General features: G+C 44.3%; 3 protein-coding genes across 5 annotated transcripts in view; 2 read left to right on the forward strand and 1 right to left on the reverse strand.

The window, feature by feature from the left end:
* Positions 1-4753: 4753 nt before the first annotated feature.
* On the reverse strand, positions 4754-237056 carry NEURL1 (neuralized E3 ubiquitin protein ligase 1). 3 transcript variants are annotated; one of them, XM_060241726.1, is made up of 6 exons: positions 236825-237056; positions 85354-85595; positions 79900-80221; positions 26295-26975; positions 6987-7133; positions 4754-6159 (listed from the first exon to the last, which is right to left on the reverse strand). In XM_060241726.1, exons 1-6 carry the CDS (start codon positions 236907-236909, stop codon positions 5918-5920), a joined length of 1719 nt encoding a protein of 572 aa, XP_060097709.1. In that variant the 5' UTR covers positions 236910-237056; the 3' UTR covers positions 4754-5917. The 3 variants fall into 3 exon arrangements, with proteins under 3 accessions (XP_060097709.1, XP_060097711.1, XP_060097710.1); XM_060241728.1 differs by lacking the exon at positions 236825-237056 and adding an exon at positions 121450-121696; XM_060241727.1 differs by lacking the exon at positions 236825-237056 and adding an exon at positions 121352-121473.
* A 30565-nt stretch (positions 237057-267621) lies between these two features.
* On the forward strand, positions 267622-274201 carry CALHM3 (calcium homeostasis modulator 3). The gene is made up of 3 exons (XM_060240846.1): positions 267622-268251; positions 270134-270389; positions 273492-274201. Exons 1-3 carry the CDS (start codon positions 267965-267967, stop codon positions 273972-273974), a joined length of 1026 nt encoding a protein of 341 aa, XP_060096829.1. The 5' UTR covers positions 267622-267964; the 3' UTR covers positions 273975-274201.
* A 13798-nt stretch (positions 274202-287999) lies between these two features.
* CALHM1 (calcium homeostasis modulator 1) overlaps positions 288000-288358 on the forward strand; it is a 5101-nt gene continuing 4742 nt past the window's right edge. Inside the window, exon 1 of the mRNA XM_060240847.1 lies at positions 288000-288358. This exon is cut by the window's right edge and continues 250 nt beyond it. Within this exon, the coding sequence (XP_060096830.1) occupies positions 288060-288358 (299 nt within the window). The 5' untranslated portion in view covers positions 288000-288059.

Here is a 288358-nt window from a genome sequence, read left to right on the forward strand (position 1 = left end):
TTTCCCTCCGCCCTTTCATATACATCACAAGCTAATTATTTAGTTCCATCTTTTTTGTTGATTCATTTTCTCCCACTCATCCGCCTATGAAGTTCAGGACAGAGTATATGGTTAATCCTCCCCACTTTTTCCTCACAGTAACTTGGTGAGGAAGATTAGGCTCAAAGGGAGGATCTGGTCCCTGACTGTCCACTGAGAATCATGGATGAGTAGAGATTGGAACTTGTGATTTCTTCATCCTAATTTGATACTTTTACACGAAACCAGCTCTTTGCTTTTGTAGCAAAAGCCAAATAAACCAACTACAGTATGGACTTGCTCAGCCAACAAGGATAACAAATTGGGAGACAAGCAGTGGTCTGTAAGAGAACAAACCGTGTTGTTACTGGGAGGAAGAGAAGGGACTGTGCAAAGGGTCATTCATGCAGCACCAATCCAAAGTTTGGTAACATGGCCCTAGTACTTCACCTGACCCAAATTTGGTTTCTAGAGCCAGTCAATTTTTTTTTAATTTAAAAGTTCAAATGCTTGACTGTTTTCCAGCCAAAGAAAAATCCTTCTTTTATTCACAAGTTGCAGAAGCCATCTCTTGTGCACTGTAACAAGGGCTGGCCCTGCCACTAGGCAATTGCCTAGGGTGCCGGTGGACTGGGGGCTCTGAATTGGCCGCTCCCTATAAGACTTGGTGAGGCAGCAACCCAGTGGCTGCCTCTCCAAGTCCCTCTGCACCTCTCAGGAGTCTCCCATTCTTTCCTATGGACCTATAGGATAGAATTATTTCCCTCTCCAAGTCCCCCTGCACCTCTCAGGAGTCTCCCATTCTTTCCCATGGGCCCACAGGATAAAATGGAGGGATTGGGCCACCACTGCTGCATGACTCTAGACCCATGGGGAGATTTAAACTTTAAACCCCTTCTCTGGTATGCTGCTGCAGAGGGGCGCACAAAATTAGTTTTGCCTAGGGTGCAAAATGCTCCAGGGCCAGCCCTGAGTGTAACACCTTGGTGAAGCAAGTAATTTACACCTTGGATTTGATTTATTAACAAACATACATTTGTCAGCCTCATCCTTTTTATTGGGTGTTACTAGTTTGTGTTGCGGCTGGAGGAGGAAGAATATTTTGGGTTTTTTACTTGAAATATTACTCTTTTTTGCAAACACTAATAGCTGGTCAGTGCAACTACCAACAACTGGGTAGGGTGAAAGCAGCCACCCCTTAATGGAGCAAGTCCTATAGACACCATTTGCTAGATCCTGGGAATAACTGAATTCCCTTGTCCTTGCAGTTAAGAGCTCTGATCCAGTACAGTGGTTTCCCTTAACTGGTTCAGGTTGATATAGGTGTTTGGTGCCACCAGGGGTCATTTTGTAGAGAGGTACCAGAGCTTATTAGCACAGCTCATTTGCATATGCCACACACCCTTGATGTCACCAGAAGGTGTACTAAATTATATCAGCTCAGCATCTAACTTAAAATGCATCTTGAATTATAATTCTCATAATATAACCTCCCATCATACTTTTAAAATTACTTTCTCCTATGTGGCCACAGTGGCATTAGGAAGATTTCCATCTGTCTGCTTTATATATTTTGGTCATTTTGTGGGGGGAAATATTAGATAGTTTGTCAAATCTTAGAGTTCAGCAAAATTCTCACAAGGGTTTTTTTTAACAATGGAGCCCAAAAGCAAGTATTTGGGTGTGTGGGGGGGCGGGTGTGGATCACAATAAAACTTAAAGGTTCTGTAGCTCTGCTCCTGTGAGCTCCTGCCCAAAATGAGGCCTGGGTGCTACCCCTTTTAGTTAAGGGAAAAGAGAGAACAAGGAACTTCAGATCCACTCCCCCCACCCCCCATCAAATAGGAGACTGGGGCTAGCAGTTTTGACTACGCCATCTAGCAGCTCAGTGGAGAGGTGCACGCACTCCATGGGCTGACATGAATTTTGGGATCAGGACCAGCTAATCAGGCATTCAAGAGAAAGCAACATTTTATCCTGATAGTATTTTCTGAGATAAGTCTGTTTTAATAGCCACCTAGCAGTGATGCCCAAAGGGTTTTTAATAAATGTATTTGCTAGCAAGTATCTCCTCTGGCAGAAATATTTTCCCCCATGCACAATAGCAGCATCAACTATACACAGCATTTTCATTATGAAAAACATAATCTCACACAGGCTCAGGTTGCTAGTTTCAATGGAACATTGTCCAAGAAGAAACCTGGGATGAAACTCCCCAGAACACTTTCTCATATTAAAATACATTATAGAAACATGTGAATACCAAATGGCAACAATCTGGTGAGCCCAGAAGTTCTTGGTACTAGAAGCTTCAGACAAATTATATCACCTCTACCACTAAAATATTGTGTTGCTTCTTCCTATTTACCACCTGTGGATATGTCACAATCAAAACATTTAAAAGGCATGAATTTATCTGAATTGCTATAGTTTCTTTATCCAGGGCCAAGCTCTGGCCACTTGCTGCTTGGCATGGCCAATGTTTGTGCCCCCGTGCTATTAATATGAATCTGGATCCCAGAGCCCAACATGTATATCAGAGGCCAGTCAAGGCTTCTGTGACTGCAAGCTACCCCATTCATTTATTAGGAAAATAAGCTGTTCCAGGGGAGAAGTTCCATGCTCATTCAAGAATATAAATAACTCACTGGATCAGTATGATCATGATGGGCACAAAAATTCCAGTAGTACCATCCCTACATCCTCCCCAGATAACTGGCAATACTCACTGTATCTCGCTAATGTTATTTTATAGCTAGCAGTTTTTATGCTGTCACTGACTTCCATGAAATGAGTTACAAAAGTATAGAAATCTGATCTATCCTTGTTTATTCAGAAATAAGTCCCACTGGTTTTAGTAGAGTTTACTCTCAAATAAGTATACACAGGGCAACAGCCTAAGAGTGTGATTCTCGTATTTGCTGACTCCCCTTGACTTATAGCACATCAGTGAGACTGAAGGTATATTCAGGCAGATTTAGATTGCAGTCACTACACTGAACTGAACATGAGTGCACCCTTGCTAGATCCAGGTTCAGATGGTTTTAAAATATCACAACAGAAGGAAAGGTCTCCTAGCTGAGTGGTACTGATTAAATTCTGAAGTGTAAATATGTATTCCTGTCCTGTCTACACCTGGTCCTCTTAAGGACAGACACAAGCTTAGGCTCTGATTCTTTCTTTTAAAATGCTTTATTGCATACACTTGACATCACAGGATGCCAGGTACAAGCTATGGATGAGATGCAAAGTTGCCTGGAAAAAGAGTGTAGTGAGCAACTACAGATGCACATCTCAGTCCAAGCAAGACTTCTTGTGTGCTTTTTTCAGGCATTTTCTGAGTGAAGCCCAATGTGAACTCTTAGGCACCGAGGCTTCCATTTCTGACTTGTAATGAGCCCAGCTATAAGTTTTCTTCATGCAAGTGCTCCTTTAATAAGTCACCAGCTTAGACCTTCTCTGAACTGTTAAGCGTGTGTCTCAATAGCTTGCACAACCTGGACTATATTGATAAATGCCTATTGGCATGATAATTGCAATTTGCAAGCAAATGCCTGAAAAGCCTGTGCACCTTGGCTTCCAGCATGTCATTAATTGGTCACATGCAAACACTGGGTTGGATCCAGACTAATTTTTCCACTAACAGAAGGGCTGGGATAATCTCCAACAACTTCCTGCTGCAGACCCCCAATCTGCCTCTCATGCTGTTTCTAAGGATCCTGTGTTCCCCAGAAGCAGCATTTCAAGGAAATCAGTGGGCTGCTGTGAGAATATTCAGTTTCATTGACAAAAGTACCTTACATCAGTAGAAATTTTAGTCTTGATCCAGCCCATTCAGAATATCTACAGAAACACTCCAGAATCTGAATCCAGCCCACAGCAGTAAATGTTTATGACTACCATGGACTGAGAGTCAGAATGGGCAGGCTTGCTGTTTCGATGTGGCATACACAGGCAGGCATGCGAGTAGACCCAAAGAGATGCACTTTCATCAAAGAGATTGGTAGCATAGGTGGCAAATAGGAAGAGGAGACATATATCTTACCAATGTACATCTTCACTGCCTGTCCTGAAGGTGGCTTCTTGAATCCCAGAGCAAAACTGTAGGATGCAGCTGGGAGTTTTTGAGAAAGGAAATAATTTTATTTCCTTCAGGACAATACCTTCGGTGAGCATGGGAAGCCAAGCATGCAGCCCAGGGAACCAGTGCTGAGTGCAGTTGTTTGTGTATTTAGAGGGCAGGGACTGGAAAACCCAGTCCAGTTTGGGTAAGGGGGTTGGGTTACTTGATTGGAATTACCTCTCAGTCTCTCTAACTCTGCTTAACTTTGTGGACAAGGTCAAAGTCTTTCTGCCTTTTTTTCCTCCCAAATGGTTGCCATTGGAGGGGGGGGGGGAGACCCAATACCACGCTTGTCCCTCTGACAGTCCTCTCTTTTTATGCACCTGTGTCCTGTCTAACTGTGCATTTGTTGCTTAGAATCAAGCTCACCCCCCAAATTCTCCCCTCCCCTAGCAAAGAGTTGAACTGTGGACTTCTCCCAACCATGATGATCTACAGCATTTCAAACATGGTAAATCTGCTTAGAGTTAAGTGGTGATGGAGCTGCAGTTTCTGTTTTAGTCTTTTATCTAATGAAAGGGAGAAAACAGTGGACCAGCAAAGGATGAGGCATTGTGCTTGTCCATCCTGGTATAACCTGCTGCAACAGACACTGAAAGAAAACACCAAGAATGCAGTCACATCAGACATATTCAGAACAGTGTAGGCAAGAGAAACCAGGTCTATGGTCCTTCACATGATGGGAAGAGTGCCTTCAGAATCCTTCATTTAACCAAGTAAGCATATAAAAGTAACCAAAAAAAACCCCACTTCCAATTCTGATCTCTCTCTCTTGATAACTAAATACATCAAGCTCTGTGATACACATTCACTTTGGCCAGAAGTTCTTGAATTTCCAGTGAATTTACTTTCCTTCTAAGTTGAGGCAAATGCCCAATATCCCACTGAAGAGCCTTTGTGAACTTTTGTCCTTATGGCTTCTAATGATCTCCATGATTTTTAGACAGCAGGTGTAAGTGGAACCCTTTAGCCTTTGAATCCAGCCACTGATGCAATTCTCAAGAAAGGTGAAGGGGAGAAAAAGAGGCAATAGAAGGGAAGCCAGGGATGAAGGAATTGATGGCATGTGCAGGAATAAAACCATCTGCTGCCAAAGGTAGGGGTGGGGAGGAGAGCTGCAGGCTGGAAAGGAAGAGAAGGGAGAACCTGTGGAAAGTAGAATGAGAAAGTTGTAAAGTACACATACACACACACCCTGTGCCATGGGCAGCACAGAATGCATATAACTGATACTTATGGGGGGGAGAAGGGGGTCCAGTTGCCACTGATGACTGTTGGGAGAACAGTGACTGTTCTTGCTACACCAGAAGACTGGAAAACTGAGAAAGAATATTTCCAGGTGGGTTTTCCTGCCCCCAGAGTGGTTTTAGTGTTCAAATGACCTTTTCCTTTTCCATTGGGCTTCCAAACTGGGCAAGCTACCATGCCCAAGCACAATCCAATTATATTTGCATTCCTTCCTTGTTTACTTCTTGCAGTATCCCAGTGGAGGGAAGGCAGGAAAAGTAGGGAGGTGCAGGGAAAGTAAGGGAAGGCATGGCATCCATTCTTTCTTGGGGGCTGCACATCTAAGGGTTGGCAGTAACTCTCTGCTAGGTAACTGGGGCGGAAGAAATCTGTAATCCTCAAAACTCTGGGTTTTGCCCACATGCTGCAAAGTTCAAAATGCAAGACTTGTGTGAAGATGGGGGAAACTGGCTGCTAGAACAGCCCTTTCCCATGTCTCAGTGTCATAAAGCAGATCTCCCCAGCCCCTACCCTTTATGACATGCTTGTCTAAGTGCTGCGATAGGTCTTGATGATGTCCTTGATGGCACGTCTGCAAATAGGACAACAGGCATTGGCCATCTTCTTGAGTTTGAGCCCACATGTGTAGCAGAGACACATATGTCCACAGGAGTAAATCACGGTGTCCACCATGTTCTCATAGCAGATGGTGCACTCGTCATTCCAGGACCCTGAGATGGAAGGGGAAAGAGGAGATTCTGGCATGCTGACTGGTGAGTTGGGAGCAGTGCCTGAAATATAAGAAATGCTGTTATTCTTTTATCAACCCAATTCTGATATTAAAAATAGGACTCTGGGGCCAAAGCACCAGATGCTAGGGGTGCACAGCAAAATGTGGGGATCACCTGTCATAACCCTTTTAGTTAAACTCTAGAACACATCCATCAGATCATTGTCAATAGATGGATTCTACTAAGGCAAAGATTATCAAAGATTTCAGGTTTTCATGGCTGGTAACATCATTAGGGTTTGTAGAATCTTTCGGGATCAAGTGCCGTGTTCTACGAAACGTCTGGAAGGAAAACTTTCTCCAGTAGAACACAGCACTTGATCCCGAAAGATTCTACAAACCCTAAGGCAAAGACTGTTTATACCCATCCTGCTCTTCAAAAAATCCCAAGCCTGGCTCCTAGGAGGGCTTAAACATAAACATTTACTGTACATTCAAAAGTATAGTCCTAAATATCCTTACCAAACAGCTGATTTTGCCTTCTTATAAGGACTACGTGCACACTCTTCCCTGTAATTCCATGTGCATTATCTCAGATCAGACCCCTCATGTTCCATAGACATTCTTTTGCCAATTTCATGTTGTTTGATGAATGATCTTGGCATTTGATTATTTTGAAAACTATATAAATAAAATTTTTGTTTGCTATTGTGATTTCAAATTTTGAAAATTATCAAGAGAAACTTCTGGTCCTTAAATTTTGTGGAAGCTGATTAACTCTTTCACACAGACATCTTTTAAAGAAAGGAAAAGAATTTAGGATCGGTCTCTTCCAGGGTGTAGTATTGAAACTAGAAAGGGGTGCAAATCTGAATAGTCCTTACTTACCACTAATTGAGCTGCCAAGTGGGCCAGAACCACAAGTACTCAGAATGGGATCAGAAACTCCACTGCAGAGGATGGAGGGCGAGTTTGGAGATGAAGTAGGTGAACTTGGTGCAGATGGGCCCAGTCGCTCAGCCATGAGAGTAGAACCTGCACAAGAAAGGGAAACTCTGATTGAGTTTTACTGGAATGGGCTCCAAGATATGCTTCACAACATGGCTAGTGTCATCATAATCAAATAGGGAAAGTGTGTGGCATGATAAGTAAAGTCTGGATCTGCTGAGATTTAAGTCCCAGGATTATTACAAAAAGAGAAAATATAAGAAGGTGGGTTTGGTGGCTGCATTTATCCCACTTACCTCCACTGAATAGTAACTAATACACTTTCCTCAGCATTTGACCAAGAGAAAGATTATCATTCCTGAGCAGGGAGCCACCTGATCTCCTGAACATGCATCTATGAAATTGCCCCCATGGCAATGAAAGCTACTAGTCATAAGATGGCTTGTTCCAAAGTTAGAATTGGGAAGTGAAAGCTGATGGTCATTAACCAAGGTTCAAAAGACCGCAGTTATTTTAAAAAATCTCTAGGACTCATAGCTGTATTGTACTTCCAATGAAAACATTAATCAATCACACATTATATTTCTGTTGGCCCATGCCCACTTATTTTGGTTTATATGGAACCTATTACACTTGCTTGAGCTTTCTTTTAAGGAAACCAAACACAATAGGGCCAAGACAAACTTCAAGTACACACACACACACACACACACAAAGAAACTCTGGACATGCAGTGCAAACAATTTAACATATTTCTCAGTGCGGAAATGTACAAGTTGTCCTTGCATTCAGAGCTTATCAGGTAGGGGTGCCAGGCCAAATCTGAACAGGGTTCCTAACCTTTTAGCAGTAGCAGAGAGGGAAAATTCTAGTGTGCCGTGCACTGGTTATTGTATCACAAACACACTCTGATTTAAAAAGCCACAACTAGTGAAATTCTTCCTTGTATGGATTTCTTGCCTGACCTGGGTAGCCTAAGCTAGCCTGATCTCATCAGATCACATAAGCTGTGCAAGGTCAGCCCTGGTTAGTATTTGGATGGGAGACCACCAAGAAATACCAGGGTCATAACGCAATGGTAGTAGGCAATGACAAACCATCTCTGAACATCTCTTTTCTTGAAAATCTCACAGAGTCACTATAAACAACTATGACTTGACAACAAAAAAGAAGAATCTCTTAAAGGTACTCTCAGAGTCTAGACTTGGCAGTTCTACATACAAATAGAAAGCAAGAGTAACATCCAACCTGAGGAAACATTCTGAAGATTCTGAAAACCCACAACCTCTTATGTGTTCATTTGGATTTTCCTAATTACATAATACGTGTTATTATGATTGTATTTTAGGGTTTTAGATTTTACTTTTGGACCAGCACAACTGCTAACAGCTTTTCTCATCCTCCTTTCCCTAGCTCATGGGACTTACATTACCGTATTCAAGTTACATTCTGGAGTTTGTTCTCCTGAAATAAACTTCATAACAATGCATCTGTGATTTTTCAACTTAACTTGTTGCCATAGTTGGTTTAGCAAGATACAGTCTCTTAATTTTGAATTTACAGTTTGGAGACAAAAGGTAATAAAATGATAAATGTTTCCATGTAGCACTCCAAATGCCAAGATCACTGAGAACAATGTTCTGAGAAAATGCGGCTGTTACTAATAGGTTGTTACTCAACAGCAAATATTAGCTAATCATGGCAGTCCTGGGCTATTTTATCCTGGCAACGGCGCAGTTCAGCTTTTGTAGTTTGTGTGTAGACTGATCACCATCAGTTCAATAATGGAGAAGAAGAGGGAAATGATAGCCTCTAGCTCAAAAATCAGCAGGGCTGGCGACTCCCAACCAAGCTCACAGCAGAATTTGTTTTCCTTTGAAGGCTAGCATTGATCTGTTTTAGATAGCGCCATTTCCATGAATCCTCCCTCTGCTACCTCAACTGCAAAGAAACAAAACATAGAAGGAAAACTGCTCTCATCCTTTCAACTGCCCAATATGGTTTGATTTATGAAATTCTAATGTTAGCAATGAGCTAGGGAGAGAGTTTGTTTTGAACTAAGAATCCTTTGTTTCCTTTGGCCAACAGAGAGTGGGAGGGCCAGACCACTGTGGTGCATAAAGAAGGTCACGGATTTAGTTCCTGGTATCTCTGACTACTAACTGGTAGTCCTTCACCCCTGCTCCTTAGATATATATAACTGGCCCACATTTACAAGACACTGTAAGATCCAAGTGATAAGAGTTTCCCAGCATCTTTTTAAGCACAATTATAGCTGTGCAGGGATCCAATTCAGACTGGGGTTATGCAAAGGTAAGGAAGGGTGGGATTAATCCTTCCACCTGCGCAGTTTTCCCAGTCTAAACCAGGATCCCTACTCTGTTATATCCTTTAAAATAAAAAAAAAACAGTTTGGCAAAAGGAAGTACCAGTATGTAACAGGAGTATGGTGACCTTGTTGACTTATGAAACCATGCACATGTGTATGGGTTAAATCCACATTTATGCATGCCCTGGGTTTTAATCAACTTCTGTAATTGTGAAATTTTTAAAAATGCTGGGAGATCTGTAATCTCTATCATATCTAGTTTGACCCACAAATTCTTTCCCTATTCACCCATGCTCATCTGCCTCAACTCCCATTATTCTTTCCCTTTCGTTATATTTCAGACTGTAAGCTTGTACTCCATAAAGGGGCATGCATGTTGATGGTGATATAGCTATAATAAATCACTAATGATATATACAATATACCAGGGCTTTTTTTGTAGCAGGAACTCCTTTGCATATTAGGCTGCACCCCACCCCCACCCCGATGTAGCCAATCCTCTAAGAGCTTACAGGGCTCTTCTTACAGGGCCTACTGAAAGCTCTTGGAGGAGTGGCTACATCAGGGGGTGTGGCCTAATATGCAAAGGAGTTCCTGCTACAAAAAAAGCCCTGCAATATACTATATACTGATATAGTAACATCAATACTATATCATAATAAGAATGGTAGCAGGGATGAGAAAGATCAGGCCTGAGATTCTGCAAGTCACATGAAGCTGTAGTAAGGAGATCTCCTGGTGCTGCTTGAAGAGGACTAGCATTGCACCAATGATGTCATTTCCACAGCAAATGTGTACATGATGTCACAATGTCAGGGCAATGCTCTAAGATTCACCCATTACTCTATGGTTTTAGGTAAATCCTGGAGTTTTGCCCCAACACAGCGACATCACTTTTAGGTTTGCATCAGAAATGACACTGCAGAGTTGATTATCCATTTTGTTGAGTCTCCCAGTGTCCATACTGGCTTCAAGCGCTCAGCTGCCAACTTTAAATTGTGATGGACTCATTCATCATCTGCTAATTTGTCCTCAAAGCAAAACTCCTTTCACTAAATGCAATTCTAATGATGATCAAAGACAGTATAACTCCAATGATGGTGCTTCTACAGTAGTCTTGTCCATAATGTGCTATAAGCAATGTTCCCTCTAAGCTGCAGAGTCTTGTGAGCAAAAATTCTACTTTGTGAGCTACTGGTATTAAAGTCGTGGCTACTGGCATTAAAGTTGTGAGCTCCTGCATAAATTATTGTGCTTTGCGGCCATCCTTCCTGAGCTAAGACAAAAATGTGTGAGTTGGAGGCTAAAAATCTATGAGCTAGCTCATGCTAACTCAGCTTAGAGGGAACACTGGCTATAACTAGAGCCAGTAGTTCACTACATCTTTGGAATTTGGCAGAAATGAAGAAGACTGGAAATCAAAAATTGCTGTCCAAAAATAATACCTATATTAAAGAAAATCTCCACATTACAGAGAACATACCCTATGAAACAGTCCAATGTGAGCTGCAAAGGACATTTATGTGTTAATTTAAAAAAAAAAAACTTCCCCATTTCTGGTGCCATGCTACATGCCCATGGAGCCCAATGCAACATTTTCCCCAATACATGTTCAGCCAGAGACTATTGGGCATATAGCAAAGCAATCACCCAAGCCACCCTGTATCTGCTGGCCACCCCAGTACAACGGCGGGCACCATTAAAACCAGCCTTTTAATTCTAACATATGTTGGATGCTAGTTTTTAATTAATAACTTTTATTTTTTTATTAATTTTATTTTGTAAGCTGCCTCTAGCAGGTTCTTAGAGTCATGGAATTAAAATGTTCTAAATAAATAAACAGTAGATCACAGACCACTGTGTCACCTAACATATGTATGGATATACATGGGAGTCTATAAAGGAAAAAAATGTAAACAGCCTCAAAAATGCAGGATGTGCAGGCTGAGAAATAATTATGTACAGTTCAAGCTTAATCAAAAATAGTAGAGAAGATTCACAATAAGTGATAAGTGTTATTTCCCAAGTTTTGTTAAGCTGATTAACACCTGTAATGGCTACAGAATAGCCATTACAGAAACAACCATTACATTCCTTAGCAATTTCAGATGCTAATCAGCTTAGCAAAATTGCATTATTGCCAATCTCAAAATGATCTCTGTACTATTCTTGATTACATTTGAATTTTACATAATTACATTATACCCTGTACCTCCTGCATTTCATTGACCCTGCCATCCACAATTTCTTTCTTTCATAATCTCATGTATTCTTCCAAACTCTTCCAAGCAAGAGTTCACCTTGGTTCTAGATCATAAAAGCTATTGCTAGAATAAAAACTGTGTTGCTTTAAAGATGCTGCAAGATGCTGTTTATTTCTTGCTGAAGCAGACTAATGCAGCTACCGCCCTGGAACTGGATGTGTGACCCCTTCATGCAGTGGGTGGCCTTTCAGGTATGTACACAGAAGCCCAGTCATGCTGAGCCTGGCTTCCATAATCCACTCTGGGGTTTTGGCAGAAAGGAAATATGTCATTCCAGGCTCTGTCAAAACGTTGCCAAGTGGGACTGGACAGTTCCACCCACTCCTAGTGAAGACTGAATAGTCTGTCTATGATGCTGCAACTTCCTTGTGCTATGTGTCTGCTTTACTGCTTCAGGATTGCCACAGACTCTCTCATTTGCTTCAGAACCTATGTTTTCCCCCCTCCCACCATTAATATTATGGGATGGTCTAGTATAGTCCTCTGTTTGTCCTAGTGACAGCTATCAGAATGTTCTGGAAGCTGACCCCACCCCCCGCATCTGTTCAGATGAAGAGAATTGTACTGTATATTGTAAACACCCTAGTCACGGGACAGCCCTCATCGCAGTTAATATACACACAACAAAGAGAGACATTAAACAGCAGCCAAGAAGTGTACAAAACAAAAGCCTTCCTTTCTGTCATATGTTTGGCCTAAATGAGGCTCCATCAACAGTATTGCTTATATCTCTGTGGATGAGAACCTACATACCCTCTTGCACCAAAAAACAAAGTTGCGGCCTGGGTGTTCTGCTGATGTTTCCTACAATAAACATGTAAAGTTTGAAGGGCTAACATGCATGTCAAAATATGCAGCAGCCACACCACAAGAAACTGCAACCAGTCTCAGCTCTCCCAGACCTTTGATCTCAGCTTATCCAGTCAAGTAAGGCTGCCACATAAAAGTGTTATATTGTCCTAAGTGCCCTTTAACAGCATGGAAGCTACCATGGGGAGTAACTGCACATCCAAGTAAAACTGACATCCAAGGTCACATAGTGCATGTCACAGCTCCTTCCCACTGCAGCACTGTTCCACGCAGCCATAAGTACAGCATTATAACTGGCAGGAATTGAAGCCTAGGCTTCTCCACCCAGGCCATGGTCAGACTGCCAAAGAATACTGGAGTTGCTACATAGAGAAAATAAATGGCAAGCCACTTCTATTCATCTCATGCCTTGAACACCCATGTGGGGGTTGCTATAAGTCAGTTGTGACTCAATAGCATCTTATTCTATGCAACCAAGTGACAAAGGAAGAAGACATGCTGAAGCAAGTCCCCTTACTAAATGCAATGTAGGACAGGACCTAGAGGTGCAGACGGAATATTGGTCCCAATACTCTGGAGAACTATAAGAGAGAAGGGAAAGCCCTATATGGAGAAAAAAAGGATTCTTATCAGTGGCCCACAAAATCTTCCGAACAGAAGGGATTCACAGGGGGAAGGGTGACTTCTTGTGAAGTGGGTAGAGGCAGGAAAAGAAGGAACAACTATAGACAAAATAGAAAGATCAGTCTGTCCCCCAAAGGTTACAGGCTTCTAAGAAATTCCTGCCTTTAGGTGCATAAGGAGTTCTTTTCCTTCTAAAATACCTTCCAACCAACACACCCCCCTAGTTTCAATCCCAAGAGGGCAGGGGCCCCAAGGAAACGTCCAGCCTGTCTCTTAGCAGTTTCTGAAATGGCAAACTTCTGATACTAATTCCAACCGAAGGAAAACTCAGGTGGCCCTGCCCACCAAAATCCTGGATACAGCAGGTGAGCACATGAACATCTAACCAGACAGTATATCCTATTGCAGATCCTGCCTGCTACCATTTGGTGAAAGTTACGGTCAAAGGACCAAGCCAATGTGCATGGGTAAATACATATCCTAATGAACCTTAGCTGTAAATCAGGAGATGTGCTTGTCTGAATGACAATTATCATTCTAAGTCAATCCATACTAAGTATGCATGAAATATTAATATGCACCCTCTTTTTGGAACAGTGCATCATTGATGAACTTTTCCATGTTTATCAATCATTATTCTTGGTGCTACTCAGATAAACTCATAAGCTACCACCATCTCTAGATACAGTGTTTTATATTTTGTGTAAGAAGTGCATATCATGGAATGACCCTCTCCAACTTTGCTTAAGGACAGGGCTTTTTTTGAGCAGGAACGCACAGGAACGCAGTTCCAGCTGGCTTGGTGTCGGGGTGTGTGGCCTAATATGCAAATGAATGTCTGCTGGACTTTTTCTACAAAATGCCCTATCTGGAACAATGGTGACATCAGGGGGGGTGGCCTAATATGCAAATGAGTTCCTGCTGGGCTTTTTCTACCAAAAAAGCCCTGCTTAAGGATATTATGGCAACATTCCCCTGAACCTTGACATCAACCGTCACAGCAAATAGCAGCTGATATTTGTTTTATTTGCTTGCCTTGATGACTGGCAGACAGACATATGCTATGTGCTATGGATGCCTGGACACACTGGCAGGAGGATTCGATTAACTTGTTTTTGATATTTCTGCCCAAGTGGCAGCAAATCACGATGGTCTAAGACTCTGTTCATTGGTTAAGTGGTCCACTTATATTTCACATTAAACTAGAAGTTTTATTTGTTATTATTGCTGTTATAATTATTTATTTCCATTTATTTATACCCCATCCCTCCTGTGAGCAACTAACTCAGCAAGGGGAGGTGACTCTGTCTTCACTGTTGTACTGGTGGCACTTGAATGAATCCAGGATGGTGGGGGAACTCGAAGCCTCATAAGATGGTAGTGGCAGGTGGGTGAATAACTGTAGAAGCCATAGTTGAAGGACCTTCATTTGTAGTTTGATGAATAAAATTACTGCTGTCATAGCAGTCATCATGCCCAAGAGACACTGAAGGGATAGAGCTATTGCTTCTAGGTGAATCTTGATCTGGCAAGCCAGTGCAATGATGGTTGTTGCCCTCTCCAGGGGAAGGAATGCCATGCAAGCTGTAGATTCAATTAGGGCACCAATGAACTGAACTTTCCTTGCATGTGTGAGATGAGCTTTTTTGTAATTTACATGAGGCCCAGGGAATGAAACAAAGTGAGGATTTTCTGAATATCTTCAAATTGTCCTGGAAGTCCACCACCAGAGGCCAATTGTATATATCCAGAGAGATCATTGTTCCCTTTAGTATGCCACCACAACCACCATCATTTTTGTGAACACTCTGAATGTGGTGGAAATCCAGAAGGGGAGCACTTTGTATTGGTAGTGATCCCCTCCCACTGTGAATCTCAGGAACTGTCAATGGTGGGGATACAAAATAGTTTAGTTTTAGTTTAGTTTATTTGTAATTTGTATCCTGCCCTTCCCACCAGGTGGCTCAGGGCGGCTTACAGCATAATCCCTTCCCTGAGTAGAGGGAAGGGATCCATCCAGATCCCTTTCCTGAGTAGAGGTAGGATACTTTGGAGCAAAGTCATTTGGAACATCATCAGTAGGTGATGAATTTGTTCAGAGCTCTCAAATCTATAATGTGGCATAGTCCACCATCCTTTCTGGGAACTGTACAGTATGGGGAATAGAAGTCAAAGCCCTGTGATATTGGGGGTACTGATTCTATGGTATCCTTCTCAAGGAAGGTCTTGGCCTCTTGTGGCAATATATCCATCCATCCATCCATCCATCCATCCATCCATCCATCCATCCATCCATCTATTTATTGCTCACAGACCATTTGGTCATAAGCAAATGACAATGAAATACAAAATTCATCAATAATATATATTTTACAGATTTTACAAAATAGACATTTAAAATCAGCAAAGTGCACAACATAAAACATCATTTCCCATTTTCTTAAAATCCTCCTTTTATCTCTTAAATCTAAACACTTCCAGAAGAAATGTTACAACTGAAACTGTGATGGTTAGATCAAAGCCACCAAGCAAATGCTGGAGCTTATTTGCCATAGGCAGATCAATATCGAAAATTAATGGGTTGATAAACTGTTTTCTTAAGTAAATATACCTTTGGCAAACAAAAAACACATGTTCTACAGTTTCAACAGAGCTGGATCCACAACAACATTTCTCAGAATAGGGCTTTCTCATGTAGCACCCACTAAGAACAGCAGTAGGGAGTACATTAAACCTGGCTAAAAAGAAGCCTCTTCTGTAGTCTGGAATGGTCAGAAAATCTATATAGGGACAATAGGACTTGGAGTATGTAAAACGAAAGAAAGCAGAAGAGCACACACAATGAGCATGAAAAATAGTGCTGTTTAATTCCCACTGAAAGGCAATATATCAGAAGGATAGTTACAAAATCTGGTGTTGAGAGTGTCTGAGCAAACTCTATCACATAACCTCACACGTGGAGAGGACCCATTTGTACAAAGTTATTCACTCCCATGCTGGTAGAAAGCCATGGTGGTAGGAGATGTGTCTGGTGTGAGGAGGCTATGGGTGGAGACAGGTCTGGTGGGGCATGGACAGAGAAGTCAGACCCTGTTTTAGTCAGTCTTAGTGCTTTTCAATCTAGGTCATGGGTGGCCAACGGTAACTCTCCAGATTTTTTTTGCCTACAACTCCCATCAGCCCCAGCCAGCATGGCCAACGGCTGGGGCTGATGGGAGTTGTAGGCAAAAACATCTGGAGAGCTACCGATGGCCACCCCTGATCTAAGTGGTTGTTGCAAAGACTGGGTGTATAAGAGGAATACTTGAAGGATTGCTACTGCCTACAGGATTAATCATGTGCCATTTGGACCACAAGTGGGACCAGGACCTGCTCTTGAGTGAACAAGACGGACCAGTTACCCCAAGGTTGCAACAAGTCTTAATGCTTTTGTCCATCTCTTGGAGGACTGTGTCAGTGGTGGAGCTGAACAGACCTTGTCTGTTGAATGGGAAGTCTTCAATATATGACTGGGTGTCCAGCTTAGGGGACATGGAGTGAGGCCAAGAATGTCTGCATAATGCAATTTCAGAAGTTATTGTTTAAGTGAAGATAGCAAGGATATTCTTAGATGAGTTTAGCTATTGTTTAGCTAGCAACATCCCTTCCCTTTGCAGTTGTCTGGCCATTAGCACTTCTCTTCCAGGAGCACTGGGACCACCTCTGAGAGTTGTTCCCAGAAGGAATATTGAAAGCAGGCCATGCAAGCCAAGTAGTGGTCTTGATCCCTAAGGCTCCCATGGAATAATTTGTGACCCAGAGAATCAAGCTACTTCCCCTCTTTGTGGAGGTTGAGTGAGTGTGTCTGCTTTTGGAGGCAGATGTTACTACCAGCAAACTGGTGTTTGAGTAGAAAGAAAAGAATTCTGCCCATATGTACTGGGTCCCAGTAGTCTTTGACCCAGTACATATGGTCCAGTCTTCATAAAGAGACCAGAGTGGATGCAGGCTTGTCTCAAGGAGCTTTAGCTGCCTGGACCATTACATTGGCCACAGGCAGTGAGATAGCAGCTGAGATGTTGAGCTGAACAATATCAAAGACCGAGTCTGTTACAGTTGGTTGTGGTTGTACAGTGGAAAGGCCCAGGAGCCATACGTTTGATCAGTTTGCCACACGTTTGATCAGTTTGCCACAAGATCTCAGGTCCTCAGATGAGGAGATGGTGGCATCCATGGTCACTTATCCTGTAGGTGACCAGTCAGTCTGAGAAGAGTGCTGCAGGGAGTCTTTCTTGTCTGAATCCCTGCTGGAGGCTGTGTCCAATTTGTCAGGGTTGGAATCTGAGGATTCAAGTACTGATGACTGTCAGTCAATGGCCAGTGGAGGTGCTGAGGCTGGTGGTGTCTTGGGCCTCTTGGTATCAGAGCCAGTGCAGAGTTAGTGTGTAAGGTCTTGTGGCTCTTACATTTGTGGGAGTGGTCTTTTGACTTTAATGGTTTTGGAGCCGATCATTTTTTGGGGTGCTCTTTATGGAGATCAGGATTGGTGTGAGTAAAGAGACTGTTGATCGCAGTCTTTGAGGGTCCAGGGGGGGTAGCCTAGGCAGTGCCGACTGTAGAAGAAATGCATCACAGAGACATTGTAATTGGTATTGGTCCCAAGGAATCAAAGATCCTGGCAATGAGAACCGCTAAGTCAAATGGAGGGGGGGGAAGAGAAGAGTGGAAGAGGAAGACAGTTAAGTCCCCAGTTTTTTAAAGAAAAGCAGAGAAAGTAGGGAAAGACGGGGCAGGAGAGGTAAAGAAGTCTTCAGACAACACTGTAAGGTGTTCACTAACCAAACCAGAGAATGACTGATCAGTATGGCAGTCAGAAGAGAACTGGCAGGATATGGAAGCCCCACCCCAGCAGGTATGCATAGTGGAGTTCCTGGACGTGTCTTGGGGTGGAGCACAGGAAAAAGCCTTGCTGGGTTTACTGACTGGATCAGGCACAGGCACTCATTTCCCACAGGTATGATGCACAGAGATCACAACAAAGATCAATAAGGTTTGCTGCTTTGGCCCTTTGTACCCACATATCAGCTGTGCTCCTAGATAATCGCCCAAAAGTAACAAAGATGATCACCCAAGCAGGAAAGGAATGGGATCAACTGGAACATTTTGACAAGCTCATCCAGTTTCTCCATGAGCCTAAGGGTAAATAAGCAACATGGAATAATTTACTTAGATACTGAAATATGTAAATATTTTCCAGGTGGAACATGGTAGCATAACTGTTGTGAGAAGAGGGGAGGCTCTTATAAAGTGTTCTGAAAACTGAATAATAGAATATGTTTGGCATCTACTTGTTTCAGAATAAAGCCAAAAATTCTGAGCAATAGAAAGGCTGACTAACCACCCATTACCCTTTTTCATTCCCAAGCAGAGTAAAATTCATTCCATTCTGCTCTCCTTGAGGCAACCTAATTCTTAATTGATAGATTTTGTTATTGTAATCCAGTTGTGCCAGATATATAAAAGAAGAAAGCTGTTCTGCAACCCAGTCCACATAGTTTTAGAGACCAAAAATAACATAACAAATAAGGGAAATCCAAATGCAATAAAATCTTTCCTGATAATGTCCTGCACACTTTTGAAATCTACTCCACATTTTGCTAGAAGAACAAACCTGGGTGTTATCAGAAAGTTTAGTCTATTCTGCTATTCTTGTAAGTAGGCAGAAAAACCAAACTCATTCCAGCATTCATACAAAGGAAAGGAAAGGTTTATTTGACCTGATAGGTACATCACAATTTAGAGAGAATGGTAAATTATCCTCTATCCAGATTAGTCAACACAGGCATGCAAGAGCCTGATAAGATAAGGGGGCTAATATATCACTACCAGGGGTTGTTTTGTAGAAAGATAGGTGGTGGAGCTCATCCAGGGATTGTTATGCAGCTGTACATACTATTCAATTGACAAGGAGGTGGAACTCTCAGAAGGAGGAGGTGGAACTCTCAGAAAGGTTCAGGAGCTGTGCTCCTGTGAGCTCCCACTGAATCTGAGGCCTGCTTACTACTAACACCTCATTTCATCCAAAGCTATTTTAATATTCTCACAATGAACACTTAATTTTCATTCTCTCATAATATAAACATTATATGAAACTTGAGTGGCATTATTTCACAGTACCTTCACATTGATTTTAAAAACCAAACATAATTTGTCCAATTTCAGTAGTCACGCCTGTCATCTCACATCTCTCTACCAAATGGCTAAGGACATGGAGGTTTCTGTACTTCTGGTTCAGTATAAGGCAATTTCATACATTCAAACTGCAACCATGCTCTCCCTTCCCCTATACTAGATTGTATGACAATAACTGGAATACAGGTTTTCCCCTCATATAGCATGGGAGATCCTTACATGGAAGTAGTCATCCATATATGTAGCTGATTGGATCTATTGTTTCAAAATAATAAGCAATAAACTAGGGGGGAGAGAGAATCTAGACACCAATATAAATCAAGACTTCAGGGGAAAAGACAAGATCAGCTAAAAACAGCAACATTTCTTCAGCAGAACCTGCAACGTCTAGCAAAGCTTGCTTCTTCTTCCTGTCATGGATTAACAATATTCATAAGTGACATCCCAAGACTAAAAGGCATTCCTAGTGTGAATTGTGAAAATACCTTTAGGAAGAAAGGCTAACACTGAACAGGGCCTGTTCAAAGCATGGTTCTCATCCCAGGCACTAGGCAAATTACACTCACTTCAGTTTAAATAATGCTAAAATAGAAAATCCGCTTGTGGCACTATGCAACATCAGAGCAAAGCCCTTTAGCAAAGATTAAGTCCCTTTGGACATTGCTTACAAATTAACATTACTAATGTATGCCTAATGTGCACGGCAAAATAAATTTAAAAAAACAATTTAAGCCTGATGGAAAACCTCATACAATATTTAACACAGCTAATGTTTTTCCAGGATGTGCTGAAAGCATCTAAAAATGTATTTAGACAGATACCAGAAACCCCAAAGAAGTTGCTTCCAAACAGATTTCTGCTCAAGTATTAAAGTGCCATTTGCCTTGAGGTTTGCTGAACACTTTAGACAGTGAAGTGCCTTAGAACACTGACCTGATAAATTTGGCCTGATAAATTTCTGTCTTTTTAATGAGTTTGTTTTCCAAAGAACAGAATTAAAAACATGGCTTATAAAATTTAGAGGTGCCCAGAGCAATCACCAATAAAAGGAAGAGATCTACTTGGTATATTTTTGCGCAGTCATGGGCTGCATTAGCCATTCCAAAATTTGTCTTGCAGGGGCTTCATTTTAAGCAACTGATTTTAATAGCATTTTTCAAAGATAGCAAAATTGCTGCAAGCCCTCCACAGGGCTTCGAAGCTCAAAAATGGCAGGTTGTCTCCAGATCACTCTCCTCAATGTATCCACCAAGTTTGGTCCACATTGGATTTCAGGGGAACTGAGTTACAGACCCCTAAAAATGTCATTCACTGCAATGCTTTTCAATAGGATGTCACCTCTGCTGGTTCAGAAGTGACAAAAACTGACCCAGGTGAGATAGGGTGCAGCCAGACGCACCATTAGTGGCGACAAAGCTCCATCTGGCTGACGGATAAAATGTGTTCGTTCAGACATCCACATCTGGCAATTGAGCGTCATCCAGGGTCATTCCGACTTGCTGCGGATCAGTGCCGCATTAATTTGACACTGCAGAAAGTCCGGCCCTTTTTCAAAACAGTGGCACAAAATCGGCTTTTTCCTATTTGGACAGCTTACGTGCGATACTGCCCCTTGGAATGTTTATTGCCCCTCCCACCTTTTTTTTTTTTTAAAGCCCCAGCAGTCATGCGCATTGCCAGATTATCCAGGAATCTGAGGTGACGCTTCTGCTTCTCCAATCAACACAGGATCGGGGGGGGGGGGGACGTTATCCCACTCTTCAGAACAGGAAAAAAAAATCTTTTTTTTCAATGTGGAGGATTTCCAGATATCATTATCACTTCCAATTTCTAGGAAATTAATTCCTGGCAGTTCCCTGGTTTGAATCCGCAATGTTAATTCCAGAAATTTTCCCCCTTCCCCCCCTGCCTCTGAAGCATTTTTTGATTTCCCACCTCCAAACAGTTGGGCGCATGTTGAATGGACCCCTCCCTTCCAGAAATCAACATCTGATCATGCATGCTCCAAGAAAAGAGCGTGATAGTTTTGGATGCTCAACAACAGAATGAGTCGCATTCTTGGATGCTCGTCTGAACAGCCCTGCTTCGAATCAATATTCAGCGGTTCAAATTTGAGCACTACACACCCGCTTTTAATGTGAGGTGTGGCCGCACCCCTAGAGGCCTTCAACGCACACAATTCCTCCCTGGGGTGACCCTCCACATGGCCCACATGTTACATGCATGTTAGATTTGGCGGGATCCAAGTAGCAGACCACCAAGCCAGGTGCATCCTGTTTTGGGGGGAAACTGTTTTGGGGGGAGTTGTCAGTGTCAGTTTGAGACACTACAGTGTGGACCTGGTTAAGCTACAGGCATCAGATTCCCAGAGTACTTCCCCAGGGATTACCCACAAGACTGCAGATGGCTGTGTCTTTTGGGGATTAGCCATCCAGCCCTGGTGACATGATGACTGATTGAGGCCAAGCCTTCCATCCTACCTGGAAAGGTGACAGGGACAACCAAGTCTGGCAACTAGGACTCACTGCACAGCTGTGGGACGGGGCACTGGACTAGCTAAGGGAATGTGTGGGAATATGTGGCAGAGGAGAAAGGATGCTTTTTTGGAGGAGCAGCAAGGGCACCCCACAGCCGGGGAAGAGGGCAGTTAGCCAAGCCCCCCAGAAATCTGTAGGTAGTTTGGGTACCTGAGTGGGAGAGGAGAGTGGAAACCCCCCAGGCAGAGACTCAAGCAATGCAGGAAGAAACGGGGTGCTTTTTGGAGGAGCAGAAAGGGGACCCCACAGTCAGGGAAGACAGCAGTTAGCCAGCCCCCCAGGCAGAGACTCAAGCTATGCAAGAAGAAATGGGGTGCTTTTTGGAGGAGCAGAAAGGGGACCCCACAGCCAGCATGCAGAGAAAAGGACAGTTTTCAGAACCCGCAACAGTCCATCCCCAAATCAAATCAAAACCATGTTTTAAACGAAAAAAAAAATCTATTCATGTTCCCCACTCCTCACAGCAAAGAAAAAGATGGGGGGGGGGAGAGAACTATTGCTCTGAATGCAAGGAAAGGAGAAAAAGGTGATTCTTTTACTCTGGCAGTTTGTATAGAGGTCAGGAGATTCAACAGGTTTCTCCGCCCACCCCAGTAATTCCCCCCCTCAGTCCACCAAAAGATATTCTTTCACACGCAAGAAGAACAAGACTTGCAAAAACTAGATGCAAACAGAGGACAGGAATGCACCTCCCGTGATTATATACATTCCCCCCCATCCTGAAGAAGTCAGATTGATGCCTGTCATTGGAAATCAGACTTGCCTGTCAGCTTCAGACTGTCACTATTGGTCCCTCGATTGCTGAAAATATTCCACTCATACCCACTTTTCAGCACGAAACTCCATGGGCAGAGTTTCTTTGCCAAGAGTGCACAAGAGGTTCTGAACCGGGCAGAAAGTTCGGAGACTTCCTTGTCCGAACACGTGATTTTCGAACCGAACTGTTCAAACCTCGAACAAGGTAAAGACCGGGCCAGATTTTAGTTCGTGTTCAGGTCTGTGCCCATCCCTAATGTCCTCTGTAGATCATATCCTCCAATCTGGTGAACAATTTCACTTTCTCTCTTTCTAGAGAATCCATTTAGAAGAATAGATCTGACACTATTAAGGCTACATAATCCCTCCTTTTGCAGCAGTGCCCAAATACTTCATTAATTCATTTTGTTCTAAAATCTTTAGAGATTTAATACTTTGAAAGCTCTGCATTGTACATTTCCATTGATTTAAAAAAACCCACCAAAGGCAGAGTATGTATTTTTGCTATGCCTTGCAGCAAAACCACAGCAAAGATTCTTCCTACCAACCATGACAGAAGGATTAGGAATACTTCAGTGAGAGCTGGAACTGGTATGGTTGCCAGAAGAGAACACCAGCCCGCCCCGCCCCTGTGCACCAGCATCACATTCTTGTGCTTATGTCACATCCAGTTAAAACTAGAAATGAGTATCTGATTGATACTAGAGTAGAAGGGGATGTTCTAGCATTTCAGGGAGGAAATCTATGACTTCACTCTGTGTCACTTCCTGTTTTGATTGGAATTGAAATAAGCACATGGCGTGATGCTGACATGCATTTCTTTTCCCTCATTTCTTACCATCAGTGCCCAAGACACCAGTGGACAATAAGAGGGAATGCCAAGAGGCTTCTAGCAGGAGGCCCCACATTCCCAGACACTTGATTTGGGCTACTGTTAGTATTGTGGCTAAAAAAGCCTGAAATGGCATTTGACATCTTCAAATGTGAATATGGTTTGTGTTACCATCCAGTGGCTGGCACGTGGATGGAAACCAAGGGGTGGCATTACAGAAACTCTGAGATGTCATTTCCAGGGGAAAACTAGAAGTGACATTATTGCATCAGCACAATGCTCTAGGATTCATTGGAAACTGTGGTTTTACTATAGAGTTTCTGGTGAATCCAACATCATCATGTTGATGTGATGATGCCATTTATGGGCACCCTGGAAGTAGGGTTGCTAGCTCTGGGCTGGGAAATAACTGGAAATTTTGGGAGAGGAGCCTAGGGATGGTGAGGTTTGGGGAGGGGAGGGACCTCAGCAGACCACAATGCCATAGAGTCCACCCTCCAAAGCAGCTGTTTTCTCCAGGGAAACCGATCTCTATTGTTTGGAGATCAGTTGTAATAGTGGGAGATCTCCAGAACTCATCTGGCAATCCTACCTGGAAGTGACATCATGGCATTGTCACAACTCTGATTTTTTTCTCCATCCACCACCCCAACTATCCTACTGAGAAGTGGCCAGGGTCAGAGGGCTCCTGGTTGGAGGGTTCTTGCTAAAGTGTGAGACCTGACAGTCCTACATATAATAAGTATGCCAGTAAGAAGCTCATTAGTTTTCCTTGGGCTGGGTCAGAATGTTGCCTACTCACTTTTGCCAAGTTAAAGGTAAAGGTAGTCCCCTGTGCAAACACCAATCATTTCCAACTCTGGGGTAACATTGCTTTCACAACGTTTTCAAGGCAGACTTTTTTTTTATGGGGTGGCTTGCCATTGCCTTGCCCAGTCATCTACACTTTCCCCCCGGCAAGCTGGGTACTCATTTTACCTACCTCAGAAGGATAGAAGGCAGAGTCAACCTCGAGCTGGCTGAGTCAACCTCGAACCCAGCTTCCGCCGGGGATCAAACTCAGGTCGTGAGCAGAGCTTAGGACTGCAGTACTGCAACTTTACCACTCTGCACCACGGGGCTAATAAATACCTAGATTTAAGCTGAAAGATAAGATATTGCTCCTGAAAGACAATACTAAGCAAGCCTTTTTTGTAGAAAAAGCCCAGCAGGAACTTATTTGCATATTAGGCCACACCCCCGATGCTAAGCCAGCTGGAACTGCATTCCTGCGCGTTCCTGCTAAAAAAAAAAAGTCCTGCTCCTAAACAGAAAGAAGTCCATATATTATTACTCTCATGTCAATCAGATTGTTTATTAGCGCTGGGCTGGGAAATACCTGGTAACTTTTCAGGCTCTAAATTTATCAGAATAAATTGTGACTTTTGGACTCTGCAGAGCTTTAATTATAACAAAAACGTCATCTTGGCTCACAATTCTATACTTAGTCAAGTTGCCTACCCACAATATTAGCAAATATCTTCAGACAAAACATTCTGGAGATGATAGATTTTGAAAACTTATGCAAATCAATAGTACAGGAACTTCCAATCCAATCCAGCAACTCTTTCACACACAGGAGTTCCTGCATGTGCAATCTCCTACATGTGCAAAGGCTCCCCAATTCATACCATTAGAAAGGGGTGTGTTACAAAACCATCCTGTTGCTTGAATAGAGCTGCCTATCTATGAATGTAAAATTACATATCCTGACTTACTTAGCTAGTAACTACTGATATAATTAATTGATTTGACTATTAAATTTTATTGATTTTATCAATTAAAGGAGCTGGGAATTTTACAAATTAACGGGGAGGGGGCTCTCTTTGGGCTATTATACAATTGTTGGATAGTAATTTTTCCAGGAATATCATTGCAAGAGACAAGCTGCTACACTGGACCCTTATAGATTATCATGGAAGAACAGTGGATACATTATCTGAATAAGTTATTCTTAGTTCCTGAAATCAGGATAGCTCAATTGTTCTTTCTTGAAATAAAATTGCTATGTGGAAGACCCTACCAAATGATGAAGACCAGATTCTTCAGGATAAGCAACTTGATTTTTTTACACATATATCGCTAACTATCCATTAGCAGTGGCATTTATAATGGCATGACTTAGTTTGGAGTAGCAGCTAGCATGTTGGACTAGGATCAATGAAACAGATTCTCTCTCGGCCACTAAACTAACTGAATGACATAGGGCCAGTAACTCTCAATGTAACCTACCTCTAAGCATTGTTGTAAGGACAAAATGAAGGATGGGGAAAACATGTAGGCCACTCTGAGCTCAGTTAGTTAAATATTAAATTGCATAATTAGATTTTTTAAAGGTTTCTGTTCTTCAAAGCAACATGAGACAAAGCTATATTGCTTTCTTTCAATGGAATCATGCTTACCAGTCTTGTGCTGGTAGGATAGAACACTGTAATTCAATGCTGAGGGTAAGACTTCAGTCCTATACAACTAATTTCTTTACTTTGGATGAGGAATGTGTGCATATTGCCTAAATTAAGCAAGTAGTCCCCTATGTTTTTTCCTTTTTATGCCTTCCACCCCATAAGAACAGGAGGTGGCTCAAAAAAAATTACTTGTCTCCTTTGCAGTTCACTGGTGATACTGATGGCTAGAACTGTGGCTTGCTGACCAAACAAACATACTTTCCACATTTCTTGCCTCCAAACTCTCATGCACATAACACTGAGCTTCCTGTCTCAGGATCTACTTTGCCCTTTCTTTCCTCCATCAACATTATTTTCAAGTGCTATCATTACCCTACCCACTCCATTATTTAGAAATTTAGTACATTTCTGTGCTGCTCTTCAGAGAATTTGTTTGATGTGTTCTCCCAAATGCAAAATGTACTTCAAACACAAAACATACCCAAGACGCGTATTTGCATCACTGCTCCATGTAAACCGAAGAACATCCACAGTGGCTGGGAACAGTCCACACAGACCTGCATGCCAGCACTCGCTCCATTGTGGCTCAAATGCAGTTCACCTTCTGAATTCACCATGAAACCCAAAATGTCTCCACTTTGAAGAGGCACCAAGACTCTACAAACTGCCCAGAACTCTTTTCTATCCACTAAAGACTCTGGGTTATAAGGAAGGTCACTGGGCCTCAGGGTGCTAGGATCACAGGTGGTGACTCCATAAGAGAGCGTTCCAGTACGCGAGGTATTGGATTTGTTAATTTTGACAAACATAGTCTCATTGATTCTAAGGGGCCTGTTGGTAAAAACCAAAGTTCTCTCTTCTCGAGCATGTTCTAGACGAGCCACAGTCTGGTCATCCAAAATTTTGATATGAGCTCCCCTGAGCTGGTGGAAACGGAGATCACTTTCAAGCTGGGATGGGAGAAGATGGGAATGTTGGGAGTTGAGGGAGTTCTGAGGGATAGGACACATGGCAGCCATGACGTGGAAGTTTTCCTCCTGGAGGTTGAGGTCGCAAAGGCTCACAGACAGTCGGGTGTCCTCAGTCTCTCTGCGCAGCGAGGGGCGGCGGATAGCCGTGAAGGATCTTGGACGGAGGCAATCAGGAGGAATAATTTCACTGTCTGGAACACAAAACAAAAGACAGAAAATGTGACCTATGGATAATGAAAATTTCTAGGCTATTATCAATTGCTCTAAAAGGGACACAAGGACCTGATGTCCCTATCATGTCGCCCCTAAACGTTATAAACAACATTCCAGGCAGTCTCTGAGTCAGTACCAAAAATCAACAATGCCTGGAGGAGCACAGCAGTGGCAAATTAGCAGGATTTACCATTAAGCCACTAAAAGATACATGTATATTCTCAAAAAAACATCTTGAATAACTTCCACAGGTAGAATGACAGTAACTGCTGAACAGAAATTTTGATCTAACATCAAATAGTTATTAAACGGGTGGAAGTCCACCGATATGCTTGTCCAAAATGCCTTCTCTGCTGATAATGTGGGGGAAGTTTTAAAATTTTAAAAATGAATGCATAGGAATTATTTAAATTTCTGGTTGCATTATTGGCCTTAATTGTTAGTAGGGTTGCCAGATCCCATCTTCTTCCTGGCATGGGAATTTGGGGGGCATTCCAGGAGGGGAAGGGACTGTCCCCGATATGATGATGTAATGTCAAGCTGATTGCCATCATTGTGTTGGGGATTCAGGAATCTACCTTACAAGGTTGCAGGGTATCTTTGTTTTTGCTGAAGGCCTTGCTTAGGACTATAAAAGCCTAACACAAGTGAGTGCTGACAGCAAATGATCTGTCTTTGATTAGTCTTCCGAATACTTTTCAGCTACTTGTTCACACTTGCAGTTTGCCCCAAAGGCTAGCAATTAGACTGCCACTCAGTATTAGCAGAACTACAAACTCAGCTCTTAGAGTCAGCCAATTCCTAACAATTCACACCCTTACATTTGCACTCTGAACTATAGCCTTCACATTGGATGCTGACCAGCAGCTGAACACTGCCAATGGTCTCCTAAACAGCATTGCCTTGTTCTGTATCCTCAATTTCTTCTGCATTACTACAGGCTGCACATTTGTAGCGCTTGAAAAAACTTTTGTACTATCCTGTTGTGCTTCATTAATTAAAATGTCTGCCCTAACTAGCTGGTCACATAAGTTCTTAGCTCTCTTGTGTGCCATTATAGGTGCTTCTCCACAGCCAGGGACATCTCCCAACAGTTGCCAGTGTTTTAATATAATGCACTGCCAATGATCTCCTAAACAGCATTGCCTTGTTCTGTATCCTCTGCAGTTGGTATAATTCATCTTTAGACACAAGATACACATTTGTTTAGAAAAAAGTACTACACACAGAAATCTGTATGAAGGATGCAATTAGAACGTTCATTACTTAGAGAATAAGAGATAGCTATAGTCTGTGTCAGTATGCATTACGCAATTCGTTCCCAAAATTTGGATAGCCAGGCCATACTTTTTTTCTGAATCAAAATAGAACGCAGGCTCTGTACACAAAAAGCTTTACTCTGCAAGTTAAAGAACTTCCCCCTCCTAAAAGGAGCCTGCCCTCCTATATCACTGGTTGGGAATAAGTGAGCCAGTTGCCACCACAGCCACTCAGCTTTAAAAAGACTAATCCAGGTTGAGGCATGCCATGACAATCGGACAGGACCTGCCCAGCAGCAGACAGGCATGGGCTGTACATGCACAGGGTGGATCACACAGCTGCAAATACACAACAGAGGTGCAGCAAAAACATTGCTACCAGCACAGCAAGGATGTTTCACCAGGAAGCTCCTGGTGGCTATTTAATGAATATTGGAGTCATCCTATGATGATGTAAGGATGAGCAGGCCATGGGGAACATATGTGTGCATGTGACTGTGCACATTAAATCTGGAGGTGGAAGGTGGCTATGGTGGGCCAAAAAGCCTGTCTGATTGTAACCTCTGTGTAAGTTACAGTTCTTGGTGTGCTGGTTACTTTTCGGAACACTGAATGAAAAATTCATTCACATTTGAAGCAGAATGTCTCCCTATCTCTTTGGATGTGAATAAATCATACAGAGACACAACTCTTTATTGGTGGGTACTTTGGGCCCACAGAAGTCTTAAATTTGTTTATTTTTCATGACATGTATTTCATTTTTTCCTGACACTCTAGTGTGCCCCCCAAGCACTTTTGGAATTACAGCACTATGCAGAACAACCTCTCCCCAAGCAAATAGTTCAACCATTTTTAAAAAGCTGAACTCAAATATAGCTATCATTAAGAGAAACCTCCTCACATAGACGAGAGATACTGAGGTAATAAAGTGGAGGATTTTTTGATATGTTTTGGGTATCATTCTCCTTTTCTTTTAATTCCAGTTAATGAATGCACATTTCAGCAACTGCACTTTTAAATGTCCTCATCCCAATCTTTTCCAAAAGTGAACACTTCTATATTTTTTCATTGAAGAAATGGCATGATCCACTTTTTATTCACAGAGCTCTAGGCTGTCAAATTATCACTGCTGTTTAATCCTAATTAATCATTTAAAGCTTCAGATCCCAATGCGTTATGATACCCTTCAGTAGGGTGGCCATAATGTCTGAAGGCCAGCCAGGGACACCTTGGGGGGGGGAAGGCAGGAGTGCGCGCGCGCAAAGCGCGTGCGCCGCCGGAAACAGGAAGTGACGTCACTTCCGGCGACGTCACTTCCGGCGACGTCATACCACCGCCGGAAACAGGAAGTGACATCACTTCCTGTGACATCATTTCCCCCGCGCCACCTGCCGGAAACGGGAAGTGACATCACTTCCTGTGACATCATTTCCCCCGCGCCACCTGCCGGAAGCAGGAAGTGACATCACTTCCTGTGACATCATTTCCCCCAAATGGCATCATTTCCCCCAAATGCCACTGCCGGAAACAGGAAGTGACTTCACAGCACTTCCTGTGACGTCCCCAAAAATCCCCCAAATATCACCGCCGGAAACAATTTTGTTCTCAAATCCTGTATATACTTCATCAGTATATGGGATAAGGCACTTTCTCAACTGTGCTGCATAATGCAGCCTATTTATTTTGTCCTGTTGGCTCTATCTGCGCCACCTTCATCACTTTCGGGGTGTGGATCCCCCAGTGGGGTGGGCTCCCGACTCCCTCCGCCGGCTGTTTCTGATAGCCCTGCGCCCCCTCTTTCATTTGATATGTGTCCCGTGCGGGTGCCACCCTCCTGCCGGGAGATGCCGCAAAATGAGCCCCCTTGAGGCTTATGGCGGCAGGGCTCGGGGGAAGCAAGCTAGACTGCTGTTCTTTTGAGGGGTTATAGAGCGTTTCGAGCCCCTCCCTGTGGCATTGGTCCCATCGTCGTGGGACCCAGGGGGCCGGCGCAGCAGCCTGCCGAAGCAGCCTGTCACTAATAACACAGGTCGAGATGCGGAAGTGACTGACAGGCTGCTTCAGCGGGCCGCTGCGCCGGCCCCCTGGGTCCCACAACGATGGGACCGATGCCACAGGGAGGGGCTCGAAACACTCTATAACCCCTCAAAAGAACAGCAGTCTAGCTTGCTTCCCCCGAGCCCTGCCGCCATAAGCCTCAAGGGGGCTCATTTTGCGGCATCTCCCGGCAGGAGGGTGGCACCCGCACGGGACACATATCAAATGAAAGAGGGGGCGCAGGGCTATCAGAAACAGCCGGCAGAGGGAGTCGGGAGCCCACCCCACTGGGGGATCCACACCCCGAAAGTGATGAAGGTGGCGCAGATAGAGCCAACAGAGCCAACAGGACAAAATAAATAGGCTGCATTATGCAGCACAGTTGAGAAAGTGCCTTATCCCATATACTGATGAAGTAAATACAGGATCTGAGAACAAAATTGCACCAGAAGACACAAACACAAAGCTCCCTTACACTGAATCAGTGCTTGGGTCCACCAAAGTCAGTATTGTCCACTCCAGTCACAAACACAAAGCTCCCTTACACTGAATCAGTGCTTGGGTCCACCAAAGTCAGTATTGTCACATAAGAACATAACAGAAGCCCTGTTGGATCAGGCCAGTGGCCCATCCAGTCCAACACTCTGCGTCACATAAGAACATAAGAGAAGCCCTGTTGGATCAGGCCAGTGGCCCATCCAGTCCAACACTCTGCGTCACATAAGAACATAAGAGAAGCCCTGTTGGATCAGGCCAGTGGCCCATCCAGTCCAACACTCTGCGTCACATAAGAACATAAGAGAAGCCCTGTTGGATCAGGCCAGTGGCCCATCCAGTCCAACACTCTGCGTCACATAAGAACATAACAGAAGCCCTGTTGGATCAGGCCAGTGGCCCATCCAGTCCAACACTCTGTGTCACATAAGAGAAGCCCTGTTGCATCAGGCCAGTGGCCCCTCCAGTCCAACACTCTGCGCCACATAAGAACATAAGGAGGGAAGGAAGGGAGGAGGGAAGGGAGGAGGGAATGGAAGGGAAGGGAAGGGAAGGGAAGGGAAGGGAAGCGAAGGGAGGAAGGAAGGAAGGAAGGAAGGAAGGAAGGAAGGAAGGAAGGAAGGAAGGAAGGAAGGAAGGAAGGAAGGAAGGAAGGAAGGAAGGGAAGGGAGGGAAGGAAGAAAGAAAGGAAGGGAGGGAGGAGGGAGGGGAGGAGGGAGGGAAGGAAGGGAGGAGGGAAGGGAGGAGGGAAGGGAAGGGAAGGGAGGAGGGAAGGGAGGAGGGAAGGGAAGGGAAGGGAAGGGAGGAAGGAAGGGAGGAAGGAAGGAAGGAAGGAAGGAAGGAAGGAAGGAAGGAAGGAAGGAAGGAAGGAAGGAAGGAAGGGAGGGAGGGAAGGAAGAAAGAAAGGAAGGAAGGGGGGAGGGAGGGAGGGAGGGAAGGAAGGAAGGGAAGGGAGGGAGGGAAGGAAGGGAGGGAAGGAAGGGAGGAAGAAAGGAAAGAAGGGAAGAGGGAGGGAAGAAAGGAAGGCCGCCCCCCCCCCGCTTTCGGCCCCCTTACCTGCGGTGGCAGTCGGCGGCGAGTCGGGCGGCGGCGGCGGGTCGGGCGGCGGCGGCGGGTCGGGCGGCGGGGGCGGCGGCGAGGCCAGGGAGGCGTCGGAGAGGCCTTCCTTGGCCGGCGCTGGCCCGGGAAGGCCTTCCAGAGGCTCTGGAAGGCCTTCCCGGACCAGCGCCGGGTGCTCCGCGGCCTCCCCGCGGCCTCCGCTGGTCGCTGGGGGCCTTCCAGACACTCTGGAAGGCCCCCAGCGACCAGCGGAGGCCGCGGGGAGGCCTTCGCTGGCCGGCGCTGGCCCGGGAAGGCCTTCCAGAGCCTCTGGAAGGCCTTCCCGGACCAGCGCCGGGTGCTCCGCGGCCTCCCCGCGGCCTCCGCTGGTCGCTGGGGGCCTTCCAGACACTCTGGAAGGCCCCCAGCGACCAGCGGAGGCCGCGGGGAGGCCTTCGCTGGCCGGCGCTGGTCCGGGAAGGCCTTCCAGAGGCTCTGGAAGGCCTTCCCGGACCAGCGCCGGGTGCTCCGCGGCCTCCCCGCGGCCTCCGCTGGTCGCTGGGGGCCTTCCAGACACTCTGGAAGGCCCCCAGCGACCAGCGGAGGCCGCGGGGAGGCCTTCGCTGGCCGGCGCTGGCCCGGGAAGGCCTTCCAGAGGCTCTGGAAGGCCTTCCCGGACCAGCGCCGGGTGCTCCGCGGCCTCCCCGCGGCCTCCGCTGGTCGCTGGGGGCCTTCCAGACACTCTGGAAGGCCCCCAGCGACCAGCGGAGGCCGCGGGGAGGCCTTCGCTGGCCGGCGCTGGCCCGGGAAGGCCTTCCAGAGGCTCTGGAAGGCCTTCCCGGACCAGCGCCGGGTGCTCCGCGGCCTCCGCTGGTCGCTGGGGGCCTTCCAGACACTCTGGAAGGCCCCCAGCGACCAGCGGAGGCCGCGGGGAGGCCTTCGCTGGCCGGCGCTGGCCCGGGAAGGCCTTCCAGAGGCTCTGGAAGGCCTTCCCGGACCAGCGCCGGGTGCTCCGCGGCCTCCCCGCGGCCTCCGCTGGTCGCTGGGGGCCTTCCAGACACTCTGGAAGGCCCCCAGCGACCAGCGGAGGCCGCGGGGAGGCCTTCGCTGGCCGGCGCTGGCCCGGGAAGGCCTTCCAGAGGCTCTGGAAGGCCTTCCCGGACCAGCGCCGGGTGCTTCGCGGCCTCCCCGCGGCCTCCGCTGGTCGCTGGGGGCCTTCCAGACACTCTGGAAGGCCCCCAGCGACCAGCGGAGGCCGCGGGGAGGCCTTCGCTGGCCGGCGCTGGCCCGGGAAGGCCTTCCAGAGCCTCTGGAAGGCCTTCCCGGACCAGCGCCGGGTGCTCCGCGGCCTCCCCGCGGCCTCCGCTGGTCGCTGGGGGCCTTCCAGACACTCTGGAAGGCCCCCAGCGACCAGCGGAGGCCGCGGGGAGGCCTTCGCTGGCCGGCGCTGGCCCGGGAAGGCCTTCCAGAGGCTCTGGAAGGCCTTCCCGGACCAGCGCCGGGTGCTCCGCGGCCTCCCCGCGGCCTCCGCTGGTCGCTGGGGGCCTTCCAGACACTCTGGAAGGCCCCCAGCGACCAGCGGAGGCCGCGGGGAGGCCTTCGCTGGCCGGCGCTGGCCCGGGAAGGCCTTCCAGAGCCTCTGGAAGGCCTTCCCGGACCAGCGCCGGGTGCTCCGCGGCCTCCCCGCGGCCTCCGCTGGTCGCTGGGGGCCTTCCAGACACTCTGGAAGGCCCCCAGCGACCAGTGGAGGCCGCGGAGAGGCCTCCCCCACCGCTGCCGGCCCCGCGCGCGGGCGGGGAAGGCGGGGAGTGAGGGAGGGAGCGTCCCTGCGCAGGCGCAGGGACGCTCCCTCCCTCACTCCCCGCCTTCCCCGCCCGCGCCCGCGGCCCACCGGCTCCTGGGCTGCCTAAACCGGGACCTTTAATGGTCCCGGTATAGGCAGCCCGGGATCCGGGATTGGGTGGCCAGATCCGGGAATGTCCCGGGAGACCGGGACGGTCTGGCCACCCTACCCTTCAGTCAGTTCATTAATACAGTTGGTTGATGCAAGATTCTTCATCAGAATTTGACACATTTTGGACAAGTATGGAACAGCTGTTGCCCTATAGGGAACCCAGAAGAGTCCAACCTTCACTTGGATTGCTGATGTATCTGTGCTGATTCTATAATGTGCTGGATCTTCAAGCAGGGTTGCCAGGTCTGACTCAATAAATATCTGGGGACTTTGGGTGTGGAGCCAGGAGCAAGGGTGTGACAAGTACAACTTAACTCCAAAGGGAGTTCTGGCTACCACATGCCTTTTTAACGCCTTCCTTCCATTTGGAAATAATGAAGGGCAGGGGCACCTTCTTTTGGGTCTCATAGAATTGGACCCTCTGGTCCAATCTTTTTGAAACTTGGAGGGTGCTTTGAAGAGAGACATTAAATGCTATGCTGAAAATTTGGTGCCTCTACCTCAAAAAACAGCCCCCCCAGAGCCCCCAATACCCACAGAGCAATCCTGCATTATACCCTAGGGGGAACTAGTTTCCATAGGTTATAATGGAATGCCTAGCAGACATTTCCCTCCCCCCTTGCTTTCTAATAACCTTAAAGTGGGGGGGAGGGCCTCCAAACCGGGGGGCTTCCTACCCCCTATTGGGGATTGGCAACCCTATCTTCAAGCAAGGTCCCTTAACTTAGAAGAAGTGGATCACATAATAGGAGAGCTTTTCTCACATTGCCTCTGACCTTCTGGAGTTTTTGCAATGGCAGCACTATTGAAGTAACTGGCCTTTTGTGGAATTTGGTGTTCTGTAAAATGCTGCTCTCTAGAGCTATCCTGCTTTTCAGCTTGGTAGTGGAAAGTGCCATCAAGTGACAGTCAACCTATGGCAACCCTGTAGTGTTTTCAAGGCAAGAAATATTCAGAGCTGGATTGCCATTGCTTTTCACTGCATAGTGACCCTGGATGTATTTGGTGGTCTCCCATCCAAGTAATAACCAGGGCTGACCCTGCTTAGCTGTGATCTGGCTAGGCTGGGCCATCTAGGTCAGGTCTTGCTTTTCAACTTAGATATCAACACTTGTATACAAGATTAAGCAACTTTCTGACCAGATATTATTAAAGATACTTCAAACAACATGGAAAAACATTACAGCAAAGCAATGGAAAGAAGAAACAGATAGGACAGAGCCAAAGAGAAAGCAAAAGTCCAAGATTGTCAGAAACAAAGAAAACAGAACCAATAAATGCAGCACCATTATGCATCACACAGTGATTAAATAAAGCGTAAAAACAAATACCCATTAAAGAAAATACTTAGATTACAGATACTATCTGATGATTTGCTAGTTGTACTTTCTAGGCTAAATAATCTTGTTGCAACATCTAGTCCACAAAACACACATCAGATGCTACAGTGTTTGTTAGTACTTCTGATTATTTTTAACTGCATGAAAGATGGCACATTAAGGATTCCAACTGCCACTTCAAGAAAACCACTTTCCATGCCAGTGTTCTAACTCAGGTGTACTGGTTCCTTCTGATTCCCCAAAGGAATGTTCTGGGCATTGTGGGACCCATGTGGACAAAACCTACACCAGACAGAGAATGCAGCCAAGGTCAACTTATAGGATATGTCATAAGTTTTCATGTTCCCTCAATGGCATGTGGCCAATTTGGCTCCATTTCTGATTTGAAAAAAGGAGTTTGCAATATAATTTAACAGCTTCCTAAAAATCCCTTTTGAGATTCTCAAAAGCATTTACCAGGTAAAAACTAATAAATAAATATAAGGTCAGATTATTAATATTCATAGAGGAGAGCAAAGTAGCCTAGAGCCACTGCCTCATGAACTGGAGCATTTCAGTGATGCTTTCATATGAAGTCGTGCATAACTGTCCGTTTTACAGACAAGTTTATTGTGAAGCTTAATTCATTTGATATTTGTTAATACATCATGCTATTGGGTGTTTCTTTTCTTTTTATAGACTTGCATTATCAACATGTAAAAAAAAAGATAAAAGCATAGTCTTGTGTATTAACATCAATTTAAATTTTCCTTACATCTGCAACAGCTGCAAGGTGGGAAGCTAAAACAACAGCTCTAATTTGGTAACTCTAGCTCCCAGGGCAGGTTGAAATTAGAAGGGACCCTATGAAGGGCATCTGTAGTTATTTGTGCCAAAGGATGTCTCTGAAAAGTTCAGCTATTCAGTGAATTCAGAGAGCATGTTGGAATGACGAATGTCCAAGAGGGAATCTTGGCAGGCCTAGCTGAGAATGTCTCTTCTTCTGATAAAGGGTGTGCCCTTTTGATCTTTCGTGGCTTGATCTCTTATAAAACTGATCTGTAATTTAACAACCTGGGACTCATATCACTCTAGCTTAGAGTTGCCAGGTTCCCCCTGAACATCGATGGGGAAAAATGGAGTAGAGTTGCCAGATGCAGGTAGGGAAACTCCTGGAGATTAAGGGATGAAAATGGTAGGGTGAAAACAATAATCAAATATAACTAAACATGCAGTGCTAGTATTAAAATACACTATATTTTAATTATGCATAGGAAATAGTAAAACCATTATAAAAACCACATATCAAAGATTCTGTATATAAGTAAAGGTAAAGGTAGTCCCCTGTGCAAGCACCAGTCATTTTTGACTTTGGGGTGACGTTGCTTTCACAACATTTTCACGGCAGACTTTTTACGGGGTGGTTTGCCATTGCCTTCCCTATATCCAAATATCAGGACAAATGCAAGAATATATAAATGCAGATTAAAAGGTATAAAATGTGTGCAAGTATAAGAATCAAATGCATTTTGGCTAAAAAGCCTTTCTCAGTTATAGAGATAACTTAATGTTCTCTTTTTTACTATTTCAGGTCCACACTGTATTTGACAATTGTTTGTTTTTAGGTCCTTTCTGTATGAGTATTAAATATATTGATGTGTAACTTATAGAGTGCTCATTTTAGATTACCACTGAGGAAGACTTTTTAGCCAAAACGCATTTGCGATTTATGATTGAGGATGTTCAGTTTATGATGGCTCCCCGGGCCCCATAAATAAAGTTTTGTCTGTTTCTGCATGATAGCATTGAGGTCTATATTCACTACAATCTTAATGGCCTCCATTCCAAACAGTGTTTGATAACAGAGTAGCACTGTTTGGAACAGAAGCCATTAAGACTGTGATAACAGTTATGCATTGTGGCTTTGATTCAACCAACTGTATTGCTGATGAAAGAGAAAGGAGAAGCCCCTTTTGATTCCCCAAAGGAATGTTCTGGGCATTGTGGGACCCATGTGGACAAAACCTACCCTAGACAGAAAATGCAGTGAGGAGAGATATCAGGTGAGACTAGGAAAGCCAGCCTCCAGTGGGACCAGGGGACCCTTGGAATTACAGCTCATCTCCAGACTGCAGAGATCAGTTCCCCTGGAGAAAAACTGATGGTTTGGACGGTAGACTCGATGGCATTGTACCCTGCTGAGATCCCTGTGCTCTATCCTCAAATCTCCAGGAGTTTCCCAATCTACATATGGCAACCTTACCTCCCATCACCCACCAGAGGTGACCAGGCAACCCTAGATGAGACCAAGGAAAAGTATAAATGTACTGCATGCAATGGCCACTGGGGAATTTTTCAGGTTTTCTCCTCTCTGTTGTCTCTTACTGTATTTTCAGCAGTTGCTTTATAACAGTTTTGCAGCGTTTCACAACTGAGTCAGCTACTGTTATCATCAGCGAGTTGGCTACAATCCTCTGCAGTATCTAGGAGTACATTGGGTTCAAAACAAAGCTGCACATTTTTTCTTTTTTTCAGTGTCAGTTTTGCATGGGTTTTGTAGATAGCCTTTTTACTTAATAATATTTTATGGTTAAGAATTGAGCCTTATTCAAAAATTTTCCTAGTCATGATCCAATGGAGTGACATTCCTCCCTCTCCCTCAGTTGCAATAAAAGGGTAGTTTACTGACTGTCCTTACAAGTTAAGGGTTACTGAGATACTGTATGAGTGTTGTTATTCTCCATAGTGAATACTGATTTCCTTGCTTTCCCAAAAGCAACATATACATTCTGTAAGTGAATAAATTATGCTGAACAAGTACTTAAGTTCTTGCTACATATTGAAGTATAAGTACACTTACTAAAAATTCAGCCTAGGGGATCACACGTTGGTAGAGATGGGATATCTAAAAGGAACAGAAGGGACTTTGAAACTGAAGAGTCTTCTCAGAAATCTAACATTCATTCATTGGGTTATTTGATTGATTGATTGACTGATTGATTAATTGATTTAGGAAATTTCTGTTCTGCCCTACCCTGCAAACAGGCTTTGAGTGGATTACAACATAATCAAACAATAAAACAAGAGGATTAAAATTAATAAAATCAGTACATTAAAACAGATAACCTCTTCATACAGTGCAGATGAAAGAGTAGTTCACAGTGGTACAATTTGTAGCTGACCAATAAATCAGGCAATATCATGTTACAGGTGAGCCATCAGATGGTGTACTCCAGCAGACTTTTGGTCAACTGCAGTGTGCTTCAGTGAGGGAGGCCAGTTTGATGTAGTCTGGATACCCACTGCCTCAGTCAAAGGCCTGGTGGAACAGCTCTATTTTGCAAGCCCTGTGAAAAGGTAACAAAGCCAATGGGGCTCTCTAACCTCCAATGGGAGCATATTCCACCAGGCTGGGGCCAGGGCAGAGAAGGTCCTGGCTCTAGCTGAGACTAGGCAGATATTCAAGGGCCTGGGACAACCAGCAGACGTTGGTTCTCCGAGCATAGAGCTCTTCGGGGTACATACAGGGAGAGGCAGTCACTCAGATATGTCAGTCCCACACTGTGCAGGCCTTTAAAGGTCAATAGCAAAATCTTGAAGTGAATCCGGTACTCAATAGGTAGCCATTGTAATTGGCATAGCGCCAGTTGGATACATGCCATCACAAGCAATGCCATCAACAAGTGCACCTTTGCATTTTGCACCTACTAGTGTTTCTGGATTAGCCCCAAGGGCGAGCCCACATAGAGTGAGTTACAGTAGTCCAATCTGGAAGTGACCGTTGCATGGATCACTGAAGCTAAGTCCTAAGGGGAGAGGTAGGGTGCTGGCTACCTGATTTGCTGGATATAATAAAAAGCTGACCTGACAACTGCGGTGATCTGGGCCCCCATAGAAAGTGAGGCATCCAGGATCACTCCCAGGCTCTTCATCATCTGGACTGGCACAAGAGGTGTGCCATCCGGGGCTGGTAGCCTGACACCCTGTGCTACTACACCCCAGCTCAGGTACAGGACCTCTGAACTCCTATGTCAGTGAGGCAGCGGGCTCTGAGATGGCAAATACTGCTGTCAAATCTAAGAGAATCAGCAGAGCTGACTCACCTCAATCCAGGTGCCTCCAGAGGTCATCTGTGAGGATGATTAATGCAGTTTCTGATCCATGGCCTGGACAGAAACCAGACTGAAATGGATCAAGGACAGATTCATCTTTCAGGAAAGCCTGGAGCTATTCAGTCACCACTTTCTCAACCACCTTCCCCAGAAATGGAAGGCTGGGCACTGGGCAGTAGTTCGCCAGGAGGCTCCAGTGTTTATTTTTTCAATAGCGGGCAAATCACTGCCTCCTTCAAGCCCTCTTGAAAAGTCCCCAAAGAAAGGGACAAGTTGATAATTTCACCCATAGGGTCCTGAAGGCCATCCCTGCAAACTTTGATCAGCTAGGATGGACATGGGTTGAAAAGACTGGTGGTTGGCTTCACAGCTGACAGGATCCTGTCAATATCTTCCCAGGAGAGTGAGCTGAAGTGGTCCAAAATTGGACCTGGACAGGCAAGGGGTTCCAGTTCCCACACTGTTCAAACATGGCCAGGAGATCCTGGCAGAGAGAAAAGATTATATCTGCAAAATAGGCCACAAAAGCCTCACAGCCAATAGCTAATTACCTAGCATTTTGCTTGCCAGATGGCAATGTGGTTAATGATGAAACTCTTCTAAATAATTGAGCCAGGTGCAACTTTGCAGATTCATAGAACTCTGTCTTAGCAGACTTTATTGCCTTCTCATAAACCTTCATACATGTTCTATAACAGGGGTGGCCAACGGTAGCTCTCCAGATGTTTTTGCCTACAATTCCCATCAGCCCCAACCAGCATGGCCAATGGCAGGGGATGATGGGAGTTGTAGGCAAAAAACATCTGGAGAGCTACCGTTGGCCACCCCTGTTCTATAAGAAGCTCTTGCCTCTCTGTCATGAGTATGCCACCACACTTGCTCTAGTCGTCTCAGCTACTGCTTCATCCTCTGCAGCTCCAAAGTATAGCATGGGACTGCTTTGGCATGATAGCAGAGAGAATGCAGGGGAGTGATGTCATCCATGGTTGCAGAGGATCACAAATACCAATATGCCACCACTGCATCTCATGATCTGGAAGAGGGCATCAGATCTGACAGAGCTTCCTGAAGCTGTTCAGGGTCCATTTGGCTCTGCGAGCAAGCATAAATACACTCACCGCCTAAACAAGGAGGGTTTTGCATGCGCAGCCAGACCTTCAGGGCAAAGTGGTCTGACCACAGGACTGCATCCACTGCCACCAGATCCACATATATCCCAAAAATCAAATCCAGCATATGGCTCGCCTGATTTGCAGGGGCTGATACAAACTGGGAGAACCCCAGTGCATTCATGGATGACACTAGATCTTGAGCCTGAGGAGACACCACATCATCAACATGAACACTGAAATCCCCCAGGATCATCAGCCTGGGGTAGTCCAATGCCCAGGCAGATACAGCATCTACCAGGGCAGGCAGGGTGTCTGGTGGTGCATTAGGCAGTTGGTACACCACCCAGATAGCCAAACTCTCCTTGGCCTCCCACATTAAGCTGCCACATTCAATGCCAGAGATCCTTGGCGGTGAGTCAAGGAAAAGGAAGTAAAGGAAAAGGATTCTCAGATTATATTATATTTTCTATAGCCATGGTTTCAATCTATAAATGATACCATATAGCCATTTTCAGAAGTAAACTCCCAGAAGAAATCTATGCACTGGGCAATCACTGTAAGACAGTATTTTGTTTACTGTTGGCACCACTGGTGCTTTCCTGGCTACCCCCCAAAATGAAACACATGCGCATATGTGAAATCAAATGTATAGTCTAATTTCTGTTTCAGAAGAAACTGACTCAAGTACAAACCATCCTTTGAATAGCTCTGTTTTACGATTGACGAACACTTCCATCTTATTCATAGCAGTTTTGCGTGTGTATCAGGTTTCCAGGGCACCCACAGAGTGAGCATAGACTCTAAGAGCTATTCACTGGGTTGGTAGTTTAATGATGAATGCAGGTTGCTATGGAGAGAATGACACAGGAATCTGAGATGACTCAAGTGTATTTGTGCATAAGGTTAGCAGCCTATAGCTTCTAGTAGTATTTGCTGCTTGGCTTCTCCCTTCCCAATATGCTGAAAACAGATCAAAGTCCAAGTAAAGAACATGAAAATAGTCTAGCTGCTTGTCAAGCCCTGATATTCCCAATAATGAAGTCCTTTGTTACTTTCAAAAAAACTTGTTTATTCAGGAATTCAAAGGTGCTCCACTTAACAGAGTCAGTGGAATTACTGAAATACAAAAGGTTACATGTTTGCTGTATAGAGCAGGGGTGGGCAACGGTAGCTCTCCAGATGTTTTTTGCCTACAACTCTCATCAGCCCCAGTCAGCATGGCCAATGAGTGGGGCTGATGGGAGTTGTAGGCAAAAAACATCTGGAGAGCTACCGTTGCCCACCCCTGATATAGAGTATCATAAAACGTTACTTAAGGCACTTCATTTGAATCTTGGGTTCAGAGGTTAAAGCGACAACTATCTTTCCTACTACAAAAGCATTCTCACACTATACTGTGAAAAGATAAGCGAGCCTGTGAATTTGGGGAGTACATCCTTGATACACAGCAGGCCCTTTCAGTATCATAAACATTCTGCTGCCAGATGGTAGTGCCTACGTGTCTCCTAAGTTGTAAATAATGGAGACTGGGCAGGGCTGTGGGTCTGCTATGGTTAGCCAAAATAACGGGGATTGACACTGCTGCTTAAAGACTGCCAGTAAGGGAGAGATCAGTACCTTCCAAGGTAGCTGATTCCACTGTTGAACAATGCTTACTGTAAAAATGGTTTTCCTAATATTCAGCCAGTACCTTTCTGCCCTTAATTTAAACTCGTTATTGTGAATCCTATCCTCTGCTGCCAACAGGAACAGTTTCTTGTCTTCCTCTAAGACTAGTGACAGTCCTTCAAATTCTTAAAGAGAGTTATCATGTCCCCACTCAGACTCCTTTTCTCTAGACTGAACAATCCTTAATGCTCTTATTGGTATGTGGCTTTGTAAAAATACCTGAAAAATACTGGCAAGGTATTTTTTTTGGGGGGGGGGGGCATGGTGGTTCAGCTTGGATACAGCCAAATACACCCCCCTAATTCTAACTTGCACTCAGGTTTGATCTTGACTGTGTACCCTAGGTTCTGACTAATTTGCCAAATCCACTCCCAAGTGATTTACTCTCTGGACCCCCTTTGGATTTTTGCCTGAATCGCTGCTTGGATTTCCACTTGGCTCTCTCAATAAGCAACTCCTGCTGGAACTCCGAACCTCTGGATTTGTGCAGAATCATCACACACTTGAAGTCATAAGCCACTTCAGAGGATAACTCCATGCAGCAAAAAATGTAGAATACAAGAATCAATCAAAGTCTCTCTCAGGACATACATCTCAAGACACTTCACAGGAATCTAGTCATCATAGATGTCAGCCTCTTTTGGCAAAGCATTTCCCTGAAACTACAGGAGTGGGTGGCCTGTAAAGAGCTATCCGATGAAAAAACTCCATATCAGTGGGATGGAACTCAATGACAATAATTTTCCCCAAGGAAATTTGCTGTTCTCACAACAACCCTGTGAAATAGGTTAGGCTAAGAAATAGTGAATTTTCCAAAACTGACCAGCAAGCTTTATGACCTTGTAAGCAGGAATCTGTATTCAGCTCTCTCTGGTCCAAGTCAAACAAGCACTCTGGCCATTGGCTCTCACAATGCAGTTGATAATACTGTGGTGACTTAAATGTTCTATGTCCTAGCAGATTTTGATCATGGTTTCTACTGTGGATCTCCATGGATTACTTTCTTCATATGTAAGAAAGTATCATACCAGCTCAAGCATTTTAAATGTAAACCTCATTTAATTCTTTCATTAATTCATTCCTTTAAGAAAGTCTGAGAACCAACTAGACTGGATCTAAAATACAGAAATTTAAACTTGCTTCCATACTCTTAAATTACTCATCTAACTTTCTTTGCTACACTGTTCTCCAGCTTTTCAGTATCACCTTTAAAAACGACTCCTTTGTTACATATGCCACAAGAAAAGAACCACATCTAATTGCATGAAGGCAAAGTACCCATAAGCACCTCAGAAAAGGACTTTCATTAAACCAATAAAATGGCTGAAATACCATTTGTTTTCATTCTCATGTTCTGGAAGAATCAAGTTCTTAGGAATAGCATCAACATTCTGCCATGATTCTTTAATTTCTAGAAATGTCATATTTGTATTATACAAAGAAATTATTTACTGTCTTCATAAACATCCTCTGCATGCAGTCCATCTGGCAACCAGGGAAGAGACTTGGAACGCGTTAATTTATTTACACTGTAAACCACTTTGTAATAAATAAAAAAGCTCTTAATACTCCTTCACAAGAATGAGCCATATTAGCCTGATACTATTTTTAGGATACCTTTTGCAGCTGCAAATCCAGTTTCTAAAAACGTAGAGGAGGATATAGCAGAGGTGTTTAACTCATTTGTTACAATGACTGGATCTGATATAAATGCTACTTTGTTGGGCTGGGCCATGACTACCATAAAATGTAATGCCAGGTACTAGAGATATAAATGACACAAGCAAACCTAATTAGTAATATTATTTTTTACTCAAAATGCAAACAAAAGCAATTGATTCCTAGGGGTGAAAGCAACTGAATTACTGAGGAACCTACAAAAGTCCCAGTAAAGCCAGTTTGGTGTAGTGGTTAGGAGCACTGACTCTAATCTGGAAGAATGGGGTTTGATTTCCCATTCCTTCACATGCATCTGATGATGTGACCTTGAGTCAGTTACAAGTTCTCTCAGATTTGTTCTCTCAAGAGCAGTTCTCGAAAGAGCTCTCTCAGTCCCACCTACTTTACAGGGTGGCTGCTGTGGAGTGGGGAAGGGAAAGGAGATTATACACCACTCTGAAACTTTGAGTAACTCTTGTTCTAAATGTATTTAAACATATGCAAGACTAGGTTTTAAACATATGCAAGACTAGGTTTTTTTCAAGGGATACCATCAAAGGGGGAGTATCTTGCATTTTATACAAATTAGTTATTTTTTGTATACATAACTCTTTTAAGAAATGGATCATCTTCCTTGCAAGTAAATAAGGTAGTTTTTCATATACCCAGCCAACGGCCAAGCATAGCTATAATCTGTCCCTTGCTCTTTGTTTTCTTTCTCCTCTTGTCCTACCTCTGATCATCTTCAGGAGGCACACCAGACTCTTCCCTCCACTGCTCCATCCCCACTACTAACAACAACACTGTAAGGTAGGCCAGGCTGAGCAAGAGGATCCGGGTGACCCAGATGACAAGTTGCTAGCTCAAGAAGGGAAGGTATGAACCTGGCTTTCGCAGATCCCCTCACCCCAGTTCTCACCCCTTGTGCATTTTCCACAGAAACAGCAGGATTGAGGGAAAGGTTTGACAGAAAGGCTATTTCCAAAACCTTCAAGGGATGCATTCTGTCCTTCCATGACCCTTTTTCCCTCGTGGGCTCAGAGCAGGTCAGGGTGAGAAGGGAAAGGAAGTCACTATCCCCTATCTGACCCAGTACTCAGTCTGCCACCTGGCTCTGTGGTTGTTCAAATGTGTGATGGCAAAAATGGCACCTTTTCCCCCCTTTGGTCAAGGCTAGGACATCTTTCTCCTCAGAGTGACATGCACAAAACAGCCCAGTTGCCTCCCAATCCATGTGCTGGCCTTCCTCCTCTTCTCTTCCTTCCCAGACCCATCCCTTTGTCAGTAAACTGATGCCCCCATGTGCAGTGCCACATTAAACCCTATGGAGGACCCCAGGCAGTCAAAATTTTGGAGGGCCCCTTGCAAATTATCTCTGAATTGGAGCACCCACACCGCTGCCTGTGGCCCCCACTGCAGCCTGCAGGCACCTTCTCAAAAGCCCCTTTGACAAAACTGTGCGGAAGAGGCACAGAGAGGCAAACTTGGCAATGATGCCAGCAGCAGTTGCACCAGGCAAAGAGTAGCTCAGTTGCTGGCTGTGCATGTAGGCTGGGAAGGCTGCAAACGGGGAAAATGTGGGGGGGGAGCCAGCCCAGGGCCCCTAAAGGTGTGGAGGCCCATAGGCCAGTGCCTAGTTGTCCTAATTGTTAACTGCCCATGTACCCACTCTTGCCAATTCCCCTCATGGTTGCCACTTGGTGTGGCAAGGCCAACCACTTGTCTCTGCCCCCCCATGTAGTGGTTTTGCCAATCTTTTCTGAACTGCAGTCAGAGGAGGCAGGATGGAAAAAACACTATGCCTCCACTTTCTCCGTCTTCACTGCCATTCCCTCTGTAATGTACTGAGTGACGAGACGTGTTGAAGGCAACATACTTTATTAGCGGTACATCACAAGAGAGGAAAATGCGGGCCGGGTCCCGCTATATATACAAACCCCCGGAACAACCTTCAGTCTGGCCAGGTCCAATCCTGGCCAGTTAAACTTCCTGCCACAGATCTTGATTGGCGGGGTAGTTTCGCACGCTACATCGAGCGACCAGTGGACTTCCTCTGGTCACCTCTGTAGTGTCGCTGCGCAGTAACTTCAGGACCGCATTGCAAGACATAACACTCCTTTCCCCCCCAATTCAAGACACATAGTCCTTCAAGTAAGCTGGTGCCCTGCTTGACCTCCTCGGGGTTATTTGGGGCGTTGGAGTGGCCGCCAGGAATGAGGTTTCCTCTCGGGGACTTGACACCGGCAGAGAGCGGTCTGACTCTTGTTGCTGTTCTGGAACCTCCGTTCTTGGCGGGTCGCGCCCTTCGCTGTGTTGCTCTTCCGCCCGTGTGGTTGGCAGGATTGGTGCCCTCTGAGCCGTTTCCGGGGGTGTTGTGGCTACCTCTCCCCCGCTCGCCGCTTCCCCAATCGCTGTTGGTTCCTCCGGCAAGGTGCGGCGGTGCAGCTGGTCAATATGCCTCCTTAGGATCTGCTCCCCATCGGACAAGATCTCGTATGAGCGGGATCCCATCACCCAAAGCACCCGGCCGGCAACCCACTCTGGGCCGCTTGCAAAATTCTTTGCATAGACCGGATCCCCTGGAAAGAATCCCCGCGCAGCTTCCTTGACGTCGGGGGAACTGCGGAAGTCGGTAGCCCTGTCGGGATGTAGCCTGTCTAACCTTGTGATCAATTTCCTCCCCATTAGTAATTCCGCAGGGCTAGACCCAGTGACGGGGTTGGGGGTGATCCTGGTATCAAATAGGAAGGCTGTCAGGCAGTGGTCCCAGTTGCCCTGTATGATGCGACCCAGGGCCTCTTTGGTGGTGCGCACCATGCGCTCTGCTTGGCCGTTGGTGGCCGGATGGAAGGGGGCTGACCGAATGTGCTGAATGAGATATCTATTCAAGAACTCCCGGAATTCCCGGGAGGTGAAAGCGGTCCCATTGTCCATAACCAGGGTATCGGGGATTCCGTGTGTGCAAAAGACCCTTTGCAAAACTCGGACCGCTGCCGCTGTGGAGGTGGAAGCTACGGGGATCACCTCTAACCACTTGGTGTATGCATCAACCAAGATGAAGAATATTTGGCCCTGGTATGGCCCCGCAAAATCTAAGTGAAGCCGGGACCACGGCTTCCGGTTGGACTCCCAGTGGTGGACGGGGGCGCTAGACGGATCAGGCCGGGACTCTTGGCAGCGTTGGCACCTTCTCACCCACCCCTCTATCTTGTCGTCCATACCCGGCCACCATACGTAACTGCGTGCCTTCATCTGCACTATCCCCAGGTGTGTTTTGTATAAAGCTTCTAACACTTGCTTCCGCAGTGGGGGGGGGGGAACCACTACCCTGCTACCCCAGAGTATGCACCCCTTGTGTGTGGACAGCTCGTCTCTGCGCGATGTGAACGCCCTGAATTCTGTGTCCAGTTTGCCCGTGGGCCACCCCCTTCCCACCCAGTCCAAAACACATGCGAGTATACGGTCCCTCCCTGTGGCCCGAGCCACATTAGTGGCGTGGAGGGGCCACTCAGGCAGAGTCTCCATAAGCATCACATGGTGTGCAGGGGCGGGATCTGGGTCCGTCGAGGGTAACGGCAGGCGGCTGAGGGTGTCAGCATGCCCCATAGCTTTGCCCGGGCAGTGAACCAGGGTGTATGTGTACGAGTTCAGAAACTGGTTCCACCTCAGGACGCGCTGTGACAAAATTTGCGGGGTCTGGCAGTCTGGGGCGAGGAGGCCCAGGAGCGGCTTGTGGTCCGTGGCAATTGTGAAATGCCTACCATACAGGTAGTCGTTGAATTTATGTACACCCGCCACAATTGCCAAGGCCTCCTTGTTGATCTGAGCGTAGTTGAGCTCTGTGGGGGTCAGGGTTCTTGAATAATAGGCCACGGAAACCTCCCTCTCGTCGGGGAGTTGGTGCCCCAGGACTGCACCCACCCCGTACGGGGAAGCATCGCAAGCCAAAATCAGTGGTAGGGCTTCTTCAAAATGGTGAAGCACCGCGTTGGAAACAAGGAGGTCTTTGACTGCCTGAAAAGCGGCGGCCTGCTGCTTTCCCCAGACCCACGGGGCGTGTTTATTGAGCAGCCTGTGGAGGTGTTCCGCTATGGCCGCTTTGTGGGGCAAAAATGAATGATAAAAATTTAATAATTCCAAGAAACTTTGTAGCTCTGCCTTGCACGTGGGGGTCAGGGCATGGACTATGGCCCTGGTCTTGTCCTCTGTCGGGTGGATTCCCGCGGCGTCTACCACAAGCCCAAGAACTCCACCCTCGGCACCCCTAGTGAACACTTTTCCTTTTTTTACTTTCAGACCTGCTGTCTGGAAGCGGCGGAGTACCTCTCTCAGACGGCTGCTGAACTCCTCCACGTCCGGGGCAGCGATCAGAACGTCATCAAAGAACAGTTGCACTCTGGGGATCCCTTTGAGAAGAGAGTCCATTATGCTCTGAAAGATCCCCGGAGCGACACTAACCCCAAATTGCAACTGCCACACCCGAAAAGCTCCCCTGTGGGTCACAATAGTTTGATACTCTGCTGTCTTGGCGTCTACCGGGAGTTGCTGGTATGCCTGGGCCAGGTCCAGTTTTCCAAAAACCTTGGAGCCAGCTAGGGCCGCCAGGACATGGCTGACCTCCGGAACAGGGTATGGATTGTCCTGGAGCGCTTTATTGATAGTGCACTTATAGTCAGCGCATATTCGCACATCCCCGTTCGGCTTCACTGGAGTGACTATGGGTGTTTCCCAGGCCGCATAAGATACTGGTTCCAGCACTCCCTGGGCCATGAGTCGGTCCAGCTCTGCTTCTATTTTAGGTTATAGCACGAACGGAACTTGTCTGGCCTTCAGTCTTATCGGTCTAACGAGGGGATCGAGAGGTAGGGTGATGGGCGGCCCCTTGTAACTCCCCAGGGACCCATCAAACACTTCGGGGAATTCCCGGCACACATTCTTGCAGTTATTTATTTGCATCTGCTGCACCCCCACTATTTGAATACCTAGTGGTCGAAACCAGGCCAGCCCCAGTAATGTGGTGAGCTGGCGCTTTACCACGAGAATGTCCAGTGGCCCCCTGAAGTTCTTACGCTCTACCCGTACTGTGGCCCAGCCCAACACGTGGACGGGGTTTTTTTGGAAGTCCCGTAGTATAAAATCAGCCGGTCTCAAATTGAGCCGGCGCCGGGGGCACAGTTTTCTTAGGGTCTCCTCCAAAATTATGGAGATGGAGGAGCCCGAGTCCAACTCCATTTGGCATGGAGCGCCCTCGATAAGGACCGACAGTCTGACCTTGTCGGGGGCAGTCAGGACCAAGTTCATTACCTGCAGGCTAGTCAATGCTGTTGTATGGGCATCAGTCGAGTCCTGGTGAGCGGTCTGGCGTCTGCGATTGGCCTTGGCCCGGCAAGCCCTCATGATGTGGCCCACCTTTCTGCAGTTCCTGCAGTCCATGTTGCAATAGGGACAGTCCCATCTCTCGTGGGGATTTCCACAGCTGGCACACTTGCTGTAGGCTGGTCTCTCTGTTGCTCGTTGCCAGGTGGTTGCTCTCGGTCCTGTTCCTTGTTGGCGGTGGAGCTGGTTGGCCTCTTCGTCCTCTGGGTCGCCTGGCGCCACCTCTTCCTGGTGGACTGCGTCTCCTTGTGGGCTTTTGTACACTTTGGTGGTTCTCTCGAATGCGGTCGCTTCGTTGAAAGCTTGTTGAAGGGGGAGTGGCTTTGACCAATATCTGGTCAAGAGCCTTTGCCTAACGCTCTCCCATCAGTCTCCAAAGTTATATCTTTTTTTACCCCTTTAAACTATATTTTTTGAACTTTTGAAAGATGCCTCTGAAAGGGGGGGGGGGGAGACCAAGCAGAAGGAAAAAAACTTTCAGCCTTTAACTAATTTCTTGGAACTGCCTTCCACCTCCCACGCAAGGTTGGAGAGATATGAGGAACCAGCTGAAGAAAGTCCTCTCATGGTGAATTTATTGTCTCAAGCTATGTCTAAGTTAAGACAAGAAATATGAGAGGACATAACTTCTATGATTCAACCAATGTGTCAGCGTCTGGATGAATTAGAGAATTCTTGTAAACAAGCAACCCAGACAGCACCAGAAGCATTAAAAAAAGCTCAAGAGACAACATCAGATGCATGGATGAGGGAACGAGTTTTAACAGTGGACTTACGTAGCCGGGAGCTGTGCTTAAAATTTAGAGGTTTTAAATCAGATGTGGAAGCTGAAATGGACTTATATATATTCATGGCAAATTGGCTTGCTGAAGTAACCCACCTGGAGGTTGAAATTCTCCCACTCATTCAAAAAGCATATCGTGTTGGCAAGGTATGTGAAGACAATTCGTCTTATACCTGAGATGCTGTGGTGTAGTTTAAGGATTATCGAAGAGGCAAAGAGGCTAGGGAGAGAGGAGGCTTGGACTACCAGGGGTTAAAGATTCAGGTCTTTCCGGATCTCCCTCCTGAATTTTTAAGAATCAGAAGAGACCTTAAGGACACAACTGCCAAATTGCGGGACTTAAAAATTAAATATAAATGGCTACAATCAGGCAAACTATGTGTCCAAAAAGGCTCCACTTCGTTTACAGCATATGACGCAGCCTCGGGTGAGATACTACTCTCTAAATTAACTCCCTCCTCCCCTACATCAAGAGTTAATAAGAGAAAGGAATGCTCTCCTCTCGTCCCTTCAAGGACAACCCGTGCATGTATTGAGGAAGTTCATGTCAATCTGGAAGAAAATATGGACTCTATTTAAAAGAAACTGAAGCAACAAGAAAAGGGAAAACCTGAAGAAACTTATAATTTATATTTATTGATTTTTCTTTCAGAATTAAGGGCTGGGTGGGGACAGCTGGTGAGAGTACCTGGGTAATATCCCTCCTTGTTTAATTCAGTCCAGGTGAAGAAGAAAGAGTTTCTTCTTGACCTTAAATTTTAAGGTCTCCAGGGTCTGAGATATATAGTTAGAATTTATTCTTTATGGATTTTTTTTTTTGAGAGTAGAAGGAATAATCAAGATATAGAAGAAGAAGGAAAATAAGAAGTTATATTGAATGCTTGTGGTACTAAGTTTTAAAAATCTGTTAGGGAAATTAGCATTGTTAAGCTTAATTATTCCTCTGCTATAAAAAAATAGAAAATATAAATAGACATATATATATATATATATATATATATATATATATATATATATATATATATATATATATATATATATATATATATATATATATATATATATATATATAAAGTGGTGTGGAATGGTAACACATGAGATATCTTTAAGTTGTGTTGTTTTTTATTTGTTATTATGGTACACCTACCTGTTGGAACAGGTAGTAATTGCAATGAGTCCATAATAAAAATTTGAGTTATGAAAGCTTGTTGAAGGGTGAGCTCCTCCTTCGTGAAGAGCTTTTGCTGTAGCCTTTCATCTCGGAGGCCCCAGATGAATCGGTCTCTCAGGGCTTCCTCCCGTTTGTCGAATCCACAGTTCCCAGCATACTGGCGGAGAGCGGCCAGGTAGACAGCTGCCGTTTCTCCTGCCCATTGATCTCTCTTGTGGAAGAGAAATCGGAGGGCAATGATTGAAGGCTGGGGCAAGAAGGAGTCTGACGATCTCCCCGTACGTTTTCTCAGTGATCTTCGCGGGGGCCGAGAGACCTTTGGCAATCTCAAAGGTGGCCTCCCCGCAGACGCTCAGGAGTACATCTCTCATGCGGCTCTCGTTGGTAATCATGTTTGCGCGTAGGTAGCATTCGACCCGCTCCGTGTAGGTCTCCCACCTCTCGGAGTTGGCGGGGTTGAACTCAGCAAGGTGGCCCGTCGTTACACTTGGGTTCACCATGGCGGCGGGCGCTTCCGTCTCTCTCGGCTGCGTGCCTTCCTCGTCTCCAGCCAGGTCAGCGACTTCCCGCTTGGGGAGTTACCTGGCTGGACCCCACCTTCGTCGCCAGTGTAATGTACTGAGTGACAAGACGTGTTGAAGGCAACATACTTTATTAGTGGTACATCACACCCGCCATACTATTTTATCTCAGCCTCATAATTCTGTCCCCTAGCAATTTCCTTTCTATTTCTTGACAGTTCTGACCACACACCTTTCACTGTGTGCTTCTTTTCTCCCTCTCCTGAACAGCCTCTTGCTTTCCGTCCCTTGCACCAGTTGCTTGTGGGCTGGATAAGAGCCCTGGACAGGCTAGTTCTGGCCACCAGACCATATGTTTGATACCCTGGATTATGGTCTTCCTCTCTTAACCCCCAAATGGACTATTTGTTTAGTAATATGTAAGTGGGTTTAGATTAATTTTTGTATGATCTGCCAGAAAAATAATGGAATGATATTATAGGAGTAATGTGGGTATAACTCAATCAGGTTGTCAATACCATACTTTTATTATAATTTCTTCACTATTCTCCTGCCAGCAGGAAGATCTGTGTCATACAAAGGAGAAATCTACTAACTTGTCCTCCATATTTACTAGTGTTCTCAACAACAGATGATTTAGATGATTCTCTTCTCCAAATGAAATCAAGTACATGACTGAAATTAAATCCGATGAAGACGGAGGTCCTGTATCTGAGTCGTTGCAGTTCAGGACTGGTGGTCCGCTTACTGACCTTCAATGGAGTGCAGCTCACACTGATGCCCAAGGTTAAAAGCTTAGGGGTGCTCTTGGATTCCTCTTTAACAATGGAGGCCCAAGTAGCTGCCACTGCCAAGTCAGTTTTTTACCACCTCTGGATGGCAAGGCAGTTGGTCCCCTTTCTCGAACACGACAGCTTGGCAACAGTGATCCATGCTACGGTCACCTCAAGACTGGATTGCTGTAATGCCCTCTACATGGGGCTGCCCTTGTTCCAAATCCGGTGACTCCAGCTAGTGCAGAATGCTGCAGCCAGGCTGTTAATGGGAGTTCCTTTACGGGAGCACATTCAGCCTGTGCTGAAATCGCTGCACTGGCTACCGATAATGTACCAGATTCATTTACAGGTGCTGGTTATTACCTTTAAAGCCTATATGGCCAGGGTCCCGCATACGTTAGGGACCGCCTTTCCCTGCATATGCCCCAGCGAGCACTTTGGTCTGGGTCTCAAAACCTGCTGACAGTCCCCAGCATCAGAGAAGTGAGGTTCAAATCAACAAGACCCAGGGCCTTTTCCGTTGCTACCCCTAGCTGGTGGAATGAGCTGCTGGAAGAGATCAGGGCCCTGCGAGAGCTTTCACAGTTCTGCAGGGCCTGCAAAATGGCACTCTTCCGCCATGCATTTTTATAATGATAACATCTGCAGCAGCGGGATTGTCCCATAGAAACATCACCGATGGTCTACCTTTTTATGTTAGTGCAATCCTAGGAGCTCTTAGAATGGCTAACCACCATTCAGATCGCTATCTGAAACCTTGATACCAGTATAAGTAGATGTTTTTAGAAATTGTTTTTATGTTTTATGTTGATATTGTTGTTTTATTTTATTTGGTCACACAATGCAACTGTGTAACCTCAAATTTGTGAGCCACCCTGAGCCTGCCTTGGCAGGGAGGGCAGGATATAAATCAAATAAATAAATAAATAATGTAAGAACATAAGGGAGAGGCTGTTGAATGGTCTAGCTAGCAATCTGTTTCCAACAGTGGCCAGTTAAAAGACGGACAAAAAGACAATAACCTTCTCCATGACAGTTTGTAAGAAGCAGCTGCTTACTTGAAACGTCAACTGTGGGGTGACATGATAGAGGTTTACAAGATTATGCATGGGGTGGAGAAAGTAGAGAAAGAAGTACTTTTCTCCCTTTTTCACAATACAAGAACTCGTGGGCATTCAATGAAATTGCTGAGCAGACAGGTTAAAACGGATAAAAGGAAGTACTTCTTCACCCAAAGGGTGATTAACATGTGGAATTCACTGCCACAGGAGGTGGTGGCAGCCACAAGCATAGCCACCTTCAAGAGGGGTTTAGATAAAAATATGCAGCAGAGGTCCATCAGTTGCTATTAGCCACAGTGTGTGTGTGTGTGTGTGTGTGTGTATAAATTTGCCACTGTGTGACACAGAGTGTTGGACTGGATGGGCCATTGGCCTGATCTAACATGGCTTCTCTTATGTTCTTATGTACTTGAGACCATACAATCTTTTCCTTGATCATGGCTGCCTTTTTCTGGCTGCATTTTTTCTTAACTCTGGTTACCCACCTTCTCCAGAGAAATGTGTTATGGGGCCTTGGGGCAGTTTTAATGTTCATGACAACATGGGAGGGAAATGCTCTGAATCAGACAATAGGATTGCAACAAGTATTCCTGAAAGCATCACAAGGTCCTTAAATGAAGAATGAACTGACCTAATTGAAATCCTTGTGACCCTGAAGCAGGAATTATCACAGCATAAGATGAGAATAGTTTTGCTTTAACATCAATGGCTGTTCTATTGTTATAGCCAGCTTAGAGCTCTTTCTCTTAAAACACTTTCCCAAAATGCTGAGTGCAATCACAGTCATTTTACAGATTTATAGATACAGAAACTTACAACCCTCTGTCTTTCAACAGACTCAATATACATCAAGCATGGACAACATCAGGATTTTACAAGACCCACTTTTTCTCACAGATAAAAAGCAATGCTCAGTTATAATTCTTTTGTCCGTTGAATACCTAAGTGACTGCATCTCCCTTCTTAAACGGAGGCCACCTCAGGCAATTATTGTGCATGATTCGGAGATCAGCACCAACCTCAAGGACACTGAGGATATTTTTTCTTTTCACATACCATTTTTAAATGAAAAGGTACAACTACATTAAGAAAGCCAGCTGTTATCTACAAAACTCATTTTAAAGCCAATTTCCTCCCATGAGACACTCAAAGCAAATTATAATGAAATCTTAAATATAATATATAAAGACCAATAGTTCAAAATTAAACAGACAGATAGGTTGGTAATCAACTATTACTGCCACCAGGAACACAACACAGTCCTCAGTTAAAGGCCTGTCTAAATCACTCATCCTTGCACATCTCACAGAAGTCCAGAAGAATGGATGCTTCATAGTACTGTCAGGAAGGCCATTCCACAATACAGGCACTGCTTCCAAAAAAGTTTATGCAAAGGTTAAGGCAGATTTAATACGCCTCCATGAGGGAACAGAGAACAAATTCTGGTTGAAGAAACACAATTGCCATATGGGTCCATAATAGCAGAGGTGATTCTGCAGGGAAATAGATCCTAGGCCACAAAGAGCCTTAAGAGATAAGAACCAGAATTTTGAATTTAACCAAGACGACAATATAATAATCTTAAAACAGCTGTAATATAGGTAGAGCAGCTACTTCCAGAACAAAGCGCCATGTTCTATACCAACTGAACTTTACAGATTGTTTTCAAGGGCAGCTTTATTCACAGCACACTAGAATAGTCTAGCCTTGACATTATCATTGCATGTATCAGCATATCAGCCAGATCAGCTGAATATGGGAAGAGAGTCAATCTGTGTATATGATGAAGCTCTTCACCATCACCTTCATCTGCTTTTTAACAGCACAGTTGCATGATAGGAAAAAGCATTACTGGAGAACACATTATTATTAGCTTTCCCACCAAATAATTCCCCTGCATTCTCCCAAAATGGGTCTCAAGCTTTATGGAACATTGGTAAATAACATACACCATGCAATAGCCTAAGGAAAAAATTCTTAAGCAGTAATAACCACAACAGTCAATGTAAAAGCATGTACACCAGAATCTTTAACCCCAAAAGCCATTTACAGCAGCTTTCAAAAATTCATCTTTTAATGGTTGCTATTCAGATCATCTTTCCTAGTGAAAGGATTAAACTCCATGCTGGAAGAAGCAACACATAAAATAGTTTCTAGGATCATATTCCCCCAACACCATCATACACTAAGCAGTGCTTAGATATCAGAGCTGAACAATTACACCCATACCATCTGGCACCATGTAAACGAGCTCTAAAGGGCCAAGAGCCTGGAGCAAAAAAAAAAACCCATAATGAGGGTGAATGACTTTCTAGCCAAATTTACAGCCCATACGACAGTTGTTTACCTGGAAGCAGCATTCCAGGCTGTGTTCAGACAGAACAGCAACAGATTGGTTTAATCACAATGGTGTGTCCTGCAACAAGAAAAGCTGCTTGTTTCCAGAAGAAAAAAACGCTAGGTGACAAAAAATATATGGTAAATAAACTGTCCTATTTGTGTTTGAACTGGGAGATCCTGCAATAATAATATTCTTTCTGCCCTGAAAATTCATTCAGAATTCAAATAAGTTTGAACAAATAACATCTTTAATGTTAAAGAAGTCCAAATAAACTTGTGATGATTATATATGTGGATCAACATCACATACACACACACACATATGCCATCAATTCACAACTAACATGGTCATGCCCTGCAAGGGGCCTTCAGGGCAAGTGAGGAACAGAGTTGGTATCCTGTTCCTTTCCTCTGCCCAGTCTTCCTTGGAAGACTCCCATCCAACAGGGGCATAGCTGGATTTTTTTTTTTTTAGGTTGGGGGGGGGGCTTTTTAAAAATTCATGGGGCACTTAAATTTTTTAAAATCCTCCAGACCTAAAAAGGTGGGGCTGGCAGGCTGGGTCTTCCTGCTTCTCACAGCCAGGCAGTTGCAAGAAGCACAAAGAGTTTCTCCCTATCCTTGCTGAGCAGGAGAGGAGAGAAAGGCAAGGTCAGCATGAAGACCTGCCACAGCCACCTCTCACCCTCCCTTCCTGCTCCGCTGGTCATGGACCCTGAGTTGAGAGGCCTCCGGAGGAAGTTGGACTGGGGGCCCCAGAAGACCCCACCCCCCATAACTACAGGCTTGAATCCAAATACCAACCCTGTTTTGCTTCCAAGATATAATGAGATCAAGCTATGCTATGCTGCCTTCCCTCCCAGATCAGTAGACTTAGAACAGATCAAAAGATGTACTTGGAGGTCAGTCTTGATCAGAAAGCAGCCTATTTCAAAGCAACCCCACCTCCCACGATACTTCAACAATCATATTTGCCGCATACTAAATTGGTGTGTAAAAAAAAAGCAGAAGGAAGATCATGGATTTACTGGCATAAATCCAGTAATCCATTTAGTTTAGTTGCACCCTGAGGTCATGTTTGTAAATATATGCCCAAGAAAAAGAAAAGAAAAACATCATCAAGACACTTCACTTAGCCTCCTACATTTTACAGATGAAAACAGAAATTTTCTTACATACTTTATAACATCTCTGTTCTCGTTTCTGCATTGTCTCACAGCAGTAAGGTCTACTGGAAAACAAAAGACACTTTAGCTCATTAACTGTGGCAAAACTGAGCATGCCTTTGCATGATAGCCACTGATACATAAAACAAATTTATTTAGTCTTATCCCCCTTCACAATTTCTTCATCCACAGTTTTTTCCAAAAGGCAAAATAAGGAAGTGTTTTGAGTATATTTTATTCTGCCATATTTTAAGGCCAAATCGACTATATCCTTGATACGAAGGTTGGCTTGCATGGCTTTAAATCTGAGCTGTCCAGCAGCTCAAAGTTCTTAGCTTGAAAATAGCTGAGGTCTTGTAAAAGCAATACTAGAGTCAAACAGCCAGAATTCTGCAAAGCCCATAAAATCCAAGCACTGAGCATGCTGCGTTGGAACAAACAACACTGCACCCTCACTGGTTTACAGCTAGCTGAACTGCGTTGAAACAATTACTTCCAGAAACATTGTTAAGAAACAAACCAGAGCGAAGGCAGAGCTGGGAGGTCATGGCTGGGTAAGTGGGAGGGAAGGAGGAATATCAGCCAGGAGTAACATAAGGAAATATCACTCAACAGGGATAAAGGCGATGGGAACTATAGTTCTATAAGCACTGAAACTCCAGACTTTCTAGTAAAGTAGTGAGAATAGTAGATAACAGTGCTTGTGCTGTCATCTACTATTCTCACTACTTGCTGCACTGGGTATAGAAGGAGCAGTGAATTTTTAAGTGAGAAAACGTGTGCCAAATAAAAAAACCAGGGAGCAGGTGAGGGGCTGGGTTCAGTGGATGAGCCTTTGTTTGGCCCACAGAAGGTCCCCATCCAAAGTTTGATCCCCAACTTCTCCTGATAAGGATCAGGTCATAGGTGATATGAAAGACCTCTGCCTGAGACCCTGGAGAGCCACTGCCAGTCTGTGTGGACAATACTGACTTTGATGTGCTGGTGGGCTGGTTCAGAATAAGGTATCATAATGTGTGTGTTTATATGTAAGGATTTCAATGGCAATTTATTTCCCAAGAAATCCTCTGCAATATAAAATTAAAAACCAATGAAAACCCAGTACATCCCCTAGTATAAATACTTGTGTCAGATAGGGGCCAACTGGTGTTCAGGTTAAACAATATCTGTGCTGGCAGGAGCCCTGGCCAGCATTCAACTGTCTTCCTGTTCTTATATCCTATAGCTTGTCATGCCACAGCCCAGAAAAGAATAATGTCATTAGAAATCACTTCATATATACCTAGGATAGTCTTGACATGATGAATCATAAAGCTCTGTCCTCGCCCGAGTAGTTAATCTCACATTCAAACTCAAAGTGACAAACAGGAAAGCAGAAAATACAGATCGTCTTCACTACTAGTATGTTCCCCAAGCATTTCCAGCCATATGCAGAAAGGGATTCATAGACCTCATTAAGCAGAAACATTAATTCATGCAGGCAAACTTTCCTACAGGCAGCATTAATGCACATAATTCAGATCTAGTAACTCTGCCGTTATGGGAAGGGGAAAAGGTAGTGCCTGGATATATTAAGTTTTCAGGATCTCTCAAAACAACCTATGGTAGTTTGAAAATATGATGCTTCACAGGGAAACTTGATACCACATCATTGCTCTCTGCCTTCATCTTTAGGAACATCATCCACTCTGGAAGGATACAATGTATGACAAACCAATGGTTGACTGCAATACAGCTTTGTGTTAGAAAGCACAGAATCCAGACAAGGACACTGCTGATGCAGGAGCTGTATCATGTGCCATGCCATGGAATTCAGAAGGATGCAAAGCAAGTCAATGTTTCCAGTTCAGTGGGGACATCAGAAATAGCTGCCCTGTGAATCTGCATCTGAACAGTGTCAGGTATTGTCTGGCTTGAGCATCACATTTGCAGGATCTCAGCTAGGATCTCACCCTTGCCATCAAGATGGGATGCTGATAGGAACTCTCATAATACAGGGGTGGTGATGCTTTTAGATTATTTAATTATTTATTTTATTACTTTAAATTTCTATCCTGCCCTCTCTGAAAGCGGACTCAGGGCAGCTAACAGTTCAATGTTGACATGCCTACAAAAACAGCCCTATACAGGCACTACTGATTGTATCAAGAATAAATATTCCATCAGCAGAACAGAACTTTCCTGTCTCCCTCTTCCCACTGCAGCCTACAAACTGCTGTTCCTGGGGGAGAAGGGACCTGAAGAAAGACATGAAGGGAGGTCTGCAACAGGAATGAGAAATAAGCAGATATGGCCAATTTAGTCTGGATTCAACACTACATCCATACGTTTACATAGGATTGCATCCTAGATGGCAGCCTGAGATATGGAGAGAGTGCAGAGAATGGTCTCCCACATATGTAAAAATGCATGGAGAACTAATGATCACCAGAGAGCCATGGCCAGCCTCACTGGTCAATCAACAACAAGTGTTCAAGCAAACACAAACAAGATATATAAATAAAGCAAATGGACTGTGAGAGACTTAGTCACATGAAAGGGACAAAGAGATCAGAAAATATGATTTGTCATCATGACAAGGATATAGAGCTTCAGAACTGAGATTTGTTTTGGCATAAGAACCCCAAGGTCAACAGCAATATCAACTGGGAGCTGCAACTCAAAGTAGAAGAAAAGACTTCCTGTAGAGCAACACAGCTGTCAAACACTTAAAAACAAAAGCACTACCACCACTACCACCAATCATCAAAATGTGAAGAATTCTCAAGGCTGGGGGTGATTGGGTGGCTGGAACCTGGGAAACCCATGTCAAAGGCAACAGGAATAGAGTCAAAGAAGTTGCATAGAGTTTATCTTTCCTCTGCATAATATTGGGCCAAGTGGTGGAACTAGCAACAGGATGAATAAATATGGTGTCCAGTTGTGGTTGCCTTATCAATTCCTTTGAGATAGTTAAAGATTCTACAATATTAGAGACCTAAACAAATGTAAATACTTTGTGTTAGCTCATAATAATGATGTGTCATGCTGTCATCATGTTGGCTGTATTATGGTTCACACAGAAGAGCATATTTGTCCAAACTTGCGCAAGGATTTCCAGGACTTTTTCTGTTCTACATTGTATACTCTGGTCCTATTCACACATACAATCACCTGTGTGGTTGGCTGTCTGAAGCACCAAGATGTGGAAGCTGCTCCATATCACATGCAATACATGTGAGACACCCCCAATGTGATAATTTTCACACACACACTCACAAGTATGATGAAAACATAAATGCCTTGCTTCTTCCATAAACAACCTCCATCCATATACATATAAAGACATGTGAATGGTTAAATGTGTAACATAGGCATAAATAAACCTTATTTCTGCAGGGAGTAGTAGCAGAGTACTAGTGCAGAGGGGCCAAAACGATTGCCCTACCACTACTCCTGACCACATTCCCTTTATTAAAAAGTATGGTGTCGTGGGCTTACGTATCACTTCTGCATAATTTGTGTGGATTTCTGTCCTTCTTCCATGATGGCTGGCCCTCTTATCTATAATCTGAATTCTCACCAGGTCAAAGAGGAGAATAACATCAAAATAACTGTATCTACGGAAGTTGTGGAGAAAAGATCTCCCCCAGGCATTTCAGATAATCTGCACATACCTAATAGTCCCAAGAGACAGGAGGTTCTTGTAATTAACACTGCAAAACCTGCTTTAGAAGACTTTTTCTATTTAGATGCTATAGATTTGTGATGCATGTTTTAAACATCTGAAAGTAATTATTCTCATTAGAGAGAATTGCTCTTCTGTAGTTCCTTTACTGAGAAACCGGTAATGATTTATTGTTGTACATTAGCTCACTAAGTGTATACAATTCAGGTGGACAAGGAAATGCATCAGTTAAACCCCCAGGGTTGTGCAGGCCACAACCCTTGAAATGTTTTATGTCTATAACAGGATGCAGACTGTCACCACAATCCTGATAACTGTCCAAGATATCATAGTTGCCAATCTGACAGCTTGTGAATTTGTTTATTCAGTTTTGCCAATATCAGATATGGTATTGAATACCCATAATATATTCTCATAAAACTTCAATCCTCACCCCCACAAATGCTCCAAGGGTCACAATTTAATGTAATCAAGTTAAAATCATGTTAATGAAAAGACCTTATGGTAAGATACAAAATATTTTTACAAATAAAATGTACTCTGGGGCACAATGGCAACAAGAGGTAGTGGAGAAACAGTGCTAGTAGAAGGCAGCCCCGAATTTCAGAGGGGTTTCCCCCCTCCATTTCTCACATGAACAAGAAAGACAAATGAGATGCAGATCATAGTCTACCACTATGCTATATATACCTTTCCTACATTTTGACTCACTCCTGGGTGTTGGTTTTTTAGAGAAAAATCACTCCAAAAAAGAAAGAGATAATATCACCTAATATTTTTCTTCTATCTGGTGGATGAGAGGTGCAGAAGGGAAAAAGACTTCCATAACACACTACCAAAAACATTTGTAGTATGCTAAAAGGACTAAAGAAAAACCCCTTGCTAGGAGAAGTGAACACCTAAATATTGTTTCTCTAGGCCTGTGTCAGGCATTCAGGTGGTAATGTCCTTTGTCTAGTGAGGGCTGGGCTGGGGCCTGGGGACACACACATGGCTAGTGACAACAAACAGCAAACTATGTGAATGGGAAAATCATGTGCACAAATGTGGATACAACTGTCCCAAAATCATGATGCTTCCCATTTCCAACAGAGGTAGAAAGACTGTGCATATCAGGCAAATCTCATCTACATTTGGATGTATAAATACCTCATTTGCCTGTTACTTAGTTTTTTCTGGTGGCAGACATGCACAGAACTGAACCTAGCATTAGGTTCCTCATGAGCAATGAAAACCTAAGAAGAGTTACACCCTTCTAAGCCCATTGATGTCAGTGCTTAGATTGTTCTAAACCAGGACTGAAAGAAATATTACTATAACATTAGTTTTCATGCTATAATCTCAGTATACATCTTAGTAGTGGAAATAATGGTCTATGAATGTTTCCTCTTAACTGAAGAGAATGTTACAAACAGACAGATCTTTTAGCTTAAATTCAAACAAGAAGGATAGCACATGGGGCTTAAAATATGCTACACAGAGTCAGATGTAATTTAGGCAACAAACAAGCCAATTAAGTAAGCAGACAAAGCAGAGTTGCTAACACACCTGGAGGTAAATGTTCTGTCCCTTTAACAGAGGCTTGTGAAAATGGAAAGCTGAAATTTTTCACGTGGAAGTAAATAACATGCTGTCTCTTTAATAGAGACTTAATATTCCATTAAGTCTCCATTAAAGAGACAGCACATTTTCCCCCTCCAGGCAGCTGACAACCCTAACTCAAAGGAAGACAATAGCTAAATGCCCAATGCAAGTACATTACATTTTTTTAAAAAAAATTACTTTATAATGTGATTAGTACAATGCACAGTTCAAAATTCTAGACTCCTAATGTATGCATTCCTAAACAGAGTCAAACTCTTCTAGGTTCACTGAAGTCAATGTGCTTAGAAGGGCTTTGGATAGCACTATAAAACTTGCAAGTTCTTTGCCCATCTCAGTTGTGATTTCGTCACACCTGAAGATTTAACTCCTGAACAATAGGACTTTCAGAATCATCTGGAAACATTGCTAAGGATTCAGCTGCAGATTTGTTGAAAAATGCAGTGCTAAAGATGGATTACTATAAAATGGCCTTTGTTTCTCAGCTGGACCACCCACAAGGAAAAGGGCATATGATGCTGTGCGCTGACTGGACTGGTCACAGAATCACAGAAAATATATTAACTCTGCAGACAATGGAGTAATCCTCCTTCCTGAGAAAACATCATCCAGTAAATGTCTGACTCATGCTCCTTTTGTTTCAAGGTCTCTAAGTGGGGTACCAATAAATAACAAAACACATAGAAAGTAGAGAAATCCAATTTTCATGGCTGCACCAAAGGGAATTGATTTTCAGCGTGAAACTGGACAACATCTAAGTTCATACAAAATACAATTTTCCTCACCAAGAATTTTCATTCCAGGATGTAGTACGTCAGTGTTCTTCACCACTGGAATGCTCCTTGCTCAGTAACAGGAGACTCAGGACTTGGAGTACCCTAGGAGTTCCTGAGTAAAGCCTGAATTCAAGGCACTCAGGGTCCTAATTGGCATCAGGACACTGGAATGTGGGGAAAAGGATTTCAAGCCTTCCCCCAGTGCCACTTCCCTAACTGAAGCAGAGCTGGGGAGCCACTGTTTCTCACTTTGGGGGTACATGTAGGTTTCCAAAATGGTGCAAATAGAAGCTCCCTGGTGCTGTTTTGTGTTGAGAGAATGGAACAGGGAAAGACAATCCCCATGCACCTGGAATTGAGGGTCCCACATGCCAGGAAATCTACATTTTACCTGGGAACTCTAAACACACGTCTAATTGACAGTTTCCAGGGTTGTCCTGGAAACAGTGCATCAGGTAGTCAGGTCTAAAGCCAATTTCAAAATCCTTGCCTTTCCCAGAATGAAACCTCACCATGGCTTCTCTAACTAACAAATGCTGCTGCAACAAATAATATTAGCTATTAGCACAGAAGTTGAGAGCATACAAGCAGGGGGACATGCAGACAGAGAAAGGGGTCACCCCCAGGAATCACACTTCTTATTGGCACCTAATTGGAGGTAACAATAAGCAGCAGTACAAACACTAAGAGTATGAATACTCTTCCACCACAGCCCTGCAAGAAAATTCATAATAAGTCAAATGTTACTTCCCCAGGAAGTGACAGCCGAGTGCTCTTTACTACTGGGACAAACGTAAGTCCCCGTGACCACAGTAAAGAATGAACTAACATGATCTATCCAGGTGGGCAGCCACGTTGGTCTGAAGCAATAGAACAAAGCTAGAGTCCAATGGCACATTTAAAACCAACAAAGTTTTATTCAGGGTGTGAGCTTTTGTGTTCTAAGCACACACTGAATAAAGATCAGCCTTGCATAGCTTCTAGAACTGTATCAAAGTCTCCTCAATTCTGGAAGGCTGTTCCACAAAGAAGGAGCAACCACACTGAAAAACAACAACAAAGCCATGATTCTAATGTGATGTTAAGGAACTGTGCTTGGGTGTAAGGTTTAGGATGTCTAAAGTTCATTGTGCTAAATTACCTGTTGTTTTTCCTGCAGTCTTGATGAGATACTTGCTTGTCAGCTTGTGGATGCATAACCATAAAAGAATCATAGAACAGAATCATAGAATCAAAGAGTTGGAAGGGGCCATACAGGCCATCTAGTCCAAGCCCTTGCTCAAAGCAGGATCAGCCTAGAGCATCCCTGACAAGCTTTCATCCACTGATGTTGGAAGACTGCCAGGGAGGGGGAACTCACCACTTCCCTAGGCAGCCAATTCCGCCACTAAAATAACTGTACAATGTAGGGAGAGCTATATCCTTGCTTTAGCCAAAGATAACTAAATAAATGCCCACTATAGAGAAGAAAACAAGGAATTCCTAACAGTTGCAAACTACCAGTCACTACTCTGAAGAGTAAACACCTCAGACAGCCCAACAAACTTTGTGCCTTGCTTCTCTGTTGACCAGCCCATAATTTACTACTTAGAACTGTATGGTGCATGACTGCTGCACGTTGTGCGGTGAGACATTAACTTTGCTCTAATACACTTCTCCAGTTGAGATACAGTGTGGTGCAAGTAGAACCTATCCATTTTGCCATCCAACACTTGTACTATTTGGTTACTTTTGGCATACACAGGAGGAGAAAAATTAAAAAGAACTAAACTTATCTCTCACATACACATATGATTTGATCAAATGGTGTTTGCAGGAAAGAAAGCATTTTCACCACTTGGAGAGGTGTATGAAACTGTTCAGACTATCCTTTGCCAGTTGTTTATACTAGAGTGATTAAAAACACCTCTGCAACCAATGATCACCATGGCACTTTAGAGCCCTTTGAGGTAAACAGGGCAACTTACATCTCTGGGTGTATTTTTTAAACACAGTTCTGCAACAGGGGTCCCAGTGCCACACTCAAAATTCCAGAACCAAAGAACCCAAGAGGATATTCTCCTTGGATCATTCTTCTAGTTTCTTTAGGTAGGAAATACACCTTACCATAAAGTTGTAATTATGGGACAGTTTTGCTGCCTCCTTTATAGAGGAAGGTGGACCTGATGGGCTAGGGTTCCAACAACCTAGAGGAAAAACTGTTCTATTTATTTAATGGAGGTTTAATGAGGTTATTTACCAGGTGATCTTATTTACCTTCATGCCAAGGAAAGTATCACCTAACCAATTCCACACACCAAGCCTCTATTAGAGGGACAGGACATCCTCCCCCCCTTCAGGTTGTTGGCAACCCTATGACAGGTTGGTGGGAACTATCAAGTTAAACCACTGAAAGTAATGGTGCATTCAGACCAGGGCTTTTTTTGTAGCCGGAACTCCTTTGCATATTGGGCCACACAATGCTGATGTAGCCAATCCCTCAAGAGCCTATAGGGAGTACAGGGCCTACTGTAAGCTCCAGGAGGGCTGGTTACATCAGGGGTGTGTGGCCTAATATGCAAAGGAGTTCCTGCTAAAAAAAAGTGTGGTTCAGACTACACTAAATAATGTGTTTTGAAAGTGGATTTTTGCTATACTTACAGAGTAAAAATCCAGTTGCAAAATGCATTATTTAGTGAAGTCTGAAGACACCCAGAATCTCATGTTTGCTGTTTGATCAGATGAAAGATATCCCACAAAACCCACTCAGTGCAGAAACTAGGAGCTGATTAGAGGGAAAAGTGAACACCTACTGGTGAGAGAAGTGTGAGAAGTAGTTTGGTCTCAGATGTTGAGGGACTGCTAAACACATTGCCTTTGCGCCTGCCACACAAAGACAGTTCTGTGGGGCTATTTCAGGTTGAGCAAATGACACAGCACAAGAGCTAACTCTCCCCCCATACCACAGTCCTAATCTAAACTGGACCCCTGAACAGCTGCTATTTACAAAGGGGAAAAATCACTGAACATGGAACTTCTAGTGTCTTGTCTATTTTGACCCTAAATTGCCAGTCCTATCCTACCGCTGCCCATTTATAATTTTTAAATTTCTTCTAAAACATTCCCCAAGACTTGAGTAGCTCTTTTGGGAACATTTGGTTCCAGATGCATGCTCAGCCAAATTAACATATGTACAATCCATACATGCAACTCTCATCAAGCTGACTCAGGAAGACACACTACAACTACATCTGTTCATGATGAAGGCTTATTTACATGGTGATATAACACCAGTGGGAAGAAAATAATCCCAGTCAGTTGTATTTGTTTGCTGATGCAAACACTCTCAGTGCTGCAAATTTCCTCATTCTTAGATAGAAATTAAAATGCCAGAATTACTGGAGTTAATTAGCATCCAGGTTTGAAACTGGCCATCAAAACTCACTGGATTACTGTCAATGCAGAAGAAGACACTATAAGCCAGAGGTGTCAAACATGCAGCCTAAAGGTCAGATCAGGCCCCTGGAAGGCTCTTATCAGGCCTGTAAGCAACTCACTGTCAACTGCTTCCTTCTCTCTTTTGCTTCTTTCTGCATCACAGCCTGTTTTGCCAGACTTGCTCAATCACACAGGAGCTACAGAGCAAAGCCTCTATTTTCTCCATTGGCTGACCAGCACATGAAGCAACTTATGTACAAAAGCTTGCAATGCCCAACCATTTCATGTTTTCTTTCCCCTGGGTCTTAGGCTCAAAGCATTGACCTTGAGACTTCTGCAATGAATGTCAATAAATCAAAAGTTGGTTTGCAACTTACAGACACACACCTGAATAGCATACTCAAGATTGCTATAGCACAGGCATTGTTTCCAGATCTTAATGCATTAATTCAGAGCAAGAGGTATCAGTTATCAGAAACTGTAAAATAAACAAAATATTGCAGGAGTGCTAATCTTTTAAACATATTTTATTTTATTTTTTTAAAAAATCTTTAATTGTGTTTGCCTGTGTCCTTTATAAAGTTTATCTCTCTGCTACCTAGCATTGCATTTTATGACACACATGGCCTGGCCCAACAAGGTCTCATTTATGTCATATCCAATTCTCATGACAAATGAGTTCAACACCCCTGCTATGAATAGTCCCCTCATCATTGGGAAGTATGAAAAGGCACTCAGGACATCACAAAATCATTAGATATTTGTGAAACAATCAGTGGTCTGATGAAACATATCTTTAGTGAAAAGACTTTGGCTGTGGTCAGACATCAAGCCTTTTGTGATCAGGAGCTGCCTCTAATTTATCTGGGTTCTTTGAAATGGGAAGCTTTTATCAGACATCTCCTCCTTAACCTGCCTTACCACATGTTTACCCCATGGCTGATCAATAAGATGTGGCAGCCACAGAATGGAATGGAAGACGTTTTTGTTTATCATCTGTCTTCTGGGCATGCACATAAGTGTTTATGGGAAGCAGAGATTCAAGCTCCTGGCAGGATATTTGTTTCTAGCCAGTGAGATCACTGTGGCCAATAGGATTGCTGCAGCTTGTGGCCTGCTGAGATCTGTAGTTCAGTGTGGGGGAAATGTTTTTAAAACTGTGCTTTTTAAAACCAGGGAGGAGAGAATGAAAGAGATAAGCCTCATCCTGAGGAGGGAGCTCTCTCCGGTCCAGCTGGAGAGGCATACTACTTGAAGAGCATATCTGCTTATGTGCAGAAAAAATTGGTGACGAAACAGAAGTCAGCAATCTGACTTCCCAAATGGCTTCACAATACAAGAGCAATCACACATTCACAGAAGCACTGTGAAACGAGTAGATACACAAATGCCAGACTTTCTGAGGTGTTGGGCAAGCACAGGGGGTTGATGACTGCAGGACAGGAGAAGATGTTGCTGGCTGGACAAGCACTTTAAATTTGTTAGGGAGAAGCAATAATAATGGATCAAAGTGCTCATCTGATCACCAAATGTGATGACTTTGAATGTTTTGTCAGCACAATCCTGAAAATGGTCACATAGCATTTTGTTGCCAGAAGAAAGAACATTAATAGGAGGGTGTTTGTACTGACTTAACTTCCCTCTTACACCTTGGAGTTAGGTTTTATTTTTGGAGTTAGGTTTTATTTTAAATTTTCTTATCTATATCTTCAACAGGAAAACAGTGAGAAAAGAAATTGTTTTCCCCTCTATCTCTGCAACCTTCCTTTTGTTATTTATTTATACCACATTTTGAAACTCACAGTGGCTTACAACATTCTTCTCTTTTTTTCCACAGCGGCTTACAACATTCTCCGACCCTGTGAGGAAATTCAGCTGAGTGTGTGTAACTGGCCCAAAGTCACCCAGTAAGCTTCCATGGCAGAGATGAGATTTACACTGGGTTCTCCCAGATCCTAGTCCAACGCTCTAACCACTACATGTAAAAAATGACTGGTGAAAAATGTACCATCATACAACGCTGCACCCCCAGAGAAGGAAGCAAACTACCACAGTGCTGAAGCAAAATCTGAAATGGAAATGACAGTAATGGCTCAGGGACATTTTTCAAAATGGAAGGTTATGTCAACTCCGAATAGCAGATGAAACATCTAAGTTTGTTATTACTAGACTGGAGTGATGCTGAAAAGACTGGAACAAGATTTAGGCAACAATCATAAGCAGTCTATTCAAAGTAAGTCACATGTTATTCACTACTAAGAGACGTTTCATTAGGATTGCAGTTTTAATCTCACACCAAATCACATCATCAATCACCACCTTACGTGGGCTCTTTTTCTGCTGGTACATCCCTGAACTGGGTCAACAGACAAGGTCTGGAAGCTTTCAATTTTGTGTGGGTCTGATTCAGACCAGAACTACAACACGCTGAAAAGGGGAGCTTAAGCCCTCCCCCTGTGCCGTTTCTCCAACTTGAAATAGCCCCAAGGAGATGCTATTTGACTGTTCATTCTCCAGCCTTCCAGATGATAGAAAAGCAGGTAGGAAAGCAGAAGATAAAAGCAGAAGCAGAGGTCTTAATTAAAAGCTAATCAAAAATTATTACTCTTAAATTCCTGTTTTCCAGCCCTGCTGCTGGCATTTCACCCTATCTGCCTTCCATTTTTCTGTTTAAAAAAAAAGTCAATTCTCTTAAAAAGCCTTCCAGGTACTGTAATCAAGTTGCTGTACAAACTATGAATATATTGACAATCTCTTTGTAGGTTGCCCTTTTCTGACTGTGAATACTTGTCCCCTTTCAGTATTGTTAATTCATATTCTACAAAAATAGGCACCAGAAAGCTGGAGCGTATATGTTGAATCAAGGGCCAAATGTCCAACACAGGAAAATACTTTTGTCTACAGCTGTGGTATCCACATTGATTGTGGTCCATGTGTGTAGACAACAAAGCTGGGGTTTCCAGGTCTGGAAAGGTTATATTAATGCCAAAAGTGAGCAAAATTACATAGTAAGTTGGGAGCAACAAGTTACCGCCAGAGGGAGCTCAGATATCCTATATGGGATATCGTAAATAGATCCCTTGCAGAAGGGCGTTTTTCAACACTTCTTAAAGAGGCTGTGGTCTGCTCTCTCCTGAAAAAATCAACATTAGACCCGACCGAACTGGCACATTACTGGCTGGTCTCGAATTTACCCTTTTTAGGTAAAATTATTGAGAGGGCAGTAGCGCTACAGTTACAGAGCTTTCTGGATGATGCTTCCGTCCTAGATCCTCACCAGTCCGGCTTCCGCCCAGGTCAAGGGGCGGAGACAGTGCTGGTCGTCCTGGTGGATGATCTCCAGCAGTATCTGGATCGAGGCAGCTCAGCGATACTGATGTTGGACCTATTGGCAGCGTTCGATACGGTCAACCATCAGTTGCTGTCCCGCCGTCTCGCCAACGCAGGGATTCAGGGGTTGGCCTTGCAATGGCTTTCCTTCTTCCTTGATGATCGGGGACAAAGGGTGGTGACTGGAGGTGAACTGTCCCAGAGGCATGTGCTTGACTGCGGGATGCCTCAGGGGGCGGTGCTCTCCCCGATGTTGTTCAACATCTACATGCACCCCCTTGCCCAGATTGCCCAGAGGTATGGGTTGGGTTGTCACCAGTATGCTGATGACACCTAGCTCTATCTACTGATGGACAGCCAGCCTGACTGTGACCCAGAAAATTTTGCGCTACAAGCCGTGGCTGGATGGCTTAGGCTGAGTAGATTGAAGCTCAATCCAGCGAAGACATAGGTCCTTTGCTTGAGTCGTGGTGGTCTGGGAAGGGAAATTTCCCTACTGGCATTTGACAGTGCACCACTGGCAATGGCACACAAGGTCAAGAGCTTGGGGGTGCTACTGGAGCCTCCCTTGACAATGGAGGCCCAGATAGCAGCCACTGCTAAATCCGCATTTTTCCATCTTAGGCGGGCAAGGCAGTTGGTCCCCTTCCTGGAGCGCGGCAACCTAGCAACAGTGATCCATGCAACGGTCACCTCGAGGCTGGACTACTGTATTGCCCTCTACATGGGGCTGCCCTTGTGCTGAAGCTGCAGCTAGTGTAGAACGTGGCCGCCCAGCTGTTATTGGGGCTCCCCGGGTGGTAGCACATTCAGCCGGGACTGCGGGAACTGCACTGGCTGCCAATAGTATGCCGGATTCGTTACAAGGTGCTGGTTATTACCTTTAAAGCTCTATATGTCCTAGGACCTGCCTACCTTAGGGACTGTCTCTCCCCACATGTTCCCCAGAGAGTACTTAGATTGGGATCACAAAATCTATTAGTAATTCCCGGGTCGAAGGAGGCCCGATTGAAATCAACCAGAGACAGGGCCTTCTCTATTGTAGCCCCCTGCTGGTGGAACCAACTGCCAGATGAAGTGAGGGCCTTGCGGAACCTTGTGCAGTTCCGCAGGGCCTGCAGGACTATCCTCTTCCGGCTGAAATTCAATTGACTTGGCACCAGTATTTAAGAGAAGTGGAAGAAAGCCATTGCCACCAGAATAGCACCAACTCAATAGTCTGTTTTAACTGTTTTAATCATTGCATATCTATTTTATTACTGAATGTGTAATTTTAATACTTATTAATTTGTTTGTGGGATTTTATGTTGTAAGCCACCCTGAGCCTGCTTCAGCGGGGAGGGCGGAATATAAAATAAATAAATATTTTCAGATTGCTTAATTATTTACAGCATATTAAGGCAGATTGCAAAGATTAATTTCACATAATAGTATTTGTATTTTAAGCCTTCCATTTATTTTCCTTAAGGAATTATATGTTTAAGGAATTATAATGGGAACAATGTCATCTACAATAAAATAATGTCATTTAAAATAAAACACATTATATAATAATCAATTAGTATGTTGTACTTTTTCCTTTAAATAATGGAACAAGATATTCTTTCTTTAATATTTCAGTGGCATCTACATGACTGAGTTGAAAATACTGATTTATCTGTTGTGAGAAAGTAATCCTTTGTAATCGGTTCTTAGTAACCAATTTTATCCAGCTGATATCCCTTTGCATTTTAATTATGCCCTTTAAAACTGACGCACATTGAAGAATTATCAGATGAACTAGAGTTGTCTCCAAAAGGATACAGAGCAGAATTCTACGTATCTACACAACCATAGAATTCAGTATGAATTCTGAAGGAATTCAGTATAAAATGTAAGTACGGTAATAAAATCTTTCCTGCCTTTAAAAGTAGCCATAACCCAAAGAGTGGGACAAAGCTGTGATCAGTGCTTTGCATGCAGAAAGTCACAGGTTCAATTCCTGGCATCTCCAGTTGAAGAGTCTCAGGAAGAACTTTTTTTCTGTCTGAGACTGTGGGAAGCTTCTTTCTAGCAAGATTACACAATGCTGAGCAAAATGGGTCAATAGTATGGCTCCCTTTAAGGAAGGTTCATGTAAATGGAATCACAGAGTTTATCAGTTTAGGTGGTTGTTTCCTTGAAGCTGAGGATGAGGTTTGATTATTTATGGAACACCACCAGATCCACCAAAAACAAAACAAGAGGAAGTATGGGCAAGCTTTGCTTCCTTTCCTGGATCTTGTATAAGGGGAGATAAATGCCCTCCCAGTATGGAGAAAGAGCATGCCCACAATGATATTGCACATAAAAATAAGATACACCAACAAAAGGGAAACACAAGTCACTTGCTACTTCCCCTTTTGCTGCTTCTGTAGAATGTGGGAAATGGCCTATAATTCATGGAAGCAGTAAATCACAACTTTATGAATACTTCTTCCCCTGAGCAAACAGACACAAATTTTCATTGCCCATGGAATAAAAAAAAGTGTGCTTTCAAGCATATTATTCGGCATTAGTATATAAATTTTTAAAATGTGATCCCCAAATCCACAGCCATCACAATTCCATTCAATTTTGGTAAAGTTTTCCATCCAAGTTTTCCCATTCAGAGAAACATGAGAGCAAGTGGAGAACACTTACAAGTGTACCAGTGGTGATTAATAATGTCAATGACCACCTAAGGTTTGACACCACATAATGGAGAATCAAGACATGTAAGGAACAAGATTAAGAGGATTCAAGACAATTGCCAAGATCAAGGCCTGCCAAAGGAATTCTATAAATAAATGTCTGAGCATTAATGCCCATTACATAAGCACATTCTAACAAGCGCTGGAATTTGAAAGATGGCAGCAGGTGCATAGCTGAATCCATTGCTCTGCATTTTGCTAACTGCATTCAGCTAATTGGTGAGGACAAATAACTGCAAGAAGCTTTGGTGGATAGCTTTCAACTCAAAATATAGTGAAACAGACAGTTTAAAGTCTATGTGACTGGGGGGGGGGGAGGGGAGAAGGTAAACAAGTTACTCTGGGATTTGCAAATTCCAAGAGTTCTATCAGCAGTTATTTCTTTCTGTCTTCAAAGCAAGCACCTGATTTGAAATTAACTTTTTCAACTGAGAATTTTGACCTCCTTTTAGACATTTAATAAATTTTCTCAATAGGTTGCAATCACTGTGAACTACATCATAAACATAAGAACTCATTCAAATAGCAAGTTGGCTACAAGGATGTACTTCCCATCAGAACACCAAACATACAATTTTAGATTTAGTTAGCTAACTAAAATATTGGCATAATACAGTCCAAAAGATATTTTTTTAAAAAAATGGCAAATATAAATGTTTAACATAGATGCCTTTCTACATTCTATCAGTCCATTATATTACCTTTTTAAATAAAACTTTTGTACGAGTTTACCATTTGGGGTGGTGGTATTTGTTTTTTACACTATCGTGAGCTTTTTCATATCCAGTTATATATAATTTACACACCATTTAGACATTACTAATGAAAGCAACATAAAAATCATAGCAAATTTAATGGGAAAATATAGGGGCAAGTAAACAAAAATGATGGAGGAGCCTCATGGCAGAGTCTAAACTGCAGTACTGCATAGGGTTGCCAAGTCCAATTCAAGAAATATCTGGGGACTTTGGGGGTGGAGCCAGGAGACATTAGGACAGAGCCAGGAGCAAGGGTGTGACAAGCATAATTGAACTTCAAGGGAGTTCTGGCCACCACATTGAAAGAGACCTCACACCTTTTTAAATGCTTTCCTTCGAAAGTGTCACGCCCCTGCCACCCCCCCCCACCCAGGGTCTCCTCGCGGCCAGCACCCCCAGTGCAGCTCTTGGTAGTCAGCTGCGGAGGTCTCAGAAATGGGAAGGGGCTGGGTTACACCACCCAAAGCCTCCTATCCCTGGTAGTGTGCTGGGCTCCTCGTCCTCTCTCTCTGCGGGTAGGCAGCCCTTTCCTTGCAACCACTGCTTCCTCCCCGACCTTGCTGCTTGGCTGCCTTTTATTCCCCCCTCTTGCTCTACCCCCACTCTCCCTTCCCTCCCTGGGCTGGCCCAGCCCATCTTTATAAGCCCTGGCACTGAGCCGCGGCGTCTTAGGGCGTTTCCCTTTTCCTGGTTCTGGGCTGGCTTCCTGGGGGGCTGCAACGTAGGGCATGGCAGCACCAGCTGCCATGGCTTGGGGGGTCCTTCTCGGCTTGCTGCTGCCCAGGGCCTTACTCTCTGTGGCATTGGGCAGGTCTCTGGGTGCTGCTCCGGGGTGTTGAGGTGAGTGGGGGAGCCTTGGGTGGTCCCGGTGTCCGACGAAGGAGGGCCCTTGCTGGTGGGGCTCAGCTGGGTGGGTGGCCGCAGGGGAGACGACTCCCCCCCTCGGCTGAGTCCTGCGACAGGACACATAGAAAACAATGAAGGATAGGGGCCCCTTCTTTTGGGCTCATAGAATTGGACCTCCTGGTTCAATCTTTTTGAAACTTGGGGGGTATTCCAGGAAGAGGCACTGGATGCTATGCTGCGAATTTGGTGCCTCTGCCTCAAAAAACAGTCCACCCCAGAGCCCCAGATACACGCTGATCAATTCTCCATTATTTCCTATGAGAATAAGTCACCATAGGGAATAACAGAGTTCCCTCCCCTCCCCCCGCTTTCTCTCTCTCACTCACACACACACTTAACTGTCTCTGGTGCCTCCACAACAAGGTTTGGAAAGTACAGGGGTTACGCTGCTCTCTTTTACACACACACTCACTTGCTCTGAAATGAAAGCAAAACAAATGGAGGGGCTGCGCTCTGATGAGGTCTGCTGTTGCTGACCCTTCCCCATGAAGTACTTCCTGTTTCCGGCTCCAATTTAAAGGTACACACACATACACATTTTAAAACTGGACCTGTTTGCAGGTCCTGCCGGAGATCTAGAGGTACATGGTGGCTGTAGGGGAGGGGCTTCCCTTGCCGGCCAGCTGGCTGGGGGTGGGGGAAGCCTGTAAAACCAAGGGATCCCCCACTGGGACCTGGGGATTGGGAAGCCTAATACTGCAGTCCTAAGTTCTGCTCATGACCTGAGTTTGATCCCAGCAGAAGCTGGGTTCAGGTAGCCGGCTCAAGGTTTACTCAGCCTTCCATCCTTCCAAGGTCGGTAAAATGAGTACCAAGCTTGCTGGGGGTAAAGTATAGATGACTGGGGAAAGCAATGGCAAAACCATCCTGTAAAAAGTCTGCTGTGAAAACATTGCAATGCAACGTCACCTCAGAGTTGGAAATGACTGGTGCTTGCACAGGGGACTACCTTTACCTTTTTAAAAACAAAAATGGTACAGAAATAAAGACTCATGGATTTAATTCACAGAAGCAACAAGTGGGACTGAAATGAGGGCTTTTAAAATCAAAACAATGGTTCTGCAAAAGTCAGTAGCATCCCTATTCCTTTGTTTATTCTAAACATTTCTATCCACCCTATCTCTTGGACTCAGGGTGGGATACAATACCAAGTTACAAAGTCAAAATTAACAATAGGAAAAAATGCACAGATTAGCAATTTAAAGGAATTCAGACTTAACACATCCAAGAGTAAAACCGCACAAGTTTTGTCATTCAAAACAACAGCAAATGTAATCTTAAAAAAAAGATTGTAGCAGTAATTGGTCTATTTATCTAATTTTATTGATATTATTATAGAAAGTAAATCTCAACTAGTTAGGCTTGCCAGTGCCTGGGTCCAAAACACCTAGAGAATCACAGTAAGAGATAGAAACAAAACAAAAAAACTGTGAAATTAATAGTGAAAGAAATACTATACAAAAACTCCGTGCTTGGGTGCTGTGGAGAAGTGATTGGTGATTGAACCTTTACAGTGGGATATGCCTCTCTGAAGAAGGGTTTTCCCAGAAACAGAAGTAAAGGTGCGTTCCTGTTAGAGGCTTATAACATACCCACTTCGTCTTTATGTCTGAAAAGTTCTTCTATGAATATTGGAAGCCATAAGTTTGGACGACCAAGAAGAATGTGGAGAACATAGGAACTTTTCTCGTGAATCTGCATTTGGAGTACCAGCGCTTTAATTCAGCCCGTTGGAACGGGTAAATCGTCTTGAGTTTTAAAAGTCAGAAAATGACACTATGAAATGGACTTAAATGAATAAAAATTGTAGTTGGTAGATATTTGTGATTGAAGGGATGGTGTTGTTCCTGGCCAGAAGAGCCGAGTTCTCGTCTGTGGCCACAGCTATGTGTTTTGGGCCCACTATCTGCCCCATCCAGATATTTCTATGGAATTTCCTGATCTCTATAGAGGGGATGTGGTGCACCTCTTTGAAAAGGGTAACATGCTTTTCTTGAGGGATCTCCGGCAAGGGCTGCGGGTAGCTTTGGGCTTCCCGATAGGTGCTAAGCCCTAAGTAGAGACTTGGCCTTAGTGGTGGCAGGTTTTACTGGGTTTAGGGTACTATGTGGCTAGGGGAGGACCATGAAGCATCCCCTTTTTGGCGAGTTAGGGGTCTGGCATAATCAACCTTTGGGTTTGTTGACCTGAGGTGGGGAAAATGCAGACTTTCCTGGAGGCTCAACTAGAGGGTGCCTTCCACTGAGACGTGCGTCTGGTGGTTGGGCCCTCTGGGGCGTGCCTCCTTGCTGGGCTGGCCTGGCGGGAGCTGTGTCACACAGCTCCTGCTGGGGGCTGGGTATCTTGCCCGTGAATGGCAGGGGAGCAGTCTGTTGAGACCCCTACCCTGACCAGGCCGCACTTTTGGGTTTCCTTGCCATTTTTATTATTATGCTTAATAAAGTGGCCCATAGTTACACCAATGCCTTGTGTCCACTGATGAAATTGCGACACAATTTGTCAAACGGCCTATTGTGGTGCTGACATTCACTGGGTCCACAAGCAACCCAATAAGTCACATCATCACCATAAAATTCATCCCACAACCCTTTAGCTTTGTTCATTTCATCCTTGGTCAGTTCTCTAAACTCCTTGGACAGTTCAAAAGCATTTACACATCTTGTCGTGGAAGTAGGTCCAGGTTGTGGCACTTCATCATGTGCAACGTCATCATGAAAATCTGGCCTTGCATCAACACTGCTTGTTTCTGATGAAAGAGATAGATTTGACTCACTTCCTGTCTCTGAAGACTGACACTGGTTTTGATCTGGATCATCTTTCTCTGCAGTTTGTAAGGAGAAATCTGTCAGCTTTCCTGTCTTGGCTACAACAGACAGATTCTTTTGCTCATTCTCTTTTGCACATTTTCTCTTTTGCGCACTACTCAACTGAACACACTTCATTTTTGACATTTACATGGGGCTGAAATTAAAAAGGGGCAGAGAGGGTCACTGAAATGACTGTCATGACAACTGAATTTGGCTCCATCATTTTACTTTTAAACATAGCCTATGACATTGTACCTCACCAACAAAAAATAGAAGATAACCCTAGGGTGCACCATGATCAATTTGCACTAGTTTTATCAATTTTTTTTTTTACACAAATCTCCATTCTTTTTTTTCCCACCCTTTTCCCAACTTCGTGGTGCCCCCTTTGGCCCTGGTGCCCTAAGCACATGCTTAGTCTGCTTAATGGTTAATCCGCCCTTGCCCATGTATAATTATTATATTTATAACCTAGATGTAAACAGAACATGGATCACGGTGTCTATCCATCCCATGCTTTTCGAGGAACAGCCATAACCGGTGTATCATCCACAGCCTATAAAAAGCACTACATTCCACAGCGGAGATCTTGGCCTCCAACTGTAGGCCAGGATCCAGTCGTACATTCAAGCTACAAACCTCGCCTTTCAAAGGATTGCATCCCCACCAGGACAGGCTGACTTCTCAGTCCTTGAGAAGTTTTGTCACTGACCAGCAGCACCTCAGTCTTATCTCAACAGGGCTTCAGTTCACTGGCCCTCAACCATCCCATTAGTGTCTCCAGGTAACTGTTCAGGATTTCCATCTGACTCACATATTAAAGAGAAGTGGAGCTGGGTGACATCTGAATATTGTGATGCCTTACTCCAAATCTACTGATGATGTTTCCCAATGGTTTCATGTAGATGGGGGACAAGATGGAACCCTTTGGGACCCTAAATTATAAATGTCATATACCTGAGCAGCACCCCACAATACCAGTTTCTGGAATAGGTCAGTCTAGTAAAAGCAAAACAACCAAAGCATTGCACTCCCTCCACTCCAATTCAACCAGTTTTTCCAGATGGATTCCACAGTGAATGGTACTGAATGCTGCACAGAGGTCCAGGAGAATCAACATCAAGGTCTCAACTAAGTAGCAATAGTGCATTTAATGCAGAATAAAATAAATGTTTGGTGCAATAAAACATCTTTCTGACAGTTCTTTTAGAGTCTAAGAAGCATTGCACTTTTGTAACCTAGTATTTTTAAGTAATGCAACTTCACTTAAATAAAGTGACATCCAAATAACCTTTGATTCAGGCAAAGCATGAGCCATACATAAACAATTAATTGTATTTCCCCATCCCAGATAGAGGAGTAAGATTAAGGGGAATTTTTACAGAGCACATTCCATGATTCAGAATATGCACCAATAGTCTGTCATAACAAACATTCTTTTATTAATGCTATTTATTTTCATAGTGATTTATTACTTCCAACCCCACTGTGTTTTCTTTGCCTCTGGTTTCTGTTAGAGAAGTGAGTCCTCATGAGCAAGAGTTACAAATGTAAAGTTTACAATGATGGCATCAAGTAGCCCTTTTAAAAACAAGCGTGTTCTAATTTTTTCCCCTTCTACCAGTGTTATTTGCCATCAGGTTGCTTCCGACCCTATGAATTAATTATCTCCAAAATGTCCCATCATTTACAGTCTTGCTCAGTTCTTGCAAACTGTGGCTGCCTAAGCCAATTGATCTCATGTTAGATCTTCCTCTTTTCCTACAGCTTTTCGACTGAGTCTCCTCTTCTCATGATGTGACTAAAGTTTAGTCATTTTAGCTCCTAGAGAGAATTCAGGATGGATTTGATCTAAAACCCACTTGCCTTTTTGGCAGTCCATGGCATCTGCAAAACTCTCCTCCAACACCACATTTCAAAATGAATCCATTTTCTTCCTGTCAACTTTCTTTATTGTCTGACTTTCACACCCATACATAGTACCAGGGAATGCTGTAGTATGAATTCTGTTGATCCGAGTTTCCAGCAACACATCCTTGCACTTAAGGATCTTTTCTAGTTCCTTCATCACTACCCTTCCCAGTCTCAATCTCCTTCTCATTTTGTTTATTGATTGCACGAAGGAATTGAAAACAATAATTTCAACATCTTCACTGTAACCGTTAAAATTGTGTAGCTCCTCATTAGGCACTATTTGTGTCTTCTTGATGTTCAGTTGTAATCCTGTTTTGACAGTTTCTCCTTTAACTTTCATCACTAGTCATTTAAGGTCTTCACTGTTTTCTGCCAGTAATGTGGTGCCACATCCATATCTCAAATTGTTAATGTTCCTTGCCTTCCACTAGTTTTCACTCCACCTTCATCTAAATCTAACCCAGTTTTCCTTATATATTCTGTATATAGATAGGATAGGAAGATAATATGAATCCTTGTCTGACATCTTTGCCAATTGGAAACCATTGTATTTCCCCATATTCTGTCCTAAGTAGCCTCTTGTCCAGAATATATGTTGAACATTAAAACACCCATTTATTTTACAACCATTCATAACTTTTCATTATCTCTAATTTGATGGCAAAAGCAGAGTGGGAGAGACAGGAGCAATACAGGAAAAAGGCTGGGAAAGAGTTTATTTTCATTTCCCAGCATTGTGGTCTCAATCTATATCCTCCTCGTGACTGCTTTTAAGGTTCCAAAATCACATTGGGAGTCCAACAGTGTCATTCTATTCAGAGTTACACCCTTCTAAGCCCACTGCCTAGGATGGTCATCTAAATCCATCATCTGTAGTTGGCCCTTACAAACAGTTATCTCAGCACAGATAGAATAATATGTCCTTTGGGTCCTTTTGGCTTATTGCACCTAGAAAGAGATTACAGGATTGTCATATATGCACAGCTATACTTATTTCAGGAAGTGACATCATCAGAAACAGGTATGATCTGGATCCTTTGCATAATCAGGATGTCAAATCTCCAGTGGACAATCATTGACTAATTCATAAAAGACATGAGTTATAGAAAACAATTCAAGGAAACAGCTTCCCACAATTTCCCGCCCCCCCCAAGAAATGTACCTACCTAGTAGCTGCACCCCACGTGTGAGTCCATAGACATCAATCAGAGCCCACAGTGGTTCAGTAGTCCTCACCCCACTGAAGAACAGCATTGCAGCAGAGTCATTAACTCGATAAAATACACGTCCCTTTTTGTCCACCCAAAATGCTATGATGTTTCCTTCATTGGCAAACTCTTCTGGGAGGGCCTTGGCCCAGAATCCACTCTGAGAAACCAAATCTGGACATGCATATTTGGGCAATGTTTCTGGATTAATCCTGGAAGGATCCTTGGCAGTAAATCCAAGTCGAAGAGCCCCACTCCAACAGCACTGCTTCTTTGTGATCTGAAGGGGAAAAACAAGCAAAAGAATCAATAGAATTATCTTGCTCTTTTTTGTGCATATGGATAGGGAGGAGGGTAAAGAATGAGAAGGAAAGTTGTGATTGCTGCACGATTCCTTATTAATTTACCTCATTTATACCCTGCCTTTCTTCCCACAGGGGATCCTAACTGGCTTACATCATTCTGCTCTCTTCTATCATATACTCACAACTTTGACCTAAAGGTCACCCAGCAAGCTTCCATGGCTGAGTAGGGATTGGAACCAGGAATTCCCAAATCCTAGTCTGACACTCCAAGCACTACACTACACTGTCAGTTTATAATGGTGAGATGAGGTTTCAGTGTAATGGGAGACAGGGGCTTGAGACAGCTGTCATTGTGCTACTGAAGTTCAAGGACATAGCATGAGAGCATTACAAGAGTTGGAGCTGTATAAAAAATTGTGCTAATATTGGGTGAGGTTGTGCTAATAATGGGTGAGGAAGAGGTTCTGAGTACTGATACATTGTGAAGAGGGTTGCCAGTTCATACAGTAATATCTGGTGGAGGTTATTTGGAACCAGTTTATCCAATATGTCTTTAGTCTTTGTGAGTAGTCCTGACTGTCTGTGAGCAAAAATGCATGTAGGTACAGCTGGGGGGTGGGATCCTACAATGCAATCATTTTTGTTGCTGTATAATCAGGCCTGTAGCCAGAAAATTTTGGGTGGAGGGGCCTGGGAGCTAAAAAGATTTTTTGAGGGGGCCGCGGGGCTTGGCTGCTTCTTCCCTCCAGTGGCCAGCCCGCCCTGCCGCAGCTCTGCCGCTCTCCCACTCTCCCGCTCTCCACTTTGCTGCCAAAGGCGGCAAAGCTGGGTGCTCTAGGCCTCAGCCGGCATCAGGGGGGCTGGCCTGGTGAAAGGCAACTTCCCCCTCGCAGGGAGGCTGGAGCCATATGCAGCAGCAGCCAAGCAGCTGCCCAGAAGGACCAGCCAGTCAGAGGTGCCTGGACTAGCGGGAAAGGGGCGCTGGGAGGGCGGAGGACACAAGGGGGGCAGGCGAGCAACAGGCAAGGGAAGGGAGGGCTGGGAGGGTTGGGCCCGGTGGGCCTCTTGCTCCAGAAGAGGCCACAGGGAAATGGCCAGTCAAGGAGTGGCAGTGGCAGGAGTGCGGGCCAGGCCATTGGGCAGAGCAGGCTTCCTTCTCTACCCCACCCCATGCCCCCCCGAACTGTGCCTGCCCTTGAGGCAAGAGGCGAAGACAGTCGGATGGGGGTGAAGGGGGGGCTGCAGATTGCTTTGGTTGTTCTGGAGCCAGGCTGAGATCAATTGCTCCTTGGGGGGTGAGTAGTTCCAGGCTGCAATTTGCCCCCCCTCCGGTGCTCCTACACTATGAAGTGCCCTCTCCACCCTGCATCTGAGAGGCTGCCATCACCGATAACCAAGGATTGTTTTCGGGGGAGTCCTTTCCTGCAGTGCCCCCCTCTCTCTGCCGCTCTCCCATTCTCTCTTGCTTGCTGCCCCCCCCTTTGCCACTCTCCCGCACTCACTCTCTCATTGGTCCAGGAGGGGCCCTACATGGGGAAAGGGGGCTAATAGAGTGGCCTGCCCCCCAAAACCTCTCATAGCCATAGGTCTGTGTATAATTCTCCTCTCTGCTCCAAGAATGGTTAGCAGCTCTCAGCTAATATGAATAAAACATGACACTGGCTGTGTAGTATGTTTGCCCCCACCCACACCTTGCCATGAATCAGGACTTAGGCCTGCCTTAAAATCATGAACTCTTTTCTGAAAATCTTTATTTCAGTCCCAAGATTTTTTTTTGGGGGGGGGGGGCGCGGGGCTTGGCTGCTTCTTCCCTCCAGTGGCCAGCCCGCCCTGTCTCAGCTCTTGGGCTTGCCAGAGAAATGCATCTGCTTTCCTTGCTAACTGGCCTTCAAGATTTGTCAGAGAATGCAGCATATCACCATTTGTGGAAGTAAATTGTGATGTTTTCATTATATTAATATGTTACATGTATCAACAAAATATGTATTGCATGTTTCCAGGGCTGACAACACTAAGAACAGGTTCAAATTGATTGCCCTGACATCAGAATTCAAGAATCTTGATAAAAACATGACTGTCAGAGGTCCAGTGTATTCCTCTTTCCAGAGAAAATACAGACCACTGAGCCCAAGGCAACGGTGGGATCATAGCAACAGAAGTACAGTCCCCCAAGTGTTTATTGGGTTAAAAAAGAATTGTTCAGGAAGGTATTTTTATAGATGTAATTTGATTTTATTATTATAGGATGGTTTGGGAAAGTATTTTAATAAAGGGAACAGGACTGTGGACTATACTACTATGTACGATACATATTATCTGTTTGCTGTATGTATCCTTCACTGCTTTGTTTTTAAACTTACATAACCATTTTCTACTTTGTTTGATATATTATGTCTAATACTTTACTCTTTGTTTCAAATATCTGTTGTCACCTCTGTGTTGGGAAATTTCTGGGGATTTGGACATGGATCCGGGGATGGGGGCTCAGCAAGGTATAATGCCATAGAATCCATCCTCCAAAGCAGTCACTTTTTCCAGAGAAAGTGATCTCTCCCCATATGAGCCCCAGAGAGCACTGAGGTCATCTGGGAAAAACCAGCTGAATGTCCATGGGCCAAGGGAGGCCAGATTGAAGGCCACCCGGGATCGGGCCTTCTCTGTCGCAGCTCCACTACTTGGAATCAACTCCCTGAGGAGGTGAGGGCCCTACGATGCTTAGATCAATTCCTTAGGGCCTGTAAGACTCACCTCTTCAAGATGGCCTTCAACTAGTGATAAAGCTAGGAATACTGCTGAAAATGCTTTTTATTTACTGAATCCCATTGAAGATTTAATGTTTATAACGCCATATTGTTAATGTTAATTTTAATAATTTATAATTTGTTTTAACCATGTTTTTATAAGTATAACTGATGCACTGTGCATTTTATGTTGTGAGCCGCCCTGAGCCTGCTCCGGCGGGGAGGGTGGGATAGAAATAAAAAATTATTACTATTATTATTATTATTATTGTTGTTGTTGTTGTTGTTGTTGTTGTTGTTGTAGTCTGTAGATCAGTTGTAATTCCAAGAGGTTTCCAGTAGCCACCTGAAGGCTGGTAACCCTTATTGCATTGCTTATTAGATCTTTCAAGCTGTAGCAACTATTGCCTTACAGCATTAAACTCAAATCAGCCTTACTGAGTTATATAAAATAAGCTGAAGAGGTTGAATTCAAGTAAACTACTCAGTGGAAAGCTATACTTGCCCTCTTTCCCAGGACTTTTATTCTGTCATGCCACTAACTGCTGTTTTCCTTGCTAACTGGCCTTCAAGATTTGTCAGAGAATGCAGCATGTCACCATTTGTGGAAGTACGGTAAATTCTGATGTTTTCATTATATTAATATGTTACATGTATTTTATTTCTATATTTTGATGTGGAGTCTGACATGCATATTGCTGCTAAAATGCAGGCCTATAGAATAAAACGGGGAGGGGGGAGGAATGTATGGGTGAGAGATAGTTGAGTGTGTGTAGAAAGAAGAGATGGAGTGAGAGAAATCTGTGCTGCCTGTGGAGGTTAAGAGCCTAAGTGGCAAATTAGGAAAATAAACCTGTATGGAAGTTATTCGCCTAACTGGTAAGTTAGGAAATCCTACTTTGTGCACATTTTTAGCCTAGGTGGCAGGTAGGGTTGCCAAGTCCAGTTCAAGAAATATCTGGGGACTTTGGGGGTGGAGCCAGGAGACATTGGGGGCGGAGCCAGGAGCAAGGGTATGACAAGCATAATTGAACTCCAAGGGAGTTCTGGCCATCACATTTAAAGGGACAGCACACCTTTTAAGATGCCTTCCTTCCATAGGAAATAATGAAGGATAGGGGCACCTTCTTTGGGGGCTCATAGAATTGGACCCCTGGCCCAGTCATTTTGAAACTTGGGAGGTATTTTGGGGAGAGGCACTAGATGCTATACTGAAAATTTGGTATCCCTACCTCAAAAAACAGCCCCCCCAGAGTCCCCAATACCTCCAGATCAATTCCCCATTATACTGTATGAGAATCGATCTCCACACAGGGAATAATGAAGTGCCCAGCAGACATTTCCCTCCCCCCACCCCTGTTTCTAGCAACTCTGAAGGGAGGGACTGGCATCTCTACTCACGAGTTGCTGCCAGCTTCTTCAAAGTAACACAGACACACCATCCTAAGAGGAAGTATTTCCAATCAGAGACTGAAGCCTCCAGAGGTGGAAAGTCACATGGTGGCTGTGGGGGTGGGGATTCCCCCGCTGGCCAGCTGACTGGGGGTGGGAAGGAGCATGGGAAAGTGGAAGAACCCCCACTGGGACCTGGAGATTGGCAAGCCTAGTGGCAGGTGAGAAAAATAAGCCTTTGTGGCTATGTGTATTTAAGTAACTTAGCTGTGATCATTACACTTACGACACTATACTGAAATTGTTATGCTGTTAAATTTCTAAATAAACTCTATGTATGTTTAAGAGAAAACAAGTGTTTTATTTTGAATAGAGATTTTCTTTTTACCTCAGAGCCGCCCCCACATGCTGACCATTCTATCATTCTACTGATTATAACTAAGCATCCTGTTCTTTTGGTACAAAACTAAGGATTCTGAGAAAATAAGTAGGGAATGCTAAGGAAGACAAGGAGGCACCTCACCTCAGAACACAACAGAGGTGACATTACAGAGGTTACACATAAATGAGTTTCACAGAAAAGGAGTAAAGTGTTAACAGATACTTAACTCAAATTCTGCAGCAAGATATGTAAACTGAGAAAATAATGTTTTGGAGCAGGGTTTATCAGCATGTAATAAGACACTAAAAACTGAACATTATAACTGTTGTAATTTCCTTACCACAGACAGGTTTGTGAGAGAGAATTTCAAAAATAAAGGATGCAGCAGGTTGGATCCAATGATTTCCTTCCACAATGGGAGGAGCTGTACTCTGATGCAGCAAAGGATGTTGTTGAATCTAACCCAATAAATCTAGTGTTCCAAAATGAAATATATCTCTTTCAATATCTTCTTCTTCTTCAAATATGGAAATAGATATCTGGTAAGATACTGGGGCAAACTGGAACACCATCTCACAAAGTATCAACTCACCTTGAGCCTCACTTGCTCATAGATAACAATTGGCCTGTTGCTGAAGGTGATGGCATTGCAGAAGCTGGCCTGCCGCTTGACTGCCTTCTGTGTGGTATCCATGATGATCTGTGACCCCTTAGTGTGTGGATGGAACAACAGTGGACTGATTGAGAGAGTGCCACACTGTGGAATGGGCAAACAGTGTTTTTGCTTGTGGTGGCATCGGTGAGAGGAAGAAGGAAAAGGTCCACCTATGGAGTCTGAAAAAGAGAAGAATAGGACGTAAAAATTTGATGACAGTCATAACATGCAGTCTCTCATTGTTAAGCTTGCTGGGGAATGTGTGTGTGTATACACACACATTCCCCAGCAAGCTTAACAATGAGAGACTGCACACACACACACATCATTCAAATATGTGTATACACACACACACATCATTCAAATAATTTAAAGGGATATGTCTACAACCCAGAACCAATATGCCATCATGCAAGTACATTTAGAAATATGCACAGATGGGCAAGCCTTCAAATATACACAGGGCTGCCTTCAAGAAGGTAGAGAGCAATTATGCATCATTATCCCTGTCAATAGAAACAATTGGCTGTTGCTTTATGTAGATAGAAGACTTGTCTGGGTTAAATGCTGAGAATATTAACCTTCTAATTTGTTGGATGGGAAAAGCTTGATTTTGCAGCTCCTGCAACAAGCTGTTTTGCCCAGAGGCACATTTAGCATAGGCAGAGGGATGTTTGAGGAAGTTCTCAGAGTGTACCGCATACCCCCAATTCTCTTGCCAGGTGTACTTATGAAGGAAGTTATGGCCAAATGCTTTACCCAGGACTACATGTGCAGCCAGGTAACAAGGAGGAAGCCTGTACTATCAGCAACAGAATTGTTAGAGGCTTAATGAGCATTTGGGGTAGAGGGGGAAGCTACCTGCTTGCCTTAATTGGGGCCAGAAAGAAGACTGTGGGTTGAGACTCAGTTTTTAAAAAATGTAGGCTGCCTGGGGTGGTGGCATGGGCACATTTCAACCTACTCTTTATTTCAAATAGGGCAACTGACTATTGCTTTAAATTCTTGGAAGACTTATTTTGGATAAATCCTGTGAAAAATACATAACAGCTGCAGGAACCATAGGGAAAGTTCTCTAGGCAAACAACCAAGTTTTCCTCTCTGAACAAATGTGGTAATACCTTTTACCAATAAAAATGTCACAAAATCATGAGTCCTTGCATTTGTTCTTTTTCTACAGGACCAACAGGGCAGCCTTTATTTTTTTCTCCCACTAAAGGCTTTGAAGAGAATGGCTAAGCAAATGTCAAGGAGGTTTAGAAAGGAAATCTGTTTCAGTTGCAGCATAGCACAAAGCCCTGACCTTTCCTGGTTCTGGTTATATACAGTATTGCTTATACTGATGTCTCCACTCTGTCTTGAAATCCCCTATATGACACAATTCCAGTGCAACTTCCTGGTATTAGGACCATATATGGAAAGTCACTGTTTCAAAAAGAGCTGCCTAGAGGTTCATAATGATATGCTTTAAAAGGTACTTAACTGAACCAATTACCTTCAGGGGTTTGCATGTCATACAACAAATTACATAAAACAGCTGCAGTACCAAACAATCATATTATTACAAAGCAGATAACTAGGGTTGGCAGGTCCAATTCAAGAAATATCTGGGGACTTTGGGGATGGAGCCAGGAGACATTGGGGTGGAGCCAGGAGCAAGGTTGTGACAAGCATAACAGTACTTCAATGAGAGTTCTAGCAATCACATTTAAAGGGACTGCACACCTAAATGCCTTCCCTCCATTGGAAATAATGAAGGATAGGGGCATCTTCTTTTGGGGCTCATAGAATTGGACCTCCTGACCCAATCTTTTTGAAACTTGGAGAGTATTTTGAGGACAGGTACCAGATGCTATGCTGCAAATCTGGTGCCTCTACCTCAAAAAACAGCTGCCCAGTGCTCCAGATACCAACAGATCAATTCTCCTTTATACCCTATGGGAATCGGTCTCCATAGGGAATAATGGAGTGCCCAGCCGGCATTTCTCCCTCCCCCCACTTTCTGATAACCCTGAAGTGGGTGAGGGCTTCCAAACTGGGGGATACCCTGCCCCACATGGGGATTGGCAACCCTACAGGTAACCACTTAGTTGCAGAGTAGATTATGGATTGGTAGACAGTGAGAGAAGTTACAGTAAAGAAGACAGAGCATATGGGAAGTAAAAACACTGGCTAGATAATTCATTAATAATGTAAATGAAGGCAATTAAAACAATGCTGTTGGTAGCTGTTTTCTAAACAGGGGTGGGGAACCTTTTTTCTGCCAAGGGCCATATGGATATTTATAACATCATTTGTGGACCATAAAAAAATTAGCAACTTAAAAAACAGTGCTCCGCCAAGGGAGAATGATTCAGGCCAGCAAAATTTATGCAAATAACTGTTTTTCTATTTGAAGTCATGTGCGGAGAGCCTAATTTGGCACACACACACACACATCTGATGCGCCACCCTAGGCAAATGCATAGGTCCAGGGCTTTTTTGTAGAAAAAGCCCAGCAGGAACTCAGTAGCATATTAGCCCACATTCCCTAATATTAGCATATTAGGTCACACACTCATTGGCATATTAGGCCACACCATCTGAGATAATAAAGTGCAAATTGGTGACAGTAACTTTTCCAGGCACTGCAGCAATTCTGGCCGGCCAGCCAGGCCTCAGGGAGGCTGCCGCACAGTACATTTGAGCCCTGTGATCCCTGCCTGGCCCTGGGAAGGCTGCTGCACAGCATGGCTGGGCCCTACAATCCTTGCTGGCCAGCCAGGCCCCAGAGAGGGTGCCACATGGCTCAGTTCGGCCCAGCAATCCCCGAGGGCCACACCAACTAACCTCGAGGGCCGCATACGGCCCTCGGGACAGAGGTTCCCCACCCCTGTTCTAAAAAGTAGCAACCTCCAAGACGCATCAGCGTTATGAATTTGTTTCCCCCTCTGTCTGAAAGGCTGGAAGCAACCACAGCCAAAAAAACGGGGCTATCCAAGAGTACACTTGTACTATAAGGTTAAGAAGTTTTGGCAGAAGAAATGGCATCAATTAATAGCTCATTCTTGCCAACTCTGAATCTAGGGTTGCCAAGTCCAATTCAAGAAATATCTGGGGACTTTGGGGGTGGAGCCAGGAGACTTTGGGGGTGGAGCCAGGAGACATTAGGGGTGGAACCAAGATCAAGGCTGTGACAAGCATCATTGAACTCCAAAGGGAGTTCTGGCCATCACATTTAAAGGGACGGCACACCTTTTCAATGCCTTCCTTCCATAGGAAATAGTAAAGGATAGGGGCACCTTCTTTTGGGGCTCATAGAATTGGATCCCTTGGCCAATCCTTTTGAAACTTGGGGGGTATTTTGGGGAGAGGCACTAGATGCTCTACTGAAAATTTGGTGCCTCTACCCCAAAAAACAGCCCCTCCCCAGAGCCCCGGATACCTGCAGATCAATTCTCCATGATTTTCTATGGGAATAAATCTCCACAGGAAATAACAGAGTTCCCAGCAGACATTTCCCTCCCCTTCCCCTGCTTTCTGACGACCCTGAAGCGGGGGGAGGGCCTCCAAACCGGGGGTTCCCCTGCCCCCACCTGGGGATTGGCAACCCTATCTGAATCTAACATCATTTTTTGTATGTGTATCAAGAATGAATTTTACTCTGGCTTGGCAACTCTGAAAATGGTATGCATTTTGTTTCATTTCCAGTACAACTCACAAGCCAAAACTAGTTATGATGCCAATATAATGAAACTCCCTCTTCAGGGCTCTTCCATTACTAGCCCCACAGACCATAGCCCCATGCATTCACAAGCATACGAGCCCATCCCTTGACTCTATGTGATCACATGATCATCTCCAAGGTGTGTCAGTGTAGAGGAAATGGCTGCATATATGCATCCTCTCCAGGGCTTTTTTGGTAGAAAATGCCTAACAGAAACTCATTTGAATCTTAGGCCACATCCCATGATGTCATCACTGTTTCACATAGGGCTTTTTTGTAGAAAAAGCCCAGCAGGAATTCATTTGCATATTAGGCCACACACCCCTGATGCCTAGCCTGCCGGAACTGCATTCCTTTGTGTTCCTGCTCAAAAAAAGCCCTGATCCTCCGCATGTTTAGCAATGTTGTATCCAAACGTCACTGATCACAGGGAGTGAGAGATGAGCAGATCCTGCTAATTATATTTAGACATGAAGGACAATGCCCACAACACAGCACATTTTAGTTCCTTTCTGAGGGCCAAACTAGACAAGACACCATCCCTGGATTTGCGCTGGAGACATACCTCCATTTTGTAGAGTCTTGGAATGCCTTTTCAGAGTGCCATAGGGGCCCAAATCTGTTTAGAACCACCACAGTCAGGGCTCCTGCCTCCACCCAATACCATTTTTCCAAATGCTGACCCAAAACAGTGTTGGGGTATGTGTCAGCAAATAACACCCTCAGTGCTGTTTCAGGTTGAAAAAACAGTGGAGGAGAAAAAGCAGGAGCATTTTTCCTTCCTGTGCTGCAGTGGTCCAAACCAGAATTGGGGCCCACAATGCTCTCAAAAGGCTCTCCAGGTCTCTACAAAATGGAGGCAGATCTGCAGGTGAACCTCAACAAACCCCACCCTCCCCAGCTCCACCTCCAAGTCTCCCAGAATTTCCCTATTTGGAATTGATTACCCCACACAACTGGAGTTAGCACCTCTTAGTCCAACTAATTTTGACTTCCCCAAATAGGTTCTCATTGAATATACACCTTACTTACATGGATATTTTTACCCCCACTTATCTCCAAAGTGGACTCAAAGCAGCTTACAATATGAAAAGTAACAACAAACTATTGAATTCAACCAATCTACCAGGTAAGCAACAAAGTTATTCACAAGGAAGAGTAGGATAGCAAACGATGTGGTAAAATCTCTGCTCTAAGGCAACTAAATTTACATCCTTATGCAAATTCATTTGTTTTGTTCACCTCACTGTAGATAAAGTGGTTCTTATGTGGGAAAGTGTGCTAATCATTCTATTTCACATTTCAACCACAGGTTTGCTATTGCTTATGAGGGAAAACTAAATACCAATAAAACAAACAAAAAGCAAGGACAATCCTCTAATAAAAACTGTAATTGGAATATATATCAAAGCACCAATTCTAACAATGATTAGAATTTTCCCTCAGCCCATCAACATGAGACACTCTTAGAGTTGAGCTTTAAGGTGGAAGGCATCCCCTTGTCAGTTTCAAAGCCAAATAAAATTTTATTTTGATACAAGATCAGCTCCAAGAATTAGGAAATAATAAAAGGAAAAACACATGCAATGTGACAAGCTCAAGCACATTCTTGTTAGTTCAAGAATGACCACTTTCAAATATTAGCTGGTCATTTCACAGACTATGAAAACCCTAATCTCTCTCTCACACACACACACAAAAATTCTCTTCCTAAATGAGTAACTAATTCTGGAAGAGTAGCCTTTTCAGAAGCAGATCTCTTAAGTCAATTAACAGTTTTGTTATTAAAAATCACACTGTTGCAATGGAAGGAATGATAGGAAAGGATTCTGTTCCTAGAAGTACTCAAAGCAAATGCGTGACATTGAAAAATAAATTGTAAAGTATTTTTGAGCCTTTGGTTAGTGAAATCTTGTTTCCAGAACTGCAATAATTGGTCATTTTCTATCACTAATATTTGTAGGATATTTTAAATTATTAATTTAAAACTTTGTGACTGGGGACAGCTGCAATTGGGTAACTGAAAAGATTGAAATTGATAATGGAGCTATTTTAGTTATAGTAATAAAAATGGATTGTGTATTTTTGCATAATCTTTTTAATGTGCACATGCCTCTTTATCATGTTCACCACTGGCTTGGAAATCTTTTTTTTTTACACCACTGGCACACAGAGACCCAACTGACATAAAAATTTTAAAATTATTATTATTTAATTTTTGAAAATCAACATATTAAATAAGAACAGGCAAATCAGACAGATATAAAATAAGTACATACACAGGACTTTTTTTTTTAGCAGGAATGCACAGCAACGCAGGTCCAGCTGGCTTGGTGACAGGGGGTGTGCCCTAATATGCAAATGAGTTCCTGCTGGGCTTTTTCTACCAAAAAAGCCCTGTACATACAGATGTAATGAAATTGAATCCAAGAATGCTATTTCAAATTGGAGGGAAGAAGGTCTCTCTCTGACATGTAAGTTAAGACTGGAAGCCAGGTTACAATGAAGTTGTCACAGATTTTTCTAAAGTACATATGAGAGTAATCAATAATGGTAGAAATCTTGTGCATAATGAATTGGTCCCAAATCTTGTCATGCCACATTGTCAAGATCAGTGGAGAAGAGGCTTTCCAGACAGAGGCTATTATGAGTCTTGCCACAGCAAGAAGAAGGGAGATAAGATTTTCATGGGCGTCAACTCAATCCACTGGGTCCCAAAGATTTAAAAGTAAGAACTCAGGTTTTAGAGGTATGGATTGCAACATGATTGTGGTAGTTTGCCAAAAGTGTTGAATTGTCGGGCATTCCCATCAACAGTGATAGAAGGTACCAGCGGAGCCACAATTTTTCCAGCACTGCGGAGACAGTTGAGGACATATGATATGCAGTTTCTTTGGATAATGGTACCATCTGGTCAAAAGCTTAAATATTTGCATCCATATATTATACACCTTAGAGGTGTTGACATATGAATTCCAGATACTCTGCCATTGTGAGGGAAAAATTGCAACTTGAATATCTTCAATCCATGCTATTTGATAAGAAAGTTTTTGGGAACTGTCCAAAATTATTAAAATTGTGTAGATTTTTGACAAGAGCCCTTTTATCAAGTCCATATGTGACAGCAGAATATTTTCAAAGGCAGAAAGATGACCCAAATCTTGCTAAAAATTGTAAAAAGGTAAAGGTAGTCCCCTGTGCAAGCACTGAGTCGTTACCGACCCATGGGTAATGTCACACCATGATGTTTTCTTGGCAGACTTTTTCAGGATGGTTTGCCATTGCCTTTCCCAGTCATCTACATTTTACCCCCAACAAGCTGGGTACTCATTTTACCGACATTGGAAAGCTGGAAGGCTGAGTCAACCTTGAGCTGGCTACCTGAACCCAGTTTCCCCTCTACCATGCTCTTGAGTTGCAGATATTGAAACCAGGGTGTTGGTTTTTTCAGAATGTCAAAATAACATTTCTCTTTCATCTTGCCCTGTTTTCCCTGGTCTATCAGGCAAGAAAGGCCTGCAATAAGCCAGTCTTTAAAGGCACCAGGTTCCTTGCCAGATAAGAACCAAGGTTAATGAGTGAAAGATGAAAACAGGGAGATCCCAAGAGCTAGTATGTGTTTTTAATGGTCCCAAATTTTTAATAGTGTTCTTAAAATGCATTCTTCTTTAAATTCTTTGGTCTACATGATGTAGGGGTCCCAACCCTCCCGGCCCTGGCGGGGGACCACAGGATTTCCCCCCTCTTCCCCTGCTCCCCCCAAAAATGGAAGCGGGGGGAGAGGGGGGAAATGGCGAGCCACCGCTGCTGCCCCCTCCCCGCCCAGTGAGGCCGTAGGCGGCGGGCCCGCCGGCGCCCAGCAGCAGGAGGAGGTGGCGGCGGCGGCGGAGGAGCTGTCGGCCGAGGGTCTGGCCGGTGGCGTTGGCGCAGCAGGAGCGCGGCGAGGAGGATGGGCGCGGCGGAGCCAGGCACGGCCCAGGGCACTGAGGGAGCTCTGCAGCACAGCCCCGCTCTCCACGCACAGAGGCGCAGCAGAGGGGCAGAAGGAGCGCGGTGAGGAGGACGGGCGCGGCGGAGGCGGCGGAGCCAGGCGCGGCCCAGGGCGGTGAGGGAGCTCTGCAGCACAGCCCCGCTTCTCCACACGCGGCAGCGCTGGTGGCCAAGGAGGAGGCCCCGAGCCCCCGGCCCCACTCTCCATGCCTGCGCCACCTGCTTCACCCAGGCCTTCAGCCTCAGGCGGCCGCCGAGGGGCGGGGAGAACGAGCGGGAGGAGGAGGGAGGGACAGTGCAGCTGCGGCGCGGGAACCTCCGGCGCTTGTCACAGCCTAGATATTGGCTCCACCCCTAACATCTCCTGGCTCCACCCCAAAGTCCCCAGCTATTTCTTCCATTGGACTTGGCAACCCTAACATGATGAGGGTAGCAAAAAAATTTCCTTCCGTCTAAGAGGTAAAATGAAATATATGATCTGCATCCAATCCGTTGGGAAGTGTGTTTGTAAAATCTGAAAAACACTGGCAATAATGGAGGCATGATGTTGGGCATTCCCATCAGTATAGTAGAGGTCTGCTTAGTATTTTATGATTCAGATGAGATTTCTTAACAGCCCAAAATAAATTGTATAGAGTACTTTGTCATCTAGCAAAGGAGGCTTCCGAGATAAAAATGGAAAGGGCTCTAAATAAAAAGAGAAATCCAGGAGATGAAGCAATGAATGAGATGAAGATAGTCTGAAAGAGAAAGATGTAGTGAGCTCCAGTCTTTAAGGCGTTGTTGAACATCAATGCGCAGCTGATAAAAGTTGTATTTCAGTCAGTCTTTCAGATGTGTTAGGATCAGCACACCCAGATGTTGTCTTGATGTATCATACCATTTGGAAGGAAAAGATTTTTCAATTGATATTATCTAGGGTGATAATGAGATTAGATTTTAATGGGCTGATACTAAGCCCAGAGATCGCTCCAGATTTGTATAGAGTTTTATGACTTGCTGGAAGAGATCGTAAGAGGTCAGATACATATAGTGTGAGGTCATCCACATATAAATTCACTTTACGTTCTTTACCCCCTAATTGAATGCCTGAATTTTTTTTATTGAGGTTCGATGGCCAGTGCAAATATAAGAGGTAAAGAACATGAAGTGAATTTATATGCAGATGACCTCACACTATATGTATCTGACCTTTTACAATCTCTTCCAGCAAGGTGCACATGTCCCTTTCTTTTTCTTGTTCACCATTGGTTTGGAAATCTTTTTTTGTACACCACTGACACACAGACTCAGCTGACACAAAACATGCCAGCACTACATATTTAAAAGTTAAAAATATATTGTTAGATTTTTAGTTCAACAAAGTAGTCTCAACAATCCTGATCTCATGCATGACAAATCCTGAAAAGACATGAAAAGAAACAGAAGCTTGAATATTTTTTGAGACTATCACCATTCATTTTAGAACTTAAACACAGCATAGACGCCACCTTCTCATAAAATAACACCCACAGGAAAAAAACCCACAAAGGACTCTGTGGTAAAACTGTATTAAAAAGGCTACTCACGTTGTTTTATAATTATCCCAAGGGATTGACAATATCCTTCTCCTTAGGCCCACCCAAACAATATTTTTGTGTCACATCCAATCACTAATTCCTTTAAACCAGTAGTTACCAACCTGTTCAGTACAGTGAACCTGTTGGAAAATTCCTGGAGATCTGAGGATAGAGCTGGAGATTTGAGGGAGGGGTTTGGGAATCAGACGGACCTCAGCAGGGTATAATGCCATATAGTTGCACCCTTCAAAGCACCCATTTTCTCCAGGAGAACTGATCTCTGTAGGCTTAAGATCAGATATAACTCTGGGAGATCCCCAGCTGCAACTTGGAGGCTGGCAACCCTAGATGGTCCAGAAGCTGACTTTACTTGGTATGGTGATTCACTTAAAGGCAAAGTACTCACAAATCAATAAATCTTTAAATTACTGATTTTAATTTAGGATTGCCAACTCCAGGCTCAGAAATACATGGAGATTTTATGGTGGAACCTGGTGCTGTGGGATTTAAGGAGGGGAGGAACCTTGATAGATGGCCATACAGTCCACCTTCAAAAGCAGACATTTTCTCCAGCTGTGGAATAAATGTTTAAAATAAATAAATAAATATGTAAGCAAGCAAGCAAGCAATGGATGTAGTCTGGAGATCAGCTGTAATTCTTGGAAATCTCCAGCCCCCACCTAGAGAGTGTCAATTTTATTTTAACTGGTATTTTAAATATATTTTATGCATTTTTTATTATTTACATAGTAAGTTGCCATGAGTAGTGGCACACTGAATAAAGGGGCACCATTCTGGGGTTGGTGTGGGCACTGCAGAACCAGGACTGCATGTTAATGAGCTATGATGCAATGGCCATTTGCAGCAGAAGGAGGGCACCATCAGCCTATGTGCCACACCAGTTTGCTGATCCTAGGGGCCACTTTGACTACTTACCACTTTCTAAGTCTGTACAATCCCACCCCCAAATGGCAAAGAGAGTATCCACACTTCTCAGCCAGTGTATGGCTGAGGGAAGGGAAACAAGCATACAGTGCAGTAACAATGAAAAATATGTCAGAAGTAATTAAAAATAAAAACATACACCAGAAAACTGTAGGTTATTTCCACAAATTCAAGTTGTACTATTCAGGAATTAACTTTGCAAAATACTTTTGAAAAGGCCTGCCATAAATACAACCATGAACTCTAAGTAGGCCTCCCAGATATAGCAGGTTGCATATTATTGACTCCCTTCCACTAAGTCTTCTGACAACAGAGGACTTCCTTGAAAAGGACCTCTCCATCAAAGAAAGCCTTCCTCCATAAGAAAAATCCATACTCAACTTGAGGAAGTCTTGGAAGAAGAGTCAAAGGACCCAACTTAGCAAAAGGGAGTCACAAGATCCAACACAGTCCCTAACCACCTAAAGTGACAAGTACAATCTCAGGAAAGAGAAGAAAGCACTGATAGGTACAGGGACACCCACTGTGTGTTAGTTGACTCAGGAGTGACCCTAAAATGTTTAATACATACTGAATACTAAACTACTTACAGTTGCCAGCTTTTCATGTATGCTTTGCAATTAAAGCACAGTGTTCCACAGACAAAGCACACAGCATTTGTTTGTGTTTGCTCTGGGCAGGTGCTTACTCCCACCCTTCTGTTTACATTGATTCTGCCATGTTAGTAAGAACTTCCATTGCTAAGTCCTGTCTTATAACCAATGAAAAGGTCAAGTGTGACCACAGACTTTGATGCACAACAACATTCACTTCTACTTCCTGTAGGAGTCCCAAGTTCCCAGCTGGGAGCAGGGGATCTCCCATGATGGCATGACTGGAAGTGCAGTCAGAGTACCGCCAGCAATGCTATAGTATTAAGAACATAAGAACATAAGAGAAGCCATGTTGGATCAGGCCAATGGCCCATCCAGTCCAACTAGGGTTGCCAATCCCCAGATGGGGGCAGGGGATCCCCTGGTTTGGAGGCCCTCCCCCCGCTTCAGGATCATCAGAAAGCAGGGGGAGGGGAGGGAAATATCTGCTGGGAACTTTATTATTCCCTATGGAAAGCTATTCCCATAGGAAATAATGGAGAATGGATCCATGAGTATCTGGGGCTCTGTAGGTGCTGTTTTTTGAGGTAGAGGCCCCAAATTTGCAGCGTAGCATTTGGTGCCTCTTTTCAAAATACCCTCCAAGATTCAAAAAGATTGGACCAGGGGTCCAATTATATATGCCACAAAAGAAGGTGCCCCTATCCTTCATTATTTCCTATGGAAGGAAGGCATTTAAAAGGTGTTCAGTCCCTTGAAATGTGATGGCCAGAACTCCCTTTGGAGTTCAACTGTGCTTGTCACAACCTTGCTCCTGGCTCCACCCCCAATGTCTCCTGGCTCCACCCCCAAAGTCCCCAGATATTTCTTGAATTGGACTTGGCAACCCTAAGTCCAACACTCTGTGTCACACAGTGGCCAAAAAAAAAAATGGAGCTCCACAAGTGGGGCTAGAAGCCCTTCCACTTTGCCCCCCAAGCACCAAGAATACAGAGCATCACTGCCCCAGACAGTTCCAATAATATGCTGTGGCTAATAGTCACTGATGGATCTCTGCTCCATATTTTTATCCAATCCCCTCTTAAAGCTGGCTATGCTTGTAGGCGCCACCACATCCTGTGGCAGTGGTTTTCCACACGTTAATCACCCTTTGGGTGAAGAAGTACTTCCTTTTATCCGTTCTAACCCGACTGCTCAGCAATTTCATTGAATGCCCATGAGTTCTTGTAACGTGAGAAAGGGAGAAAAGTACTTCTTTCTCTACTTTCTCCATCCCACGCATAATCTTGTAAACCTCTATCATGTCACCCCACAGTTGACATTTCTCCAAGCTAAAGAGCCCAAGCGTTTTAACCTTTCTTCATAGGGAAAGTGTTTCAAACCTTTAATCATTCTAGTTGCCCTTTTCTGGACTTTTTCCAGTGCTATAATATCCTTTTTGAGGTGCAGTGTCCAGAATTGTACACAGTATTCCAAATGAGACCGCACTATCGATTTATACAGGGGCATTATGATACTGGCTGATTTGTTTTCAATTCCCTTCCTAATAATTCCCAGCATGGCGTTGGCCTTTTTTATTGCAATTGCACACTGTCTTGACAATCTAAGACTCTATAGTTAAGCCATAGAGTTTTGGGCTGGATGCTATAGCATTGAAAATATGCTGACATAACTTCCAGCCATGCTGGAAATGATGTCAACATGTTGCTGGCAATCTATTGCCAAGAAAGGTGGTAAGGGGGTGAGTCCCCTGACATCGCCAGCCTTGTGCTGGCAACTCTAACCTCCTGTCTTAAAGTGCGATGCATCTGGGTAGAAATATTCCAAACCTGCTATTTTCATTTTAACTACATTGCTCTCATAGGGTGTCAATAGCAGTCCAAACTTCAAACATCAGACGGTAAAAGGAGATTCCAGCTGTGAATATTTTATGGCCATATTTTATTTCTATGGATTGCAAATCTATGTAAGAGAAGTTTTCTTTCCCTCAGTGGGCCTCAAATAAAGTACATTTCTTTTAAAAATCACTCCTGATGCTAAATATAAATCAGCAGTTAATCTTTTGGAAGAAAGAAAGAAACGCTAGTCATAGTATTTTGGGATCTAGTACTGGAATACTTGTAAAACTGCCAGCATTCTCTTCCAGTTTAAATACATTTTAATGGAAAGCCTATCCTGGGCACATTTTCCATGCACACTGTAGTGACTTGGAAGCAATCCTATTCAATTCCAGCAAGGGTACAAGACAGAATTAGGAGCAGAACTGATGAAAGCCAAAGTTTTGCAAAGTATGCAAGAAGCTGAGAACAACCAGAAGAAAGGGCATAAACAAGAATTACACAACCATCATAAGAACCAATAAACAGTAGTTAAAAGTCTGTGAAAGTAGATAGAACAAGGCAAGAATCTATGGATTTAAGTGCACAGTTGTGAAAAAGGGTTGCATTGTGTGTGCTACACTAAACTGGAGTAACTTAGTCACAGGGCGTTTTCGCACTTAGCGTTTGCTACCGGTATTCCGCGGAGGAAATATGTCCGGATCATTTTCCTCGTTTTCGCACATTGCCTCTTTTGCGCAGTCGCTTTCCATGAAGCCCCGGCTCAAATCGTTTTCGCACTAGCATCGACTTGAGTTCGATGCCCTGTCAATCTTTTTTTTTTTAAGCGCAAGTCTGGTTGCGTCACTAGGTAACAGCGTAACAACGTAACAAAGTTTTACAGGCGCTGGAGGTGGGGGGCGGCGAGGAAGAAGAGAGCCCGGCAGCTTAATAAATAGACACCCACTTTGGTCGGGGGGGGGGGAGGAGGAGCGGGGGGGAGCCGAGCTAGGCAGCCCAGCTGGATGTGTGCGGCGGCAACCAGGGCAGCTCCTGCGGCGCCCGGCCTTCCAGTGTGTTGCTCTCCTTGGTGCAGAGGCAGCTAACTTTGCTGCCAGCAACACCGCGGCCGCAGCCGGGCGGGGATGGAAGAGCTCCGGATAAAATGCCCGTCATTATAAGGTGCGCGTTCGCCTGGGTGTGCATCCATACATCCAGAGACGCATGCATGCACAGATCGCCGTCCTTTGGGATCTCTCCCTGGGCTTGGAGGGGGGAGGGAGTTCTACACACTCTTGGGGAGAGGGGCATGACAGTTTTAGCTCTCGACCCCCTAACCCACCCACCCCCAAAAAAGAATGGCCACCATTCACTTCTCTGGTAGAAGTGAAAGGATGTACTCGGGAACACCGCCGGGACGTCGGTGCCTGCGTGTGTGGGGAAGGCTCGCTGCCTGTTCCCTGGCCCGGTTTGCCCCAGCTCTTGAGCACTGGCTCGCCCCCCCCAGATCCCGCCCCTTCATCTGCATAGGCTCGTCCTGGGTTCTTTTCCTTGGTCATGATGAGCCGCTGGGAAGTGGCGTTTCTACCAGGGAAGGGGAAGAAACAGCTGTGACGCCTCATTGTTACATCGCAATAACGCAATTAAAGAGAAGTCGCCAAAAAAATCCAGCAGGCAGCCGCCGCCTAACCAACAATGATGCAGGCTCGCTTCTAACCAACTTATGTGTGATCTGACGCATGTGTTGTGTATGCTGTATGGCACTTCATTGATTTTTTTATTCATTGAAATTGCGAAATTTTGTAGCTGTGAAATATCGCTATTACGCAAGGAACTAAAATGAAGGGAAAAAATGGCCGTTCGGGCACTTTTGGGAAGCGCCGCGAACGGCTGATGATTGGCCAAGGGGGTGGATGAAGTGGGAGGACGGAAAGGCAGAGGGTGCCGCCCACAAAGCAGTTGATGCGGGGTGGATGGAGTTCCCACAGCAAACTCCGCGGAGTGGATCCGGTGTGGATCCGCAGGTTTTCGGAAACTCCGGAAGCATGTGGATCAAGATACTCCGGGATGAAACCCCTGAAGCCCCGGAGCAAACCGCAGCCGCGGAGCAACATGTGCGAAATCCAGGAAAAGATCCGGAGGTAAATGGGATGCCACCCCGGAGTAAACGCTAGTGCGAAAACGACCATAGTAAATAGATCCAGGTTGGCAATTTAATTAATGAATTAATTAAACACACAAAGGAGGTGCCATTGTCATCATGAATGCATCAGACTACATCCAAGAGGCTCAAACAACTGGACCCAAACAGAAATATATATAAAAAGAACTAAGCAAGATTATAAAGGAATTACCACTGTATATTCAGGAACAAATCCTTGCAGACACATTACAGGAATCTTGACCAGGTATCTTTTATCTTTTACCCAAAATATGCAAACCTGGCAACCTGGGACTGTCTCAGGCACAGGCACTAAGGGGGTATCTGGAAATATAGACTCTCAGGGTCTTTTTTTTTTTTTTTGAGCAGGAATGTACAGGAACCTGGAGGCTGGTGACCTAGCACTCTCCCAAAATCACAGAGATCATTTCTCCTGGAAAAAATGGCATCAAATCCCTACTGAACTTCCTTCCCAGGCACCACCTCCCTTCCCAGGCACCACCTCCAAATCTTCAGGAATTTCCCAAGCTGGAGTTGGCTATACTATGGGAAATATAGTTGAAAAGGTGAGCTAAGAGGGCCAGGTCTCTTCAGAATGCTTACAAATGGTTAAAAATATCATAATAGGAGCAGGTCTAGAATGCAGAATACAAATTAGCAAAGATACAAATAAATCCAAGAAAATCCAATAATCCATCATTTAAATAGAGAGTCAAGGAAGTTATAAAAGGCAAGAAGTCTTTCCATAAATAATGGAAGTTTTGTTCAAATGGGAACAACAATTTCTGGCAAACCCCAACCATTTAGTCATATATACTCTGCATCCACATCTGATAAAAAAGACGGTGACTTTGATATAGCTAACCTGTTGAAAGAATTTTCTAAACAACTTGCAGCGATAATTGGAAGCTAATGTTGCACACCTGTTCTTCTATTATGCAAAATCTCTAACTGTCCTGCTTACCTTTTTGTATAGCCTGGCACCTGACTGTAAACAATGGGTATTTAATCCTTGTATAGAGCAAACACTGTGATGTGGAAAATATATGACTTTCAAACCATAAGGATTCTAACCAGTTAAAAGTGTTAAAATGTAAGTCTCTGCACCTTCCTTGATCATGATAGATGTTGACAGGATCCTGGGATCTCTGAAGACTACTGCTTGTGCCCTAGATCCTTGCCCACCCCGGCTGCTAAAATCAGGTATGGAGCAAATTAACAAGTCCCTGGTTTATGAGAGATACCAAGGGGCTTGTTGATTTGGTCCTTATAAGACTAATCACTAGTTCAAGACTCCTTATCTTGACCACTCAAAGAGATGGTGCCTACCAGATTTATCTGAGCCTTTGATACAGTGGATAAGGGATAACATAACACCATTTTGTTGAGGCATTTGGAGGCAGAAGTAGGTATGAAGGGGTGTGTGTTGGGCTGGTTCAAATAATTTCTCCTGGACTGGACTCAAAGGGTTGCCATTGAGAGCAGTTTTCATCAGCATTGGTCCTATCCTGTAGGATTCCAGAAGGTGCAATCCTATCCCCCACCTTATTCAGCTTCTACATAAAATCATTAGGACAAATCATTCATGGTCTAGGGCTGGCTGTCATCAATATGGGAAGAAGTATTTGTGAGTTTCCTGCATTGGGCAGGGGGTTGGACTAGATGACTCTGGAGATCCCTTCCAACTCTGATTCTATGAATATGCTGACAACACCCAGCTCTATATCTCCTGATCCAAATGTCCTGGTGATGCAATAAATGTCCTGCCTTCTGCGCTTAAATAATTAATAGTGAACAAACTGAAACTAAACCCTACAAGACAGAGGTAATACTGGTTGGAAAGACAGAGATTTTGAAGGACACTGTGCTTCCCACCTTTGATGGGATTTAGTAAACCCTCCCTGAGTTGCTTAAGAGCCAAGGGGTCATATTGGATCCAACAGCAAGGTAATACAGCTGCAAAAAATGCTTTCTTCCAACCCAGTTTAGCCCAGAAATGGCCCTTACCTTGACCTCTAGGTGATCTGGCCACCTAGATCCATGTCATGGTAACACTGAGACTACTGTATGCCCTCTAAATAGGTATGTCCCCTTTAAGTTAATGCAGAGACTCCAGCTGGTATAAAATGCTGCAGCTCAACTATTGTCAGGAGATGGGCAGAGCATGCATTCTACTGTCACTCCATTGACTACCCATCAGCTGTTGTTGTTGTTCAGTTGCACAGTCGAGTCCAACTCTTTGCAACCCCATGGACAAAGTCATGTCAGGTCCTCCTGTCATCCACCATCCTCCAAAGTCTGCTCAAATTCATGTTTGTTACATCAGTAACGCTGTCCAGCCATCTCATCTTTTGCCGTCCCCTTCTTCTTGTACCTTTTGTCTTTCCCAGCATCAGGATCTTCTACAGTGAATGCTCCCCTCTCACTTGGTGGCCAAAGTATTTGAGCTTCAGCTTCCGTATTTGACCTTCCAGTGAACAGTCTGGGTTGATTTCCCTTAGGACTAGGGTTGCCAAGTCCAATTCAAGAAATATCTGGGGACTTTGGGGGTGGAACCAGGAGACTTTGGGGGTGGAGCCAGGAGACATTAGGGGTGGAGCCAAGATCAAGGCTGTGACAAGCATCATTGAACTCCAAAGGGAGTTCTAGCCATCACATTTAAAGGGATGGCACACCATTTCAATGCCTACCTGTTAATTGCTGCAGATCAAACAGATATTAAAGGGGCAACCTTGGATCAAATGCAGGGTGCAGCCCCAACTGAAACATGCACAGGATGCAGCTGTGGAGGGGGAGATGCTGGTAGCTGCTGTCTTCTTAGAGGAGGAAATGCCTCAGGTGGTCAGCAGTGCCTCCAGGCTTTTCAGAGGGGAGTCACAGTGGATTCGGCAGTCTGATGAAGGGATCTTGGACTCTGGAAACTTTATACCTTTAAACTCTTGTTGCTCTTTAATCTGACATCCTAGCCTGGCTTTGTGAAGCCATTCCTTTTGCTCGCCAGAAATTTGCTGAGCCTGAACCGTTGCCACTGAGCTTGAACGGTTCAATTGATGATCCCAAGCATTTGCATTTTGACCGGGAGCTGATCGGTCTTCCTACCACCCCTTTTACTTGTCTTTTTAAAAATCCGTCTCATATCCTTCCTCTTGCTCCTTCATTTTTTCTATACTTAGAAGAACCAACCATTTCAATGCTCAGAGCCACATTTTATGGTTCCAAAAATATGTTATCAGCTGACCCACGCACACACACATAGATATAGGAGATTGTAAGCTGCTCTGAGTCTGTGATTCGCTCGCGGCGGTGGCGGCCTGCTCCCCTCCCCTCTGAGGTCAATCAGAGTCTCTGATTGACCTCAGAGGGGAGCGGAGCAGGCCGCCGCGCATTGCCGCCGCGAGCGAGTCCTCCGAGTACTGGCCTGCCCCCTCCCCAGAAGGGGAGGGGGCAGGCCAGTACTCGGAGGACTCGCTCGCGGCGGCAATGCGCGGCGGCGGCAGCACTCGGCCAGTACACAGAGGACTCTCTCGCGGCGGCGGCAATGCGCGGCGGCGGCGGTACTCGGCCAGTACTCGGAGGACTCGCTTGTGGCGGCAATGCGCGGCGGCGGCAGCACTCGGCCAGTACACAGAGGACTCGCTCGCGGCGGCGGCAATGCGCGGCGGCGGTACTCGGCCAGTACTCGGCCAGTACTCGGAGGACTCGCTCGCAGCGGCGGCAATGCGCGGCGGCGGTACTCAGCCAGTACATGGAGGACTCGCTCGCGGCGGCGGCAATGCGCAGCGGCGGTACTCGGCCAGTACTCGGAGGACTCGCGGCGGTGGCAATGTGCGGCGGCGGCCTGCTCCGCTCCCCTCCCCTCTGAGGTCAATCATTGACCTCAGAGGGGAGGGGAGTGGAGCAGGCCGCCACCACTGCGAACTGCCGCCTCCCCTTCAACTTGCTGCTGCTCAGCAGCCTCCGAAGGACCTGGACCCGCGGCCTTTGCGCCGTTCCCCCTTCCTTCCCCCCCGGCTTCTGTTTTTTTGCACAGCGGGGGAAGAGGGTTCAAATTCGGGGGTCCCCCGCCAGGGCGGGAGGGTTGGGAAGCCTACTTAGGACTGACTGATTTGATCTTCTTGAAGTCCAAGGGACTCTCAAGATTCTTCTCCAGCACCACATCCCAAAAGCATCTATTCTTCTGCGCTTGGCCTTCCTTATGGTCCAGCTCTTACAGCCATACATTACTACTGGGAATACCATCACTTCGACTATACAGACTTTTGTTGGCAGGGTGATGTCACTGCTTTTTATTATACTGCCCAGGTTCCCCATAGTTGTCCTCCCAAGGAGCAAACTTTTTTTAATTTCATGGCTACAGTCACCATCTGCAGTGACCTTGGATCCCAGAAATGTGAAGTCTGTCACTACTTCCATGTCTTCCCCTTCTATTTGCCAAAGTGTAATAGGGTCAGATGCCATGATTTTAGTTTTTTTGATGTTGAGTTTCAAGCCTACTTTTGTGCTCTCCTCTTTCACCCTCAACAAGAGGTTCTTTAGGTCCTCCTCACTTTCTGCCATTAGAGTGGAATTATCTGCATATCTGAGGTTGTTGATGTTTTTCCCTGCAAACTTAATTTCGCCTTCTGCTTCATCCAGGCTGGCATTCCGCATTATGTACTCTGTATATAAATTAAATAAGCAGGGTGACAATATATATCCTTGTCGAATTCCTTTTCCTATTCTAAACCAATCAGTTGTTCCATATCCCATTCTGATCGTTGCTTCTTGACCCTTATATAGGTTTCTCAGGAGACATGTGAGGTGGTCTGGTACTCCCATCTTTTTAAGAACGTGCCACAGTTTGTTGTGATCCACACAATCAAAGGTTTTAGCGTAGTCAATGAAACAGAAATAGACGTTTTTTCTGATACTCCCGTGCTTTCTCCATAATCCAGCGAATACTGGCAATTTGATCTCTAGTTCCTCTACCTCTCTGAAACCCAGCTTGAACTTCTGGTAGTTCCCGATCGACATACTGCTGAAGCCTAGCTTGTAAAATCTTTAACATGACCTTGCTGCCATGTGAAATGAGTGCAATGGTGTGATAGTTTGAACATTCTTTGGCATTACCCTTCTTTGGGATTGGAATATAAACTGACCTTCTCCAATCCTGTGGCCACTGTTGTGTTTTCCAAATTTGTTGACATAATGTGTGCATCATTTTAACAGCATCATCTTTTAGGACTTTGAATAGCTCAACTGGGATACTGTCATCTCCGCTCGCTTTGTTGTTAGTAATGCTTTCTAAGGCCCATTTGACTTCACACTCCAGGATGTCTGGCTCAAGGTCAGCGATTTCACTGTCATGGTTGTCAAGGACATTGAGATCCTTCTTGTATAAGTCTTCTGTGTATTCTTGCCACCTCTTCCTGATCTCTTCTGCTAGGTCCCTACCATTTTTGTCCATTATCATGGCCATCTTTGCATGAAACGTTCCCTTGATTTCTCCAATTTTCTTGAAGAGATCTCTTGTCCTTCCCATTCTACTATTTTCCTCTACTGCTTTGCATTGTTCCTTCAGGAAGTCTTCCTTATCTCTCCTTGTTCAATTCAAGGTATTGGCTATCACATACAAATCCTTTCATGGCTTGGTCCCTCATATTTGCAGGACCATCTTTCCCCCTATACTCCACTATGACAGCCTCACTCATCTGAATAGGGCCTCTTGTAGGTACACCTTGCCAATGGGCAAGATCAATAACTGCCCCTAACATGCAATCTCTGTTGAAGCCCCCATATGAGCCACAGAAGAAGGTGCCCCATCCTTCATTATTTCCAGTGGAGGGAAGGCATTTAAAAGGCGTGCTGTCTCATTAAATGTGATGGTCAGAACTCCCTTTGGAGTTCAATTATGCTTGTCACAACCTTGCTTCTGGCTCCACCCCGATGTCTCCTGGCTCCACCCCCAAAGTCCCCAGATATTTCTTGAATTGGATTTGGCAACCCTACTTAATCCACTGCTCTCTCTTGCTATCCCAGTCCCATGTACAGGGTTATGTATCTTCTAAGCAGTTTCCTCTGATACCTTTTCCCTTCCATTATACATATACGTATGTGTGTGTGTGAATGTTTTACTAGGCTTTGTTATTTCACATGCCTGAATAATGGCAACCTATTTTCTATGGACTCGCTCATTGTTACTTCTGCCTTCTAAACTATCTAGTCACATTTAGCATTTTCTTCCAACAGTTTGTCTGTGTTCCTGAAATTTTTCATCCAACTAGTTTCATGAATGTCCAGTTATCAGCATAATAAAGCAGTATCAGGTTTATTATACATATTTGCATGTCAGTCATTACTGACGCACTCACATTTCTCCCTGTCATGTTCGGTCTTTCAAATACAGCTGATGACAAATTCATAGCAGCATCTATATAAAAGTCAAAGTGAGCTAGTCATGACAGTTGACTGATCCATTTGACATGGTCTCTCTTAGAAACTGGTGGGAGAAGCTACCATCTTAATGTCTTTAACCTGCTTACATAAGCCTCATCAGAGTTGAAAAGCCATCCCCTCCAGGATCAACAGTCCCTGTCTGGTTCCATACCATGTGAACACCAGCCTAAGGAAGCATCCAGCTTGCAACTGCACTAAAAATATCTGAGAACTGATGGCGATACAGTGTTACTACTGTTTTGCTGTCTCACAGCACAACATGCCTTGGGCCAAAGCAGGGGTGTTAAGGAAATCAATGATCTGGATCCAATCACATATTTCCAGATGTTTTTTCTTTAACTAAAATGCAGTTGTGAGCAGGGGCAGACTGGCCATTTTACTCACCCAGGAATTTGCCAGTGGGCCTATGGCCTCCCCACACCTTGGTCTGGTCCAGAGTAGAAGAGCTGTGCAGGCCCAAGGAAGGTGGCCGGTGGGGAAGGTGGTGCCTGGCTGGTACAAACCTCACTCAGTCCAGGTAAGGCAGCTCCCAGACCTAGAGAACATGGTACCTGGCCAGTGTAAGTAGCGCCCAGCCACAGCAGGCTGTGCCTTGCTCAAGGAAGGCAGCTTCTGGCCAGAGTGAACTTTACCCAGCACAAGGAAGGCAGTTGCTGTGCAGGGCAAGCCCTGCCTGCTCTAGGGAAGGCTATTCCTGGCTGGGCAGACTGGGCACAAGACCCAGTTAAGTAGCTGGACTGTCTGACTCATTCTCCCCTGCTCCTTCCCTCCTTTCTTTGTGTGTGTGTGTGGGGGGGGGGTGTCCTTTTCCACCCTTTGCTGTGGGAGTTGCTAATTAGCTCAAGCAGAAAGGGGTGGTATTTATCTGAGCCATTTTCCAGATACTTTTCACCATGCAAAAAACATGTTAGCCTCACAAAGTGAGAACACAGATGCAGAGTTTACTGCAATTTTGAAGAATCCTCTAGATGAGGAAAGCAAGCAAGGAAAGTTGAGCACTCATTCCTGCATTGTGAAAATCCCAGCCCCAACTGGCCCAAAAGGTGATGTCATTTGCAAGTAATGTCATCATGGCACCAACATCGCATGGCAACACTCTAGTTTTGGGGCAAAACTCTATGATAAAATCAACTATAGTTTTGCCCAAAACCTAGAGTATCACCTCTCCAACATGGCACACACAGCAGAAGACTCCAGAACAGAACCAGGATTCCCCACTAGCTGTGAGGTAAGACCTGGCAACCCTATCTCCTGCTTGAATTACAAGTATTACGGGCAAGTCACAGGTCTAGTTTGAAATCAGCACTGCAGTAGCTGTAATGTTTATCTTCTCTTTCTCTTGATTAATAAACCTGTGCTGGAAAACTGATACAGTATAGAACAGGGTTGGTCACTAAGCACAAAATGTGAAACCCAACTGCATAAAGTAGTAAAACCAGGAAACTTGATAGCCCAGCCATTGGGAGATTATTTATTACATGAACAAAGCTAGTTTAAAAAAACCCTGAATAGTTTTGCAGTACAGAATGATTAAGTTTTGCTGCATTATTGCTGAAATTAAACTCAAGAAACCACAATATGTAGGTAGACTGCCAAGAGATAATATTGCTTAGAGCTCCATCCAAAAGCATGCATAATATACCTAACCAGTATGAGCCACTTTCCAAGCAGTTTGGTACAGGCATTGTTTAATGTTTTTCACAAAAGATTAGCCTGTACCGGAACACGTTTGCTGCAGAATTAGCTGAAGTTAGGTGTGGCTCAATACTGGGACTTGTTTTCTGAAAACAAAGCGCAACTACAACCAAAAGCAAAGCAACTCATATAGCAGTTTTTACTGCAAACAGCATGGCTCCACCTGCCCCAGGGATGGCAACTGACCCCTATTATGGGCTTCAAATTGGTTGCTGGCTCTTCCTATTTACCGGCCCCTCCCAGACAGTTGGCTTCGCCAGCAATAGGCTGGGGGGACGCAGTTGCCTACCTGGATGGAGGGAGGCTGATCGTCATCCCTGCCATCCAGGAACCGGCTGCTGGGCGGGGAGTCGGGGCTATAAAAGCCCCGGCCCCGCCCAGTGTTGCGCAAGCTGTTTCTACCTCTCGGTCCGCCCGCCCACCCCTTGGCAGTACAGTTTATTTACCGGTCGCCTTATTAGGGGCCAGGTAGGAATTTTTTCATTTTCACTGAATTGGCCTGTGTGAATTTGTTTTTTCCCTACCTTGTACTGCCTTATGGCCTTAGGAAGATGGGGAGGAGTTGTTAGTTGGTTGCTTGACAGGATGAGGTATTGACCACAGTGTTTTTGGGGAGCACCTATGGATCAGCACCTGTTGGTGCAGGTGGTCTGTATGAACAGCAGATGGGCTTTATGGCTCAATGCTGGGAGTGCAGATCACGATAAAGCCTCACCAGGAGGATCTTTCCAGTGGGATCGATGCTGGCCTAGGTGGAGGTGGAGTTTGGGCCTGGCTGCTCAGCACCACCCAGAATATATATTGGGCTCGTGCTGGGGGCAGGGTGGCTCACCCCTTTCAGGACAAGGTGGGGTCATGGGGCTGACCCCAGGGCTTGTCTTGTTAGGCCTTACCCCTTGCCAGCTTTTAGTTAGTTCAAGTTGTTTAAATAAAGCGGCCCTGTTTATCCAACATACTGTGTCAGCCTCTTCCTTCCGACTGGGTGGGCAACCAGTACCAGCATTTCCTCTGACAGAAAAAAGCATGGTTCTGCTTGATGCTTTCTCTCCAGTTGCACCCTTAATTTAAATGAACTCTAGAAACTTATTCTATCACTAAAACACTATAGCTCAGCAAGTATTACAAGCAATTGATATCACTTTGGATTTTTTTTGAGGTGGGGGGGAGAAACCCTCTGAGGCTGAGCACAGATGGGCAGCTTGGTGCGGCAGCCTCCTGGCTCAGAAGAAAAGCCAGCACAGTCTGAGCTGCCCCGAGATAGTCAGCGCACACCCTGCTGCCAGAAGAGGGACAGGCTGTGCACGCTCTGGAGGAGCAGTCAGAACACTCCCTGGCATTCCCCAGCGGTTCAGACAGCTGGGAAAGGTGACGGGGAGGCACTTTGGAGATTTGCTACTACTTAGTAAGTGGTAGCTTTTTAAGGCAGCAGAGAGGTGCCAGAGGATGACATAAAGGTGGAAGCCAGGTGAGACCCAGACCTGCACATTTGAACACACAATTTAAATCCAGCTGTGGGGAGTTCATGTGTCAGCCCAAACAGGGCATCTGTATTCAGCCTGAGTGTCCTTTTATGCATATATGCAGATATATAATGAATTTCAGCATGAAATGAAAATAAACTGGACTCAATCATTTTGTTTAAATCCAATTTTTAGTTATTAGGCAAGCCCTAATATTCATTTCTTTCAAATGTGTTAACAATATATCTTGCAATATTTTTGTTTATTCAACTGTGTTTTAGTCCAAATCTGGGCATACCACTCAGTACTCCTTTGGCCCATTAGCTGGCTTTCATTTAAAAAAACCAACAACTTCAGGCTTTCCAGATCCAGAGATATTGTATTTTTAAAATAAAATATAGTTTGAAGACCTGCTGATCAAAAAAAATAGGATTCATATAATAACTAAATGATATAGCATACACCAACACCTTTAACAATGTAGCTATATGATGGCAACTTATGCAACAGGAAGAGGGAGAGCCAGAATTATGAGCTATCAAGTGTCAAGACTATGACTGTGGGTGACAGCCCAGAGATTCAGGGACAGGAAACATAAACTTAGGACCAGGAAGTGTACTAATAGTTAGAAACAAACCAGCACAGTGACTCCTCTCTGCAAATGCTCACCCTTTCCTTCTTTCTCTCTCTCCTTGCCTGGCCAACCCCCCAACCAATGTTCCCTCTAAGCTGCAGAGTCGTGTGAGCAAAAATTGTACTTTGTGAGTTACTGGTATTAAAGTTGTGAGCTACTGGCATTAAAATTGTGTGCTACTGCATAAATTATTGTGCTCTGGTGCCATTTTTCCTGAGCTAAGACAAAAATGCGTGAGCTGGAGGCTAAAAATCTGTGAGCTAGCTCAAGCTAACTCAGCTTGGAGGGAACACTGCCCCCAATTGCAACCAGTCCAACATTTTCCACCCATGTTTTATGTTGCAGAGTTCCCACCCCCACCCCTTAACAACAGAGTATCAGCTCTCTTGGTGAGGAGAGGCACTACAAGCATCTGCACAGAGCACTGGGATCAGGGTAAGCAATGGAACAGAAAACAAAATCAGCTTCCTATAATCCAGCAGTTCCCAACCTTGTTGGTATGGTGCGGGTTGTCAATCCCCAGGTGGGGGCAGGGGATCCTCCAGTTTGGAGGCCTTTCCCTTGCTTCAGGGTCATCAGAAAGCAGGGGAGAGGGAAATGTCTGCTGAATACTCCATTATTCCCTATGGAAACTGATTCTCATAGGGTATAATGGAGAATTGATCCACAGGTATCTGAGGCTCTGAAGGGGCTGCTTTTTGAGATGGAGGCAGCAAATTTCAACATAGCATCCAGTGCCTCTCCTCAAAATACCCTCCAAGTTTCAAAAGGATTGGGCCAGGGGGTCCAACTCTATGAGCTCCAAAAGAAAGTGTCTCTATCCTTCATTATTTCCAATGCAGGGAAGGCATTTGAAAGGTGCAGTCCTTATAAATGTGATGGCCAGAACTCCTTTTGGCGTTCAATTATGCTTGTCACAACCTTGCTCCTGGCTCCACCCCCAATGTCTTCTGGCCCTACCTCCAAAGGCTCCTGGCTCCACCCCCAAAATCCCCAGATATTTCTGGAATTGAACTTGGCAACCCTAACCTATGGTGACCCACAAGTTCAAATTTACTCTATATGATGCCACATCCAGGGCTGACCCCAAGGTGGGGGGTTTTGTGCCCTAGGCAAACTGTGATCTTGGCACCCATCTAGTTCAGCATTCCATTTTCTACTGGGGCTGACCAACAAGCATCATACAAAGGGTGCAGACTGTGGTGCTCCCATTATGAAACCCAAGCAAGCAACATTTGCATATGGAGGTTGCATTCTATCCCTCTCCTCCTTTACTCCCTCTAATTTCCACTAAGACTCTCACTCACTTTAGTGACCATCAGGATTTGTTTTACTTGATCACTGTGTATATTCAGTGGAACAAAAACAGAACTAGTTATGACATGGAATATACTATTTCTAGATCTTAGTTTGTCAGATACAAAAAAGAACAATGGAAGGGGCAGAGGTAGCCATTACAGAGGGCTGGCCCCCAACCCACTTGCAGAGGCTTCACAAACCACTTCTGGATCCTGACTCGCAGGTTCGGAAACACTGTTGTAATCTATTGCTTACTGGGGGACATCATGTTTTCTGGCTGAGGTTAGTGATCCAATAGGAATGAAATGCATGCAGAATGATGAATCACTTCATCCACAAAATCTTAATTCACTGTGCATACCATGACCAGCAAGAACATCCCCTCAAGAGATGCACACATAATGCCACAACTTGCCCTACTAAAAATACAGGAGAGTGGGAATTCTTTTCCATTTCAGACACAGAAACATCAATTGTCCAAATGCCACAGCTTTTTACTCAAAAGACTGTTAAGGCTTCACAGTAAGTCCACCCAGAGGGCCAATTCTCATTCTAATGATGGCTTGAAAATATGACATATTAGTTCCCTGTCCAAGCACAGCTAAGTAAGCATATGGAGAATGAATATTTTAACAAGCTTCTGCAAATACAAATGCAGGTTTCTAGTGGTATACAAGGAACTTCATTCTGCTTGTAGCCAGAAGGTCACTGGCCACAAAGAGGAAGCTCATTCAATCAGCAATTTCAGGGAACAAGTGTATCTAAGCAACAACCATGAGCTTGACAGTCATATGAGTCAGCCCTAAGAAACCAGGCTTGAAGGATTGCAACCCCGAGAAACCAGGATTGAGAGACATGTTCAGATTGGCCCCTGATCACTTTTGGCACCTCCAGCCCTATAGATCAGGTCCCCAATTACACCTGATGATTGGATGAAATTTGTAGCCACAGCTTTCAATGACATCATAACCAAAGTGGGGTAACTTCAGCTTTAACAGAATATGGGTCTAATATCAAACTTCAACTGTACAAAATCCACCATGGGAGCCTACTTACTTATCACAAAACTAAGTTACATTTTCCCCTATTCAGAAAAAAAGAGAACTAAAACAGAATGTTGCAGATGACATCAAATCCCAGCAAAGATATTTGTCCCAGTCCCAAATGCCAGGTGTTGGATGACAAATACTGGGGTGGGGGTGCCTATTGACCCTACCTGTTAGTGGGCATCATAAAGGCATCTGGTTAGCCAAAACTGAAAACAGGATGCTGAATTAGATGAAACCCATTGCACCGACTTTGCAGGCTGTTTGCATTCATATGCTGCATTAATAAGTAAGGGTTTGAAATAAATATTTACTACTATATATGCAAAACAGAGCATGACTCTAAATCAAGCTGCATTGCTGAGAGTTGCTTTTTAAATATGGTGTGTAGTCTAAACTCTAATATTTCATAGTTTTTGATTGCAAAACTTACATTTTTGTGGATTGTATATAGTTTATAGGGTGCAAATTATCTCTGAATATTTACACAAGCAAGAGAACTGAATAGAAAACATTTGGTCCCAAAAAGGATCATTACCTAATGGTAGGTTATGTATTTTAATTTTATGGATCATGTGAGTTCTATGGCAAATGTTTACCAGATTCTATCCTGTTGAAAGAGCCACCCATAATAAGCACACTTAACAAGTAGAGTGCACAATATAGTAAGATGTACACAACATTTGCAGGGTTTTTTTTTTTTAACTCAAAGAAATGATAGTCTTGTGACTAGAAATACAGAACTGGGAAACAAGACCCTTGGTATCTATTCCTGGCTCTGATGAGGACTGGTTGCACTTCCCTTTATGTTATTTTCAATATCGTTACATTGCACTCCATTTATTCAGTACATTTTAACTATGGACAGCTGTTATACCGTATAATAACTGGTAACCAATTGCCTTAAATGGTATAATAGGAGTTCACTGTGCATCCATCAAAAGGAACGTGCTAGTTTACAGAATGGAAAACAAGTCACATCCATTCCTCTCCTCCAACCATTAGTGCTTCTGCCTGATCTAAAGATAAGGTCAATGATCCTATTTTCTGTCTCCCACCAACAGGAGATTTTCTTTAAAGAATTCTTGTTCCATTCACACATACAGCTAATAGCATGGGAGCAGCTTCCCCTTTTATGTCCTGTAGGTTTCTCTGGAGAACACTGACATGCACAGTAGGGCCAATTGTCTAGTTTCTTCTCACTCAACAAATGACTTCCTTTCCAGTAGGGTGACGAGCTGTGGGAAAGATGATACAACTGGCTCCCATCCAGAAGCATCTTGCATTCAACCCTTATTGGAGACGTTTAGGAAAATGTATAGGAATGTGGGAAGTATTATCCATGCATTATTGGATATTGTACTATCACTGCACTATCGTTCAGAACTGGATTGTCCCATGTGAACAAGCCACAATGAAACTATGAACAATTGTTATAGGGTATTGCTAGCACAATATACAACAATATGACTGGAGATACAGCCTTGTTACTCTGAATGTAACCTTTCACCACTGTAGCTACTGCTTCTTAATGTTGAGCATTTCCATATGGCAGTGATTTCTTGTTTCCCGACCTGGGGAGTCCAGGCTAGCCTGATCTCACAAGATCTCGAAAGCTAAGCAAGATCAGCTGTGGTTAGTATTTGGATGGGAGGCCACCAATGAATACCAAGGTTGCTACATAGAGGCAGGCAATAACAAACCACCTTTGAACACCTCTTGACTTAAAAACTCTATGGGGTTGTCATAAGTCAGCTGTGACTTCACAGCAAAAAAACAGATTTCCTGTAGTTTCCTCATTGTTGCTGCAGCTGCCAGTGCAATGCATCAGCAATGGGGCCTCCACATGGTGGATTTATCAGCATTTTCACTGCCCTAGTCACCATAGCAGACATTTCCTCCCCCAATGAAAGCCCCACCTCAGTAATGTGAGGTAGGTGGCTGCCACAGGAGCAGGGAAAATTGCAGCAATGTGGACAAGACCAGGAAAATCCAAATTTTCCCACTAGGCTTGCCAGCACACAGGTCCAGGTGGGGGGGGGGTCCCCCAATTTTGCAGGGTCCTCCCCACCACCTTCTTCCTGAGGTCGGTAAAATGAGTACCCAGCTTGCTGTGGGGAAAGTGTAGATGACTGGGGAAGGCAACGGCAAACCACCCCGTAAAAAGTCTGCTGTGAAAACGTTGTGAAAGCAACGTCAACCCAGGGTCGGAAATGACTGGTGCTTGTGCAGGGGACCTTTCCTTTTCCCCACCAGCAACCAGCTGGTCAGCAGGGGAAGCCCTGCCCCAACAGCTGCAATGTGCCTTTAAACCTTGGAAAACTTAAAATAACCTTGCAAACTGCTTGTGTTTTGGATTGTGTGTGTGTGCCTTTAAATCTCAGCAGGAGGAAGCTGTATGGGTAGGGCAAGCAAGCAGAGCCAGGTGGCTCTTCCTAGTGAGTGTGTAAAGTCTGTGAGAAAGGAAGACAGCACAGTCCCTCTGTTTGTTTTGCATTCATTTCAGAAGTTGTTTGTATAGTAAAATGGATAGTAAAGAGTAAACTAGAACCTGATTATAGGATGGAGGAAAACTCCACCCCTAGACTGATCTCGTCCTTACTTTCATTTTCCTCTGTTAGACTGAAGAAGTTGGTTTAAATACAGCAGATTGCTACATTCAGCAACTCCTGTGAGTAAAGTGATTTATACTATTGCCCCAGTGAGATCACAAAAGTGTGTGCTTACAAACTGTTTATTTTGGCTGATTTGTGTGTGTGTGTCTTAATAAAGTCATGCTTGGAAATGCTACCTGACAAGGGACATGTGGATGTATGACAAATTTCATTTTCATTATAGGAAGCACAGCTGCTGGGGAATCCTTTGAAGGAAAAAAGAGGATAAGGAAGTGAAGACTGTATTCAGGGGAACTGCACTGCTGTATTTTTATTTATTTATTTATTTATTTATTTATTTATTTGGGAATGGGAGTCTCCAGGCTCCACTCACAAACTCCCCAAGTATTTCCTCAGTTGGACCTGGGCAACCCTATTTCCCACTCATGTGGCAGCCTTCCCAACTTTGCTGTGATTTTTCCCAAAACACTGGAGCAAAGCAAAACTGGGGCGGACTGCAAGAAATAGGGGGAAACAGTGGGAGGACCAAGAAAGTACCATGATTTAAGGTTATGGTATTAGGTTTAAGAGTTAGAGTCAGATTTAAGATTATGGTGTTAACCTTTAAGGCCCTATGCAACCAGGGACCAGCAAACCTGTCTCTCCTTGTATGTGCCCCAAAGAGCCTTGCATTCTTTTGACCAGCATTGTTTGTAGTTCCCAGCCCAAAAGATGTCTGCCTTGCCTCAACAAGGGCCACGGCCTTCTCAGCCCTGCCCTGCTAGAACATACTCCCAGCTGAGACAAGGGCCCTGTGGGATTGTTGCAATTCTGCAGTGTCTCTAAAACGGAGCTGTTCCACCAGGTCTTTGGCTGAGGCAGTGGATGTCAAATAACATTGGCCTCCCCTGCTTCAAGCACTCCATCATGCTATTTAAATCAATTGGTGCCAGGAGCTACTTATTCCATGTGATCTGCTGCCATTTCTTGACATGAATATAGCATACATTGGAATTGGAATCAATGATGGAGCTGCTAATAGGCATTTAAATTAGCTATTCAAATTTAATTTTAATTTAGTTGGAGCTGCCCTGAGCCTCTTGTGGGGTAAAGAGAGGTTTAAATCTCAAAAAATAAAAATGATACTTTGGGGAAACAGGAAAAAAACTGCTTCCCAGAAGCATATGTGATAGGGCAAACAACCAGTGTGTAAATGACAGTAGCAGACCTCCAGACTGGCTCTAGTGAGTCTTTTGGTATTTAGCACTTAAAATCTTGGAACTGGAGTAAAGCGGCACAAGTTTAGGCAATAGCTGGTGAAAACTAGGTGTTTACAGAATAAATAGAATAAATAGAAGTATGCAATACTGCCTCAGTTACTAGAGAACAGTGCAATGATAATGCAGACTCCTCATTATCCAAACTTGAACTCAAATCTCTATGTCTTCAATTAAAATGTAAATTTAAATTATTACTGTTCCTATTTACCTAATCACTCATTAAAATTTTGTCTGCTCTGTATTCTCAGGGAGAGTGTTCAAGGCTTTGTTTTACACCTCTCAGAGACCGTGGAATGAAAAATGCTGTAGCATCATCCAGTTGTTATGGTGGCCAAGGATGTGGGTATTCTAGAAGTTTTTTCCCTATTCTTTAGGTGTTGTGCAACAGCAACCACTGTCTTTGATAACCAGACATGTCTAATAATAAGACATTTATATAGAGTGTCCAAAAAAACTTCCAACAATGCTGATTCTGTGAACTTAGGCAGATCATGAGAGGGAGAGCAGGAACAGATGCATCAGTGCTTAGTTCTTGTGGCCCTTTCTTACACACCCAAGGAAATACTGTTCATCACTTTGGGGTCAGGAAGAAATTTTCTCCAAACCAGTTTGGCCAGGGAACCTGGAGGTTGGGGGAGGGGGTTGCCATCTTCTGGACATGGAGCACAGGTAACTGGGTGTGAGGGGGGGGGAGGTAATTGTGAGTTTCCTGCATTGTGCAGGGGTTTGAACTAGATGACCCTTGAGGACGCTTCCAACTCTGATTCTGTAACTTCATGCACAATCCCAGTAATCCTTCCAAACGAATAGTGACATACCTAAGGATACCTAGTGAATTCAGGATTATGGGGAATCTGGACCAAGAATTTTCAGGCTCATGCATCATACTTGTAGCCACCACAACTCATTCATGATATATGGCTCTTTTGTCTGAAGTCTTGCAAGGAAGGCCTGGCTGACAGGTTGATGACCTTTGCCATTGCAACCCAGTTCTGCTTCAGAAAACATATTCTTTTCCCATGCCGTAGCAAAACACCACAGTCTACATCATATTTTATTAGACTCTGATTAGTTTCAACAGCCCCTTCCTGCTGCACACATTCTAGGCTTCAGAACAATCAAACCAAACTCCATCAAGTATTATGATGCTGCTCTCTCAGATGTTGCAGTTAAGTTTTCATAACATGAAGTCAGCACATCTTCCCTTCTCCTATTCTGAACTTATTTGGTCACATGTGAAACAATGAGCTAATTTAAACAAGAGTGTTGATTTCAGCATACACTAGCCACAAGGAGGGGGGAACCCTCTTTTAAATTGCTATTTAAATCAATAAAAAAAATTGTTGTGGCTTTCAGTCATTACCGACATTGCCTTTTCTTTTTGACAGGTTTTTTTTTAATTAAAAGAAGGATTTTTTAAAAAATCAGAAGAGACTGAAAGGCCAACCAAGACAGCCCAGACCCCAGCCTTGGGTTCAATTAGTCCGTCTACATGAACCGGTTAACTGTGTAGATCAAGCAGAAAACAGACTGCTTTGCAGAAAGATGCCTGCAGAGAACATAATGCCATATGAATCAAATACGCATGAAGAACCAGCTAACCCCACCACCACAGTTACTTCATAAATCTGGGGGTGGGGGTGCTTTTCCTGCATTAAAACATGATAGCCAGATACAGTGTGAATAACACCTAGCAACCAAGGGTGGTTTGTTTCCCCCCTGAAAAATATGTTGGAACCAGTGTTCCCTCTAAGATGAGTTAGTGTGAGCTAGCTCACAGTTTTTTAGCCTCCAGTTCACACATTTTTGTCTTAGCTCAGGAAGAATGGCCCCAGATCAAACTAATTTATGCAGTCACAACTATAATGCCAGTAGCTCATAAAGCAGAATTTTTGCTTACAAGACTCCACAGCTTAGAGGGAATATTGATTTCATGCCACCCAATTTCCAATTATCATGCATTTGATCAAGTAGTTTATAGTATACTGAGTAGTTTCTATCCACACAATGAATTTGTTAAAAATGAAGGACCATCTGAAGGTTTTTAAGCCTAAAGACTATCTGCTCATCTATGTAGTTATCTGGGGGTTAAAATCTCCTTTGGAAACCCTATTATACCTTCCTCCTGATTCTGAGGTGAGGAAGAAGTGGGGCCTTCTCAGTCATGGCAATCTAACTGTAGAATTCTCTTCCCTCAGTTATTGACCTCATAGCTAGCTAGCCTTTGATGTTTTTGGTGCCAGGTAAAAATGTACATGTTATCACAAGCTGTTTTGGTTTTGGTTTCTCCCAGTAGACTTAAATGCTTGGTTTTTATTTATTTAATTTTACAAGACCAGACAATAATTTGTTTTTATGCTACCTGATAATTTGAGAGTGTTTGCTATGTTTTTCGTACAACTGTTTTAAAGCTCTTTTTTAGTACTAAAACAGTTTAGTACAACTATTTTAAAGCTCTTTTTAAGTGAGTTTTTGCTGGTTTTAATGTTTTGTGTTATGATTTTATGAGTATTTTACTTTTATTGTGTTTTATTTTAGATTTATTGTAAGCTGTGCTGGGAGCCTATATTGTACTGTATTAACACAGCACCATGAAATGGTTTTAAATAATTTAAATATGTAATTATATTTTATATGTTTTATTGGTTTTAATGGTAGTAATGTAATGTTGTGAGCCGCCCTGAGTCCACTTGCAGAGAGGGCGGGATATAAGCTTAATGTAATAAATAAATAATAAACCTGTTTCATGTTGGGGCTGGATAAAAGTAAGTGTCAGGAGACTCCTTTTAGCTTTTGCTGCTATGGACTAACATGGCTACTCTTCTAGATTCTTCTCTAGCTATACAAGTTCCTTTTGTCCTCCAAAGAAGGCAGAAAGGGGAAAGGTAATTTACTGACCACCATTTGGAAAAGAAGCTAAAGTACAACATAACTTTCTTTATTCCCACTGTGATCCTGTGAAACTATATTAGAATTTATAAACTTTTTTGTGATTCCCCATAGAATTTTCTGTAATGGCTAATTTGTAGTTCCTGATTCTTGAATTTGCTGCTGTCTTTAACTAAAACTGCTCTTCTCCCTGTAGTGTGCTCTAAAGTACTATTATATATTTTGACTTTTTTCTAAAATAGAACTTTAGTCTCTTAGTTTTATTCATTCACTAGAAAAGATTCAAAATGGGATAGAGGTTTGTGACCACACTATGACAAAATAGCCATTAACTGCAACTAAAGAATTTTTAACAGAGGAGATTCCCAATTAAAGATGCACACTTACATAGATTTCAAAGTGTTTTCATTCTGTTCTTTTAGTCACAAGAAAGACTAGTATTATTAAACAGGTTATCAAGAAAACCCTCCAGTTCTGACTGGATTTCTCTTGCTCTCTTTTGGCAATGCATTAACATTTTTGCAAACAGTATGTATGGCTTACGATGCACTGAAAAAAGACACCGACCTGTCTTGGAAATCTTAGTAGGACCCCAAGTTATTAACATTAAACCAATGGAGAGTATCATTAGTAGAGGATACAATGTTAGGCTGAATGGTAGCCTGAATTTAAGGAAGTACAGATTAAAAACTGAATGGTGGAATATATTTCAAATGTGTGCACTGCTAACTATACTTCACCTCAGAAAACAATATATATTATATATGCACACAAGAAAGACAACCCTTCCTTATAAAACAGCAATTTATATCCCTAGTTATTTTGAAGTTCATAGATGCCCCTGCTAAATGATAGTTTAGAAAGAAAACACTTTCTCAATGCAAAAAAAGTTGAAGTGATACAACAATGAGGAGGAGCAAGAAGTTCCTGTAGTAATAATACTGGACATGGTCCAAACCTGAGCACTGTTCAATCACGAGATAGGTGTGTTTAACAACACTACTCCTGAAATCAGCAGGGCTGAAATGTACTTCATTTGGACTGGATTGGACTTGTTACTGTATTATGCTCTTTTACTTTTAAGTTTACTTGCTATGGCTCTTATTGCTAATGCAATAAATTTTATGTATGTATGTAAATAAGCTGATTCCTTTTACTGCATCTCTGGTTAAGAACATGCAGCGGTTATATGGATTTGCCTATTACTCCTAGATAAAAGTGTTCAATGCTACTCTACTCAGATCCCTGCAATACCGCACCCTCTTGTCTCATGCACTCCACTGTATTATCCTGCAAAGACATGCAGCATACTGGTACTAAATGGATTTACACTGAAGCTGCCTTTTTAAGCCTCTTGCTGTGCTGTAAACCAAATACAGTTTCACAAACACACATAGTAAGACACACACAGAGAGACAGAGATAGAGCAGAAACCACTATCTGAAGGATCTTAAAGCTGAAACCCCAATCCATTTTCTTAAATGAATGCTTCCTCTGATGCTTTTTAAACTGTCTGGCCTTGCTGTCAAGGCTATATAACATTCTCTTCTCTCTCTTTTTTTTCCTACATGGTATCTGTCAGTGGAGGAAGCAACCTTCTGTAGACAAATATTTGTCCAAAGCAATAAAACAAAAGCGACATATGGAATGAGATCAGATAAAAGACACACTCGTTCTCTCTCTCTCTCTCTTCCCCCCTCTCTTTCATCCACAGATTCTGCTTTAAATAAGACTGTCTTTTACAAGAAGGGTTCTTTAAAAAAAAAAAAAAGACATAGCAGAGTGAGAAGCAGAGAGGAGAGGCTGCAGCTCTTCCCCGGGACCTCACTTACCTTTCTGAGCCATATTGTTTCCTGCTGCAGAAAGCGCAAGAAATCTACCCAACATTAAGAATTGGCTGTCTAAACATCAGTGCTGGCCAGCTCCTTACCGTATAGCTTGCTTCTGGTAAACTGTCCCCCCATCGTACTGCGCAAGGTGGCTTGGCTACCTTGCAGTTTCCTCTCACTGGGCAGAGATGCAGAACCCCAGGCGTGCACTCATTGTCAGCATGCAAGACACAGGGCACCCTCCAACACAGAGAGATGTTAATGACTCTCAATAAATATACAGTCTTGCACATACGACAGAAGCCTGTGATCAGCCTCCACCCACTTTCCGACCCTCTCCGGCTCAGCAGTAAGCAGAGGCATATGTCATGATTATTTACATAAGGAGGAGGTTTGCGACTCTGGGAGAACTAGCAAAGCTTACAGCAGTTTACACAGACACAGGCAGCATCCCAGACCAAAGCAGCTCGAGGCAAATCCCTACGTCCCTTCCATCAACCTCTATGCTGTTTCCCCTAGCCCAGAATCTCACCTCAGATAAATCACTGGGCGAAATGCAGGGGGTAACTGCCTTCTGGAAGTAATGGCTGCTTGCCTAGCTATACACCCTTGCTTCTAAGCAAGCACAAACTGAATTGCAACTACAAATCAGATTTATTTATAAATCAGATGACTGGTTGCCAGTGAGACTTTCTTCATCTTTATGCAATTGAAAGATTTAAAAAGAAGCTTGAAAAAAAAAACCTTTCAGAATGTAACTTTTAAACATACATCCATGAGGAGAGGGAGAGAACCATTTAGCTACATTATAGATTCCACAGCCAGTTAATAATTACTCATTTAAGAACAAGGGATAAGTGACTGAAATGCAGAACTGTTCCGCCCAGACTGTAATAGTGAAAACATACACACACACCAGTCCTGACCCTGTAAACTAGCTTTTATATCAGGTTTGCAGGCTCAGTCAGATACAAAGCAGTCCACTCTTCAGCCCATTACCTCCACTGATGGGCTGCAGTTAATGTTATTCAAAGCATAGCCTTGGGCAGGCAGGTTGGCAAAGTAGAGGGAAAGGAAACTGGGCACAAAGGCATGAATCTGCTCCCTCTGTGATGGTTTAAGACTGTTCTCTTTCTCCACGCATCAATCAAATGAGAACTGGACTAGCATTCCCCAGACATACACCCAAGCCTTACCACAATAGAAAATCAGGGATACCTCCAAAATTCTCATCCAAATGTCTTCCTTGAGTTCGAAGTTACAAATTATCCATTCTTATTTCCAAAGTGAAACCATTCTCTGCGGGTTCCATTTTTCAAACTTCCACATTCTACATGAAAATATGCATACATATTTTGCATATGCATACATATTTTGCTAACCCTTTCAGCTCCTTCATTCCTGCCCCCATATTACTGGTGAGCATGGGTGCATAGTAAAAACACAGCATAAAGTGATCTGCTGAATTGAAATACTTTTTTGTGTGGTGTTTTTGTGTGGACCAAGGTATACTGGCACAACATTACACAACACACATTAAATATCTTGATACCAATCATTTACACAATCACAGCAAGATTGCTTTTCACAATGTTTTGTCAGTTTGCATATATAGGCCCTTCCTGCACTCACAATTTACTGCAGAGTATCTGAGCAATCAAGTCCTTAAACTTGACTTTGGTTTTCTGTGCCTTCCATCTGCACCAGTCTTACACCATCCAGTGTCTTTATGCTGCAGCTACAATTTAAGAACCGCACTTTTAAAAATGAGGTGGAACATGACTTGTGACATGGGTGGGTGTGGATGTGTGACTGGCTGGGTTTTGCTGAGGTAGTTTAAAAAAAAACAAGCATCTGCTTTTGTATCCAACATTAAGCAGTTTTATTCCATTTACTGTAAAAAAAAAAACTATTTTTGTGTGTCACCAGGAGACCACAACCATGGACAGACCTACATCAGAGAGGTTGTAGCTGCAACCCAAAAATGCATGTTTCCTTAACTGGGGTGGGAACATCACCAGTGCCTATACATCCCCCCCCTTTGGCACTTTGGACCCATGGATCCTTGACTTCCTCACCTCTGGGGAATCCCCCCCGTTTTATCATCATCAGCTGTCCTTGATGAGTTTCCCCTAGTTTTGGTTTCCTGACTTTCCACCTCTCTCCAGCACTAGACCTCCTCTCCTTTGGCACTTTAAGCCCAAAGATCCTCGACTTCCTCACATCTGGGGATACTCCCCCCCTTTGGCTTAACATCATCAGCTGTCTTTGCTGAGTCCGTCCCTGATGCTAGATCTCCCCCCCTCACACACACACACACACTTTGAAGAAGAAAAATAGATTGGATTGAAAAGTCTGCTGCAAAACCACTTTCAGGAAAGCCAGGGATATGGAGGAAGGAAAGTGAACTAAGTGAACTAAGAACTGAATGGGAAAAAGCAATACAGAAAGACAAAGAAATCCCAATAGACATGCAAGGTGAAAGTGTGAGGAAATGCAAAATGAAATTTAAAAGGCAATGGAGATGAACGGAGTAAGTGAGGAAAATGATCAGTGCAGAAAGGGCCATGTAGTAGTAACATACATCTTTCTCCCCAACACACAGCCTTGGATAATAACATTGAAGGTGTCCAATCAAAATTCCTACGGAAAATTCTGGGATTCCCAAAGTGCATACCATATGCAGTTTTGTGTTTAGAAACAGGGACGAATCTTGTGGAAACACAAGCATGGCTAATGTCACTTAAATACTGGCTTTGGCTACATTTCCACTCTGACTCAGAGAGCCTTTTATATCAACTGCTCTCAGAATCTAATTTGTCAAATTGGCTAGTATTTATTGAGAGGAAAATAAAATCTATGGGCATTGATTTAGATTCACTTCTTATGCTATCCTTAAAAGAAGCTTTTTTGAAACTTAAGCTCAGAATTCTAGATATTGAAATGCAAATGTTATATAGCCTGGCCAACAAGTCCTGCTCCCCGCTGAATTTCGAACTTCCTCTCTTAGTAGGGAAATTAGCGTCGTATTTCTCCTCTCTGCAAGCTCCACAGCAACGGTGTGCGTTCTCGTTAATGAGATGTAATGCATTACCATCTGCTATCCTATTTGGTAGATTTAACAGGATTGAGTACTCTAATAGACACTGTCTTTGTAATTCCAAGTGTATTGAAACTATTTCCCATGTACTACTGAACTGTCCTCTTTATGAAGATATTCGTTGTATATACTTGAAAGATATCTTAGCAGATATGTTGGGCTGTGCTGATTCAGGCAAAGTCCACAAACTTTTAAATGACACTTGCGCTGAGGTAACTTTAATGGCGGCTAGATTTCTTCAACAGGCCATGGAAATACGACAGAGAATGGTTCTGGAATGACCACATTTTATCTTTTAATTATTTAATTTGGCTAAACTCGACTCATATATATTTTACTTATTTTATGTATTTTAGCTCCCTATGTACTTTATAATTTAGGATTTTATATTATTTATATTGCTATTTTACTGCTAAATCTGTTTTATGCCAATAAAGGTTTGCTATTTGCTATAAAATTGAGAGAACAGGACAGCATATTAAAAAATAGCAGCTACAATAATTCCTTGTTGTTTTATAGTTGGTGAACTAGATCTATATGTTCCAAACCTTTCTCTCTTGTGCAGCCTGCATTTTACTGCAGCTTCTTGGCAGTCACAGCTCTTCTTTAGTTCTGCTGCTGCATTTCCAGAAATGCTGCAGGAACAGATCTGCAGCCCCATTGCTGAAACTGCAGGCTCAGAGTACAAAGACATGCACAGAGAGAACCAGGAGCTTGCTTCCTGGAGTTATCCCATCCTTTATATACATAATTGAAGTGTCCGATTGTTTTTAAAGGTAATACAAATTAACATATGCAGAAGTTTTCAAAAGAAATATCAGTGTGTATGTTTAATTCGTTTAACACTGCAGTAGTTTGTGAGTACACATCACATGATGATCCAAGCACACCTTTAGCAGAAGAGTCACGGGCTTCACTGACACATGCACAACTTTATACTGCATTTGAGAATATGGGATGGATGAGACCCAAGTTAATACATACTGGTTTCTTGTTTACCCCACTCCCTCCTCTTACTTTGATGTTCCCCCCCTCCGTATGTCAAATGTTGAGTTGTAAACACCTTGGCTGTATAAATACAGTTTTGCATATATGCAAAGCCATCTAGATGCTACTGGATTCTTTGTCATATTGCAAACATATACAGCTTCTTATCAAACCAGTCTTATGCAAATAGGGTCATGATCTATGTCTATTAAAGAGAGACAGCATTCTCTATTGATTAACAATTTTAGTATACATTTGTAGAAGATTCTTCTTAACAGAGTGGCCTCTGTAACTAGAAATCAATATATTTGTTTCTTTGGAAGCAGGGAGAAAAGCTGATCAATCAATAGTGTATTGCACAGAGAAGCCCAATACAATGCTATGGATTGTTCATAGGGTTGCCAATCCCCAGGTGGGGGCAGGGGATCCCCCGGTTTGGAGGCGCTCCCCCTGCTTCAGGGTCGTCAGAAAGCGGGGGGAGGGGAGGGAAATGTCTGCTGGGAACTCTATTATTCTCTATGGAGATTTATTCCCATAGAAAATCATGGATAATTGATCTGCGGGTATCTGGGGCTCTGGGGGGGCTGTTTTTTGGGGTAGAGGCACCAAATTTTCAGCACAGTATCTAGTGCCTCTCCCCAAAATACCCCCCAAGTTTCAAAAAGATTGAACCAAAGGGTCCAATTCTATGAGCCCCAAAAGAAGGTGCCCCTATCCTTCATTATTTCCTATGGAAGGAAGGAACTGAAAAGGTGTGCCGTCCCTTGAAATGTGATGGCCAGAACTCCCTTTGGAGTTCAATTATGCTTGTCACAACCTTGATCTTGGCTCCACCCCTAATGCCTCCTGGCTCCACCCCCAAAGTCTCCTGGCCCCACCCCAAAGTCCCCAGATATTTCTTGAATTGGACTTGGCAACCCTAATTGTTCAGTTACTCAAGAGCAAAGCTGTTTGAAACCCCTGTCTGAAAAGCAAGCTCTCTAACTGGAACTGCAACATCATAGAGAGGGAAACTGAGGACTGGAAAGGGACCTTTGAGTTATGGGCCATAGAATCCAGAGGCCAAATGGTGGCTGGAAGTACGCAAAGTAATAGATGAGAAAGTGAAACCTAAAGGAAGTACCTTGAGAAAAGGCTATGAGGAATCCCACATCACTTAAGGAGAGAAAGTATAATTTGGAAGAAGGCAAATTGAGTGTAGAGAAACTAGCTGAGCAGGGTCTAAAGGGAAACAATGTCTGAAAAACAAGGCCCTGGGGAAATAATGGGTGATGGAAACAAAGAGGCAAGGAAAGTAGGATGCAAGAAGAAAGTAGGACTGAATCAAAACCAGAAAAGTGGACTTGAACTGGCAGGAAATTGCCCAACAGAGTAGGATGGGCAAGTAAACCAAAGGGCAGCAGCCCTTGCTAACTCCAAAGCTTTGATTCTGACAGAAGAATTCTGCCACTTAACTGATCACCAAAGCACTATGACCTTGCTACTCTTACAGGGCAATGAGGTAGTGTCTGCTGGTGAGGTTAATGTCAGATAATTATTTTAATTCACCAATCTGTCATGGGTTAGGCAGGGCTCAGGGATAGTGAGGACTCCTCAGGAGATGAGGAATCTGGTGTAGCCAGCCTTTAGTTAACAGAAGCCAGCCAGCAAGGAAATGAACAACAAGCTTGTCAGGATTCACAGCCATCAGCAGGTGCAGAGCCACCATCCAGCCCTGATTCAGCAGGTGAAAGTCAGCTGGCCATTCCCAGCCCTCCATTATCGCCCCCTACACCCTTAGAGTGCCACAGATGAAGGCTGCAAACAGAGCTACAGGCAAGGAGGCAATGTGCACATCTCCTGGCCTGACACCAGCTGCTTGTTATTTGCAACAAGGAGTAGTTGCAGAGTTGGTTCTGAGCAGCTGGCTGTAAGCATGGTCTATTAAAAACCTCCCATGAGAGAGGCTGTTAGTTGTGGAACCAATGTGTACGATCAGGCCTCATTCTGGGCAGAGTTCACAGGAGAGGAGCTCCAGAACCTCTAAATTTTATTGTACTCTTTCTTCCTTACCCCACCCCTCAAAATACTTGCTTCTGGGCTCCATTGTTCAAATCCATTGTGAGAATTTTGCTGAACTCTTAAGATCTTACAAACTTGCTAAACTCTTAAGATCTGACAAACTTTCTAATACCCCCCCCCCCCAAAAAAGGGAAAATAACCAAAACATATAAAGCAGCCTGATGAAAATCTTCATCATGCCACTGTGGTCACATAGAAGAAAGTCATTTTAAAAGTATGATATAAAATCTGATATAATTTAGTACACCTTCAAGTGATGTCAGAGATGTGTGGCATACGCAAATGAGTTGTGCTAATTAGCTCCGACACCTCTTTTTCTACAAAATGACCCCTGTGTGTGATGGATGCTTAAGCCACTTACTTGTGTTTTGTTTTGTTTTTTAACTCTGATCCTTGGACTGAATGACTCAGCCTTGCTTGACTCCTGGGCCTTTAGACTGAATGGCCGTTTTCGCACTTAGCGTTTGCTCCCCTTATTCCACGGCGCAATTATGTCCGGATCATTTTTCTCGTTTTCCCACTAGTGACTCTTTGTGGAGTCGCCTTCCCTGAAGCCCCGGCTCAAATCGTTTTCCCACTGGCATCGACTTGAGTTCGATGCCCTGTCAATCATTTTTTTTTTAAGCGCAAGTCTGGTTGCATTATGACGTACTAACGTACTAACGCAACATCGAGCTGTTCCCTCCCCTTCTTTTCGTGGACAAACCGCATCACGTGTGCTGCTGCTGCTTATGGATTGGCTGCAGCTGTAGAAACCTCCACAGCCACAATAGAGAATCCCCTTTTTCGTGGGCAAACCATCTGGTTAAGTATTGGCTGCAGCAGCAGCATCCTCCATACTGCCTTGTATTCACAATGGAGAATCTGGATGACGAGAGTATGGCGCTGCTTTATTCAGCATTGCAGCTTCTGCTACTGTGCCTCTACGCCGGGTGCCAAGTCCTCTACACCGGAGTAAAACTCCTCACTCATCGTGCATTTAGATCCCGGAATCCTCTGATCTCCTCTAGGAAGTCTGAGGCCCGGCTTCGGCTGATTAGAGGTGGCACTCGCCGCCAGGAATGTAGATGGCACTATCTTGCCGGAATGCGGTTTTCGCCCAGGTATTGGGTGTTCCCCCGTGAACGGCTCTGGTGGGAGAACTTTGTGCTTGTGTACTGGGGTGACCAGCAATGGCTTCTCAACTTCCGGATGACCAGAGGGACCTTCCTGGAGATTTATGCCGCTGTGAAGGACAAGCTGGAAAGGCAAACCACACGGATGAGGTATCCTGTCCACCCTGAGAAGCGGCTCGCGGTAGCGCTATGGTACCTCGCGACCGGGAGCGCCTATCGGGAAATCAGCTGGCTGTTCGGAATCGGCCTTTCCACCGTCCATGGGATTGTGATGGAGGTCTGCGAAGCCATTGAGACCCGTCTGTTTTCAAAGGTCGTCTGCCTCGGTGACGACATTGGAACGGTGTGTATATATATTTTTTCCCCCTTCCCTAGTTTTGCGTTATAACGCAATATCGATATATAAGATGCGATTCTCCATTGCTAATACAGTGGACGCTGCATTAACCTTGACCTGATCCATTGTACTCCATTTCTCAACAGATTATGGATGGTTTCGGTAAACTCGGTCTACCGCATACGGTGGCTGCTGTGGACGGATCGCACATACCGATACGGGCGCCTGGGGGAAGAACTGAGGAGTTTTGCAACCGGAAGATGTTCTGTTCGGTGATCCTCCAAGGCACGGTTGATCACACCGGACGCTTCCTGGATGCAGAGTTTGGCTACACCGGGAGGACCAACGATGCCTTCGTTTTTGCAAACAGCCATCTCTGCGCCGTCAATGATGCAGGGCTCTGGGTTCCAGGGAACCCTACGGTGACTTTTGGAAATGTGACCATCCCTGCGCTTGTATTGGGCGACGGAGCGTACCCCCTTAGGCCCTGGCTGTTGTCACCGTACAGGAAACCCATCGGGCCCGTGCAGAAGCACTTTAACAAGAAGCACGCCAGGGCCAGGAACGTGGTGGAGCGTGCTTTCGGGCGGCTTAAGGCTCGCTGGCGTGTCCTGCTAACGCGAATGAACGCGCAGTACCGGAGTGTGTTCTCCATCGTGACCGCATCTGTGACTCTGCACAATATTTGTGAGGAAAAGGGACATGCGGTCACGCTGGATATTCCTGATAAGGAGATAACACTCCTCCTGGAACCAGAAGAGCCAGACTTTAGGGTGATCAACAGGAGGCAGTTAGAGGGGGGGAGGATTGTGCGGGATGCTGTCGCGGAATACATTTATCAAAGGAGAAGATGATTCTGCGGCTTCCTGTCCACCATGTCTCTCGCTGCCGCCGCCTGCGACTGACAAAAGACTGCTGTTTCGTTATTACGATCTTACGCTATCACAAACGTTCCCTGTCTGCCTTTTCAGCTTCCACCCATTAATACTGCATATTTCTTAACAGTATGCCTGCGTTTGTTTAGGCTGCTTCTCGTTACAGCGAATAAAGTTTTGAGCACTATAAACTGCATTGCTTTCATTTACTTTGGTGGTGGTTGGGGGGGGGAGTAATATTTTGGTGCACCAGGGGTTCTTACACGTGCTTCTGGCATTGCTTTCATTTACTTTGGTGGTGGTTGGGGGGGGGAGTAATATTTTGGTGCACCAGGGGTTCTTACACGTGCTTCTGGCCTGGGTCTGTTTTTGCCTTGTCAATCAGGATATGCCTTCCCCATGATTGGATAAATCAAAGCAGAAAGGGGAGGCTGCTATTTCGCAAAATCGAAAGAGCGTTAGTTCGAAATGGCGGCCAGGGGAAGGAGAGGGACGTTCTGGCAGCGGGAAGAGGTGCTGGCAATGTTGAAGATTGTGGAGAGGAGCGGGCACGCTCGCGAGGTTATGTCCAGCACCCACCTCAGGAGCACCCACATTTATGAGGCGATAGCCAGGAGGCTGCAGCGGAGGGGGTTTGACCGGACTGCTGCGCAGTGCCGGTCAAAAATCAAACGCCTCCGCTGCAGCTTCATGGCTAGCCTGCAAGCGTGGGGCGGTATCCCCAGGGCCTCAGGACGGACGCCCTACCACGACGCCATGGTGCGTCTCTGGGAGTTGGCGGGGCGGCCCCGTTGGGAGGACCGTCATCATGATTGTGAGTAACACCACACACACACACAACACACAAACGCCACACACACCCCTTCCTTCTTTATTACTGCTTCATGGCAGTACAGTACAAGATCCCCCCCCCCCTTCTATGTCCTGATGTGCCTTCCTGGTGGAATGGGGGGGGGGACAAGGATGATCACAGAAACCTCATTAATTGGATCCCACCCCAAGGCCCCACCCATTTCTATGTCCTGATGTGCCTTCCTGGTGGAATGGGGGGGGGGACAAGGATGATCACAGAAACCTCATTAATTGGATCCCACCCCAAGCCCCCACCCATTTCTGTGTCCTGATGTGCCTTCCTGGTGGAATGGGGGGGGGACAAGGATGATCACAGAAACCTCATTAATTGGATCCCACCCCAAGCCCCCACCCATTTCTGTGTCCTGATGTGCCTTCCTGGTGGAATGGGGGGGGGGACAAGGATGATCACAGAAACCTCATTAATTGGATCCCACCCCAAGGCCCCACCCATTTCTATGTCCTGATGTGCCTTCCTGGTGGAATGGGGGGGGGGACAAGGATGATCACAGAAACCTCATTAATTGGATCCCACCCCAAGCCCCCACCCATTTCTGTGTCCTGATGTGCCTTCCTGGTGGAATGGGGGGGGGGGACAAGGATGATCACAGAAACCTCATTAATTGGATCCCACCCCAAGGCCCGACCCATTTCTGTGTCCTGATGTGCCTTCCTGGTGGAATGGGGGGGGGGGACCAAGGATGATCACAGAAACCTCATTAATTGGATCCCACCCAAAGCCCCCACCCATTTCTGTGTCCTGATGTGCCTTCCTGGTGGAATGGGGGGGGGGACCAAGGATGATCACAGAAACCTCATTAATTGGATCCCACCCAAAGCCCCCACCCATTTCTGTGTCCTGATGTGCCTTCCTTGGCCAGTACATATTACCTGCAGATTACAGTGCAGTTTTCACATATGTTGTGTGCTTTCATTCACATCACTTGCATGTATGAGTCTCGTTGCTTGGTTTTTTTCTAGTTGACACCTGTCCGCGAGGCGCAGCGGAGCGGCCAGGCCCACCCTCGGAGGGAGAGGAGGAGCAGGGTGCGGAGGAGCAAGAAGGTACATTACCTGACAAAGCGGCCGCCTCTTGGTTACTGCGCATTAAACGCATTAATAAGCCATGTGCGCAGGGCGTTCAAGAAAATAACTTAATGATTACTTTTGCAAATCTTAGGCGGTGGGAGCCCAGCAGCACAGGAGGCAGGAGGCGCTGAGGAGGCAGGAGGCGCTGAGGAGGCAGGAGGCGCTGAGGAGGCAGGTGGGTTCGCTGAGGCTCAGATAGAAATCAATAGGCATGGCGTGCAAGTTTCTAATAAATATGATGCTGCAGCCTTGTCAGCCTTGCCTCTAGGGCCACGAGGCGAGGCAGAGCGGCCAGGCTCACCCTTGGGGGGAGAGGAGGATGAGCAGCAGGGTGCTGAGGAGCAAGAAGGTACATTACCTGACAAAGCAGCCACCTCTGGGTTATTGCACATTAGAGGCATTAAAAAGCCATGTGCGCAGGGCGTTCAGTAAAATAACTTAATGATTACTTTTGCAAATCTTAGGCGGTGGGAGCTCAGAAGGCAGGTGGGTTTGCTGAGCTGCCTCTCAGGTCACTGCGCACTAATGTTGCTATACAATGCACACATGCCTATAATTTTCTAATGTGCATGCATGGTGTGCTTGCATTTCAGTGGTGGAGGAGCAGGTGCGCCAACCTGATGAAGCCATTGCCCGTATGGAGGCCCTCACCCAGCGCATCGAGGCCCTCGAGCGGTGCCCATCACCAATTGAGGCCAACGCCGGGCTGGAGGCCCTCACCCAGCGCATCGAGGCCCTCGAGCGGCGCCCAGCACCAATGGAGGCCATTGCCCGGCTGGAGGCCCTCTGCCGCTCAGCGTGTGAGTGCTCACTATTTTGCATGATGAGTAGTTCTTGTGAGTGACTGAGTGCTGTGGGTACATTACTGAGGGCGTTGCACTTACTTGCTTCTTTTCTAAATTGCAGTGAGCGCCTTCACGCGCCGGATCGACGCCCTGGAGCGGCAGTTCCGGAGGCTGGAGCGGGCCAGGGGTGGGGGGTTGGGGGAATAAAGTTGTATATAGTTTTAATAAATTGTTTGTCAGTGTTAATAAATTCTTGTTAATGTTTAAACCGTAAGATATCGTTTTTCTTTACCTAAACACCGAACTGGGACCTGTGCAAAACATAACTTTATTAAAAGTGCGTTAACCTGACAAGAGCACAACATCAGCTGTACACAGCTGCTGCGTATTAATCTCTAAGGTAGGAACAGCCTGCCCGTGCAGGTATAAGCAATGAAATAACATCATCAATAACAACATGCACAACATGTAAACAATGAAATAACATCATCAATAACAACATGCACAACATGTAAACAATGCCTGCAACTCACTGCCTCCCTTGATGGGCATTGATTCTGGTACCCATGAATGGGACAGTGCTGAAAAACACAGCAAAATAAAAAGGCAGAGCAGCAGTACCTGCTTCTGTCATACAGAGAGCATTGCATGTCAGAAGCAGCCAGCCAGTACTGAAATGGTTTTAGGGCTCAAAATACACCCTCTGCTTCCCTGTGCAGGATCTTTTCTTGCCCCTACGGGAAGCCGCCACACTGCCACTTGAGGAGGGTGCAGGAGACAGGAGGCTCTGGCTCTCAGGCATAGAGTCTTCTGCCAAAACTGGGTAAGCTATATCAGAAGGCAGTGGTCCGCGAGTTTCGCTGCAGTCACAGTTTAGGTGAAGCTGCCTATGTGTGACAGATGGTGGAGATGCTGCATATGGTGGAGATGTTGCAGTGGCTGGTACCTCACCCACCCTTCCCTGTGCCCTACCTTCCCTAAAAATTTGGGCAATGCTGCCTAGCATATCAACAGCTGCCCTCATAACATCCACAGTCTCCCTTGTGCCCTTTTCGAAAGCCTTTATCAAGCCTGTGTCACGCTCTCCCTGCAAAGTGAACCTGCGTTCTTCAGAAGCTAGCATTCGGTCAAAGTGCTCCATCGCGTCTTCATGATCCAGACGGCTTTGATTCATCATCTTTTCAGCTACAGTATTCAGCATGGCAACCCTTCGCTGACGTTGAGCTTCGTTCTGCACACTCGCCTCCTTTATTTGCTGTGCTGATGATACCGGCAGCTGATCTCCTGAAGCATCTCCTCAAAGAAGAAGGATGGAAAGATTACATTCCCTGGAAAACTCTGGCAATACACCCCTCGCTTGAGCTAGGGTACAAGCTCCCATTACTGACATGCACTACTCTACTGCAGGCATTGGCATCGCTGCTGTACATTAAGCAGAAAGCCCAAGAGCATACCTCCTCCCTCTGCTTCCTGCTCTGAGAGGACAGCATCTCCAGGTCCTCCCCTTTGGATACTGCACCCTTCTTCCTCCTCAAAGTCACCTGGAATTGAAATTGACACAACACTCATTCCTCTACATGGTTAGTGCTGCAAAGCCCATGCTTACATTAAAGATCTGTACTATAACACGTCTTCAGGAGCAGTTCTGCTCATACATGAAGCAGGAAACGCAGGGTCAATGGTTCAGCAATTGTAAGCTGGGCAATGCATCTAAGTTCCACTGAAAGCTTTCACATTCCACATAAGACTTATCAGAAGCACTGCAGGCCGCACTTACCCCGAAATGACTCCTCGCCTGGGTGTTCATCAGTAAAATCCTGGGTCTGTTCCTGTTCCTGTAACGCATTGCTTGGGTTCACGCCGCTTGAGCCTATAGCAATGCAGAAAAATCAACAGTATTACGCTAGCTGGGGGGGGGGAGGGAGGCAGAAGCCAGAGGAATGTTGCGAGTATAATAAGTGCCAAACATCCACGTCTCCCTTCATTAAGGGGCGGTTTCATTAAGGTTTTCCCCATGGCTCCCTATCACCGGCCAACCCACAGCAACCACTGTCGTTGTGTAGTTTTGTTAGTACGAAGTCTCGCTATTGCGATAAAAGTTTGAAAAAACTCTCTACGTGGGTTTCCTTATGGGTGAGCAGGGACCCCAAACCATAAAAATTACACGGCTGAGGAGCACTGTATCGCCGGGATACTCACCAGGAGGTGATGCAGTGGTGTGCGTCAGGAGATCAGCAGCGTTAATTGTTTGGAGGTCAGCTGAAGAGATGCTATCTGATCCTTGAATCGGGATGTTCTCCTTATTTGCCTTGTAATACATTGCCGTCAAGCTTCTCTTCATGAGGGGGGGACGCGCGGACTTATCGTTCTTAAGTATGCGGTGCAGCACATCAAAGTGAGGGCAGTAAACTGGGGATGCTCCAGTCTTTTCATTGTGGCTAACGCATCTTCGATAGTCCGCACGCAAGCCCTTGGTCTTTGTGCGGCACTCAAGCGCCGACCTCTTGTGCCCCATGGCATGCATTGCCTTAGATATATCCTCGTAGACATAGATGTTTTTGCGGTTAGAGGCCAGCGCCTTCTGGATCTTTTCCTCAACCCAAATGGACAGCAAGGCTTCTGTTTCGCTCTCCCGCCACGAAACACCCCAAGCCCCCAGTGGCCTGCTGATGGATGCCATTGCAAGTAGCTGCTGTGCGATGGCGGGAGTAAGATGCTCAATGGCGGCCAGCAATATCTGTCCCTTCTTCCTCCCAGTGTTCTGTTCGGCTCATGCAAATTGTGACGATAGCTGCTTCTCGCCTCATGATTGGCCACTAGCATTGGCAGCATGATGTGGGCGATTCCCTGATTCTAGCTCAGCAGTCGCAATTCTCGCGAGAGGCAGCAGCCTCATCTATAATGTATCAGCCGCAATTCTCGCGAGACCCTCGCCATAGCACCCATCAGAGTCTCGCGAACCTAACACCCTATTGATAATAATGCATATTATCAATAATCATGTATCATCCGAAATGTGTTATGTGTTAGGTGTGATGCAGCTGCGAAGTAACGAAACATCACTCGAGCTGTCCCATCGGTTTAGCGAAGTAACGCAACTAAAGTTAAAAATAAAAAAAAATTCTAATGCATCCACCTTTGAAATGGCGTGACAGTGCAGGGGAAGCGTAAAACTACAAAAAAATTACAATTCAGGCTATTCAAGGAGGGAGGGGGGGGTCTTTTTTTTTTTATTTCGAAATATCGCTATTACGCAAAACTGTGAAGTTTTTTAAAAAAAAATGGCTGCGCCGGCACTTTGGGGAAGCGCCGCGAAAGGCTGATGATTGGCCAAGGGGGTGGATGGGGTGGGAGGACGGAAAGGGAGAGGGTGCCGCCCACACAGCAGTCGATCCGGCGTGGATGGATTTCCCACAGAAAACTCCGCGGAGTGGATCCGGAGGTTTTCAAAAACTCCGGAAGGAGGTGGATCTAGATACTCCGGCGTGAAAACCCTGCAGCGCCGGAGCAAACCGCAGCGCCGGAGCAACAGGTGCGAAAACCAGGGAAAGATCCGGAGGTAAATGGGGTGCTACGCCGGAGTAAACGCTAGTGCGAAAACGGCCAATGACTTTGCCTGACTTCTGGTACCCTGACCTTGGATTGAACCTCACTACCTTGCTTGACTCCTGATACTCTGAGCCTCCAAGTCAGTACACAATCATTTCCTTGACAGCAGACTTCTAATCAGTTATAAAGTTTGCCAACCTCCAGGTGGGGCCTGGAGTTCTCCTATTATTATAACTGATCTCCAAGCTGAGATCAGTTCCCCTGAAGAAAACAGGAACATCAGAGGGTGGACTCTATGGTACTGCATCTCTGCTCAGCTCCCTCCTCTTCCCAAACTGCCAAGACTCTGCCTCAAAATCTCCAGCAATTTTCCTACCTGAAGTTGGCAACCTTACTGATAGCAGATAATTGTTAAATAATAGAAAATTATATATATTCTCCATTTGGCCCCTGCATAGCTCCTATTCAGGAAAGAGGTCCTATCTCTATTTGCATAGAATTGCTGACGAGGCTAATGACAGGAGTTACTTCGGTCTTTGACACTTTTTTCATTTATGAAGTTTGAGGTTTCACTCTTTTACCTATTAATGTTTTTCTACTGCATTCATATATTCATGTTTAAATTTATCAAACTTTATGAAAGTACTACACATGAAATGTTTTGTTTGGAGACTGGCTTTTAACAACCAAACTAAATAATTTACTGACTTTTTCCCCTTCCTCATTTATTAATGGGCCTCCTTTTCCTGCAATTTTAACTATTTTAAAAAGACCTTTTATTCTTCTTTGTGCCTTTGGCTACTATTACCTCATATGCTTGTAGCTGTTGTTCCCCTCCCCCCCTTTGATCTGGCGCCCTTTCACTAAATTCTTTGAGAAACCTAAATTATTTGAGAAGCCCCTCGTGAAAGCACGAGGAACTAATATTAATACCAGCTTTGAAAGTCATCCATAGATATTTTAAAAGATTGCTAAAAACATATGCCACTGACATTTTCTGGTTACCCCCTCTCCCCAAGCTTCCATTTTTAAATGTTCCAAGGAATTGGTATAAAAAATACAAAATTAAATTATGGGAGAACTATAAGGTTCAGTCATTTGAGCTGAAATCTTGCTGTCTAATGCCTTGCTCTCTTACCCACTACACTGCACTATACGCTATATCCATCCTGTGTTTCTGTTTCTTTCCTGCCATTGTGGACTCAATAATTTTCACTGTATGTTCTATTTCCCAGGGATAAAACTGATATTATGACACAATAGAAGATGTTTCAATACAATCTACATCTATTTCTCTAACATTTGTCGAAATCAAGAAATTGGGCACACCTGTTAGTCATTTGAGCATTAACAGGTTGCTTGGCATTGGACAGATGCTTTTGTTTTTTGCACCCAAAAAAGTAATGCTTGCATACTGTTTTGTTAAAAAACAAACAGGAGTCTTAGGATGCCTCAAAAAACTAACATTTTATTGTGGAATAATCTTTGGGTGACCTCAGGCCTCAGATTCAGCAGGTGCTCACAGGATCAAAGCTCCTGAACCTTTCTGAGGGCTCCCTCTCCTCCTCCCCACCTACCTTGTCCATGGAATAGTAGGTAAAAAGGTAAAGGTCCCCTGTGCAAACACCAGTCATTTCCGACTCTGGGGTGATGTCACATTGCGACGTTTTCACGGCAGACTTTTTTTTACAGGGTGGTTTGCCATTGCCTTCCCCAGTCATCTACACTTTCATCCCAGCAAGCTGGGTACTTATTTTACCGACCTCGGAAGGATGGAAGGCTGAGTCAACCTGGAGCCAGCTACCTGAACCCAGCTTCTGCGGGGATTGAACTCAGGTTGTGAGCAGAGAGTTTGGACTGCAGTACTGCAGCTTTACCACTCTGCACCATGGGCTCTTAGTAGATGCAGCTGCATAAAAATCCCTGGAATATAATAATAATAATAATAATAATAATAATAATAATAATAATAATAATAATAAAAATTATTTATATCCCGCCCTCCCCGCCAAGGCAGGCTCAGGGCGGCTAACAACATTTATAAACATACAATACAATAACTTAGGAGATTAGGAGAGCGGGCAGCCAGTCAGCCACCAGCATTAACCCCGGGAGAAGTCCATGCCACCCTTTCTCCACTTCTTATGTGATTTTGGGTGGTGGGTGACTTGCTGGCCTTTTGACTTGGCGGGGAGGTAGCCCAGGAGAGTCCCAGGCGAGCGAGGCCCGCTTGGGCTGGCTGGATCTTTAGCCAGCCCAAGCAGGCCTCTCTCGCCTGGCTCACTCCTTTCTTGCATCGGGTTGCTTTTGGTTGGAAAGGGCAGCATATACAAATGAGTTATACTAATGAGCTCCACCACCTATTTTTCTACAAAATGACCCCTGTGTGACTTGGATATGAATTTTACATAATTATATTTCACTTTGCCTGCCTGCATTTCATGGCCAATTGACTCTGCTGTTTATTTTCATACCTCCTACATAACTTGACTGCATAGGGAGGATCCACTCATTGCATCTGAAGAAGTGAGCTCTAGTGCATGAAAGCTTGTGTTGGAATAACATTTTGTTCATCATTGAGGTGCCACAGAACAGAACTCTTGCTTGTGCTGCAACTGAGTAACCTCTAGCCTTCTATTGCTAATTAATTTTGTATTGTTATTATAGGATGGGGGTTCAGTTTGGGAACTACCTGGAGACTTAGGGTGCAGCTGGAAGAGGGCAAGGTTTGGGGAGAGACCTCAGCAGAGTATAATGCACTAGGGTCCACTTCCAAAGCAGCCATTTTCTCCAGGGGAACTGATTTCTGTAATCTAGAAATCATTTGTAATTCCATGAGATATTCAGGCCCTGGCTGAAGATTGACAAACCTACCCTAGGATTTGCAAAAATGTAGAGTTTTCACCAGTTTCCCATATCCACTGCTTCCAGGGGCTGCTGGCTGCAACATGGGAACCCTGGGGCGTAAGCATGATATGCCTGAAAAATGAGCTCTTTTCCAAATGGAAATTGAAATGAGAACTGAGCTGCTACAGAAAATGATAGTTAGATCTTAGATATTCAAACACTATTGGGATGAGCTTACCAGGGCTGCTATAATATGTGTATGTGTGGGCACATATGCAACAAGACCAAACAGGGCATGGCAGAGGGTTTATAGTTTAGGTGCAATCCCAGAGTAAACAACCACCATGGAAAGCTCACATCAACATGTTATCCTCAGTCAGTTTATCCTAGTACAAAATGTTCTAAGTGTAGTCCTTGTTTCCAAGCCCTGACAAGGGATGTATCCTTGGCCAAGCCCAGAAACCCCTCTTTCCTCCATCTGCCAGCTGAACCCTAGCTTCCTTTCTGTATCTTTGTACAACCTAAGACAACAAGATAACATAAAGAAGCGTATGACTTGGAGACGATGCTGTCCTGTTTCACCCAAAGATAACAGCAGGATATCCTGGTCATTAAGAGAGCATTTCATCAGGGTAAATATTTGGGAAAGTGTAGGCAACATGAATTATTGCCCCCACTATTCTGATATGCCTTTGTGAAACTCTCTGTCTCCAGCCTCATAATATATAGATGTGAAGACAAGTGCTCACATACTGACAACACAATCACTGGACCTAACAGCAGTAACTATACCATTTCAAGCTCATTAATTTGCTCATTTTCCACCAACATTATTTATGCCATTAAATGCCAACAACGCCCTTCAGTTCTCTACATAGGACAAACAGGACAAACTCTATGTCAAAGGATAAATAGACACAAAGCTGACATCGGGAATTACAAAACCGAGAAACCTGTAGGAGAACACTTCAGCCTTCCAAGACATTCAGTGTGTGACCTCAAAGTAGCTGTTTTACTGCAAAGGAACTTCCAGAACAGAATGAAAAGGGAAACTGCTGAATTACAAGTTATTATGAAACTAGGAACACACACCTCCCTGGAACTGAACAGGGGTATTGGTTTCTTATCTCATTATTTAGGCTAAACCAGTGGTCCCCAAACTTTTGGCACCAGGGACCGGTTTTGCCACCGCCATCACAGCCTGCCCCTCCCTTCCCTTCCCCAGCACTGCACCATGCTCCGCCCCCACCTGTCCTTCGCAGTGCAATGTGGTGCTGCGCTCTGTCACCCCCACACACACACACATGACGAGGCTTGGCTCCCTGCCACCACCAGGGCCCATCCCCTCCCTTCCCTTCCCCAGCACCAAGCCGCACTTTGCCCCCCTCCCCCACCTGTGCGATCAGAGGAATGATGAGGCTCAGAGTCGGCCCTACCCACTTCAACAGGGCCCAGGCTGATTCTAAGTTGTTTGAAGAGCAGGCTGGAGGAGGAGGAGTTTCGTCCCTCCTTCACTTCTGGAAGTTATGGAGGGGGGGGGGAAGACGCCTCTTTCAGTATGCTCTTTAAATAACTTGGAATCAGCCCAGGCCCTGTTGAACTGGGTATAACCAAGCCCCATCGCACCCCCCCCCCCGCGTGGGATCGGAGGGATATAAATAAAAACTTATTATTATTATTATTATTATTATTATTATTATTATTATTATTATTATTATTATTATTATTATTATTATTATTATCTCTACTAGTGACATTCAAATGTGGATGTTTCAACAAACCAAAGTTTTGCAAGAGTTTTTACAAGGTTTGATTTTTATCATGCCCTTCCTCTAAAGAACTCAGGGCTGTATACATGGTTCCCCCTCCCCTTTTATCTTCACAACAGCCTGAGAGGCATGACTGGCCCCAGATCATCTGGTTAGCACAATGTCAGAGGAGGGATCTGATTCCAGGAATCCCCAGCCCTGGTCCACCACTCTAATCACTATGCCACACTGGCTCTCCAAGTTAACGCTGAATGCAGCCTACTTATTCATTTGGAGGTCACGTTTATCTCCTTTTATAAACACTATCAACAATGGAGCAGAATGTGGGCGACAGCTTCATATGGGCCTCACCAAATGCTTGAAGTCCTGCCCCTAACATTGTTTTATCTGTTAGTGAACAACTGTCTGCAGAGTTGGTAAAAGAGCAAAGCAGAATGAAATCAAACAGTGTCAAGATAAGCAGTTAAAAGGATTTCCAAGACAAGAGAACTGAATAAACCCCCATCTAATTGCACACAAGCTTAGTTCACCAAATTGCCACAACTGTTAAAGTCTGCAATGAACACATTTTAAAGTTCTAATACCCAAGGTCACATAGCATGGTTCTACAGTTATCAGAGAGGAAACTGATGTAGGAAAAGAACAGAAAGGCCCTTTACTCGTGGAACATCAGTGCATTATCAGAAGACCATAAAACTTGCTGCATAAGAATACAAGAATTCCCGGCAGAATAAGTAACAATTCTTTATTTAATACTACTACTACCCAAACAACAAAAACACTGTATTGCTTATAAAATATGTCGCTTATAAAATACATCTTGTAGTGTAGTCCTCTTTCAGAAGCCTCTGTCAAGACCATCAATGGTCTCAGTCACCTTGGATGTAAGTAAAACAAAGGAAAGATGAACTGGAAAAAGGAACCTCCTTTTGTTCCTTTGGGGAGGGACGGTGGCTCAGTGGTAGAGCATCTGCTTGGGAAGCAGAAGGTCCCAGGTTCAATCCCTGGCATCTCCAAAAAAGGGTCCAGGCAAATAGGTGTGAAAAACCTCAGCTTGAGACCCTGGAGAGCTGCTGCCAGTCTGAGAAGACAGTACTGACTTTGATGGACCAAGGGTCTGATTCAGTATAAGGCAGCTTCATATGTTCATATATATGTTCATATGGGGGGGGGGGTGTAAAACTGCACACACAAGGTGGTTTGATGTTCACAAATAAACCAAGTGCAAACAAATCTATAAATGCAGGAAAGGATGTAAACACCTCTCTGGGGCAAGACTATCCAACCAGAGGAGTAGAGAAAGGCACCATCAGAAAAAGGACCACAATAGTAAATCATTCACAAAATAGGAACAATTTTTTAGTAACCGGCAACCCAAAACACACAAACACAATTTAAAGGGAACCAGTCCCACTCTCAATGAGTATCCTCCATTCAAACTTGATTGTGGAAAACCACATTTGTATCAGAAGTTACTTTACAGTCCAAGCACAGTTGTATACATCCTCAAGACGTCCAAGCTCAGTCAGTGAGAAGTACCAGCCCTTGTGGCACGGAAGGGTTGCAGTATTGTGAAATACTGTTGGAGAATGTTCTAGTATTTCTTAAGCTTTGAACTGACGTTCCTAAAAAAATTGTTCTAAAAAATTGCTCCTATTTTGTAAATGATTTAATGACCTATGCATTTGTGACTTTAAGGTTATTATAAGACATTCATACTTTTGCAATACATGTAATTGAGATTTTTATTGCACAGAGGCTTCCTTGCCTTTTTATTTACAACTTACAGGTGAGGTCTGCATTTCAACTGAACTCCAGGCAACAGAGAAAATGGCTGCTTCAGAGGCTGGCTTCTATTGGCTTTATAAGAACATAAGAACATAAGAGAAGCCATGTTAGATCAGGCCAATGGCCCATCCAGTCCAACATTCTGTGTCACACAGCGGCCAAATATATATATATATACACACACACACACACACACACACACTGTGGCTAATAGCCACTGATGGACCTCTGCTCCATATTTTTATCTAACCCCTTCTTGAAGGTGGCTATGCTTGTGGACGCCACCACCTCCTGTGGCAGTGAATTCCACATGTTAATCACCCTTTGGGTGAAGAAGTACTTCCTTTTATCCGTTTTAACCTGTCTGCTCAGCAATTTCATCGAATGCCCACGAGTTCTTGTATTGTGAGAAAGGGAGAAAAGTACTTCTTTTTCTACTTTCTCCATCCCATGCATTATCTTGTAAACTTCTATCATGTCACCCCTCAGTCGACGTTTCTCCAAGCTAAAGAGCCCTAAGCGTTTCAACCTTTCTTCATAGGGAAGGTGTTCCAGCCCTTTAATCATTTTAGTTGCCCTTTTCTGAACTTTCTCCAATGCTATAATATCCTTTTTGAGGTGCGGCGACCAGAACTGCACACAGTACTCCAAATGAGACCGCACCATCGATTTATAAAGAGGCATTATGATACTGGCTGATTTGTTTTCAATTCCCTTCCTAATAATTCCCAGCATGGCGTTGGCCTTTTTTATTGCAAACGCACACTGTCTTGACATTTTCAGTGAATTATCTACCATGACCCCAAGATCTCTCTCTTGGTCTGTCTCTGCCAGTTCACACCCCATCAACTTGTATTTGTAGCTGGGATTCTTGGCCCCAATGTGCATTACTTTGCACTTGGCCACATTGAACCGCATCTGCCACGTTGACGCCCACTCACCCAGCCTCAACAGATCCCTTTGGAGTTCCTCACAATCCTCTCTGGTTCTCACCACCCTGAACAATTTAGTGTCATCCGCAAATTTGGCCACTTCACTGCTCACTCCCAACTCTAAATCATTTATGAACAAGTTAAAGAGGATGGGACCCAGTACCGAGCCCTGCGGCACCCCACTGCTTACCGTCCTCCACTGCGAAGACTGCCCATTTATACTCACTCTCTGCTTCCTATTACTCAGCCAGTTTTTGATCCACAAGAGGACCTGTCCTTTTACTCCAAGACTCTCAAGCTTTCTAAGGAGCCTTTGATGAGGAACTTTATCAAAAGCTTTCTGGAAGTCAAGGTAAACAACATCTATCGGGTCTCCTTTGTCCACATGTTTGTTCACCCCCTCAAAGAAATGTAACAGGTTAGTGAGGCAAGATCTTCCCTTGCAGAACCCATGCTGAGTCTTCCTCAATAACCCGTGTTCATCAATGTGCCTACTCATTCTCACTGAGGTCCTTCTCCTCCTCAAACCCTGCCCTCCTCTGACTCAATTCCCACAATGTCTCCTGAAATTTCCTAAACCTGGAGTTGGCAACCCTGTTCTTGTGATATCATCATCATTTCTCCAAACACTAAACTTTATGCTCAGTCTCCTTTGTGTGCTGGCAGGCAACACAGACAAGACAAATGAGACTTGAGTGAGTGATGGTACTGATGACCCAAAGACCACAAGGAGACTGCAACAGAACAGATCTGAGTGGAAGTGGGGTAAGGTCCTGGGTAGGATTGCCACCTCCAGGTTGGGAAGTTCTTGAAGATTTGTGAGCCTGCAAACCTCAGTAGGGTACAATGCCATAGAGCTTACCAAATGCCAAAGCAGCCATTTTCTCCAGGATAATTGGGGATAAATTTACTAACTGGGTTTATTATTGACTGAACTTTTAGATTTTATTGTCCATACCTCTTGTGTTTTATTTTTGTTTTGCTTTTTAGGTTTATTGTGAGCTGCCTTAGTCAACTGCAAGGCTGAGATATAATGACATTTAAATAAGTCTTCTCTGCAGATACATTTTTTGCTCTCTAGTTTGTGGCACAGTGTGGCTTACATTTTGGAAAGGGAAAGGGATGTGCAAATGATCTTGCCTTGCAGGCAGAAGCTGACCTTTTGGCCTCTTTAAATCCTATGGTTCCTTAATGCCTATTGGTAATAATGCAACCAAGTAGGCAATCTTTTTTTAAAAAAGCAGCTTATTTTTATTTTTAAAATTGGAACTCATTACAAATAGTTATGCCTTGAGGCTGAAACTACATATCAAGATTTTATTGACATCTGTGCAATTCCATTACTCAGTTACATACCTATCCTTTAATAGGGCATTTTTTTCAATCACATGAAACAGAAAACAGCTTCAAGAAATACCAAAAGTACTTCAGTAACAGGAGGCACATATGCTCATTACTGCATGTGCACACACATACACACAAAGCTACACAGTCAGCCCTTAAATATCTGGATCCTGAACTTAAATAAGCAAGAGAAAAGCAGACAGTTCGAAAGGACCTGGGGACATTGACAGTAGTGCACAATATACTAGACCCATTCTAGGGCTGCTAATTTCCAAGTAGGGCCTGGAGATCTCCTAGAATTATAACAATCCAGACAACAGATGGATAAAATGACTGCTTTGAAGGGTGGACTCTATAGCCGTACACCCTGCTGATGTCCTTCCCCTCTCCAAACCCAGACCTCCTCAGTGTCTATCCCCAAATCTCCAGGTATCTCCCAGTTCAGAGTTGGCAACTCTACCCAGGCCAGGGCTACCTTTCTCTTGAACTGCAGGGAATCTTCTTCTGTTCAGGTTCCTTGAAATCAGTGGCTTGAGCTAGACAAGCAAGAAGGGCACCAGCAAGTATAAGGTTAGACAGGTCAAGACAGAACATCAAATTCCTAGAATCATACAGACTGCACAATCCCCAGGGTACAGGCAAGCCCGAGCATTCATGGTTAACAACTTCAATGTGGGGTCTGGAGTTCTCCCAGAACTACAACTGAACTCTAGATTACAGTTATCTGTTTCTGTAGAGGAAACAGCAGCTTCAGATGGTATACATGCATACAAAAGCCTACAAGTGATGTAATGTGGGAGGAAAAAGGCAGGGCCCAGGTGGAGTGATATGAGATAGGATTTTAAATGTTGGTGAGAGGAAATTACCTCATAGAAATGGGGAGAGTTGAACTATGTATGACATCACAGTACATGGTGTTAGATTCCTACTGAGCTGCCTCCCCAAATCTCTGGGATTTCCTTGACAGAGCTATCAAACTTACCAAGACCACTAAGCCCAGCTCCATTGCCAAATCTCCAGGAATTTCCCTACCCAGAATTGACAACCCTACAGTTTTAGACACAGAATTGCTGGTTTGCATGCTGCACTCCCTCAGACAGCATGGCTGCTAGAACATTACATGGATAAAGTTCCTAAAGAAAGCACACCACATTATATAGATTCAATAGCTAAATCATATTCTCAAATACCATTCTGATCTCCACCCCTGCAATTTTCCTCTTCTCCACACCCAATGAATTGAGTACCTGAGCTCTTCTTAGGGATTTGTGAAAGAATTCAACATCATATCTTTCCACTTCTACTGTATTGTCACTCCTGTTTCCAGGCCACATAGCTTGATAAAACTTTACTGCTACCGCTAATTACCTTGCTAAGCTATATACCGTATTTTTCGGACGATAAGACGCACTTCCCCCCCCCAAAAAAGCAGGGGGGAAAGTGCGTGCGTCTTATGGTCCGAATACTAAAAGATGAGGGGGGGAGGGGCCTGCAGCCCCCGGGAGACAAGCGGCGAGATCGCTCCCTCCGCCCCCATCGCCAACCCAGCACTTCGCAGGGAGCGATCTCGCTGCTTCTCTTCCAGCCAAGCACGGTGAAAGCATGCCTGGCTGGGAGAGAAGGGGCTGGATAGCTCCCTTCAGCGTGCTGGCGTGGGGGTGAAGGAAGCGATCTCGCAGCTTCTCTTCCAGCCAAGCACGGCGAAAGCATGCCTGGCTGGGAGAGAAGGGGCAGGATCGCTCCCTTCAGCATGCTGGCGTGGGGGTGGAGGGAGCGATCTCGCCGCTTCTCTTCCAGCCAAGCACCCAAGCACGGTGCTTGCGTGCCTGGCTGGGAGAGAAGGGGCAGGATCGCTCCCTTCAGCGTGCTGGGGTGGGGGTGGGAGGGGAGGAAGCGATCTCCCCGCTTCTCTTCCAGCCAAGCACAGCGAAAGCATGCCTGGCTGGGAGAGAAGGGGCTGGATAGCTCCCTTTAGCGTGCTGGCGTGGGGGTGGAGGAAGCGATCTCGCAGCTTCTCTTCCAGCCAAGCACGGTGAAACCATGCCTGGCTGGGAGAGAAGGGGCAGGATCGCTCCCTTCAGCGTGCTGGGGTGGGGGTGGGAGGGGAGGGAGCGATCTCGCCGGTTCTTTCCCAGCCAAGCATGCAAGAACGGGGAAAGCATGCCTGGCTGGGAAAGAAGGGGCAGGATCACTCCCTTCAGCGTGCTGGGGTGGGGGTGGGAGGGCAGGGAGCGATCTCGCCGGTTCTTTCCCAGCCAAGCATGCAAGAACGGGGAAAGCATGCCTGGCTGGGAGAGAAGGGGCAGGATCGCTCCCTTCAGCGTGCTGGGGTGGGGGTGGGAGGGCAGGGAGCGATCTCGCCAGTTCTTTCCCAGCCAAGCATGCAAGAACGGGGAAAGCATGCCTGGCTGGGAGAGAAGGGGCAGGATCGCTCCCTTCAGCGTGCTGGGGTGGGGGTGGGAGGGGAGGGAGCAATCTCGCTGCTTCTCTCCCAGCCAAGCACCCAAGCACGGCAAAAGCATGCCTGGCTGGAAGACAAGCAGCGAGATCGCTCCCTCCGCCCCCATCGCCAGGCAGAAGCCAGGAAGAGAGGAACCCCCCCCCCCTTCGCAAAGGCAGCGCTTAGCCAAGCGCTGCCTTTGTGGAGGGGGGGGATTCCTCTTTGCCTGTCAAGCTGAAGCCAGGAAGAGAGGAACCCCCCCCCTTCGCAAAGGCAGCGCTTAGCCAAGCGCTGCCTTTGTGGAGGGGGGGATTCCTCTTTGCCTGTCAAGATGAAGCCAGGAAGAGAGGAAGCCCCCCCCCTACGCAAACGCAGTGCTTCGCGCTGGGTTTGCAGAGGGGGGGGGCTTCCTCTGTGCCTGTCTGCCAGGCTTCAGCTGCTGCTTCTAGTAAGGGCTGGGATCGGAGGCAGGATTGAGAGGGGGAAGGTGCCCAGATCTGGGTGCACAACTTCAAAAATTTTTTTCCTGTTTTCCTCCTCTAAAAACTAGATGCGTCTTAGGGTCCGGTGCGTCTAATGGTCCGAAAAATACGGTACCTATGTTTCTGAAACAAGTTCAAAATATTATTTTTCATATGCAAGATACTGGAAGTCAGACAATATTCCACCAATGGAAGAAAGGATTGTGAAATATAAAACCTCTTTGGTAATCAAACTGACATCCTTAAAAGATGTCTCAATTGTATATAGTTTGTCTCAATTGTATATAGTTTGGCAAACTTTTTTTCCAGGAGTTGCTCAACTGATGTAATGGACTATAAAGATTTCAGTGGAATGTATCTCACATTAATATTCTTGTTAATTTATTATGTAATCTTAAGTGAAATGAAGGAAAAATTACTGCTGTCATTAATGAAGCTATGGTTTTATGGTTTATGTTTAATGTTTATGTTTAATCTGATTTATGCCCCACCCTCCCCGCCGAGGCAGGCTCAGGGTTGCAAAGTATAAAAATTATTTAGTCAGGTATGATACATTAGAGATGTTGCAAATTAAATATCAGTCAGTGGTCACCCACTGATATATAAGGCCTAAAGGTGCACTCAGATAAAATCTATTTCAATTTCAATGAAAACATTAAGTAACTAAGAATAGCACACATATTTCAGGGTTTTTCAGTTTTAGGTTGATTTATGATAGTGCTTCCCACCTTCACTATACCTTTATGTAGGGTTGCCAAGTCTAATTCAAGAAATATCTGGGGACAGCACACCTTTTTAAATGTCTTCCTTCCATAGGAAATAATGAAGGATAGGGACACCTTCTTTTGGGGCTCACAGAATTGGATGGTCCAATCGTTTTGAAACTTGGGGGATACTTTGGGAAGAGTCACTAGATACTATACTGAAAATTTGGTGCCTCTACCTCAAAAAACAGCGCCCCCAAAGTCCCCGAAACCTCCAGATCAATTCCCCATTATACCCTATGAGAATCAATCAACACATAGAGAATAATGAAGTACTCAGCAGACTCCCCCCCCCCCCATTTCTGGCAACACTGAAGGGGGATTGGCCTCTCTACTCACGAGTTGCTGCCAACTTCTTCAAAGTAACACAGACACCCCATCCCAAGAGGAAGCCTTTCAATCAGCGACTGAAGCCTCCGGAGGTAGAAACGCACATGGTCCTCTGGGGGCGGAGCTCCCCCCCCTCCGCCAGCCAGACTCCCCGAGGAGACGCCTGTAGCAGCCGGAGAGGACGCAAGGACTACGAGTCCCAGCATGCACCTCATGAAGGGAAGCCGGACTGGAGCGAATAGCAGGCCAGCGGTGGGCGGGTCTTTGTGACCCGGAGGAAGGGAGAAGCCTAAAGCCTGCGAGGGAGGGAGGCAGGCAAGGAAAGAGACACCATGCCGTTTCCCCACCCCCATACCCCCACCCCCCTGCTTCCACATTTTTGGAGAGCGGGGGATGAGGCTGCTAATCCAGGGGTCCCCCAGCAGGGTGGGGGGGTTGGGAAGCCTACCTTTATGCCTCCCTCATAAAATTTCTCGCTACAGATTTCAGTAGAACCCACTCAGAAAGGAACCCACTAGCTATGTGAACGAAGTTTGAGTCCAGAGACACCTTTAACATCTGAAGAAGGGTGCTTGCAGACAAAAGTTTATATCTTGAATAAAACTTTGTTGGTCTTAAAGGTGCCACTGGACTCAAACTTAGGGAGAAATCACATGAGAGATTTGGACCAACCTAGCCATGCCTCACCCCCAGATCAAACAGGCACGATCACACATACACACACACACATGTAGCTCCCGAGATGCAGTCATCCTTACCCTGTCTCAAGAGGCCTCCCATCCAGATTAAAAAGCCACCAGGATATTTCCAGTAGCTTCTCCTTGAGTTGCATTCAGGTTGGATATTCAGTTGCTATCTGATCACCCCGGCGTGACTCATAAACAGAAGAGAAATATGATTGTGCCAAGCCATTTCCGGCACATCTGGGTTTTTTTTCCTAACCCCACTCTGAAGAGCACTTGTGCACTTCTCTGCTTGAGTGCACAAACAGGGAGACTTTTAAAAAACCAAAAAAACCCTTTCTGCAGTGGGTCCATGGTTAAGAGGCACTAGCAGTGTAAATGGTCAACCATGGACCGCTGTCTGATCGCCAGGAAATGGACCTAATTCAAGTGGCCTTTTGGGAGCCAAGATAATACCACAACAATTTCCCAGTGTGATCCCAGCCTATCTATCTTGGAGTGTTTGAATGCTTACAGTGCACCTGCTGAATTTTATAAACTGTAAAACCAGAAATCAAAGAACATGAAGGATCCAGAAGACCATAGTCACACACAGTATTTTTCTAGACTTAAGCCAAACTCTTTCAGGCACAAATGACACCATACTTGGGCCTGCTTCTAATAATGTATAAAAGAGGAATTTTCCATTATTAGAGAAAAGGGGGCATGCTGGAAGGGAGAGCTTAAGCTGTCCTCTGTATGAGACTTATCTCCCCACTGCTTCCTCATCCCCTCAGTGCTTTTCTTGCAGCTGATCTCATTAGAGATAAACCAAAATTAAAAGCATCTGTGAGGAGCAGAATCTGAAATGGTAAGCTGTAAGCAGAAGGCTTCATGGTTCTTGCGTTGCATGTCCCTTTTGCTTTAAAAATCATAAATACACCAGTCCCCATGTTGTATGTAAATGGGGCAGCCCAATTTTAAAGATTGGTGGGATGATGTTTGGGTCCTCATCAGGGAGAAAAGTGGGATATAAGTAAATAAATAATCAAACAGGTTCACTGCTACCATGACTAGTTTAACTGGCAGTCTTACAAGACTGCTATGGGATCATTTGGGTATAGGGTTGCCAAGTCCAATTCAAGAAATATCTGGGGACTTTGGGGGTGGAGCCAGGAGACTTTGGGGGTGGAGCCAGGAGACATTGGGGCGGAGCCAAGAGCAAGGGTGTGACAAGCACAATTGAACTTAAAGAGAGTTCTGGCCATCACATTTAAAGGGACTGCACATCTTTTTAAATGCCTTCCTTCCATAGGAAATAATGAAGGATAGGGGCACCTTCTTTGGGGGCTCATAGAATTGGACCCCCTGGTCCAATCTTTTTGAAACTTGGGAGGTATTTTGAGGAGAGGCACTAGATGCTATACTGAAGATTTAGTGCCTCTATCTCAAAAAACAGCCCCCCCCCCCGGAGCCCCCAATACCCGCAGATCAATTCCTCATCGTTCCCTATGGGAATTGTTCATGGAGGTGCATGATGGCTGTGGGGGTGGGGCTTCCCCCGTCGGCCAGCTGGCTGGGGGAGGGGGAAAGCCTGTAAAACCAGGGGATCCCCCTCTGGGACCTGGGGATTGAGAAGCCTATTTGGGTATATTAACATAGCTCATAGTGTTTGTCTTTCTTAAATAGTCTATAACGCTGTTACAACCTTTGATCATGGGGAATAAGGCGTCTTAAAAAAATAATTTCGATTTTCTATTCTTGCTGACCTATGACATGGCTTGCCACCAGGCCCATAGCCAGGAAATTTTCAGCAGGGGGCAATGGGAAAAGTGGTGGTCCCCCCAAAATAAGCCACAGACATGACACAAGGGAGGGGGAAGGCTTGGAGTGTGCCCAGCCTGGGCACGAGGAAAGATTGAGGGGCGATGGAAGAGGGGTAGCTGCTGGCTCACGCAGTGCAAGATGGGAAAAGAGGAGAAGGATGTGCACACATCCCTAAGTTCACACACCCAATAAGAATGCTTAGCTGTTGCACACTATGGCTACTGTTTCTTTGGCTTTCTTTTTAAAAATTATTTCTCTTGTGCATGTGCTCAAGCAAGAGAGCTGGAGGCTTGGCTTGGCTGTTCATTCATTTGTTCCCTCCCTCTATGCATGCATGAAAGTATGCAAGCAAGCACTATCCAGCCACCCCCAGGAGAGGCAGAGTGGCTAACTGGTCAGTGTTGCTGCTGTTGGATAAGGTGAGATGGGGGAATAAGTGGGGGGGGGGGGTTGGAAAACAAGTGGGGGAAACTCTTCTTTCCCACAGTCTCACAGAAAGTTGGGGGCTGGGCCTTGAGAAGCCCCATCATAGCTACAGGCCTGCTTGCCACTGTGCCATCAATAAAGAATAATTCCTCTTCTACCAGTGTTGATAACATGGGAGCTACAGCAGTTGGAAAGCTTAGCTGCTGGATGAGAAATGTTCCAGAATTCCAGAGCTAAATTTTAACAACAGGTGAAGCATTTGTACCTGCTATCCAAACAGATATGCTAAACTCAGTCTGACATAAGAATGTACATAGTTGCATGACTTGTGTTGGCTTTGTTGTATCATAACTTCGCTCGCCAACCACCTGGAGAAAAAAAATTATCCTCATACAATAGGGATTTAATAGGATGTTATTTATGTTGGGTGTTGTAATTCTGCATGTAAGAGGATCAGGGAGGAAAACAGTTAATAGAATTCTGTCACTTGGGTACACTTGGAAGCTGGCCCCGACCTTCTCATTGGTTAGATGTTGACACTCTTTGGCTGTTGATTGCCTTCTGATTTCATTGTATATAGGGCCTCTCTTCTTTCTCTTACCTGGGCTTGGAGCTGTAGCAAATTATCCTCTTTGAAGTTAATATGTTCACAGTGAGTTAAATATATCTACATGAATGAATTGTGTAAGATGTGCTTTTATTTTTGTAAGTAAAATTTATTTCTGTCATTACCATTGGAGTCAAATCATCTTTGTAATTTGTTTGAACAGCATTTTCCTCTTAACTGGGAAATGTAGAGAAAATGTGTTTGAACAGCATTTTTAACTTTGAACAGCATTTTCCCTTAACTGGGAAATGTAGGGAAAGCTTCTGTGCTTCCAAGGCAAATGACAATTTTTTACATTTAACCCAGTAATATATCAGGTGATATGCCATTCCTTGAAAAACTTCACCTACCCATTTCTACACATTAAGCCTCTGTTAGAAGGTCAGGACACTTTTCTCCAGGCCTGTTGGCAACCGTAGTCATAACTGATCAAACAACTTTTTCCCCAAAAATACACGAGTATTTGAAAAGAAGACATGTCTGGTATATTTTACTGTGTAATCTGGACAATTATGGCATTTCCCCCAAAAAGACACACAACCAAAGGTCATGATTACCTTGAGTGACTGACCTTAAAAGAGAGACTGCATAGTGTAGTTGTCAGAGTGTCGGACTACAATCTGACAAACCAGGGTTCAAGTCTCCAGTTGGCATGGAAGCTTGATGAGTGACCTTGGGCCAATCTCACACTCTCAGTCTCCCTGACAGGATTGCTATGCGGATAAAATGGAGAAAGAGTGAATGCTGTAAACTACTCTGGATCCCCACTGGGGAGAAAAGTCAAGTGTAAATGAAAGAAATAAATAAAAATGAAAACATTACTACACATATTTGGAACTACCTTTGAGTGGGGACTATAGAATGCAAAAGAAACCCATTGGGTGCATATAGGTTCGGCACCACATTTCTAAAATCTTTTGCTCATTTGTTTAGATTTGTTTTGTAAAAATTATTCTTTTTCTTCTGGTCATGGGGAAGCAAAACAAATATATAAGGCACTGAAACACCTGACCACACATAAGCCTAGCCAAAACCCTACAGGCTTTCAAGCCTTCCTTGCAGATATGAGGACATGAGGTATAATGTAAATCACTGAGAACTGTAGAGGCCTTTGCTGCGCAAGAACTAGGGTATGAATTTGAGCATATACGTGTAAAATGGACAGAAACGCTTATTACAGCTGTATCTATTACATTCCTTTGCAGTCAGAAGATCAACCAGGTTTCTTAACTAATTATAATAAAAGAGCTAATACATAATTATGAGTTGCTGTATTCTGCAAGACCAAAACCAAACATTTGCTGGACAGTGGACCTTCCGTTCCCGAGTAATGTCACAGGATACTTACCCTATCAATCAATCAATCAATCATTTTATTTATATCCCGCCCTCCCCGCCGGAGCAGGCTCAGGGCGGCTAACAACATTAACTTTCTCTCTCGAATCAGTGCCCATCACTAATATCAGAGCTGCAGAGTGGCAGAAACCAAGCCAGTGTGCTCCCCTGTCCAATTAATTGGGATTTTTCTTTATTACTTTTATTCTGTACATTTTTTACTTTCTCAAAGCCCTGATCTGGATAGCCCAGGCTAGCCTGATTTCATCAGATCTTGGAAGCTAAGCAGGGTTGGCCTTGACTAGTATTTGGAAAGGCAACCTCCAAGGAATACCAGGGTCATGATGCAGAGGCAGGAATGGCAAATCACCTCTGAAATGTCTCCTGCCTTAAAACCAGAGCCTACTGGTGCACCTAGTGGCGCATAATGCTAAAAGAGCTAGAACTTCTGCCAGACAGACAATCATGTACTTCCTCTCACTTGCACACAAAGACGGTGCACTTTTCTCTCAGTCTTCCACCATGGAGGCTGGACATGCATCCCACATCCAGAGCAGTATCCAGTTAGCAAGAATGAGTAACCTATCTCTCACCTGCACGTAGAATGTAATTCCTTATTAACTTGAAATTGACAAAAAAAGAACTCTGAGCAATGGGAAGAGAGGTTATTACCAATTAAAATTTATCTTTAACTAGTAATCAGCTAGCCAACTGAAGTGTGCTGCACTATTCAACAACACTGGAAGATCCAGGCTAACAACTGCTCAGTGATTTGAGGGCTTCAGAATATCCTTATATACAGGCTTCAGCTATTAGAAAGATTCAAAGGTGCTAGAAACACTGAGAACTGCTTTCAATGGAATCTCTTAATTGGTTCTTCAGTAGTACCTTGGGACCACCAGAGCATTTTTTCAGGTTACCAAAATAAGGCTTGCTCAAATCTGATATAATCTTTCTTTTAGAGGTACAGTATGGACACAAGCCAGTACAGAAAACTAATACTCCTGAGACACATTCTGTTTGATCATTTACAGACATATCATGCAATTATTCCTTAAAGGCAGAGAGACTGATGACAACAGACACCAGCTAAACAATAGTTATGAAAACGTTAAAACTCAGTTTTTGGCTTTGGTCCCCAAACAGCTCAAGGCAAGGGAGGATCTTTTACTATTCACGGCATGGATATTCACTCTCCCTTATACTTTCATTGTAGACATGCCGGAGTAAAAGTTGCCAAGGAAAGGGTGGGTGTCAGGTGAGCAATTCAGTCTCTGTGTTACCACTGAGCAGTAGTTAAAGAATGGAAAGATAAACTCTCTTATTTTTCTCTCACCATTCTCCCAATGAACGCTGGCTGTTATTCATGTTTCTCCCCTACTCCATTTAAACATGACAACAATCCTCAGAGAACTACCCAGCCAGACCATTAGAAATCCTCTTGAGCACATAAGAGCCAGTGCAGATTAAAATACAGAACCAGGCCTGTTTATACTTTACCAGATTTGCTATACTGTATACATAGGCACAATTTATATCCCTGAGTAATTCTAGTCTCAGCAATACTGTACTGGTTGGTCTCTATGAGTACTCTTGGTGAACACCATAGAAGCAAGTACTCTGCAATTAAACTGTAATATATTAAACTTAAACTCTTAAGTCTGTCCAGCTGCAATGAGTTTTTTTATTTCTAGCGCTGCCCTTTCAAAAACAGGTTTATAGTACAGTCTTCTCCATATCCATTCCACGCCCATTCTAAAAATCCTTTATTTATTCATATTTCTATCCCACCCTCCTCAAATGGGCTCAGGGTGGGTCACATCAAATAAAATAAATTATATATTTCTAAAACAACAAGCATAAAATCCAAACAAACCAATTTACTAATTAAAATTAACTAATTAAAAAAAATCAGATAGTGACCATTTCAAGCACCTAATCCCTGGCTGGACAGGAACAATGAATAAAGTAGTCATAATCAAGCACAACTCCCAAGTGGGTCAGGATGTGGCAGGGAGGCCATATTGATGGTTGGTGATGCCCACCGCCTCAACTAAAGGCCTGGTGGAAAGAGCTCCATTTTACAGGCCCTGTGGAATTGCAACAGCTTTGCAGGGCCTGGATCTCTAGCGAAAGCTTGTTCTACCAGGCAGGGGCCAGCACAGAAAAAGCCCTGGCCCTAGTTGAAGCAAAGTGGACATCCTTTGGGCCAGGGACAAGTTCAATGGAACTTGTTCCCATGCAAGCATGTGGAGAACCATAGTCCTGATACCCGGTGTGGCAGAACATGCCTGCTCCGACCTGAAGGCTCTGTTCCACCCTGCCCTCCTAAGTTTCTCTTGACCCCCCGATAGCCTTTTCTTCCACTCTTAGTTCACCACCACCACAACCTGACCTTTTCTAAGCAATCACTCACTGAAAGAGTCAGGACTCCCAGCTTCCCTTCCCAGTTCTGAGGCCCTGCCCCTGGGTCTCCCACTGCCCAGTGTCAGGTCACCATGGAGATAGTTTACTGGCTTGCATGCCCCTGGAGGAATAGTCACTTGCCAACAGCCTGACTTCTCCATGGCACTCCTTTTAAAATAGCATATCCAAGACTGTCGAAGTCTCTGTTGTACTAGGGCTGCCAAGCTCCTGCCAGGGTTGGGGGATCCCCCGTCCTAGGGCCCCAACCCGCCAGCAGGGAGCAGATCACTGGGGGGATCCCTGCCCCCGAAGAGCCCCATTGGCACACACCATCCCCAAATCGATGACATCACCCAGAAGTGATGTTGTTGCGCTGGGGATGCTCTAGAACTCGTGCTAAAACTCTATGGTACCATCAGGGCTTTTTTGTAGAAAAAGCCCTGCAGGAACTCATTTGCATATTAGGCCACAACCCCTGACATCACCATTGTTTCACACAAGGCTTTTTGTAGAAAAAAAGCCCAGCAGGAACTCATTTACATATTAGGCCACACCCCCTGACACAAAGTCAGCTGGAACTATGTTCCTGTGTGTTCCTGCTCAAAAAAAAGCCCTGGGTACCATAGAGTTTGACTAAGAATCCTAGAGCGTTTCTGGTGTGATGCTCTAGGACTTGCAGTAAAACTCTATGGTACCATAGTTTATCGTGAGTCCTAGAGCATCCCTAGTGCGATGTCCCCAGCGTGATGACATCACTTCCAGGTGACAGAGAACCACTCCCAGCATCAAAAGTTATAAAGTATTTATTAAAAGGAAAATGCTTAAGCATACTTTTAGCACAAGACCAGACTGAGAAAGAAATATATCCTTTGACAGTCATCCAGGGTGTGAAGAAATGTTTTTTCCCCTGGGAGTTTTAAAAGTCCCCCCCCCTCCTCTGGGCAGAGACAGAGTAGGGGGGTGGAGTTTGTTCAATGGCTTTCCTGTTCAATTAGCTACCTCTTAAGAAATACTAATAGGGCTAGCTAGAGATAATGGGTGGGTCAGGTTCTTCCCCTTCTCCAAGCAGGGAACAGAGACTTGGAGGGATTAAGGCTAGAAAGTCTTCAGGAAGGAGCATTTTAGAACCATCCAGGAAAAGCCACTTTGACCTGGGTGACCTGGTCAGTAGGTGGAGAAACAGATATGATAAAAACACCTTGTAACAGAAAGGAAGTCTCTTTTCCTGGGATGCTGAGTTCATGAGAGGACACAGACCTCTCCTGTGGGAAGGCAGCCATTTTTGACCATGTGCATTTTTTCCGTATCTTTTGAAATCCCTTTTTCTTGTATTATCCCTCTTGGTCCAACACACAGTTGGCTATTGCTCAAATTGCATAACCACTACATGACTTAAGACTTAGGACTACTTGTTGTATTTGTTCCAGAAACACTGAAAACATAAGAACCACCTTGTGTCTAGCTATCAGATTGGCAGAAAGAAATTACACAGGGCCTCTTGTGGCATAATATATGTCTCTAGAATAGGGTTGGGATGCCTGCATTCCTAAGGATAGCACTTACTATGGCGTTCCCGCTATTATGCGTGCTAATTAGAGAAAGCTAGGAATTCTTTTGGCACTACTGGACCTGGGAAATTGTATAACACTTATAAGAATGGTCCCTGGAAGAAGGATCTGAGATCCGAAATGGATTGCAAAGTGGACCGGTTCTCCGTTGGACCACCTACTTTTAACACTGGACTGAATGTTATTTAGTGGCTTTCAGCCACATAAGGACAGTAGGAGCACTGAGTAACGTATGAGGCTTTAACTTGGTGATATGTACTACTATTATTCGTTTTGTATTTTGATATTATTAACAAGTTAAATTTTTTTTTGTTATGGCTGAAAAATTGGACGATCCCCCACTGGGACCTGGGGATTGGCAAGCCTAGCTTAGTGGAAGAAGAATACCATTAAGCACACTGGTAGGGTCTGTGACACCCATGGATGCCACACTGAAGATCACTTCTGTAGTAATTTAAGCGTATATATCACTAGTGCACCCTAATAAACATCTTTATTGCACACTTTGTAAAGTTTTAAAAAGTGGTATCAGCTACAAAAAGCACCCAAGAATGTGAAAACATGGCTAGATCATAGAGTGAAAGGCAAGACATGCAAGAAAATGGAAGAGATGACAAACAAGTGCAATTTTAATAGGCATCCCAAGGAGGAGTGCACTTCACAGAGCTCCTGCATGAGAATGAACAGTTGCTTTCCAACAGGAACAGATACAGATAAGCTAAGTGAGTGCTAATAGATTGAACTTCACATGACCTTTGCTGAATGAGCTAGTAACACCCAAAATGTCACCAGTATTTTAACATGCTATGTCAAAGTGAAGGTAAAAGCTAATGGTCCAAGGTTATGATCACAGAGTCACAGTGACTGTGGTTAGAGAATACAATGTGCCTTGCTAAAAACATGAGGACTTTATTAACTATAAAATTGAGATGTGTTGTTGGATTGCTATGAAATGTAATGCAACTGATTAGACAGTTTCGTTGAGGGTTGGTCTACCAATGGATTGTAGCCATAATGGCTGAATCATACCTCCATGTTTGAAGGCATATACCTCTGACTGCCAGTTTGAGTGGCAGTAGTACTGAAAGACTTTGGCCTCTGTGCCTCTATTGTGGGCCTTCCAGGGCATCTAGTTGCCCACTGTGGGAAACACAGAGGGGCCTAGAGGGGCCATAGATCTAAGTCTGCATGATCTTGTAGTCTCAAGAGATGTAATTTCCAGGAGCAGACTGATAGAGAGTGAGAAGGGGCTTTTAAACCATCCAGCTGAATCATCTCCCCATGAAATTTACCTTGGAGTTGGTTTTAACCTTTGCTGAGAAAATATAAAGGTTACCCATAAAATCTCTCACCAGCTGCCGAAGCAACTCAGAGGTAGGCATTTTCAGGGGAAACCACCACCCCAGCCTTCCAGGATAAATGACAATTCCATGTGTTTGCAATCTATAAAATAAATAAATCCTTTTAAATGATCAAGTAAATCCACAACACATGTGGGTATTCCTTAATACTTATCCTTATAGATAGATTTAAATGGAGATTTATGTGCACTGAGGTCTATATGCTGTGCACCCCTCCTTTTTTTAAACATAGAATTCAAGTGTGCAACGAGCCCATTCTTTAAATCCTGAATAGGCGCTCCCATTAGAGCTGGAAGGTCCTCTGCTATGGCGAGAAACCTCCTAAAGGCAGTCCTTGACCCCTCCAGCTTCTCAGTAGGATGTGGGGAGTGAATAAACTGAAAATCACACTACAGTTACGTCACACTGTTGGTGTGAAACTCGGGTTCACCAAGAATTGAATGATAAAACCATAATTTCCAGTTAGGCTTCCCAACCCTCCCGCCCTGGCGGGGGACCCCAGGATTTACAGCCTCTTCCCCCGCTCTCCAAAAAAACGGAAGCGGGGGGAGGGGGGAACGGCTCCAAGGAGTGTGGCGAGCCGCCCCATCTCGGAGAGAAGAGGCGGCGGCAGCACAGCGGCATCGCCCGCTCTGCTCCGCCTCTGAGGTAAAATCAGAGAAGGGGAGGGTGGAGGCAGGCCAGGAGCGTGGCGAGCCGTGAATCTGGGTCCTTCTAGGACCTGGACTCATGGCTCGCCATGCTCCAGGCCTGCCTCCACCCTCCCCTTTTCTGATTTCACCTCAGAGGCGGGGCGGAGCGGGTGATGCCGCTGTGCTGCCGCCTCTTCTCTGCTTTGGAGGAGCAGTTACGGTGAAGTGGAGAAGAGGCGGCAGCTGCGCAGCGGTGTCGCCCGCTCCGCTCCACCTCTGAGGAGAAATTAGAGAAGGGGAGGGTGGAGGGAAGGAAGACTTTTTAAAAGGTGTGCCGTCCCTTGAAATGAGATGGCCAAAATTCCCATTGGGGTTCAGCTGTGCTTGTCACACTCTTGCTCCTAGCTCCACCCCAGTGTCTACTGGCTCCACCCCCAAAGTCTCCTGGCTCCACCCCCAAAGTCCCCAGAGATTTCTTGAATTGGACTTGGCAGCCCTATTTCTGGTGAACCCTGGAGCATCATGCTGATGGTGTGATGTCACTTCCACTCTGGAAATTATGTTATGCTATCAGTATGATAGCGCCTCTCCACTCTTAGTCTCCTACCAGGTGCCAACCACTGGCTGGAAACCCTAAATTTCATTGAATTCTGAACTGTAAGACTATCATGGGTGATACAATTCCTGCATGTTTAATCAGTGTCCTTATTGCCATTAGCAAATGTGTTCCTGAATGCCAACATAACCCACCTTAATCATGGCTTAATAGCAATGTGCCAAGAAGTGGCCCTTTCTGCACTTGACCTCCACCTGGCTTTTCTGTAAGTTTGACTTGTGTTCATTTACTTTGCAGAGTTGCAGGAGAACCCTGGGCACAACAGCATTCATATATCCCAGGAGAATTGTGGGGCAAAACTGAAGTGAACTCAATGTAATGTATAAATGGGGGGGGGGGGCAAGATGAAAGTAGAGTGAACTCAAGTGTAATGTAGAAATGAGAAAAAACCAGGAGTGAACTTGATAGTAGTGTAGAATGTCAGTTCAGGGACAAGGTTGAACCAGAATTAAAGTCTAGCGTAGAAAGGTCTTCAGCCCATGAGTTAGGACTCTTATGTGCATCATGGAGCCCCAACTGCAGGTTCTTGAACCCATCTGGAAATCAGTGGCTTTTTTGCTATTTTTTTTAAGGACCTGATCCTACTGTAGATAAGGAAAGGGTGCTACGCATCCCACCTATTTGCATGTTCTGAGAAAAGCAGCAAGACAAGTCACTAAACAGTGGACAAAATTCTTCCATGGTTCTGATCTTTGATTTGTGCCTATGATACTCACACGTAACTTACTTCTGATTCTCTTATGAGTTGATCCACAAGCACTAGAATCAGGTTGGGCAGGCTTCTTCTACATGTCAGCCCTCCCTATGCATTTTCATAGTTATAGAGTCAGTTTATTTTCTTCTGGATGTACTTTCAATAATGAGGATTTTCATGGTAGGGTACTATTGTCATCGGTGGTGGGTGTCATCGGTGGTGGTACGGCACTTCCTCCCCTTTTAAAAAAAGGCACTAAAATATCAATATGTTGCTGGAGCTTTATAACAATAGGCTTAGAAGGTTATCTGAATTCATTTTCTTTAAAGTAAGTCTCTTTCCTAGCGGAGATATGCCTTTTTTATATATTTCCAAAAGGGAATGTTCTAGAGACTTATTCTGCTTCAAAATGAAATCTGGGAATTCAGAGAACCAAGACTATTGCTATAACACTCCAGTAATATATAAATATCTTAATGCCATTTCTAAAGGCATTAAGATATTTATATATCTTAGGTCTTCAGGGTGAGAGGAGGAAAGGGAGTGGTTTGACCGTGACTGTCCAATCATTGAACAGTGGGCTGGAGGTAGGTGAGACTGGGCAGGACAAAGAAAATCAACAGAAACCTTACGCTCTAGGGAAAAGATGACTGAAAATCAGCTTCAAGAAAGTTATCAGGGTAAAAGTGATCCAAAAAGAACCACAAAAACAATGGGGGGGGGGGAGAAAAAAAAGTGAAATCTATAGGCACAAAAATGCCTGTGGAAATCAGGAGATAAACCAAAGTAGTATGAGGCCAGAAATGACAACCCCCCTCCCCCCCCCCCCCGCAAAAAAAAAGTGGAAAAACTTTCAGGCTATCTCTTATCCCAGCTCTCTTGGTCTGGTTCTCATTGTCCTGGCTCCCCCTCTTTCTCTCATGTGATTATGTCACATTATTGCAGTGAGTCACATGCAGCCACTGTGGTGATAAAGGTACATCTTGGGTCTGGAAAGGTTGACAACCACTGAACTAAGGACATGATCCTGAGCATAGCAGCAGCAACACCTGATTGGTTATCATAGGCTGGGTACAGACTGGCATTTTGAGCCAACACAAGGACAGGATGCCAGCATACCAAAAAAGCATGCCCAAACGCACGCATCAGCATCCCAACACACTCCCACCCCCAAGCCCCACTTGCACAGCAAAAAACTACCACTTCCGAAGTGGTAGCTTTTTTGTGGTGTGAGTGAGATAGCCTTTGTATGGGTTGGGGGCAGAAGCTGGAGGGGCAGCAGATGTATGCATTTGGTCATACTTTTTTGGTGTCCGATCCGTGTGCCGGCTCAAAATGCTGGTCTGGACCCAGCCATAGACAGGCAGCGATTCTAAATGGTTTTTGTACACCTTGATGGCTGCATAGATTGTCGCTAGATGAATATGGGGAACTGAAGACACAACAATTTCTATATCAGAATAGCACTGCATGATCTCAGTCCTGTAGTCCAACAGAGATATCCCAGTAGTCATACTTGTTGTCAAAAGCTGATAATGTAATGCAAGAACTTCAGTATATCAGAGAAACTAATGCAACAGTTCAGGATGACCAGAAGCTCTCATGCTATGCACCTGTATTGCTTGTTACCACTTACTGAGCATTAAAAGAGCTTGTACATGCTTTCACGTTCCACATGGATGAACTACAAAGAGGTTTTGGTTTTAAAATATTCAAGACAAAAATTCCCTACACTATGGAAACCCAATACAGGGCTGGATTTTTGTACCCGATGTATTATTCAATTAGGCATTCTCCCTTAGTAGTAGATTAGGGTACCCTATCATCATCAAGCTGCATTCCAAAGTGACAGCTGCCCCGCCCACACATGCGCGCGCACACACAAAAATGAACGTCGTATGTTTCCTCATGGGGGAGTGACGCAACAGTCCCCGAGGGGGCGGCTAGGGATCCCCCCCCCCAAGGAATGCTGGCTATTTCCTAAGGGGGAAAGGAGGGTCAGCCACTGGTGTAGCAGGCTTCATATTGTTTGAGGGAAAAGCGTCTTTTGCAACACAGACATTATTTAGAGAATTGTGGAGATGCAATGGTTCTAAGTGACCATAGTCAGGTTAGAACGGATAAAAGGAGGTACTTCTTCACCCAAAGGGTGATTAACATGTGGAATTCACTGCCACAGGAGGTGGTGGCAGCTATAAGCATAGCCAGCTTCAAGAGGTGGTTTGATAAAAATATGGAGCAGAGGTCCACCAGTGGCTATTAGCCACAGTGTGTATATATTTGGAGAAGAAGTACCCTTTGGGTGAAAAAGTACCTCCTTTTATCCGTTCTAACCCGACTGCTCAGCAATTTCATTGAATGCCCACGAGTTCTTGTATTGTGAGAAAGGGAGAAAAGTACTTCTTTCTCTACTTTCTCCATCCCATGCATAATCTTGTAAATCTCTATCATGTCACCCCACAGTCGAAGTTTCTCCGAGCTAATGAGCCCCAAGCGTTTTAACCTTTCTTCATAGGGAAAGTGTTCCAAACCTTTAATCATTTAATCGTTCTAGTTGCCCTTTTCTACATTTTTTTCCAATGCTATAATACCCTTTTTGAGGTGCGGTGACCAGAACCGTACACAGTATTCCAAATGAGTCCACACCATCTATTTATACAGGGGGGCATTAAGATACCGGCTGCTTTGTTTTCAATCCCCTTCCTAATAATTCCCAGCATGGCGTTGACCTTTTTTATTGCAATCGCACACTGTCTTGACATTTTTTTCAGTGAGTTATCTACCATGACCCCCAAGATCTCTCTGTCTCTCTCTCTTGGTCAGTCTCTACCGGTTCACACCCCCATCAACTTGTATTTGTAGCAGGGATTCTTGGCCCCAATGTGCATTATTTTGCACTTGGCCATGTTGAACCTCATCTGCCACATTGTCGCCCCACTCACCCAGCCTCAACAGACCCCTTTGGAGTGCTTCGCAATCCTCTCTGGTTCTCACCACCCTGAGCAATTTAGTGTCATCTGCAAACCTGGCCACTTTGCTGCTTACTCCTGACTCCGGATCATTAATAAACAAGTTAAAGAGCATGAGTTGTATCAACATGCAACCTGATGCAACCTGATGTTAAAGGGACGTGTTACACGTATAAGATTAGCTGTGCTCAGTTTTAAGGCCATCATTTTATCCGTTGGGTATGTCTCCTCTCCAAACTATGGTCGCTTAGAACCGTTGCATCTCCACAATTCTCTAAATAACATCTGTGTTGCAAAACATGCTTTTCCCTCAAACAATATGAAGCCTGCTACACCAGTGGCTGACCCTCCTTTCCCCCTTAGGAAACAGCCGGCATTCCTTGGGGGGGGGCGGATCCCTAGCCACCCCCTCAGGGACTGTTGCGTCACTCCCCCACGAGGAAACATACGATGTTCATTTTTGTGTGTGCGCGCGCATGTGTGTGCGGGGCAGCTGTCACTTTGGAATGCGGCTTGATGATGATAGGGTACCCTAATCTACTACTTCCCTTTAGCATTTGTCAGCCCAACATTTTTCTTCTGTACGTCAATGTTAAGTCCAACATTTCAGTTACATTCACTAGTATGCATAGGACTGCAGTTCTAAAACTTTGTAGCTGGGGCTTCTGGGAAGGATGCTCAGAAGCTGGTGATTTTGCAAATACAATCTTACCCATTAAACAGGTGTCAGAAGGTAGCTGAAAAGAGTACCATGAACCCCCAGCCTCCTACCTTTGTAATTCATGCAGGTTGCAAACTTATTTTCTCCAGAAAGTTTGAGTTCTGGAGTTCCCTCTTGCTGCCATTTTCTAAAAAATCCAATTGTCTGCATCTGCCAATATTCTACCTGCCTGGGGAAAAAAACTGAAAAGAAAACAGCAGAACTACCATCAAGTATTTGCTTGCAACAACTTTGCTCCTAATCAGTTGCTATTTCTAGCAGCAAGCTGGAGAATCCTAATGCAAAATACAAAATAGGATTAATTAGATCAGGCTTATAAAGCACTTTGCAGGTTAGAAACGCTATGGCTGGTAAGCTGAAAAGACAAAACCAGAACTACCTTAAGTAGGACAACTCAGCACAGGTGCTTGTCCTTTGGCACCTTATGTATTATTCAAGGAAGGTCTCCCTTTATCTCTTCTAATCTGGTGTACTGATCAGGTTTCTTGTGCTCTTCCCAAAGCACCTGTATATACTATTCCTAGTTTTTGCTGGCCTACATACTCTTTTCTACTAAAAATACAAATAGTCCACAAGCAGATGACAGAAGACAAGGCACAGCTCACTTGTCAAAGAGTGGACTGTAATACTACTACAGTCAAAGAGGATTTCACTTAGAATATGATTAAAACGGCTTAGGAAACCAGCTGGTTGAAGGCGATCTCTGCTCCTCATTACTCTAGTTATTTGTAGCTCAAAGCTTTCCTTTTCTAAAACAAATATTTTAAAAACTAGTTTGTAGTTTGAAAGAAGTCTACAAGCACCTACTTTCCAGAAGCTCAGTATTTAAAAGATGGGATTACATCAATTTAAAAATAGATCATGACCCAGAGTTGTATTTTTGCAGTGTTGTAAAGGGGGAAGAGAGTGACATGTTTTGTTGACAGACAATACAGGGAACTGTAGTAGCTATGTGGGAGATGGGTGGAGATTATTCTAAGGCAACTGCATTCTGGATTGAAGAATGCCCAATCCCCTACTTTGGCTTATCCTATAGGTTATTTAAACTCCAGCTGCCCACAGTCAAATAAAAAGAGGGACACAAGCTTTGAAAAAAGGATTGGTAGCATGTAAGTTATATTCTCCCTAAACATCTCCTATATGGAAATCTGCTAGACCAAGGCTGTACTTGCATGTGAGGTAAACAGAGATCAGTTTTCCTTGAACATCTGATAGGGCACATATAGAGAGAGGGAATTACCCATTTATTTTGTATCCCTTGCTCAGTCTGATGCTGTGCTAAAAATATCCTTGTGAACATTTTCTTTTTAATAAATATCTTATAACTTTTGATGCTAGTAGTGGTTCACTGTACCGCATAGATCTTCACCATCTTGGACTTGCTGTTTTAAAAGGCACACCAGGGGGAAGGCAGTCAGTTTGCAAGTGGCTATTCCTCCAGGTGACCAGGTTCTGGGCAGCAGGAGACAAAGAGGGGGGCTCATCCATCTCATTGTCTATACCAGGGGTGTCAAACTTATTTGCTATGAGGGACAGATCTGACTGAGACCTGGTCAGGCCAGACCATGTCAGGCTGGGCCATTTGTGTACCTATATAAGATTAGGTAACAGAGATAAAAACTTTATAAAGGACACAAACACAATTGAAACATGCTTAAAATGTTAGCACTCGTTGGTCTTAAAGGTGCTTTCTTTGTATTTCTCCCATAGGATCCAGGGAACTGGGCAAAGGAAGCTCTGACTCTTTCCTTCCTTCCCTAGGGTACTGGGGGGAAGCAGCCTCAGTCAATAGAAGGAAGAGAGGCTTGGCTCAGTAGCTCTGCTGTGCAATTGAAAGAGCCTGGCAAAGCAAGCTCTGCCTCCCCTTGCTTCCTCCCCAAGGGAGGATCCTCAGACAACTGAGAAAATAGAGGCTTTGCTCTGTAGCTCCCGTGCTATTGAGCAAGCCTTGCAAAGCAAACTGTTATGCAGAAAGAAGCAAGATATAGGGAGGAGGAAGCAGATGACAGCCAGTTGCTTGGGGGCCTGATAGGAGCCCTCCAGGGGCCTGATTCAGCCCCCACACCCCTGGTCTATACCAATTCGCTTTTGTATGAAGGTGTGATGACGTAGGTCTGGAAAGCAACTGAACTGACACCCTCCCCTTCCTACCTTAGGGTTGCCATTCCACAGCTGGGGGCAGGAGAACCCCTGGTTAGGAGGTTATCAGAAAATGTGCGGGAGTGTTGAATGTCTGCTGGGTGCTCCATTATGCCTTGTGGAGATTGGTCTTCATAGGGTATAATGGAGAATCAATCCATTCATATCTAGGGCTCGGGGGGCTATTTTTTGAGGTAGACACACCATATTTTCAGCATAGCATCTGGTGCCTCTCCTTAACCCCCTCCCAAGTTTCAAACAGATTGGACCAAGGGGTCCAATTCTATGAGCCCCCAAAGAAGATGCCCCATCCTCCATTATTTCCAATGAAGAGAAGGCATTTAAAAGGAGTGCAGTCCCCTTAAATAGAGAACTAGTTTGGTGTAATGGTTAAGTGTGCGGACTCTTATCTGGGAGAACCAGGTTTGATTCCCCACTCCTCCACTTGCAGCTGCTGGAATGGCCATGGGTTAGCCATAGCTATCGCAGGAGTTGTCCTTGAAAGGGCAGCTGCTGTGAGAGCCCTCTCAGCCCCACCCACCTCACAGGGTGTCTGTTGTGGGGGAGAAGATATAGGAGATTGTAAGCCACTCTGAGTCTCTGATTCAGAGAGAAGGGCAGGGTATAAATCTTCAGTCTTCTTCTTCTAAATGTGATGGCCAGCACTCCCTTTGGAATACAATCATGCTTGTCACAACCTTGCTCCTGGCTCCACCCCCAAAGTCTCCTGGCTCCACCCCCAAAGTCTCCTGGCTCCACCCCCAAGTCCTCAGATATTTCTTGAGTCAGACCTGACAACCCTATCCTGCCTGTTTGCTGCCGGGGGTGGGGGGGAGGACTCTTAAAGCTCAAATAGAAGGTTTTGCTCATTTCAGACCACCTAGAACCTAATTCTGACACAGAGGGAGACAAACAAGAAATATTTATTTAACAGAAAATAAAGTATTTAATACGGTAAATACTATGTGTGGATAACTTCAATATACATAGTAAAACTGGTTTTCAAGTAAATAAATCCTGAAAGGAAATCTGATTCCTTCTCTTATCAGGTTACCTCAGCAGGTTCCCACACAGAACATCTTTCCACAGAACCTACACACACCATTTTGGAATGCTGGGCCCTTAATAGGATGTTTGCCCCACTAAAATAAGCTTTCTTCCATAAACCGACTCCCAAACCCATCTATAAATCAAATAAAAGCTGATGCTCTATTCCAGAGCCACATAATCCCTATCCAAAGGAGAAAAAGTTTTCCACACTCTTCTTAAACTGAGGCAGGCTCACCCCCTCCCATTCAGTGGAGTTCCATTGGCTCTGACTGGATGACAATAACTTGGTTTTGCATACGGCTTAAATCACAAGGATTGGTTCGAAGCCCTGGAAGAGAGCCGGGACTTTTAATGATGACTGACACAAGAGCAAAAAAACAGAAAAGAGTAAAAAAAGAAAAGGCTTCATGCTGTTGTACAGAGTGGATGATGTCTGTCAATGGATATGCTGAGAGTATAAGGAGAGGAAGGCTTGTAATAGTAACGGTCAGGGCTTTTTTGGTAGAAAAAATTCAGCAGGAACTTATTTTCATATTAGACCAAACCCGCTGACATCACCATTGTTTTGCACGGGGCTTTTTTGTAGAAAAAGCCCAGCAAGAACTCATCTGCATATTAGACCACATCCCCTGACACCAAGCCAGCCGGAACTGCGTTCCTGTGCGTTCCTGCTCAAAAAAAATTAGCCCTGGTAACGGTAGCAATGCTGATATCAAGAGCAGATCCAAGTCCAATCCAGAGACTAACTGGTACTTTCATACATGCTAAATAATGTAGTTTCAACTGACTTCAATCGACAAGTGGATTTTGTCATTTCACACAGTTAAATCAAGTTGCAAAGTGGATTGAAGTGGATTGAAAGTGCATTATTTAGCGTGTGTGTGTGAAAACTCAGTAATGAGTCCTCATTAGGAAGGTGAAGAGCAGCTACCAGCTGCTGATTTTGGGACAGCAGCAAAGTTGTTGTCTCAAAAAAAAAATCTATGAATTAGAAGGAGCTCTCTATTATGAAAACTCTGCAATGGGTCTGACTTTAAAACACAAGGTGCTGAGCGGGGGGAATGCGCATGCTCTAGAGGAAGAAGCCTTGGCTCGTCCCTCTCCAAGACAAGGAAGAGATTAGGACCGAAAGGAATGTAAATATTGTGATTACGGGGGCATAAATAACCTGTAGAGTTGTTAAAGAAGCAAAGGCATGCTGAGATGAGAAATAGCAGTTAGAAGTAGGGAGTATTGTGTAAGTGAGATAAAGCTGTAGGCCCGGAAATGGCTGCCACAACGGTTAAACAGCTTTCAGAACAGATAGCACAATTTCAGGCGTTGATGTTAGAAGCTAATAACAAGATACAAGAGGCCATTGACGAAGTAAAAAATGAGTTTAGTCAGTTAAATAAGGAATTAAAAGATGTTAAAGAGCTGGCTAGCCAGGCAGACAAGACGGCTTCAGCAAATAAGCAGGACATAACTTATTTAAAGGAACAGCTCAAGGGGCTGTCAGACAGGGCGAGGAGGGCGAATTTAATTTTCCATGGCATTTCAGAAGATGTTGATTCACGACAGTTGGAAGATGCTATGATAAAATGGATTTCAGAACAAGAGACAGGAATAATGATCAACGCTGACCACGTAGAAAGAGTTCACAGGATAAGGAGTAGGAGGACTGGAGGGGAGCCCAGACTGGTAATAATTAAATTTGCAAGAGAAAAAGTTCAGCAACAAGTGTTCCTGGCCTTGAAGAAAAAGAAAGGATTGGAATTTAAAGGGAAAAAAGTATTTATAAGACAAGACATTTGTAATGAGACACTGGAGAAAAAAAGACGAATGAAGCCATTTGCAGACAAGCTTTTTCAGAAAAAGATACTGTTTACATGGGCTTACCCAGCCAGTATTGTGATTTATAAAGAAGGCAAAAGACTTATAGCAAGGAATCCAGCCGAAGCAGTGAAACTCCTGGGGAAGTTGGGTCTTGACCCAGGGGAAATAGGAACTCAACCAATGGAAGGGTCAAGCACAGAGGAACCAGAGCAAGAGCCTTCTACGCGCCAGGAGAAACAACAAAGAATGCGATTATAAGATGTTCAAGGGAGGAGGAAGAAGCTTCTAAGAAAGAGAAGTACCCCATAAATAAGAGGGAGGGGGTCTTACGGTCTTAAATGAAGGAAAGGATAGAGAATATAGGAGGGGGAGGAGATGTGCCCACTCCAAGGTACAGGGAGGGGAGAGAGATCACCCCAAATGCGAGCCCTATACCTGAAGAGGGGAGGGGGGCGAGGGGGAAGGGGGAAGGAGGGGGATAGGGAGAAGGGAGAGAAGTATATTAGAAGTAACTATTCAGCCAGGGAAGGGAGAGGAGGGTTACGAATATGGTTAGAGTTTTGAAAATGCTCTCACTGAATGTCAATGGGCTAGGTTCAGATTTGAAAAGATACAGATTAGCAAGATTTGCAAGGCAACAAAATATAGATATAATATGTGTACAGGAAACACATAAGGCAAAGGATGACATTAAACCATTAATCAAGCACCCAGGGTGGAAGGTGTTAGCTGAAGCAAGGAGTAGGGCTAAAGCGAGAGGAGTAGCAATTTTAGCACATACAAGGATTGATATCAGGATACGAGGGAAGATTTTTGTTCATTAAAGGCAAGTTTCAAAATAGGGTGATAACCTTGATAAATATATATGCCCCAAATACAGGACAGAGGAAATTTTTGAATAAGGTAATGCAAAAAGTCCAGAGATTCTCAGAGGCAGAAGTCATAATAGCAGGAGACTTCAATATAGATATGACTAAAGAGAGGGTAAGGCAGTGGAAAAGGAATTTGATAGAAGCGCATGAAGCTTTGAGTTTAGTCCCCAAGCCGATACACTTTTCAAGTAGACATAAAACAGCTTCTTGTATTGATTATATATTTCTTAAAAAATCAAATAATTGGGAACTGAGGAAAATAACAACCCATCCAATATGGATTTCGGATCATGCCCCACTGATTATAGAATTGGAGACAAGAGATGAGCAAATTAGAAGGATATAGAGATTTAATAGTATGGTTTTAGCCAAAAAAGAAGATAGACATTATATGGAAAATCAGGTGAAGCAATATGTCAGAGGAAATAGGGGAACAGTGGCCATGGATATTCTGTGGGAGGCGGCAAAGGCAGTACTAAGAGGACAATGTATGATGAAGGAGAAAGAAAAAACACAAGGTGCTGAGTGCTTCCCCATCTGGCTGCCTAATTATTTGTAATGCCATTGCCTACAACACGAGCAGCACAAAGAAGCACTCCCTTAATGTTTTGGAATCTGTCTTCCTAAAAGAAAGTTGACATTCTTTGCATATAAGAATCAAAATAAAGATTTTTTTCTATCCCAACCAACCCAGGCTGAGGATATTTTTTGAAGGAATGCTTTTTTGGATGGTGTAGTAGTCCTCCTACACAAGCATTTAGATTTCTTGCTAAGCCATTTTTCAAAGTCTATCTTACCAAGATGACAAGCTACTCATCTTCTGACATCAAAGCAGAGATGATCAAGTTATAATAGTTAGTCCATTGTAGTAAATCAATAATCCAATGGTACCTTCAAACCAAACTAATACACTGTAGCAAGATTTACATTGCAGATACATAAAGTGGGCTTTACTATCTTAGACTCTTACCAAAAATCACAGAAAGATCACCACTAAAATATGTCACCATCCACAAACACAGAAGATCCTTCCAGACACTGATGCTCAAAACACCCTCTCCAGCCTCACACACTTTGTCCAGCATTTGCAAAAAGAATTTCACAGGTCATCAGAAGGTAAGGCAAATTCTTTAGAATCAAAAACATTTGCAAAATGCAATCAGTTTTCATCTTAATGTCAGACATAGTGGCAGCAGAATTCCCTCCTCATGATATTTTACATCCCTGGTCACAGACCCTGGGCAATCACTCATACAGACTTTATAAGAAGTCAGCTAAGAGGCCTGCCCTATTTGCACTAATTGTTGATTGCCTAACATTGCAGATACCAATACTAGTATGGACTGGGACAGCTAATGTTTTGGCAGGCTACTGACATCCTCAGGTCTCTCCAACCTGGGGACACTAGTATAGCATTCCCAGATATTCTGTCAGTATATCAATATATTGAACAGTAATCAGTTAATTTTAAAGTCTGATACCTTAAATAAAAACTTACTAGAAAAAGAAGATTAGTAAAATAATGATTAAAATTGCCAAAAATCCATGCAAAATAATCTGGCAGATAGGTTTATCAATGCTACCAGCCACAGTGACTAAAGGGAACCTCCATGTTCAGTGGCAGTAGGGGTATGCCCTATTGTTGGTAGGGTTGCCAGGTCCATCTCAAGAAATAACTGGATACTTTGGGGTGCAGCCAGGAGACTTTGGGGTGGAGTAAGGAGCAAGGGCGTGACAAGCATGATTGAACTCCAAAGGGAGTTCTGGCAATCACATTTAAAGGGACTGCACACCTCTTTTAAATGCCTTCCCTTCATTTGGAAATAATGAAGGATAGAGGTGCCTTCTTTTCGGGCTCACAGAAATTGACCCCTGGTCCAATCTTTTTGAAACATGGGGGGGTGGTGTTTTGAGGAGAGTTACTGGATGATATGCTGAAAATTTGGGGCCTCTGCCTCAAAAAACAGCCCCCCCAGAGCCCCAGATACCTAAGGGAACCAGTCTCCAAAGGATATAATGAAGTGCCCAGCAGACATTTCCCTCCCCCTCCCACTTTCTGATAACCTTGAAGGGATGGAAGGCCTCCCATCTGCCCCCTGATGGGTCTCTGACCATATTAAACTTGACTTGACTACCCTGAAGGGTAGGGCCTCTAAACTGGGGGATTCCCTGCCCCCAAATGGGGATTGGCAACCCTAATTGTTGACCCTCCGGGGGAACTGGTTGGCTGCTGTGTGAGACAAAATGCTGGAGTAGCTGGACCACTGGTCTGATCCAGTAGGGCTCTTCTTATACTCTTATGCTCTTAATCTGAATTGCAGGCCTACAGCAACCATGGCATGTATGTGAAGCCTATCACTACCCAAAATACAAAATTCCCTGATCAGAATGCTCTGTGATATCATTTGGTCAAGTATACATCAGGAACTGGATAGTTTTATTATTCATTTGAACAACATTTCTAGTAGATTTGCATTCTAAACTACTGGGGGGGAATTAAAATTAAATTTTTACATTAATTGCATGTGTTTGTCGCTTCTGACTTGGCAACACTGAATTAATATTCTCTCAAACATCCTATCATTAACAACCTTGTGCAGGTCTTGCAAACTGAAGGCTGACTTTCTTTATTGAGTCATTACATTCATCACAATTACAAAAATTGATGGGATTTCCCTAACAATAGTATTCTGCTTTAAAAAGTACATGGATATGAAACTGACACTGAAGCTTTCCAATCTTCAAAGTGCAGTAAATCTTACAACAGAATTGTGTTGCTAGGGTTTTTCCTACAGGGTATTCATCAGGTTTTCATCTGGCTCATTTACTTGGGAGGGGCTGGGGGGGAACTAGAGATGTTTATATTAGGCTTCCCAACCCTCCCGCCCTGGCGGGGGACCCCAGGATTTCCACCCTCTTCTCCCGCTCCCCCAAAAAACGGAAGCAGGAGGAGGGGGTGGAAACGGCGCAGGGGAGCATGGCAAGCCGCCGCATCCCAGAGCCGGCGAGGCCGCCGCGCCGCTGCTGCCCCCTCCCCTCCCACCGCAGCTGCTCCTCCGAGATGAGCCCAGGCTGAGCCCATCTCAGAGGAGCAGCCAAGGGGCAGCAGCAGCGCAGGAGAGGGCGAGGCAGGCCAGAAGCATGGCGAGCCGCGAATCCGGGCCCTTCTAGGACCTGGACTCGCGGCTCCCCACACCCCCGGCCCGCCTCCACCCCCCCTCTCCTCTTCCACCCCAGAAGCAGAGCGGGCGAGGCGGCTGCGGCGCGGCGGCCTCTTCTCCACTCACCGTGGCTGCTACCCTGGGCGGATCTATTAACAATCCTTGACAGCTCCAGTGGGCAAGGGGGGGAGTGGGCTCAGAAGGCTGAGCGCTGCTCGGCCTTCAGCTCTGGTTCCTGCCTGCCTCAGCCAGTCCTGGATCCGGGATGGCTGCGCCCAAGGGCGCAGAGGGGTGGCCACGTCCAACTTCGCCCTGCCCCTGCCCAGACATCCGGCGGGAGGGGGGCGCCTTTCCCCCACAGACAAGCTCTCTCTGGCTTCTGCAGCTGCTGTCTCTGAGAGCTCTTCGCCCGCCCCGTCCATGGCGCCGCGGAGGCCGCTGCTCCTCGGGGCCCTGCTGGTAACCCTGCTGGGGGTGCCCTCCTCCGTGGCCGCCAAAGCCAGCGCCGCCCCGACGGTGGAGGTGACGGTGGGGGTGCTGCTGCCGGAGCGCAACCTTGGCTACCCTTGGGCCTGGCCGCGCGTCCATCCCGCCCTGAGCCTGGCCCTGGAGGCGCTGGAGCCCCAGCTGCGCCCCCAAGGCCTCGACGTGCGCGAGGAGCAGCCATGGCGAGTGGAGAAAAGGCCGCCGCGCCACTGCCGCCTCGCCCACTCCGCTTCTGGGGTGGAAGCGGAGGGGGGGGGTGGAGGCAGGCCGGGGACGTGGAGGCCGGCTGGGGCTCGCCATTTCCCCCCCCTCCCCCCTAGCTCCACCCCAGTGTCTCCTGGCTCCACCCCCAAAGTCCCCAGATATTTCTGGGGATGGACTTGGGAACCCTAGTTTATATGGGAAAAAATCCATATAAACCTCTATAGTTCCATTCCCTAAATTCTACTTTGCCTGAACTAGCTCTGTTCTCTCTGTTCCAAGTAATTTCTTATGTTTTAGCTAGTATGTGAGTTTAGTCTCCATTCCTTTTCCCTCAATGGTTAGTTAAAGCCTCTCTCTCTGTCTGCACATTGCTCATTGCAGTTCAAAAAAACAGTACGCCATCTTCGTACTGCAGAAAATGGCTCTGTCCTGTGTTGACACGGCAGAAAAGACACTGCAGAAGAGATGGCTCTGTGCCATCTTGGTACTGCTAAAAATTCATACAAATTGGTTGGAACACAACGAAGTTTTTCATGGCCATGCATTTGTCACTAAAATGAACGGAAATGAAAAGAGTATATATAATGACAATAAAGGAACAACAAATAAAAGAACAACATGTAACAACAAATATACTGGTGGGGGCAAGATCTGACCTGTGCTGGATGAGGTTTCACTTTCTGTAAAGGAGCAAGTTAGTAGCTTGGCCGAGCAGCTGAACCCAGGCCTCCTGTTGGATAATCAAGAGGCACTAGTAGCCAGATGCAACTTTCCCCAGCTCAGCTGGTGAGGCAATTGTGGCTGTTGCTGGGCAGAATGAAGAAGAATCAAAATGGTGCAGAGAGAAAAGATCTTGCCACTCTGGTGGCAACATCTAGATTAGGTTACTGGAGTTTGCTTTATGTGGGACTGCCCTTGATGACTGTCCAGATGGTACTGTTGGTACAAAACACTGCAGTCAGAATGCTAACATGAGTGGATCATAGGGACTATAACACTCCAGTCTTGTTCCACCTATATTGGCTTCAATTTGCTGCCAGGCTCAATTCAAAGTGCTGGTATCAACCTTTAAAGTTCTATATGGCTTGGGGCCAGCATACCTGAAGGAGCATCAGCCCCCATATAAATGTACTCAGCCATTCTACGTAGCTTCAGAAGCCCTGCTTTGGGTGCCTGAGCAATCTAAGGTTAAAGACGTGGCGACCCAAGAAAGGACCCTCTCGGTCACAGTGCCAAAATTTTGGAACTCCCTCCACTGCGAGATTCATCTGTCTCCCTCTATTGTTTTCTTCTACCATTGGCTGAAGACTTTTTGTTTTGTTTTGTTTGGCATTCCCTCCGTTTTATGTGTTTATATTTTTGTGCTTATATTATGTTATACTTAACAATTTAGAAAGTTTTGTTTGTGCGTGTTTGCAGGGGTTTTTTGGTAGGAAAAAACACATTTGCACATTAGGCCACACCCTCTGATATCACCAATGTTTCACATGGGGCTTTTTGTAGAAAAAGCCAGCATGAACTTATTTGCATATTAGGTCACAACCCCTGACACCAAGCCAGCCAGAACTGCGTTCCTGTGCATTCCTGCTCAAAAAAAGCCCTGTGTGTTAGTATTTTAAATGCTTTTTAATATTTGAACTATTTTAATGTTTGTCACCCTAGAGACCCTGAAATAAAAACTGATTGGAAAATGGGAGGTGGGGAGGAATGCAGAGCTCTAGTATCTAGTCATTGTTTGCAGGATCTTCTTGAAGTTCCTACTTTGATACAAAGTAATGGTACTCTGTGAGGCACCCCATTTTGGGTGGTTTAAGGTGGCACCTTTACAACCTCAGTCGCTGAATAAATAATTATCTGATTACCCAACAAATATAGGTAGTCCTTCGGTGTGCCAGATAGCTGGGGGGGAGGAAATTGGTTATATGCCCCACCCTTCCTCTCCCCACAACAGGCTATGTGAGGTAAGTGTAGGGTTGCAACATGTGTGGGTTGGGGGTGCACTTACTGGTTACAGGGAGGGAAGAAGTTGGAAATAAACATGTCATGCCTACATCACCCAGAATTGATGTGGGCATGTTGAGAACGACACTCTGGTTTGTGGACAAAACCAGAATTATTGCCTAACCATAGAGTTTTACCCCAAAACCACAGCATTGCTGGGTGATTTAAGCACATCACATTTATTTCCATTTATTTATTTGCCTGTGTTTGTTTTTGGAGGGGTTAATTCCACCTTTGTGACCAGATGGTTGCTGGTGGAGAGGAGCACTGGAAACCAGGGCACCCTCACCCACACCAGGGAGTCTGGCAACCCCAGGTAGGTGGGGTTGAAAGAGTTCTGAAAGAACTGTGACTGACCCAAGGTCGACCAGCAGGTGTCATGTGGAGGAGTGTAGAATCAAACCTGGTTCTCCAGATTAGAGTCTGCTGTTCTTAACCACTATGCCATGCTGACATTTGTTCCTAAATATAAGCCTACTGAACAGATAGGAAAGGCTGACTTCACTGCAAGGTCTAGTCAGATATGTTTAGAACTTGTCAGTAAAACCCTTCCCACTTTCTTCTTCAAAAACTGGTAAGAGAACAGATAAGCAAGTTATAGGCTGGGTACAGACCAGTGGCTTGGGGTGGCAGCCTCCCGTCCCAGAAGAAATCCAGCAGAAGAGGAAGCCCCTCCACCCCCGGGTAGTCAGACCATACACGGCCCACTGGTGGGACAGGGATGGGCTGTGTGTGTACTGGAGGAGCAGTCAGACCACTCAAGTGCTTGAATGGTGCTTCTCAGGTGCTCCTCGGCCATTCAGATGGCCAGGAAAGGTGGCAGGGAAGTGCCATGGTGATTTGCTACCACTTAGCTTTTTCAGTCACTTCAAGGATGCTGGATAACAGGGTAAGTATGGGAGTGGGACGGTCTCCAGATGTTTGCATCTGGACTTAATTTTTTAATCCATCTGGGTGCTGTCCCTGTGTCGCTTCAAATTGCTGGGTTGGACCCAGCCAAAGATAAGGATTAGTTCAGTGAAGCCTTCCTTATGTGCAACAAGGCAGGGGAGGCACTGCACAACCCAAGATCCTTATCGCTGACATCCTGGAGGTAAATCTGCTTCAGAATCATTCCAGTGTTATCAAAAAAAAATGACTGCCGCTTTTATGGCTATTTAGGTTTGTGGTTAGAATTCTTCATGCCTATGGAGTAATATTCACTTATTTTAAATCTCCTATTGGACAATGAGGCTTAGTAAGGAGCAGTGTTCCCACTTAGCTGAGTTAGTGTGAGCTAGCTCACAGATTTTTAGCCTCCAGCTCACACATTTTTGTCTTCACTCAGGAAAAATAGCCCCAGAGCACAATAATTTATGCAGCAGCTCACAGCTTTTAATGCCAGTAGCTCACAACTTTAATTCCAGTAGCTCACAAAGTAGAATTTTTGCTCACAAGACTCTGAAGCATAGAGATAATATTGGAAAGAGTAATTCGAGCTTGGAGCCACAATGAATTCATAAAAATGTCTTTGACGATTGCTCCCCACCCTCCAAAAATGCAACAAGCCCTCTCTGATCGTCAGGAGGGACCTGGCAACTCTACAACTAGCTCAGCAACAGTAGCCAATAAGATCAGCACAGACAAGGCAGACATAAAGGCTCCCAGAAGTTACAAGGAAAACAGAACACCCAGATGAGTCTTTGGGTGGAACAGGTCCAATAAGCCCAGCCAGGGAGAACAGGTTGAAGAAGTTCTTCAGAAAGAACTGGTGAAGGAGGATACCAGTGCTTTGTTTACATTGAGTGCATGTACACTGGCATACATCAAGCTCACAGGTCTTGGATGTTCACTTGCCAAGAATTCTACCGTAGCATAAGAAATGAAGGTCGTACAAAAAGACATTATATTTGGTACTTCCCATTTTTTTGTCCATGATTAACACATAAGTTCCTGGTGTTTTTTTTTCACATGAGTGAATATTTCCCTGAAGAGATGCCAACCAATCATGATTAGTTTGGACATGCATCTCAAAATGCCCCTTGTCCCAGCATTTATCCTGCATCTCTTTTTCATAATCAGGCCCCCTTTCTTAAAATAGAAATTGCTTGTGGGGATGACCATCTCCTTTACATTCACACAAAGATCTTTTGAAATTCCCTCCAATGGTTTTTTAAACACCACACTGAAGCTACTAGTCTATGAAGATCCAGGAGTACATTGCATTTCTTGCAAAAGCAGAAAAGCTTTATAAAGCAGTATTTATAAACAAATGAATGGCTGTAATTGTGCATACTGAGCATGAATAGTTATACTAAGTGACAAGAGACCACCCAAATTAAAATAAAGGGTGCTGGTGCACCCATAGCCCATAATGTCCTTCAAGGATTTTTGACAGTAATCAGCAGAGACTGACAAAGAGGGGGCAGAAGTAGGGGGGAAACAAAAGGAAAATACAGCGGATGCCTGAATGATTTTTGGGGGGTGGGCTGAGATCAGGAAAATGGTGTGGTAGAAAGGGTTAATCACACTTTTTTGTTGAAAAAGCTCAGCAAGAACTCATTTGCATATTAGGCCACACACTCTGATGTCACCGGAAATGATATCACCAACTCAATAGGTTACTTTCCACATATTGACACAGTACAGTACAGTGCCATCAGCTGCATTTCACCTACATTTCTCACACAGCCCAAAGAGAGACCTTGTTACGCCCCCCACCCCAAACACAGCCAGAGAGAGCAACATGTGGCAGAGAGGGCAGCTTCTCCTGGAAAGGGGCACTTGTGGCCAGCTCCACATCTCTTATTCTCTTTGCAAGCCAGCTGGAGGCTGGAGGTGGCAGAGAGGACAGAGCATGTGGTCTGGGAGCACGTGGTTGCCTAATGCCTTCTCTTCCAAAGACCTTTTTTTTTTAGCTGCAGCCCTGGCCAAGTCAGCCAGAACTGTGTTCCAGTGTGTTCCTGCTAAAAAAAAAAAAAACTCCTGGTTAATCACCATCACCCCATGCCACAACCCCAATCCAGGCAGATCCCTAAGGTTGCCAGGTCTGACTCAAGAAATATCTGGGGACTCTGGGGGTGGAGCCAGGAGACTTTGTGGGTAGAGCCAGCAGCAAGGGTGTGACAAGCATGATTGAACTCCAAAGGGAGTTCTGGCAATCATATTTAAAGGGACTGTACACCTTTCAAATGCCTTCCCTCCATTGGAAAATGAAGGATAGGAACAAGTTCTTTTGGGGCTCATATAATTAGACCCCCTGGCCCAATCTTTTTGAAACTTGGGGTTGTTTTGAGGAGAGACACCAGATGCCATGCTGAAAATTTGGTGCATCTACCTCAAAAAACAGCCCCTCCCAGAGCTCCCAGATACCCATGGATCAATTCTCCATTATACTCTAAAGAAATCAGTCACCATAAAATATAATGGAGAGCCCATAATACTCCCTTCCCCTGCTTTCTGATGACCCTGAAGTGGGGGGAGGGCCTCCAATCTGGGGGATCCCCTGCCCCCAACTGGGGATTGGCAACCCTACATGATCCCTCCTATACTACTGTTTACCCTTAAAAAATGTGTCATCTGTTGACCAATCTCCTAGTATCACATCCAGCCAAGCCAGAAATGGAAATGGGAAGAAGAGAGAAAGGAAACTGTATGGCAGCAGGAACAGCTGGTGATACTTATAGCAGGAACAAGAAGACAAAGGAGAACCATTAAGTTAATAGCCCTTTATATACACACATTCCACTGTCATCCCAGGAAGAAATGGCCGGGATACAATAAAGCGGAACCTCCCAGCCCCTTGATCTCCAGGCCATTCAGCTTTGACAATACAGGTTCAGTATAGGTGTACAGCCTCCATTGATTTATATAGAGAAAGGTGGTCTGCTTTGGACCATTCACTGAAATCCACACCTGCCAGGAACTCCTATGCATAATAAAAGATAAGTGTGAGAAACACGGTCCTAAAAATTAGATTATGTATGATATAAAATGTGCATTAGAAAGAGATCCTGAGGGTAGAAAGAAACAAATGCAAATGGAAAGGCAACCCAGTACACAGAGGCATTTCCTGCCTCTTTTCTTCCTGACCACATTGCATTGTGTGGGCAGCAGAAGAGCAGGATCATATGTGACAGATGGCAGAGGATATGTGCAGCTTAACTATGAAATGCCAAAAACAGATTTCTAATCTGCTCCCTCACATGCTGAGTGTTCTGCTTTAGCAGATTAACTCTTCATCACAACAGCATGAGCAAGTTCCACAGAATGAGAGTTTAGGGATATAGTTCTAAGGCCTTCTTTCCAAGTTTCCAGTTATGTGCCAAACATTCCATCCCTGCAGAAATCTCACTCTCTTAATTCCAGGTATTGACAAAAGAGAGTGAGGTGCTTGTTATAACAATGTATAACAATAACAACCAGAAAATGAGTCACAAATACAAATTAAAAATCTGCACTTAAGGCAAAAGAACTGACCTTGCTAATACAATGTAGTCACATGGCTAGAGATCTCACACGGTAGGCTATAAATAAAAGCATTATCATATATCTCTGGTTTCATTTCACTGTAATGTTTACATGATAATAGGGCTTCTGGGTAATTCTAATCTATTTTTTAAAAGAGCCACTGGACAACATAAACTTTCAAAGGAGGTACGGTTCATGAGCAGGGAAGTTATTAGTTTTCTGAACCCTGACTTCTCTCTCGTCCCTCAAAAGTTTCAGTTCTAGGTTTTAAGTCCACAGTACACACACACACTAAATTGTTTCTATAAATAACTGAGGAGATGGTCACCTGGAGTCAACTTTAAAGAAAAGACTGAGTCCCAAACTATTGATAGGTGTGCCCCAATCATCATCTAAATCTAAGTCTAAAGAAGGTCCAAAAATGTTGATAAAAATGCATAGAACAGGGTTATGTACCAAGAATGAGGATTTTTCTCCATACCAGGGGAACTCCCACATTGACAGACAGGTGATTCAACAAGCAAATCATCAAGGAAGGAAGGAGCAGGCTGGGTAAGTGATGGAGCTGATGGCAACATAATATGAAGTAGGGAGGGAAGGCACCAGGCAGTAGTGCAGGTGGAGGGTCAAGCAACCAAGGGAGAGGAGTGCCAGTCGAAAGAAAGATTGGGGGGTGGGGAGAAAGAACAGAAAGAAGCAGTCCAAGGGAAAGGGTGGGATTTCCCCTCCCTTGCAGGTTCCTCACTTGTTACCAAATAGGCAGTCTCCTAATTAGTGGGGGGATAGCTTAAATGGAGACAGAGCAAGAGGTGGTAACTGGGGATCTCCACCAATGTATACCCAGATTTTTCCTTAGAGAACTGTCAAAACAAACAAGTCAGGTGTTCAACTGAAAGCTGTTTTATTGAAAAATAATAAAGGGGCAAACACACACAAACTGAACACATAAACACACAAACTATCTAAGAGGAAATCAAGGAGGAGGGGGAGATAGTGATTTTAGGGAAGGTGATATTTAACAACCGAGAAGATCAAGATCCACAGAGGCAGTGAAACGGGCAACATTTCACAAAGAGGAAAGGACCCACAGGCAAGTGGAGGTGTAAGATTTGATATCAAAAATATTTTGAGAACAGACTCACACGGCTAGGGTGCAGAGTGCTGGCAGTTATGGCATTTATAGGGAAAATGCAGAGTGCTGGCAGTTATAGGGAAAATGTTCTCTGGGGCTATCTGACGTGTTTTCCCCCAAAACAATAACCTGTGGGTTGCTCTGTGAATGAACAATGAGCTTGAGAACCTTTGATAGATCATGGGGAGGGGGGTGGTGGTGAACTGTAGTGTTAATATTTCTTGATAAACCTGGAGTACAGGATAGGAGAAACTACTGGGTTGTATGAATAGCATTAAGTATTGCATAATTAGGCAAAGGAAAGCATGACTGGGTGTGGGTGAGAATAATCCAAGGTGAAGTAATGTTTTCTTGGGAGATCCATTGTTTTGCATTATCAATGTCTTTAGGGTCGTTAGCTGGTCAGCCTCTATGATTCACTGCCAAATTATTTTCCCAGGCTCTTACCTGGCCAGCATGCATTTTGTGAGCACCAGATCCATTTTAGTTTTGCTCTTAGGCCAGGCAATGCCTTGCACATATGATTTTGAGGTGACATTAAAGAAGAGTTTTATTTCTCTATTAGCACTTTGCTGCTCCTCAACAAGGACAGGTCTGACTGCTAACACACTGGTCCCCACTTGTCATATACAAAGGGGAACACGGAATGTGGTTGAAACCACCAAAGGCACACAAAAGTGACAGTAATAAACTCTTTGTCCAACACCTGTCATTAACATCTCCCCCCGCCACACACACACATACAGTGGGCTCTGATAGCACAGGTATACTCTCACCAACTAGTTCCCACCAGACTTAGTTCCAGTTCTGTAAAGAAAATTCCATATATGTTGTATGTTTTCTTTTTAAAAAACTAATGTTTCATACTAGCTAGAGAAAGGGAAAAGTTACAGAGTACAAAAACAAAGGTGCTCAGCAATGTTTCAACCCAAGATTGGGATCAGCACCTCAAACCACTTTTCTATCCCAACATTTCCTCTAACTCTCCATAGCTGCTGAAATACCTGGATATCTGGATGCCAGTGATATGTCACAGTTTTTGCTGGGGCGGGAAGAAAGATTGGAAGAGGGAATGTATTGTAAATTACTCTTTCAGTTTTCAGTGGAGAGAAGAGATACATGAACAGCAAAATTTTGGGGACAGCTCAAAGCCTGCAATTCATATATTCTAGATTAAATAGCCACTCCAAGTTACGTGTGAAGAAGCACTTTCTTTTATTTGTCCTGAATCTACTGCCAATCAATTTCATTCATTGGGTAGCTTGCTGGAGAGAAAGTGGCCTCAAGCCCTGGAAAACTGGCACTCAGTGCACCCACCAGCTGACTGCACAGTACACCTTGTAATGTCAACAGCCAGAGCTTACAGGCAGGCAAATACTGAATCTACTCTCCCTAATGATGCCTCTTGGGAAAACAAAAGTGGCAGGTTCTACAATCTAGTCCCAGAAAACTGGATTTTTTATTATATATATATATATACAGAAAAAGCTAGAAATGCAAGCTGAATTCTCAATGCTGCCCACAGTAAGATGGAACCTCATGTCTGGCTGTTTTTCTCTCCCATGGCTCACAAACGGGAGTGGTGTTTTTCAAAACATACACATGAAATTGCTTGCTGACCTTCACCTTTCCAGGGTTTGCTCTGACTCTCCCCAAAGCTGCTTTGCTGCAATCTTGGAAAGACTGCAGTCCAAGTGGGTTTTTGTGTGCCATATGGACTTGAAGGGGTGAATTTTTAAACCTCCCACCCATACCAGCTGCACCATCATCATCCCCTTGAAGCTATAATTTCCCCTATTGCTCCATGCAGTGCTATATCAACTACAGGTTGTTGGATTTTTTAAGCTAGCAAAAAGCGCTCTGGTAGCATAAGGAAAGCTTGGTGGCCATGAGGGATGATCAAGGGAAGAAACTTCCATATGGATACTCTATCACTGTTGTAAATGTTCTGCATTTGCAGCATCAGTAAGGAAGAGGAGGAGGAGGAGGAGGAGATTCAGCGGCGTCACTAGGGCAGGGCCAAGGGGGCCATCGGCCCTCCCCCAGAGCATTGTCATTAGCCCTGGGCACTGACCCATGGCCCCCCCCAACAGGAAGGGGCTGGCCCAGCAGCAGCTCCTCGAAGGCGATCTCCAGCGGCACGGCCGCCATGTAGCTGCTGGGGAAGACGCCCACCCGGCCCCCCGCCAGCCACCCGGCCCACCAGCCCTCGTTGCCCGACACCCGCACCTCCCACGACACCACCGCCACCCGCTCACCCCGCCACAGCGGCAGCTCCTCCGCGCCGCCCGCCCCCTCGAAGTTGAAGACGGCCGTCGTCCAGCACCAGCCCGCGCCCCCCGCCGCCTCACCGCCCCCTGGAGCCCCCGCCATGGTCGCCCCCAACGCCGCCAGCCCTTCATGCGCCCAGCCCGGCCCCACCACAGGCCCTGCCCGCCGAGGCAGCGGAGGACGGGGGGACCTGGCGCTCGCGTTCGCCCTGCCTGTTGCACCTGCCCACTGCGCCTCACCGCTGCTGCTGCTGCTACTGCGGCCCGGGGGCGTGTCCATGCTCAGCCCCCCAGGCGGCAGCAGCAGCAACACCTGCTCAGCCCCCCCTACTCCTGCCGCCGCCACAGGCCCAGACCAGCCAGCCCCCGGGACGCCGCCACTGCCGCCGCCGCAACTGTCAGCTGGTGCAAGCCGCCCAGGGAGGAGGGGGCGCTGCCGCCGCCGCCCCGGAGGATGCTGGGCCTTGTAGTCCAAGCGCGCCCTGCTGGGGCGGAGCCTCACCATGTGAAGTGGGCGGGGTTGTGTGCGGAGGGGGTGACGCAGCCCTCCAAAAGGGGTGATGCCCAATAGGGGGGGTGACTTGAATCAGTTACACCCCAGGGTGCAACCCACCCTAGTGACGCCTCTGAGGAGATTGGATTTATACCCCACTCTTCACTACCCAAAGGAGTCTCAGAGCAGCTTACAATCTCCTTTCCCTTCCCTCCCCACAATAAACACCCTGTGAAGTAGGTGGGGCTGAGAGAGCTCTCCCATAATTGTTCTTAAGCAGAACAGCTCTGAGACAACTTGTGGCTGACCCAAGGTCACATCAGTAGATGCAGGTGGAGGAGTGAGGAATTAAACCTGTTTCTCTCAGGTAAGAGTCTGTACACTTAACCACTACATCAAAGTAGCTCTCTTCCCTGTGCCTTTACGGTGTGGATGCACCGAACATAAATCAGGAAACCTCACATAGTTTTTCTGCCTGGCAGCATTGAAATGGAAAGCCAGGAGGAGGAGATTATAGCACGAAAACCACACCTGCTGAAAACAGTATGTAGGCCAGCAGGTGCAGACTGTGAATTACACCCTGTAACAAGAGCCTCTTATCTAGTATCACCATTATATATTTGCTACTCCAAAAGAAGTCTCCTTTTTCCCAGAACAGCAAGTGCAGCAAAAGTAATGTTAAAAAATTCAATTTCATCCTCAGTAATTCAACCCCAGGAAAAACAGCAAATTCATACGAAGACTATGAATTCACATTCATAATGCCATTTCTAAAAATATTACCACTTGATACTGTTTTCCCATCATACTTCTCAACCAAGTTAAACTTTGAGAATATTAGGACCAAGTCTAAGATCAAGCTCTCTCTAACACAATGTTCACGCTGCTCGTCCTAAAACAATTACTCTTCTTCCAAATAAGGAAACTCGCTGCAGACTTCCTTCATGATGCCTTGTTCTGGCTGGTTTATGTTGGGGAGACAAGACTAAACAGTCTTTCATTTTTTCAATATTAACTACTAAAAGTGAAAAGTTGATTATTTGTTCTCAGGCTGGAGGGAGGGATGAAGGAAAGTTCTTTGCAGTCAGCAGTCCCTTTTGGAGCCGGCACTTTCAGCACTTGGCCGATCAAATTTCTTCTGAAACTGCTCTGGACAGATTCAGTTTGGCAAAAACAAAGGGGGGGAATTAGTGGCTTTGTGCTGATCTAAGTCCAAGATTCCCTCATTCCTTCTTTCAGTTCATACTGCCAATCTGTACATGGAGAGCTGCTGCATTATTATTCCAGTCTGGTCAGGCTGCAACATGAATGTAGTTGGGGTCCCCCCATTACCTGTGGGTGCAGGGCAAATTAAGAAAAAAAAAGATAAATATCTACCTCCAAAAAGGCTGTGGTCTACTATTAATATAAATAATTGAGGTAATATATTATTCAAATTAATCTGCCATATGCAGGGTACAATCTACTTGGCGGGGGGGGGGGGTGAGACACACCTCAACATAGTGTTATCACATGAATTGTCCCAGTGTTTTCATTTTGATGTTCATTTCATTTTTGTTTAGTTTTCCTTCTATTCTCTTTTCTCAGGTATGAGAAACTTCACACTTCCTTGTCAACAAGATACATGTGGTATGATCTATGGTTTCTGTTTAGCATTCAGCATTCAAATGTTTGGAAAAGTCAAATAGTTGTTTGCATATGTGACAAGTGAATCAGATGGTCGTGTGCACTGCACTCTTGTTCAAGCATAGTCTTAAACAAATTCAGTGACTGATGCAGAGAGTGGCCCTGTGAACAGACATATATGGAAATGAAAAAGGGAATTAAGTGATTTTGCACTTAAACCAGTAGGAAATGCTTTCAGTGACAAACAAACCCAAACCTCTAAAAGGTTGGAATGATGAATTTCATCACATTACCAACAAAATATTGTGAAAACTACAGCTAAATTCCAAGTTTCCCAAGAGAAAACATCTCTGCCATGAACATAACATGACAACAAACTGCAGTCTACTGCATAGATGCTACTACATACTGAAGAAAGAATCAGGACCATAAGTGGAACAAAAGCAACTCTTCTCAGTTTCTTAACAATGAAATAACTTTCAAAGCTATGGGTAAGAGGCAGGAAAAGGGGCTTAATCATGGGATTAAAAAAGCAGAAGCTGAGTTTATAGATCAGATGACTTCTCCCGTAAGATTTGTCATGTACTTCCTAGAATGGCATCTTCACAAGATTTCTGAAGTCCCACCCCCCCCCCCCCCCAATTACTTAATCACTGTTCCTACTTTGGTAAGAAAGTAAGCAGGCTATTTTTCAGAACAGGAAAAATCCATTTGCTGCTGCTTGAATTTTACTGGATGGCAGCTGTCAAGATAATACAGATAAAAATAACAACAATTATAATAGTTTAAGAAACCCTAAACCACAAGCTTGTAGAATTAGAAAGCACATAAACATAAAAAGGCACATAAAGCCGATTATCCACCAGCAGTCCTTTACTTTCCATTTTGAAGGATAGTGATTCATAACAGCCTGGGTCACAACTAATTAGATGCAAACTGCAGCTTCTCCCTAGGTTTCCAGTAATCCAACATGATGGTTCCAATGCTGTTCTCTAATATGACATGTAAAACCAGATGGCACATGTGGGGTGACATGATAGAGGTTTACAAAATTATGCATGGGATGGAGAAAGTAGAGAAAGAAGTCCTTTTCTCCCTTTCTCAAAATACAAGAACTCGTGGGTATTCAATGAAATTGCTGAGCAGTCAGGTTAAAACGGATAAAAGGAAGTACTTCTTCACCCAAAGAGTGATTAACATGTGGAATTCACTGCCACAGGAGATGGTGACAGCTACAAGCATAGCCAGCTTCAAGAGGGGATTGGATAAAAATATGGAGCAGAGGTCCATTAGTGGCTATTAGCCACTGTGTGTGTGTGTATATATATTTTGGCCATTGTGTGATACAGAGTGTTGGACTGGATGGGTCATTGGCCTGTATAACAGCGCGCCTCGCGGTCTCACTGGATCGCTTCTATATGTGGCTTATGGCTACCCCAGCCCCTCCTCCGCCTCAGTTCTTCCTTTTGAATTTTACCTCATGACTATGAAACTCAAGGGGTGGGTGTAATATGGATTTCTCAATACTAGTCTCTTCGAGGGTTTTGTTTTGCTTTCAGATGGATATAAACTCAGTTTGTAGGGGACCACAGCAGCTTTGATAGTTTTCCCAATATACTGGCACCAGAGAACTTTAAAGTAAACCACAGAAATTTATTAACGTACACACACCGTCTTCAACTGGGGAATGGAAAATATATACATGGGCTATATTGTATCTCAAGCAGTTAACAGTTTCTTCGTAGTTCTGGCTTTATAATATCAAGTTCACTTAGGTCTCAGGTTTCACAGATCATATAGATTTCCCTCTCCAACACTATTCTAGGCTGGCCTCTTGGGTGTAATGTGCCAAGTCCCTTAAGTTGACTGGTGTCTCTTCTCCCAGCCCTTCAGACTTCTAGACCCACATCTTTCCCTCAACCACCTCTTTAGCTCTTAAGAGAAGTGTCTCTGTGTCTGTGACCTCTCAGGTCACTAACTGTGACTCTCCTTTAGTCACACACAGCCCCTTGGCTGTCTTTATAGGGTGAACAGTGAGCTTTGCTTCTCTCGAAGACTCTCCTCAGCTCCTTCTCAGACCAACTGCTCTCTTCAGCAGTCTCCCTCTGTCAGACACTAACTGCCCTCAGCCGTTAGCTGTCAATCACCTCTGAGAGTTCCGAGCACTCTGGCCCCTACCCTTAGATCATCTGACGCAGGCTCCATGCGTCCTTAGTTTTCTTGTTAACCTGTTCATTACCGTCACAGCCTGATCCACCATGGCTTCTCTTATGTTCTTATGTTCTCTTATGCTTTCTTGATTCCAGTGGAATTATTCTTGATTTATGCTAAGAACAAAATGTGGCCCAACAAACACCTGGACCTAAGTGATCTCTTAAACTGATATTTCAAATCAAGTTCTGCTTCAGGTGTTCTCAAGATACAATCCAATTTCCATAAATATCAAAGTCTGAGGATTATTTGCACTCAACAAAGTCCTGAAAGACAAGTCACTTATATAAAAAAAAAATAGAAATTATGTGTCAGGTTAATTTCACACTCTGTCTTTATGTTGTACCAGCTTAAATGAATTTAAAATCTTGCAGCATTATAGCTTCTTTAAAAAAAAAAAAGAAACCGAGTTTGGCGTTGCTTTTACTATAGCCTTTACTCAGACCTTATGAGAACCAGAGAAATCTTGTTTGCTGTATTGCTCATAATTTGGGCTGGATGGATGAAGCTTATACTGAAACATTTTAAAGGGTTTTTTTTTCTTGCCCTACTTAATCACATATTAAAATTTTGAAGAGAGAGTTGCAGGATATGATGAGAGGGCGGGATTCAAAACTGGGCTTCTCAGCCTTTATGGAAAGGACCAGCATGGCAACAGAAGGCTTATGGATTTTTTTTTTTTAAGACTTTTTCCTATCAGTGCTGAGAGGGGGGAACTGGCGGGACAAAATTCTGGGGCCTAAGTAAGCTGGAGGGTCCCTGAAGCCAGCACTGTGCTGCTATCACAGAATATAGTTACTGTATTGAACCAAGGCAGTTCTGTACAAAGTCAGAGTCTGAATTGTTAGCTGTCAAAATCTGAAAACTAGAAAGCAGCTGGGTAGCCAGATCAACCACCGGGCACAGTTCAGAAAAGTAACTGTGGCAGGAAGTAAGTAGGAACTCACATAACAGCCACCTGCTGACAGCCAGTGTAGAGCTGTAGTGGAAGTTCTGGCCTACAGTTGGAGACCCCTGGGTTCAAATCAGCCATAAAACTCTGTGAGGCCTTGGGTTAATCACTCCCTTTCATCCTAACTTAGTTGAAAAGTTTGCTCTGATTGTAAAATGGGAAAGAAAAAACCATATAAATTTTCCTAAACTTTTTAGTAGCAAAGATAGGATTAATATATAGTAGATTGTTTGTCAATAAAATTGTTCAAGAAAAAATCCTCAAGGTACCAAAAACTGCAAGACAGAAGTCATATATATTTAAATATTATACATATATATTTATATTTAATGTTCTATTTTAATGCAGAGAGAACAATATTATGATTTACTATTAGCACTATTATGACTCACTAAATAAATACAGATCAAAAAACCAGCTGTGTTTGGGAGGATAACTGAGTCTTCTTGACCATCAACCATGTTCTGTTTCAATCAACTCCAATTTTAAATCAGACCCACCTTAATCGATTGCCACATGACATACTGTGTTAGTATTTTGATGGTGACACCTAGTGGTTGCCTTGAGAACACCCTCTTATTATAACAAATGTGCCAGTATTGTTTCCTCCACTGAGATGAAGGGCGGGGGCGGGCGGGGAGGAACGGCATGAGAGAAAACTGCCTTTGGTTATCCAACTTCAAAGCTGATTTAGGAGATCTTCTGTGTAATATCAAGTTGAGGCCTCTGTGATAGAAATGGAATTCCACACTAACTTCTTTTTAAATATAGTGTTAAGAGAAAACTCTGAGTTGGCATAAGAATTACCTTGTTAAAGCAAAAGCACACCTAGTTTATCCAACAGTATCTTTATGTATTGTATGCTGGATAGCCAGGTCTGGACATTTGATGGACAACTGATCCATCAGTTAGTTTAAGACAATTGTCAGTCAAATGCAGAGAACATCACTAACTGTGCACGGAGGACAGGTTGGATCACAAGCCATTTCCTTCATTGGCATTTCCAAGAGAATCAAAAGATGTAGAAAAGAAAAGAAAAACAAGTTAAATAGTGGCTGAGTAATGCTTCAATTCTACTTCTAATAAAAAGGCAGCTGAGAAGTACAAAGCCACTGTTGATTCACAAAATCTATTCCTTCTATTAATGACTCACACATGTGATTCAATCATACACCTCCAGGTAAATTTTATTCTGCAGCATACTAAAATAAGCAAGATACATCCTTGGAAAAAGCTATTCATCTTCTGTTCAGCCACATAAATGCATTATTAGAATGACAAGTAACAGGAAGTGTTGCTTAGATATAAGAGAGAATAGCATCATTTTAGGGCTGATTCATGCTTTCACTTACATCTCTGGCAGAGAAAAGAACATATTTCCAAGTGACTAGTAGCTGAACATGTCACACCTCTGAAAAGCATTCCACTTGTAGCGATAATAGGTGGCATGCATGAGAGCTGAGATGGCTGTTTCTCATTGCTTGACACTGCAATCAAACCAACTTACAAAAAGACATAGATGAAAACTCTTGAACATATAACTAATGGGTCACACTAATATTTCCATTCAGAAACCAATTATTAATTCAATTTCATATTGCCCATTTTAATAATGAAAAAATATCATGGCATCTTTAATAGATCTTCAGATGAACCCTAGGCCTGTGTACTCAGAAATAAATTCCCTTTTAATTCACTGGGGCTTACTCCCAAATAAGCGTGCACAGGATTTCAGCCTTTGTGTGGAAAATACTTTTTTAGAGTACAACTCCAATGAGAAACAGCTGAACTGGAACTGCTTTGAAAGTGTGAACGTATCTTGGACTTACCTGAGACAAAGATTTTCTAGCCCTTTACAGGACTGAAATCATTCAGCAAAATCTGAAAGATGATGTTGTTGCCAATTCCTGCTATTTTGAATACTTGAAATTGCAAAGGAAGTTCAGACTATATGCCTATATTTCATGGACTTTTGGTCCAATTTTTACATTTTATCTTTATACACATTGTATATGAGTGAGTGACTGAGAAAAAACACTGAGGATACAACATATGTATATCATGCTACATGAACTCTGTGGGAGAACATTTCAGTCTTCTAGGACCGAGGCTTTTTTATAGGGAAAAAAACCCCAGCAGGAATTCATTTGTACATTAGGCCACATCCCCTGATGTCACCATTGTTTTACACAGGGCTTTTTTGGTTCCTTCTTTGGTATGTTGACTTTTCTATAACTTGCTTAGATCCATCATAGGAGTTCTGTGGCTCCATATTCTCTGTCCTAATCAGAGCAGATATAATAAATAAAAGCAGCAGAAACAGCTAGCATCAGCCTTAATCTACCTTTCTTCAGCACCTTCCATTGTTTACCACTGAACTCAAACTTTGTTCTACAGCTGAATCAGAGTTAACCAAAGTGAGGACTTGATCTCAGTTGCTAATATTTGTGTTCCAACTAAGTTCCCCCCACTAGAGGAAACAAAACGAGGAGTCTATTTACCTTAGGAGAGCTCCAGACACTGAACACCAGGCAGCTTTGCTATGAATAACAGATGTGATTGAAATTAGCAGGAATCACATATTTATAGGGAAGGATCATCTTCTTAAATTCAATAACCTGCAAAAGAATGTGGCTCAAGAGGGCTAATAAGCACCATCAGCAATCTCTTCTGCCTTCCAGATGGGCAATTCAAGGACTGCTCACAACTCTCTTGAATAATGTCTAGATCAGTGATGGCTAACTTTTTCAGCTTGGTGTGTCGAAAATCGGGAAAAAGTGTAGTCTTCCTCGGGTCGCGTGTCACTTCACCGTGTCACTTCAAGAAATATCAATAATTTGATGATATTTGCAGCCCCAATAAAGAAAGAGGGTTGCCAAGTCCAATTCAAGAAATATCTGGGGGCTTTGGGGGCGGAGCCAGGAGACTTTGGGGGTGGAGCCAGGAGACATTGGGGTGGAGCCAGGAACAAGGGTGTGACAAGCATAATTGAACTCCAAGGGAGTTCTGGCCATCACATTTAAAGGGACAGCACACCTTTTAAAATGCCTTTTTCCATAGGAAATAATGAAGGATAGGGGCACCATCTTTTGGGGCTCATAGAATTGGGCCCCCTGGTCCAATCGTTTGAAACTTGGGGGGGGGGTATTTTGGGGAGAGGGGGATCCCCTGCCCCCACCTGGGGATTGGTAACCCTGCGGGAAAGGGTGTATCTTTTTTTCTTCCCGCCTTTTCTCCTCCAGCGCTTGCCAAGGGAAGCCAAGGGGGGCGACCCAATGCTCCCCTCCCCTTGCTCTTTTGCAACCCACACACAGCCCCCATCGCCCACCCCCTTCCTCCTCTTCCAAGCTGAAAAGGGCAGCTTGTCCTTTAAATCTGAAACCCCGCCTCCAGCAGGCGGCCATGAGAAAGAGCGAGAGAGCAAAGTGAGAAAGATCATGTTGGTTGCAAAAAAAAAAAAAACAGGACTGGGTGGAGGAGGAGGGGGGCAGCCCCACAACAGGCCCAAGAGCGACGCCCCCTCGGGCATTGCACCCCACACACACTGCTGCAATGCCATCTCTGCCTCCCCCTCCCCCAGCTGCTCCGTGCAAACAAACGGAAAAAAACCACGCCTGCCTTGCTCCTGCATTTGCAAAGCCCCGGCATTGCAAAGGCACGACCCGCCGAGGAGGGCACTTCTTTCCCCCCCTGCCTCTTTTTTTGCAATGCTCTTTTTTTCTTTCTTGCTGTACCCACCTATTTCCTCAGGCCCTGGGGAGGGCGGGAAAAGGGGGTTGCAAAGCTCGGCCCTGTTGCGAGGAGGAGGAGGTGCGTTTAGCTGCCTCTGCTTTGGGTGGGGGACGGGTTGCGCCAGGAGGCTGTCTCCTCCTACCCCCAGGTCAAGGCGAGGCGCTGGCAGCGTCGGCCAACCTTCCCTCCCACCCCCAACCTTCCCTCCCACCCCCACCCCCGGCCTGGAGCCGGGGAAAGAGGCGGCGGCAGCCCGCTGCGCTGCTGCCGCCTCTTCTCGCCTTCACCTTAGCAGCTGCTGCTCCTCCGAGACGGGCTCAGCAGCCTCCGAAGGACTCGCGGCTCGCCACGCTCCTTGGTTTCCAGTGTGTCAGCCAAATTGCCTCGCGTGTCACCAGTGACACGCGTGTCATAGGTTCGCCATCATGGGCCTAGATTGTTATGCTTGCAGCTTGCAGCAACGCTGCTAGGCTGCATCTGCAGGCTTTGCCCCTTTTGGAGGGAAGAGTGGATTGTAGGCCCGTTTGGGCGCGTATTTCAGGGGGCGGGGCCAGGCCATCGTAATGGCCAGACCTCTGCTCTTTGCTGCAGTCCCAGAGAAGATCGGGTCCGGGCGAGGAGCTTCATTGGGCGGTGTGCTTTACCATGATTGTTTGGAGGCCTCTGTTCTTGGCGTCAGCAGCTGTGGGGTCCTCTTGCGCGGTGGCGGAGCCTGCGGGTTCCTGAAGACGGCAGTGGCCTTTTTCCAGTGTTTGGGGGCTTCTTGGGTGGCTCGTCCGTGGCTGGCCGGTGGCTTGGTCTGTGGGCTGAGAGAGCTCTGTGGGTCATTGGTGGCTGTTTGAAGGGCCTTGCAGGCTGTGGTGGATATTGTCCTTTTTGGGCTTGGGGTGATCTGCCCTCTCCCTCCCTTTTGGCAAGGAGAGGAATTTTGTGGGGGGTTGAAACTCCCAAGGGGAGTTAAGGCGATTGTTGCCTTTGATGGGTCTGCCATTTTCATTTGTAGTGTGGGGTGTCGGCCATATTGGGTCCCTTTTCTTTGTTAAGGCAGGGCGGCCATTTTAGGAGGCTCTTGTGGGAGGCCATTTTGAGGTGCTAATATACCTTACTAAGATGTCTGGTGGAATAGGGTCTCGGAGGTCTAAAGGGAAGAAGCCGGCGCCTAAGGACCCTAAGCCTCCTGCCAAAAGGCCTCCACCCCCGTTGTCCTCATCTGATGAAGAGGGTGATGTGGCTGTTAGCGCCAATATTATGCAAAGGCTGCGGGCTCTGGAACAGGCGATGGGTATTCCTTCTTCAGAAAGGGTGGATGGGGATAGGGCCTCTAAAAGGGGGCTCCAAGCAAATTTATTAACCAGGTTGTCTATCCTTGAGGGCAGATCTGGTGCATTTGTCGCTGGCAGTGCTTTGGGTCCTGGCAGTCCAGATGTGGGATCAGGGTCATCTTCAGGAAACCCTGGAGTTGGATCGTCACTGGTTCCTGCTGGATTTGTGGGTAAGGCTGGGGACAACTGGCAGGTTTATGCTGGGCAGGCCTGGCCGTGGGGACCTTGGGGTCCTGCCTCATCGGCTGGGCAGGGCATTCCTGCTGTGAATTCTGGGTTGGCTGCCCCCTCTGGGTCTGGCTCGTTCTCAAATAGGGCTTGGCCAAATGGACAATGTGGCCCTTGTGGGACATGGCCGGGTGTGGGGCATCATGTTTTAGCAGGCTCTTTTATGGGAAATTGGGGCGCCCCTTCTCCTTATGGGATGGTTCTTTTTACTGCATTGCCCCTCGGGGATGTAGCCTTGCCTTTGTTACCCACAACAAGGGAAAACCATTTGTTACCCACAACAAGGGAAAAAATCTTGAAGGGGGAGTATGTGGACATTTTTCCCTCCTTTTTCAGGAGTTGGGAAAAAAGGATAAAGAGGAGTTAGACGAAAAGGAAAAAGAAAAGTTAAAAAAGCATAAAGTGGATCAGACCTGGGCCAGTTGGCTTCCTGGGTTTTTTATTTACTCTGGGGTGATTGCTCAGGCACAGCCTTGTAGGGCAGCTGCCCTTATCCAATATTTGGACTTTATTTATAAGGGGTATATGACCTTTAGCGGCCCCACCTGGATGCAGTATGACAAGAAGTTTCGGATGAGGGCTGCTTTGTATTCCTTCCCTTCAGTGGGACCGTATTCATCAGCAGCTGTGGCGCAGCCAAATTTAGGTGATTGCTCTGATAGTGGACATTTTGTGAACAGGTCATCTGCAACCTCCTCAGTGTCATCAGGCTCTCCCCGCAGTTCAGCGGGGCAGGCGGTTCAACCCTGCCTGCTCTGTTGGGAATTCGGTTCCCAGGGAATGTGTAGCAGGAAGACTTGCCAGTTCAAGCATGAATGCCCCATGTGTGGTGGGTTCCACTCCTTCAATAACTGCCCGAAAGCCCGGGGACGCAAGAATACAAAGAAGCCTGGTGGGGGGGAGGAAGCTATCAGGCTGGAAAAGGAGCCCAGTCCAATAAAGGTGGGTCCTCTTGAGCATTGACTGTCTAGGTACCCACGAAGGGCAGACAGCTTTTACTTGCTAGAGGGTTTTAAGGTTGGTTTTAGGATCCCTTTTCAGGGGCCTCGGGTCCCATTTATGTCTGGGAATCTTAGTTCTGTTAAGGGCTTAGAGCAGATTTTAGAGATAAGATTGCCAAGGAGTTGGCTGAGGGCAGGATTTTGGGCCCTTTTCCCCATCCTCCAGTGCATATCCTTAGGGTTTCCCCATTGGGTGTTGTGCCTAAAAAGGCGCCGGATGAATTTCGTTTGATTCACCATCTTTCCTTCCCCAGAGGGAAGTCTGTTAATGATGGGATTCCCGAGCATTTATTCTCAGTTAGGTATACCAGCTTCGACCAGGCTGTAGCCGTAGTGAGACACTGCGGGGTGCGTGCAGAGTTGGCGAAATGTGATATTAAATCTGCATTTCGCCTTCTGCCAGTGAATACCAATGATTTTGAGCTCTTGGAATTTTCTTTTGAGGGTCAATTTTACATGGATAGAGCATTGCCAATGGGCTCCTCCTTATCATGTTCAGCTTTCGAATGTTTTAGCACATTCTTGGAATGGGCTGTTCGGGAGAAAGTGGGTTTACAGGACGTCATTCATTATTTGGATGACTATCTTTTTGTGGGTCCCAAGGGGACTGGGCATTGTAGGCAACAGCTGTCTGGCTTTATAGAGCTGGCCGCAGAGCTTGGGGTTCCTTTGGCTCCGGAAAAAATGAAGGGTCCGGCCCAAAAGAAGACCTTACTGGGGATTGAGAGTGACACCGTAGCACACCTGTCCAGGGTACCTTTCCAAAAAAATAGTCGAGTTGAGGAATAGGAGTCATTCCTTTTTTCTTGCTTGAGTTGCAGCAGCTAGTAGGGCATCTTAACTTTGCTTGCAAAGTGGTTGCCCCGGGGCGAGCTTTTCTCTGAAGGCTCTGTGATGCTATGGCAGGGCTACACCTGCCTCAGCATAGAACATGGGTTACCAGCAACATGAGGGATGATTTGAGAGTTTGGCAGGAATTTTTGGAGTCCTTTAATGGGGTCTCTTTTTGGAGAGAGGACATGAGGCTTGAAGCTGAGCTCCAGGTCATGTATGATGCTGCTGGGTCTTTGGGTTTTGGAGTCTATTTTCGCGGACATTGGTGCGCGGATAGCTGGCCAGACTCCTGGAAGCAGGTAGGAGTGAACTGAGATCTTACATTTCTCGAGTTCTTTCCCATTCTAGTCGCAGTTTGGCTATGGGGAAGGATATGGCCAATCGCACTGTTCATTTTTGGTGCAATAATATGGTGGTAGTCCATGTCATTAATTCCCTTTCATCCAAATCCCGGCGGGTTATGAGGTTGGTGAGGGCCTTCACTCTGCGTTGTCTGTGGCTTAACATATTGTTTTTAGCCAAGCACGTCCCTGGGGTGAGTAATGGGGTGGCTGACACTCTCTCTCATAAACCGACGGAGAGGTTTCGTCAGCTGGCCCCAGATGCCGACAGAAAGGCGGTGCCAATGCCCCAGGAGCTATGGCTGATTGGAGAGTTGAAGCCTGCAGAGCAATAGGCCTAGCTATTGCACCTAGCACCAGGAAGTCTTACGAACAGGCTGTGCGGCAGTTTGGCACCACTCCCAAGGGGGAAACCCTAAGGTTAGGTACTGGAGGATTAAGAAATGGGCCCAAAATCCTGCCCTCTGCTAACTCCTTGGCAATCTTATCCTTAACTACATGCTATAAACCTTTAACAGAACTAAGGTTCCCAGACCGAAATGCAACCCAGGGACTCTGAAAAGGAATTCTAAAACCGAACATGAAACCATTTAACAAGTAAACCCTATCAGCCCTTCGCGGGTACCTATACAGCCACTGCTCAAGAGGTCCCACCTTTTTCGGACCGGGCTCCTTTTCCAGCTTGGTAAGTACTTCCACCCCCACCTTGTCTCTTTTGGCCCTTACGTGGCCGGGCTCTGGGGCAGTTACTAAAGGAGAGCGGGCCACAACACATGGGGCATTCATGCTTGAACTGACAAGCTTTCCTGCTGCACACTCCTTGGGAGCCAAACTCCCAGCAAAGCAAGTGGGGTTCAACCGCCTGCCCCGCAGAACTGTGGGAAGAGGATGACGAAGCAGAAGAAGTAGTTGATGTCATAGCAACCAAATGATCACTGTCAGAGCAGTCACGCAAATTTGGTCGCTCCGGGGACATGACCTGAAGCCACAACTGCTGGTGGATGCAATCCCACTGAAGGGAAGGGTACAAAGTGGCCCTCATCCTGAATTCTTCATCATATTGAATCCAGGTGGGCCCACTACACATTGTGTAAGGGGTATAAAATGTAATAATAATGGGATCTCCACCTTTCTTACTTGGAGGGCAATTCTGGGTAAATGGAAATAAGTAGATTGATAAGGAACAGAATAAGTTTCCTAGCTTTCTTAGTTCAGTGTTGGCCTTTGCCTATTGGAAGTCTTCCAAGGGGAGGGGGCTGAGCTATATTTGGAAGCATCCTTTGAAATCTGAGCAGAATTAACAGGGCTGTGTTAGCAGCCTTGCTGGAATACTGGATGTGCATTGCTGTGAATCTGAACAAATATCACTGCCTTTCATGTCCTTCTCCTTCATCATGCCTTAAATCCCAAGGATCTGAGTCTGACTCTTCAAAGCTGCTCCCAGAGAAAGCAGCTGTTCCCATTTAACTAGAAGAATGTTTTACTACTGAGGTCCTGCCTCTTACTTTGTTAAGGTTTGCCATTCAGCCAGGGGCACTGACTTGTGTGGCTGCTTCTCTTTCCTCCTATTACTTCTCCTATTACTGCTGTCCATTTGGATCCCACTTTTCTTTCTCTCTCCTAGGGTTGATATGCTGCTCCCCCATCAATGCACTTCAAGGCACTGGTCATTCCATATGGAATGGATCTTCTTGGTACCTAAGGGAAATGTTTTGATGGTTTAACAAATGTTTAGTTGTCTAGGTTTGCACTTCTTTTTCTTGTTTCAAATAGTTAGTTACCTCTGTGGATCTCATGCTTCTTTCATTGTAGCCTAAGATGTCACAGTACTGATAACCTAGAAATTTAATGCAGTTTATGTGTTTAGAGCAGCTGCAGGATAGGAATATTTAACTCTTCTCCTATTGTCGTTTTCTAAAACAAAACCTTCTCCAAACTGTTTCCCTTACAGGGCAAACAGTGGTTTAATGAAACTGTGAGATCATTATTATCCTCTTAGCTATTTGTAGAATATCACAGATTCCTGAGTTATGTACAGTCCATTAGTAATATCCCTGAAAACACCAATCTGACCACTTCTGAAGTAATCCCTATGCAACAACATTCTATGCCAAGATGAACTACAAGCCATCTTGAGTGTCCACTGTTCCTCATGATGCCACAGCAAAGCTGGCTGCTGACCTTGGTGACTTTGTCCTCATCCACAATTATTTCATGTTTGGAAGTATTCTATGTCTTCAAGTTAACCACTGTTGCAACGTGTCCCCACAATATGCCATTATATTTATGGTACTTTTAGAGCTCAACTCCTGTTGCCCAGTGCCTCTGTTCTACTTGAGATTCAGTGATGACAGGGTTTTTTAATGTCTGGACCCCAACAAGAGGGAAGCTATCAAGAAACTTAAAGAACGTTCATCCCATCACAAATATGACCCTGAACCAGTCCATGCAGCAGGTCCACTTTCTGGATACCCATGTACTACTATATGATTGATATATAATGCCACTTAGTATTGGAAATCCACTGATCACTACATGGATCTAAATGCTTCCAGTTACCATCCAGAACCTACCACACAATCCACTGTCTACATCCAAGCCCTGTTTGTTCTACATATTGTACTGTTCTTAATGTACTTTTTGTTGTAATCCACCTTGAGTGTCAGTGAGAAAGGTGAACTATTAATGAAATAAGTAGATAAATACATTTCCATTTGCACCAGTCCTTGTGAGAGGGACAGCCCCTGCAGAAATCACACCAAGCATTTCTAAAACTTCAGCACCCAGTGGGGAAAGTAAACAGATAACAAAAAGTCACATTCCACAGGGCAGACTCATCAAGAAGCACTGCTGAACACCAATGCTTGTAACTTACAAGTCACAGCTTGTAACTTACAAGTCCAGTGCATTGTCATGAATCCACAATCTCTCCAGGAAGCAGCTACTCATCAGCAATGGACTGCTAAATGGACATATAAACCAAGAGACTAGCTCCTATAACAAAGCTGAGGCTCAGCTGTGCCCCACATAATCATTCAAGTGACTACCAGCAACATTAGCCATGCCATTTACAGCTTATTTCTCCTGCACATCCGCTAAAGTGATGTATACTGTTACCTGTCAGCAATACCTTTCTACCACTTATATTGGCCAAACTGGACTGTCTCTACACAAGAGAATAAACAGAAACAAATTAAGATATTAAAACAGAAACAATCAGAAGATGGTGGAGGAGTGTTTCACCTCCCTGGACATTCAGTAATAGACTTCAAAGTTGCAGCATTTTAGCAGACATCTTTCAAAGGGAGAAGCTACTGACACAGTTGTCTTAGAAGTGCCACAAGACTCTTTGCTGTTTTGATTGTAGTAGATTAACATAGCTACCCCTTTGTAAATCAGCACCCTGGAGAGGGTATTTGGACCAAGAAAATGGTTTAGAGCAGGGATGGCCAACGATAGCTCTCCAGATGTTTTTTGCCTACAACTCCCATCAGCCCCAGCCAGCATGGCTGATGGCTGGGGCTGATGGGAGTTGTAGGCAAAAAACATCTGGAGAGCTACCGTTGGCCACCCCTGGTTTAGAGAATGGGTTAAATGGCCCTTCTATGTCATACGTGCTTCAAACAAATGTACATGGCTGTATTTCAGGAAAAAAATATTTGATGATCCCACATATTGCATAGGTTGGCCATACTACAGTTATTTCCATGCAGGGGCAAAAGAATATCAAGGTCCAACAAAACATGGCGGAAAAGACCCATGGTGGGATACCCTAAACCAATGCAAGTTACCTGTATTTTATTTTTTATAGCAACAGTTTCCAGGGCTGGAGTGAGGGCTGTCAGTATTGAAGTAAGGAAAATGCTGGGGAGAAGCTGTCCTCCCCCAATGTTGCTTTTCCAATCGAATTCAAAGCCATACCATACCAGCTACAAAACTATAAAATAACTTAAGATCCAATCATAGCTCTAATGCATCCTGTGTTGTATGGTCCCAAGGCCCCATTTGGCCCTAAGGCATAAATGGAACATAAAAATCATCCCTCTGTACAATCCCTCCCCCATTTCTTGTCAGAGACATTCTTTTTCCTGAGAAACAGGCAAAGGAAGGAGCACTGACAGTAATCTGTCTGCTTTCTGCACAGGAAAACAACAAGAACTGCCTTGCCAAATCAAATCAAGGACCAATCCAGCACAGCATTCTGCTTCATACAGTAGCCAGCTAAAGGCCCCTAGCAAGCCAGGAAGCAGGGCAGGGAAACCCTATTGGTTTATTCTAGCATCTGATTTACCATGATGTATAGGCTCTGGGCAAGCAGGTTCCAATTAGGCATGGTAACCAGAGTTGATGATACACTAATCTGCCATGCTTTATTTAAATGACATCTAAATTACTGGCTGTCACCACATCTTGTGATACAGAACTCCCGATGAAGAAATACCTTGTTTTCTCTGCTTGAAATGAATCAACTTAATTGAAGAAGTCTGGATTCTATATTATGAATGAACTTGAAAAGTTGTATCCTTTGTCTCAAAAGTTTTTGGGGAAGCTTCCATACAAGTTTAAAACAAAAATCCAATAACTATAAAAGCAATAAGACAAACAAACTCACATCAAACTGAAACATCCAATTCATCAAGATAGTAAAATAAAAAACTTAATAGACTCTATCTGCCAGTATAGATCAATAAAATCAATAAGAAACAAAAAAAACTAAGAGAGAGCAATAAACCCCCAAAATCACTGACAAAAGATCTGCAGGAAAAATAAATGTTTGCATTTGCAAGAGGTTCAGATCAAAGCAAACTGCTGAGGGGAGAGAGATGCACAGTAAAGATGTAAAACAAGAAAAAGGATATAATTCCTGTGTTTGCCCTACTCAATTCAGTAGCAGAGGCTCACTTCATAAGGTCCCAATAGCAGATCTTAGCTGATGGTCAGTGCTGTGCAGAAGGAGAACATTTAATGACCTGGTTCAATTGTTTAGGGTTTTGTCAGTAACAATCAGCAAAGTGGATCAACAGACATGGTACTTACCGTAATTTAAGAACCAGTGATATCATTTGCAATGGCAAGTAACTTTTCTGCTACATTTTGAACTAATTCTTTATTTATTTATTTATTTATTTATTTATTTATTTATTTGGGATTTATATCCCGCCCTTCCCACAAATGGCTCAGGGCGGCTTCCAACAGTTAATCAACATAAAATTTCTCAGTGGTCTTCTCTTGCACAGCTTCTCAGTGGTCTTCCCTTGCACAGTTTTTTGCATTCATCCAACCTGAGTTTGACCCAGGGTCGGATCTAGGGGCAGGCAGAGGGGGGTGCTTACCTTGGGCACCGATGCAGGGGAGGCACCAAATTAGGTATGTAGTCCATAAAGTGGCATCATTTTTTAATTTTGCCTCCCTCCTCAAAAAACATGTTGATCCGGTCCTGGTTTGACCAGAGTGCAGACAATCAGGGCTAAATTATGCTTTTCAAAGAAGTACTGTAACAGACATGGCAACAAATGTGTGATGGCATGAGACCTGTCCTGCCATTTGAAAGTACAGATCAGCAGCAGCAACCCACCCATTCAAACCATTTACAAAACTCTTTCAGACTAGTGGGCCCCCCCTCAAAAAAAACATTTTAATCATTCATCATAAGAAGACTGTGCCACCCCTTTGATCACTGTTGTCCTGTACTAATTTCTGGTCTGACTTGTATAATGAACCGTCCCCATCCGCACCCCTCCTTACCTAAGAGTACCCAAGACGCAGTGGGAGACCAATGTGTATGAGAGAGGGCTTGTCCATTTACCCACTTCCCTCCAATCATATGAAGTAGGTTGTCACCACTCAAAACTGCCGTTTCCTTGCTATCACCAGTTTCAAGCGCTAACAGAGGCTACATGTGTGTGTGTGTGTGTGTGTGTGTAAGAACCTTTGATCACAATCTCAGATCTTTTAAAGGAAGAAAAAAGATCTTTATTCAATCAAAAACATTTCTAATTTCTAGGAGCACAAAGCACAGGAAAAATGGTCTCAGAACAATGGCAAGAATGTTACAGAAGCTAAGTAAAAAGAAATAAAACCAAGAACTAAATTGTACAAGTCACTGAGTTTACCTTGACAGTCCCATACAAGGAATGGATCCAAGCTAAACTATTACCAAATGCAAACATGTAGATACAGCCTTCACTACATGTCTTCCCATTTCCCAGTCCTTAGCTTGTGTGCCTTTCACAGAGCAGGTTAAACTTTTTAACTTTTGGGGAGTAATCCTAAACAGGTCTACTCAAAAGCAAGTTCCATTTTATTTATTAGGTCTTACTCTCAGGAAAGTGTTTTAGTGCTGGAGAGCCAGTTTGGTGTAGTGGTTAAGTGTGTGGACTCTTATCTGGGAGAACCGGGTTTGATTCCCCACTCTTCCACTTGCACCTGCAGGAATGGCCTTGGGTTAACCATAGCTCTGACAGAGGTTGTCCTTGAAAGGGCAGCTGCTGTGAGAGCCCTCTCAGCCCCACCCACCTCACAGGGTGTCTGTTGTGGCGGGAGAAGATATAGGAGATTGTAATCCGCTCTGAGTCTCTGATTCAGGGAGAAGGGTGGGATATAAATCTGCAATTCTTCTTCTTCTTCTTTTAGGATTGTGGCCCATATTTACTAGTTTGGGAGGATTTATCTTTTATCTGTGCTGAACTGCAGTTTGAGGGCTCTTGAGATCTCATGTGTGCAGCCCTGAACCTTCATCCAGTGATAACAATATCCATGTCCTTAACTTTCATGGCCCTAACTCAAGGTACTCAAACAGTGGTCTATTTTGCTTCTTCCTGGCAGGTAATCTCATTCTGCCCATTTGTCTCCATAAAGGTAAACCATCTCCTTTCAGCCTGAAATCCAAGGACATTATTGATTCATTCCCAGGCAAGAGGGTGACCTATCTGGGGGCCACTGTTTCTTGTGTGCATTTCCTAATCACAACAACTTGAACATCAAATACACTGGTATTTCTATTGTTTTCAAGTTTCAGTTCCTTGTGGTCATCTTTACCAACAAATGGCTCTCAGGAATGTGGCGATGTCCCTCACTGATGTGCCTTAAGAGTACATATGTCTACCTCTAGCTGTCAAATTGCAGGTCTGTATATTACTTAGCATTTGTATAGGGTTCTCGGCATTTTAATCATTCATGCATTTTAATCATTCATGTGGTGGACTGGCTAAAGCTCAATCCTTCTAATATGACTGGGTTAGCACCAGCCTGTTGGCAACATACAACTTCCAGCTCTTGATAGGGGTTCTACTTACACTGCTGGTTGGATAGCCCTGGTTGGATACTTCACTCTCATTTGAGAAACAAGTGTCCAACATTGCATGGATTGTCTTTTACCATCTACAGTGAGTCCTCCAATTAGTTCCATATCTGTATTACCTTGCTACAGTGATCCATGCCACAGTCACCTCTCACTTAGATGACTGTAATTTACTCTACATAGGGCTCCCCTTGTGGCTACTCCAGAAGCTTCATGTAGCTCAGAATGCAACTGCCAGACTGCTGGCTGGTGTAACCTGGATGCACATCTCTATTGTGTGTTGTAGCAGCTACATTGGCTACCTATCTATTTCCAGATCAAGTTCAAGGTACTGGTACTCACCTTTAAAACCCTGAATGGTCTGGGACCATCATATCTGAGGGACCAGCTCTCTCACTATAATCCTGTTCATATGCTGAACAACTTGTTGGTGGCATTGGGCCCCAGCCTGAGAGGTCTACTTGGCTCCCACCAGGACAAGGGCCTTTTCCACCTTTGCCCCATCCTGGTAGAATACCTTGCCAGATGAGGTTCAAGCCCTTCTGCAGGGCTTGCAAGACAGCCTTGTTCAGGGAGGCTTCTTCTGATCTTGTTCTGTTGGCCCTCCTGGAACTCATCTACCCTTTAATTTCTGTATATTTTATTGGTTATTTATGAGTGGCCAGTGTCTGATTTTATTATCTTATATCTTATGTATTTTATATGCAATTGTTTTGTTGTTGTAATCTGTCCTGAGCTTTCAGGAAAGGGCAGAATAGAAATCTAATAAATAAAATAAAAATAAAAAGAAGCATTATTTTAAATATTAAATTCTGGCTCATATAAGATAACATATAAGATAAGATACTTCAGTTTCTCTGAAGTGCAAAATTAAAGCAAATAAGTCGTTCTCTCGCTTTCCTTTTGCTGTGGCTTTGAAGGAAATCTTCCTAGCACCTGCCTGTAGTGTTCCTATTGCCAGAACTCATAGCCACTCAAGTGACTCTAGTGTCTCAAGGCAGAAAGATATGCTATACCCGCTTTCCATTCTCAGCCATCCCTCAGACATTATATTTTATGAAACTGATCACATAGTAGCTCTTTGACAAAGTTTAGTAAAAGCAGTATTCTTTTAGCGAATACTAATATCCCTCTACATGGAGAAATTACTTGACTGATAGAGATAGCACTGTTCTGTAGTAGAAGCTACTGTAGTGAAAGAGTCCAATGGAGAAGCTAGAGGGACACCTGGTGTGGTTTTATTCCATGAGATTGATGAGACACTGTATCAGGGTTCATTTGCTGTGAAAGAACCATGAATCAAGAGCAAATAATTGACTTTTATATCCTAAATTTGGGTTACAGAGCAAGGTTGGGAACTGAAAGCTATTATTATGAGAGCAAAACCAGTTTTGCCCTTGCAGATATACTTGATAGGGAGAAGCAGTCAATACTGTCTGGTGTTGGTGATTTTGGTGTATATTTTAAAAGTCTTAGGTACACAGCTGAGAGAGAGAGAGAGAGATGTAGGAGTCCTAAAAAATAAGTGGACATTTTATACCAGTAAGCATGTTTGAATTGATTTTTATATTTTGTAATCTAACTTCAGTCTCATCAAGAAAGCCAGGCTATACATGAAGTAAATAAAAAATTAATTTAAAGTGCCAGAAAGTTTCAAAAGGCCAGCCATCTATTCAGCAACTGTTCTACAGGAATTCTTGTTAAGAAGAAAAAATATTTTAAATGCCCTTTCCTTTAGTAATCTGCCACATTGCCCATTATATAAAAATATTTTTATCTCTGTTTTGTCTTTTAGGTACTGACCTTCTCCAACAAATAGTTATTTTCAATCATACATTAGTAAAGAGAAACCACATAAATCAATGCAAATGCATCAAATAATGGATTCTGTTTATTCTGTTTATATTAATATCATGTGGAGACAGGGTTGCCAACTCAGGGTTAGGAAATTATTGGTGGGGACTGAGGAAGGCAGAGTTTGGTGAGGGGAGAGACCTTAGTGATGTATGATGCTACCCTCCAAAGAAGGCAATTCCCCCCAGGAGAATGGATTTCTGTCATCTGGAGATCTAGGCACTACCTGGAGGTTGGTAACCCTATATAATGCAGAAAAACCAGAAACAGATTTAAGGCAATAAAAGTTTTCTTGGATGAGAATGAAGATGCAAAGCAATGCTGCAGTGAGAAACAACCACAGTAGTCAGCCTTTATGAAGCCTTCTCTGTTGCATTAAGGCTTTGATTCAGAGAGCCACCTAAACAGCTTGTTACAATAAGGGAAGAACCGTTATAGTAACAGTTTAAATGACAGTTCCATAATCAGGTAGAATCAGTAATCCAAGCACATGAATATTAAATTGATTCATTCATTTTTACCCCAAATGCCCATTTGGCCTTTGGAGCAGCAACTATCATGTAAAAGGCATTCACTTCAGTGCCATTAGATGAAATTATGACTCCAAATTGCAGGGCCTAAAAGCAATTGAAACAATTTCATTAGTTTTCTATTAGAGATTAAACAGGTTGGCCTTTTATGTTCAGGATGATACCAGAGAGCTGCCCTACGCAATGATCTGAGTGTGTTGCACAAAGAGTATTATAGCCACAAAGTAATATTTACAGGGAAGGGACTCCAAAAGCATCAGAAAGTGTTTTGCTTGTACACCAGTTCATTTTAATTAACTTCTGGTGGTATCTCCAAATCAATAATGTGGGACAGGAAGAAAGAAATTAATCCCATTGGATGCAAAAGATAAACCATATACAACCATAATCAAGCATTCTGCAGCAGCTCCCTGGAAACTGCATTTGGTGTAACTCTATAGGTAATCTACTACGTGTATAAATTTGGTACCAGAGGAAACTGCTTCCCACTACAACTACAGTGGCAAGAAACACAAAAAGCTAATTAAGAATAGCTATATAGTGTGCAGAGAATGATGAAACAGAGGTAGGTACTGAAGGAGTGGCACCTTGTAAGAAACAATCATATTACTTTGGTAAAACCCGGTACAAAGAGAGACTGCAAAACTGTAGGGGGGAAAAACACAAATGTCTATGTTTTAGGAGGCAGAGAAGGTGTTCTACATAAATTGCAAACAGTATTTGCCAAACAAAACCAGGCAGGACAAGGAAAAGGAGTGCTGTCTTTCTGCATTCCAGTATGAGAACAATATTAATCATACCAGCATAGACACTAAAGGGGCAGGACCCTGGATTCAGAATTACACTCATACCCTTAGCCCACCATCAGCCATGACTCTCAAACCACTCCCACCGCAGACGAAGACAATTTACAATCACCAGTCCTTTACTTTGTGAACCAAAAATAACTGAAAGCAAATAGCATCAGGTGGTACATTGTGTTATAAACAACAGTATATCCTCAACCATTTGGATATAATTGGAATATACTTTTATTAAATATTTGCAATCATTTTTATGTTTTTGTATCTTTTCACCTGAAGATCTACAGCTTAAAATGCATTGGAATTTGCAGTTTTTATAATTGACCTTTATATGCCTTCATACGACACTGGTCTGTGTCAGATGCTACCATTAAGTCACCAACTCTGGGTTGGGAAATACCTAAAGATTTAGGGGTGGATCCTGGGGATGGTGGGACTTGAGAAGGGGAGAGGCCTCAGTGGGGTACAACGCTGCAGAGTCCACCCTCCAAAACAGCCATTTTCTTGAGTGGAATTGATCTCTGAAGTCCAGAGATCAACTGTAGTTCTGAGATGTCTCCAGGAGGTTGTCATACTTCACCTAGCTGCCATAGATCAAATGGCAACAGGGAAACAGAGGAGCTCCACAACAGGGAAACGTATACCTTGATGCTGGGCTGAATTTCTAAGGATCAAGGTGAAAAAAACAAACAAACTGAACAACAGGCATAAGGAAAACATGCAGTGTCATAGCAAGGTTTGTGCTGTTACATGATCTGTTGGTTATCCAGCTTTCCTGTATACCTGGGAAAAAATGCTTATAAAACCCCACAGTGCTAAAAAGGAAGGATTCTGGCCCAAGCAGTCAAGATCTCACAGGGGTGATTTTAAGCTGATGTAGGGCTCCCATTCTTTTAAACTTGTGTCCAACCTGTTCTACCTGTAAACTAACAAACAAGATGGTAAGCTTGGCTCCCTCACTGTACATCAAGTAAGATTTCAGTCAGAGGAGTGTGTCCTAAGCTAGATTTTGCATGTCATGCAAAGGGAATACTATTCCATCAACATACGTCAATTAATAGTAACTTTGAAAACATTTTTAAATATATGAGGAAGAACTAAGCATCAGAATGAATAAGTGTTGACAAGAAAACACAGACCAGGAGATACAAAAAATGCAGAGATGGAAGCCTTCCAGGAAGACTTTTCCCGCTGACTACAAGGGCAGCAGAAACAAGGTGGAGGAAAGTCATTCAAGATACTGGCCACCTGCTACAGTCTACTCCTGCACTCATCTTTTCTCCAGTTCACACTGCTTCTTTTCCAGCAGGTGAAGAAAAAGAAAAAAGTCTGACTTCCAACAAATGAATTTGCTTTTACAATGTCCTTGTTTTGGTAAGGGGAGGAACAAGGTGTGCATGTGAGAGGACCTGCCCTACTTGCCCTCTCTCCCACCTGCTATAAGGGGCTGGGCCACCACTTGAGCTCTGCCCTTTTTCTTGTCTTCTAGCTATGGTGTGAGGTGCAGATAGGGCTCTGTGTGTGCATGTTCACTGCTCCTAGCTCCCATCCCACTTTCTTCAGCCTGATACCCAGTTGAGTCAGCCAGGCACAAAGGAGAAAATCTGTGAACACAGTCTGAAGTGGTTTTTTTAAGCATATTTATTTACTATGACACAAATTTAAGCTACTATAGCACAAGAACATAGGAAAAGTGTATCCTCATTACAGCATTACAGGGTATTACAAAACTAAGAAAGAAAAATAAAACATGAGCTAATCTGAACTATACAGTCACCGGCATTACCTTGGAGGAAGAGGAGGAGGAGGTGGAGATTAGAGTTATACCCTGCCCTTCATTCATAGTCTCAGAGTGGTTTACAATCTCCTTCCCTTCCCCTGTGAGGTGGGTGGGGCTGAGAGAGTGCTCTTGAGAGAACAGTCCTGAGAGAACTGTGACTGACCCAAGGTCACCCAGCAGCTGCATGTAGAGGAGTAGGGAATCAAACCCATTTCTCCCATATTAGAGCCTGTGCTCGTAACCATTATACCAAACCGGCATTTGCATGTTCACCTGCCTGCATTTTAAAAAAACAACTGGACAGTGTACTCCATGGTTGAGGCACTGCAGTAATGTGGCTGCCTGACCATTGGCCAAGCACATGGGGAAACCACCTCAAAGTGTGCTGTATCGTTGCATCTTCCTGCAACAATTTAAACTGCTGCAATTAGAGGAGCACTGGGTCTGGGCCAAGCCTCCAATGTGACCACAGCCAAATTTCCAAGGATGACATTGTTTACTTGACATCAGCCTTCAGGACAGGCCCTTTTTCTTTTCAGGCCAGTTATCCATTTACATTTCAATACATTCTTTCTATATGTGGCTTGTCCACCTGAAATCAGATAGGTACAAACTGGTTTTACAGTCATGTCTCATCAGACAAGTACGGCTGCCAGTTCTGGGTTGGGAAATACCTGAAGATTCTGGGGGTGGAGCCTAAGAAAAGTAGAGTTGGGGGGGTGGGGAGAGAGAGACTTCAATGGGATATGATGCCATAGAGTCTACCTTCCTAAACAACCATTTTCTCCAGGTGAACTGATCCTTTGGAGATCATTGTAATCCCATGAGATCTCTTGCCACCATCTCCCTACTAGCTTAATTTTAGGTACTAGAAGCCAACCATAAATGGATATTTAGTGCCGTTTTGAGATCTTACTGGAGACTTTCTGTCCCATTTGTCCATTGGGAATTCTATGTGCAGTCTTTGGACACACTGAAAAAGAATCTTGTGGGTTTTGCAGTTTTTTGGAATTTATTGATGCATCAGAAACACTTTGATATTTTTTCTGAGTTTTTGCCTTTGGTTGAGATATGTGGTTGGAGCACCCTATGCTAGAAGAGGATTCGAAGCAGGAATAATCAAGGGACTCCTTTGATGGAATTGTGAAACTTTGGGGAATTGTTACTGCTATTTAGTCTTCTATTGAACATATTTGTATGATTTTGTTTCAATACATTCAATACATTCTTAGTTATTCAGTCACTATAACTTCGGTTGTGCTGTATTTATCCTGCAAGTGACCTCTCTCCCTTTATCACTACCTGGAGGTTGGCAATCATATCTCCTGTTCTGCGTGTGTGTGTGTTTGTGTGTGTTCAGAGTATTTTAACCTGCCTTTCATTGAGTCCAAAACTGAAGGTTTGTGGTATACACACGAATGAGGCTGATGTGTGCTTAAGGCAGTCATGTAAGCATGTCTGCTCAGCATCCTACTCATGTCTATTCAATTGGGTTACTCCCAAGGCAGTGTTCTTAGAATTGCACTGTAAAGAACATGTTTGATCCATAGCCAAAATATTATAAAAAATCAACAAAAGTGGAAGCTGAACTGAACACACCAATTAAAACAAATCAATTGTTTCTTGCAAAGGAAGACCAGCCCCGTAGTCAGAAATTTGGGGGGGGGGGGCAGGACATAAAATTTGGGGTGAGGGGGGGCCGTGGATTCTTGGCTGCTTCTTCCAGCAGCCAGCCTCCGGGCCCCAGCTCTCTCACACACACACTTCTGGGGAGAGCGGCGGTGGCGAAAACGGGGCTGCGGGGAGAGCTTGGGAGGCAGGGAAGAGCCCGGGGAGAGAAGTGGTGGTAAAAGCGGGGCTGCGAGCAGTGCGGGAAAAGCGGAAGAGGCAGGGAAGAGCCCAGGGAGAGCAGCAGCAGCAGCAAAAACGGGGCTGTGGGGAGAGCTTGGGAAGCAGGGAAGAGTCTGGGGAGAGCAGCGGTGGCAAAAACGGAGCTGCAGGGAGAGTGGGGGAGGCAGGGAAGAGCCTGGGGAGAGCGGCAGCAGCAAAACCGGGGCTGTGGAGGGGGGTCAGGGAAGAGCCCGGGGAGAGCAGCGATGAAAACGGGGCTGTGGGGAGAGTGGGGGAGGCAAGGAAGAGCCCGGGGAGAGCGGCGGCGGTGAAAACGGGGCTGTGGGGGAGGCAGGGAAGAGCCCGGGGAGAGCAATGGCAGCAAAAACAGAGCTGCGGGGAGAGCGGGGAAGGCAGGAACGGGGTGGAAAGAGCCCGGGGAGAGCGGCAGCAGCAAAAGCGGGGCCGAGGGAGAGCAGTGAAAAAAGGAGGGGCCACACAGGTGGAAGTGGGGGTTGGGTGGAGGGGCTGGGGCCCCCCTGGGCCCCACCGTGGCTACGGGCCTGAGGGAGACTGTCCTAGCAAATGTATCACTACACTTCTGTACCCACAGCATCTGTTATTTTCATCAAATTGTATGCCTGGTCCATAGGAAAGAAAGAGCGAGCAATTTTTTATTTGGTGACAAATACATGCTATCATGACTCTATCCTGAATGTCTGGTGCGTGTAATGGCTACCGAAGACCTGGTTTTTGTACAATAATATATCAAATATTGAAATAACTCATCTCCCTACTAACTTAATTTTAGGCACTAGAAGCCATCCAAAAATGGAAAATTTGTTTAATTTTTCTATAAAATGCTCAGCAATTAATAGCATAGAATCATAGAGTTGGAAGGGACGTCTACGGTCATCTAGTCGAACCCCCTGCACAATGCAGGAAACTCACAAACACCTCCCCCTAAATTCACAGGATCTTCATTGCTGTCAGATGGCCATCTAGCCTCTGTTTAAAAACCTCCAAGGAAGGAGAGCCCACCACCTCCCAAGAAAGCCTGTTCCGCCAAGGAATAGCTCTAACGGTCAGGAAGTTCTTCCTAATGTTGAGCCGGAAACTCTTTTGATCTAATTTTAACCCATTGGTTCTGGTCCTACCTTTTGGGGCCACAGAAAACAATTCCACACCATCCTCTATATGACAGCCCTTCAAATACTTGAAGATGGTGATCATATCACCTCTCAACCACCTCCTCTCCAGGCTAAACATCCCCAGCTCCTTCAACCTTTCCTCATAGGACTTGGTCTCTGAAGCATAGCTTCAGAGCAATTAATAGCATAGCTTAAGAGATTCAGCTGGAATGGGCCTTCCAGACTGGCAATTGTATTACAAAGCTTCTGTGCTCTTGTGGGTAAGAGACTGGATACTATTGAATGATAAGAGGCAATTGCTATTAGAGGGAAATGATCTCACTCTGGGCTGGCATGTGTATCTATGGTATCAAAGACTTGAAGGACATTCCTATTTTAAGAACCATTGGTTTCGGAAATCTTTGTATCATACATGGTCATGGTTAAAAACGAGAATTTATAAAAAAAAGTCCAAGATGGGTATCCCCAGTGGAAGTATTTACTCATCTAAATCTTTTAAAACCTAACCAGAGTTATAGATATGATGACCTGTTGGGAAAAGACAATCAACTGAAAACCAGAGAGGAGTTGGAAAACATGGACATTAAAATGAATTGGTGGTTGAGAATGCAAGTCGAATCTAGTACATCAAAGACAAGATGATAGGCTTTAACACAGAACAATACCCATTTGGTAAAATTTTCCTAGGCCCTCAAGAAAAGCTAATCTCTAAACTATATGCATATCTACTACAGATGAAGATGCAAGATGAAGTTGTAAAAGATTATATGGTCCAATGGGCAAAAATTTGGGTCATAATATTACATTAGAAGAATAGGAGAGATTGTGGAAGTTCAATATTAAATTAACCAGGTCAGTAACTCTTAAAGAAAACCTGTATAAGATGTTTTATAGATGGTACATGACTACACAGAAATTGTGTAAGATGTATTCAAATATGTCTAACAGATGTTGGAAATATGCTAAACAGGTGGGTTCTTTTTATCATATGTGGTGGACATGTGAGATGGTGAAGGACTCCTGGAAAATGGCTCATGAATTACTACAGAAGATTATGAAGACACAGATTCAATTCAAACCAGAACTATTTTTATTGAATATATTTCCTGAGGACTATTCTAAAGAAATGAGACATTTGTTGGCGCATTTCAATACAGCAGCCAGGATTCTTTTGGCACAGAGATGGAAATCTCAGGAAATCTCCATAAGAATGGACTTGGTGGGGAAAATTCTGGAAACAGCAGAGCTGGACTTTTTATCCCAGCTGTTGGCTGGGAAATCTAAGGAAGAAGCAAGAAAATATTGGTTGAAATTCTATGCCTGGCTAGGTAATCAAGACTCTTTAGATTCTCTGGTGTAAACTTATAGCTCCTTTTTCCTGTACTCTGTATTACAAGATTGATTTACTGGAAATGTCAAATTCAATAGATATTTTAACAAATAAATTTATAAGACAAAATATCAAAATGTTGATGATGCACAGTTTAGAGACAACAATATGTGATAATCTATGTATTTTAAGAACGTATTGCAGATGTAGACTTGTATTCTTTGAAAGTACTCTCTATGCAGATTAAGACTGATTTGTAATCTTATTTCTTATCCCTTTTTATTCCCTGTTCCCAATTCTTTGAAACTAATAAAACCTTTAAACTACAGAAGAGATCCAGGTGGGCAGCCTTGTTGGGTCTGAAGCAACAGAACAAAGTTTGAGTCTGGTGGCACCTTTAAAACCATCAAAGTCTAATTCTGCCACTGGACTCAAATTTGTTTTAAAAGTAACAGTTAAACAGAAATTACAGTTTAATGTTATGGTAATTTTCCCCTCAGCAACTACTTGTAATTTGTAAATTCTAGAATAAAGTTCAAGAACATGATTGCTTACTTTCAAATTCAAAACTATATACTCAAAGTGGCAAACAAAAGTCTTTTTAAAAAACCATCACATTTGAAGAACAATAAAAATAAATTTAAAACAAAAAACATTTTATCTGGGACACAAAGCCCCCAAACTAATCCCAACAAATACTTTAGAAAGTTTTTAAAAGTTGTCAACTGATGCCAAAAACTATATAATGAGGGTTCCAACTGAATTTCTTGAGGCCCCAAAACAGAAGCCAAACAGCTTTTTCACATTGTCAGTTCTCACTAAACTGTACAGAAAAAAAAATGCAAATCAAGCCCTCTTCAGATGACTTTAACAAATGGGAAACACATATGAGTCAAGGTGCTGCCCATGGTATGCAGAACACCAGCCTGTTAGGGAGTCAAGGGTAGAAACCAGCACCTTGGATCTGGTCTTGCTGCAAACTCCTGGTTGGTGCAACTACACTAGAATTGGAGTAGTGTTGCCAACCTCCAGGTAGTGCCTGGGAATCACTCAGAATTACAACTGATCTCCAGACTGCAGACATCAGGTTCCCAGAGGAAACGATTGCTTTGGAGAAATGGACACCATGGTTTTATATCCCACTGAGATCTGCCTCTTCCCCAAAGCCCTCCTCCCCAAGGCTCCACCTCCAAATCTCCAGAAATTTTCCAACACGGAGTTGGTAACCCTAAATAGGGATCATACAATAGCTACAATGCTTTCCAGCATCTACATACAAAGGGAATGGGAACATAATGCCTATACCTATCAAGCTATAGAGTGGTGAATGTTGGGGGAAAGCTAAGGGGAAGGACACAATGTGAAGAGAAGTCTCTGGTGACAGCTGGAGATTGCAAAGCTGAAACAACCACAAAAAAGAAGAAAACAAGCCATTAGAAAGAGGAAAATTAGGCACACCGCAGTTGAGCTGACAGACTGAAAGGAACATTTTGTGACACAGATTGCTGTACAATTCATGATGGTTAAATGATACTGATGTCTGCTAAAGATCACCTCTTCTAGTCTGTAACAGAGAACATAACATAAGAACATAAGAGAAGTCATGTTGGATCAGGCCAATGGCCCATCCAGTCCAACACTCTGTGTCACACAGTGGCCAAAAAATTATATATATTTTCTCTTATGTTTTTATGACTTCTCTTATGTTCTTATGTTATGTTCTCTGTTACAGACTAGAAGAGGTGATCTTTAGCAGACATCAGTATCATTTAACCATCATGAATTGTACAGCAGTCTGTGTCACAAAATGTTCCTTTCAGTCTGTCAGCTCAACTGCGGTGTGCCTAATATACACACACGCACAAACACATATATATACACACTGTGGCTAATAGCCACTGATGGACCTCTGCTCCATATTTTTATCTAACCCCCTCTTGAAGCTGGCTATGCTTGTAGCCGCCACCACCTCCTGTGGCAATGAATTCCACATGTTAATCACCCTTGGAGTGAAGAAGTACTTCCTTTTATCCATTTTAACCCGACTGCTCAGCCATTTCATCGAATGTCCACGAGTTCTTGTATTGTGAGAAAGGGAGGAAAGTACTTCTTTCTCTACTTTCTCCATCCCATGCATAATCTTGTAAACCTCTATCATGTCACCCCGTAGTCGACGTTTCTCCAAGCTAAAGAGCCCCAAGCATTTCAACCTTTCTTCATAGGGAAAGTGTTCCAACCCTTTAATCATTCTAGTTGCGCTTTTCTGGACTTTTTCCAAAGCTATAATATCCTTTTTGAGGTGCACAGTATTCCAAATGAGACCGCACCATCGATTTATACAGGGGCAGTATGATACTGGCTGATTTGTTTTAAGTTCCCTTCCTAATAATTCCCAGTATGGCGTTGCACTTTTTTGTATTGCAGTCACACACTGTCTTGACATTTTCAGTGAATTATCTACCATAACCCCAAGATCTCTCTCTCTGTCAGTCTCTGCCAGTTTACACCCCATCAACTTGTATTTATAGTTAGGATTTTTGGCCCCAATCTGCATTACTTTGCACTTGGTCATGTTGAACCTAATTCGCCATGTTGATGCCCACTTCCCCAGCCTCGACAGATCCCTTTGGAGTGCCTCACAATCCTCTCTGGCTCTCACCACCCTGAACAAAATCTGCAAACTTGGCCACTTCACTGCTTACTCCCAACTCCAAATCATTTATGAGACCTGTTGGCATTGCATTATAAGGACAGCCCATTTCTATTTCTTGATGTAGCTTTTGTGATGCAAGCCTTTACTAAGCCAATAATGGATAAAGGGGCAATCTATTCAGGCAAGTGGGTGGATGCTTTACTACAAACGGATTTAAATCAGTCTGAAATGTTGTAACTCTCTCACATTGGTGCTGAACCACAGGGTAAACGTGGTTCCAAAAATCTGTACAACAATTTTAATTTAGAGTGCAGCCTGGATTTACTTAATTTTCAAGACATGTTTCCTGATTATCTGTTGCCAAATCATGACCTCTGCAGCTATAAAAAGATGATGTCTGTGAGTCTGGATGTTGTCACAATTTGCTTCCATGTTTATTACCGTCACTCATTAACTAGATAGGAAGTGTTGCCAAGGAGATTATTTTGCATCCCACATGGTGTTGCTAAAGTAACGTGACTAAATTAAACACAGAACTCAGTCTTTATGTACCACATTTGCACAACAGGAAAATGAAACTATCATAGCACTGAGCCCTACTGTTCTTGTCTATCCAGCTTGAAAACTGCCTCATAAGAATGGCTGTGGCTTTTCCCCACATGCATCTCTGACTAGTTGACTAGTTTAACTAGAAAAGAAACAAGAGATTTCCTCATTCACAAATCAAGTTCAAGCTGGTCCCTTCAAATGCACACCTTTTAAGAACTTCACCAGATTTTGCCTTTCATTGAATAACTGGATTCATTCATAATTCCATAATCAGTAACTTTTTCGTTCTTTAAGCAATTACCGGCTACTGGCCATATAGTAAAAATGCATGACCATCCATGGGTCAGTGATAGACCACCTGTTTTGCATGCAGAAGATCCCAAGTCCTATCCCCAGTATCTCCAGTTGGGGAGAAATAAAAAAAGACAAAGAAGGAACTCTGCCTAAGATGGTGGGCTGCTGATAGTCAGAGCAGACAATACTGACCTTGACAAACCAAAGTTCTTACCCAGTATAAAGCAGCTTCATGTGTTCATCATATACTACCAAGGATGATCACCACCATTACTAAATAGTGGCCAATGAGGAGCTTAGTTGACAAAATTCAATGGAAACTGTATGCTACTTATGTAGATTCCTAAACAACATGCACCAGCACAAAACGTTGGCTTACAAAGAGTCTCTATTCCTTCTGCAGCACATTACATCCTTCTGTAGTCATTACATTTAGCAAAGATAGAAACAGTTACACTTGAAATGTCCTGGGATCCTCTAAGTATTAATAGACAGAACTTGCCCATCCTGATGTCTGCTTGTTGCACAGGAGCTCAGATCACACATCTAGATCCCTTCAAGGAGCACAGTTCTCTGACAGACTAATCCTGCTATGCCATGAGGGTCAAGGACTATTAGTGTGAGTTTCTGTATTACTTTGTTTTAGGCTTATCCCAAGCCAGCTCATGCTTTAACACATTTTAATTTTATTAAGCCACCTCATGCAAGGACACCTAATCCTTGGCACTCAACAGTAAAGTGCTCAACCAAAACTGCATACAAAGGCATCCTTCAGATCAGTGCCAAAAACCAGCTTGAATATATGGCTTGTTGATCAGTTCTGTTTTATTGAATGTGACCTACTGATTTAGACCCTTGCTGTTGCAAATTGCCTAAATTCCCTCTGAAGCCAAGATATTAGAGGCTAGATGCATGAGGAATAAAGTTTCATCCTTTTCATCTTGCAGCATTTCTGTGTCTTTAACAACTACATGAGAGGCAGAAATTCATCAGATGAAGCATTTTCTGGATTAGAGATGCAGTGATGTGCTATTGAATTTTTGCCCATTTTTTCTGCTATTAAAGAAGTTCCTGAAATGAACATCCTGTATAGCCTCCATAGAGATGAAAAGGATTTTCATCTAAACTAGTGTACCGAACCCATTCATCTACATAGTATTTGTACATGTTCTCCATGAATTCTCCCAAAGGACAGGAGAAAGAGCAGTGTTTTATCTGTAGGCTTCAGACACTCCCTTTAACCTCCCAGAGCTGATGATGATGGCACCCTTACCCCCCCCCCATAACCTCATTATCTCTGTGCCATTGAAACACATTTCTTCCTGTTGCTTAAATCTAATTTTAATTGTTTGTGTTCTCCAAATATCAAGCTACAAAGTTAAGCAATTACATACACAATAGATTTTGTTATGCACATGATGCTAACAGCACAATTCAGAGGGGGGGGGGTGCGGAAAGTCTTTTAGGAGCAGACAAGCTGCTACGTGGGCGCAGGAAGGGTGTTCGCCAACGTACGACCGGTGCCACCACAGTGGAAGGGAGTTATGTGGGCAGGGGGCCGCCCAAGCGCCGCTCCGCCAGAAGGCAGCGGTGCCTGAGGGTTGTGCCCAAGCGCAGGCAGAAGTGAGGCGGGGCGGGGCGTTCAGGTGGAGGAGCGGGTGGAGTTGGGGGCATGGCCAAGCTTTGGCAGCTTCCTGAGCAGTTTGGCCCATGACATGCCCACCCCCCAGAGAGGTGCAACGACATGCCTGCAAAAATAGCGGTGTGTCCCATAGGCACTCGTTGAAATCAAAAACAAAGGTTGCCTCTGCCACTGCGGAAGCTCGCAAACCCCTTAGGGAGCGGCGTGATTGCCTCACCAATCCCCTCGTGCCTCAACCTGGTGAGCCCCCTCCCCGGCACCAAATTGCAGCCCCCCCTCCAAGAAATACTTCCGCTCTGCCTCGCACAACTCAGTTGTTAGGGACAGGTTCGCACGGCGGGAAGCTCTGCCGGCGAGCTCCCTGCCATACACACTTAGAGTGAGGGACAGGCAGGCACATTGGTGACGGGTTTTGCACCCCGTGGTCGCTTTGACAGTATCTTTGACTTGTGAGGGGAAGAGAGAGGTCTCTCCCCTGGGGCTAACTGCTCTTGTTTCCAGGTCTCCACAGGTAAGTTTCACTGTCCCCTCCCATCCTCCCCCTCCCCTCGCTCTCGACCGCTTCCACGTGTGTTGGTCCACCACCCCACCCCCACTCCCTCAGCTGCTTCTGCCTGCCGCTCGGAATGGGGCCCCACCCATGATGAGACTGCCCAGCGCACTCCAGGGAGACTGTTGCGCTCTGTTCCGGAAAAATAAAGTCTGAGCTGTCCCCTCTGTTGTCTCTCCTGCTTGGCATCTGCTGCACGTTCCCGGGGCAACCCCCCCCCCCCTCTGTCAGTGGCCTCTCCAAGGGAATGCCTGGGAGGGTGGGCAGACTTGGTTCTTGGTGGGGGGATGTGCTATGAGCCGCCACGTTGCCCTCTGGGTGGCTGGACAGGGGAGGAGGGGTGCCGCCCCTCAGCCTGCCCAGGCTGACGGCCTACCCTACTGCACAGGGCTGTTGTGCACTGGGCACTTGGGAGGCGCTGAAGTGGATGCATGCCCAGTGGCTTGCACTCTGAGTTCTGCAGCCCCCAGGGGAGGTGTTCTTTGCACATAGCAGGGGGCGGCAGCAGGGCAACACCGGGGGAGGGCTCCAGGGGGCTTTCAGACTTGGTCTGGCCACTCGCAGATACACATTCCAGCCGCTGTCTAGGACAGGAAACTCCTGCACTTGGCACTTCCTGAGCAGTTTGGCCCATGACATGCCTCTGTCTGCTCATGTTTGTCTGCTCATGCCTCTGCCCGCCAGCCTGCAATTGGCAGAGTCTCTGATAGCAGGAGGGAGTGGGGGTGACAGCCTCTCAGGCGTGGGCTTTCCACCCCCTCACCCGGTCACATGCAACTGGCTGGCCAATCCCATGGTCCCGCGCGATCCTGAGCCTCCCCCACCCCCACCTCGGCAGCGGGCCAATGGCATGCACCTGGGTGGAATCACCATGGTGACAGGTTCTCTCTCGCTCGTCGAGCCACTCTTCCCCCTCCAAGCGTGGCATAACGTCTCCCCTTTGGAAGCCAACAAGCGGCACCGTAGATCCGCCCACGCCCAAGCAGCCGGTCACCACGTATGTCTGGATTGGGCTGCCCATCTCCTAAAAGTCTTGATAGGCCTCTGGAGAATGGGTGCCTTCCAAGGGCTTGAACATGTCTCTTGCATTTCAGAATGTTTCCCCACAAACTCTAACTTCCAGAGCATTCACTTCCAGACTATACAATCACAGCCACAACCACATAATTCATGCATTCATTATCCCTTTTTTTGCGACTACACCAGTTGCAATTGTGTTTATCAAAATGTGTATCTATAGTAGAGAACCATATTTTATTCTGGCTTCCTGAAACAAGAACCTATATGGTACCACAATTAACTACATGCAGGTGTAATGCATACATCCAACATTTTTGGATTTACATATAAAAAATGACTGGTATGCACTGAAAAAGCCATTATGCCTTACATGAGTGTCAGATTCAGCCCATGCTAACTTGCAGAATTCAGATTCCAACTCTCCTTACAAAAAAGATGAGAGCATCTTGAGAGCATCTTGTTGCATATCTGGCCACTGTACTCTGGGGGGGGGGGGGAATTGTGTTAGGCTGTGAGTTGCACCAATTATTTCTACTTCACTTGATATGAAGCTTTATCTCAACTGTGTCATAAATCTTCCTGTTATATATATTTTAGATTCCTTATATTCCATATACCTGACTACTGCCTTTTTAAGAATTATAAGGGGGACCCACTAGTAGTGGCACCCTGGCAGGGGAAAGCTAAAGAAAGCAAGTACTGGAAATATAGCTACAAGCTACATTGAACTGTTTTCTTTCAATAATCCTCTGTTATATTCCATATTGGAAGATCATGTAACAAGGCTATTTTTACCCCTCAAAGTCTGGTTAGCTATGTACCATGAAACCACATTTCCTACAGCATTGAGAACATAAAAATCTAGACATTTCCCCCTTTATGTACATGTTTATCAGTGTGTGTGTAGATATACATACATACACACAAAAGGGAAGGGGAGAGAGAGAGAGAGGGTGGGAGAGGGAGAGAGAGAGATTGTAATTCTGCACTCAGGAGCCTGTCCTGGCTGCAGTTTAACGGCTCTCCTCTTTGTTTCCTTCAGTGACACAATTTTATTTATTTAGACTGACATTTTGCTTTGGATGGCTACTGGATATTCCTACTGCATTGTTCACAGTGATTCCTAAGTCCGTTTCCTGTTTAAGTGTTGCTTCATTTTGTATTATACATTCATGGAGTACGCTAAGCAAACAGATGTGTACTTGGAGGGGAACAGGCTATGGAACAACAAGCACGTAGAAAAGGTTATGGAACAGAGCAGTTTATAGGTAATTGTCTCACTTTCAGCCATCTTATAGCTTCCCCTCTTCTATAAGAACATAAGAGAAGCCATGTTGGATCAGGCCAATGGCCCATCCAGTCCAACACTCTGTGTCACACAGTGGCCAAAAAAACCAGGCGCCATCAGGAGGTCCATCTTGCTTAGTAATTGTATATGCTTCTAAATACTGAAAATGAAACATAAAATATCAGTCTTAACCAGTAAGACATTCTTGTTTTATGTTGCGGAGCGAACAAATTCCTTTAGAAGTGGTTCCCAAAACATAGAGTTAAATTTAGAAACTGATCCACTTCCAAAAGTTTGAGAACTACTACCATATAGTGTATGTGTAATACTGATTAATTAATTTTTAAGAATATGCCCACAGACAGAGAGATGCTGGTTCATCCATTCAACGCTAAGATAGCAGTTCCTGTGGTTGTACCTTAACTTCTTCACACAGGGAAGCATTTTTGCACATAGGTATTCAGAAAAGGAATGATCGTTGCTTCTATCAGCTCAACCTTAGTCATTCTAACATTGAAGAAAATGGCTTACTCCAATTTATACCTTTCCATGGCAAACTTGTGAACAGAAACAATATGTGGTTCATGACGTGCCACACTGAAAAATGGCACACGTTGCTTTCTTTTTTTTAAAAAAAAAGCAAATTAAACATTTTGCACACGGGAGAATCAAAGCATATTTTCAGAGCATATCTGAAATATAAAATGGTGGCAGTAGCTGCTCAAATACAGCTTAAACAGAAATATAATTCAATGTTAAATTAAACAGATATTATTTTAGAAGATTTGAATTGATCTTTAGATGAGGAAGGCTGGAATTTGAGGAGAAAATAGCTTTTCTTTGGTGGCTTAGTTTAGCTGTCAGGAGCACATATCTGGGCTAGCTGAGACACTCATACTAACATAAGAACATAAGAGAAGCCATGTCGGATCAGGCCCATGGCCCATCTATTCCAACGCTGTGTCACACAGTGGTCAAAAATCAGGTGCCATCAAGAAGTCCACCAGCAGGGCCAGAACTCCAGAAGTCCTCCTACTCTTGCCTCCCAAGCACCAAAAATACAGAGCAACACTGTCCCAGACTTAGTATTCTGCCTTTAGTACATTGTAGCTAATAGCCACAGATGGACCTCTGCTCCATTATGTCTATCCAACTTAGGGTTGCCAAGACCAATTCAAAAAATATCTGGGGACTCTGGGGGTGGGGCCAGAAGACATTGGGGGTGGAGCCAGGAGCAAGGTTGTAACAAGCATAATTGAACTCCAAAGGGAGTTCTGGCTATCACATTTAAAGGGACTTCACATCTTTTAAATGCCCTCCATTGGTAATAATGAATGATAGGGGCACCTTCTTTTGGGGCTTATATAATTGGACCCCCTGGTCCAATCCTTTTGAAACTTGGAGGATGTTTTGAGGTGAAGTACCAGATGCTATGCTGAAAATTTGGTGCCACTATCTTAAAAACAGCCCTCCCAGAGCCCCAGATAACAGCAGATCAATTCTCCATTATTCCCTATGGGAATTGATCTCTATAAGGAATAATGGAGTGCCCAACAGGCATTTTCCCCTGCCCTGCTTTCTGATGATCCTGAAGTGGAGGACAGCCTTCAAACCAGGGGACCCCTGCCCCCACCTGGGGATTGGCAACCCTAACTCTCTCTCTCTCTCTCTCTCTCTCTCTCTCTCTCACACACACACACACAGAAAGAGAGAGCAGCCAAAATAAACAATCTGTAATCCCACACTTGAGTGGTCTCACTGGGGCAATTTACTCACGAGTTGCTGGAGTTCCAAGTTCTATCAGACTAACACAGGGAAAGCAAACGTTCTAGTCCTCCTTTACGATGCAAACGACTTATAAAAGGTTTGTGAAATCAACGAAAGGTCTAGACTGCTCCAGCTTCACAGTTAACTGGGAGCAACCATCTTGTTCTACTGGCTCACTCACCCCCATTCAGCCTGGCTGGGTCCTAGATTTAAAGGCATAGACACACCATCCAGAAAGCAAGCCTTTCCAAGGTTCCTCTAGTTCTAAAGTGGAAAGGCAGAGGACTTGTCCACTTATCCCATGACTATTGAGTTTACTTAGGAACTTTTAATGAGGAACTTTATCAAAAGCTTTCTGGAAGTCTAAGTAAACTACATCTACTAGGTCCTTGTCCACACATTTGTTCATCCTCCCTCCCAAGGTTAGTGAGACAAGATCTTCCCTTACAGAATTCATGCTGATTCTTCCTCAATAATTATTGTTAATTAATGTGCCTACTAATTCTATCTTTAATAATAGATTCTATCAACTTACCCAGTATCTGCATTAAACTGGCCTGCAATTTCCTCTGGAACCTTTTTTAAATATGGGGATTACATTAGTTGCCTTCTAGTCCTTGAAAATGGAGACAGATTTTAATGATAGATCACATAACAGATTCACTAATCTCCACATTAGGAGAAGGGTGTTGAGCAATCAAGTGTGAAGCACAAGGTAGGTCTCCAGTTGGGCAGCCTTTCAGGGGAAATCATCAGAGGAAATAATCAGAGGTTATGCCCATCAGAGGATAGAAGCTGATCAAGAAAGTTTGGAAAGCCTGTGCTGACATATGGAAAGCCAGTGTAAATTAAGCATAAAATGACTACATGCTTTTTACCTGAGGAGAAAGACAAGAGCTGCATTGTTTAAAGGAGCAAAATGGAGAAGGTTGTCCAGACTTAAAATGGCACCATATTCGGATTGTGTGCATATTTCTCAACATCTGGATTTCAAACTGGAGGGAAGAATTTTCTAATGCCAATTCTGCACCAAGCCACTTTTTAAACTTTTTCTAGAAAGAGGGATGCAAGCTCTCTTATTCTGATAGACAATCATGGTATGGTTGTATGCATACAAAACACAGAGAGAGAGAGAGAGAGAACAGTAGTTACTGATGAGTAAGCCCTTAGCCTGATTTTTCAAGTACAGTCTCTGGGGATTACTCAGGAGTTGAGCTGCTTTCAGGACTACAAAGCCAGAAGCTTAAAAATATCTATGGAGCACTTGCTAAAGGGCTTCTAGCATCTGCAAGTGAGATGCTTAATGCCCTACAAAATTCTTTCTTCCTCAAGCCACCATTCATTTCTCTCCCACAGCACCCTCTTTCTTGCCCTTTCCTTGCCCAGACTTTACCAATATGCATCCAGACATGGCAATAATATATGAAAATATACCCACATTTATGCAAACGTATGCATTTATATAATCCACTTTCAGAGCTCAGAAGTGATTTTTTTTCTGGTTTTAATTTTTTTAAATCTAGGGTATTTACAGTCTTACTGTAATCTTCTACAAGCTTAAAAATAGCCACATAATTCAAGGTAATATCTTGTTTAAGCAGCTCAGGTCCAATATTTAAAATGCAAGTTTCCTCCAATAGAGTACATCACAAAGCTGTCTGAGATTCATACCCCAATTCCTGCCAGGAGAATGATTTTTCTAGCATTTTTGCTTTTAACACTCAAATATTGACATATATATAGCCTTGCCTACACTAGGTTAGTTTAATAACAACATCAGTCTATGACTAAGTAACCTTTGTCCAGATCAACCAACACCTGCTCTAGGCACTTTTAGAAAGAAAAAAAACACACAAAGCAAGTAAAGTATTGCATATAAAAGAACTTTGTATATAAAAGAACTAAGTGTATTAAATAACTGATATTTTAGAAAGCCCATAGAATTTGCTAGCTTGAGAAAAAGAAATGTCTCTTGAGGGAAGGTCATATCAACTTAAGGAAGGTCCCTCCCCCCCCCCCCCCACCCCGTATGTGTTGTATGTCTGTTAGCAGTGATGCTAACAACACAAGTAAAATGACTGAATGGGAAAACAAAGCTGTAGCCTGAAGGCTGAAATAAAATATTGAGAGCCAGAAAGAAGTGAAACCAGCAAGAGAGAAGGCAGATCCTGAAAGAAAAGAAAATTATATGGCACACATTTTTACTTGGTGGGTGATAGTCACTGACAATGGGTACTACCATAGTGGAAATGTGGAAGTACAATTTCAACCAGAAAAAGAGGATTTGGAATTAATAGGGCTGCATTCCAGTACCTCAGCTCTTCTTAACCTGCTAGGACTGAAGATATACAGAGAAAAATGCATGTAAATTAAGCCATTTGAGGCTGCGGGTTCCACAAATGCCATAGCCAGGATTCCACTGCATGGTGGTGACCACACCTGTGGATAAGCAGGAGGCGAGACTCTGCCCCCAAATTCTCCATATATCACAAACAAATCATCCTTTCATCTCTGGCATCATTCAGGGGATTAATGAGAAGAATGGTGCCCACCTCTTATTTCATGCCATACTGGGAAACAATGGGAAGCAGAGGGATCTCTTTTGCCACTTCCAGGCACCTCCAAATTATAGCACAAATGGGGGGGGGGAAATGACTTCTTCCGTCTCCCAAGTTCCAAAGAACCCAAGAGGATCACTTCCACATCTCCCTCAGGGTGGCAGTAGAGCCCAGTGGGAGAGGGCAAATGAGCGGGCAGGAGCAAGAGGGTAGGTCCACTCATGGAGGGGGATCCACAACTTGCTGAGACACCCCCCCCCCCAATAACTTGGAGACAGCAGTAGGTATTGAGCCAGTTTAGTGTAGTGGTTAAGTGTGCAGACTCTTATCTGAGAGAACTGAGTTTGATTCCACTTGCAGCTGCTGGAATGGCCTTGGGTCAGCCATAGCTCTCACAGAGCTGTTCTTGAAAGGGCAGCTTCTGTGAGAGTACTCTCAGCACCCCCCACAGGGTGTCTGTTGTGGGGGAGGAAGGTAAAGGAGATTGAAGGCCACACTGAGATTCAGAGTGAAGGGTAGGGTATAAATCCAATATACTACTACTTCTGAATATCTCCCAGCCTGTCATGAAGTAAGTGAATAATTCCTTCACTTCCTCAAGACCTCTAAAACAACACCTCAAGTAAGCACCATTTCTCACTATTGCCCAGCCCATCTCCCATTTATGGAACACAATTCATCTCATACTGAAATATATAGGTAGCTCACTTTGGACTACACTCATCTCACACTGAAATATATAGCTCACTTTGGACTACACTCAGAATATTCCACTATACAGTATTTTTTGCACCATAAGACTCACTTTCCCCCCCAAAAAAAGTGGAGGGAAAAGTGTGTGCGTCTTAAGGAGCGAATACTGCAAAAAATTCACACAAATGCCTCTAAATTCACACAAACGGCTCTAAAAACTAGGTGCGTCTTATGCTCAGGTGCGTCTTATGGAGCGAAAAATACGGTAATTTAATTCTGTGTTTGTCACTAGGCCTTAAATTTTATCACACATGGAGCTCCTCCATAACATAATGAATAACTATTTTCTCAGTTGTGAGGAATTTTCTTTCTATCAATAGTGTTCATGGTTAACTGTGGAGAAGGATCCCTATAGTGATAATATAGCAAAGCGAACATTTCAGCGTTTGGGGGGACTCTCTTTCCTCTTGTATCTTCACCCTAAATACGGCTGGTAGCTCTAGGGTAAAAAACACAAAGCCCCAAATGAAGAAAGAAAAGAGGAGGAGAAACTGTAAAGGAAGATAGAGTCAAATAATATGTCATCGTAAGGGGTTCAAGAATCAAAGGGCCCTAAACTCTACAGGCAGGATTAGTAGAGGTGGCCACACTGTCTTTGAAAGCAATCTGTCCACTATTCATATTTTCCTCTTTCATGACCTTCCAAGGAATTCCAGTAACCACTGCTGTATGATACAGTTGTGAGGAATTTTAATGAAAGAGATAGGCAAACTCTTTAGGCTGGAAGCTCTCAGTCACCAGCAAAGTGGGCAACTGCTGGAGAGAATAATGCTATAATCTATAGAACATTATATTTAGAGCCAATTAAAGAAGCAGTGTGATCTGGTCAATAATTGTGTTGTACTTTGAACCTTGGAATCTAGTCCCCTCCCAGTCATTGATTATGAGGAGATCTTAACTCAACTGCAATGCACTATTTAGAAATAGGTGATAGTAATAAGGACAATAAATAACTATACAGAATACTTTGCATGCTAATGCTGCAAATTATACTTAGAAGTTACTTGTTCCTGCAGTGTGTACCTAGAAGTCATATTTCACAAGACTCCCAAGCAGGTGCATACCTTTGGGATTCATTGAGAGGTGACTTTTTGGTACACACACATAGGATCAGGCTGAAGGAAAACACAACCTAAACATCTATAATCACCACCACCACACTTGATGCAGTATTGCCTTGCATTTTCAAAGGACTCCTTTTCACATCATCATGGTATGGGAAATATAACATTTATGTAATCATAAGCTAATTCATGTTGCCAGCCTCTTGTTGCATTTAGTCTTATTAAATGAATTAAGAAAAAAACTTGAAAGCAGGATATTCATATCTGTCAGCAGGCTGCAATTATCACAGGGCTTAGCTTAGCATGATTATCATCTTTCTCCATAGTGGACAATGGACACCTCACAACCATCTATGCAGAAGTTCAATCTTTGTTGTGGCATGAGGCTATCCTATATCATATCAGTTCACTGTGGCGGCTTTCAGAATAGCCACGTTCCAGAATTAGAGAGCAGGACTGAGATCAGTTGCATCAGTACAGATTTGGAAAGGGGGAAGGGATGAGGAATTTGATTTGCTGCATAGTTCAACATAGGGGTGCCAGGTCCCCACTGGATACTGGCAGGGGATGGGGGATAGGGGTGGCAGACCCAGGCTGGGAAACTCCCAGATTTGGGGGGATGGAGTTTGAAGAGGACATGGACCTCAAAGGGGTACCATGCCATAGAATCTACCCTCCAATGCATCCATTTTCTCCAGGGGAAATGATCTCTGTAGTCTGGATATTAGCTGTAATTCCAGGGGATCCTCAGGTCCCACCTGGAGGCTGGCATCCTAGTTCAACAGCTAACTTCATGACTACATTTGAAAATAAAGCAATGTGTTATCAGGGTATTTGTTTGGGGATCAATTGTTTTATAGCTCATAGTAATAATATATAGCTGGGTACTCCATGAGAATGTACAATCACATAGTCTCTATTTCTGTAGTCTTCACATAGACACAAACAGAGATGCACAATTTTGGAAGGGGTAATAAATGCACTTTATTCTTAACAATGAAGCTAGAAGGGCAGTGTGTTCTCAGCAAAGAGACTGTGGAGACTGGTTCCAGTCCTTTATCAGCTATGAATTTCCTTGGGTGACCTTGGTTATTATGAGAATAAAATGAAAGGAGCGAAACAGGAAAGGTAGGAAAGGCAGGAGAAAAATGTAATACATGAACAAAGTATATGTCCTTAGCAAGGACATATAGAAACATTTTGTAGAAACAGAGGTGCCAGAGCTCATTAGCACAACTCATTTGCATAGGTCACACACCCCTGACATCACCAGAAGGTGTATCAAGTTATATCAGCTCAGCATCTACCTTAAAATGCTTCTTGAATTATAACTGTCATAATAAAACCTTACTCCCATCATACTTTCTAAATTGTTATCCTATGTGGCCACAGTGGCAGGATGAAGATTTCCGTCTGTCTGCTTTATGTATGGTTATTTTCCCTTTTTTGTGTGTGGGGAAAAATATTAGAAAGTTTGTCAAATCTTAGAGTTCAGCAGAATTATCACTGAAGGTTTGAACTATGGAGCCCAGAAGTATTGGAGGTGGGGGGAGTTAAGAAAGAAAGAGCACAATAAAATTTAGAGGTTCTGGAGCTCCACTCCTGCCCAAAATGAGGCCTGGTCCTTAGAAAGAGATGTATGGTGTCCTCTACTAATGAACACAATGCATGATTATGTCTTTATAGACAATCCCCCTAAATTCTCCAAAAGATATTTTTCAGGCCAACTTTGACTGGTTTGTTTTATCCTGTGTCTAAATTGTTAATGCAGCATCTAGGACTATCTTGTACTGACCCCTTCAGAGACAGATTGGGCGGGCTTTTTCTTTATATTCCCAAAGATTATAAATGATTGGAGTTCTGCCATCTTAAGTACACCTTTTTAATGTGAAGCATATGAGAGACCAGCAGGGATATACTTGCTCCCTATGGTTCAGTTGGCTGATTTTCCCTCTCTCTTTCACACATGTCATCCATTGAACACAATCCCTTCTTCATCATTAAAGAAACACAGATTTTTAGGGAGCTTAGTTACAACAGAGTGTAAATTAAGACCATGTGTCCTACCCTGCCATCCTGTGCCCGAGGGACACAATGCTTAATATTGTTCAGTTTCATACTGAGATGATGAGCAAATAGCCATTAGGGTTGTCACTCTCCTGCTATTACAATTGATCTCCAGATGACCAAGATCAGTTCCCATAGAGAAAATGGCTGTTTTGGAGGGTGGATTCTATGGCACTTTACCCTGCTGAGATTTCTTCCCTGCCCAAATCCTGCCCTCCCCAGACTCCACCCCTAAAATCTCCAGGCATTTCCAGAGCTGGTAACCCTAATAAGTATACAGATTAAATAACTTTCCCTCAGCAACATCATTTTCTACTTAGCCCAGTGTCATTTTCTGTCACCATCATAATTTTGTTGCAGGGTTGGATATACAAATAGATACGATCTAGCCCTGATGCCTTTGTTAGTAGGCATTTGCTTTGAGGCTGGTAACAGCAAAATCCAATCCAGCCCAAAGCCACAGTACTGCATGGAGTGGGGGAGTTATTTGTCCCCCATACTGTAGCAGTTTGGGGCTGGAGCTGGATCCACAGCAAGCTGTGCATCCAGTCCCAAGTCAGGGACTTTAATTGAACTCTATCCCATGTAGCAGTCAGTGCTTTGGTCTGTTTATCTATCCTGAGGTTCCTACTAGAGAATGAAGGGGGCAGGTAATTTTTCATACACTGTCCATCTCTATCACCACTGGCACCTGCCCCAACTGCACTTCCTCTTTTATTTTCATTTCTTTACAGTGGATTTTGAAACAAGACACAGGCATGATAGCCAGCTCCCCCCTCCTCCCGCCACCATCTTCTGCTTTCGTTGCTTACAAATGACTTTTGAACATTTGTCTGTCCATGCATAAAATGGGAACTTTTAAGCCCTTTAGCTTGAACTACACAATTACTTGTCAACCAAGCAAAGGAAATCAGAATACCTGAAGTTTTCACATAATCTCCTAAAATACCCTTGTCCCGCCCAGCCCGGGTGAGGACTACGCAAGGGGGACCCCCCGGTGCCTGCCAGCCGCTCCCGGCCCCCGCCGCCGCCCCGAGAGCCTCCCACACCTTCCCAAGCCCCCACGACGGCCCCACCCCTCGCCTGGGCTGAGGGGGTGCCAACAGCCGCCCGAACGACGCCTCTCAGCCAACGAGCCCGTCTCCAAGGAGCCTGGCCAGAGCGAGACGTTGGGGAGCAGGAGGGAGAAGCTGAGCCCAGCGCTGGGCAGAGAGGAGGAGAGCCGCCTGACCCGTGGCGGCGAGAGACGCCACACCCCAGCACGCTGCAGAGGTCCGGGACGCCCGAGGCATGCCCAGGCAGCCCAGCCCCGGCTCGCCTCTCCCGGGCGTCTGGGGCTTTGAAGGGGGGGAGGAGCCAGAGAGGGGCAGAACCCAGGAAGGGGGAGGACTGGGCCGGGGAGATAAAGAAAGAGAAGGAGGAGGTCGGGGAGGAAGCTGCCTCGCGAGAGAGAGGGACAGGAGCCGCAGCACAGCCAGGAGGGGAACGGGGGCCTGTGGTGAAGTAACCCGGCTCCCACCCCTGTTTCTGAGACCTCCGGGGAACGCCCCAGAGAGCCCGGGAGGGGCAACGGCGGCGCCGGGAGACCGGGAGGGGTGCCCAGGGCGCGACAACCCTGAATACCTTTTGGTCTCTAAGGTGCTACTGGATATGAATCTAGATGTTCTCCTAAAATTATATGCTTAATATCTGTTATTTATTGAAACCAGAGTTGAAAGAAACAGATTTCCCACTTCTCCAGCCTATTTATTAAAAGTGCTGTAACTTTCTCATCAGCCTTTTTTCACCTGAGTTCTTTAAAGTGTGGAATGCTTTTTTATGCCTCACCAAGGAGCTTCCAAATCAATAAGACAAATCATAAGATTTAATAAGAAATAAAAGGTTTGTACTTAACAGTGGTAGAATTCTTGAAAGTGTCTTCATCTGAACTGCCAGAACCACTGTTTTGGCTCCAAAACAAGGCATATGACCCAGAAAGCTAATCCTTTCCCTAAAGCACCCAAAGTGACATCACTGTCTCCTCAAGACCCAAAATAATGAAATATTCAGCATCACCAGGCACTGCACATTCCTTAACTCTACTTCCCATGAGTAAATCAAATTATGCCAAATTTGAAGTTTAACCACTAAAATAGTTTCTCTTGATCCTCAAAATAACTTTCACTATATTAGACTAATATTTTACCTATAACAGGAAAATAAATCTAAAATACTGATTATTGTTGTATTTTACTAATTTCTCTGAACTTCTGTAAAAATCATAATGCAAAAAAATATAATGTAGAAATCCAACAACTTTTCTGAAAACCCCCCAAACCCCACATTGTTTATAAAAAGTATTCAAACCACTTGTAATATAATGGCATTGTATGGAGAGAGTGTTAAGGTGATTCAGATTCTGATAGATATATTCAGCTTTCTGAGATATACTAGATGATTGAGTCACCTCAAACTACACAAACATCTTTATCAGATAAAAAAAATGTTCAGTAAAGAAAATTTGGCCACTAATCAGGCCCGTGGTTAAATCAGGTATACAGTTAAAGTTATAAAAGAATACAAGACTGGCTTAAGAATTTTGGGTGCACAAGCTCCCCACCACCATCACTGCAAGGCAATCTCCTTACTCACCCCCATGCTGTGGGCATGGAAAGGGAGGCAGAAAATGGCACTCACTCTCCTCTCCCTTTCCTGTGCTGCAGGAAGGCAGGAGAAAAGCAGAAAGACAACACCTGCCCTCTCATCTGCACTGTGGTGACCAATTGCTATTTACTTTCTTGTCCTCCCCTACCATTATCAGGTGACATGGTGAGATGTAGCCACGGCTTTTTGGGTAGAAAAAGCCCAGCTGGAACTCATTTGCATATTAGGCCACACCCCCTGATGTCACCATTGTTTCACATAGGGCTTTTTTGTAGAAAAAGTCCAGCAGGGATTCATTTACATATTAGGCCACACCCCTGACACCAAGCCAGCAGGAACTGACACCAAGCCAGCCGGAATACTCAAGAACTATTTGGCATGAACAAGAAGAACAGACCTAAATAAAGACTGGAAACAAAATGCAAGTAACAGCTGCTGTTGGCAGTCCCCCTGCTCTAAAGTTCTCTTTAACATTTTGCAGCCCCTCTCATAGATGTCACACCTAGCCACAGTGGTTCAGCCATGTTGATGCTGCTCTCCGTGGTGTTTGTGGGCTTGGCAGTCTTTGTAATCTACAAATTCAAAAGGTATGAATGCTTGCTTTTTACTCTTTTGTTCATCTTTCAGATGTGGGAGTTTTTTGTGCGTTCCTGCTCAAAAAAAAAGCCCTGGATGTAGCTAATGTAAGGAGGATAAGCACTGGACCTGCACCACAGCAACACAGTGAGGAAAGGAGGGAGCAGATATCCCACCAGCCACCACGGGGGCAGGGGTTGCTTCTGGGGCAGACCCCAAAGTGGGGCAGCTGAGTGAGGATGGCTAATCTGTAGGGTCACCATGTCCAATTCAAGAACTATCTGAGGACTTTGTGGGTGGAGCCAGGAGCAAGGGCATGACAAGCACGATTTAACTCCAAAGAAAGTTCTGGCAACCATATTTAAAGAGATTGCATGACTTTTAAATGCCTTCCTTCCATTTGGAAATAATGAAGGATAGGGACATCTTCTTTTGGGGCTCATAAAATTGGACTCCCTGGTCCAATCTTTTTGAAACTTGGGAGACATTTTGAGGAGAAGCACCAGATCCTATGCAGAAAACTTGGTGCCTCAACCTCAAAAAACATACTCATGGATCAATTCTCCATTATACCCTATAGGAATCAGTCTCACATCTGTGAAACCTCCCCTTTCTCTATGCTCCAGCACACAAGCTTCATTCATCAGAGCAGGGTCTTCTGCAGTTGCCAAAGTACAAATGGGCAAAATCAACAGCTACTCATACACATGTCTTCTCTGTTGTAGTCACCACCTTGTGGAATGGCCTGCCTTGAGGAGATCTCCTGGCTTTCTGCAAACTATGTAAAACTGGATTATTCAGAGGGCTTTTCTATGCAGGCAATGGGGTAGCACTATACAAAATGATTCACACAGTTACTTGGATAAAGACTGTGGTCTTTACTACTATCCATACTTTACAGTAAGTAGGATCTTACCTTGTAATTTTGCATCATTTAATGTGTCAAGTTAATACTTATGCATTGCTTCAGTTCTGTTTATAGATTTTTGGTTAGTTCTATAAGCCTAATTCTATTGCATTGTTTACTGAATGTTCCATCCTGTTGATTGTATTGACTCACTCTTTTTAATCCTCCTTGTTTCCTAGTGAGAAAGATGGACTATATATAAATAGATTAAAAACAAATAATTAATTAAATCCCCACCTGCCAAGTTCCAGATTCAAGATCTGTTGAGTCCTGACAAATTGTGAGAAAAAAATCCTAACTTGCAAGATTCTGCTATGGATATGGTTTAAATTTTTAAGACTCTCTCAGAAATATCAATTGTAAAATTGCCTTTTGCACATCTTATTCAGGCCTCAGCATTTACTATAAAACTTCCACAATCACCAAATGGCAATGCCATTAGAATTCAATGCTTGAAGGATTCACCCTAAACAAAATGCATTGGATTAGAATGCAACTCTCTCTCTCTCTCTCTCTCTCTCTCTCTCTCTCTCTGGAATATCAGAGACAGAGGATCAGCACGGAGTGGGAAGATTTAATTGTGCAAGATGATGTTTTACAGAAACTTCTCTCCAGCCAGAAGGCTGCAAATCCTATAGTTCCTATACCTCTTGGCTGCTACACATAGACATGGAACTTTTCAGCATTTTCAAGGGTAAACAAACACTAACCCTGCTACCAGATCAGCATAGTCATTTGTAAAGAGGGGCAAGAAGGCCTTCTTTTAAGGACAACAGGAAATCAGGGCTTGCCAAGCTGTGAACTCTTGTGCATCCTTCCAAATGTGAAAGATTGTCAGGGAAAGAGGCTGAGATTGAAGTGCACCTTCAATTAAAATATATCTCCTAAATATAAAATATAAGAAAATGGAGTGACATTCATACTTTTTGTGCTGCTTTGCCCCCAAAGCATTTTACAGGAACCTGTCAAACCTAATCAAGCTTGTTTATTCTGCATGTAAATGTAGGACCTGAGGCAATCTTTTTAAGAAACAAGAAAGAAGGATAGGGAAAGCACATATTGTTCCTGGCAGTTACTTGGCTCTTAGGGTTTTATTTTTCCCCTAAATACAACAAAAGACAAAGCCTAGTTTAACTCTTCATTTCAAGCATCATTACTGGACCACTTTATCACAGTAGAAACAGACAAGAACCATTTTGTTTGCTTTGCTATCAGATTTAATACCACAGCATGCCCTAGTCAGTTAAAATGGGGCAAGGATGAATCCTTAAACCAAGCCTGCCATGTGGAAGGTGATCAAATCAGGTGTCTCTGTATGCTGTACATTTGTTATCTCTGCATGGGCTAGTAATAACAAATTACAAGGATGTGCCCATTCTGCCTACAAACTGCAAATTTTGCTTCAGGTTGTTCCAGTTAAATTTCCAGTTGACAGCCTTATTTTTAAGGCAAATCATTCCTGGCAGTTTACAATTGAATACCAACTACTGGAGCATCGTCTGTGCTTTCACATTTGCGTTGAAAGGGAATGATGGATTTCTCAGTAAGGTTCAGCTGCCCCCTCTTTGTACATCTAATTTTAAACACAGCAATTGTCTGTTCTGAATTTCTGCCTGACTCAGTCCATGCTGGGATTGTATGTCTTCTTGGCCATCACCAGCAGAATGAGACAAAAACAGTATTGCTAATAACCCTGAGAATATGCAATAGCTTCATCAAATAATGAAGGCAGCAAGAAGAAATCTAGTTCCCGGGTAAGTGGTAATAAATGAAGCATTTCCCAGTAACAATGTTCTGTCCTTCTGTGCTGCTTTTCAACTCATTAAAAACCTGTTATAAATACATGATGCTCTGAAAAAGAAGCACAACATCCTTTTTCATCCACTTTTGGCCACAGTATTTTAATATTAAATATGACAAAGTAATCTGCAATAATATGTCTATTATACTGATCCAGACAAATCAATGGCAAATGCTTTCAAAACTGTAAGACTACAATTAATGTCCAGAAAGCAGTTAACCTGGAGTGCTTGGATTTAATTAGTTTGGCCCCATTTATTTCAGTGCAACTCATGCATTTTGACAAAACTGAGGAGGGTTTTTTATCAGGAAGCAGAGTCTGCTCTAAGATGCTCAAGTGCAGAGCATCGACAGTGGACATGGGATATTCAATCTTCATCTCTTTACGTTTCAAGCAATCTTGCCAGGACATCTCCATGGGAATAGCCTGGAAAGCTTCTAATACCAAACAGATCTACTACCACCAAGATCAATATACTGCCTATGCATATAGAATCTGTCACTCTCTAAACTGGATCCTCCCACCTAAAAAGCTGACATTTCTCAGGTAACCAAGACAACAGTAGCTGCAGTATACTCATTCAAAAGTAAAACACTGGAAAGTCCTTTATTGCCTAGCATAATACACAGGTCTCTGTTCTTTTCCTGTAAGCTCTTTTTAATGTGTATGTAAACCCATCTATGAGCCCATTCCACAGCATATTTACCTGGGAGTAAACCCCAGGGATTTCACTGGGTCTTGCTTCCAAGTATACATGCACAGGATCACAACCTACATCATATTTGCCCAGAGGAATTAGTGGCTCTGTTTGTCTTTGCACAGGTATTCATGCATTCACATATGAGTGTACTAAAGAGTGTGTATTCCTTTAATCATATATACAATATGATTAAAGGAATCCAAGTTGCAGAAAAGGATTCTCTGTGACATTTTAAAAATCACTTGGAGAAAGAACAAACCCTTTTGGATCTTTATGGGAGGGGAGGTGTTTTAGCTACCCTGGATTTCTTACAGAGCACAACTGGTTTGGGAAGGAGAAATGGCATCCAGATGAACCTCAAGGATGTATTTATGAAAATTGTCACAATCATGGTTCAAACCTCTTTTCTGCCCTTTAAAAGAAGAGAGGATTCTTTTCAGCTTCAAAACCAAAGACAGAAAAGACAGTCTCTCTTACCTTTGAGATGCTGATGATGGACTCTGTGGAACCGGCTAGGGTTGCCCCGAGGCAGAGCTGGGATACTGGAGAAGCTGTTCCCCATGGCATCCAAAGGGAGAGAAACAGCTGGAAGGTGACAACAGCTGGAAGGATCTGTGGGTTTATGTAGCTGCCAGGTCGAGGTGGGGAAGGGAGGAGAGGGGAGCAGGGGCTGGGCTCTCCCCTCCCTCTCCTGGTCCGTTCTCCTCCTCTTCTCCCGTCCACCCCGGCTGTCACTTTGGATCCAGAATCAGTCTTTGTTTCCTTTGCCTCGGAGATGTTGCCTCCACTCGGACATCGCCTACATTGCCCAGGCTGGGTGAGAGCTGAACGCACTGAAAGGACTGCTTCTCGAGCTAGCAGCGTGGAAGAGCTGCTCGCCTCCCCCAGGGCGTTCAGGTTGATTCCCTTGGTAATCCCCCACCGCCGCCAGCTCTCAGATTTCCCCTTCCCTGTCCGGCTGCTCCTTTTGTGTCTCTAGCATCCCCTACCTCACCTCACCCTCTCTCTCACCCCTCCCACTAGGCTTCTTCCACGGAGTTCACCTTGCCAGAGCGATGCAAGAGGGGGACTGTTAGCCCACTGCACTCACTGGCGCCCCCGCCCTTCCTTCGCCTGGACCCTCCTGAAGCCCCCACCTCTCCCCTGCTGCGCTGGACCGGCTCCCCCTTCGGACCCGGTTGTTATGGTGACAGCTGCCTCCTCAGGCTACTCACTTAAGGGACCCGATGAGTCACGTGGGCAGCCAGATGTGACACCTCTGGAGTGGGAGGGTCCCAAACACGCGTTTGGGGAGGCGCCGCCCACTCCGAACTCAACCAGGGCCGGGCCCAACAGGTAGCGTCCAGGGAGAGGGGGAAGCAGAGCTGCAGAAATAGAGACCGGAACAACCAGGGTGCAGCGGCACTAGTTCCTTTGGAGCACATTGCAGTCGAGACCGCATTTGCGAGCAGACCCCCCCCCCCCCCCAGTCTTGCATTGGTGTGCCACAGGAACGCCACTCCGGGCCTGGGGGGGAGGGGGCTGGATGCACGCGTGCATGTCTGGAGCCGGAGGAACTAGGAATAAGGGCCGTTCGTGTACGTGCAGGAATCAACGGCTGCGTGTGATGTGTGCGCTCTCAGGGAGCCGTCTGTGTATGCGCAGATAAAGGAGGGTAGTGCTAGATGCACAAGAGTAGGATCGCAAAGAGCACGACTGCGGGATATGCACCCTAGCGAGATTGCATGGGAAGCAAATGTTGTGCCTGTTGTACGCATCTTCGAACTGCTTCTGAATACAAGCCAGACAGGTAGTGGAAATGGGCATGCTCGGGAGGGCAGAGAGTGCAGGGCCGGATCAAGGGGGGGGGGGGGTTGCCGCGGGCGCTGCCAGAGGGGGGGTGCGAAATTGGGCGTCTCCCCCGAGGAAGGGAGGAGAAAGATCGGCCGCAGCTATATAGGAATGCAATAATCGCTCCCTCCCTGCTGCTTTTCTTCTCTCCCCTCTCCTGGCCACCCCAGCCCCTTTCCATTTTCGCCTGATCCTACAAACCTCCCCAATAGCCTAACCGGTTTGCGAGCTATAAGTCTCCGGAAGCAATTTCTAAGGGAAATACCCAATTGAATGCCTCGGTTCTGAAAATCAGTGTTTTGGGGAGGAAATCATATTTTATACCGTGTGTGTCTTATTTTCCTCATAGTACTTTTATCTGATTGTATTTTATTAAGTTATTTGTATTTAATTGATTGGTCTTTGACTGTATTAAACTTTGATTGATACCTCCGTGCTTTGGAACCCTGTTTTTGCACTGGTGAGGCGCCACGAATCCGTGGAGGCATGATTTTTGTGGTCCTGCCTATAGTCTAAGACAGGATCTACAAAATAATAGTGGTTTGATTTCATTTCAATGTAAAAATCATGAATTCATGAAGATCCGTGTAGATCCGACTTTTACCCAGACCCAGTTTTTAGAGTATCCAGTTGCAAACACTTTGCATTTTCATTTACTTGTCCCTTGCAATCCTTAGCTCTTCCCCCTTTCTCCCTCTTTGCCAAAATGCAAGCTGTAACCTCCTCGGTTGGGGCAGAGACTTGCCTTATGTTAGTCTGTACAGCACCCTATATAGGAACAAAACTATGAATATTATTACCAGTTCTATTTCAAGGTGAGAAGCTCTCTAAATTTTATACTGGCTTGTAAGAAAGTCCCACTGAATTTAATGAGACTAGAGGAGAGGGGACCTAAAATTGCAGCTGAGAGTCCTGAACCTTTACTCAGAAGTAAGTTCCACATAGCTCAGCATTTAGTATCAAGTATGTATGCTTGGGCTTGTGGCCTTCTTTGCTGCAGATCCCAAACAGTTTATGCACTTAAAGAAATGCAAACAGCCATCAGATCCCTGGAAAGAAATGCATGTCATATCAAGAAGGGAAAACCAACCTGGGTTTTTCTCTTACTGTTCAGATTAAGATCCTGTGAATTTAGGGGGAGATATTTGTGAGTTTTTGCATTGTGCAGGGAGTTGGACTAGATGACTCTGGAGGTCCCTTCCAACTCTATGATTCTAGGTTCCTATCCTTTCACCACTGCTTCTCAACTCTAGAGAAGGGAATTTAAACTTTAAACCCCTTCTCTGGTGTGGCGCTGTAGAGGGGCGCACATAGTTAGTTTTGGCTAGGGCTCAAAACGCTCTAGGGCCAGCCCTGCTGAGGCTTCCCCTCCCCATACAAACACCCATACAAACACCCGATGGGGTGTTTAAATGGAGAGTGTGTCAGATTGCCCTCGGGTCCCTTCATTTTTTGAGTGGGGGCACCATTTTGGGGGGTTGCCCCCCCTCAAAAAAATGTAGATCCGGCCCTGAGGGAGTGCGCTGGTCAGTTCCAGGCAGCAGTATTTATATTTAGTAGTTTTCTCTAGTTGCCATGTAAACTGATGAAGAGTCAGTGCATATGTGGATGTATGTCTGTTTAAGTGAGTCTGTAGTGAATAAGTGTTCAGTATCTTAAGTTTTCTTCCACAAAGTATACAGCTCTAAACAATTCACAGCCCTGAGGGAATTGCCCATTGCTGTCCAGGGATTGACACTGTGATGCAGATATGTGCAAATGGGAGTTGCAAAATGTGTAGGATTGATACTGACAGGTGAAATTGGAGATTGGTTTGCCTTAGGGTTGCCAACAGGCCTGAAGAAAAATGTCCAGCCCCTTTAATAGAGGTTTAATGTGAGGAAATGGGCAGATGACATTTGTCATGGCATGGAAAAAGGTATGTACAATATAATATCTTACTAAGTATGTATTAAAAGGACAGGACTTTTTCTTCAGGCAATTGGCAATCCTGGCCCTCCAAGACTCTGAACTGCACACACACCCCACTCAAATGTGCATTTTTTAACTGTATCTACACCATACAGAGAGGTTTTCTATAAATATTCTGTAGTTTTCCTGTAGTTTTAAGGATTTTTAACTTTAAAAGTTTCAATATACTTCCGGGGGGGGGGGGAATAGCCCTTTTTTGCAACTTACCATAACCATCCCAAAAATCCAGATATCCCATTGCTCCAAAATTACACCTTCTTGAAATAAAGGTAAATTGCCATCTTTGCTGTGCCAGTCTTAAATATGTAAGTGCTGTCAAGTCTCAACTAACTTATGGTGATCCCCACAAGGGGCCTTCAATGCAGGTGAAAACCAGAGCTGGTTCACCTTCCTCTGCACAGTCTTCCTTGGTGGTCTCCCATGCAAGTACCAACCCTGCCTAGTTTCAGCGATATGATGAGACTGGGCTATATTATACCTTCTTCCCTCCAATGTCAATCTTAGCATCATAGAATGTTTCACCAATGTGGCAATCCAACAGTCCAGAGCAACTGAACAGCTTTCTAGGGCATGAAGAGTGTCTGTTGGACTGTACTGTTACCCTGTAAGCTAATTTCAGAGAAAGACAAACTGCAGGGTTTCTGTTTATAAATATGGATGGTTTGATGGCAGACGGCAGCTTGGAAAATTTGAAGGGGTATGGGATCAGGCAACAGGAAAGGATATTAGCCAGCAATTTTGGTAGCTGGTGACTTTAAAATTAACTTCAAAACTTTGCTGGATGTGATTCCTGTGCAGCAGGGCCAATTGATTGGGGGGGAACCATTTGGCCAGGGTTTCAAGTTCCAAAGTGACCTCAGGTTAAGACATATGCAGGGGTTTTTTTAGCAGGAACACACAGGAATGCCATTCCGGCTGGCTTGTCATCAGGGGTGTGGCCTAATATGCAAATAAGTTCCTGCTGGGCTTTTTCTAAAAAAAGCCCTGGACATATGTTAATTTGGGGTCATTCAATAAGTTTCACAGCTTGCTTGTTTGTGCATAGCGTGACGTCATTTTTATGGCTAAGAAAGTGGCCTGGGCCTCTCTGAAACTCTGAGAGGGCTTGCATAATTCCCTTGTACTCTATTCTGAACTGCTTGTTTGATACAACAGTGGTGTCTTTTTTCACTTTTCCCATTCTACAAAATATGCCAAATATCTACATAATACAATTTAATACCACAACCATTCAACTTCTGTTAAATCTTGCTGTTCTCCTTTTTTAACTAGGTCATGGGCCTTTTTGTTGAGAATGACAGTTTTTTTCAGCATGGGACAAAGGATGGTAGTAACTTCTTGACAGTGAATGCATTATATGTATATCTTTAGCCCCATAAAGTGAGACATACTGATGGGATTTAGTTCAGTTTTTACAGAGCAAGAATGAGATAAGGCCTTTATTGTTTGGATGGAAGTTGGACATGGAAGTAGCATCTAAAAAGCATCACATAAGAGCACGTGACAATTTTTTAAAAGAACAGTGCTCACTCCAGTTTCTGAGCTATAATATCTGTAGTCTTGCCTTTTTTGTGCTATAGTACTAGATCTGGGGCTTTGTTTAATCTTGTGCTATCTTAATCATTCTCTATTGCTACTAAAGCAACAGAGAATGGCGTATTGGGGTAAAGAAAAAAAAACCCAGGAAAAAACTCTGGCTTGCCCTAGACAAGGGTTCAAAGTAGGGTTTCAAATAACCTGGAGAAAAATGCCCTGTGCCTTTAACAGAGGCTTAGAGGGATGCTAATTACTAGGTGTTATTTAGGGTTGCCAACCACCAAGTGGTGACTGGAGATCTCTCACTATCACAACTGATCTCCAGGTGACAGAGATCACTTCACTCAGAGAAAATGACCACTTTGGAAGGTGGACTCTAGGGCATTGCACCCCATAGAAGTCCCTCCCCTCCCCAAACCTAGCCTTCCTCAGGCTCCACCCCCAAAATCTCCAGGCATTTCCCAACCTGGAGCTGGCAGCCATAGCGATGGTGTATATCTCCCTGCCATCAAAAGATTCAACTGCCCAACATATTAAGCTCTATTAAAGAGTAGGCATTTTACTGTTGGCAACCTTAGTTCAATCCCTGCTGAGGGAACATCACCACTTGGAGGTAAATGAGACTTTTAGCAAGGGGGTGGTAGAAGTGGAGGAGAGACAACTGCATGTTTATGAAAAACCATTTAATATCTACTGGTAAAAGCACAACGATGGGAAACTGGAGGTTTGAGTACCAACATGGGGACATGCAGCATTAACAGAAACTCATACATTTGCAGCAATAATGCAGGATGCAGACAAGACTAGAACCCACACTTCACACCCAACACAGCTATTCTCTAGCTTTGCAAATACAGGAGTTCCCAGAAGAAGGATGCAGGCATTTTAAAATCACCTGTTGGCCATGATGAGAAACCAGGTATAGATACTGGGACAGAAGAAACCTTAAGGAAAGCTTTAGCCCTATGGAACAACATAGACTGAGCACAGTGAAGGTCCTATGTTCAAACCCACCCATCAGAGAGAATGAGGACATCACCACCACCACCCCATCTGAGAGAGTGATGGATCTGAGAATTGCTGGAACTGAGACTCGATGGATGGCTCAGTGAAAATGTTGACTCAGTGTGGATGCAGTGAAAAAAAGTATTGTTAGGAAGAGGACTGAAAACAAAAATGCCAATACTATAATGCCCCTGTGTAGAACAATGGAACAGCCTCATTTGGAAACTGTGTGCAGTTTTGGTTGCTGTATCTCAAAAAGAACATTGCAGAACTGAAAAAAGTATAAAAGAAGATGGCCAAGATGACCCTGTCTAGGCCTTTTCCTGGCCAAGTAAAGGCAGCTATGTGTGTAGCCTGGGCCTGGCTTCTGTTTGCTGCTGAGATGGAAGACAAGAGTGAATAAGTGAACTTTCTTTAGCCATCTGCTTGCCACTGTACTGAAAATATAGTCAAGACTGAAAGTTGGGTTAACAAAAAGTTCAGAGATCTGATGAGATTGAGTTTACAGGCTAGTCTGGGTTATCCAGTCATGGTAGTTCTTTTACTAAACTACAAAAGGACAGTATCATAATTTATGAAGACTTTGTGTACACTAGAGAAAGTAAAGCAAGGAGCATCAGACAAGTTAACAATTCAGCTGCTGTTGGATCTCATAGCACTGAACCTCTTCCTGCACTGAATACAAATTAGATAGATATGAATATTGACAGAACAAGTATAGTACCTGCTGTCTGAATATACCTGGCAGGTTTCAGTTAAGATTTTATTGCCTCCTGAGAACATGATATACTTGGGAGATTGGGGATTACTTCCCATTATGAGTTTGATCCATTGCCATAAAGTTTGACATTAACTAACTCTCTTATATCATTCCTTCCTTGATCAGTCAACTGTCATGTTTACTTACTTCAATTTTTCTAATTTTCCCCAGACTTCCACAAAGGGGCCATAAAGATCCACGTTAATTGATAAAAAGTTATATTCAGAGAGGCAAGTATGATTTACAAAAATACACTTCTTCTGCAAGAAGAAGTATATATATAATTCCTGAATTGCTCTCAAATAATGCTAAAAAAATGTTGAAGAAGAGCAAATGGCTCTTATTTTAGTTTACATGCTTCAAATGTGTACAAAAAATATCATCCTCTGGAATTAAGTAGTAAATAAGTTATAAAAATCAGTTATGCAGCACAGTGGGACACAAACAGATCTAGGTCATTCCCTGTTCCTTTGCAAGGGTAAACATGGATTACTGACCTTCCCTGTGGATACACACCCTGATTAGATCAAAACAAGCAAAATCTGTGACATTTTGGTTCTATGGATCTTACTAATGTGATGTAATCAGATTGGGCCAGTCATACAGGCAAACTAGACAGTTTTCAAGGAGTGCCAAAATGGAAGCACAGACAAAGTTGAAAAGGGGAAAAATTAAAAATGAGAAAATATCCAAATTAACTTTTGATTATTTAATATTCTGTTGTTTTGCTGTTCAGCATAAGATAAAATCTGGGGAAGGAGAGGGACATTGGCCTACAAAGCAAATGAATGTGAGCCAGCTTTGGATGTTTTATTTTCACTTAATTGAGGTTTTATGGCAGTTATTTTAATGATTGTGAACAACTTGTTAACTCAAGCAGAGATTGCAAAGTGAATGTTTAATTACTAAATTAATTAATGTAAAGAGCAGAGAGGAAGTAACGGGACCAGTTACTTGTCCCACACATCAAGTCTACACACTTAAAAACTAGGAGGAGGGAATAATGTATTGCCCCTCCCCCCAATTTTAAAAGGTATGTTACTAATATTAAACTACAAGAAATCATAATAGACAAAAACAATTATTAGATGTGAGCTGAGTTTGGTTTCCTATCTCCAAATATAATTTGGATGTCTATCTTATTAACTTTTAAATCAAAGAATATCACTGCAGCATTGGGAGCCAGTAGCAAATCGGCCTTGAGGTGATACTGTGTTTTGTGATCTTTCTTTTTAGTTTTCATTTAAAAGTATCTATCATGGTTTTTTTTTATTAGAGACCTAATATATAAATCTGTAACAGCAGAAACAATGTACAGCACATGTCCTGTATGGAGAAGTATGCTTTAATATGGGTTCAATCCTATAAACAGTTACCTGGAAGAAAAGATAAACTATATCAAAGGCTTTAAATTACTCTTAACTAGAGTGCTAATGTTTATACCAGAGGGGAGGAAAGGCTCACTAGTAGAGTTGCCAACAGGTCTGGAGAAAAACATCCTATCCTTTTAATAAAGGTTTCCTCCGTGGAAGTGGATAGCAGAATCTTTTCATGGCACAAGGTAAGTAATATCACCTAATAAAATAACAGGCCCTTAAAGGGACAGGTTGTTTCTCCAGGTAGTTAGCAACTGTAGTCACTAGTCAGTCTTCTCTGGGGGGAGGGAATTCCTTTCTGAAGGCAAATATGGCAATCAGCAATATGACTGATATGCCTGACTTATATTTCTGTGCAGGGCTTTTTTTGAGCAGGAGCGCACAGGAGTGCGGTTCCAGCTGGCTTGGCATCAGGGGGTGTGACTAATATGCAAATAAATTCCTACTGGGCTTTTTCTTTAAAAAGTCCTATGTGAAACAATGGTGATGTCAGTGGGTGTGGCCTAATATGCAAATGAGTTCATGCTGGGCTTTTTCTACCAAAAAAGCCTTGTTTCTGTGTAATGTACTCTGCCTTCGCTATATTCCTCTTTGATCCAACAGGAAGCATTCCAAGAGGCAGAAGAAGAAAACTGCAACCTACTCAATGGGACAATTTATTAAGTGGGAGGGACGGTGGCTCAGTGGTAGAGCATCTGCTTGGTAAGCAGAAGGTCCCAGGTTCAATCCCCGGCATCTCCAACTAAAAAGGGTCCAGGCAAGTAGGTGTGAAAAATGGTGATGTCAGTGGGTGTGGCCTAATATGCAAATTAGATCATGCTGGACTTTTTCTACAAAAAAAGCCTTGTTTCTGTGTAATGTACTCTGCCTTCGCTATATTCCTCTTTGATCCAACAGGATTCATATTATTTTTACATTGAAATGAAATCAAACCGAAATTGTTCTGTAGATCCTGCCTTAGACTATAGGCAGGACCACAAAAATCATGCCTCCATGGATTCTTGGCGCCTCACCAGTGGAAAAACATGTTTCCAAACCACAGACCCTCATGGATCCCCATGATTTTTGCTTCGGATCCTCCCAAGCTCACCATCAATTCTTACATCATGTCCATGGGCAGAGTTTGCACCACAGAAATTGTAGGTCCACAGCTTTGTGGCAGTACCATAGACCAAAAACTTGGTTTTGAACCACAGATCCTCATGGATCCTCATGATTTTTGCTTTAGGCCACCCCAAGCTCACCATCCAATCACATATCATGTCCATGGGCAGAGTTTGCACCACAAAATTCATGGATTCACGGCTTCGTGGCAGCACCATGGACCAAAAACTTGGTTTTGAACTACGGATCCTCATGGAGCCTCATGATTTTTGCTTTGGATCCCCCCAAGCTCACCATCAGTTCTTATATCATGTCCACGGGCAGAGTTTGCACCCAAGAAACTGTGGATCCATGATTTCTGTGGTGCAAACTCTGCCCATGGACATGATATGTGATTGGATGGTGAGGTTGGGGGTATCCAAAGCAGAAATCATGAGTACCCATGAGGATCTGTGGTTCAAAACCACGTTTTTGGTCCATGCTGCTGCCATGAAGCCGTGGATCCATGATTTCTGTGGTGCAAATTCTGCCCGTGGATATGATATGTGATTGGATGGTGAGCTTGGGGGGATCCAAAGCAAAAATTATGAGAATCCATGAGGATCCGTGGTTCAGAATCAAATTTTTGGTCCATGGTGCTGCCATGAAACCATGAATCCATGATTTCTGTGGTGCAAACTCTGCCCATGGACATGATATAAAAACTGATGGTGAGCTTGAGGGGATTCAAAGCAAATATCATGGGGATCCATGAGGATCCATGGTTTGGAAACATGTTTTTCACTGGTGAGGCACCACGAATCCATGGAAGCATGATTTTTTTGTGGTCCTGCCTATAGTCTAAGACAGGATCTACAGAATAATAGTGGTTTGATTTCATTTCAATGTAAAAATCATATGCATTCATGAAGATCCATGTAGATCCAGCTTTTACCTTTTTCCCTAAAAACTTACTCCAATGCAAGTTAATCACTGACTTCTTTGAGACTCTCCTACCAGCATGTCCATGATCTTCCCTTTGAGCTTGTTGGTTCTAAGTCACAAAAAGGTGGAGGGACAGGGGGTGGGGGTCTTGGAGAGAGGGAGTGGGTCTTGTTTAGGGAAGAATCCCAGAGGTGGAATAGAGAAAATGACTCTTTTTTTTATTCTCTGTTTCGGTAGCAGCAAACGATCAGCCTGGATTTTTTTCTCACCTGCTTTACTTTGATGAGCTGCAGGAATGAACTGCAATTGTCAAACTGCAGGCAAAGGGCTTTTTCATGCAGAGCAGAGGCTGGTTTTTTTTGGGGGGGGGGCGAGATAAAAGCACTTCTGAAGCGGGGGAGGAGATAGCCCACGTGAACTTCCTTCCGTCCCTCCCATGCCAACACACACAACCGGTTACGCTGTTGGGGAGGTGTGTAGGACCAGGCACCAATGTGAAGGGACTGGGGTGGTGAGGGCGGGGGGAGAGAAGAAAAGCAGCTGGGAGGGAGTGATTATTGCATTCCTGTATTGCTGCGGGTGAGGCAAGGGAAGGGATTCCACCGGGCTGGGTGGCGGTGCAAAAGAAGCTGATTTTTCTCCCCCCCCCCTTCCTGGGGGGGAGGCGCCCAATTTGGTGCCCCCCCCGGCAGTCTCGGGGGCAAAACACACCCTCTGCCTTCCCTCCCCTAGATCCGGCCCTGAGCATGAGACTGCTCGGCAATTTACACCTTTATGGGTTCTCTGAGAGAATGGAACCTTTAGTTTAACTGCTCTGCCTGCCTCCCTTACCAGCAGTCTTCGCATATTGATCAGACAGTGCAAAGGTGCCTTTTGACTCTCACACATCTACTTGAGGCTTGCTGGACTAAACCTTGTTTTGGCAACTGATTGAGTTCAGTGACGCAAGACCTTCTCCTGCTTATTCAAAGATGTGCGTTGAAATTTTGAGCTTTGCCTTTTTCATTTTTTTACTCCCTTTTTCAAGTTAGTCACTCAGAGAGGGAGTCTCAATGGTTGCTAGGCAGGGGGCCTCTCCCCCTGGGTGGGATGTGGAGTAGGTTACTCTATCCCCCTTTGTTTAATGAGTAGCTATGTGTGACCCCCCCCCCCCAGGCATTGCATGCATTTTAGGCATGTGCAGCCATTTTATTTAGAGGCCAGTTTGGAACATCCCTTAAGATCTCAGATGGAGTGGCAGGGCAGGCATTGCCTCTGATGGTTGGGACTAATGCCCCTATTGTTTGCAGGGTGGAGCATCCCCACTGGATATTTGGCTGTTCACCTTGGGGGTAATGACGTTGGAATGGTCAAGGGCAAGGCACTAATTCTGCAGCCCAGGCAAACATGCATGATATTGTGGCACATTGGCCTGGGGTGGACCTGGGGTGGTCCATCATCCTTCCATGGAGGTCATGGAGAGGGGCTTGGGACCCACATGAAATTGAGCAGACTCAACAGAAGGCTAATCCTCAGCTCAAGAAGGCTATGCAGAGGAGGGTTGGGGTTTACATACATCCCTCACCCAGGAACAGCCGTGGAGTTTCCCCATCTGTACCGGGACAACAGAGTCCATTTGTCAGAACTTGACAATAGGATCTTTTTAGATGAATTATGGGAAGGGCTCAGGGGCATTGTCAGCCAATGTGTGGGATCAAAGGCCTAAGCATGGGCTTGACCCTTGTTTGTGGCAGAAATCTGGCTGGCTTTGTTAGAATTGGTGAGCACCAGCAGGCAGACCCCACCCTTGTCTGGGGTGGGTGGGATATCTGGCAGGAACTGACCATTGGCAGGAACCCTGAGAATGCAGATGGCCTGCGAGACTCATTTGTTGGGCCTCCTCTCAAGTTCTGAGCTTGGGGTGGCTGGCCCTTCGGGGAGTAACTTGCATTCTTGGCCACCTGGCAATAGCCATGCTATGATTGATTTGTGCTAGGGGCAGGATGGTTCACCCATTATCAAGCAAGGAAAGGGATCATGGGAGATCCTTTTGCCTCAAGCTTATATCTATAGTTGGCCCTTGCCAATTTACAGTTCATTCAGATGCAGTTAAAATCAGGGCTTTTTTTGATCAGGAATGCACAGGAATGTAGTTCTGGCTGACGTGGCATCAGAGTGTGGCCTAATATGTAAATGAGTCTATGCTGGGCTTTTTCTACAAAAAAAGCCCTGGTTAGAGTTAATTAAAGTTGCCTTTTGGTTATAGCAACACCTGTGTATGTCTCTTTATTCCAACTATGGGGGCAAATGTGAACTGGCACAAACCTACACAAACAGCTTGAAAGCATGTGGAAAATTTGTGCCAGTTGACCTGCCACAGACTTCACTTTGTGAACCACGAATCAGCCAGAATTTGTCACGGACTTTAGTTCATGAGCCAGTTCATGCCCATCCCTACTAGTGAAAGGGCACAAGGGATGTTGTACAGGCACATCAATCATGCTCCGATTGACTGCTTCTCCTCTGGCAAAGCTACTCTTTTGGCTTTTAAATGACTGGTACTAAAACATGAGAAGATGGTGTTGTGGTACCTAAACATATTTATACATCTCAGTACACTTGATATGACTTGATGATGTATTATCAGCATGGCATATTATCAGCATCCATTGTGTCCTTCAAAAAAATATAACAAATAAGTCACGTTCAGTTAGATTTTCTTTGTGGTTGACTGCGCACACACACAAAATAAGTTAACAGTTGTGACATTCTTGCTTGAAGCCACAAAAGTGTAGATACAAGGTTAACTGGCGTCATGCTGCATGCAGTCAATGTAGCTTAAGGGCTATCCAGAGTTTAGAAACTGCATGAGCCTGCAAACTTTGAAGTACTCACAGCAGGTTGAAGCTTAAATTCAGTGAGGCTGCACATGCTACATATCTACATTTTGCTGATAATGGGGTGACATGTTAAAATGAGTTGCAGAATCTTGTGCCATAAATTAAATCATTGAAAACTAGTTTCCAAAAGTTACAAACAGTAGGAAAGACTGAAATAGAACAGCGCTGCTTGCACAAAATCTGTTTTTGTTGCTTTTTTTTTTTTGCCAATATGAAGATTTCCATCTGTGATCATTTTCAGAATTCTGAGCTTTCAAATATCAGCATGGCTGTCATTCAGAATGCAATAACAATTTGAGTTAGAACTGGACCATTGGAATTCCAGAGTCTTGACCTTTTCGGTTGATCACTGACATTTATCACTTTCTCAAATTTCATCCTGTTCATGTTTTTGAATCTGAAGTAATTTGAAAGTCTTTTAAACAAGATTTTAAAGATAATTCTTATCTCCAATTTCAGCCCATTCATGTTTTTTAATCTGAAGTATTTTTACAGGATTTTAAAACAAGATTGTTAATATCATTGCACTGACTGCCAATAGAATGCAAAACCTTCCTTGGCAAATGAAAGTTGTTGAGTGAGCTGCTGTGAAGAGGTCATGGTGTTATTTATAAAACATGAATGCATCAGGTTGTAGTTGTGATGTATCAAAGAGAGTGTCTCGTTGGGGGATATGAAAGTTACAAACCTGACTCCACATTTTACAGTATCAATATGCCAGCATTATGGTGCTGTGTCTTAGAACACAGTTCCCCAGGGAATGTTTTTTGCCAACACCATATTTTGAATCAATAGTGTTTGATTATGACCTTTACATTAGCAATTTTTTTATCCATCAAAGCAGGCAGGAGCTCCACATAAGAACAAGTAAACACCAGGAGTGAATTCATTCCACGTATGAAAAATCAAGTCCATTTACAACCACTGTAGTAGCTGCCTTAGAAGCTATGATGCCCAGGTAATGCATAATGACATGTCAAAACAGGAAGAGAATCTATTTGCTTAGTGTGAAGTTTATGGCACAGGTGTTCATCTCTTTAACTGGCAACTGCCTACCTCCCCAAAAGCCTGAGGCAGTTTATTACTTCTTAAATTGACTGGGGCCCTTCTTATATCAAGACATCAGTTGTTGCTCTCCGTTTTCAGGCTTGAATTCTGTACGATAAAATACAGTAAAATAAATGGGGCAAATACGTTGTGATCAGCTTCATTAATTAGCAGCTGGAACCCGATGAAGGAACATCAGTATTTCTCAAATATTACAAATGGTTTCCTGAATAAGAAATTCACCTTCAGGAATCTAAGTACAGATTAAATGCGATGCTGGCAAGTCAAGGCAAAAAACTTCACCTATGGAGAACTGAACACACAACTAGAACTACCATGCAGGCAAAGTAGCTATACGAGGCTGGGTGGGATCTTACAGTCTGCAGGTATAAGGGTTGCAGATCTTTCTGATGTTTCCTTTCCCACAGCAGTCCTTTCCAACCCCAGGAAAGTTTATTTCTGAAATCATGGGGCCCACATGGTCGAGTGCTGCACTGAAGAGGGGAGAAATGAGCAAAATCACGTTTTCCTCCCTGGAAGAGGGTGTAGTAATGGAAGAGGTTGAAAGCCTGGTTTCCTCACCTTCCCATGGCATCCTCCTGTCATACATGGCATTTAGACCACATAGGCCCTACAGCCCCAGCAATAAACTTGCCCAGTGTTGCAAGGGACTTCTGGGAAGGGAATGCCAGAAAAGTCCATGATAGCCAGCACCTTCTGCTGACAGATCATGGGGTCCAACCCATTAGTGGATCAGGTGACTAGTATGTTGGCATGCACATGACATGTATTAAGCATTTCTTGCTGTTGTGCCTGGGTAGCAGCTCAGCTGATATGAAACTTTATGCCAGTGCAAAGCAATCTAGATTAGGCCTGGGGCCAGGTGTATACATGCACAGAAATGAGCTTATAGAGTGGACTGCTGCACTTTAGTCAGCAGGTGAGAGATGTCATTGCTATATATTTCTCCCTATAAAATACACACTACATATAAACAAACAATAAAATAGAGAGGATGTCGTAATTTGAGTAATTAACTCATGGAATTCACTGTGGTGGTAGCTACAAGCATATACGCCTTTAGATTGGATAATCCTATGGAGCAGAGGTCCATCAGCCGCAAGGTATAGATGGAACATTACGTCTGGACAAAGTATGAGTCCAGTGGCACCTTTAAGACCGACAAAGTGTAATTCTGGGTATAAGCTTTTGTGTGCATGTACACTTCTTTAGATACATTGAAACAGTTTTCTGCAAGCCTTACATGTAGGTATAGATAGAGTGGATTTAATTGCCAGGAAGGACTAGTTAGAGTCAAGATACATAAGGAGCTGGATGGATTAAAGCAGTTGTTGATCTATGAATGGTAGCTAATTAGCATACAAATATAAGAGTTAACAAATATCTGAGAACTAAGATTGAGTCCAATAGCCACTTCCAAGATCAACAAAGTTTAATTCTGTGTATAAGCAAGATTTGAGAGACTTAACATGCGTAGATGCACAATTCCTCAGATACACTGAAACAGACTTCTTCAAGTGTTACATTTAAGTAAGGGAGGGGTTAGTTGCCAGGAAAGGCGTAGACTCACAGTGCATAAATATAGGTAAGATTGGAATAATGCAGTTGGTAAGGTCTGTGAATAGCAGCAAATAAAATAGTAGCAGATAATAAAAAGGGTTAACAACCAATATGAGAACTAAGATTTAGTCCCATGGCCCCTTTAAGACCAACAAAGTTTAATTCTAAGTATAAATGAGAACAGAATAACTTAGCATGTGTAGGGAGAGAACCTGATACCTCTGTTAAGCCCTGGGGGTTGTCCTGAATGTTATAATAATTTGTAATTCAACAGTCTCCTTTTCTAGTCTGTTTCTGAAATTCCTTTGCAGTAAAACAGCTACTTTGAGGTCCTCCATTGAGTGGCCTCAGTTTGAGATTACTGATGTCAGATTTGTGTCCATTTGTTCTTTGGCATAGGGTCTGACCTGTTTGTCCTATGCAGAGAACTGAAGGGCACTATTGGTATTTAATGACATATACAATGTTAGAAGTGAACAAGTGAATAAGCCTGAGATGGTGTCGTTGATATTGTTATGCTCAGTGTTTGTGTTATCTGGGTGTATGTTGTAGCAAAATTGGCATCTGGGTTATTGCAAGCTCTGGTACCAATGTCCATGTTCAAATTAGATGTCTTATTATTGTGGTGAGGATTTGTTTGAGACTGGAGGGCTATCTATATGCAAGAAAAGAACTGCCCCCCAGTTTTTGTGAAAGAGAACTGTCATTATCCAGTAGAGGCTGTAAGCTGCTGATAATGTGTTGAATTGTTTTGAGTCGAGAGCTGTTTGTGACCACTAGTGATGTTCTGTTATTGTCTCTTTGGAGGCTGTCTTCAGTTTTTCTCTGGTTTTCTCTGGGTACCATTCTGGCTTTGCCAGAAGGAAACTTTAGTTCCAAAAAGGTTGTTGTAGATCCCTCAGGTGAGAGTCTCTGTCTGTAGGATTGGAATGGATGTGGCTGTAGCACAGAGACAGGCTATATACAATGGATCATTTGGTACGTTTAGGATGGTAGCTGGAGGCATGTAGATATGTTTGTCAGTAGGTTTCTGGTAAAGGGCAATATCTATGCATCCATTGTGTATTTTTGCAGTAGGGTTTAGAAAATATATTTCTTGTATAGATTGGATTTTGAGTCCAAGGGGCACCTTTAAGATCCACAAAAGTAATCTGTTCTACTGATTCAGACCAACACAACTGCCCTCCTGGGTCTATTGTATAGATTGGTTCATTGTCAAGTTGATGGTGGGATGAAAGTCGTTGAAATTCATTGAATGCCTGGTGGAATATGTCCCAGGCTTATTTACCATGGGGCAGTGATGCTCTGTATTCTTGGTGCATGGGAGGCAAGAGTGGGAGGGCTTCAAGAGTTCTGGCCCCATTAGTGGACCTCCTGATAGCACCTGGGCTTTTTGGCCACTGTGTGACACAGTGTTGGATTGGATGGGCTACTGGCCTGATCCAACATGGCTTCTCATGTTCTTAGTCTACCTTCTTCGCACTGTATTAATATTTAATTGGCAGGAACATGAATGCAGATATCTAGGCAAGGTGCCTTATCAGCTACACAGAACAAACTCAGGAGGAAATGTAGTACCATTCAGGCTAAAAAAAGAACATGGATAAGGTTACTAGCAAGGTGAGACTTACAGTTTTTGAGCATCGGCACCCTCCCCTTGAAGGAGACTGGCTGATGGGTGCACGGCATGGATGCTGGTCCTTTGGCTTCAAAAGCACATGGTCTCAGTGTCCCTCCCTCCTTTTTATGTCTCCCCCCATGTTTGCCCATGGAAGGCATTAGCCAATCTGGGCTTGCATTTCTTGTGCCTAAAACCCACCAAACCCAGCTTGCCTGATAGAGAGATATCAAAGCAGTGCCATGTTTGCTCTTGATTGTAAAAAACGTTCATTGGATGGATGGCATCTTTTTCCAACCTGGATGACTCCTATAGGGTCAATAAATCTCCAGATCTGTCAAACATTTACCCCTCTGACTCTCATCCATCACAGAAATAGTCCATAATATGATTCCTCAATCTCTTGCTGTATCACATGCACATATACACACATATTCTTGCAGTCCATTCTGTAACCTCAACTCTGTGCCACCTCACAACCACTTTACTCTGCTGCACCTAGGATCAGGCCTTGAGACAAACATTTTGCAGATGTATGCTAGAGCCTGGCTGTACTGTCTATTCCTGGAAATAGGTTTGCCTTAATTATGTTCTGCTCTTGTATTGGTAAATAAAGCAAATATTTCAGACACCAGTCCTCTTTCTCCAAAAGAAAAGAAACCTCTAGTTTATATGGATTCTTAACTTAGTGCACTAAAATTATTTTGCAGCTCTGATAACACAAATAATATCACCTGTTTTTCTTTTGGTCTACTTCTGCTTGACAAGAGACCTACACGTGCCAATTACTGTCTGGCTTTTGTGTCTTCAAAGGAAAAACAGCAATTCCTTCCTGCTCTGTTGCAATAGCCCTTGGTGCAATTTGAAATCTGCTTTGTACTCAGCCCCTATCTAACCTAATTAAGTCTGCAGCACCTCCTGACCTTTATCCTGGCTGTTACAGACTGGGAAACTTTTCATCATACCTAAAAACATGAGGGGGGGGGTGTTTTGTACCCTTTTGTACTGAACATCTAGTCTGATGAAGTGTTTTGGAGCATGTGAAGACTTACTCCCTGGTTTTTGTAGGTCCGCTATTGCTTCTTTTCAATAAACCTTGTTGTGGTGCCCCAGGAATGTCTAACTGCTTAGGAGGAAGCAGGCACATGTGACATTCATCTTTAGCAAGATGTGACACTCATCTTTGGCAAGACCAGCAGGTTTTCAGAGCCAGGACTCACCCACCAGGTACCAGGTGGCAGGATGTGTGCTTTTGACATGGTTAATCACTATATGGGTTAATTTAATGACTTCTAGCCATGGACATTTTATGTGTGACCAGTGAGTTGGTCAGAGGCATAGAAGAGCCTAAGAAATAATGATATGCCATGGTCTGGAACACATGAGGGAGATAGTTCCTACTTTAATAGTACTCCCAGAGAAGGGCACTGAAAGGTGACCTAAAACTGCAGGACAGCTTTAGCAAAAAGAAAAGAAAAGAAGAGGGGAGATAAGAATAATTGCCCTATGGAAATATAAGAGGTTTAGTGGGATGCTATTTACCTTCATATACTGAAAGTTTCAGCTGCCTGTTTGCATACAGTAACCTTCTATTAAAGAGACAGGATATTTTTCTGCAAGCATTCAATGTTTTTCTATAGTTGTCCTGTAAATTCAAGAAATGTCACAATGAGCATATTTATATAATTTATTTTATTTCTACTTATTTTCATGTATAGGTCATTTTTTCTCCAAGCAGTTGGGAACCCTAGAGTTGATCTGAAAAACTAAGTCACTCTTGAACAAATCACACAGAATTTAGCAGGGAAGGCAATAATCAGAGGCATTGTAAAGTGCAGAAAGGCTGAAATTCTATTATAAATCATACTCCATTTGCTGTTACTGTACAACTCAGAAATCTGACACAGTCTTCTTTAGAACTGCCTTTCTGGTTTACACACATGCACACCAACAGCAGGAGAGAGATTGAAAAGAATCTGTGATGGGAAGTCCCTGGTTCAGATATTTCCTCTGTCCTAAATAGGGCTACCAGCTGCCTGAAGAAAAAAAAATGCCCTACCCCTTTAATACATACTTAATAGGATGCTTTTTCTACCATGCCATAAAAGGCTTTCACTGTCCATTTCCACACATCAAGCCTCTATTGCGGGAATAGAACATTTTTCTCCAGGTCTGTTGGCAACCCTAGCCCTAAATTCAGAAGGTAGACTTAGTCAAGCCACTCCCTCTCTATCTGAACTGCAGTCTACAATGTAGGGATGATAATACTCCCCTGCCTTCCAAAGTTGAAGCTGTGAGAGATAATATATGCAAATAACTTTAGGCATTCAAAAAGCACTCCATATAAAGGAAGAGTTGTTATTGCCACAGTTCTTCAGCAAATGTCAAATGAGCTTCTTTCCTTTCATGAGCAAAGCAGTGTGCACCAACCTAAGATTCAAAAATGCCACGTTTAATCACACAAATAATGATAATCTGCTGGCTTCTACAGTGACCAATTAGGGTCTACTTACACTGAAAATTGCCTTATGCCTGGTTTGAAGAGTAACTATGCTTAACCAAGTGCAATATACTTTCACCCTAAGGATATAGCAACTGTCCCAGTTTTTAAGATTAAGTCAAATATCAGTCTTAATCTCAGTTTGACAGCATTGCAAAACATGTACATTGTAATCTTGAGATGCAGGCTTTTAACCAGGCTCAGATAGGACAGTATGACTTTCTCATTGTGCCTTATTTGAATAATCTCTCTGACAGCCCTGCTCTTCCCTCAGAATCCATAGTCAGTGTATGCATTGAGTTTTCACACATTCCAGAACCACTAATGTTATTGGATTAACATCCCCAGGGGTGCAGTCAGACGTACCATTAAAAGCGGGTATGTAGCGCTCAAATTTGAATCGCTGAGTATTGATTCGATGCAGGGCCATTCAGACGAGCATCCAAGAATGCGACTCATTCTGTTGTTGAGCAATCAGACATCCAATACTATCACGCTCTTTTCTTGGAGCATGCGTGAGCAGATGGTGATTTCTGGGAGGGGGGGTCCATTGAACATGCGCCCAGCTGTTTGGAGATGGGAAATCAAACATTGCTTCAGAGGCGGGGAGGAAGGGGGGAAAGTTTCCGAAATTAATGTTGCCGATTCAAACCAAGGAACTGCCAGGAATTACTTTCCTAGAAACTGGCAGCGACAATGATATCTGGAAATCCTCCACATTGAAAAAAAAGATTTTTCCCCTGTTCTGAATAGTGGGATAATGTTCTCCCCCACCCCCGCTCTGATCCTATGTTGATCGGAGAAGCAGAAGCGTCACATCAGATTCCCGGATGATCTGGCAATGCACATGCCTGCTGGGGCTTTTTTAAAAAAAAAGGTGGGAGGGGCAGTAAACATTCCAAGGGGCAGTAATGCACATAAGCTGTCCAAACAGGAAAAAGCCGATCTTGTGCCGCTTTTTTGAAAAAGGGCCAGACTTTCTGCACTGTCAAATTAATGCGGCATTGAGGCGCAGCAAGCTGGGATGACCTTAGATGACACTCGATTGCCAGATGTGGATGTCTGAACTAACACATTTAATCCATCAGCGAGACGGAGCTGTGTCACCACTAATGGTACGTCTGAACGCACCCCTGGGCACTTAAAAATAAGTGCTGTTTATCATCACATAATGGAGTTCTGACTTTGATGGACCAGATCCAAGAGAACTTGGATTCTAGTCCCCACTAAGCCATGAAACTCACCTTTTTGTGATGAGAAACTTTCAGGGGAGGGGGAACCTTGGAGGAAGCACAGGATAAAAATAAAATACGTAATACATGAGGACTCAGAGGATTTTCAGATTCTGAGGTACATAGCATTTAAATGGTGGGGAAGTATTTTGACAGTGCAGTCCTAAGCAATTACATCACCTAAGTCCATTGAAGTCAGTGGAAGTAACTCCTCATAGGATTGCAGTGACAACCACTTACAGATAAATTTACAAAATGACTGTAAAATTCACTGTATAACAACTTATAACACAAGTACTCAAAAGGATTCCTGACTGCCAGGGTGGGGGGAAGTGTCCTATCCCTTCAATAGAGACTTACTAGGAAGTTGTTAAGTACCTTTTCTAATCTAATTTGAGACTTTTCCAGACAATAGAAATATTGAAGTATCAGTACCTTACAATAGAAGTCCAGGTCATAGCTCCTGTTTTCTGAGTTAAGTCTTCTGTTAGTGAGAACAGTACAAGAGTCAAAGCATGTTAAGAGCCTGGCAACATGAAGCCACTATTTGTGTGGATTCCAGGCAGTTGTGACCCTATTCAAGGTGGGGCAGCACAAAAATCCAGGAGAGGAATGGATTAAAAGGAGATGTTTTGGTGCTCAGTGACACCAAACAACTAAATGATTAATTACTTTGTTTATCTTGTTTTATTTAAGAATGTATATCCCCATGGTTTCTCCCTAAAGGGAACTCACAGTGCTTCTCTTCATCCAAGAAGAGAAACAAAGATAGATGTGTATCTGATTAAAGCTTTGGTTACTTACTGACAGATGATTCAGATCCAGGTGCCTAGCTATGTCTATATCAGAGTGAACTCAGTAAAATGATAATATTGGGATGCTGACATAAAGAGAGAGCTGACCTTCTGAGTTACTGAAATTGACCACAGATCAGCTTGAATTACCGAACACTTTTAGCAATGAAAATAAGGATCCTTGCATAATTTTAACACCTTTATTGTCATCCCTTTGCCTGAAGCCCCCACTCTCTTTCTTTCCTTCCTTCTAACCTCCCGACTACACATTCTTTGCTTGCAACAAACCTGTCCGACACTAGGAGGCTGAAGTTGGTTTCTTATTTGCAGTTCCTTATTCATTCCTTATTTGTTACTTATTTGTGAATTCAACCAAAAACACTGAAGAGAGTTTGAAAGCTCTGAACTCCAAAATAAGGTCTGGACCCCCGTATATCACACACTTCCCACATTCAGGGGACTCTGCCCTTCAAGAAGACATGTGCTGCTTCATGGTCCAATGAGCAGTTCTCATGCCAGCTGCTCCAGAGCAAGGTGCCCCCAGGACACTCAAAGAGGCAGACACTGGGGCCAGGCTGTAACCCAAAACAATGTTTGGGCCACCCAAGTGACACATCCCCACATTCAAGAAGACATGCAGTGCTGCCCAGTCCAAACACTGCTTCCGGCGCCACAAGCTTCCAATTGAGGTGCCATCTAGAAGCTTGTATTTTAAAGGAGATTTGAATAAGGAACTATTTTGATTGCTTGCCCTCTGCACCCCAAAATACAGCATAGCCCACCACATGCCATACATGCCCACGTTCAGGGAATTCTGCCCTTCAAGAAGACATGTGCTGCTTCATGGTCCAATGAGCAGTTCTCATGCCAGCTGCTCCAGAGCAAGGTGCCTCCAGGACACTCAAAGAGGCAGACACTGGGGCCAGGCTGTAACCCAAAACAATGTTTGGACCACCCCAAGTGACACATCCCCACATTCAAGAAGACATGCAGTGCTGCCCAGTCCAAACACTGCTTCCGGCACCACAAGCTTCCAATTGAGGTGCCACCTAGAAGCTTGTATTTTAAAGGAGATTTGAATAAGGAACTATTTTGATTGCTTGCCCTCTGCACCCCAAAATACAGCATAGCCCACCACATGCCATACATGCCCACGTTCAGGGAACTCTGCCCTTCAAGAAGACATGTGCTGCTTCATGGTCCAATGAGCAGTTCTCATGCCAGCTGCTCCAGAGCAAGGTGCCCCCAGGACACTCAAAGAGGCAGACACTGGGGCCAGGCTGTACCCCAAAACAATGTTTGGACCACCCCAAGTGACACATCCCCACGTTTGGGACACCGTCCCCTTCAAGAAGACATGCAGTGCTGCCAAACTCTCTTCAGTGTTTTTGGTTGAATTCACAAATAAGGAACAAATAAGGAACAAATAAAGAACTGCAAATAAGGAACCAACTTCAGCCTCCTCTCTCCAAACACATTTCCACTTCATTCAAAGCCAGTCTCTTGGCACCCCTTTCTGCTGTCATTTGTTCACAATATAGCACTGGGCTTCATGATCTCTAAGTGAAGTTGCTCAGAAAAACAGCTGTCTATTTTAAAGCACCCAGTAACGGCAGTTTGTTACAGGACTATCACTTAATCTGTCATGATATATTAGATTTTGAGAAGGATGAGGTGAGGGTATGCTTCTGACATCTTGAAGAAGTATTCAGGAACTATTGAAAGAGGCAAATTTCTTCCTATGTTCCAGTTCCAAATTTTGGAACAGAGAAGGTGAAACTCAAAAGCTAACAGTCTGAGTAAAGAAAGCCAGTGTTGTGTCGTGGTTACACTGTCAGACTAGGATCTGGGAGACCCAGGTTAGCATTCCCACTCTTCCATAGATGCTTCCTGGGCGCTCTCAGGCCTGTCACACATTCTCAGCCTAACCAGTCCCTCACAGAATTGTTGCAAGGATAAAATAGAGAGGGGAATGATGTAATCCACTTTGGGTCCTCACTGGGGAGAAAGCTGAAGCATATATTTCTGTACCTTTAGTTTAGCTTTGAGAGCCAGTTTGGTGTAGTGGTGAAGTACGCGGACTCTTATCTGGGAGAACCAGATTTGATTCCTCACTCCTCCACTTGCACCTGTTGGAATGACCTTGGGTCAGCCATAGCTTTTGTAGGAGTTGTCCTTGAAAGGGCAGCTGCTGTAAGAGCTCTCTCAGCTAGGGGTGTGCATTCAGTCCGGCCGAACCAAGTACACCCCTGAAAAACAGCTGATTTGGCTGTATTAGAGCAGTTTAGGGGAGGGACGGTGGCTCTACAGCATGATGGTTGTTTGATTTAATTTCACCAAAAAATCATATGAATTCATGAGGATCCGTGCTTTGGAACCCTGTTTTTGCACTGGTGAAGCACCACGAATCCGTGGAGGCATGATTTTTGTGGTCCTGCCTATAGTCTAAGACAGGATCTACAGAATAATAGTGGTTTGATTTCATTTCAATGTAAAAATCATATGCATTCATGAAGATCCATGTAGATCCAACTTACCCTTTTCCCTAAAAACTTACTCCAATGCAAGTCAAACACTAATTTCTTGAGACTCTCCTACCAGCATGTCCATGATCTTCCCTTTGGGCTTGTTGGCTCTAAGTCTGGGAAGTGTGGAGGGGCAGGGGGTGGCGGTCTTGGAGAGAGCAAGCGGTCTTGTTTACGTAAGAATCCCAGAGGTGGAATAGAAAAAGCGACTCTTCTTTTTATTCTCTGTTTCGGTAGCAGCAAACGGTCAGCCTGGATTTTTTTCTCACCTGCTTTACTTTTATGAGCTGCAGGAATTGTCAAACTGCTGGCAAAGGGCTTTTTCATGCACAGCAGAGGCTGGGGGGGGGGGGGGGGGTTGGGGGAGATGAAAGCACTTCTGAAGGGGGGGAGGAGATAGCCTCTGAGATTCTTCCTTCCATCCCTCCCATGCCCACATACACAACTGGTTACACTGTTGGGGAGGTAGGGTGGCCATAATGTCTGAAGGCCAGCCAGGGACACCTTTGGGGGGGGGGAGGTAGGGGTGTGTGCGCGCAAAGCGTGCGCGCCGCCGGAAACAGGAAGTGATGTCACTTCCGGTGACGTCACTTCCGGTGATATCATGCCACCGCCGGAAACAGGAAGTGACATCACTTCCTGTGACATCATTTCCCCCCGCGCCCCACCTGCCGGAAACAGGAAGTGACATCACTTCCTGTGACATCATTCCCCCCGTGCCACCTGCCAGAAGCAGGAAGTGACATCACTTCCTGTGACATAATTTCCCCCAAATGACATCATTTCCCCCAAATGCCACTGCCGGAAACAGGAAGTGACTTCACAGCACTTCCTGTGACGTCCCCAAAAATCCCCCAAATATCACCGCCGGAAACACCAAGATTATTTATAGAGAGGAAAAGGGGGAAGTAAAGTTAAATGAAACTCTTTTTTTACTTTTTTCAAAGTGAGAAGACTAGAGAGAACGGGTTCCACGCTGAGAAGCCAGTCAGATTCCAGTGAGATTCCAGTGAGACTGTGCTGCATAATGCAGCCTATTTATTTTGTCCTGTTTGCTCTGTTGGCTCTATCTGCGCCACCTTCATCACTTTCGGGCTGTGGATCCCCCAGTGGGGTGGTCTCCCAACTCCCTCCGCTGACTGTTTCTGATAGCCCTGCGCCCCCTCTTTCATTTGATATGTGTCCCGTGCGGGTGCCACCCTCCCGCCGGGAGATGCCGCAAAATGAGCTCCCTTGAGGCTTATGGCGGCAGGGCTCGGGGGAAGCGAGCTAGACTGCTGTTCTTTTGAGGGGTTATAGAGTGTTTCGAGCCCGTCCCTGTGGCATCGGTCCCATCGTTGTGGGGCCCAGGGGGCCGGCGCAGCGGCACGCCGAAGCAGCCTGTCACTAATAACACAGGTCGAGATGCAGGACAGGAACCCGGAAGTGACCGACAGGCTACTTCAGCGTGCTGTTGCGCCGGCCCCCTGGGCCCCACAACGATGGGACCAATGCCACAGGGACGGGCTCGAAACACTCTATAACCCCTCAAAAGAACAGCAGTCTAGCTCGCTTCCCCCGAGCCCTGCCGCCATAAGCCTCAAGGGGGCTCATTTTGCGGCATCTCCCGGCGGGAGGGTGGCACCCGCACGGGACACATATCAAATGAAAGAGGGGGCGCAGGGCTATCAGAAACAGCCGGCGGAGGGAGTCGGGAGACCACCCCACTGGGGGATCCACACCCCGAAAGTGATGAAGGTGGCGCAGATAGAGCCAACAGAGCAAACAGGACAAAATAAATAGGCTGCATTATGCAGCACAGTTGTGAAAGTGCCTTATCCCATATACTGATGAAGTAAATACAGGATTTGAGAACAAAATTGCACCAGAAGAGACAAACACAAAGCTCCCTTACACTGAATCAGTGCTTGGGTCCACCAAAGTCAGTATTGTCTACTCCAGGGGTGGCCAGAGTTGCTTAACAAAAGAGCAACACAGAATAAAGGTCAGATGTTTGAGAGCCACAAGACATGAACATCGGATATTTGAGAGCCACGGAAGGAAGGAAGGAAGGAAGGAAGGAAGGAAGGAAGGAAGGAAGGAAGGAAGGAAGGAAGGAAGGGAGGGAGGGAGGGAGGGAGGGAGGGAGGGAAACAGGGGAGATATTCTCTGCTGGTCTCCTGTCCTGTCTGGCTAGGTCAGCAACCAGAAAACACCAGATACCTCCCTTAGTCAATGAAAACAATGTACATAAATACACAAGCACTTGAAAAATACGCAAAGCACAAGTAGTATAGGAAAATGATCACCCTATCTATATGGCAAAAAAAAAAGTCAAAATGCTGTATTACACAAGCTATTGCCAATAAATGCAAATGCCAATAAATGCAAAAGTAACCATATACCAAACCACCAAAACAGGGAGGAAGGAAGGAGGGAGGGAGGGAGGGAAGGAAGGAAGGAGGGAAGGAGGGAGGGAAGGAAGGAGGGAGGGAGGGAAGGAAGGAGGGAAGGAGGGAGGGAGGGAGGGAAGGAAGGGAGGAGGGAGGGAAGGAAGGAAGGAAGGAAGGAAGGAAGGAGAGAGGGAAGGAGGGAGGGAAGGAAGAAAGGAAGGAGGGAGGGAAGGAAGGAAGGAAGGAAGGGAGGGAGGGAAGGAAGGAAGGAGGGAGGGAGGGAAGGAAGAAAGGAAGGAGGGAGGGAAGGAAGGAGGGAGGGAGGAAGGAAGAAAGGAAGGAGGGAGGAAGGAGGGAGGGAGGGAAGGAGGGAAGGAAGGAAGGAGGGAGGGAAGGAAGAAAGGAAGGAGGGAGGAAGGAGGGAGGGAGGGAAGGAAGGGAGGAGGGAGGGAAGGAAGGAAGGGAAGGAAGGAGGGAGGGAGGGAAGGAAGGGAGGAAGGAGGGAGGGAAGGAAGGAAGGGAGGAGGGAGGAGCAAAGGAAGGAAGGAAGGAAGGCCGCCCCCTCCCGCCAGCCACCACCCCCCGCTTTTGGCCCCCTCCCTCCCTGCTTACCTTCATCCAGGGCGGGTGGCGGCCTCTACTCCTGGCGGCTGGTGCTGCTGGCGGGGCTGGCGGCGGCTGCGGAGGCCGGGGAGGGCCTCCGCTGGTCTCTGGAGGGCCTCCAGGGACCAGCACCGGCCTCTCCGCGGCCTCCGCTGGTTGGCGCTGGTCGCTGGAGGCCCTCCAGAGTCTCTGGAGGGCCTCCAGCGACCAGCGCCGGCCTCTCCGCCGCCTCCCCGGCCGCCTCCTGAAGTGTAGGGCCCGCGCACGGGGCCCTGTGGCGGTGGCGGAGGCCGGGGAGGCGGCGGAGAGGCCGGCGCTGGTCGCTGCAGGGATGCTCCCTCCCTCCCTCGCCGCCTTCCCCGCCGGCGCGCGCGGCCCACCGCCTCCGGGGCTGGCTAAACCGGGACCTCTAATGGTCCCGGTATAGCCAGCCCGGGAGGCGGGAATAGGGGGCCAGAACCGGGACATTCCCGGGTGCCTGGGATATTCTGGCCACCCTAGGTGTGTAGGACCAGGCGTCAATGGGAAGGGGCTGGGGTGGCAAGGGAGGGGAGAGAAGAAAAGCAGCTGGGAGGGAGCGATTATTGCATTCCTGTATCACTGCAGGTGAGGCAAGGGAAGGGATTTCAGCGGGCTGGGTGGCGGTGCAAAAGAAGCCGATCTTTCTCCCCCCTTCCTGGGGGGGATGCACCCAATTTGGCGCCCCCCATGGCAGCGCCAGGGGCAAAACACCCCCTCTGCCCTCTCCTAGATCCGGCCCTGTTGGAGTGTACTATAACTTCATGGGTTTCAGGTTTTCATCCTATTGGGATTTAATCAAGTACTAAAAGTAATGTATTGTTGTATATATAAAGACTGTGTAGCAGTGGTGGACTGGGTCTAAAAATATTGGTTGCCAGGAGACAAAGGGGACCCACCCACAACTATAAGGCTATCATTTCTTTGTAAGAAATAAATGGAATTTTCAAAGAACACATAAGTGGGGAAAAGATATAATTAAAACTTTTGCTATCAATATAAGCATATGCAAAAAATAAAAATGGGTGCTGTGACATCACCAATGACGGCAGTGTCCTCCTTTGAAAAATCATGATTGTTTAAGGCATGTGCAGAAGAAAATAAACTGACACCATGACCATGAAAACGCAAAGGGAGGCAGATGTGCAGAAGAACCCTGCCCAAACTGATTCCAATGCTTGTGGATTGACTGTCAAGAAAATCAGAAGTTGAGTGTGCAGAATAGTCCTAAAAAGAAATGACTTTTGGAAATGCATTTTTAATTTTTCCTCCAGTGTGTTTTAGACTGAGGCTATGGGATAGTCTAGAAGCTGCAGGTGAAAAATATCATAGTTCTATTCCACCTTTCCTTCATGGAGCTCCAAAAATAATATCTAGTTCTCCATCCACTTCATCCTTATCAGTAGGTTAGTCTGAGAGAGAGAAACTAGCCCATGGGTACCCAGCTGAGTGGAGTAGAGATTTCAACCCAGGCCTCCGCTGTCACACTGGCTGAGAGAGAGAGAGAGAAGAAGAGGAGGAGGAGAGAAGCCTAGAACCCATCTCCCAATTCACACCTTCCACTCAACAGGAATTATCTTTGGCTCTTCCTTGCTTCTTTTTGGTTCTGTAGGTTTTCCTCACTCTATTACATAGGTTGAAGGTAGCTTATGATATTGAAGCCAGATCTGCACATTTGATGTTGTGCCCATCCAAAATTATTCATTTCCTGATTGTCTTGTACAAACAGAAAAATCCAGAAGGAAAATTGTTATCATAGGGGGAAACCCAACTATGTGTAGATCCAGCCTTAAGCAGTGTGAAAGCAATATTACTGCCATACTGGGTCACATGAAACTTGTAGGTATTTTTTAGCATATTTGTCAACTACCATTTTCAAGGAATATAGTAATAATGTTACAACTTTTCTTTCTTCTACATTGCTTCCTTTAAGGTGTGATAATTGTGTGCTCAACACCATCACTCACTGGATATGAGTTTGGGCACCACCAAAACATGTACCCAGCTGAATCTTGGTATGATGTTTGCATTATTGCTATAGGTTGTGACAGCAGAAATTCAACAGGCAACAAAACCTGAATGGCAACTAACAAAGACAAACATAGTAAAAGACATCAAAAATGGACAGTGATTTACTAAAAAGAGGGACCAGAAAATCAGGATTTTTGGAGGTAAATATAAGTATTCCCTTTAATAAGTATTTAATAAGGCTTGCAGAATATAACTAGTTCAAAACTGAAAGCTCGACATCACCGCCTTGTGGCTGAGCCTCATGCCTGTACAATGGTGATTTCCACTGAGACAATCCAGCTTCAAAATACTGAAAGCGTCATGGAGTTGCTATCTCACATTACATTTTATGACACACATGGCCCAGCCCCACAAAATCCCATTTCTGTCAAATCCAGCCCTCCTAACAAATGAGTTCAACACCCCAGTCCTAAGACAAAGAAATCAGTTAAAAATCTTTGCTATTTCTACAACAGAATGCCTCCCCCAAATAAAACATATTTAAATCTTCAGTATGATTTGGATTTTATAGAGCCCTTAGAAAGCATGGTGCATATGAATCAAGCCACTGTAAACATGATTATATGATATTATTGTATGCATCACCCTATGACGGTAGTAGTGGTAATAGAAAATTTCTTTGGCAAAGAAACATCTTTTGAATGAAGGTGGGAAAAGGCAGTAAAATGTTAAGAGTCACAGTTATGTGTGAGCTAGAAGTTGCCACTCATAATTGCCACAGTGTAGTTCAGCAAGCTGCAAGACAAGCCTTCGGAATCTGTTAACAATATCACTCTCACATGCTTCCAAATTAATGTTTAAGGTATGATGCTTGTGAGCCCACCTCCCAGCATAGTAATGCCCCATATTTTTCCATGGGCCTCTGGCAACATGTAAGTTTCTTTAGAATCCAGAAATGGCCCATGTTTATCAGAAGTGGTCATACCGTGTTGCACCACATTACTCCTGAATTATGTGGTAGTCACTCAGGTGAGATCATGGATCTCACACTGAACAAAACTTTCTCATGATGTCAAATCATTAGAGTCTTACATAGATGTCAGGCAACTACATGAAGCACATTTCAGGCGGAGACATTTGAGAAAATACAGTATGAGACCATACAGCGATGTAAGGGAGAAAATAGAGTGCTATTTTAGTGTCTCCCAGTCTTGTATATTTTCTTCCACCCAACATAAGAATAACTGCATTGAAGCTGCCTTTTCTAATGAGAAGCACCAGGGAGGAGATCTGTAAACAAGCGATCTCATTTGACTAGCCTGGTTTTTCATAGTCTCCAGTGATTCATCATTAATCAGTGATTCATCACTGGACAACACAGGGAGTCTATGTCTGGGAGAAGGAAGGGGAAAAGGAGAAAAAGAATAGCTTCTGACTGTTTGAAATTGTGACTTTCATTCTCTGTGGTACACTAACTACAGTCCTGACACAGGAGAATAAATACTGCATCATACCTGAAGGCTGCAGCTGCTTGACATACAAAAGAGTTCTTTGGTTGTTTAAAAAAAGGGAGGGAACCTAGAGAAGCACCTTTAAAAGCAGGACAACTAAGCTGTAGGTGATCTCAGGCCCAATTCCACAGTGTGTGGATAAGAAACACAGCTGGACCAATTACATCAAAGAGAACTGAATAAGGAAGATTCTGAATGTGAAGGCAAGAAGATTACAACAAAGGCAGCAATGTTAATGTGAATGGGATGCAGGAGAAGGGAAAAGACCATCTGTACAGAATTTACTCTTATACCATTTGCTCTTTCTTCCTATTGTCTTCCCAACTTTGATCTAAACAGACCAAATATAGCTTGCTGAAACAGTGCCAAAGAAAGCTACCAACACAAAGACCAGCCAGTACTTCAACCTGAAACAAACATAGAAACTCTTAGAGGAAAGCCCTGAAGCACACACAGCACCATGGATCGATTCCGGATGATCTTCCAGTACTTCCAGTCTAATTCAGAATCGGTGATGAATGGGATTTGCGGGCTTCTGGCACTGGCTAGTGTCAAAATTTACACCTCCTTTGACTTCAACTGCCCCTGCCTCCCCCAATACAATATGGCATATGGCTTGGGGATAATGTTTATACCTCCTGTGATCCTGTTGCTCTGTGGTCTCATTGTCAACAGACAGTGTGTGCTGGCCATCGAGGAGTGGAAGAGACCCACTGGGAACAGAAAGAAGAACATGGCTATTATCAGGTGGGGGATTTCAGTCAATGGGTAAATGACTTTCAATAATATGATTTCCTTACCTGCTGTGTTCCTTCTCCTTTTCTCCCCTCATTTGTGGAATTTTAAGTTCCTTTAAGTTAAAAATTTAGGACTGATTTAGAATTCATATTGAACCTTTAATTTTCAGTGTGATTTAACAGTCTTAATCTTGCTTGATGTGAAATGTTATTATAATTCCCATTTTACCATCATTCCCTCTAATACCAAAGTTCATAGTAGAATGCCTGTCAGTTAGACAAAGGAGCCATACAGTGAAGGCATACATTTCTGTATACTCAGAAGACTCAGCTGGAAACTGGGGAAAAAAACCACCAAAAGCCCCAAACAGAAGAGGACTAAGAAGGTGCTTTTGCTCTTGTAAAGTCAAGGAATGCTGAGGGAAATTAAGCATGATCTCTCAAGCTCTGGAGGATGTGAAATATGCATTTTCAACTCCACTCTCAACTCTCCTGTACAGTGCGGACAGGAGAAGAAGGTACAATAATATCTTCCCTGAATTGTTGGGGGGGGGGGCATAGAAAGAGGGCTTTCAGGGCAGCAAAAATACCTTCAGATTCTCACCAGGAGATTCCTTAGGTATGCAGAAAAACATTATTTTACAAATTAAAAGAAGAAACAAACAATCTGGTAAGTACTAAGCATATTTGTTTCTCTCTAGGAAAATCATGAAGGGCAGTTAAAGTTAAAGAAAAAAAACAAGAGAGGTAAAACCAGCCTATCTAAAGCCCTAGTAGCTTGTAGTATAGTGTAGAGTACACCAAGCATCTTCCCCAAATATTCCTATCCTGTGCTGTACTACTCAGATTTGTGGCTAGATGGATGATCAAATTCCTATTAATCTGGCACTGAATCTTAGCAAGGAAAACACATTTCCTACAGTAATGTGGAGTTCAATTCTCAGTGTAAAAGCTAAGAAGTGTCTTGTATAGGCTGTGGACTTTCTAAGTAAATGCATGCAAAAAAAATTGTCTAGCTCACATTCTCATTTCCAAATCCACAAAGCTGTAGAGACAGTATATAACAGCATCTGGGGCTATCATAGTACGATCACCAATTCTGATGGCACTTCCAGTTCCTTATGGTCTAATACAAGTTGTATGCCATGATGAGGATGGGATGTTATGATTAAGTGATATTCCAGTGATTTATGCATCCACTTTTCATATTTCTGTTTATAAACATCTGATGTAACATCCGTAAAGAGAAGTAACAGTTCAAAATAGCAGCATGCATAAGCTGAATAAATATTTGGCAGATTTATCTGCAAAGATTACCCCATGTGAAAAGCAGATATGCAAGCCACTCATGCACTTGTTGCTGCAGGTTTTTCATAAGGTCTGGGGACGCCTTTTGTTAATAATCCCTAAATGTCTTTTTTCCATTAATGTATCTTTTCCATTTCAAACCCAGTCATATCATTGGTCATCACCACATTCCAGTGAGTTCAAAAGATTAATAGGGGGGGCTGATTTCCTCTTATCCAGGTTTTATGGGGTTTCTGTATTACACAAGAGAAGAAACAAATACTTATTCCCTTTTTTAAAAATCCATTTATGATTTAATATGTATCTATCATGTCTTTCTGTAATCCTTACTCATAAACTGAGCAGTTTAGGCCAGGACCGCAATCTATACAGCCTTGATAATTTCTGTTCACATGTTTAAGTTCTAACAAATATATTGTGATATTTACCAATGCCAAATAAAATCCTTTAAAGAGTTACAAGTCATGAAAATATAATTTTCTCACCTCTGTTTTTGCTTATACTAAGTGAATTAGGTTACCAAACAGAAACCTCCAGTTTTCAGAGATACCTGATCAATTAATGTTTCTCTGTCCAACACACAGATACATTTGTTCCTCCATCCTGCAACGGGCTATGATTGCACCCATTATTTGGATCCTAGTCACCCTTCTTGATGGGAAGTGCTTTGTCTGTGCCTTCAGCAATTCTGTTGACCCTGATAAGTTTTCAGGTTTTGCCAACATGACCCCTGTCCATGTGCAGCTGTTGCTCTCCAAGGTCCCTTGCAAGGAAGATGAGCTCATAAGGAACAACACTTCCCGCAAAGCAGTGTCCAGGTACCTCAGATGCTGGTCACAAGTAAGTGAGAAACTTCTATAAGGCTTCTATCTATTGTAACTCTGTAGGGTCATTTGGAACCCTTTGTCTACTCTCAGGTGCCTGAGAGTAGTGTTTTACTGAAATAGTAATGTCAGTTCTTCAAAAGCTTCAGGCCCACCCCCAGAATATTCTCCTGAGCACCATTAGATATAAGAAACATCATATTGCCATTTGTTGCTATATTCTACAGCAAGAAGAAGAGAAGAGATTTTATTTATACCCCGCCCTTTGCTCAGAGTCCCAGAACAGCTTACAATCTCCTTTCTCTTCACCGCCCCACAACAGACACCCTGTTGTGTGGGGCTGACAGACAACCTGTTGGTGGGCTGAGAGAGCTCTCCCAGAACTGCTCCTGAGAGGAACAGCTCTGAGAGAGTTATGACTGACCCAAGATCATCCAGTAGGTGCATGTGGAGGAGTGGTGAATCAAACCTGGTTCTCCCAGAAAAGAGTCTGTGCACTTAACCGCTACACCAAACTGGCTCACTACACCAAACTAGCAGCATATGATCCATAGGGGGCCCCAAAAGGTAGATTAGTGACAAAAAACTGGGGACTTGCAAGGAATGGAGAGGATAATGGAGGGATGGTGGCTCAGTGGTACATCATCTGCTTGGAAAGCAGAAGGTCCAAGGTTGAATCCCCGGCATCTCTAACTGCACTGCTATCTATTGAGTACCGGATCTGCTTCAAGGTTTTGGTACTGGCATTTAAAGCCTTACACGGTCTGGGACCAACATACCTGAGGGACCGCCTTTCCCCATATACGCCCCAGAGGTCATTGCAATCAGCTACGCAACACCTCCTGACCACCCCTGGCCCTAAGGACGTCCAACTTGCCTCAACCAGGGCCAGGGCTGAAAAGGCCCTGGCCCCTGCCTGGTGGAATCAGCTCTCTGTGGATATCCAGGCCCTAACTGAATTACTGCCATTTCATAGGGCCTGCAAGACGGAGCTGTTCCGCCAGGCCTATAGTTGAGGCAGCGGGCATCCTATTATTCCATCATTTGGCCTCCCTTGTGGTGACATCACGCTTATTACAGTGCTATCCTATTGTTATTACTATCGTATAAGGTGGGCCTACAACTGGTTATTGATATGCTGTGCCCTGTCCACCGGTGGTGCATTTTATTTATTGTTTTTACTGTTAATTTTAAATTGGTGTTTTAACTTTGATATGTAAGTTTTTATTGTTATTTTTATATGTTGTGATCTGCCTTGAGCCCATTTATGGGAAAAGGCGGAATATAAGCCTATTGAATAAATAAATAAAAATAAAATAACTAAAAAGGGTCCAGGCAAGAAGGTGTGAAAAACCTCAGCTTGAGACCCTGGAGAGCCGCTGCCAGTCTGAGTAGACAATACTGACCTTGATGTACCAAAGGTCTGATTCAGTATAAGGCATATGTTCATAACTGGAAACGTTCTTCAGACCCAGATCTCTTCTTCCAATATATTATAAGCTTTCATGGCCTTGAGTAAACTGGTTTCCCCATGCCTCTGTTTTCTGTTTTTGTTTAATTGACATGCAATTGTCCTCAGTGTGCTGGGCCTCCAAAGGCAGTGAGTGTGCTTAGTTCTCATCAGATCACTGAAGGATCTGAAAGGCAACTACTTCTGCTGCTACTAGAATGACTGATTTGTGAGACACTGGCCATGATTCAGATAAGAACCCTAGAGCGAGCAGAGAAAAGATTTAAGCCTTCCTTCCCCTTGCCATTTTTCTTACTGTCAGTGATCCCAGGAAGCTATTTGTCCTGCTGAGGAAACATACAGGTACAGATGGCAACTATAATATAGCAACAGCAACACACAAGTTTCTTCAGATGGGCCAGTAGTGGCCCCCTGGGGCATTTCAGGTTGGGAAAATGGGGAAGACTTAAGCTCCTTCTCACCACATGCTGTGCTCCAAATCCAAACCAGGCTTCTCATGTGCCTGGGAACTGAGCTCTAAGCACAAAATTCACAAGGCGGTTTGCTGTAGTGGTTAAGAGTGTGTGGACTCTTATTTGGGAGAACTGGGTTTGATTCCTCACTCCTCCACTTGCACCTGCTGGAATGGCCTTGAGTTAGCCATAACACAAGGAGTTGTCCTTGAAAGGGCAGCTGCTGTGAGAGCCCTCTCGGCCCCACCCACCTCACAGGGTGTCTGTTGTAGGAGGAGAAGATGTAGGAGATTGTAAGCCGCTCTGAGTCTCTGATTCAGATATAAGGGAGGGGTATAAATTTGCAGTCTTCTTCTTTATTAAAACTTCTCATGGCAGACAAGGGGAAGACATAAGGGTAATGCAACAGGCCCTTTTTTTCAGCCACTCCTACTATGCAGGGGTGCTGTGGGGATAAATGTGATAGGAAGTGAAAAACAGTTTGTTACCTGTAATGGTTTAGGAATCTATAACTATAATAGGATCCTGGAGCTCCATTCTTTCTTCATACTTCATGTTTCTTCCTCTTTGATCTGTACATTATCATTGTGCCTCCCAGGACCAGGTCAAGGATTTTTGACTTCAGGTCAATGACTTCACTGTCTCCACACTGCACTGCAGAAAAACCTCTGCCCACCCCACCCCCTCCCTCCTGCACTGTGGAGAAGCCACTGTCTGCCACAGTGTGTGTGTGTCCTTTGTACGAAAGAGAGAGAGGAGAGAAGATGTTGCAGAAATTTTAAAGGGAAGGACAGAAAGTGATTACATGAGCACTGAAGGAGAAACAAATAGCTTTTACTCAAGAGTGACTGTTCATTTCTGAGTGATATTCTGCCCAACCCTGATTTTGTCCAGCTGCAGTCCTTTTAGGCAGGGACCACATACTTTGTGTGATCTGTACAGCATTTTGCATTAAATAAATGTTAACTATCACTAAATTCATAAATACTGACTAAAAGAAATCTGCAGGCTTCTGCTTCTCCAGAGAATTGGACTAAAGGACCAGAGAGGTTCTCTGCAAGGTTATTATTCCTTAATATTCTGGCAACAGAAAACTGATGTCCTCCTAAATATTGGTTGCTTTCTTGAGGTTGAATTGGGTATTTTTTGTTATGAAATTCATAGGCCTCTGCTTATATTTCCTTTGCCCTGTAAGGCTCTTGGCTGGAGTATATTGCTGACCCTTATCGTGATAGCCTTCCTTGCCCGGTCTCTCAGGCCCTGCTTCAATCAAGCTGCCTTCCTGCAGACTCGCTACTGGAGTAACTACATTGATATTGAACAAAAGATATTTGATGAAACTTGCTGTGAACATGCTCGAGATTTTGCACACAAGTGCATCCTCCATTTCTTTGAGAGCATGCAGAAAGAAATCAAGCTAAGGCGGTTCAATGCCCATAGAGAAGAAGAGGAAGGCAAAGAAGAAGAGAAAAATCACTTGCGAGGAATTACCAATGAAGAGCAGGTGAACAAGCTCCTTCAGTCATGGTACTACAACAAACCACGGCTGGATCTGAGCCAAACAACCCAGAGACAATGCCTGAGCACAGAGAGGACATCTATGCATGTGGTAGATGCCATGACTAATAGGTGGCATCCCCAGCCAGGATCTTCAACTACAAGACAAACAGATGTTTAAAAGGCAACTGGCAGCATTAATGTGGACCCTCTCTCACAAATTCCATATAACATCCTTTAGAAATAGGCTAAGTTGATTAGGGAAAAAATAGCCCAGTGATCTTATTTAATTAATATCTTGCTGTTCCCCCAACTGAGGACTCAAAACAGCTTACAAAACCATTTGATGACACAACAATTCCACAAAGTAGGTTAGGATGAGAGTGAATGGCCTACAGTCACCAAGCAAGTTTCCATGGCAGAATGGAGACTGGACCTCAGGTCTCCCTGGTTCTAGTTTGAGACAGTAACAAGTATAGCATGGTGGCTATCACACCACCACACTGGCTCTTGTGCCTTTAATGTAAGCTGAATAAGTAACTCTTTAAAGCATGGAGTAGCTAAACACTGATATCTGCACAAGCTGTTATTAAAGGCTCAAGACAGAAGCTTAAAGGCTCAAGAGACATTGGTGACACTATCTAGTGAAGGTGTGAAAAGGAGATCAAATGATCAGGAAGGCAGTAAAATATCACTAATGTATGGTGGGCTGTATGAAATCCTTCAATAGAAAGAACTAATATCCAGAACTCCAGCTAAGAATTTTTTTTAGTCTCATCATGAGTCTCTTTTGTCTACCGTTATATTTAAATAACTAGTTCCTGTTCAAACTAGAAAATGGAGAGATGCAGGCAAGTAAGCATAGCACAAAGTAGACTTTTTCAGATGTTATAATCACATGTCCTGGACCCACCAACCACACACATCAGGAATTCATGCAACCCATGATCTTCCTGATACCTACAATCACCATTTCATCTGAAATGGGTACCACACATATATTCTGCTTCAGCATACACTACACTGAACCAGGATTTTTTCATGTTCACATGTGCTGAAGATAAAAAATATGAGAGGTGCTCATTTCAGATAAATGAACATTACATATTGGGAGGAGGGCACGTAAGTACATACTTCCAGTGTACGCAGCTGGATTATACCCTTACAATTAACTTCTGCAAAAAAAAAAATCCTGTGCAGAACAATGGTAGCCTAGCAGCTCCATTTTGTAGGGACACATCCAGTTATCTGGTAGTAGATGCCATTCACCATGCTTAAGTTGTTAGCATTAGTTTGTTTTATGCCACAAATAGAAAAACTCTTCTGATATCCACTCTATTTTTGTTAACTTCCAGGTTGCAACCACTGCTTCTTGCACCCTGTGTTCTTTAACCGAATAGCTCACCTCCATACTTGGGAACTCTGAGATAATATTTTAAAGTAAAAACGTGGAGTGAAGCTTTTTTTGTGGTTAATAACTAAAAGGTTGAGCAGCTAAAACACGAAATAAAATACAACTATTTATTATAGAGTGCACAAAAACTTTAAGATTAAAAACAACCTACATAGAATGCAAATAAAAGTTCAGAACACAGTATACAGCAGCAAGTATAAGTTGCACGTATAATAAATATTGAATCACAATACTGGCTACATATATATAACAACTACAGGATCAAATGCATTTCAGCCCAGAGGGCCTTCTTCAGTTATCTAAATTGTACTAACACACACACACACACACAAAATGTAATTATAAAATATATTTTTCAGACTGGGAAGGCTGTATATGAGTCACTGAAAAATTGTAGCTTCTTATAAATCAGACTTGCATAAACTGAGGAGCCCACATTCAACAGAGATAAGGGGTGCCAATCCCCAGTTTGGGGCAGGGGATCCCCGGTTTGGAGGCCCTCCCCCCCTTCAGGGTTATCAAAAAGCAGGGGGGGGGGAGGAAATGTCCACTGAGCACTCCATTATACCCTATGAAGACTGGTTCCCATAGGGTATGATGGAGAATTGATTTGTGGGTATCTGGGGCTCTGAGGGTGCTATTTTTTGAGGCAGAGGCATCAAACTTTCAGCATAGCATTTGGTGCCTCTTCTCAAAAAAGCCCAAAAGTTTCAAAAATATTACTAGACTAGGGGTCCAATTCTATGAGCCCCAAAAGAAGGTGCCACTATCCTCCATTATTTCCAAATGGAGGGAAGGCATTTATGTATGTTCTTATAATATGTATTGTTTTAATTGTTGAAGTGCCTGTGTTGTGAGCCGCCCTGAGCCTGCTTCGGCAGGGAGGGCAGAAAACAAATTAAATATTATTATTATTATTATTATTATTATTATTATTATTATTATTATTATTATTATTATTATTATTATTATAAAAGAAATGCAGTCCCTTTAAATGTGATGGCTAGAACGCCCTTCAGAGTACAGTTGTGCTTGTCACAACCTTGCTCCTGGCTCCACCTCCAAATTCCCCAGATATTTCCTGAGTTGGACCTGGCAATCTTATGGTAACTATGAACCACCATTCTATCCTTAGCTGTTGCTCTTTTCCCTATGTGTGTTGATGCATAAACCAGAAATAAAGGGATGAATGAAGGCATTTTTTGTGGTGCCATGCAGTTTCTTTGTTATCTCCATGCGCTTTATTTATCTGATCGCCATGCAGTCACTGAGAGGAGAGAGCCTGGGGGAAGTGGTATGGGATGCATGGTAAGGCTTGCTGAATTTATGGGGGCGGGATGGAAGGCCATGTGATAACTGGGATCCAGTCCCCTCCACAGAAGCCCTTTATTTTGTGTCTCAGATGGAACTATATATATGTGGCACAAAGCTCCATGGTGCTGCTGCAGCTGGAACATTCAGCAATTAATAGCATAGACACTGAAAAGAATGACAAGTCTGCTAAACACAATAGCCTTAGCCAGCCAGCATGAGCAACCAGCAAATGGCCCACAACACCTCTTGTGCCTGACCCTAGAACTAGCCCAGTGGGCTTTAGAATGCAAACTATATACAAAGAAATAGAAGAATAGGTTTTATACCCACTTTTTTCTACCTTAAGGAGTCTTAAAGCAGCTTACAATCACAGTCCCTTCCCCTCCCCATAACAGGCACCTTGTGAGGTAGGTGGGGCTTAGAGAGTTCTGAGAGAACTGTGACTGGTTGAAGGTCACTCCAGCAGGCTTCACATGGAGGAGTAGGGAATCAGACCTGATTCTCCAGACTACATTTCGCTACTTTTAACCACTATATCACACTGGTTCTCATTGTCTCTCAGAAAGAACCACCCAGCCACTGGCTCTTTGTTCTGCCCCGACATACTGGAGGAGCAAGTGGGAAAGCTGGATCCCAGTCACAAATGTGTTTGGGATTAGTCAGGGCTATCCAGGCCAGGGTACATTTAGTCAGTCTGATGCATTTATATTTTTATTGCTCTTTACTTTTGCCCTTTGTCTGAGTCAATTGACACCTATGCTTTCTGTGTTTGTTGCTAAATAAACTCCTTTTCCTTTTATCTGGAAAGTTGTTGTTTCATTTCTTTGAGCATTCAACCCACACCCACTCAAGACCTGCTCAACATCACAACCTCATGGGAAAGGGTAACTTCCTTCAGAGCTTTGTTCACAGCCTTGTAGCTCATTGCCAAAGTCATGGCTGATCATAATGAGGTGAGCAGCAGCACCCATTCCAAAACTAGCTGCTGCTGGAGTCTCTTCCCCCATCCCATTCTGGAAGTTTTCCATTCCTTCCCCGTGACTGAGGGCACCTCGCTTTGGTCACTACAAAAGAAAAGGCTCATACATCAATAAAGGTTGATTTCAGAAACAAAAGGAAGAAGAATGTGTGGTAGTTAATGTAAAGTAATACACTTGTAGAAGAGGAGCTGGCTTTCCTACATATATGTCTATATGTATATTTTATATGGAAATGATGAAAACATTTATCTCTTTCTTGGATCAGTGATGGATAGGCTACTGATGAGTAAATTAATGCAGTTTAAGTGGGTAAATACAATGGGTAATGGTGGCAATGTAGATTTTGAGCTGGGATCCTTCATATAATAGAAGGGATTTTACTATTATGCCTTTATTTTCATGTATAAAACGTAGCAAAGTATTTTTCCAGGACCAAGTACTTCTGTCCATGAGATCCCAAGGACACATCTCTACATTATTTGCGGAATGCATCTTTGAGATTACTCCATCATTTATTCACCAGTACATAATAGGCAGTCAAATAATCATTGGTGGGGGGAGGGGGGTGATGAAATCAATCACAACTAGATGTTATTGTTGCTGAATCTGAGGGACTTTGGGGACAATCCTAAGCAAGTCTACTGAGAACTAAGTCCTGTTTTATTCAATTGGGCTTACTCCCAGGAAGTACTCTTAAGATCACAACCTTTATTACAGGATTTTGCTCTGTTTTAGGGGAAAATAATACACATCTCTGTATAGCAATTTTTGCCTTAACTAAAGATAAAAATACACACACACACACACACACACATATAGTTTCAAACTAAAGAAAAATACATAAATATATATAGTTATCAAAATCCAATTATATTGTCAGAATAAAGCAGATGAATGTTATTAATGATATTGATAGCTAAATCTATCAAAAGAACTTTTTTGTTTTTTAAAGGGGGGGAAATCCCTAAATTAGGGCGATCACATGGATTGTCTATGTTTCTATAGCTCTGAATATACATGTGGGATTAAACATAACAAGATGAAACACATAATAACTTTCAACAAGAACATAAGTGGATTTCTGCATTTTTAAACTGCAGAATCTCTAAGGAAGTTTTATTCACAACAGCACTGATCTTATAGTTGGCCTATCATAACCTTTCTCTTGTATCAGGGAGGTTAATGTTAAATTAAGAATAAAGATTAAGAATCTGACCATCCATATTCACCACACAGCTACTGATGAGTTAGATGCATGTCCAGTTTGCATACTGATTTCCATGAAGGGATATTTTTAAACTCTTTTAAACACAACAGAAATGTACAAATGCAAAATGAAGAAAAGATGGTTTGGCTATTAAGTATATTTGTGATGCTGACATTAGTTTCCAACAGAGACTTGCTGCTAATACTGGGATCATTATTTGTACTCCTGGTTTTATTTATTGCTTATGAAAGGGTTCCAATATTCCAGCAACAAAAAGTGACTGCATGCCTTAATAGATCACTTGTAATATTATTCTGGAACTCTGACCATGATTCATGTGGATGTAATGTTTAATTTTTAAATTAATTTCTTATAAATTGTATTTATAGTGAACAAAAATAATCAATAATAAACTATATGATACAACCTACAATCAGTTTGCAAATCTAAGCAAGGCTGATAATAATAGGATGCGTTAAAGGTCATTAATTCATAGATCACCATATGTCAGAAGCAACTAGATGGCACACAATGTACTAAGGTGTACAAACATCATTATGAAATAAGTGTCAAACTAATACATACTTTCCTAACTAACTGAATTTAGCTATTTAACTAATTACCCCTTCTCTAAAATCCTTTTGTACATTTTTTCCAATCATTTCACAATCTAGTAATTCTTTCAAAATATTGTAATAATGTTACCTTCAATAGTTCAAACAGTTATTTTACTTTGTTTAAAATTCTAGTTCTTATGGTCTGAGGTTTGACTGCCATATTTTGCAAAGACTAGTCTTGCTGCTATCAATGGATAAAAGGCAATGAACAATCCGATATTGTTTTAAATGCCCTCCCTACATTAGAAATAATGAAGGATAGGGGCACCTTCTTTTGGGGCTCATAGAATTGGACCGCCTGGTCCAATCTTTTTGAAACTTGGAGAGCATTTTGAAGAGGGTCATCAAATGCTATGCTGAAAATTTGGTGCATCTATCTCTAAAAACAGCCCCTCCAGAGCCCCAGATACCCATGGATTAATTCTCCATTATACCCTATGGGAACAGATCTCCATAGGGAACAATGAAGTGCCCAGCAGACATTTCCCTCCTCCTTCCACTCCCGTGTCTGACAACTCTGAAGCGGGGGATTGGCATCTCTACTCAGGAGTTGCTGAACTTCCAACTTCTTCAAGTTTACCTTTCCTATGCAAATGACCTCTGAAAAGATTGTGCAACAAACAGAGTGTCCAGGCTGCTTTCACAGCCACTGGAAGCAACCATGTTGTTCTGCCTACTCCCCCCACCCCCATTCAGCCTTAAAGACATAGACACATCACCCCAAGAGGAAGCCTTTCCAAGTGAAGTCTGAAACTTCCAGAGATGGAAAAGCACATGGTTGCCGTAGGGGCGGGGCTTCCCCCCGCTGGCCAGCTGACTGGGAGCGGTAAGGAGCCTGGGAAAGTGGGAGAACCCCTGCTGGGACCTGGAAAGCCTACAGAAGCGACTTGATGGCACTTGACACACACACCACATGCAACTACATAATTCGGTTAAACAAATTCAGCTGAATTATCTACATTACATTGGAAAGTACTGTCAACAGTCATTATCTTATCCCTGTTGTTTTGTCACCCTGCCACCACAAATATAAAAAGCCAGTCACTGGGTGATTACAAAACCAGCAATTACCTCCTGCATTACTATAAATTCTTGCAATTCTAACTGGCAACAGATGCCATTGATCCAGCATCTTACAAATATTTTTCTTAAATAATAAACAGAAACAAGCTATAAATATTGATACAGAAACAGAAAAGAGAGTAACCTTTTGCAAAAAGGTGAAACCAGACATTCAAATCTGTGCTATTTACTAACAATTTTGTCTATTTTTAATGAAGGTAGGGATCACATTACTATCAGTTTCTAGCATATAGCTATAATAAACTGACATTTTACTTTGCTTTTGTTTGCGATATAATCAAACTTATTCATCTCTGCCTTCAATCTCCCATTACACGTATTTTGAGTCATGGGCAGCCCAAACCTAACCTCTGTGGCAGCCAGCCATGGCGTAACTGCGATGCTACTAGTAGACTTCCTGAGGACTTCAGCTTGCTCGAGTGTGGGGAGGGGAGAAGCATAGCTTGCAGTGAGGGAGACCGTCGCCATGGCAACTCCACTGACATGGGACTGGCATAGGCGTGAGAGAGAGGCAGAGGTAGCCAGAGGGGAGGGCCAGTCCACGCCTTCTGGAATGGCTAGTCCTGGTGCCGGCAACGTGGCTCATGACAGTCAGTGGTGGGGAGAGGCGGCCCTGGAGAGGCTGATCTCCGACCCCAACCCACCCCCTGACAGAAAACAGGGCCAATCACAGGGCAGACTGTCAAAGGCAAAGGAGAGATGTCCCACCAACACGGGGAGGGAACAAGAGTGAGGCTGGGCATGCACGCACAAGAAGCCTGCCTTGGTGTTGAGGTGGGGGCAGGGGGAGGGAAGGGGAAGTACAAGCTGCATGGTTGGCCATTCCCCTGGCTGCCCCCGCCCACTGTCAGACTCATGCCAATGGTAAGCGGGCAAGGGGAATCTTGTGCCCTCCCAGCGAGCCACAACCAAACAGGAAAAACAAAGTGCAGGAGTCTGCGATCAGGGAAACCTGCAAAATGTGTGTACTGGAATGAGTAGAGTCATGGCATGCCACCGCATCCCACAGGGAAGGCCTCCATGGCAGGGACGCAGAGTCTCACCCTGATGCTACCCACCACATGTGGGGAAACCCTCCCCCGGTGGCAGCAGGACACAGAGTGTGAGGCGCCAGCCAGGTGCCTATAGCATTGTCCCCCCCTCCCCTCTGAAGCGTGCCACAGGACGAGGGGAGAAAAGACCCTCTGGCTCCCCTGTCTAGCCTCTCGCAGAGGTGGTTCATAGTTCACCCTGTTCCCCAAGAAACAAGTATCCCCCCCCCCAACCAAGGACAGAGTGGCAGAGTGGAGGGGCACACAGAAATGGGAGACAAAGGATGGCACAGCCCAGACTTTATTCTGCTGGAACGGAGTGCAATGGTATCCCAGGTGCAATTTGGACGATCTCACCGGGGGCAGAGCTCCACTCAGCACAGCGGACAGGAACAGCTGGCTGGGGGTGGGGTTGGAGCCTCTGTGTTGAATTCCCACCTGCAAAACAGACACATAGATCAAGAGCACCTGTCGGAGGGGCAGCTGAAGCAGGGGGCGGTATTTTGGCCGAGGCCTCTTTTAAAGGGATAGCCTCTGCTCCACCTACCCACAGGCTTTGGATCAGCTGCAGCCCCCCCCCCCATCAGGACAGACCAAGGGAAGGGGCCTGGCAGTAGCAGGGGGGCAGCAACCCCCTTTCAGCCTGCTGCCTGGTTCAGCTGCTGGAAATGCTTGCACACCTCACGGCCTCAAGCACATGAAGAAGGAGGACAGTGGGGGTGCACAGTAACACTCACCCAGCCATGGGCAACTATCCTCGTGCACTGAACCTCCAGAGGTACCTGTTGAGACCTGGAAACAAGAGCAGTTAGCCCCAGGGGAGAGACCTCACTCTCCCCCTTGCAAGTCAAAGATACTGTCTAAGCAACCTAGCCATGTTGTGCCTGTCACCAAAGTGCGCTCTAAGTCCGCGTGGCAGGGAGCTCCCCAGGAGAGCCCCTCTTCCATGTGCCTTTCCCTACCTAATGGGTCGTGTACGGCCTGAGTGAGAGGATTTCTAGGCAGTGGGGAGCAGTGATTGGATGCTGGGGAGGGGGGTTGCCCAGCCCAGTGTGTGTGGGGATTGGTGAGGCAATTACACCGCTCCCTAACAAGTTTGCGAGCTCTCACGGCGGGGCCACTCTTTGTTTTTGCTTTCAATGAGTACCTATGGAATATGCCACCATTTTCACAGACGTAACTTTATGCCTCTCAGGGGTGTGTGGCATGGTCCAAACTCCTTAGGGAGCCTCTTAAGCCTGGCCACACCCCTGACTCCTCCTCCTCTTGCACTGGTGTGGCTCGCTCCGCCGGACATATGCCTCGGCTTGGGTGCAGCCCTACGGTGCCGCCACTCTTGGGCGGATCGGTGCTCCAGCGGCTCCATGCCCACATAAGTCCCCTACAGCGCAGTGGAACTGGACCTACGCGGGCGCAAAAGCGATTTCCGCCAATGTGGGAGATGGTTTGCTCCCAAAGCACTTTGGGCCCCCCCCCCATAGGATTGTGCTCTAAATTGCATAACTGTAAACAGAGCTTTTTTTGTAGAAAAGGCCAGCAGGAACTCATTTCCATATTAGGCCACACACCCCGCCATCACCACACAGTAGGTTACTTTCTGCATATTGACACAGAACAGTACAGTGCCATCAGCTGCATTTCATGGATGTGTGTTCTCACACAGTCCAACAAGAGACCTTGTTTGCCCCCAAAAAATACATGGCCGGAGAGAGAGAGCACCATGTATGGCAGAGTGGGCAGTGCCAAGCCCAGCTTCTCCTGAGAGGGGGCACTTGTGGGTGGTTCCATGTCTCTCACTCTCTTTGTAAGCCCATTGGAGGCTGGAGGTGGCAGAGAGCATGGAGCATGTGCTCTGGAAGCCTGTGGCTGCCTCGTGCCTTCCCTCTGCTAGGGTGCGTTCAGATGTACCATTAGTGGCGACACAGCTCCATTTCGCTGATGGATTAAATATGTTCGTCCAGACATCCACATCTGGCAATCGAGCGTCATCCAGGGTCATTCTGGCTTGCTGCGGATCAATGCCGCATTAATTTGATAGCGCAGAAAGTCCGGCCCTTTTTCACAGAAGCGGCACATGATCGGTTTTTTCATGTTTGGACAGCTCACGCGCGATACTGCCCCTTGGAATGTTTACCGCCCCTCCCACCTTTTTTTTTAAAAAAAGCCCCCGCAGACATGCGCATTGCCAGATCATCCGGGAATCTGATGTGACGCTTCTGCTTCTCCGATCAACACAGGATCAGAGCGGGGGTGGGGGAGAACATTATCCCACTATTCAGAACAGGGGGAAAAATCTTTTTTTTCAATGTGGAGAATTTCCAGATATCATTGTCACTGCCAATTTCTAGGAAAGTAGTTCCTGGCAGTTCCCTGGTTTGAATCGTCAACGTTAATTCCGGAAACTTTCCCCCCTTCTCCCCCCACCCTCGCCTCTAAAGCAATGTTTGATTTCCCATATCCAAACAGTTGGCCACATGTTCAATGGACCCCCCCCCTCCCAGGAATCACCATCTGATCACGCATGCGCCAAGAAAAGAGTGTGATAGTATTGGATGTCTGATCGCTCAACAACAGGATGAGTTGCATTCTTGGATGCTCATGTGATCGGCCCTGCATCGAATCAATATTCAGCAGTTCAAATTTGAGCGCTACACACCCGCTTTTAATGTGACGTGTGACCGCACCCCTAGAGACCTTTTTTTGAGCCAGAGCCCTGGCCAAGCCAGCCAGAACTGCGCTCCTGTGCGTTCCTGCTAAAAAAACCCTCAACTGTAAATATTGAAACCAATCAATGGAGTAATTACTACACTGCCAAGCTACTTCATAAGATACAACTACATCATTTTTAATTTCATGATGATTATTATGTCTCATATTATCCGTTCTGCAAAAATGTAGCTTCTTGTTTTCCTCCTTCTGTACAGTTTTTGTCCCCCCCCTTTTTCCTTCTATTTCTCCTTTTAGTTAATATTTCTTGTAAACTTTTATTGCTGTAATATGCAATATATTGCCCTATGGGGGGAAATTGTTTAGCATAATAGTTAAACAGAAAGTTGGTTTTGTATCCTGCTATCTTGGATTGCTGTTTACATTTGAAGTAAAACAGCTTCAACCCAATTCTGCCCAAATCCAGGGAAGCTATTTAGGAAGTGCAAGCAGATATTTCCTCCCTCTCTCCCTTTCTTGACCATATCTCAGATCACATTTTATTGTATTCAGGAATGTCCATACTTCTGGTTAACCCATTGCTTCTGTACCTGAGCTACTGAAAATTAGCTGGGCCTATGAACAGCCAAGCATGTCAAAGTCCCGGCTTTTAAAAGGATGGCTGTTTTATCTCCTTTCTTTTAAAATCTCCCACACTGTTACCATTATTAACACAGTCTTTTAGTTATAATTACAAAATAACCACAACAACTGCTCTTAAACTAAATGTCACAAAGACAATGTAATCTTTAGTAATCCAATAACAAGCTTTGGGAATTTTGTGATAAATCAGCTTCTTGTATTGCTGTCAAACAGTGACTTTGTTCTCAGTTCCAGAGGGTTATTTTATTTAATTCATTTATACCCCATTTCTCCCCAATGCAGACCCAAAGTGGCTTACATCATTCTCCTCTCCTCCATTTTATCCTCACAACAACCCTGTGAGGTAGATTAGGCTCAGAGAGTGTGACCGGTCCAAGGTCATCTGGGGAGCTTCTGTGGTAAAAGTGGGGATTTGAACCTGGATCTTCCATACATTAATCTGACTTTCCTAAACAGTAAACACACTAGCTCAGTGGCTCTCCATTAGTCATGGTACCACCCAGAGCAGGGTATGTAGTGTACTAAACACAGACTTGGTGTTGTTCCTTTATCTACTGAGTAGTAGTACCTCTCATAAATCTTAATATAAATAAATCTCCAGTGGGGTTGTGAATTTTCAGAAGCATTCTGAATCATGAGTTCAATCCACATTTAACATGGTAGTGCATAACCTTTCCCTGGAGATTAAAAGAGTTTCTGTAAATATGCTTTTCACTAGGTGTTGCTTTTTATTTATTTGTTTGTTTAATTTCATTTATATCCTGCCCTGCCCGCCAAAGTGAGCTCAGGGTGACGTACATGCTCATGCATATGCATGGGTATAAACATATAAAATACATAAAAACCATAAAACGGTATAAAAACATTAAAAAGGTAACATTTTGACACTATGGTCTTAAATTCAAATTTATGTTCTCTGTAGGCAGATCTTAAATGGTCCTTTCCGCTGCTACTACAGGGCAGCTTGCAAGAGGTGGTCCAGATGTTTCCTGAGGACTGTAGTGGCTAGCAATCTAGTTTGCAAATGCCTGGTGGAAGAGTGCCGTCTTACAGGCCCTGCGGAACTCTATAAGCTTTCACAGGGCCCTAACATTTTCCAGCAACTTGTTCCACCAGTGTGAGGCCACTACAGAGAAGGCCCTGGCTCTAGTTGTCATGAGCCTGGACTCTTTAGGGCCAGAGATTGAAAGCAGATTTTGTGATCCAGATCGAAGTGCTCTCCGGGGAACATGTGGGGAAAGGCGGTCCCTAAGGTATGCAGATCCCTGGTCATATAGGGCCTTAAAGGTAAGGACCAGCACCTTGAAACAAACCTGGTATGCAATAGGCAACCAGTGCAATGCTTTCAGCCCAGGTTGAATGTGGTCCCATAAGGGAAGCACATTCAACTTGGACTGAAAGCACTGCACTGGTTGCCTATTGCATACCGGGTTCATACTGGTATGCCTATTGCATACCGGGTTTTTCTCAGGCTTTTGATATGAGTTCTCCTTTAATGTTTCATCACCTGCTCCTCCAGTCTCTAGAACCCTCTCTGTAGAAATTCACCTCCCTCCCCTCCACATCACAGATCTGCCTGATTGTGCTACCCTTTTCTCATGATGATGGGATTAAATGATAGAAACAGGGTGAGCTGGACGGCATCCATGCATGTTGCTAGGGTTACCAGCTCCAGGTTTGAAAGTTCCTGAAGAACTGGCGATGGCGACTGGGGAGGGCAGACTTTAGGGTGGGGAGGGACCTCATTGATGTATGATGCCATAGAGTCCACCCTCCAAAGCAGCAATTTTCTTCAGGGCAAGTGATCTCTGCCAATCCTGTAATTCTGGGAGATCTCCAGGCCCCACCTGGAGGGTGGTAATCCTATAGGGATTTTGGGGGTGAAGCCAGGAGCAAAGTTATGACAAGCATAATTGAACTCCAAAGGGAGTTCTGGCCATCACATTTAAAGGGACCACACACCTTTTAAATGCTTTCCCTCCATTGGAAATAATGAAGGATAGTGGCACCTTTTGAGGCTCATAGAATTGGACCTCCTGGTCCAATCCTTTTGAAACTTGGAGGGTATTTTGGGGAGAGGCACTGAATGCTATACTGAAAGGTTGGTACCTCTACCTCAAAAAGCAGCCCCCCCCGATACCCTCAGACCAATTCTCCATTATACCATATGGGAATCGGTCTCCATAAGGACTAATGGAGTGCACAGCAGACACTTCCCTCCCCCCTCCCCGCTTTCAAATGACCCCAAAGCGGGGGATGGACTCCCAACCTGGGATATCCTGCCTCCACCTGGGGATTGGCAATCCGATAATATTACCCTTAATTGGAAGAAACTTTACAGCATCTGCTTCTGATTAAAAGATAGCAATTCCAAGAGGAATATAAGTAAAGCCTCTGTTCATGGCAGCTCTATCAGCCAGCCTGAACCTTGAGGTTCTTTTGGTTTTGCCACATCACAGTTTACCAATGCTAGCTATATAATTTTCCATTTGTGTGCCAAAAGAGTTGCTTTCTCACCATGCAAAAGAAGACGCAGTCCCATGCTATACAGTTGTAGCACATTTTGGCAGTTGCCTTTCATCCTCCTGAGTCACATAATGCAGCCCCACCCAGAGCATAATGTAGAGATGAATTTCGGAATTTCAAAAGCTGTGAAAGGAAAGAGGGGTTGCAAAATCCCTGCATTCTTTTTTTGCTACCTACATCTTCTTCCACAGCATGAATCCCACCCACGTTGGTCTTTGCATACTTGATTTCCTTGTTCTTTCCCAGGTAAGCTTACAAAGGTGGGGCACGGCTATCCCCTGTTTTCTGAGGGCTATGGGAGGAGCATGCTGCATTTGCAAACAGACTCACAGATATCAAAGAGATCCCTTTCCTGCTCCGGATAAAGACTGCCTGCTGAACATTCTGAAGAACTAGTAATAACCTCTGTTTCCACAAATAAGTACCCACAAGGATCAAAGACTTTTCGAGAGAGAGAGAGATGACCTTCTTAAAGAGATATGTGTGAGATATACTAAACAAGACACTTGGGACAACAACACACTAATAACTTTTCACAGAAGGGAATACAACAGAGACCAAGTGAAGCTGAGAGAAGCAGAGATTCACTAGTAAGGTAAAGTTGTTTTCTTTAAGCGTCAAGGAGGAAATGGGGGAAAACATTGCATAGGCAGCTGTAAAAGCTGGAACTAATAGAGACAGTGGCAAGACAATACTGAAGTTTATTACGACTTTGTTCCAAGAAAAAAACTGGACAATATCTCTTCTTTCATAGTGGTAGAAGTGTTCAGAAAGTGACAGGCAGAATGGATAAATTCCGAATGATCTTCCAGTTCCTTCAGTCCAACCAGGAGTCATTCATGAATGGTATCTGTGGTATCATGGCTCTTGCCAGTGCACAGATATATGTGGCTTTTGATTTCAAATGCCCATGTTTACCTGGCTATAATCTGGCCTATGGGATGGGTATCCTGTTTGTACCACCTCTTGTCTTGTTCTTATTGGGCTTCGTGATGAACAACAATGTCTCCATGTTAGCTGAAGAATGGAAAAGACCTACGGGGAAACGGCAGAAAGACCCAGCTGTTTTGCGTTACATGTTCTG

Source organism: Heteronotia binoei, chromosome 6 (genome assembly GCF_032191835.1).
Source record: "Heteronotia binoei isolate CCM8104 ecotype False Entrance Well chromosome 6, APGP_CSIRO_Hbin_v1, whole genome shotgun sequence".
Classification (NCBI taxonomy): Eukaryota; Metazoa; Chordata; class Lepidosauria; order Squamata; family Gekkonidae; genus Heteronotia; species Heteronotia binoei.

Coding starts and splice junctions, on each gene's coding strand:
- NEURL1 (XM_060241726.1), bottom strand. CDS start 236,909: ATGGGGAACAGCTTCTCCAGTATCCCAGCTCTGCCTCGGGGCAACCCT. Junction 80,222..85,353: donor ATGAGCAAGTGAGGCTCAAG/GTGAGTTGATAC, acceptor TTTCCCCTTCAG/ATCACAAAGAAGCAGTGCTG. Junction 7,134..26,294: donor GATGCAAATACGCGTCTTGG/GTATGTTTTGTG, acceptor TTTCTTGTGCAG/GTTCTACTCTCATGGCTGAG.
- CALHM3 (XM_060240846.1), top strand. CDS start 267,965: ATGGATCGATTCCGGATGATCTTCCAGTACTTCCAGTCTAATTCAGAA. Junction 268,252..270,133: donor AAGAACATGGCTATTATCAG/GTGGGGGATTTC, acceptor TCCAACACACAG/ATACATTTGTTCCTCCATCC. Junction 270,390..273,491: donor ACCTCAGATGCTGGTCACAA/GTAAGTGAGAAA, acceptor TTGCCCTGTAAG/GCTCTTGGCTGGAGTATATT.